The following is a 238634-nucleotide window of genomic DNA, read 5'->3' on the forward strand; positions in this document are numbered from 1 at the left end:
GATTTATGCAAATCATGGATAGGTTAGTTTTTTCATCTTCCTGATCAGCCCTAACGCCCAAAAGTACATTAGCTTTTAATATTTTACTGTCTCTTTTGAACCATAATGGTTGGGAATATTGATCAGAAGATTTTCTGCCATGAAAAGATTAAGGTAAGACATGTTTGTTTTGTGATTAAAAGGCCTTGGTATTAAGAAAGGAAATATGAAATGGAATTAATAACTTTGGAAAGCTAGCTTCTGATCTGCATGGCAGGGATTAGATCAGATCATTTATGTAGGAGGAAAGAGCAGACCCGAATAGTCAATTCATAGATGACAATGAAATGGATAAATTTGTCTTTGCCTCCTCTCTTCTCCCTCATTCATTTCTTCACTTTTTTTTTTTGAAGGCATTGACACCATGGAAACCGGTGGGGCTGTCCATATTTGCAGACACAACACTTCAATCACATTTATGGTGTTCGAAGAAAATAAAAAAGAGTGAAGCCTTTGAGAATGACAAAAACAGATTTGAAAATTATGCTGTCTGACTGAAAATATGTGTATGAAGCCATCACAAGAAAAAAATTTACTTTATTTAATTAGCATTGCTGAATAGTTTTTGAAGGAATTAATGGGGGAAAAATTATTGATTAATAATTTACCATTGGCAAAATTTGCTTTAGAACTCATTTTCCTTCCTTAATTTTGAGCTTATAATTTTCACTAACTTAATATAGAAGAAAAAAAATAGAGAAAACCAACAACCAAATTAAATTGAAGTGTTTAATGATTCAGATTGATTTTTTATTTGATTCGAATTAAATTCAGATATTAAATAAATAAATAAATATATATATTAAGTTCGGATCAAATTTTAGATCGAAAAATAAAAAATTAAAAAATTTTAAAAAATCAAATTATATATTTTTCTTAATCTTTAAATATATTTTAAATTTTTATAAAATAAAAAATAATAATTTTATATAAAAATTTACTTAAATATATTAAAATTTTATATTAAAATAATATATAAAAATTTAAAATTTAATAAATCATACCAAACCAAAAAAATAAAATTTAATTCAATTCGATTTTAATTGAATGAAATTATAAAATTTTATGATATTATATAATATCTGAAAAAATCAAATCAAATCAAATTTTATCTATTATCACCGAACAAACCGAACACTTATCTTAATTCTTATTGGGTGCATTAATTTCAAAGCTTGAACATAAGAAACCTTATGATCTGTACTTGCTTAGGGACCCACATTCTCTAACAAATCGTGTTGGCTGTGGATGCACATTCTAATGTTTCTCTAACATGTCCCTCACTTGATTTGACTAAAGTTACAGTGAGACGAACATAAAAATGGTGCTACACATGCACAAGATGGAGAACAAGAGAAAGAGAGCTTGTGAAGTTAAATAGACTAATCATACCATTGCTTTCCTTTAACATTAATATTCAACTTCACTCACAGTTGTGTAACAACCCACAATCTGCGAGGAAACAAACTTTATACAAATTATCTAACCCAGAAAATTTCAGTTATTGGGTCTTAAGTTAGGGTTACAAGTGACTAATTAAACATAAAAAAACCCAAATTAATGGGTTCAACATAGTAGCAAAAAACCACAAAAAAGGAGGGATCAAGAGTCACAATGAAGAATGATGTTAAAAAAAGAGAAGACTAGAGCTATATAATGCTGCTATATATGCTTCTCTTGGCCATCTTCTCCGAGGCAAGCTTGAAACGCTCGGCTAGCTTTCACAACTATATATTTATCCTTTTTCATCTAAGCATAGATGTGAGAGAGCGAAAGACAACTTCTTCACAAGGGATAGTAAGGCCCATGTCGTGGTCAAACCCAAACTCTTCCTCAGCTCGTCGAAGCAGACATTGGAATTCAGGGTGAGTCAAGAATGAGATTGGGACAATGTATCTGCTTCTGTTTTCACCAACGTAAACGGCGAAGTGACCTTTGGGAACGTCAAGAGGGAGTCCATCTTCGTCGTCGTAGCAATGTTTCTTGCCTAAGCTTGAACATCTCTTGAGAATTTGCTTCAGAACTGCGGTTTGAGACAGTTTTGATGGCTTTCTAATTGCCATTGTTGCTGGTGAAAAATAATGGTTTAATTTTGTGGTTTGAAGAAAATGGAAAGGAGGAGAGTTGGGGGGAAGGATAAGAGAGTGAGGAAGTAGAACTGAGAGGGAGTAGCATGGGAATGAGAGAATTGTGGGGAGATGGAGGGGTATTTATTTATGAAGAGAGTTGGAAGGAGAGAAAGGGATAGCGGGGCAGAGGGCTGATAAGTATAATTTATTTATTTAAAGTACAATATAATAATTTAATACGAAAATAAAAATATAAAAGTGAAATAATTTAAAAGTTTAATAAAAATTATATATAAATTTTATAAAAAATTAATAAATATATTTTATATTAACATAAATTATAATACATAACTTTTATAATATTTTACACTATACAAATTCCAAAAACCCAAAATCATAGTCATAGTAAGAGTCATGAGCATGTAAGGATATGTGTTATGAATGAAAAGAACGTGGTGGGAGCCAAGCCCCATTTAAGTATCTGTTCTTTGTTGGCCCTCCTAACGACAACATGGAGCCTCCCTCCTATCTATGGATTTAGCGTTGCAATCTTCAGTTTTTTTTTTCTTCTTTGCTCCTCTTTTGCTCTTTTGTGGCCCCTTATATATTTATATTAATGTAATCACAATGGCTGTGGGAGGCCAAAGAAGTCTTCAAAAACAAACTAGAATCTCTTATGGTCATATAAAATATAGTGACTTGGTTTAACTTCTCCTCTCCTGTGCTCTTTTCTTTTTGTTTTTCATCTTTTGTTAAAAGGAAAAGAATTGTTGAAATGAGGTTACCAAAAGGCTTCCCTCAATCCTAATAATACCAACTTGGTAATTAACTACTATGTTAGATCCCCTCCTATTAAAAAAGTTTTTCCTGATATGCAGATTTCAATAAAAATTTATATTGGGTTTATAAATCAATTGTCAAAGAGATTATTGATAACGAAAATCGAATTTAAATCTTTAAAAGTAAAGTGAAATATTCAATAATTATGGATTCAACTAAGTTTGGTGATAAAAAAAAAAGGCTTTGCCTAAATTGTAATCTGTCTTGTTGTCTTTAATTAATTACCAAGCCCTATGAACTCTGTCTTTCTCTACCTGAAATCACGGACAGAAAATAAGTGCACTGAAGAGTACAGCAGTTTTATTCGTTTGGATTTTTGTGATTGTTTGCTTTGTGATTCTGTGGTCTGAGAGGCAGAAAAGAACAACTCTTGTTTGTTCACAGCAACATCCAAATTTTTTTGCAGAAACCCATGTGTTTTTTTTACTGCTAGATTTGCAGGTTTTGACCACAGTGGCATTGTTTTTTTTACATGGTCAGTACCCAGTACTACTCAGTTCAGTTAGTCATATTCATCAGAAAATGCAAATTACATCCTTAAAATTCTAAAACCAAAAGAAATAAAAGGAAATTTAGAATGAAGAAAGATCCTGAACCTAGGACTACCCTATTATCTTCACCCTATATTGTTTAATACTCTGCTTGAATATGAGTAATCTAAAGAAATTATGCTTTTCTTTGTTGGGTTATAATTTAATTATCCATTGGAGCAGTGGCTGGTTTGCATGAGGTCCTGCTGAAATCTCCACCACCAAAGGAGGAAAATCGTTCTAGTTTAGAGACATAATTGCTATACTTCAAATGTGCACCACTCATATCTTCCTAGCCTAGGCCTATTCCATTTCAAAAAAGGCTGTATCTCCGTGTTCCGAGAGGCTCAGAAAGTGATCCAAAAAGGCTACCTAGATTTAGTACGGCAGTGTCCATCATTTCTTCCGTCTTCTCTTTTTGTTTTTTCTCAAGCTAGAGACCCCCAAAAAATGTTCATGATGAATCAGATCATAATAACCTCCACAAGAAAGACCAAATCAACTTTTAGTACTAATGGCGTTGTTCTTTGAGATCAAGAAGCTGAATGAAAGTTGTATTATGTTGACAGGTGAGAGATTAATGCATGATTTACAGGCGAAAACAAAAGCAGCAGACAGATTACCCAAAGGTCACCATCTATGAAAGACACTCTTGCATGTTGTGTGAATAAGATTGGGTGGAAGAGAAATGGATGAAAAAAAAAAACAGGAGACGAGGAAGGCCCACCATTGCTCACCGGAATAGGGTGCCCTGTCGAGCCTGGCAAACGAGGCTGAGAGGCATAATTTTCTTTTACACTTGAAAAAGACTTGCCTTTTGTTTAGCACATGAAGGCCATGTTACTCTTGCCCCCTAATCTCTCCTGTAAGGACGACATAGTAAGGTCCTATTTGAGATCATTCCCCAACTACTTCAAACCACAAACACATAACCATCTCCCAAAACTGTGAACTGTCCTCTTGGAATCTTTTATCAGCCCCTCAAAATTGTAAAAATCATCAGTTTCTTGAGTCATGTTTGTCCTTTCTACCAGCTTTAACCATTTGAACTGATAAACATATATGTCAGAAATATTAACAAAAGATGACAGAAGATGATGCCATCAAAGTGAATAATTTTGCTCGAGTACATATAGGTTTTAGGGCAAATCATCAAAACAAAAATTCCTAAAAGATGAAGAGTGAGATGAATGATAATCAACCAGGTAGGAGTATAACTAAGGACTTCAGCATACCGGCTGAAAGAACAATGGAACAGACACTGGTAAATATACTAAACAGATTAGCAGCTTGAGTATGAGAAGCCTACATAAGGAAGGTCTCTGTGCAAAATGCTAGGGTAGTACCTGGTGTTTGCAAAACCAAGATGATAATGACAATGGAATTATATTGAAATGACTTGACAGCAGACAGGACCCATCTAAATGCCAGAGTTGATGACCCCATTTCCATTTACAACCTACAATAAGAGCATCACAAGGACCGATCTATGTACCTGGGGAACGGCCCTCAGCGTTATTGAAAATTTGAAGTCTACTGTCTAATAATTCATTGAAGGGACACTCCAATACAAGAGGTCACGTAGCCTGCAAAACAGTGATACAAGTTTGGCAGCCAAATTCAACCATTTCAAAGATAACCACATTAGGAGTAAAATATTGAGACGAAAGTAACCAATCAAATACGGGATAAGAGGTGCTTCTGAAAATAATAATATCATCAAAAGTTTGTTCAATCTAACTAGAAACCGAAATACTGGTAGCAGAACCGCAAAGACTCATCAGCCATACAATCACCTGACCCTAATAAAACAGAAATCTTAGCAGTTAACAAAAGGGAGATGACTGTACTCCCTTTTAGACATTAAAGAAAAATAAGACGAGTTGAATAATGATTCTTGTCTAGCTCCAAATGGCATGATTTTAGTCTTAAGCTCCAGATTGACTTTTCTGTTAATATCAATGTGGCCACAGTTCTCAGGTTCTCACTCAAAACAATTTTGATGCCCCTTTAAACTTCAGTCCATCAGCATAGACTAAATCATTGTCATGAGTCTTTCTAGCATGATGATGAACTGTAGCACCACATTTTATCAGAATCTGTAAAAATCTAAAATCATCCCCCTGACTTCAACACTAGTTCTGAAATCCAGTATTTTTACTTTCAGGCAGCATTTACTTGTACATCTGAAGAGCTTCCAAGAGCACTTAGCAGAAACTGGTGTTTCTCAATTTCTATTAAAGAAAGAAATAGTAGTACATGCTATTCTTTTGCCTTTTGTTATTGTTTATTAGTACAGAGCTCAAAAGGCATGAGAAAGAAAAAAAAAATGAAAGAGAAAATACTCTGCAAAGTCTACAAAATACATATCACTGTTACATTACTATGCCATCATGTGCCTTTGCCGAAAAACCAATTTAAACTGGAAGTGAACGTCTCAAAATTTCCAGGACTAGCATAAATTCACTGGTTAGAAGAAGATTTGAACTGTCAATTCTTCGAGTCAATCATGCTAATCTGTCTATTGAGCTTAGCAATATGAGCTTGTTCCTACAAATGTAATTATAATGTCAAAATATTTGAATTTGTTGACATCTCTTTGTAATAATGAAACAATCCATTTTGAAAAGATGTCGATGAACAAGTTTGAGAAAAAACAAACTATGATTGTGGATGCTGAAAAAGTAAAGATGTTTAACGGTTCACATTTCATAAATATGGAACTCATCCTATGAGGTGAAAAATGCTGGGTATGAAACCAAACCCATACGCAGGCTATTAAATGTATGTCTTCACTTCAAGGTATGAATTCTCATTTGAACAGCTTGTTCACCAATTATACTACACAATCCTTGCAAGTGCCATCAGAGATTCATAACAGTCAAAGTGAAGATGCTGCACTTCCCTCTGCAGCATATGTGCTAACATGAACATAATCACCCTCCAAAACCATTTGTTTTGTCCCTTGCCACTGTTTCCAATTGACATTTCAAGAACGATCAGACAGACCATTAGGATGATAGATACAGAATCTAATAATTATGGTCAATTTGCTAAACTGTATGCTTCAGAATCTCATCTGTTCATTCAAGTAAAACCATTGTCATCCTAAATGTTTCCTTCATATAAGTAATTTCTGCTCCATTCAACTAGTGACTTCAATCCAACTAAATGCAACATCTTTCTTTAATCCTCTCTGCTTCATCACCTCTCTTAACTGTCCAATCTCATCCCACATTCCAAATCTAGCATATAAATTAGATAGCTTAACATAAATTCCAACATTCTGGGAATCCAACTCAAGTGCCTTTTGGGCAGCAAACTTACCCAACTCAACATTTTCATGATCACAGCAAGCACTAAGCAAAGCCACCCACAAGGAAACACTGCCATTGTTGTGGCCTTTCTGGAGCATCTCATTGACCACCTTCATTGTCTTTTCCAACTGCCCAGCCCTGCATAGTAAATCAACCACACAACTGTAGTGCTCTGGGCCAGGAATCAACTTGTAAACGTGAGTCATGGAATCAAAATATTCAAGACCTAGTCGTATTTGACCAGTGTGACCACAAGCTGAGATGACTGTCACAAATGCTACCTCGTCTGGATTGATCCCTTCCTTCAACATCTCTTTGAATAACAAAACCACATCTTCAAAGTGTCCATTTCTTCCATAAACACCAAGCATTGAAGTCCACAGAACAATATCCCTCCTTTTCTCTCCTCCCAATCTTAGACCTGACAAATTGAATACTTGCAAAGCCTCCACCACCAACCCACATTTTCCATACATTTCAATCAACGAACTTTGCAAAAACACATCCTCCCCCAAGTTATAAACTTTACGGATCAAATATCCGTGCACCTGCCTCCCAAATTGAATAGCCGAAAGCCCAGTGCATACGCGTAAAATAGCCGATAATGAGAAATGATCATAATCCAAACTCAATTCAGGCATCTTCCTAACTAGTTCAAGTCCCTCAATCCAAAACTTAGCCTCACAGAATCCCGATAAAAGCGCATTTGCACAAACAGAATTCTTCATAGGAATTTCATCAAACACCAAAGCTGCATCACCAAAAAGTGACAATTTCGCATACAGAGAAACAAGAGCGGTGCCCACAAAAACACTCGAAAGCCAACCTGATTTTGCCACGTGGGAATGAATTTGTCTACCAAATTCAACATTTCTCAATGAGGATGAAGCTGTTAAGGAACTACACAAAGCATAAGTATCCAAAGAAATGCCATTAAAGTGCATAAAAGAAAGGGTTTTCAGTGCAAAAAAAGCAAACCCATTTTTTGAAAAATCAGATATTATTACATTAAAGAGTAAAGGGTTTTTGGGGTTTATGGATTTGAAGCAGTTGGTTAAGATTTTAAGGTTGGTTTTTCTGTCAAGGCATGTGACATAAGTCAAAATGAGTTTGCTTTGGATATTGGGGGAGAGAAAAAGCAACCCTTTTTTAAGCAAGTCAGCATGAAGGATTTTGGTGGCTTTTAGATTCTTTGTTTGAGAAAAAATTTGCAGAAATTTGGTGATGGACTCAAACCTCATTAAAACTGTGAAGAATAAATGATCATGGAGTCCTCCAAACCCATTTTCTTCTTCCAAAAGGGTATTTTAGTCATTTAATCAAGTAATAGCCGTTAACGAATGATAAAAATTGAAAAAGAAAATTGAATTGGAAACTATGATTAAAATGTCTCAATTTTCCTTCCCCTTGACATAAGCCTTTTGGGCTAAAAAAAGGAAAAAAAAAATTTACAATGAATTAGCTTTTCTTGATGTACAAATTTGTTAGTTGGCTTCTCTATTATGATCAATTCAAGCGAGAAGTAACATCCAAGAATAAATCTTCATGGCATGGGATTGTGACACCTCCCATTGGATGATCAAAACCAAACTCTTCTTCAGCTTTGCTTAGCAAATCTCGAAACGATGGTTGGCTCAAGAAGGATAGAGGAACCAAAAATCTCTTCTTTTGGGATTCTCCAACATAAACAGGAAAGAAGCCCTTTGGTACATCTAAAGATGTTGAAGATTTTTTGTTTGCAGTTTGAGCAGACCGGCGGAGGATATACTTGGCAGCACCAGGCAGACGAATTGCCATTGCTTTTCCTTGATGTGTTTTCTTTGAAAGAAAAATGTGAAGCAAGCTTTGAGTTTGTAATATGAAGACTTAAGTTGGCTGTGGCTTGTGATCAAAATATGGGGGTGTATATATAGAAGGATGATATGTGAAAATCCTCTAAAATCTTCGAGCGAGTGCCTATGAAACAATTGGTTAAGACATTGCTCAAGAAGGTGTCACATGGTCATGTATAAACACTTCCACAAATATTAGGGGTTGAAAACTATACTGTTGTCTGTTGACAAAACAATATGCCCTACAGCTTAGAAGATAGAGCCTCGTGATTTAGATTGTATCTGTATGTTGAGAAACTGAAAGGCCTACAGTGTAATATGAAAACCAATGGTAGACAAGTTGAAGATTAGAAATTGACAATCGGATGCTCGATGGCCATATGTAAATAATGCAAACCTACCTGTCGTCTTGATTAGGAACATGACAAAGAGATATGTTTTGGGAGTTTCCAATTGCAAAGAGAGTAAAATGTTCTAATGGATGATTGCTCTAGCTCCTGGCGAGCATAAGTTTTAATTGGGTGCAATGGCAATTCTAATGGAGTCAATATTTTAAACAGGATCAAGTGGTTGTCAAATCAATATACTTATTACTTTTCGTCCAAAACATACTTCGAAATGATTTTGGGGTCTGATTTCGACTATTCATAGGGTTGGAATTCTAACCCGAGTTCATGCAGAAATCCAAGAGTTTATCCGATAAAAAGAAGGTAAAAATTATTAGAAAAATGAGGTCCAGTATCGTAGAAGTGGTTTTGAATCAAGTAAAATTTATAGGTCTTGATCTTTCATTTTACATAGAGTCCTAGCTACTTAATAAAAAAGAGATGAGGTTGTTTTAAGGGTGTGTCGAAAACCAAATAGAGAAAAAAAAAATAAAAAAAAGCAGAGAGAAAAAGAAAAAAAAAGTTGGTTGAACGAAAGTTGATCCTTGTTCCAATTGAGTTGGAACTTTATCAGGAGGTTTATAATTCAGAGTTCTACATTCTGAACGGTGAAGATCGGGTTTTAAACTCTTTAAGAACAAATCCAGGGTGTATTTGTTGAGTCACTTATTTGGTGAGATTTCTTCAATTGTTTCTCTAGTTGTTGATTAGCTCTAGTTTTAGCTAGAGAAGAACTTTGTATACTTATTATTTGATAGTGAAGATTTTTCTGGTGGTCTGTAATTTTTTTCCTCTACACTGGAGGTTTTTCATGTAAATTTTGGTGTACTTTATTTTTTTTACGTTTTTGATTATTGATTGTTATCTATTGCTTCTGTATTGTTGTGATATTATTTCAAGCGCAACAAATGGTATAAGAGCCAGCCCTAAATCGTTCAACCCACGTCAAGCCTCTCGAGGGAGGTAGGTAGGGTGGCCAGCCTCCGTGACGAGAGTGTCACGAGATTGGGTGGGAAAAAATGTCACGGACCTAAGGAGGAGTCCTAAATCCCACATCGAACATAATAGGAGGGTCACTGGGGTATAAAAGGGTTCACACCATCTTTTCCTTGTGAGACACCTTTTGTAGAATAAAATCATGAAGCTAAAGGGGCCATAGCAGATAATACCCCACAAGGGTATGAACCATGACGGTTAGGTTGATCTGAGACACCGGATGAGTGGATGCCTGGGTCTCAGAGCTATCGGGTTCGAAGCTTAAGTCTCGACCCATGACAAGTGGTATCAGAGCGAGGATTATTTTGAGACATCGATACAGAAGTTACCCAAGATAGAAGTAAATTCTGTTTGAAATCATGAAGGGTGATACAGGTTCTATGATAAAATTAACAGTATCGAATTATTCAATTTGAAAGCCTATGATGGAGGATCATCTATACTGTAAAGATTTATATGAGCCAGTATTAGGTGATTTGGCTAAACTAGCAGATATGAAAGATGAAAGCTGAAAAAAGTTAGGTAGAAAAATACTGGCTACAATAAAAAAATGAGTTGATATTAGCGTGTTCCATCATGTAGTGCATGAGTCAGATGCTCACATTATTTGAGAAAAATTAACAGCATTGTATGAGAGAAAAATATGTATGAATAAAGTTATGCTTGTTAAAAAGCTTGTAACTTTACAGTACAAAAATGGACGATCTGTTACAGAGTATTTGAGTGATTTTTAAGATATATTTAATCGGATGACTACTATAAAGCCTAAGATAGATGATGAAATGAAAGCGTTATTTTTTTTGGATTCATTGCTAGACAGCTGGAATACTCTAGTTGTGACTGTTCTTAATTCAGCTCTTGATTATAAAGTGACATTGGAGATGATCAAGGATAATATGCTTAATGAAGAAGCAAGACGAAAAGATATAGACCCTGAAAATCAAGCTCTGATAACAGAAAACAGAGGTATAAACATCGACAGAGGTCAAGACTCAAAAGATCGTGATAAGTCTAAACATAGATCCAAGTCTAGAGGTAAAGTGAAATGTTTCTATTGTGGTAAGGCATGTCATATAAAACGAAACTGTAAAATCTTGAAGCAAGAGCGAAAAGATGAGAAAAGTAAGAGTTTAGATGATGACAATATTATAGCAATGAATTTAGATAGTGATTCAGTTACTTTGATTTGTACATATGGTGATTGTAATCATATTAGTGATCCCGGCATTGAGTGGATAGTTGACATAAGAGCGACATATCATTGTGTTCCTAAGAGAGAATTATTTACAACTTACAAAGTAAGAGACTTTGGTTGTATCAAGATGAAAAATAAGAGTGTATTACAGATTATTGAGATTGTTGATATTATTGTACAAACTAATACAGACTGCATGTTAATTTTGAGGGATGTCAGATACATTTCAGATATGAGAATAAACTTGCTTGTTATTAATGTCCTTGATAATGAGGGATATAAAAGTCGATAAAAGAATGGATAGTGAAAGCTTCTCAAAGGATCTAAGGTAGTTGTAAGAGAAAAATTATGCTGCATAATGTATAAGACATAGATGCAATTGAACGGTAACCAGGTAAATGCCGTTAAAAATGATGCTTCAACAAACTTATGGCACAAGAGGCTGGCACACATGAGTGAAAATGGGTTACAGGTTTTGACAATATAGTCTCTTATTCCCTTGACTAAAGGTATGTCTCTCAATTCATGTGATTATCGTTTGTTTGGTAAGCATCATAGAGTTTTTTTTTCGTAAAAGTTCTCAGAGAAAAAAAAAAGATTAGAATTAATTTATTCTGACATATGTGGTCCCATTAAGGTTGAGTCATTAGGTGGTAGCAGATATTTTGTTACTTTTATTGATGATGCTTCATGTAAGATTTGGATGTATATGTTAAAATACAAAAGTCGGGTACTGTAGTATTTTTAAAAATTTCATGCCATGATTGAAAGGATAACAGGGTTACCCTTGAAGTGTATTCGAACTGATAATGGTGGGGAATACACATCTAAAGGCTTTGAAGAGTATTGCTCAAAGCATGAGATGACAGAACCTGGAACACCGCAGCATAATGGTATATCTAAAAGAATGAATTACACTATTGTAAAAAAAATCAGATGTATGTTGAGGATGACAAAATTACTAAAGCCATTCTGGGGTGAAGTAATCAACACAGCTTGTTACTTACTTAACAGGTCACCATCAGTTCCTTTGGGCTTTGACATTCCAGAAAGAGTGTGGACAGGAAAAGATACTTCATACTCTCACTTGAAAATTTTTAGGTGTAAAGCATTCATGCATGTGTCGAAAGAGCAGAGATCAAAGCTTAACAGTAAAGTCACATAATGTGTTTGTAAGATATGGTGATGAGAAATTTGGTTACAGGATATAAGATCCAGTAAAGAAAAAGACAGTTAGAAGTAGAGATGTGATCTTTTATGAAAAAGAAACCATAGCAGACCTTGAAAAAAATGAGAAGACTACACAGATTACTGTTGAATGTGATGTTTTAACACCGACAGAGATTCCATAGGAAAGAGTCACAGATAGTGAAAATGAGCAAGAAACAGAACTTAAAAATATGAATGAGCCAGCCACAGTTGGTGATGAGCCAAATATAATTAGTTTTGAGCAGAGGGAACAATCCTCTCTACCTGAGAGTGTTGAGCAGGGGGAACTACCTTTGGCATCAAGTGATGTAGAGTCTCAGCCTAGGAGATCTACTAGAGAGCGTAAGCCATCTACCAGGTATCCAAGTTCATATTTTATTTTAGTTACCGGTGAAAGAAAGTCAGAAAGCTTCCAAGATGTGTAGGCTACTTCAAATAGAGAACACTGGTTAAAAGTAATGAAAGAAGAGATAGAGTCATTACGAAAGATTGGTACTTATGATCTTGTTAAACTTCCAACAGAGAAAAGGCCATTAAAAAATAAATAGGTGTTTAAGTTGAAAAAAGATGGCGACAAATTAGTGAGGTACAAAGCTCGATTGGTAGTAAAAAGTTTTTCTCAGAAATCAGACATCGATTTTGATGAGATTTTTGTTTTAATTGTAAATATGAGTTCTATTGAGTGGTACTAGGATTAACAGCTAGTTTGAATCTTGAGCTTGAGCAACTTGATGTTAAAACTATATTTTTGCATGGTGATTTATAGGAGGACATTTATATGAATCAACCTGAGGGTTTTGAAGTGAAAGGAAAAGAGCACTTAGTTTACAAATTGAAGAAAAACTTATATGGCTTGAAACAAGCTCCACGATAATGGTACAAGAAGTTTGATTCTTTTATGGTGAGTCATAGCTATAAAAGAACAGTAGCAAATTTTTATGTGTATGTTAAACAATTTCCTAATGGTAACTTCATTATCCTATTATTATATGTTGATGATATGGTGATTGTAGGACAAGATGCTAGTATGATTTACAGGTTGAAAGAATAATTGTCTAAGTCCTTTGATATGAAGAATTTAGGTCTAGGAAAGCAGATTTTGGTATAGACATTATCCGGGATAGGAGAGCTGAAAAGCTGTGGTTGTCACAGAGAAAGTATATTGAACGAGTGCTTGATAGATTCAACATGTAACATGCTGAATCAGTTAGCAGTCCACTTACCAACCATTTTCATCTAAGTAAGAAATCTTGTCTAGTGTCTAAGAAAGAGCAACTAGCTATGTCTAGTATTTTTTATTCTTTTACAGTCGGTTCTTTAATATATCTTATGATTTGTACAAGGCCTGACATTGCTCATGCAGTTGGTATAGTGAGCATATTTCTTTTTAATTCGAGAAAGGTTCATTGGGAAGCAATGAAATGGATTTTTAGATATTTGAGGGATACCTCAAAAATGTGCTTGACTTATGGAGTTTCACAATCAGTTCTAGAAGGGTTTACGGATGCTGGCATGGTAGGCGATCTTGATGGTATGAAATCTACTTCAAGGTATTTGTTCACTTTTGCAGGAGGAGCTGTATCTTGGTAATCTAAGTTACAGAAGTGTGTTGCTTTGTCAATTACAGAGGCTGAGTATATTGCAACAATCAAAGCATGTAAGAAAATGCTTTGGATAAAATGTTTTCTTCTTGAATTGGGGTTGAATCAGAAAGAGTATGTGATATTTTGTGATAGTCAGAGTGCTTTAGATTTGAGTAAGAATACCATGTACCATGCTAGAACAAAGCACATTGATGTTAGATATCATTGGTTATGTTTAGTGATTGAAGAACAACAGATGCTATTGAAGAAAGTCTATACTGATAAGAATGTCGCAGATATATTGACTAAGATATTTTCCAAAAAAAAGCTTGAGCTTTGCAGTAACTTGGTTGAAATGAGTTCCTTGGCCAAGGTAAGTTTCAAATGAAACTGCTATGGTGATGAATCTCCTCCTAATGGGGCTGGAGGGGAAGATTGTTAAGAAAATGAGGTCCAGCCTCATGTAAGTGGTTTTGGACCAAGTAAAAGCCATGGGCCTTGATATTTCATTTTATACAGAGCCCTAGCTACTTAATAAAAAAGAGGTGGGATTGTTTTAATGGTGTGTCGAAAATCAAGTAGAGAAATAAGAAAAGCTAAAAAAAGTAGAAAAAAAAGAGAAGGGAGAGTTGGTTGAACGGAAGTCGATTCGTGGTCCGATTGAGTTGGAACCTTGTCAGGAGGTTTATGATTCAGAGTTCTACATTCTGAACGGTGAAGATCGGGTTTGAAGCTCTCAGGAATAAATCTAGAGTGTATTTGTTAAGTTACTTATTTAGTGAGATTTCTCAAATTGTTTTTCTAGTTGTTGATTAGCTCTAGTTTTAGCTAGAGAAGAACTTTGTATACCTATTATTTGATAGTGAAGATTTTTTTGGTGGTCCGTAGTTTTTTCCCTCTACACTCGAGGGTTTTTCACTTAAATCTTAGTGTGTTTTATTTTTCTTGCATTTTTTATTATTGATTGTTGTTTATTGCTTCTTTATTATTGTGATTATTGCTTCAGGCGCAACAAAAACCTTTGACATATGAAGGCTGAAGCCTAACTCGTTTCAACCCAAAGTTAATTCAAGCTCATCTTTTCCCAAATTGTGACTGTTTTTCAGGTTTTGTAAGTTCTAGTATTGTTTTGTAACACAATAAAGAATTAAAGACTGACTGATAGCGATAGCATGTGTGATATTCGTATTCCTGATTTTCTTCCTTCCAAGTTTTCGAGGTTCTCGAGTTTCTCAGCACTCATTTTCCTGGAAAAAAAAATTAGGGTTGCTTTCCGTAGGAAAGCGAGTATGATTCCAGGCATGGATTTGAGCAAGTGATGTTTTCAGTTAAGCTGCCAATACTTTATTGCTGCATGTTCATCAGACACGAAAATTGGAGGAAAGTTGATTTTGATCGGGGGTGGATCTTGTTAAGGACTCTACAAATTGATGTCATTCTTTGTTCCAATGATTAACAGTAGTTGACAATTCGTTTCATTGTGCAAATTTTTGAGAGATTGGAAAATGTAACATTAAATCCTGGAAAGGAGAAATTATATCAACTGAAAAATGCTTTTATAATAAGGATAAATGAAAGGAAATTTTGAGAATAGGACCACTGTAATTTGTATTAAATTAATTTCATAGAAAAGTATACATTTGGTCATCACTATCTGCTAAAAGAACAGAAGGATGTAAATGAATGGAGAAAACTGTATCAGCTGATTAACATTTTAGCAGTGCTAATGCAAACGTGAAGTGAGGTCAATGAAGACCTCTTCTCTGCAAGGAATTGTGAGACCACCCATAGGATGATTGAATCTGAATTCTTCCTCAGCTATATTTAACAGCTTCTGAAATGAAGGCTGATTCAAGAATGAAATTCGAACTACAAATCGCTTCTTTTGGCTCTCCCCAACGTAGACTGCAAAGTGTCCTTTGGGAACATCCGTTGAAGTGGAGGCCGCTTGAGTTGCAAACTGTTTAGACTTACGAAGAATCTGCTTTGCATGCATAATTCTAGGCACACGGATAGCCATTGCTATTAGAATTTTGGAGTATGAAGAAGATTAAAAAAGACTTGAAAGAAGAACGTAAGGTACGATTTACTAGTAGAGGAGGATGTGAGAATGCCTTGGCTGTGGTGTGGATAATGCACGGAGATATATATAGATGGAAGAATGTATATCGGAAACTAATGACTTGCACGTCGAGTGGTCATGATGCATTCTGGTGGGGTTTGGTTAAAAGACATAAGAAGCTCAGGATCACATGGCTGTGCCTTCCAACAGATCATCAAGAAATAGGTGGCTGATGAGATTGTATATCTGTTAGAATGCGTGATTGCCCAGCCTTTCTGAAAGAACAGCCAACAATTAACGGACCCACTTGAAATCAAGGAGATATAAGATAGGAAAAGTTTCTTCTCTTGATGTAATTCTACAGAAAATTGTGGTGACATGCTTAGTTAGTAGATATATCTGTGATATCAATCCATTTGGGGTCGACCTAACCAGCCTTTCCATATGAAATTCTGTCTGCATAAATTGGTCATCGACGCCTGACATTTTGTTCTTTGTACAGACCGATAGACCATCCTAGTAGGACTAGTTTTTTTTTTTTTTGTCCTCTTGAAGATTTAAGCTGCAAGGTAGATATATAACCATACAAGAAGCTTATACAGTAACAAGCAGCTGCTAAAGCAACAATATATCACATGGATTTGCCTCCCAGAAAGTAAAGAAAGTTGATATCCAATTTCCGTATTGTTTTCTATTATTTTGAGATTTATGATCATAACCCACCACTTCACGGAACAAACCAGAGGCTGTCCCACCCCACCCTGAATTGATATTTGTTTGGACCAGCTGCTGATAATGTAATTCTCCAGTTTTATTAATGGATAAAATGTAGGGACAATTATGTGGATTAATTACTCTATCATCATATATAGCACACTGTGAAAACAGATTGCAATCTTTAGCCTGTTTATTTTCAGCATCTCCATACAAGAACAAGCGAGTTGCGTGATGATGCTGCTTGACACATCCTAGAGAAGTGATGATAAAAACTGGGGCCTTTTCCAAAGGATGAAAGATTTAATGGGAACATTAAGCCCATAACATGTGATATTGTTCTTACTTCTCAGAATAATCAAATCCAGCAAAAATTGTCAAAGAAATAAGAAAATATATCATTTCATTCTATCAGTCAACTTAGAAACATTTATAGGTATAAAAAATAAATCATTTCAAGGGCTTTTCATTTATTTATTACTTTGTTTCAGTTTCCCTAAACAATTTTAGACCATTTGTGCAGGGATTGAATTCCTCAGCTGAATCTATGAGTAATTATTTGACTGTTCAACAAATTTGGTTAATCAGAAAGGGTCTTACCCAACTACATTCCAAGTAGATAGTGCAGAAGTACCATTTAATCACATGAAGCAGAAAAGCAAGGAGTTGGCACTTGGTAGTCCTCTGACTCTAACTAAAAATGGTCTAAACGCCATATGATGTTGCATTGATCAGTCATTTGTCTAATTGTTATTTGGTTGCATATGCATGAGTGGCGTGAGAGAATTTGAAAATTTTTCTTGATCATGACTAATGTTGATTAAGCATAAATAACAATAGAAGTAGAACCAAAACCTGTAAAGGGAATGATGTGGAAATTCTGCTTCCCAAGAACAAGAACAAGGGAACCATAGGAAATTCTGAAAAGAACGAAGATTTCAATTGAATGATGCCGTTTCATACTGTCAATTTCCATTTTGATTGATTTATATTAGTTACAGTAACCTCCATCTCTCATTTTTCACTTAGGGAGACTTATATCTGCTCCCCAAGGCAAAAAGAAAGGGAAAAAAGGGTTTACATGGCATTAGTGATGTTTGCTTTACAAAATTTTATGTGCTGATTTTTGTTATTTTCTTTCACAATCAATTCAAGCGAGAGGTAACGTTAAGAAATATGTTTTCATCGCAGATAATTCTGAGACCACCAGTAGGATGACTGTATCCGAACTCTTCTTCCGATAAACCTAGCAAATCTTGAAATGAAGGATGGTTCAAGAATGACACTGGTATCACAAACCTCTTCTGGTTGTCTCCAACATAAACTGCAAAGTAGCCCCTGGGAACTTTCTTAGCACTAACAAAACGAGAAAGGCGGATAGCCATGGATATGTGCCTCAGGAAGGGAAGAACAGGAAGATCTGAAAGAAGTTGGAAATTAAGCGAAGGTAAACAACTTGAGTACTTGAGAATGTGAAGGTTGGTGTTGCCAATTAACTTATTCTTACTTGTATATATAGATGAAATGGGTTCAAGGGAAATGTTCCTCTATTAAGTGGGGATGTGGAATGAGCGGCGAAGGGGCAATTGCTGGGGTTTGATCAGTAATGAAGGGGATCACATGGTGTTGCCTTCCAACTCACTGTAAAGAATTCCATGGCAAAGACTGGAAAGAAAAGGTTTGCCGACCCTTCCGGCAAGATAAACCGCCTCAGGACCCACTCAAATACAGAAGATTTGGATACGTAAAATGCTTCTTCACAGCGTAAGAGTAGTACTACCTCGTCATTTATGTTAGAGACAAGCTTGAGACATATAATCTTTCATACAGTGACAGGAAACATGTAACATGGGCTACTTGACCTTCTATAGTGACTTGACTAAAAATGAAAATGGAAAAGAGATAAAGAGTTTCATCTGTTTTTTTTTTTCCTTTTTTTTGCCCAAAAAAAAAATATTTTTTCTGTTGAAACACATTACAACTGGGGAGGAGAGAAATATTTTCAAGGTCAAAATGTTATTGCCTATCAGGCAAATTCAGTGCAAGGTAATTTGGAAAGTAAAATATTTTACTAGTCAAATTATTGAAAATTTTGTTACAGGTCACTCAATTCAGAAGGAAATTAACATATTATTAATCTGCCAAATCTCAACTTATTGTTATATGTATTAGTAGTTGCATTACTGAAATATATATAGGTCACCAAATGACAAAAAAAATTGTGACTATGAGATTTAAAACCCCTGATCTTGTGATTAATTGGTTTCAAGAAATTGATTAGAAAAAGGATCTAGGAGGAAATTATTAGAAAAGAAAAGGGTAAAATACTTTCCATATTCGAAATACAAGTGATGAATTTTTATTGGAAGAAAAAAAGAAAAAAAAAGAAAAATTTCGTTCAAAATGTTGAATGAAATTTCCAATTTGAGGATAATTTTGGCCGGAAAACGGCATTGGCTCAAGGGTATTCAATGGTAATTGAGCCGACAATTGAATGAAGTGTGCCAGCGAAGAGGCTTACGGACAAGCCCGTGTAAAAGTACGTGAAGTTCACATGAAGCCTGGTCTACTTTGTCCCGTCAGTTCCAAACACCAATTCAGACGAAAATCATATATACTGGAAAGCCATGAGGCCCAAATGACAGCAAAGAAATAGGTCAGATATCAACTGCATTCCTCGAATGACAAGCTTTAGCCTTTTGGATGGAACCCTTATCCAAAATTGCGCAGTATATTTCTTTTATGGACCCTTTTGCCTGTTCATGCAATGAACCTTTATCAACCAGGGTTACAGACTGGCTAACTTTTTTATCTTTTGTAAAAGAAAAGTGTAAGCCAAAAAGCAACTAAGTGATGCTATAAATGATGGAATAATAAGCAGTAAATGGCTTCTTGAGACTAGAATTTTGACAGATTAATTATATCCGCCCATGGGTGATTTTGAGTTCAAAATGATTGCATTAGAACACAGCCACCATTAGAAAACCCAATTGATGAGAAGAACAAATCGATTTTTTTTGTTTTTAAATTGTCATTTGACATATTGGTTACCGAGAATAATTAAGTTTACAAGAGAATGGGATCAAAGAAAACAATTCACTATTTACACTTGCTTGCTCCTATAAAAAATTGGTATTTGTCAGTCGGGCTAGAGAGAGTTGATCTCTGCTTGATTACTGGTTAACCTTTTCATGTTAACTCTATTGAGCTCGCAGACTGCAAGAGAGATCAATGAAAGCTTCTTCGCCGCAGGGGATGGTCACAGCACCCATAGGATGATTAAATCCAAACTCTTCTTCAGCTTGACTCAACAAATTTTGGAAGGAAGGATGCTTCAGGAATGAGATTGGGACAACAAATCTCTTCTTTTCAGTTTCTCCAACATAAACAGCAAAGTGGCCTTTCGGTACCACTTTGGTCTCAGAAAATGGAAGTGTCCTTTTTAGACTCTGCTTGGCATTAACGATTCTTGGCAACCGGAAACCCATGGTTTTGTGAATCGAGATTGTTTTACAAGGAAAGGCTTTGGCACTGCGGGGTGTCCATCAATGGAACGTATATTTATAGGAAGCAAATGCTTCATGGTTGGCAATCTCACGCTGATTGAATGGTGAACAGAGAACCCGTAAAGAAGATCTTTAAAGACATACGCTAGGAGGAATCAAATGGCATTGCCTCCCAAATGATGATAAAATTTTTGACCAATTTGGCACCGTAGTCCATTCCGTTGCAATCTATCATGGGTTTTCATTCAATGAAACCAACAATGATGGTCCATTGAAATACAATATCATTGAATCATGGCCTGTTGATAATAACTTAGCAGATTATATGGATGAAATATTTTGAAGCAAAATAATCAAAATAATATTCAATAACGACCATATATGAGTTGGTTTGCTAGCCCTACATGTTTGCCGGTGATTAGGATCAAAGGCCAGAGCTGCTAGTAACACCTGTTCTACGACTGCGTTAATGAAAACAGAATGAAACAAGTTGCCAATCCATGTGAAATCGTTTCGTTTACTTGAACAAATGAGGAACGGGAGATTCGAGGAACTTGGTTGGTTGAGCCTAGATTTTGACGGATGATATGCTGAATAGAAGCACCAATTAATGTAGTAACGATGTTATGCTTATAGTCCAGAATCACCCAATCTAGACATTAGTATCCACGGATTAGACCAAGAAATCTTTTATTTTAGTTGAACACTGATAATTTTTTTAAAGTCTGAGAGGGTTGAAAAGTAAACAAATTGTACTAGTAAGGGTTGTATAGTTAAAGTAGCTTACATAGCTATTCAGGTATATTTGACATGTCTGGAATTTAAATCTCAGTGATAATTTTTTTTTCTATTTTCATATTGCAGTCTTTCAAAAAAAAAAAAAAGTAAGGAATATCCATCCAATTCTCCACTGCATGGCCTTACTGGGATAATTATACTAGTAGCGAACGTCAAAGCTAAAATATCAATAACAAGAAAATTATGTCTGGTAAAAAGAATTTTCTCATTTATAGTGTCATTACAGAAAATAATTAAGTTCACAAGGGCATGGGATTGCATAAAACAATCCACCATTTACACTTGCTTCCTATATTAAATCGGTGCATGTCAGCGTGAGCCAGAGAGATCGTTAATCTCTGCTTGGTTATCCATTTTCATATCAACAAAATTTGGAAGGAAGGATGCTTCAGGAATGAAATTGGGACAACAAATCGCTTCTTTTCAACTTCTCCAACGTAAACAGCGAAGTGGCCTTTGGGCACCACTGTTGTCTCTGAAAACGAAACAGTCCGTTTTAGACTCTTAGCATTAACAATTCTTGGCAACCAGAAACCCATGACTTTGTGAATTTAGATTCTTTTGCGAGTAGTACATGAAAGAAATGTAGGAAAAGCTTTGGCACTGCGGGGTTGCTATCCTTGGAACGTGTATTTATAGAGAGGAAATGCTTTATATTGTCAGCAATCTGAGGCTGAATTTGTGGTGAAGAGAGAACCCAAAGCAGAAATCTTTGGAGACGTATAGTATGAGGAATCACATGCTCTTGCCTCCCAACTAATGATAACATTTTGACAACTCTTTAACCGGAGTCTATTTTGTTACAATCATAGCTCACCATTCAATGGAACCAACAGTAATGGCCCATTTGAAATATTATTTATCATTGAATCATGGCCTGATGGTAATGACTTTTTTCAGCAGATCATATGGATAAAATGCTATGTAGTGGGGACCAGCAAAAAAATCAAAATAATAATCTCTACTGGCGACTATGAATCGGTAGGCAATAGCCCTATGTGTTTGCCGATAATCAGTATCAAAGACATTCTAAAGACCAGAGCCGCTTGCAACTATTTGTTCTATGACTTTATTGAACAAAGAATGAAACAAGCTACCAGTCCATGTGACACTGTTTGGTTCCTTCAAAAAGTGAGGAACTTGGTCGGTTGAGCCTCAATATTTATGGGATGATAGCATTTAACCAACCTTTAATTTATCATGACTCCCTAATTCCGTATCGGATTATTTTGAAAAACTATTATGATATATAAATAAAAGTTTATATTTAAAAAGATATTTTTTATAAGATAAAATCGTACGAATTTTGAATTAAAATAAATAATATCTCACAGATTGAATGTAGATTTTTACAAATATTATTAGACGGTTATCAATAAATTGAAATTACTATATAATAAAAGTTATGTCTAAAATTTCAATGTTTAGTATGATTTTGATTTTAAAATTTTATGTGTACAGCTCAATTTCACATATTAAAATATTTTAAATATTTATTATGATATATAAATAAATATGCTTAAATTTGATTTACTTCGATATATAAATAAATACTTAAATCTAAACTTGTAAGTAAGTTGAGTGTGAATCTTCGCATTTATAATATTATGTTAATCGTACATAATCATCAAATCGATGGACTATACTGACAAATGATGGCTGATTTCGAAATAAAAGGCCTCTGAACTTGGAAAATATAATTTGGCAGAAAATATTGACATTGTGAAGATATGTGTAGTAGGTGAAGTGGTAAATTGCATTGGTATACAAAAAGCATCAGAAACAGAATTCATGAAAAGAATGAGTCGATTTTTCCTTTAAAAAAATTGGCGTTTATATCTTGGTTACAATCCACGATATACACTCGCTTCCTAATAAGAAAACTGTTACGTGTCACTGTGTCAGTTGCGCTAACGATCAGTCAAGATCTGCTTGGTTAGCCATTTTTAATCATTTCTTTTCATGAGCTTCGCAGATTGCAATGAGATCAATAAAAGCTTCTTCGCTACAAGGGATTGTCAAAGCACCCATAGGATGATTAAACCCAAACTCTTCTTCAGCTTGACTCAACAAATTTTGGAAGGAAGGATGCTTCAGGATTGAAATTGGGACGACAAATCTCTTCTTTTCAGCTTCTCCAACGTAAACAGCAAAGTGGCCTTTGAGCACCACTGCGGTCTCTGATGATGAAAGAGTCCGTTTTAGACTCGGCTTAGAGTTAACAATTCTTGGCAAGCAAAAACCCATGACTTTGGGAATTTTAGATTGTTTTACGAGTAGTGATTGGAGGAACTGTGAGTGTGGAACTGGGTTAGAATTTGTATTTATAAAGAGCAAATGCTTTATGGTCAGCAGTCTCAGGCCAATTGAGTGATGAAGAGTAGAATGATTTAGAGACGTATGTTGTGAGGAATCACGTGGCCTTGCGTCCCAACAAAAAATAACATTTTGACAAATTGGGTTCCTTGGTCTATTTTGTTGCAATCTATTTAAGCTCACATTCATTGGAACCAACAGTAACGGCCCATTTGAATACTATTTCATTGAATCATGGCCAGATGATAATGACTTTTCCTTGCACACCATGTGGATGAAGTGTTATGAAGAAAAATAGTCAAAATAATCATATTCACCAGCGACTATGAGACGGTATACTAGCCCTACATGTTTGCTCATGATAAGGATCAAAGGCCACAGCTGCTTGTACTATTTATTCTATGATTGTTGAATGCGGAACGAAATAATACCAGACCATGTGGCATCTTTTAGTGACTTGAACAAGAGAGGCTCGGGGTGATCTTAGGAAAAACTGGCGGGTGAGCCCGAATTTTAAGGGATGATAGATTGAACAAGCAGTAAACCAACCTAGTACTGATGCTATGCTAATTGTCTAGAATCCCAGAATTTAGATTGCAGAGATCCAATGATTAGACAAATAAATCTTTAATTTTAAGTTGACCACCGATTTTTTTTTTTAGTGCGACAAAGCCTGAAAGTCAACTCTTCAGCTATAACGGGGATATGAATCTTCTAACAGAAACACAAGCCGATACTCAAGTAGTTGTAAGTGGTGCAAATTGTTGAAAATAGTGATTTAAATTTATTAATAGATTTTTTTGTTATTGATTATATATTATTTGAGGAATAAAAAAATTTACAGAAAAAAAATTAAAATTTTTTTTTTTGATAAGTAAGTTAATATGTTTATGAATAAGTGAAGTTAGATATAAAAAAAATATATAAATGAGTTGTAAGGTTTTATAAGATAAATATATATAAAAAATTAATATTTTTATGGATATGTATGTTTGAGTGTATTGAAGGAAAATTAGAGAAGAATGAAATAGTTTACATAGATATAATAGTGTGAATGTTTGTGAGTGAATTAGAAGAGATTGAAAAGATTCACATAGATGTAGGTGCATAAATATATATAGATATGTGTTTATTTGAATTGAGAATACTTTATATTAGAGGAGATTGAAATGGCCTATGGATATTGATTGTTAAGTGTTAATAATATAAATTGTATGTTTATAATTCTTTACAATTAATAGATCTTTTTTATCATCTGTAGACATAGGTAGATTAAGTTGAATCACGTTAAACTATTATTTTTTATGTGATTGATTGATTGCTTGATTTTGCTTTCGCTTGTGTGATTAGATTGGGGTTTTTTGCCTAATAAGTGCTATTAGAGTTGTAGTGATCTTAACAAGTGATATCATAGCTTAAGGTTCGATATAAGGGAAGAGGTAAGCCTAGAGGAGCTTGATTCAAGGGATTCGTGTTTTATAGATCGGTTTATGTGAAGCGTGAAGACACACAAAAAAAGATGATTATACGACTTTTATTGTAGGTAAAACCAAGATAAAAATTAATGATTGATGCAATTTGAGTTAAGGTGTAGATTGTTGAGAATAGTAACTTAAATTTCATAATAGATTTGTTTGAAATTAGTTAGATATTACTTGATAAATAAAAAGACTTGCAAAAGAAGAATTTTAAAAGAAAATTTTTTTTGATGGACTAGTTAGTATGTTTATAAATGGATGAAGTCTTTATAGGATTAGGTACAAAAAAAGATATAAAAGAGTTATAGGATTTTATGTGATAGACAACTTATAGGACTATAAAAGAATGAGATGGTTCACATAGGTATGATGGTGCGAATGTTTATGAGTGGACTGGAAGAGACTGAAAGTGTTCACATAGGTATGGGTGCATGAGTATAAATGGGTATGTGCTTGTTCGGAATGAAAATACTTTATAAGACTATATAAGACTAAAGAAGATTGAGATGGCTTATGGATATTGATCGTTGAATGCTAATTGATATGAGTTGTATGTTTGTAATTCTCTATAATTAATGGATTTTTTTTCTCATCCATGGATATAAATCAGTTGAATTGAACTATGTTAAATTATTATCTATTGTGTGATTGATTAATTATTTGATTTTGCTTTTATTTGTGTGCTTGGATTGAGGGTTTTTGTCTATCACAAACCCCACCATGGTGTTGAAGTGCCAATAATCAATGATCTGAAAGAAATGCAGACAAGTAATATGACCATTAGACTAGCAACAAATTTTCCCTTCTTCAAAAGAAAAACTGCAGATTCACTAAATGAGTAATTCAACTGTGTATGCATGCACAAATTGGTATGGCACTATTTTAGAACTTAGAGCACCTAAAACGCTGAAATTATTCCAAATTAGAATGTAGGATGAAAAATGTGATTTTGTGGTTTTGATCATCTTTTTGAATCCAACATATCTCTACCTCTCTTTATTAATTGGTAAATATGACAATCAAGAACCTAAAAAATTTTCCTACCTCTTACAATGTTTTCTGTCATAAACTTCTATGTTTTCTTGTACCTTTGAGGATTTGTCTTAAGCATAATAGTCTTTTGTTATATTTAACAGAAACAGAAAAGGGAATCTAGTATTAGTTCATACATGAACCAAGAACAGTACCTGCTGAAATCCACTAAGGAACTTATGGCTGTCATCCATCACTTTGCTTTTCCTGTGGCATAAATGAGTTCACTGCGAATGCTGGCCCTTACCTACATGCCTCAAAATGAGTATGACAAAAAAATCAAAACCAATCTCCTCCAATTCGGTGCAGGCAATAGTACTTAAACAGTTACTTGAATGTTCTTTCTATTTTGCATAATTGTTATCTACAGTATATTTAATTTTCTGCTTCTTTAGTTGTAACAGAGTTCTAATGGAAACTTTGATTTTATTCCACTACATTCTTCTTCGTTTGTGAACTTTAGGAGCAGCGCATTATAAAGAAAAAAGGCACAACTAGGAACTTCCGAAAATAACCCGTTTTGAGAATCATCTTATATTTCCCTATGATAACAGTTTAAAAATGACATTGATGCTTACATTTCACGTTCATGCATACATTTGACATAGACCATTCATTCACACTAAATATTTAGCAGTATAAGGATGACCTTGATGTGTGCTCTTCATTTGGATGCATACATTTGACATAGACCATACATTGATCATTCAAAGATCTAATATGTGAATGTATGTAATTGACAAGTCAACAAGATATATATTAGACATTAATCAGATCAGTCGACAGAAAAAACCTGATTAAAGTAATAAACCCTAAAATCATTTTGTCACGTTATGTTATAGTCCTAAAGAATAAGTTTTGCAATCCAAACTTAATTATGGTCAATCAGAGAGCTACTTGTGTTGGCGCGAGTGTATGTTTTCTCGTAAGTGTGTTAGTCTGTTGCAAGTTGTGAGGAACAAAGTCTACGTTCAATGCTTCAGTGAATAAACGAAATAAATGGTCATTGCTCTATGATAAAGACGAGTGTTTGGCGTCAAGAGTGGGTTATAAGTTCAAAACATAGGGAAAATATATTCACATAAAATTTCACAAGGTTCATTCCCCTTTTTTAGTTTCTTAAGGTGGTAGGGCAGGATGCCTAGCAACAGACAAAGCAGAACCATGTGAAACATAACTAATAGCTTCACCTGGTATGTTCTAAACATTTTTCAATGGCATTCACTATCCTATCCACGTTTTTAAGGTTTGCAGATTGCTATCTCCTTCTATATATTTAGGCAGTGAAAATGCCATTTAAAACCAAGTCTTCAGTCTTCATAACACAAAAGCTTTCAATCACTATAAAATCTTTTAGCTTCTTTTTCTACTATCCTTTTTCTTCTCTAAGATGGGTATCCAACTAATGGGACTAGCTCATGCCAAACAAAAGCTCCAGCGAACGCTTTCAGGAAGAATTGGGAATACATTGGCAACATCAAATGTTCCAAAAGGCCATATTGCGGTTTATGTTGGGGAAGGCAACAGGAAGAGATTTGTGATTCCGATTTCTTACTTGAATCATCATCTGTTTCAAGACCTGTTAAATCGAGCTGAGGAAGAATTCGGATTCAACTATCCAATGGGTGGTCTCACAATTCCATGCAGTGAAGACTACTTCATTAGTTTAACTACGTCATTGAACCGTTCATAGATGCTTCCAGCCCCAAAACTGTTGTAGAAACATTGATCTCTTCCTTCTCTCGTTTACATTGAGACAACATGATTTGAGACAGTAAAACCACACCAAAAAAAAAAAAAGCAGTTATCTTCAAATTTTGTTCCGTTAGTCTAGCGAATTCAACCCCATGTAAACATTTTGTAATTTGTAAAAAAAAAAAAATTGCTTGGCAATAATATTATGATTCTTTGTTGACAACAAAACCTGTTGTTCTGAGCAAGTTTATTAATGATCAATCGTTTTATTATATTTTTCTGACAATTTGAAGATGTTAAGTGCTAGACAAACAAAATATGCCTGAATTGCATGTTAAAATCAGATCAAAATGCTATATTTCACATCATTGGACAACTTAAATCACAGAAAGTTCAGAAACTCTGAAGAGTGTAGAGAGCTTTAAACATTCAAAAGAAGAAATGGACTTGAAATCAGATAAAACTATTTATGACGAAAGCCTTAAAGTAGTACTCGGCTTTTGTCCTTTGCATTTCTTGTTTAATCCAGAAATTGCTGCTCATCAGTTCAACACCAAACGGAAAGCTTGCTGGGTCTCAAGTGGATTATTTTGAAACCTGTAACAGAACCAATTATTGTTAGCGATTTATATCAGAATTTATGTTTGACACATTGTTGTTAAATTGCAATAAAAGAAGGGATTGCAGTTACTGTGAATTCAACCCTCGACCTGCTATATTTTAGTTCATTATTATGGTAACTTATTTTAAGTATAGCTTGTACACTAAAATATATTAAATTAAACTCAGTTTTATTTTCTAATACACATGCATGCATATTTAATTTTTTTATTTATAAAAATTAAAAAGCTTACATTTATGGGAGGGAACAATAAAAACCCTATAGTTTTACCATAGAAAATTAGTTTGAGAGAGTCAAAAGGTCCCTTCTAGCACATTTTTCACACCATCTAAGAAGTTCTGTGTGATCCCATCAAAAAAATTCTTCTTGATGAAGAAATTAAGACTTCTTCACTGCATTCTTAGATCAGGACGAGCAAATCGTTAACAAAACTCTTGCAACTATGAATATTAATGATGGGATCTAAACATATTTTTATGAATACCAGTTGAGTGAAATACCGACTACTAGTGATCAATGCAATTTCGGTCAAATTGTAACCCCATGTGAAGATATAATTATTTGCTCGTACGATTGATGAGCTGGTGATGAACATTTAAAATTCTCCGTTTATTTTTGGGTTGAAGTCATAAACTTTGATCGGATGAGAGGTTGACTGGAAACATCCAGCTAATCCAGCATACAATAGTTAAGAGTGCTGCCATGTACTTTCTATAGACCCCAAATTGATGAGAAACTGCCTAACTTTGCCCAACTTGTCATGGTTTTGGCAATGACTGCAATGGATTGATTCTAATTGCTTGATTGATAAGCCATCTATGGCACAAGGATAGACCAATAAGACTGTCATTGCTCTTGGTTTCAAAAGTTGAGAGCTAATAACTTATTTTCTCGATATGATCATGGAATTATGATACAATTTGACAATGACTGCAATGGATTGATTCTAATTGCTTGATTAATAAGCCATCTGTGGCACAAGGATAGACCGATATGTCATTGGTCTTGGTTTCAAAAGTTGAGAGCTAATAACTTATTTTCTCAATATGATCATAGGAATTCTGGTACAATCTTCCCTTCCCAATAAGGAATGCAAAATTTTCATTTCCTTCATTCGATTCCATCTCCGAATGATTGATCTTTCAATAGAATAGCTGTTTTTCCCTACAAGAAACAGTATTAGTGGCCCCTATATGGGATGGAATCGGAGAATTCAAGGTAAAATGACTACATTGTCAGAAGGATAGCTTGGATTCAGTGCTTGTTCAATGCACAGATGGTAGTGCATTATATGCTGCAGGACATAAACATGTGCTACTCGCCAAATTTTGGAATGCACAAACAAGAATGTGAAAGTGATATATCCCAGGAAAATCATTGCGTATGGCGATTATTCTAAAAAATAAAAAGAAAAATCATTGTCAAACTCCTTACATACCATGTTGTGCCATAATTTTCTTTGTTCTCTTGCCCCTTTAGAGGAGTCTAATTGAGACTACTATTTACTATCACACATGAACGATGAACAGTTTAATTAAGGCCTATCTGAGTTTTCATGAATGAATAAAACATTGCACTGCCTTTGCATTCTTGGCACCTAAGACTTTATCCATTGCTCTTCATCCTTATGTATGCTTGCTAAATGAGTATAACATTGCTCCTCCAAATTGTTAAACAGTCACTCATGTTTTATAGAACTGGAAAATTAAATGCAAGTGTTTTCTTCCGTTCAGAAATACTCATCTATGCACTCTTTTTTTCCTAAACCAACTCTCATACCTCAATCTCTCTTTGATTAACTTTTGGTTTAAGAGTCAATTGATAAATAATAAATCAACCTGCACTTAACTAGGGGAACCGACTCGTTTGCTTGTAATTATAAAATGGGAAAGTCTGCATTTAGTGTTTCTGCAATAAAATCTGTATCTGCTGTCCCTACCATTGAATAAAGTTCGTTACTTATTAGAGTTTGGAAGTATTTAAAGTGTCAATGATTACAGTATCAAGAAAAACCTATTTAGCATTCAAACATCTACATGCAAATGTATTTAATTAGTTGACGTGCATGTGAAACATGAGCTAGAGAGTAATCAGACCAGGAGGACAGGAAAAATCTGAATAAATCAAAGTAGATATCATACAAATCTTAAGTTCTAATGAATCGATTTCGCAAAGTAAATATATATTAAACTAGTAGTCAACGATGCATGATGGTACATACTCTTAATTCAATTAGCAAGAAATCTAGATTTGGAGTCATGAATATCAAATCAAGAAAATTGCAACAAGATTTTTCAAAGCACAGTAGCCAAACCTCAGTAATGGAAGAACATTAATAAATCAGAGATATTGTTAAAGGAACTAATAGTTGCAATGTTCGAAGCTTGATCTAACAAACTAATTAATGATTTTATTCAAATTTGACCAAGATAGTCATGGATAATCTTAACAATAAAGTTGACCAGTTATCTAATCTTAATTCAATGACCTTCAGACAATCTATGGGACAAATCTAGAGACATTGCAATAACTATGAGAAAAACATGTTGGCTAGTTGGTACAAAGATAAGCAAAATTTGTAAACGAAAGTTTAAGTTTGAAAGATATATTTAAGATTGAGATGAGTATTTGATGGCAATAAACCACTAGGCATCATGAGTTCATTGCTTTAGTTCAAGACGGAGAACAGGTATACATATACAAATTCAAAAGTCGCACTCATCTTTTTGAGTTTCTCTTACGATGGTAGGACCGTATACAGGACAGGATGTCTTGCCAAAGACAAAGCAAAACCATGTGAGACATAACTAATTCTTTCAGCTCACATGCTTCTGAACATTCTTCAAAGGCATACAGCTATAGGCGGATCTATGTGTATTAGTAGGGTATCCATGTACACTCCAAAGATTGGAAAACAAGAGAATTTGAAGAAAAATTTTGCCTTGGATACCTCCAAAATTTTTCCCGGATATCATTTATAATACCTCAATCTCACATCGAAAAATTCTGAAGATCTGTTATATTTTTATGGGACAAAATAATAAAACATTTGAGTTAAAATGGACAATAACTCACAAGTTAAATGTGGATCTCCACAAATGATATTAAAGTGATCACCAATCAAATTCTAAAATCTCAACTTTTGGTGTGATTCTATAATTTGTTTATACTTTGCGTTAGGCTCACTCAACACATTTGATGTGATATTTGTGTTGAGCTTGATGAGGAAGTCAAATTTTAATGGGTAGAATTTGTAATATCTCAATCTCACGTTGAAAGATTTTGAAAAACTATTATAATATATAAGAAAAACTTTAAACTTAAACTTGTGAGGTATTTTATATAAAATAAAACCATATGATCAGGTCAAAGTAAATAATACCTCTTCATTTTTGTTTACAAAATTATTAAATTCATAGCAATTCTTAAATAGATAAATATGAAACACGCTAAAAAAAAAAATTGAATTCACCACTGCATATAACTCACTATCTTATCCAGTTTTAAGGTTTGAAATCTTCCTATATATATGTAATTAGGTACTAGAGATGCCATTTCAACCCACTAAAGCATTCTATCTCTTAATCAACCTTTGAACTGCCCTTATTCCTCCTTTAAAAAAAAGTAAAAAATGGGCATTGGATTAGTTCATGCGAAGCAAAAGCTCCATCAAACACTATCAGTAAGAATGGGGAAAGCAGTGGCAACAGCTAAAGTTCCAAAAGGCCATCTAGCAGTTTATGTAGGAGAAGGCAACAGGAAAAGATCTGTGATTCCAATATCTTTCTTGAGCCATCCGCTGTTTCAACACCTGTTAAATCGGGCTGAGGAAGAATTTGCATTCAACCCTCCAATGGGAGGTCTCACAATTCCATGCAGTGAAGAGTATTTCATGACTATCACTACTACAATCTTGAACTGTTTATAGATAAAGTAGCAGTATATATAGCACAATGCTGCTGCTGCACCAACCTATGTAACATAATTCAAGAGTTGATACAATCAATTCAAGGCAGGCAGTGTCTTCTATTTGTTCTCTGGTACTGGCAAATTCAATCCCATGTAATCACCCATGATTTTTGTAAATTAAACTGTTGGCAATAAGTCTTGAATTCTTCAATGACAAAAACATGATCCATATATAATCCGTAGCAGTTAACAACTTGATTCCAATATATATTCATGGAAAAGAAAAAAAAATACAATTGAAACATGAAAATTGTGGATAAATTCCTCTTACCAATGATATCCATTGATTTTATGTATAAAATCCTTCGTATTGAGAGTAACAAGATGGCTTTGTACGTGAGGAAGAAGTAATTCTTGCTAAGGTTTTAGTTTTACCCGCAGAAGGCCTTGGAAGCCCTGAAAAATTGAAATAGTTCTCAAATTGAAATTTTTTATTTTTTCAATCAAATTAAGTTAGAATTTTTTCGGATGAATTTTGGAATTTATTTTTTCAACTCTAATTTTAATGTATTTATAATATATCCAAGAACCCCACTGGATGGAAAAGAAAATTATAGACTAGTATAATAGTACTGATTATTGATCATGAGGTGGTGATGAACGCCACAAAGTTTCAAAGGCGTGATGGGTTGAATGGAATCAAATCCAGCTAGCAAACACACAGCGTGTTATATTTTCTTTATGAATTGCAGCCGTATATGCCAACTGCCAAAGCTTTGCCAACCAGGGACGGATTTACACTGGCGGTAGCGGGGGTAACTGTCCCTACTGAAATCCTAAAAGCCTTTTTAAATATATTACGATATTAGACAAAAGTTTTAATATTTTCATATTTTGCCCCCACCAAATTGAAAAAGAAAAAATATAAAGGGAAGGGATTTAAAAATATTATAAAGTATAAATATACTTTAATAAAAAAAAAATGGACCCATTTCAAAATAAAGTATTATATATAAATATTAATAAATTTTAGCTTATAAATAATTATTTCATGCAAGCTTCACTATAATTAACTTAAGTTTCAACCTAATATTACTTTTATCTCTTTTGCTCTCATCTATCTATTCTTCAATTTTTCCATTTGCAGACTTCATTTTTTTACTTATGTGAAATATCATTATATTATTATAAAAGTGTCAAAATCAAGCATAAAATAATAAAATATTTGTAAAAAGGAAAAAAAAAACACAAATTAAAATTAAATTAATTTTTTATATTAAAGTATAGATAACGAGTAAAATGAAATTACAACGATATAAAAATTTATTTTTAATATATCAAAGTATTTTTTTCTCTTATTGTTTTTCTTTTATATTGATAATGTAATAAGGTGTTTTATTTTAATATTATTTAGAATTTTTAATAATATATATTTGATGTAAAATAATGTTATACTTAAAGATGTAACCTAACAAACTTATAGAGATATAATCTAACAAAATCTAAAATTTAGAAAAAAAAAAAAAAAAACTAGCATCAATTTTTAAATTATTTAAAAAGTTAAAATATATATATATAAAAAGTAGCATGTTGTTGGTCCAATTTTATATTTTTATATCTTATCTTATGTCTTATAAACTATAGAGAAGTTAAATTACTATTTAATGTAAGTTAGTCAAAGACAAATATCATTAGTAAGAGAAAGTGAATTTTTTTAAAAAAATTTGAAATTAAATAAAGTTATATATATTTTAATATTGACAACGAAAAAGAAAATCTTACAATTTGTACTTATGAAAACTATTTAACTCAATTATATAATTCTATTTTTATTTGAAAAATGACAACATTATTTTGTGTTTGTGTTTATTTGATATTTAAAATTTTTATTTATTTAACATTATGAGTTTTTGTTATATTTGTATTAATTTGTATTTGAACTTTTTATATATTTGATATTATAAGAAATATTTCAAATTCTTTTATTAAAAATCTGTTTTATATTTAGAAAATATTACCTTATATTAAATAAAAAATTTTAAATAAATATATTATATAATAAATTTACCTAAAAAAAAAAAATCTTGAATCCGTCCCTATTGCCAGCAAAGGCATTGACAAAGACTTTTTTTGCAAGGCATGTCTAGTAGCAGGATTTTGCATATTGCAATGGGTCTATTCTACTATTGAATCACACACCATTTATGACAACCAATTTAACCCAAAAATTTAAACTTTCAACCTACCTTGTTTTTGTTCATAGTTTAAAAATAAAAGATGTCTTTACTAGCTCAACCTGCTGCTTAACCAGTTTTCCTTTTTTATGAGAAATAACTTCTAATTAGATCTTTTCCAAAAGATTTTTACTTTTTTTTTTATAATTGAGGCTGCAAAATTTGAATTTTAATTATTGAAACTAAGAGTTCTTCATTTACCAATGTGACTGTTGGCAAATTTTTAACTTCTAATTGGATAAAACTGCTGTTCCTTTATAAGTAACGGTCTGAAGTAGCCCCTTAACAGGCCAGACAATTAGAAGTACGATGATAGTAGTAGAATTACTTTTGTCTTCTATGGAACAAGTTTCATTGTCAAGAGGGATCAGCCTGGACTAATTAACTCTAAGACTCCGTGCTTGTTCAATGTAACAGGTGGTAGGGCATTCTGCTTCAGTGCATAAACCATATGTGCCATTACTCCTCAAATCTATAATGCAAGATCAAGAACGTGGCAACATATGATATGCCAGAAAAATTATTGTGGAGATCCTATCATTTTCTGTCATAATTTTCTTTGTTTTCTTGTACGTAACTCCGAGAAGTTCAATTACTTGATCATTTTGTCTTAAATGCAACAACTCAATTCCTGCCATATTTAACAATTATTATATAGAAAGGAGAATCTAGTTTTAGTATCATTTACATTATATACATGAACCAAAGTTCAAGAATTGGCTGAATTGCAGAGAGGAAGGAATGGAAGACATTGCATATATTGGCACCTAAGACAATTGCCTGCTGATCTTGATCCATATATGCACCATCCAGAAATAGCATTACCAATATTACCAAACCCAATCTCCTCCAATGCAGTGGAAAAGTTTGAAATTAATTTTTCTTTTTTTTTTTTCAAATTGAAGCACCTGGAACTTCCAGGGTTGCAGCTGTCATCTAGCCTTGAGGCTGTTTACATCATATAGCCGAGACTAGATATCGAAGTAATGGATCCAAGGAGGAGGAACCAAACACTAATTGAGTACATGTAGTGCTTTAAATGAGTTCCTCTCTGCTGTCCCCTACCATTGAAAATGTCAATAGTTGGAACTTAGAAATATCAGAGGTGTCCCAGCGAAAATAATATCAAGAAGGACCTTGATGCTTACACTTTCAGTATTCAAAATCTGGATGCAAATGTATGTCGTTGAAATGTCTAAAGATTTGTCGGATAATAATAAGGTACTAAATGCATGTAGCTTTGCCATACTAACTTATAGTTCTTAAGATTCAGGCCAGCGCAACTTCAAACACAGTAATCGAACCTGAATATGTTCAGAATTCAGAGCCTTGGTTAAAATCAAGAAATTCTATACTTTGCAATTTGTAACGCATCAGTTTATTTTAGCCCAACTTGCTACAGTAATCATGGATAGTCTTGACTCGTAAGTGAATAAATGAGTAAATGTGGAAGAACCATTACAGAAGTTAGCAAATCTTAAATGGCTTTGAGCAAAGGCAATCAAGATGGGACCTAGAGACAATGCAAGTTTGCAACAACCCAGCTAATCAAGATGGGACCTTTAAAAAACTTTCCTTTCCTTTAATTTTCTTTCCTTTCCTTTCCTTTATTAATATTTATCCAAATATAGAGGAAGTAAACTTTAGTCTAAGTTCAATGCTTCAGTAAATAAGTCATATGAATCATGAATATCGAGTTAAGATTGAGATGTCTTTGATGTCGCACATGCCTAGCATTCATAAACTCAAAGCTTTGTTAGTTCAAAACACAGGGGCCTAATGTCCATATTTCATGCATAATTTCTAGAGTTTTACATTGGTTTTTTAAGTTTCTTTGGAAGGTAGGACAGAATGCTTTGCAACAGACAAAACAGAAACATGTGAAACTTGACTAACTCACTCAGATTGGTTTTCTAAACATTCTTCAATGGCGTCAAGCTCTCTAACTTATCCAATTTCAAGGTTTTGAAATCTTTCTATATATAGATTTACGTACAAAAGATGCCAATTCAACCCAAGTTTAATTTCAGTCTCAGTTAGTACACTAAAGCTTTCTGTCACTCCCACTCTAAGATGGGCATTCAATTAATTGTGTTGGCTCACGCCAAACAAATGCTCCACATTGAGGATTCGTAATACGTTTGGGACAAAAAATATTCCAAACAGCCACATTGCAGTATATGTTGGAGAAGGCAGCAAGAGGCGATTCATGATTCCTATATCTTACTTGAACCATCCTCTATTTGCATACCTGTTAAATCGAGCTGAGGAAGAATTCGGATTCAATCATCGGATGGGCTGTCTCACAATTCCATGCAGTGACGAATATTTCATCAGTCTTACTACAATGTTAAAATCATCCATAGATGGAGATAGGTGGCCGTACGTTCCATAATGATACGACAAAACCTATATTGAACATAACATTAGATGTAAAGGCAATCGAAGTAGTCTCTTCAATTTTGTTTTAGCATACTTGAGCATACTTGCAAATTAAATCCCTTGAGGTAACAATCGACAATTTTGTAAATTATAAATTTTTTGGGTAAAATTTTAGTAATTACTAATTCTTTGCTGACAAGAAAACATGTTAAATTTTCTGTTAGCAAAGCTAATAAACTCATTTACAAAGCTCAGTACTATATATACTACAATGGAAGATCAAACTACCCAAAAACAAATCAAAATCCTTGTAGCTTAACTATTAGCACCTTGACTCACGCTTGATTTATTCGAGAAGTGAGATTGATGAATTCATCTTCAGCGCAAGGAACCATGAGACCACTCTCTGGACGATCAAAACCAAACTCTTCCTCAGCCTGGCTCAACAAGGCTTGGAATAAAGGGTGCTTCAAGTAGGATATTGGAACCACAAATCTCTTGTTCTTCTCTTCATCTCCTACGTAAACAGCGAAATGGCCTTTCGGGACGTTTGCTGCACTCGATGTTTGGTAGGAGCATTGGTGCTTAGAATGTGACCGTCTTCGGGTAATTTGCTTTGCATAAAGCATCATCTCAGGCAACCGAATCCCCATTCTCTTCCACTACTTAGGATTATTGAGATATTGCAAAGGAAATGAAAGACAAAGCTTTTCTTTCTTTCAAGCAAGGCAGTTCTTTACCTTTCTGGTCTTGGCCTTTGGATGTATATAGGGGAGACAAATATCAAAGGGAGCTCAAAAAATTTAATGCATTGATAGTTTTGCATGCATGAAAATATCAACATGTAATTTGTCGTTGCGCTTGAAAAGTTGTATAATATTACAACTTGGGCCTCAAAGGGACCCGCCAAACTACTTTTAAGAAGCTCGCCCGCTGGTTTGCACATTCATTAAAGGATTTCTCTGCTGCTTTTGTTGCGCGTTCCTTTTGTCAGTAGTTGAATAAAGTGGTTAGTTTTCTCTAGATCCGGGAACCAATGCGTCAATTTTCAAGGTTTTCCTCTTTTCTCTTTCTTGTAATGATAGCTTGGAAATTTGATAATTGCGGCCCATACCTGTTGCATGCATGCTCATGGGGTTTAAGCACCCTTTGCTTCTCTCTTTCAATGTTTATCCAATTCTTTAATAGAAAGATAAATAATAAATAATGTTTCATTTAGGATCCAATGCGTGTAATAGTCAAATTTGTGCCCAATAAATATATGTCAGATGGATAGTTGAGTCGATCAATCAATGCATGCATGTGCTCATGAATTGTATATTATCCCAGAAAAATGGCAATGATCTGCTGCAAATTGGCATCTGACGCCAATCTATCTATCTATTATATATTTATCTTTTATTCATAAACCAATCTATTACATTTGTATTCTCCTTTTGTAATTTTTTTTCTGAAAACTCAGTGAGAGCCAAATGCAAACTATAATGATCAGATTAATTCACAAGCATCCGAATTTTAATAGTAAATCAATTCGTTTAGCTATGGCTATAGCACTGTGTGTCAGGAATCAAGGATTAGTTTCATACTAATTGGGAAGCATTATCTTTCTAGTCCAATCTTCTTGGCAAGCCTTCCGGTGCCACATTATCAAGGATGCTGTGGTTTGAATACTAAAAGTGAGTTTCAGTACATATATATCAGCCAAGGCAGGTGTCAGAATTACAAAAAGGGGTTTAATAATTAAGACATAGACCAACATAAGTGTTACTATGTTAAACTTACGAAATATTATTTATTTTAATTCAAAAATTTTATAATTTTATCTTATAAAAATATATTTTATAAATTTAAATTTAAATCTATACATATATATTACATCATATCTTTACATTTTTTTTAACAGGAGATTGAAGGCGTCACATACTTCAATTGAAAAAAATAAAAGAAAAAAACCTATCATTTTAGCATTCTACTCCGGATTTTCCAGTATACAGCCATCTGTTTTTCCAGACAAAATGGTTTACCTGGATTAGGAGTGTGCTCTTTGGACAGGATTGAGCAAGTTGTTGTTGGAGAGATAACTCATATCTGAAATTCATAGGAATATATCAAAAAATTTGTACATAATTATTAAACATCATTTGAATATAAAAATTTAAGTTATTGAATTTTTTAATCTTTTATGTATATATAAAATATCTCATTTAGATTAATTTTTCATGAGATTTTTTTTAATCATATATGAATCTTATCCCAATAATTGTGTTGAACGTTGAATTGGACTTACGCAAACAATGAAGAAGAAGAATTTGGATAAGCTTCTTTCAGGAAGTTTTGACAAAAAAATTCACCACTTACAAATACGCTGCCTATTGACATTTTTAGGCATCAAAATATGAAAAGCCTTGGAGATGACATATTTTGGAGAATGGCGTCAAAGGAACAAGTGAATCTGTTGCACCATAAATTTGGGAAGTTAATAAATGAAAGAGAGAAAGAAGGTTAAAGTGACCAAAGTGAGCAAAGCCATGTGGCCTTTTGGGGATGTGGGTCATCCCAGGAACTGCAATCAAACCAGCTGACAACAAAATATGCTGCATATAAATACGAAAACCAGTCCAGTCTTCCAGCTCCAAGCTCTTTCCTTACAGAATACCAAGTGCTTCATCTTAACTCTCCAAGTTCTTTCAGCCAAAACCTGCTTAGATCAGTTTGTTATTTTCTAACCTTTTATTCAGTCTCAAATATGGGTTTCCGTTTGCCATCCATAATCCTCAGTTCCCGGCAAATTCTGAAACAACATTCTGGTTTTTCTACGAAACAACCCGATGTGCCCAAAGGCCACGTTGCAGTTTATGTTGGAGAGGCGCAGAGAAAACGTTTTGTAATTCCAATTTCATATTTAAACCATCCTTCATTTGCAGAATTGCTCAACCGCGCAGAGGAAGAGTTTGGTTTCAATCATCCGATGGGCGGCCTTACAATTCCGTGCAAAGAAGAAGCTTTCATCATTCTAACGTCGAAGTTGCATTCCTCATCCTGAACAATGATGGATACACAGCAGTTGGCACAATGTTTAAATTTTAACACATTAACAAATGCAGTTCTTGTCCCTTCTGTTAGTGAAATTCCTGCTTTAGTTAGAGATTGGGAAACTTAGTCTCGGGCTGTTTCAACTTTCAGAGAGTAAAAGGCTAATGCAATTCACTTGTGGAGACTATACTATACAACAAGTCTACTTGGCTGGTCAAGACATGAAAATATCTATCTATATTCATGAAATTTGAAATTACATAAGGAAAATTTTGTCCTGTTGCTCCAGAATTTTGTTCAAAGCAAGGAATCTTATTTGAGCTAGACCTGGAATTAATGAAGGATCCTCTGAGTACCAATCTTCATACATTCTGGAATCTTAATACAATTCAAGAAAATTAGTTAGCCCCACATTTTTACCCCAAAAAATTTAGCTGAGTGCTTACAATTGAATTTGAATCCAAAAATGTATCTAATATAAATCAATCCATGACTAATACAGCATTGTAATCAGTTCATAATTTCTCATTTCACATAGAAAACTAATTAAAGTCCAAATTAACCAAGTTGAGATCCACACAATTTAAACAGAGAAATCCTCACAATTTAAATAGGTTTTGATTTTCTTTCTCTTTCTTTTTCTATTTCTTTGACCTATGTACAAAGAAAATTTGCTAATAGATCGTTTGAAATGGTTTGAATATGTAAAACATATATTTATTTATATAAAAAAATAAGCTTTTAGATTTAGAAAAAATCAAAATTTTTTAAAATAAATTATAAAAGAAGTTAATGCAAGTAATAAAAAATTATGAAAATAAAAAAATTATTTTTTATAAAAATGAGTGACATAAAAATATTTATAATTAAAATCTAACATAATTTTTTTCTATCTTTCTCATAAAATTTAGTTTATTGTTGTTATTATACATATATATATATATATATATATATTTGGAAGAACCAACTCTAACATCACTGAAAGCACAAGTACTAAAAATTAAGTTAATAAAAGTCTTGATTCATATAAAAATCATTTTTACTTGGAAGTCATTAAAAAACCATTTTTAAAAGAAAAAAAAATCTCAACCCATTGAGCAGGTCAAAGCAGTAAAACTCACATTTAGGGAGATACAGATTTCGGGAATTTCATTGATCCTATTATGCAAACAATTGCGCACATCTTCCCACATATAAAGGCGTTCTTGATATCAGTTGCTCGAGATCCGAGAATCGATCAAAATCAATGATTTCCTTTTGCTTTATTTAAAAAAAAAAAAATCATGGTAAGTCGGTATAGCCTGGAACTAGCTAGAAATTTGCTGTTTCCCAAGTTACAGAACCAGGTCCAGATCCTATTTCTATGAAAATTTTTTGCATAAGATTTAAGAAATTGGTGCATGTGAGAGCTCAAACCTTTATTGGCAGCAAGAGATTAACAATATTAATCTGAATCCTGCTATTATTATAAATAATAAAATTTAGTATTAAAAACTTAAAAGAAAAAATGAACAAAGTCACAGATTATTCATTTAGTAAATTAACACAATCCTTCGTGGATAAAATTTTCATAAAATTTTTTAAGTGAAGTTTATGAAATTTTTTTTAAAAAAATAATTTAATAAAAATTTTAATAAAACATATAAATCGATAAATTGATAATAGTTAATATGAAAATCAATAATATGTAAATAAATTATTAATATTATTTATAATTTAAATTTGATATTTTTTAATGACTAAAATTTTATCAATGTTTTTACTAAAAATGCTTATTTAGAAATATATATTGAAATTTATTAAAATATTTTCAAATTTTATATACTTAATCTATGTAATAAGACATTTCAATCATTATTTTTAATTTTTTATTTTAATTTTTATTTAATCATTTTTAATTAAAAATTTCATAAATTTTACCTAAATAATTTCATCTAAATCTTTCCCAAATCAAGCATCAAATAATGATAATAATCTTATTGCAAGTGCCTAAGGATAAGCAAAGGCAAACCCAAAAAAAAAACAGGTGTCTAATCCGAATCTAATGATCAAATTTTTGATAACTGCCAGCCAACTGTTATGACGTCTTTGATGAGATTTTGGAGATAGCAACAAGGAAGGACTTGTCACGTAAATTTGCTGCTTTACTATCTAATGCATGAACATTGACCAGCCATGGCTGTGTTCATATTTAGACTACGACTTCACCATTAACTGATGAGAGAAAGAGAAGGGAGATTGTTGTTGAGTCAATTGGGCAAGGCCATGTGAGTCTTTGAGGAGGTGGGCCATCGATCTTTCAATATCAATGCCAATATAATCAAAGACCTTACTGCCTATAAATACAAGCTCCAAGGAACTTCAACCTGCAAAATTACAAGTACTGCAACTTAATTTCATTCCCAGTTCTGTCAACCAAAAATAACTTAGGTTGATCAGATCAGCTAACCCTTTTCTCACTTCAATTCAGGATCAGATATGGGTATCCGTTTACCTTCCGTGATTCTTCATGCCAAGCAAGTTCTCAAACTGCAGTCAAGGAACCAGACATATGTGCCAAAAGGCCACATTGCTGTTTATGTTGGAGAAATCCAGAAGACAAGGTTTGTCGTTCCGATTTCATACTTGAAGCACCCTTCTTTTCTAGATTTGCTCAACCGGGCTGAGGAAGAGTTTGGCTTTAATCATCCAATGGGTGGTCTTACAATTCCATGCGACGAAGATGCCTTTATTGATCTCACTTCTCGGTTGCATGCCTGCTGAAAGATGAACCAAATGTGCTTTAGCCAGAATTCAGAAGTTTTGTTAATTAAATTCTTTCATTCCCATGTAGAATATGAGAAATGTAAATGTTGATAAACTTTTGACAAATGACATGAAAGTGAGTGAAGAGATAGATTGTACATATGCTCTCTCCCACCAAGATTTTGTCAAATGATAACGTAATCCTTTGTTTTTGAACCCTATGTGACTCTCTTCAGTTAATCAAGATGCCTCCGTTTATTAGAATTCTGATTGATAGTTACCTGAAAGGCTGAAAATTAACATCTGAGGGGCTTCCAGAAGACACTAAAACCTGGAGGAATTAATAGAAAAGAACCTTAAAAAAAGATCCTAGAAAACCTTCAACAATCACTTTGATAAGCACTAGTAATTTATGGCATATTTTGACAAATTGCAATACTAGATTGCTAATATAGGAATCAAAGTATAATTTCATTGCAGAAAACTAAACTTCGCAATTTTGAAAGTGTAATTAATTTCATCCGTTTTTTGAACACAATATGAAGATTGACTAGACTTTGATAGATTGTTTAGATTTAGGCAAAAAAAGCGTTCTATTCTGTAAAATTCAATTAAGCAATATGGTTAACTTTGAATACGTCTATCCTTATAAATCACAATACATTACTAAGAACAATTAAAACCCATATATTCTTATTTAATTTGCAAACCATAATTCCAGTTAAGTTGATTTAATTTCCAGATGGAAAATGGGCCCAATTTTGTAGAATCAGATATTCCAAGACTCCATAAGTGCTTTCCAGCCCAAAGTAAGCACCTAGATGATGCTGATTACTGGCCACCATTGAGATGTGTTAGCCAATCGATCTTCTTTCTTGCTTTCCGGGACTGGGTGACAGGTATGAACAAACCACTAGGGAGTGAACAAAGTTACAACAGATATGACCAGCTGGCGGCTTCAAAAAGCACAATTCCACTCTGTCACACTCAAAAACAACCGGTCCAAGTGTTTTATACATATACCAAAAATTTGATATTAAATAAATTTATTCAATCTATCAAGTCATGATAAAATATATCATATTTGACGCTTTAAAAATCAATGATTATAAATTATGTATTTAATATGATCTAAATAAAAAATAATCAACTGAATCAAACCCAAAATCACTTGTATCGTAAAAAATATCCTATCAATTGAGTCAAGATGTTGAGTGTTTTCTTTGCTGCGCAAAATGCTACTTCCCCCTTTTTTTCTATCTAGTGTACGGCTACTGAATTGAGAGCCCATTGCCCAATACTTAGAAATAAGAAGCCAGTTGCACATGTCACTAATTGGGCACCTGACTTGGAAAGCAAAAAGTATGGGTCTCTTCTCTTTATCCAAAAATTGGTGGATATATTGAAATGACCAAACGAGAGAGCGAGTGAAAGAGGCAAAGCCATGTGAGCTTTTGCGTGGGAGGGTCCTCTCAGGATCCCCACTTGTGTATCTGCTGAACACACGGCCATAACCATGTGGTTCTTTATTATTTGCAATCATGGCAGCCCATAGGAATTCTACACGTATACAGCAAGATTGCGGCTCTACCTCCAATCTCCAAGGCTTTGCTTCACTTGTTTAGCACTCTTTTATCATCCAAAGTCAAATTTTATCAACCACGGTTTCCCTTTTGACATCAATTATTGTTAATGCCAAGCAAATTCCTAAAGTGCAACACCCTTAGTCTGTTGTGCCTAAAGAACACGATGCAGTCTTATGTTGGAGAGGTCGTTTCATATCTTTCTTGAACCATCCTTCATTTGTAGACTTGCTCAACCATGCAGAAGAAGAGTTCGGCTTCAATCATCCATTGGGCGGTTTACCATGAAAAGTAGACATGTTCATCGATCTTGCTTCTCGATCGAATGCTTGTCATGACAGAAACAAAGAAAGTCCTCAACAATTTTGACGAGCTTTTCGTTGCTTATTATTCCTTTCCACTCTAGTTAAATAAAAAATAATCATTAAAAAAAACTTGTGGCAAACCCCATCTGTATAGTCCGGTCCTGCAACTGACAGAGCTACCTGGGGGAAAAGATTACATGATTTTCAGGAAGAAAAGTGTCGACATTTTAAACCTCTTTATCTCTGTTCTCAACAACAATCAGGGTCTTGAGCTAGATTTTTGGTTGAAAGTTACGGAAATCCACACTATTCGTGACCAGTTAATAATTCTTGATAATGGGAAAAGCTGGGAAGTTGAATCAGCTATTCACGGTTACATCACTTTGATTACTCAATTGGAAAAAACTAAATTTTTTTATTATCATGCACTTATCTCTTTGTTCTTTTTGCCTTCATATGTAGAATATTACTAGGCCTTGCATAACTTGATGTAACAACCCTCGTACAGATTCTTATTATCCTTGGCAACTGATTTAATGTCCGTCCCTGAATCTGCATGGACGTAGACGGTTGACTCATAAGCATCTGATGCATTAATCACCCAGTCATTTGGAATGCTTCACAAAATGAAGGATATTGAAATCCCTTCCCACCCATCACCCTCTTTACACAAAATGACCATTAGATCAGATTCTGTTTATCTTCCCATCAACAACTCCTCAATCTACTCATTAGAAGGGAGATTCTGACTTTTCTTTTGCAAATTTTTATTGGATTCAAAGATAGCAACCAGAGCATGGTGATCAGGAGCATGAAGGTGGAAGTCATTGATTAAATTTCTAAAGAGGATCAGCTTATGTTTGAGGAAACACAAGTAATTCTTCCAAGTTGTTTCCATGTTGCCAATTCTGAAGATTCTACTCTTAATCCAAGGACAGATTGCCAGTTCGAATGCTGCGTTGCTGATGGGAGATTCCTTTTCCCAACCGCATTTGGGAGGCATTCCACTCTCCTGGTTTTCCAGTGAAAGGAGAAGCCAGCTTTGGTCGAAACCATCTTTGTAACGCAAGGCCATTGATTCTGATTTTTCCATTGGATTCATTCCCTTGGTATGGTAGTCCAAGCCTCCTCAATAATGCTGTAATTGCCTGGCCAATCCTGTCCACCAAAATTATCATTCCATTTCAATTCATGAACAAAATGAACTGAAAGACAGATTTGTCCAAAATACATTCTCATTGCATGAAGTATAAATTGATGAAACCTCTAGTTTTATCCAACCACAACTATGGACCATTACCACCTTTATAACGGGCTATATCTTTCTTTTAAGTGGAAATATTCGCTTCTGCTCTTTAATTTTTTAAAGAAATTACTTTCTGGACCATTAAACTCATAGCACATGATAAACTATTATTGGTATCTAGCATTGATAGTAGCAGTTTCTCCCATTAAATACTTGAGGGGTGTGTGGTATGTGTGACTCAATGTTTGTGCGAGTAGAAGCTCCTCTAACCTTCCCGCAAGATTAATTGATTTCTCCCCTTCAGAAGTCAAGATTTGTGCCTTCTCCAAGGGCAGTAAGACGGATATACTGGGCAATTTTGCACCTACAAAAAGGTCAGTGTACCAAGAATACCGACAGAAGTTAGTAATGCAATTGTGAAAGCTAGCCTATCACATAAAAATATTATCCAATTAAATAAGTCATTTCTATCATTTGATTATCAGTATCACAAGAAAACAATCCACTCTAATCTGAAAAAATGGCATGTATAGAAAATACGCTGCAGTCTTCTGTTAAATGCTTCTCGTAATTTCAATAAAAATGCTATCTTATGAACCAGGGATTACTGAAAAGTGCGTGCAAATCCCAGAGTAAACAATAAAACAGAAAAAAAGGAGATCATACTACCTGCAGCAAGCCGATGCTTGAGACTTTTCAATATAGTTAAGAGGTAAACCTGACAAATTTTCACAGGAATTAAATTTTAAGTAAGGCAGCAGATAGTTTGCTCAATTGCTACAAAGGAAATACAATCTGCCATAAAACAGAAACAAATAAAGATCAGCAAATTCATATTGTTGGCAAACTGCAAGGCATATAATGCTTCCAATTTCCAATGCACCTTCATTGGAAGTAGTAAGTCTCAATGCAGGCAAAGCTAAACTTCCTTAATGATATGGAATTTTTTATAATATTGCATGATAGTAGAAAGATCACACACCTCTGCTGTATTAATTTGCAACTCTCTTGCATCTATAACAATAGGACTTTCTTTGAAGGATACACATTGAACAATCCCAAAAGAAGCAGCCTCCTACCAAAGGGTAATGCAAGCATTAGATAAAATAACCTCTATTTCCAAAACTTGAGCACAAAAAACTGGCTGATAGCAGTTTAACATTACTTACCTCAAGTAACGAAAAAGCGCGTGGATCATATTCGCCAAATCCATCTATCAATGAACTGAGGCTAGCAAATCTTGATGAATCAGCACTAACTTCCAGGTTCTCAACGAGTCTACTTCTCAAAGAATCATCACGAGGGAGTTGCAAACATCCTAAAATTTGTGAAACAACTTCCATGCAAGGTACTGTACCAGTAACAATAGTTTCACGATAGACTGCCAGGGCAATTGACGTCCTAAAAACCAAGGAAGATATCAACATTAGTTATCACCAAAACTTTTGTTAAGGAAATATAGAAAAGGTAAATCATACATTGTCCTTTTACCATCAAAGCCTTTTTTACTTTATGACCATGAAGTTGGAAAATTAATCATAAAGTTGGAAAATTAGCCCTACTCACCCCTTCAGGTATCACTTACAAAGTAAAGCAAAAGCTAAAACAACTATTCGGTAGTAGAGGGTAATCTCCCCTTAAATATATGATATAGACAAGTTACAGAACACCCCCGTCCCCCCCCCCCCCCCCAAAAAAAAAAGACTCTAACTCCGCACTATTACTATAATTTGTCTTCTAAGGTCACTCACAAATTTTATTTTTTTTTGCTATGGTAACAGGGGATAACCCCCAACTTAGAGCAGGAGCCAGGATTTGAGCCCTGGCACTGCAGGATCAACAAACAACCCAACCCCCCCCCCCCCCCCCCCAAGAAAAAAAAAGGACATGAGCTGCTGGACCAAAGCCTGCAGCTCCACTCACAATGGATTTAATTAAAAAAAAAAAAACTCTTAAACTTGTCAAAGCAGTCAAGTACCATTTGTTTTCAATATGTGGTCGTCCTGAATTGAAAGACAAAACAGGCTCACCAACTATACAAGCCTTCCCAAATCTTCGCAAGCACATGCCTTCAAAAAATTGAAAAGGTTATATAAAATCATTGAAGACGATGTGTGTGTGTGTGAGCGCATGTGCATGTTTATATTATAAAATTATCTTAAAATACAAAATGTATAACGCACAATATCCATAAAATCAGTTTTTTTTGTTTAAATATATCTATTTAAATAAATAAATGTTTATAGCATGTACATTCAGCTAGTATCAACAGTATATGAATGCGTAAGAATATTTGAAGTACAACAAAAACCAAATGCATCACCTAAAACTGGCACATTCTATTGGTTTTAAAAATTGAACTTACTACAGACAATATGGAATTAATTTGAGGGGAGGGGATGGGGAGGAAAAGAACATGATAGACGCCTGTGTATTGGATATAGTGTAGAATAGCAAGGTAAGAGTCATTGAAAAGGTAAATATAGTAGCACTATTAAGCAGCTAACAACTTAAACTTACCAATTATGCATCTAGACATAATAAGGTTAGGTGCCACCCCATCTTTTCTTGCCTGAGACAGGAGCATTAGGCCTACTTCAAGATCATCCTTTCTATTAAAGACAAGGTGATGGGGGAAAAAGGAGTTAATGAACCAAACTTCAGTATGCACATTTACAGTTGGTGTGTATCATTGATACTAAGAAAACTCCAGTGAGCACTTACCTTTCACTTGCCACCAAAAGTGTGGAGTATGTGATGGTATTTGGACACAATCCTAACTCCTTCATCTCTGATAAAACTTCCATGGCCTTTGGCAGCTGATCTGCTTCACCTGTATTTAAGTCTGATAGTATCATTCTATACTCCAATATCATTAATAAATTATTATATTCAGAGAATGCATATCTAAATAATACTTTAAAATTATCATTACTCTAAGCCTTTAGCCTAAACCATTAAGGGTTAAAAGAGATGCAGCCTTTTAAGAAAAAGGCAGAATATATAAAATATTTATTAATTTAAAACAACTCTCACTGATCATATACCAGAGTTGATGTTTTCATTGACCTCTGACAATTTAACAACTTATTTGTGTCAAAGAGAGACACGCCCCACAACCAATGTATAAACAGAACTTGAACCACACTAATCTAGCTATGAAAACTATCAAGGTACTGGAATACCCTACATAAAGGATTACCTCAAAACTAGAGTGCACATACTATATGTTGCATCATAAGCACATAAATTTTCCATACGGACATCAGAAAGTTAAGTATATATCCACCTTTCACCATTCCTTACATGTTCTACATTTTTAAACTAAAAGGATAATTAAACTCAACAGAATGACAGACTTCCTTTCCAGGATATTATATTCATAAGATGCAAGCAGGAAATAGCATAGAAGCAAAAACCTCACTAGAATCTGAGGAAGGAATACGGAAATTGGAACCTTCACAGCTAAGGGACATGGACATTGCCCTCTCCCATCTAGTAATTTTTCCTCATATCAAGTTGTTTTTCTCTAGTAGCCTTCTATAATCTCATTTATGCTCAATTTCAGCCTTAAGGATACCTTAATGCAGAAAAAGTATTTAGTGTGAGATGCTAAGATAAGGTTTGCAAGTGTGTTGATATTCAAAAGGATTTTTCTACCATTAGAGATCTCCAAATGCCAAACGTATATAACAGGACCACATTAAGCAATCTCCCTCTTCCTAAATATCCTATAAAAGTGATACACTTCATGAAGTTATAAAGATGGTGAGTCAGTTCTGTACAAATGTCCATGGATAACAAAATGAGTCAGTTCTGTACATATGTCCATGGATAACAAGTTATCACACCTTATAATAATCCAAAGTTCCAAACATGGTTTTAAGCCTGTAATATATAAACCTAAAAGGCAAGACAGCTCCACGTACTCTTCACATCTGGAAGCATCTCCTCATTATCATAAAACTAGCGAAGTAAGCGAACACAAGGATGAGGAATACAAGAAAGTATGCTTTCCAAAGCAGATTAGAGTTTCAAAAATTAATCAGATTATTGTATAATAAAGTATATTCACAATAATAATAAGCAACAGATGGAGTCTTACACAAGGAAGTAATTAAAGCATTAACTGTAGAAACTGTTAACTTCAGTTTAACAGCCTTTATATTCTCATACAGCTGCAGTGCCTTCTGCCAGTTTCTAGCCTGAAATAGATCAGAAAAATTATCATTATTGTGACAAGATCAGTGGCATTAAAAATTTTGCATGTTTAAGTCAAGTTCAATGCCAGACCCAAGCAGCATTTTTGCATGCCTAAGCTGAGAAATGCAAAATTCAAATGATTCAGCAAGTGTCTATTTTGGGACCAAACCTTAAACATCATGCCTATAAGTTCAAAAATATATACGTAATAATAATGAAGCTTTTAGGACATTCCATACAGTAATATGTTAAGTCAACATTAACAACAAGACTGCCTGATTAGACTTACATTGCTGCAGGCTCCCATCAATGAACTATATGACACAATTCCAATACTCATCCCTTGATTCTTTGCTTCCTGTAGGATTTCAAAAGCAGCATCCAGCTTTCCAGCATGCCCTGCAAAATCTATTAATGCACTGATAAACACCTGCATTAAAAGTAAACTTGATTAAGATGTTGAATTGATTGCCAAAAGAGCCAGGAGTGTAATCAAAATACTGTAAACAATGAAAATTACTGGCAAAAAATAAAAATAAAAATTAATCTGAAATCAAGGAGATGGCAACTTAGATGCAAAATTTGATTGTAGTTTAGAGAACCTCAGAATATTTAAAAGTCTTACTACATTAGGCATAGGAGCTTCTAGTTTGTCTTGGAACAAGAATGTGCTAAATTCCAGTCAAGGGCATTGCAGCCATTTTCTTTAGGCCCAGAAGCAAGTGTGCTTACCTATTAGGTTCTGTTGGTCAGTTTTATGGACCAGAAATCAAGTTTAAATTCCCAAATGAAATACTGAATAGGTTCTTAAAATGGCTTTGATAGCTAGACTTAAAGCTTAGATAATATACTAAATTAAAAGGGATATTTCTTTCCACAGTTGTATGATATCTGTATTCATGTGCCACAAGTATTATCTGAAAGAAAAGCCCCGGACTTAAATAACTAGACACAGATTTAAGTCTTGAAACAAGGCTTCGCAAACTCAAAACTAAGATCAAGAGGAGTACTGTAACAAGAAAGAGCCCATACCCCCCCCCCCCTTCAACCACACCTTAAAACAATATTCCTTGTTCTGGGGTGAAGTAGAAAGGTGCAAAAAGATGGACAAAAAGAGAGAAAGGTCGGAGGAGGAGGAAATAAAAGGAAGAGGAGTAAGAAGATACCTCATCAGGAGCCACACCTTTCCTTTTCATGTCACTATAGACTCTGCATGCAAACTCCCAATCACCAGTCTGGCTGCAACAATTAACAGCAATTGTATAAACTTCTGGGGTGCCCCTGATATTAAATTCATCTAACATCTTGTATACTTCCCGTGCCCGATCAACCTGTAAGCAATACATTATGCAGAGACAATCATTACAGAAAAAAAAAAGACGGAGAAAATATGAGAAGAGTCAGTATGCACACCTGACTGGAATTTGAGCATGCCTTTATCAATGCACCAACAGTGATATGATCAGGGTCTATAGGATGTGTTTCAGCCATCATTTCTGCTAACACATCAAAAGCACGATCCACTGCTCCAGATTGACCACATGCAGTGATAAGTGCATTGAATATAACTCGGTCTGGCTTTACATTCTACTGCATACATTGTTTTCATCAGTTATAAGAAAACTATATAAATATGATAAAATAATTGTTAAATAAATGAGACTAGACAGTTTATTGTCACAACAATACCTTAGATCTCATTATTCCATAAGCACCAAATGCCTTGGCCACTTGCCCAGCTCTGGCACAACCATCAATCAGTGCTCCATATGCATTAACATTAGGTTCCACTCCAGAATTAACCATCTCATGAAATACCTAGGGATTCAGGTTAGCAATCAATTTACTAGCAAGTTATTTATTGTTTTTATGAAATGTAATTGAAAAACCAATAAGCACCACAGGTTCATCAGTTAGATTGGGTCATTATGAGATATTAAATGAAAATAAGGAGAAGCAGCATTTATATCAGTTTGGCATTCAAAGAAACTTGGACAAATACATTTAGAAAATAAAGTTATTAGTGCAGAAATGTCAACTTCAAAATTCCAAAGATAAAAAAGATTAAACAAGGAATTTTTTCTACATATAAATCAGGTTGAGAAGGAAGAACTTCCATGTCAGGGTGGAAAGATTAGGAAAAAAAAAAGAGAATGCAAACTGTTGCAGCAAGGACACCTTGGTACCAAGAAAAGTTTGAAAAAGTTTCCATACCTCAAACATTATGTCAACCTTTCCACTTTTGGCACATGTAGATATTAATGTAGTGTAAAGTTTACAATCAGCTTTGAACCCAGCTTCCTGGACAAGTCGTAAAACTTCAAAGGCTCCTAAATTTTGCAAAGACATTAGATATTCAAAGCATATTCACAACAAAAGTAGCTGTCCTGATTGAGTGTTTATAAGCACCAAGCAGACTGACAACACATAATGGACTCACCCTCTGAATCTTTAGAACTTGCACACACAGACATCAGCATATTAAATGTACTCAAGGTTGGGTTTGAAATCAGCTTTGTGAAGCGGAAAGCTTCCTTAACAGCCTTTTGCCTATTGCAGATTTTGAAAAACTTTGCATGATAAACCTGAAAACAAAGAATTTGATACTCTCACAAAAGAGAATAAGAATACGGCAAACAAAGAAATATATCTAAATTACCAGCCCTACCTTATTCATATCCAGTAAACCGTTTTGTTCCATATCTTCAAGCAAATCTACACAGTCACTTAACCTAATATGAATCAAAGACAGGATCAATAGGTGCAAAGAAATGATAAAAAAAAAAACAAAAGGTTATTAGAGATGCCATCATGAAATTAAATTTTCTTGATGCCTACTAAAAATAGTGATGAATTTCGCCTCAGTTTTGCTTCATTTTAAAGTCAAGCTTTTGATATGATATTAAATTAGTCTTACCTAGGGGACAAATTTAGTTTCCAAACATGAAGAGTTCAAGCTTTTGATATGATATTAAATTAGTCTTACCAAAGGGGACAAATGAAGTTTCCGAACAGGAAGAAAATAGCAAGTTACCTTCCATGACTTAATAAATGATTATAAGAACAGAAATGCTCTTCAGGATGGCACTTGTTATTAGCAAGCTTCCCATTTGGGAAGGGGAACTGGGGCAACTTTGTATCCTTTTCCTGAATCAAGTGCCTTTTCTCCTTGTCTCTTGGAGATTTTCTACCCCTTCCAAAGACTTTTCTTTTGTGAGAAAAGCCTCTGTTGGAATATGCCTGAGTTACTTTTCCTTCAACCATATCTGGATGAAAAGTGTCCTTTAAACAATTTCAGTAAACAGGAAAGCCAAAGTTGGGGATAAACTGCTTAAATATAGACTAAAGTAAAGAAGAGAGAGATGTTGATGCTAAACAACAACATACATTAAAAGTGGATCATAAGGACAGATTTCTTTTTATGGCATAACCTGCAGTTTGGAGAGAGTTCTTCACAGATAACTGAGCCCTGTTTAGTTCACTATTCCGCTTCAGTGAAGAAAAACCATTGCTATTTGGAGAGAACGCATGAGAAGATACTGGTTTCAGAGTCAGAGAATTCAAGTTTGCTGAAGATTTTGTCACCAACTGTTCAGCCTCATAAAAGGTGTGAAGCTCTTCTCTGACAGATTCTTTGTATGTGTCATAGTGTCTAGTAACTTCACCTTCTCCAACAAGGACATCAGCATCTTCTAGAAAAACTGAAGAAGCACTAGACGTAGGCTCTAAAGCTAGTCTAGGGAGATCAGCTTTAAATTCATTTACACGTTCAATTTCTTCCAAATGAAGTTCTGACATTTCTGTTGCAAACATAAGCGGCTGCACTACTCCTGATTCAAGCAGCACAGTAGGTGGAAGAGGTAGAACAGTAGTTCCAGATTCTTCAGAAACATCAGAACCATTAGCATTAAATGTAAAACAATCAGCACCATTTGACTCTGATGCTTTAGCCAACAGAGAATCATCATTCACCACCGTAATTTCATGAAACTGTGAAAGCACCTCTTTACTTTCAGAAACATCGGTCACCTCCCTCATTTTCTCGGTTAAACCATCCTTTTCTTTTTCAAAGGTCTCCCTTTGAAAATCACTAATGTCCAAAATCTGACTGTCAGCAGTTTGGATGTCCACATCTTTTACTTCTATTTGTGAAGGTAAAGCAGAAAGTGAGGAACCAGATACCTGCGCAGGGGCATCACATTAGAAAAGCAAGTCACTTCAGGAAATAAACTCAACTAAACCCAAAGGTAACCAAATTTTAGAATTTGGTGAATCCTGATATAGAAAGCAAAATCATCATAATTACCATGAAATAAACAATGGCCTCAACTTAGTTCTACAACAACTATAATATAAGCATCAAGGCATCTCAATTCATGTTCAAGAACTTGTTCTGAATGTTTAAAACGAAACTAAACTTCCACATTTTAGGCTGATTCACAACTCAAAATTTCAAGCCTTATGGGATAGTTCTTTCCATAATCACCATAATTAGTCCAACACTTAATAAAGAGCCAGATAATGAAAACCAACTACCAAAAAAAACCCAAGTTAGCAAAACATATTTTTAACCAAAATAGAAACCTCCAACTCCAATCAGTTTAACTCACCTCTTTTGAAGTCTCACTCTTTCTAAAAAACTGATTGTAGCAAGCAAGAGATAAAGCAGATACTGAGGTGACACCAATGACAACGAGAATCAAATCGGAGTCGATAGAAGCTCTGACGGCAAAGGCAGGAGATTGGAGGCATAGAAGCCCCAAGTTCCTGTGTTTCTTTCTGAGAGAAGCACCACCGGGAGGCCTGAGAGTGTGAGTGAAACCAAGGAATTGGCGACTGATTAGAAGGCGGTTAGTTGAAAATAGCAATGGAGAAGAAGGTTGAAAATTTGGGGTTCGGAATTTTGAAGAGAAGAAGATTGTGTTGGAATCCATGGAGAGAACACAGCGAAAACAAAACAAAAGGATCGAGTGGAACAGCAAAAGGAAGCGGAGGATATCAATTCACCCGCGGATATTGTTGCTGACGTGGTAAACATTGTCTTTTTTGAAAAAAAAAAATCAATAAATCAATTTCCAACATATATTTTTCCGTGAAAAAAAAATTTGTAACTTTTCCTCAGAAAAAAAAAAGTAAAATACGAACCGACATCAGATGATCGAACCCAGCATTGAGAAATCACTGTATTTATAATAATTTGAAATTATTGCAACTGGAAAAGAAAATTCAAGAGAAATTAATGGAATCTAATGTTGAATCTTTCTTCAATTTCACTTACCGATTCCACGTTCAGGGAAGGTATTAAAAGTAATCTCGATAATTTGATTATATACCGCTAAAAATATTAATAATTTATATATTTATACTATATTTTATATAAAATTTATACATAATAATTTGAGTCTATAAAAAATTATAAAATATATTATTTTAATTTTATTAAATATATTTATAATTTTTATTAAAATTTTAAATTATATTATTTTAATATCTTTTTTTTTTATATTTTTTTATCATATCATATTTTAATTTATAAATTTAAATTTAAAAGCAAAGGAATTAATGGTTTTTTTTTTTTTTAAGTGGAAGAAGTAGAAAACTTACCATGTAACTGGTAAATTTTGGGGGGAAAGATTAACGGAATTAATGGACTCAACTAACAGTTTAACGGATCTCCAACGACAAACGGATCTGGTTGACATTTTTTCTGTTACCAATTACGGACGTAAAATTCTAGATAATACAAAAATCAATAATAATAATAATAATAATAATAATAATAAGACAAGAAATATTATTTATGAAACAAATAAATTTAATTGTAAATATTATTTTTTAAAATAAATATAAAAATTAATATTTTTTAAAAATTTTATTTATTAATAAAATATTATTTTTAATTTATTTTATTAAAAAAATAATATTATTCGATTTATTGATAATGTATAAAATTTATATATTATTAATACATTAAATATAAATTTAAAATAAAAAATAAATTATTAAAATTCATATTTGTTTCAATTTTCAAGATGGGTGCCTGTTAGCTATGGAAAACTTTACAAGTTTGTGATCAAGAGTGATTGATTCTTAAGAAGTTAATTTGATTTATTTTTTAAAATTTTAGTTATGATTTTTTTAAAATAAAAAAATTATTTGTTTATATATGTTTGACATGTGATTTCGATTATATGCCATGGAAATTAATTCCTATATGTCTTTTATTTATGAAAAAAATTTATATGAAATTTTATAAATGAAATTTGTGAAATTTTTTATTAAAAAATAAATTAAAATTAAAATATAAAATTTCATTACATAGATTAAGTATATAAAATTTTAAAAAAATTAATAAATTTTAATATATTTATTAAATAAATATTTTTAATAAAAATATTAACAAAATTTTTATTATTAAATAAATATTGATTAAATTTAAATTATAAATAATATTTTTAATATTTTTATATGTTATTAATTTTCATATTAAATTTTATTAATTTATCAATTTAAATTTTTTATTAAATTTATTTATTTATTTATATTTAATAAAAAACTTTACGAATTTTCCGTACATGTTCATCGGACCCAAACTATTTTTGAAAGAAACTCTTAACAAAAGGACCCTTTTAAGTGTCGTTTTCGTTGGACGCCACCAAAGATCACTTGCATTAAACGGTTTTTTTCACGTTCTCTCTATTTCGAATTGTGGCATTCACAGGCACAATTTTACCATTTTTTTTTTTTTTTTAAATTTCCTTGCTTGCTTGCTTCATTGTCTTTAGTTTGTTTTTGACGAACTCAACAGCAAACGTCACCAAACAAGGAATCAAGAAGATGGGATCATTTCTTTCAAGAACCCTTCTGTATGTAACTATCGACTACCACAATATATTTCCATTTTCCTTTTCCAGGGCAGGAAACTGATGGTTCAAGTGTTTTCATAGAATGGTTTTTGGTTATGCTTGCCCGGCTTACCATTGCTTTAAGGCAGTGGAAAACAATAAGCCTGAAACTCAGCAACTTCGATTTTGGTGTCAATACTGGTACAAACATTTCACATTCTGCAGTTTTATATTATCATCCTCCCAAACATATCAAAGGGCTAATATTATTTACTGATTATTTTATTCTGTAGGATTTTAGTTGCTATTCTAACAGTTTATGAAAGGGTTGCAGATGTTTCTGTCTCATGGTATGTACTCTTACATTTTGTGGATACTTGTGGTTTTCATGTATTAAATTTTGATTATTGTATCTCAACAAACTGTCTTTATTACCTTGTCTTGTTGAAGGTTGCCATTGTACAATGAAGTAAAATTGGCATTTGTTGTGTACCTTTGGTATCCTAAATGGAAAGTACGCATTCAACACTTGAACGTTCAAAATTTTGGCTCGATTATCTAAATTGATCAACCTTTCTGAAGTTCTTCAAATTATTTCTTTTCTTGTTGTATTTGATCACCGTTTCAGGGAACAACTTATGTCTATAATTCTTTTCTTCGGCCTTATGTTGCAAAACATGAAACTGAAATTGATCGAATCTTGTTTGAGCTAGAGGTGAAGACGGGGGAGGTTGGGGTTCCTAATTGGCATAGGGCAATGAGTTATGGCCAGGCAAGGTTTTTTAAGATCCTGAAGTGTCTTTCTTCTCAAGAAGCATCAGAGCCTTATCTTGATCAGGTTTGATATAATCTTAATTTCCACAAATTGCAAGAATTAAACTTGGTTGATGGATATATGATCTCACTAACTGAATAATTGAAACTCCTATCAGTGAAAATGTGATGCAAAAATGTCAATTAACTTGTTTCCTGATGAGGTACAAGATTTTTCGATCAGCCTTACTATTTGACCATTCAATTTGGCAGCAACAGCAAAATCTCAGAATAGCAGAACCGCCTGTTTCAAGTCAGGCATCTCCAGCCAAATCAAAGCAGTTGGAACAACCTCTTCCAGATTCTTCCAGCTTTTTGGAAGAGCTGTTTGACACAATAAAAGAACCAGGGTTTCGCCTTGCATCTCAGAGTGATAAAAGGATGATCTCCGGTCAATCTTGTGTTAAAACAACTAGCCAATTATCGGTGAGTAGATCAGAAACAGGGGCAATTCAACCAACATCAACATTATCCTTAGGTAATGGAGACTCAAATTCATCTCAGGAACAAACATGTCACAAGAAAGCTGTAACCAAATGTCGTGGCATTTGGAGGATATTCAAGAGTAGTGCAGCCCATAAAAACAGTTAGCTCAAGCCTTTTGAAGTTTTAACGCAAGAACTGGTTACATTACATATATGGTGTTTTCTCACAAATATTGGTAGAAAGTGTGTACGGGAGTACTATTACGTAAAGACTTGAATTCATACTTATGATAAGTTTTTTTAAGACAATCGTAAGATTCTTTTATCAAAATGGATAATACTCCAGATTGTGGGTGTGTCTTCGCATATTATGAGTGGATTACCTGTCTCTTTTTAATTCTCTTCCCATAATTAAAGAAGCCAAAAAAGCCGTTTTCATGAAAATGAAACCAAACATGCCCCACTTTTTCTCACTTTGCTTAGAGAGAGAGAGAGAGAGAGAGAGAGAGAGAGAGAGAAAAAAAACTCTCCTCGATTTCCCTGTCGTATAATACAGCCTGAAACCAAATATCCAATATAGGAAAGAAGTATAGGGGAGACTCATCCAAAGGCCAAAGGTAAACCTCTAATCACTTTAACTCGTGTTTGACTCACGGGACTCACAACAAAAACAAAAGGCTCTATAGCTAGTTGCATTAACTCCTTTCATCACAAGACTCACAAGAAAACCATTGGCTTTTGATCCAAAAAGGAAGAAAAAAAAAGAAGGGGGGCGAAGAATTAATGGAAAAAAAGTACAGCAACAATAGGAACCCCCCTAAAGAAGAAAAGTGAGCAGCTGCTGGGGTTGGTTGAGAACGAGGAGGTGTTTAGCAGTTTCGTGGATCATAAGTTCAAGGAACTTGATAAGGACAGCGATGGTCAGCTCTCTGTGAAGGAGTTACAGCCTGCTGTTGCTGATATTGGTGCTGCTCTTGGCTTGCCTGCTCAGGGTTCTTCTCCTGATTCTGACCATATTTACTCTGAGGTTTGTCCCCAACAACCCACCTCATTTTCTCTCTTTTTTCCTCTTTCTGGCATAGTTTGGTTCTTTCCAAGACTTCAGGGCCTGGAAAGTTCGTGTATGTTAGCATTCTTTTCCTAGTTATTAAAACCTGTAACAAGAGAAAACTGCTAAAGAAAACAGGATACATACCATTGTGACCTGTGAAATGAAGTTTGAGTCTAGAGGGTAAGCAGAAGAAGAAACAAACTATTTTCAAAGAGGAAAAAATTAAATCACCATTAGGCACCGATGTAATTAAGCTGTTAGACAGGGTGAGGACGATAGGGGATTGCATATTTGATATTGACTCTTCAGCTGTACATTTCGTCTTAGAAGCATCCTAATTCTACCATGCCATCATCACGTTCAATAAATTAGAATCCGAATATCATTTTCTGCTCTTTCAATTTGCAATAATCCTATCTTTTATTCGTCGCTTTGTCATTGTAAATTGCTGAATAAACAAAAAGGAGAAGATGCAATCACAAGCCCACAGATGCCTACATGCTTGAATGTTTAAATAATTTTGCTGATGGTTATCCAAGTTTCAATAGAAAGCGATTGTACTTTGACTAATTGCCTTCTTGGGGCTGTTTATGGAACTACAAATTGTCAAATTTCCATTTCTAGCTAGTTCTATAACACTCGACCTATTGTTCAATTTGGTCGGTGTTATAGGCAATTTTCTGCTTTTCCCACTTGGACTTGTTTTTTTTTTTTTTTTCCTTTTTCCTTTTCTTTTTATCTTCATACAGGGAGGAATCTGGGGACGAATGTTGTGGAAACTGTGGCTGTCTTTTTGGATCTTTACTGCGCATATAAGTCATGAATGATTAATTTGACAAAGTCAAGTTGCTCTATCATTTTCTGAGGTTCCAATTCAATTAATGAAGCCTTCTTTCTATGTTGTGGACGTGATAATTAGTGGGGACAACTGCAAGTAATTTCTTCAATGGATTCCCTTTACTTTTGCACCTAACCTGTTAACCATTTGCCGAAATTTACCATCAAATACTATATAATTTGTTGATGAGATCAATTATGGTAATATAAGCACATAATGATAAACGTGGGACAAGACAATGGAGCACTATTGCCATGCCCGAGAAAAGGAAAAGCAAGGTTAAGACTTTGGACCACGTCCAGGGTCTGCATAATTTCTCATCATTGTTTTCTCCACTCCACTCTTGGGTTGAAAAAGAAGTGTTTCTAGAAAGAAGAGAACCTCATAAGCTGCTTGGATGTATTTAGGTTAGCAAAAGTCCATAGAAATAGAATGGAAATTAGGAACTGAATTATCATAGGAATATAAGGTTCATTGGACTGGTGAGGGGATATAGAAGCTGACATTTAGACATGTTTTTCAGGTTTTGAATGAATTCACTCATGGAAAACAAGAAAAAGTGAGCAAGACTGAGTTTAAAGAGGTTCTCTCAGATTTTCTACTGGGTATGGCAGCGGGTTTGAAGCGAGACCCTATTGTGATTCTCCGTATTGACGGAGAAGACCTCTTGGAATTCATCAATGGTCCAAGTTATGAAGCAGAGATGGCGCCCTTATTTTCACAGATACGATCGGATGATGCATCGTTGCGTGATTGCATTATTAAGGCTTTGGAGAAACTTACTGTTGATCAAGGAATGCCCCCTTCTTCAGATTCTTGGGTAATTGACTTTCCAGTTTCCACATCTATAGTTCAGTCAGTAATATTAGGAAAATGTAGTAGAAACCTAAGCCTTTGTTTCATATTTCTTTTCCCACTTCTTTCTGGCTTCTGTTGCTTGTGCAGGTTATGAGCAACATAGCGGAACCAGCTTTGCGATCATGGGATTGGCGTGGCAATGATCAAGAGAAACCTGTCCCTCAAGAAACATTCTTGGAAGAATTTAAGAAAGTAGCAGAGCGTGTGACTCAAAATCTCAAGGAGCAGCCTGTAATTGTTGCCCATAGCGAAAACACCTTTGATGGCAGTGGCATTAAAAGGCTACTATCGAGCAAGTTTGAACTAGACAAGGTATATGTTGTCTCGTTGTCTTTAGTCTCCAGAAATGTTGGGTTTCCTAAAGAAGGCATTTCCCTTGTTCCACCATTTCTAATCAATTCTTTCATTTTGCTATGTAGTCACTGAATGCTGCCTTAGAAAATGTTCCAAAAGTTCGCAATGGGAAAATATCAAAGGAGTATTTACGCGTGGTGCTAGATGTAGTGGCTCCATCAGCTGGTTTACCTCCAACCGGTGCATTTGAACAGGTAGTGCAGTAACACATCATACATACATCTTCAAGTTGATCAATAGATTCTCGGCATTATTTCCAAAGGTTTACTATGGACACTTATGGTTATGTTGAAAGAGGATTATCAGAATTGATTGCCTGAGCTTAATTTTCTTTTCTATCAATATAGAGAAGAATACCCTATTCCATTCCACCAACTAAAATTCTTGAAATTCTCCAGATTGACAAGGTTGTTGCTGATATTTTCAACATGAAAAATGCGGATGACGTGAAGATGGTTAAAGAAGATGAGTTCAAGAAACTATTGAAAGATTTCCTGGGGAGCATCATGCTGCAGTTAGAGGGCAATCCCATCTCAGTTTCTTCAAATTCTGTTGTTCATGAGCCCCTTGCATCATCCTCATCGCTTTTGCAGCCACCATCCTAGTTGCCTATTATATATATCTCATATACATCAGGGGTAGCAAAATAAAAAAGGGACAATAAATTTTGGTTTAATTAAGTAAATTGCCACTAGCTTAAGTTGTTTGCTGTACAGCTCAATGGGTTGTGCTAATGAAATATATTACTATAACTTGTACATGCAAATACAGAATTGCATGGAAGCACGGCTTGTCACTGGCTTTTTAGCCCAAAAGAAATCCAAAAGCTTGTATAATCATCTGAAAATGGCCCTTGACAGATATCTGCAGAGACATTATTGGGAACATTGACATTCATTACAGACAGGCAAAACATGCCAAGATATAAACAGCAGAAAGTCCCCTCAAATTATATGCACAACATATTTTGCCTTCAATTATTGCAAGACGAACAATAACTATAACCAAATAACTAAATCGTTCGTTTAATAGCTGTCAGTATGCTCATTTGGAATCATTTTAACATAAAGGGCAAAAGCCACACAACCGATGGCTGGCCCTGTCCAAAATATCCAGTGCTCATTCCAGAGGTCTAACAACTGCTGGACCCAAACATCTTGCTGGGTTTAGCCCAGCACCACCATATCCTTTCGTTGCTGTAACTGTGGTTGAAATGTACACAAGAAGACCTAACACTATTCCCAGAATAACACAGACCGTAACTCGACCCAGAGCCTTGGCTTGGCGACGATCAAAAGCCATCCATACAGAGGCAAACAGAAGCACAAAGGAACAGATTATCTCAAGCCTAAGGGCCTGGCTCGTCCCTAGGCCGATCACAGTTGGCCCATTTAGACCTGGTGCAACAATAGTTATGGTGCATCCTGCTAGCGAATACGTTTGTTGGACACTGCTGCTAACTACAGCTTTCAGTGCTAGCGCACCCAATATGCCAGCAACACATTGAGCCGAAATGAAAATAGCAGCTCGGGAAATGGAAATGAGGCCGGTGAGTAAAGCAGCGAAAGTAACAATCGGATTGATGTGGCCGCCGGAGATAGGGTAGGTAGCAAGGTGGATAACTGCAACAGCAAAGGCAATTAGGACTGACATTACAAGGTTTGGCGTTTTTGTTTCGGTCTGTAAGGCGGAGATAACTTTTGTGTCCAATGCAAAAACAAGCACTGCAGTCCCAAGAACCTCTGCCAAAGAAGCTTTCCATACCTACAAATCCACCACCAGTTTGTTTGTTAATAGCTACTACACAAGACAATCTCTGTTATTCAATGGGGTAGATTCAATGCAAGCCTTTGATTTGTAGGGGATTCCATTAACCTTTGCACCTGAATTAGAAGTAGTTATAATTTGTTAATTCTGCATGGAAAGTGAGTGGATATCATACTAACCTCCAAAGAGAAAAGCTCTTCAAGGCCTAACACCTTGCTTAATAAAGAGGCTTTTGGGTCTTTTCCTTCCTCAAGTTGCCCTGGCCTGCAACCCAATTTGAACAGACCAAATTAAAGAAAAATGTAGAAGCACGTGTAAAAGCAAGGAAAATGAAAACAGAAGCTTATATATGAAACTTGGTACTATGCTTTGGAGTAGAGGCAAAAGGCTGGACTTCATTGCGACCGTAGATTGCTTTCTTCATCCTCAACAATTCCATTTCCTACCATCTTTAATTTAACTTTGCAGGCTCAAACTCTTTTTTGTGGATGCATATCTGTCAGTTGGCTCTTTATAGCCTAGACATCAGTTGGTAGAAGATGGAAGTTGAATATCCTGGCCTTATAATCATATTTATTTGAAGTCCAAATTAAGTTCCTTGATCTTTGTGCTAAAATAGCCTCTAAAAAGACACTTTAATTTTTTTTTTAAAAAAAAAGTTCAATCTCATTCTGGGGATTCAAGATTCTCAGTTGTCATTCCAAATTATTAAATATTTAGATTATTTAATTACATTGTGCAAATCGTGCTTAATTTTAAAAGTTTCAGAGTGTCATGGCAGAGAACCAAGTTCGCAAGTACTTCCCTCTCCAAGTTGGAACTATTTCTTTATTTGACGTTGCTGCTAAGCTGTTAACTTCGTCAACTTTCAACGGATATTAGCTCCTGGTTTGACTTGTAATATACTCCAACGAATCCATTCAATCATGTTGGTGCTCAAATTATTGCATGAACTGCAGGATCATTGCACAGATCTAACGTTGATCGATCAAATCCCTGCAGTTATGGGATCATGTTCGTTAACAAATTGCAGGCTCAAAAAATCTACCAGGTTCGGTTTATAGTTTGCAAAAAGATGAATGAATACATGTTGAGTTGTTCACAGTTCACACTTTCCCTCATTTATAGTTAGTCCAGCTTTGATAAAAAGCAAGCTTGAAAATCATATGTAAATGATTAAATAAACATTCTTATAAATTATAAGATTACATCATTTAGATTATTTTCCTGACATGAAGAACTCTGCAAATGTTATTCATGGAATCGTGATTTAAGGCATTCGGTTGTGCTAAAGCTCACTTGGGATGATCTTGGTGGAGAGGGCATGCTAGACAAGCTATTGTAGGTCCGGCCCAGAAAACACAGTGCCAACTCCAAAGGTGGCCGCCTCTAATTAGGGCTAGACCCAGGCATCTTGCTGGGCTCATCGCAACCCCCGCATAGCCCTTTGTCCCAGATGCTTGGCTTGGCAGTTGTCAAAACTAAAGTAATCCTTATGGAAGCAAAAAGAGACACAAAAGTGCAAATTAGCTAGAGCCATGGAGCCTGGCTCATCTTGGTGTTCACCACAGCTTGTAATGCTAGTGCTCCAAGCATGCCACCAATGCATTGTGCCAGTATACGGGGACAGATGGAAGGGAAAAAAGGCTGGTAAGTACCGCCGCAATGCTGATAAAAGGGTTGATGTGGCCACCGGATATGGGAAACGTAGTTAGGAGGATAGTTGTGATAGTGACAGCAATAAGAAATGCCATTAAAAGGTGGGGTGTTTTTGTTTGTCTCATAGGAGACGACTATAGTGTCCATTTCAAAGACTAACACTGCTGTGCCTAGGAGCTCCGCCAAGGATGCTCTCCAGACATGATAATTCAGTAGCATTGTAGGATTAGTTATGATCTTTAATAACTGCACAAAGCAGTTAAGAGACTGAAAAAACCTCCGCGAACCTCCAAAGAGAAAAGCTCTTTTGAGGGAAAACAATCTTTTCAAGGCAGTAGGATTTTGCTTCTTCTCTTCCTCAACTCTTCGTTGCTCTACCCAGAAAATTTATATGAAGAAAGGACAAACTAAATTTTGGGAGTTCATAACAATTTGATCTTGAAAATATTAAGGTAAACAAGAACAAGAAAGGAGAGTCAGGAAGGATCAAAAGAACTTGCCTTGTTGTGGGGGGCGAAGGGACGGACTCTAGTTCCTGTGTAGACATTTTCGTCATCTTCAACAACGCCAACATTTCCAGTTCCAGCCATCTTTGATTCAGCTCTCTCAGTCCAGTCTTTGCCCTGTATCTTCCTGTAGATATAGTCGACCTAACTACTGCATAATCTCTTTACCTTAATTATGCAACATGGGTTTATCTTGAACCACTTAATCGGTGCTATTATCCTGCTGCTTATATAGTATGTGATTTTTCAGCTCGCTTTATGCCTTTATCTTATGCCTTTTCAGGCATAAAGATTTAGACATAAATTACATGTACGAGGTTAGAGTGGAAGGGTTTTGTAAGGGTAATTATCCTGAGTTTAAGATATTTACATGGTAAACTGCTATTATTGATCTTTCATGCCAATGAGAACAGGTTCGAGCTATTACAGAAGTCATCGAGGGCAAGTACCTTGACAATTTGGATGCAACTTGCAAGAATTAATGGCATCACAAATCTAGAACAGGTACTCAACATCTAGAATTACTACTAGTTTTTAATTCGCCCGATAAGTTGGGAGAGTGCAATCAATGGGAACTTGCCATATTGAAGGTTTGGTTGCTGGTCAATCTTATCTAGCAACTAGCTAGCCGGCAGTGTCACTAAATTCCCAGCCAGAAAAATGAAAAAGGAAGTTTATATATTTGCAGCAGTGAACTTTGTATAAATTTGGGGTCTTTGTTGCATTTAAACTGATCGGGAGTTGGAAGACAAGCATACTTAACTGGTAGCACTTGAAAGGTTCAAAAATTCAACTTTAAAGGGATACAAACTACAAAGCACAAAGTCAGAGTTTCCACTGAAACTTCAAATGCTAGGTCTGTTCTTTTTATTGAATGTCATTTATTGTTGTTGATGAAGAGAGGCTAGCTGAGAATGAAAGTTTACAGGCATGAATCGTTTTTGTTCTTATTTAATAAGTAATAAGGCAGCAAGAAAACTGACCGTGTAACGAATAGTTTTCCTTTAAGCTAATTACATGAGTAAAAAGCTTACCACACATCTTGAGACTTCAGCAATTGAACATTAATTGGATCTTTCATCAGCAAGAAAAGCTGGATAAAATAAATGGATAAGTCAAGGAATACTTTTTTTTTTTTACTTATTTCTGATAATTGGAGGACAGTTTGGACAACTTCATCTTTTTTAATATAAAAAAGGCTGCAGACTGAGAATAAAAAAAGATGTTATTAGTGTTGAGATTTAAATTTTAGACCTATGTTACCATCTAAGTCATGACTTCAAGACAACTTTATTTTTGCCTAAACTTACAAGGAATCTTGGCAAAATTCTTGTCAAGTGGTGATGTGTCGTCCTTTTCCGGTTTGAACAGTTGATATTGTAAGCGACAGAAAGGGTCTTCCAAAACCCAAAGGATGTCTCTTTTTGCTTAGTATCCGTACGACATTCTTAGAATCTTCTAATTAGCTCTTTGGGATTTGTCTTTTCATCTCCACTTCGGTAATTCCAATGATTCCAGTTTGTTCCAACTGAGTTTGTCAAACACCGTATTTCTTCCTTGTTAGTAGCGTACATGTGGATCTCGTTCGTCACATTTCAGCTATAATTTCTACCCCAATCTCAACTTGCTGTTCTTCAAACAAAAAATGGAGCTGTTCTTTTCTCCTGTACGGTCACTTGCTTTGATGTTGATATGGTTAATCTCTATTTCCATTTTATCAGGCATCAAGCTTCTCCTTCTTTGCTTCTTAGATTTTTCTTTGAGACACTAACAATTAATGTTGCTGATTATTTGCATTTCTTACTGCCTTGCAGATGGCTTTGATCCTTTGGATCCCAACGGGAACATTACAGTTACTTTTGACATCAAGCAATGGACACGAGATGGCTATGTGGTCAGTATGTTCATCAAAAAAAAAAAAAAATCTGACAGTGAACTGATGAGTTTTTAGAAAGGAAGAGAATTTTACTGTGGAAATCTTCCAATAATTTGGACAACCACAATTTTCCAACCAGTAGCTTTCAGGCACTCTAGAATTTCACTTCACCATATTTATTATCCACTGTCTAATTGTTCAGGATTCTTTTGCTTGTAGGCAAGGGTAACAATTCAAAATTACTATCAATATCGCCATGTTGATGAATCTGGTTGGAAATTGGGTTGGACATGGGCTAATAATGAGATCATCTGGTCCATGTCTGGTGCTTTTGCAACTACACAAGGGAACTGTTCATCGTTCAGGTTCCAGATCCCACACTCTTGCCAGAAAAGCCCTGTCATTGCTGATCTTATGCCAGATGCCCTGCCAGAAAACAGGACAGATGATTGTTGTAATGGTGGCCTTCTTGCTGCTTGGGCTATCAACCCTTCTATGTCACTCTCATCCTTCGAAATGATGGTTGGCAACTTGGGGGCGAATCCTAATGTGCAAGCACCAGTCAATCTTACTTTAATGGCTCCAGGTCCTGGTTACACTTGTGGCTTAGTTGAGGACACTCATCCCACGGTTTCTTCTGATATTGGGGGTAAAAGACAACTCCAAGCTTATAGTAAGTACCCAATTTAACTCCTTTATTAGCCAATGCATTGATCAATAAATACTCAAAAGCCACAACATGTCATCCTCGTCGTGATTGTAGATGTCCGAACTATGATACTATAATGATTGTTAGATAAAAACATTAAACAATATGATGAAGTAAAATCATGCAATAATTTGAATATTGGCACCGAGGAGTGAGGACGATTTAATTTCCTATCTGGCTAATTTTGCTTCAGTCTCAATACAATGATTTCTCTACAGGTATATTTTGAAATGAAATCCATCGGCATGTCAGATTTCCATGAATCAACCAACCTATGTTTATAAATCTGCCTAATCAAGATTTCAAAAGATACTTAAAAAAGAAAAAACTACTGTCATGCTTGTCCAACAACCTCTAATCAGATCTTATATGCTTGGCTTGTTGATAATTATGTCAGTTTCCAGGAATCCTGAACATTTACATGTGTTCTGGTAGCATGCTTATCACTTCAACAACCTTAAAAGTCACAGGAAACAGACTAAGGAAAACCTAGATAAACTTCTCTTCTTATTGTCAGTTATCAATGAAATTGTTAGATGCAGTGGCTTAAGCTTGAATGTTATGTTAATTTCAGGCTTTCAGCAATTGTGAGCATTTAAACCATTAACTCCTCTGATCATCAACTTAGAGAACTTATATTTTAAGATATTCTGATTTCTGCATCGTTTGGCAGTTCCAACTTCCAACATTTCATGATGATCCACAACCAGGATCTGTCTACATGAAAAGTTGAACCGATTCATATTTCACAAATTAATCAGATGTCTGAAACTCAGCAAATGTGTAGACTATGGTACATTATTCTCCAGCATTTTCTTATGAAGTCAGGAAGTGTTGCAGAGATAGATTTCATCTTGTTTTTAGAATGCATCCTAAAGTGAAAATTTAAAATAGTGCTGCGCCAACAAATCAATTCCTTTTTTTGTTCACCAGGAACATGGAAATCAACATGCACTTACTCCATCTTTGTTGCGAAGCAAACACCTTTATGTTGTGTTTCACTCTCAACATTTTACAATCCCAAGATCACATCATGCCCTAGTTGCAGCTGTGGATGCAGAGAGGAAGACAAAAATACAGTTTATTGCATAAGGTTGGTTCTTAGAATTGCCTTCATTTCTAGTCCAAAACCTACGTAGCTTCAGTCTGTTTTCCAACTATAGTTTCCAAGCCTCCATGCCACTCATCTTTCTTTCTTTATGTAATGGCAGAGAAGGTTACCCTGCACCACAGTCAGGTTCTTTGGATGATTATGACATAGTGCAATGCACTGATCATATGTGTCCAGTTCGAGTTCACTGGCATGTTATGAAAAATTACTTTACACATTGGAAAGTAAAGCTAACCATCTCAAACTACAATTATAAAAGAAACTACTCAAACTGAAATGTGCTGGTTCAGCATCCTGGTTTCAGCCAGAAGTCAACAGCATATAGCTTTAACAGTACAATGCTCCCCTCTTTTGGATTTTCAGGTACCTATTTTGATAACAAAATATTTAGCCTAAGTTTTCACTATTGTTTCCAACTTTTTGCAACTCATTCTGAATGGAACTCTTGCAGATGGGGTTGCTCTGTTTTGGGGAATAGAGTACTATAATAACGAGCCAGTGAATGCCGATAAGGATCAAGTGGGTGCAGTCTATACACAGATTTTACTGGAGAAGGATTTAGGTTCCTTCACACTTGGAAACGGATGGGCGCTACCTCGAAGATTATATTTCAATGGGGAGAACTGTCAAATGCCTCCTCCAGACACGTTCCTCATGCTACCAAATGGCAGCTCCAGCTTGAAACCTGCTCACCCCTTTTTCCTTCTTTTGATCTGTCTGACTTTCAAGACATTGGTTACCTGGCTTTAATAATTCATACACTTGCATATTCGGCTGTAAATAAAGACCTGACAGCGGCAAATAGAAGGTAAGAGAGAAGAAAATCTCAGAGGTAGCTAAAGAAAAACATAAAAAACAGTCAAAGAGAAATATAAATATATATATATATGGCAAGAGAGCTGCTACCTGTTCTAGCTGCAAATTAGTGAAGGAAGCGATACTGAAAAATTCTTTTGGCAGCAGAAAAAACGAGAGCAGCAGAAGCGGTGGAGGCAGGACAAGAAAAGAAACAGACGAGCATAATAAAGCACCAGGCACAAAGCAGAAATTGGAAGATTGTGATGGCAAGAAAATGATGTTTTACTTACTCTTTGTTACTTGATTTTGTGATATTGTACACTTAATGAGTGTGTTAATTTGCACAATAAAAAGGTTGAATTTGTAAATGTTTGCCATAAATTCATGCAAAGTCTTAATGTCAGATAACCACTTGGGATTTCAACTCAGGGACAATGCCATAATTCAGTGTAAGATGTGACTTGTTTCTGGTATGTCCATGCATAAAACTGATTGTATTATTTGTTCATAAATCTTACAAGCTATTCCAGAGGATTAAATGTTAAATCGGTTCCGCCTTTGCTCTTATTCTAAACATTCCAGACAATCTCATTGGAGACCACAAATAGTTATGCATACCAGCAAACTTTCAAGACTCTGACTGGCTACAGAGCACATCTCACAAGATTAAAAGAACAATGTTCAAGTTTATACATAAATCCCCCTACATAATATATGAACGACAATGACTTCTCTCCTAGCCAAGTTTCAACGAATTGGACTGCCTCTTAACATTGATTGATTCGACAAAGAAACAAAAGGACGTAGCTAAAACATGCACAATTTTACCAGAAATACGGGCCACATGCGAAATTTTGGAGGACTTAGGTTGCTTGATTTAAGCAAAGAAACAAAAAAGATTGATTGTCTGCAGGGACCATGTGCCTGCCCTTTCGCGTGGAAGATAATGTTTTTACTTGAAAGTAAGTTTTTCTCTTGGCCATTAACACCAAAGTTAGAAAGTTACCAACATTCATTATCACATCTTTCCATTATTTTTCAAAGATTTTAGTGCACTTTTGGCCCATCATCATACCAAATTTCATGAAAAAGAAAAAGAGAGAATGTTGTTTCCTCCGGTTTGTAAAATTGTTAAGCTTTTAGAATTACATAAATTATTCTTTCACATGTTCATTGTATTTGAACACATAACATGCAACGTGCAATTATAAGAGAGAGACTGCATGAATTGTTGTAAGAGATGACATTCCACCATTTCATTGTTTGGAATCAAAAAAGAAAAATGAAAAAGTATGATTATTTTACACCTTTATAACTTTTTCTTTTACCATTCTCCATCTTTGTACATTGTAATATGCCAATTACAGCATTGATCAAGAAAGTCTTGTGGACCCCACTCGATCGACGGCTGACAAATTTTCAATGGCAGCATCCACAAAATTCCATGTTTTTTTGTCTAAAAAAAAGTGTTTTTGACTATATAATACAGCAAAAGAAAATGTAAGCAGTGGCCAATCGTTTCCTTTCTCGTTTTCTCTTGGGTATATTAGATTTTCCAGGGAAGAAAATCTTCAGGCAGAGCAAGAGAGATCAAGGGACCAGCTATGGCTTCTCATGGAAAGGAATCAGATACTGCAGTAGAAGCCATGGTTGCTCAAGTTGAAAAGCACCCCATTTCATCTATTCTTATCATCATCGGTAAAAACCCACTTTCTCTCTTTCTTCCTCCATATTTGTATGCCTTTTTATGGGATTATTTATTCGGTGAGTTTGTCCATGCAGCTATGCAAACAGAAGCTTTGCCAGTGGTTAATAAGTTCCAGCTGACTGAGAATCCCCATTCTTCGTGAGTTCCTTTTTTTCCCTTATGTTATTTTTAGTGATTTTGGTTCAAGTACGTTTCTCTGGAGGGTTTAAGCCCTCAAGATCAGTAAGTTTGATATTGGGTTAATCTTATTATGATCAATCTTTCAGCAGACAGAGTGGTTGCAGGATTTTTATTAAGAAAAATGCTTGCTTGCTATATATTTGAGTTTTTCAGCTTTAAAATACTCGAAAAAATTATTTCTTTTGTGCATGCTAGGTACATATTTGAATGTTTCGTTTCACGATTCAGATGGGTATTTGGGATGTAACTAGTTTTTGCAAATCAGAAAGAGCAAAACATCACTGTTAACTAGAGAGGACTTCATTATATGATGATTGTTTACTATCTAGTTTGGTTATTATTGAATAATGATTCGGTTTTTCTTTTCATATGTTCATCCACAATGGTGCAGGTTTCCAAAAGGGGTTCCTTGGGTCCATTATCATGGTACATACAAAGACATTAAAATAAATCTAGTTTGGCCGGGAAAAGATTTAACTTTTGGTAAGGACTTTGTTCTTGCAACTTCTTTTTTTTTTAATTTCTCTTGTTAATCTTCCCTATGAGGTCATCTAGCAATTTTCAATTAGCTGCAACCTATACTCTACGGTTTCTGTAGGAACTTAGGGGCTCTGATTAAGACCTTTACTGAAAATGCGGAAAAAAGAAATAATATAGTGAAAGGTTGCTTGTAATGTAAATTCTTTTCAATATCTCAGGTAAAATAAAACTTTTGTTCAGATAGTATTTGTAACCAAATGTTTCCAGTATAAGTTACACGAAAATACTTATACGTATTGGTAAGTATTTGGGTCAGATGCACAAGGCACATTACATCTGACTTGTGGGTAATGGATATGTCAAGGAATGGAAGGTTTCCTATTTACGATATTCCTATTTGTTAAGTTCTCTGATTATTTTTTGCAGGGGTTGATAGTGTTGGCACGATTTCTGCCTCTCTTGTGACCTATGGTTCTATCCAGGCATTGGAACCAGACCTGATCATAAATGCAGGAACTGCTGGTGGCTTTAAGGTAACTGCAAGCCCTAAATTTTGCTCCTTTTTTAATTAAAAAAAAAAGAATAATAATAAAATTGATTGTTAGCCGTCTTTCTATTATATATGTATTGCTTATACTGATTGTTGCCCGTCTGTGCTAAATTTTTATTTTTCAATTGGATATTCACAATAATGATCTGCCATAAAACTCTGTTAATCCCCTTTCAGACTACTGATTTGAATGCTTACTAGCATGTAGAGACTGGTTTACCTTTTAAAAAGGCTTTAGCTTAGATGTTGTGAATTAAGTTACAGTGCCGGAGGAAATGTGCTGGGGACTTGTAATTTTGTATATGTGTATTATTTTGTATATTGATTCTTGGATTCTTCCAGGCAAAGGGAGCAGGGATTGGTGATGTTTTTCTCGTATCTCATCTTGCATTCCATGATAGACGAATACCAATCCCGGTAAGTGGTACCGGTCCTTAGTCTTCAATTCATTTACATCTCATTCTTAGTAAATGGTACCTGGAATCAGAAACTCATGCTGCTATGCTGTTTAACTATCATTGCATCTTTTTCATTTCTTAAATAATGAATTTGAAGGCTAGTTGATTCACAAGGAAGCCAATCACTCATGTATTCATTTTCAGTCCCTTTTAATTGGTTATTTTAATACCTTGTATTTGCAATGTAAAACTAAATTCAGTTTCACTTTAATTTTACATAATATGTAAAGTAACTGGCATGCAAGCACTACAAGCATCTAAAAATGTTCATCATTTTCCTTTCTTTCTTCTTTCTGTTTCTTTTTGGATTGCTTTAATTGTTATGGGTGGCAATACTCTGATAAGACAACTTCTATTCTGTAAAAACTGTTAATTTTCATCAAGAACACAGAACCTAACTTGTGTTTTGCGAAGAAAATTTTTTCCTTACTGTGTGTACTAAATTAAGTATATTTTGGTAACCAGATTTTGTTTTCATCTCTTGTTTTCTATAGTTTTTTGATCTGTATGGAGTTGGTTTGCGTCAGGCCTTCTCTATGCCCAATCTCTTGAAAGAGCTTAATCTAAAGGTAATTATTTTGTTTATTTTCCTCTTTGTTTGGCAGAGGGGGGGGGGAGATTTTGACCATGTTGAACTTCTGTACTTTTTTCTTATATTGAACTTCTAACATCCTTCTTTCATTTCCTTGTTTAAGTGTCTTCCTTTGGAATTGCTTGTCAATTTGTTAAGGTTGTAGTTTGTCTTTCCTAGATAATTTCTCCTGGTTGAGGATATGTAATATGTTTGCAACTGCATTTACTTTGTACAAGTAGGCATCCACTTTATGCATATGGAGGATAGTAATTCAATTAAACTCTTTAATGGAGTTAATCATTTAATCATGTTAATGCTGGTTGTTATCAATATTCATGTAGTTCATGATAGAGGATTCTATTATTTAAGTAGCACTTGATCTCTCAATTTGGTTTGTCTTCTTGACTTCATAGACGATGACTATTCCTGCTGCTTCCCCCCCCCCCCCCCCCCCTTCTCTGTCATCCTTCTTGTTTTTCTTTTTCTTCTTTTTTGTTAAGACACACAAACAAGGGCAATTTCCATTATACCTTTCTCTATGTTTCAGACCGGCAGACTGTCCACAGGCGACTCTTTGGATATGTCCCCTCAGGATGAAGCATCAATCACAGCAAATGATGCTACAGTTAAAGACATGGAGGTAATCACCAAAACACCCAATCTCTTAATGAAGAAATGGAAAATGGATACTTGCAAACCATGCATTGCTGCTTGAAACTGATGGTTTTTGTACTTTAAAAGTTTACAATGCATTAGGCCTTAATTTTTCTATTCCTTTGTTTCAGGGAGCAGCTGTAGCCTATGTGGCTGATCTTTTGAAAGTACCTGCAATATTTGTTAAAGCAGTGACAGATTTAGTAGATGGTGAGAAACCAACTGCAGAAGAATTCCTGCAGAATTTGGCTGCAGTGACTGCAGCACTTGATCAAGCAGTCACTCAAGTTGTCGATTTTATCAGTGGAAAGTGCCTGTCTGAACTTTGACTTGTCTTATTCTCACTTCTTTTGTTTGGAAATATATGTGATAATAAAACTTGTAATTCTTAGTTCCGTGTGATGCCAACACCAGAGTTAGGTATTTTTTAAGATAAAAACAGCAAAAATTCATAGTTTGAGCAAGCACGTGTTTGAACTTTGAATAAAACAGTCTTGTGAAATGTAGTTAAGTTCATTGTTCACTGCCTTTTGCATTTCCTACAAGTTTACCTACTTCAAGCAATGTATGAATCTAAGCCTTTCATAGTTGTTATGTGGTTCCTCTTCTGGAGTCAATTATAGCCTAGGGAAACTTAGTTTGATAGCTGCTTTTCTCGCGTCTTCGAAAAGAAACGTAACTTCTTTGGTTTGGCTATAGCTTAAACAGGATGTGTTTTTGTCAAGGAATGTGTTATGGGGTATCTTGTGTGGAAGAAATTGACCCGTGGTGTTAAATGGCGGTCGTCTGAATTGATGTGTTATGGGGTATCTCAATTGGTGGTCGTCTGAATTGATGTGTCTCAGCTAGTGTATGCGTAGCTTGTGTTTTTGTTTTTAACCAAATATGAATCATATATTAAAAAAAAAAAAAAATAGAAGTATGACATGTTCAAACTGACGTCAGCTATTAGTTCTATGGTAGATGGCCAATCAGGAACTGGCAAGACAGAGGAACACCTTTTCATCGACATGGTTCTCAGTCCAGTAGTTGGTTTTTATTGGCCTAGTTATTCATTTGCCCTGCCGTCTAGTGCAACAGCCGGAAGACATTATAATAATTCATTAATAGCCTTGCAGTTGGCATTCACGGTCTTCAATCCTGCCAAATTTCTTACAGTTAACCATCCATCGATCGACTTACAGAATAACTGCGTTTCAGTAGACAGTGGCATATGTTGGCAAGTGATTCAGGTCACGCATTTGTTTTTCTTGATCATTAAAGCTCAGTCAAATAAATTAAGGATTTTGAGGTTCATATTTACATTATATCCCTCTAACAATGCTATCAATACAGTAAAATGCAGATCCAAACCTCATACAAACCCCTACCAACGCTTGTTAACAATACCTGCATGAAGGTATTGCTTCTCAACGAATACCTTACTCCATATTATATAATAATAATTGAAGCTTTCACATTTTCCTTAATTGGCATTGATATTCCATAACTCCCTTCAAGCTTATTATAATGATTTAGGCATGGCAGTTCCACTGTATATATAGGAGCATTCCATCAATGCTCCTTTGTGAGATAAAAGAGGAGTTCCTATACAACCTCCCTGCCAGCAAATTCACTAACGTCGGAAAGGGAAAGAAAATATGGGGAGTGGAGAAGAAGCACAAAAAGGTTTCCCAAAGATGGCGAACCCTGGCAAAGCTACACTTCTGGCTCTCGGCAAGGCCTTTCCTCACCAGCTTGTCATGCAGGAGTTTCTGGTTTATGGTATTTTAAGAACACCAACTGCGATGACCCAGATCTCAGGAAGAAGCTAAGCCGACTCTGTAACACTATGAACTTCCTTCTCTTAAATTTGTGATTACCTTTTGATGCATTTGGCTTACTAGTTTCCCCTCCCCCTCCTCCCTTATGCTGTCAGATTATGATTGTCCACATTCGCTGCCCTTGTAGAAAACCGCTATTCAATCTTTTCCCGCATTTTGGTGCTTTACAGGTAAGACAACTACTGTCAAAACCAGGTATGTGGTCATGTCAGAAGATATCCTGAAGAAGTACCCAGAGCTTACCGTTGAAGGCCTCCCTACCGTGAAGCAACGATTAGATATCAGTAACGATGCTGTCACAGGGATGGCCATTGAAGCCTCACGAGTTTGTGTCAAACAATGGGGAAGGCCCATATCAAACATAACCCACTTAGTCTGTGTCTCCTCAAGTGAAGCTCGGCTGCCCGGCGGTGATCTTTACCTGGCAAAAGGACTTGGTCTCAGCCCTGACACGCAACGGGTCATGCTCTATTTCATGGGCTGCTCTGGAGGTGTGGCTGGCCTTCGTGTTGCAAAAGACATTGATGAGAACAATCCAGGGAGCCGGGTCTTACTGGCTACTTCTGAAACTACCATTATTGGGTTCAAACCTCCAAGTGCAAATAGACCATATGACCTGGTTGGTGCGGCACTTTTTGGAGATGGTGCTGGAGCTATGATAATAGGCTCTGATCCAGTTTTGGGCATTGAGAGGCCTCTCTTCGAGCTTCTCTTCGAACTTCACTCGGCAATCCAAAATTTCTTGCCCAATACTGAAAAGACAATTGATGGGAAGCTTACAGAAGAGGGGATTAGTTTCGAGCTAGGAAGAGAGCTTCCTCAGATAATTCAAGATCATGTTGAAGGTTTCTGTGAAAAGTTGATGGGAATTGTTGGATTGACTGACAAGGACTATAAAAAATTGTTTTGGGCGGTTCATCCTGGTGGGCCTGCAATCTTGAACCGAATAGAAAAACGACTAGACTTGTTCCCGGAGAAACTAAATGCCAGTAGACGAGCTCTGATGGATTATTGAAATGCTAGCAGTAACACAATTGTGTATGTGCTGTAGTATATGATAGAAGAAAGTTTGAAGAGGAAGACAGAGAGCCAAGAAGACAACGAATGGGGCTTAATTTTAGCATTTGGACCAGGGGTCACCTTCGAGGGAATTCTTGCAAGGAACCTGACAGTATAAGCATAAAATATGTCTCGTCTTATCTTTCAGTGCAGCTGGATCTTCTACATTTATCATAGTGAAAATAATGTCCCATGAGCAAAGGGAAACCTTACTCATTTACTGTTCCAGAAAAAATCTATATGAAAAGTTCATACTTCCTCTTGACTTAAAACTCTCAATCTACATCCATATTTTTTTCTTCAAGCCAATTTAGCTTTTTACCAGCAATCTTATTAACATAAGGGATAGCAAGTTCTCAATGTCTACCAGAATATACAGGTTCATAATTATCTAATTAGCCTTAAGCAAATGCACACTCCTCCGACAACCCAACATGGCAGCACCCAGCTTTTGTCCATATATAATAACACTATGATTATGAAATTTTAAAGAATGCAAGCTTGAAATTTTCGTCACTTCCAGACCATTCCAATGATTACTTCAATTCAAAAATTGTAAGCCGATATAAGAGCAAAAGCACATCATCACATGTAGGAATAGTCTATAATGATTCAACTTCCTAGAAGCAGCGGATTAACATTTGACACCAAAAATGAATCCATCTATGAAATGTTTTCAATATAAATATCCACCCAAAGTGTCTGCATCCCGAAATTTACAAACAATCCACTGATTTCCAGTCAGAAGAAACTTGTCAGAAAGCAAAAACCAGAACTTAAACAAGGACACCTAGTCATGTTTGTACCCAAGTTATACTTCTTTTCAGCAGCAAGCTCTTTGACCACAGCATAACAGCATTTTCACTTATACCACTCCAGAGGGAAGACGGAGAACAAGCTGGCCCCCAAAGACACTGCAAAGCATGAATGATTATATGAGTAAACATTAATGATGTTTAGCTTGACTTGAATACCACACATTATAAAGGTTGTGACCAACCTCTTGATATAATAGTAACAGAAGTCTGCTAAAATGAAAGTTTGGACAATTTCTGATAGAAGAACCATAGAAGGCCACAATCCATAACCCAAGGCTACCAGCAAGTGTCCTCGACTGTCTAAAACCTGTTGAAAGAAGTAGTTAATGCAATCAGCCTCATAATAATGCACAATAACACTTCTCCAACAGTATCATACAAAGGTTTCCCCTCCACACAAAAATACTTATGTACACAGAATATGGCTAATATTTTAAAATGACATCAATTGCATAGAGAAACAAAAAAGCAGATGCATCTTAGGCAATAGGCACTCAATTCAACCTTCAGGACCATTCATCATGCAGGCTCAAAGTGTATATTATTTCCAAAGTTGAGAAATTCTACAATAAACAGACTAGTATCCATTTAATGCTCAAACTGGATCTCAATTTCAAATTTGCTAAGCATTAATAAACAATTAACCAAAACCAATCGCATTCAACTTCACATCAAAAGATCAAACCTGGAGAACCCAGTGAGCACAACTGAGGAACCTTGCAACACCCAAGGCAAATACATAATGAGCTGTGAAAGGCTCAACTATCTGAAAGCACAAAAAGAAGATGGATTACAGAAGGAAATTATATAAACCTTCTAAATGCATATCTATTATTTAAGTAATTTGTACCTTAGTATTTTGCATCACTTGCAACTGAGGTAAAACTGACACAGCTTCCAGATATACACAGAATGCCCAGAAAATCCGGTTCAATAGATTATGAGAAGTTGATGGGTGAATACACAGAGCTAGTATTGCACAAGGGACAACCTGAATCCAAATTCAAAAGCAATGATATGACATCAAGAAAGTGTTCAGAAAGAGAATCTACTTGAGCAACAAAGAAGATAATTGAGCAGTTAATATGAGTCTGTGCATAACAACACAAACAAGTAACACCTTTAATTATTATTGTTCAATTAGTTGCATGGCAGTATTTTAAGCTAAACGAGAACAATGAAGTACAAGTTGACTTTCACAAAGGTATTTGAAAAAAACAGCACTAAGAACAGTTGGAAAACAAATGGAAGCTCATAAGACAGTTAGAAGACTAGCAATGATTCAAAGAGCAACACATGAAGAAATAAAAAAAAGAGAACAAAAAATCTCAAAAAATAAGTAGATGTCTTATCTAAGAAATAGATTGAAAAGAAAGGGGATTTATATTTTTTAATTTGCAGATGCCAAAGCCACTGTAAGAAATAACAATTTAACAATGAAACCCAGGAAAAATACCACCACAAAATGGAGATACTAATTAGCAATTTGCCTCTGTAAGAATGGACATTATTTCAAGGGTATAAATACACCTCAAACGACAGAGAGAATAAGCTTTACTACAGAACATGACTTCTCTAGACTTAGAAAACTTGCACTACAGGAGACAAAGCTAGTAGGATTCACCTCTAAACCCAACAATATGTAATACAGGGCTTCATACATACAATTGCAAGTAAAGAAAAATAATATGAATATAATTGCAAGTAAAGAAAAGGTTAATATGACCAATGGAAACTCACAACATAATATATAGCGAAGTTGTCCTTGTCTTCCATGTAGCTGGACTTTAGTTTGAAACGGATCATATAAATAACCCACAAGGTTGTAGCCAATGTGGCTAAATCAAGTAGGGTGTGTATATCATATTCCATGACAAAGCTACAGTACAACCTAACAGCTAAAAATATAGCTGTTAGTTCTTGGGATTTAAGTGATAGTCCTGCGACCAATCAAAAATATTTTCAAAACAAGTCAATTGAAAGAGTAAAAACAATATTTTCTTCTTTTTTTTTCGGATAATTAGGGAATTAAGTAACGTGAATAAAACCAATATTTTCACCAATAAAGAATATCTACACTTCAGTTAAAACATAAAACATACTTAGCCAAGAATCTTGGGTTAATTAATAAAATTATTTATGTAGTGTAAACAAATGACTGAAGATTAAAAGACACACTGCATTTTAACGGCAAACAAGTATTAACAATAGCAGGAAAGTCACAAATGTGTGTGTGTGTGAGAGAGAGAGAGAGAGAGAGAGAGAGACTCATTTTGTACCAAAAACAACCTTTATTCATCAATCAAATATTCTTCTCAAATATATAGTTAGGGAAAAACCGTATAAATAGCATATTTCACTAAGTGCAAGAGAATTAGCATAGTCTACAAATAAAAACACGGCAAACTCATAAAATTCATCAAACTAGTGAGACAAACAAAAAAGGGCTTGTGCAAACGAATTAGCAGAGTATAAAAATAAAAACAGACCAAACTCATAAAATTCATCAAACTGGTGAGACAAACAAAAAAGTTCTTCCCGTTGCATTAAGAAGAAATCCTTCATTATAAATTGATATGATAATGATACCGTAGTAAGATCATTAATACCCAACAAAAATAAAACTAAATATTCTAGGCATCAGAATTCAATTTTAAAAGCCTCAAGAAAATAAAATAAAATTCAATCAAACAACTCAACCCAAAACCTGCCACAAGTGCATAATGTCCTAATGAAATTTAAACTTCGCCCATAGCAGCACAATTCTTTCTCTTTATGATAGGTAAGAAGAAAAAGAAAAGGCAGTAAATTTTATATATCTGGAATTGAATTCAAGTCCCCCAAACAAGGAAACCGATACCTTAAATTGAAACAAAAGAAAATTCAAGCCAGAAATTCAACCAGAAAAAGCTATTAAGCAAAAACCTACTACCAATCGGCATTAAATTAGGGGAAAAATTTTATATATCTGGAATTGAATTCAAGTCTCCCCAAACAAGGAAACCGATACCTTAAATTGAAACAAAAGAAAATTCAAGCCAGAAATTCAACCAGAAAAAGCATTAAGCAAAAACCTACTACCAATCGACATAAATTAGGGGAAAAAAAAACCATGCATCATGTATTAAATTTAAGTTGCAAATTAATCAAAAAAATTGCAATAACAAAATCTGGAATTTCTTATCAATTGGGAAAAACTAAAACTTTTCTACAATTACCAGCACAAGTCTTCTCCTTTGTGAGCTTATAAATGAGGACAGAGATTCCGATGGAGTGGACAGACTCGGCCGCGACGAAGAGGTTGTCATGGTCGTGTACGATGAATCGGAGAAAAACAAGCGCCGCCATCCCCGATACCACAGCCAAAAAAGCCTTCACCTTCGGCGGCTGTCGTCTCACCCACATCGACACCGCGTGGATCGGCCTTTTATGTAGCCTCATGTTTTCTTCTTTTCTTTTTTCGAAAAGAGAGAGAAAGTGTGGGAAATTTTGTGGGATTTGGCAGAAGTGGGATTCTTGATTGTTAATGGAAGTCTTTTGGAGTTTGATTTTATATTTTTTTGTTTAAATAGAAAAAAGACATGTGATTCGGGTTGGTTTATAGGGTACCCGGCGACAAATCCGGATCTGAATTCTAGTACGTTCGGTGACCAATACTAAACTACTTACCTTCTAGTTGCCTAACTTCATCACTCCAATTTTTTTTTTTTTTCAGCCAAATCATGATAAGAATTATTTTAAATTTTAGACCAAAATTGATTGAATTGATAAAAATAAAATTTGTTGTGAAAAAAATTAAAAAATTAAAAAATTGATTCAAAATTATAATGTTCAGTTTGATTCGAATTAATTATTTTTATTCAATTGAATTAAGTTTAATATTATATGTGTATATTAAATTTAAATCGAATTTCGGATTGAAAGATAAAAATAAAAAAAATAAACTGAATTATATTTTTTTAATTTTTTATATATTTTAAATTTTTAAAAAATAAAAATAATAATTTTACATAAAAATTTACTTAAATATATTAAAATTTTATATTAAAATAATATATAAAAATTAAAAATCTATAAACTGAATCGAACCGAACAGATAAAATTTAATTTAATTTAGTTTATATCAAATAAATGTTTGGTTTAGGTTCATATTGAATTTTAATTTTTCATAATATTTTGTAATATTCAAAAAAACGGACCGAATACAATTCAAACTATTATCACTCTTAAATAAAATGTTTTATAAAATTTAAATTTAATTTTTAATTATAAATTTAAATTTGATTTCGCTACCAACAAATTTTTTTATAATTATTCTTTCACTTAAATTTTTTTACAAAGGAATGGAAAATAATATTGAATTTTAATATAATATTTTTAAAGAAAAAACAATTTTAAACTAATTTTAATCCAATTAATATAGTCTAAAATGTGAAATCTTTATTTCCTTAACTATTATAGCATATATCTCTATAAAATATTAACCTAATTAATGCTAAAAAAATGCCACATTTAATTGCTTTGTTTAATGATAAGGAAAAACTCAAAAACGCATGCATTTTTTTTAAAGATATAATTAATTAAAGCGAAAGTGGACCAATATTAAGGAAATTGACTTCAGGAGGTTTGGAATACACAGAAGTCAAATCTCCGTATCTTTGAAAGAGTTCGGATTTTCATATCAATATCAAAGAGTCAAGACGAAAGTGCGGCTTGCCAACCCAGTCCCCAGCACGACACGACCACTCTTTTGTCTCTATGTACTCAAGAAACAGCCTAACCAAACAGATCCAACTTCCACCATCTGAAAGAACAAACATGGAAGTAATTTAACAAATTAACAGAAACATAATACTTTCTACAATGATCAAAAAAAAATTTTATTGAGGTGTTTAACCTTTTTTTTATTCATAAAAAGGCAAAATCCTTACAAAAAAAAAGGTCGAATTAGAGCCCACATCACGTGCCTTCTTCAAAACATCTTAGCCGCTAGGCCAAAAGGTGAAAGGCATTGAGGTGTTTTAATTTCATTATGTTTCCAGCTTTTCCTTCCAATTGAACAGCCAATTGGTCAAAAGCTAGAAATTAGAATGGAAAGGGGGGATTGGACAGTAAAAGAAAAATCATAGAGTCCATGAATTTGATCTCCTCAAGAGGGGCTTCATTTGTTTGTCTTCCTCGATTGCTACCATACCCAAGTGAGATGGGTCTTCCAACATCATTTTTGCCACCAAATAACCAGCAATAGACCAGGTTTGGGATTTACGCGATTGCTTACCAATGTATCGACCCAGCTTTCCATCGTAATATTCAGGCCAGTGGTCCTTCAGCAACCTGGTTTCAGCTATTTCAATGGCGCGTCTTGCAATTTGGGGGCGTCCAGTCTTCACGCATGCAGCTGCCAGCAGCCATAAAAGCACTGGACACAATGCAGCGACCAAAATGAATTTCAAAGGAAATATCTCAGCGTGAAAAATCCTATTAACTGATAGATAATAAAGCATGAAAAAATTATCTCACTATGTCTATTTCATGAAGTTCCAAGAATGTTAACAAGACATCCCAATGATTATAAACTACAATTATCAACTTCCCAGAAGAAAAGGAAATTTTCAATTGAAAAGCTGAAGAAACTGCACACAGTGGCAGCTGGTCTAATATCATTCTTGAAAATTTTGCACACAAGAAATCATTTCAACTTCCTAATTTTGCAGTTTCACAAACAACCCGCAGCACTCTGACCTACAACTTAGGTGTTATTAGGAGGGTCTTTTAACTCTAATACGTACCTGGCCATGATCCTCCATTGTGGTAACTCCATCGCGTGTTTTTGGGGTCACATCCTGTTATAATCCGCCATTCATGAGTTTCCATGGCTGGATAACAAACCTTTAATGGCATTTCTCCAACCAACTCTTCCCAGCGTGACTCTATAAGATCCATAATTGCAGTGGCTTGTTCGGGAGTAGCCAATGATGACAGAATTGCAATGCAATTGCCCAAGCAGAACCAACGGAAATCCATTCTTGCAGGGCTAACATTACCGATAAAGTAGCCACCACGAACTGGCATAAAATCAAAAACCCATTCTGGAAGAGAGTCAGGCATGACATTAAACTTGTTAACTGCTGTATGGGAGTACTCTTCTGTCTTAAAACGATATATGTCATTGAGCTGCTTCAAGTCAAGCCAAAAATAACTTCTCATGTGATAGCTTAAGGCATGCAGTCGTTTAACTATTCGTTCCATAAACTCCTTTCCTTCATCATCTTGCTTGAGTAGAAGCAAAGCGCATCTTAAAGCCATAAAGAAAAGAGCTTGGATTTCGATGGGATAGCCATATACACCCTGTAGACATGATGACAAGCATAAAGTTCAGCCAAGCAATATTGAAAGGTAAAATATGAACACATCAGTTCTCAAACTAATTTACTCAAGATAAATTGATAAGGAAATGTATTTTTTGGATAAATATCTGCACGTTCTTACCATAAATGCATTACCATTCATCCAAAGACCCAAAAATTCAAGCATGTTATCAGTCTCAACCGCTAGAATATATGAGACAAAGGATGATCCACCACTTTCATTCTGGATCAATTAGTCATAACCATTTCAATTATAAAGTTGCTTGTGACCCATAAAGTAAACAACAGTCGGGTAAACTATCCCAAAAAATAAAAAGCGCAAAGTATAATTATCTCAGAAAAAAGTCACTCATATCTCATACGCTTGATTCATCTTCATTGCTAGACTAAAGATAAGACAAACTCATCACTGCAAATCAAATTTAAGACAAAGTTCTACATGATAAGTTAGACAGAGCTTATTACATATGATAAAATCAACAGGAATCCATACGCAAAGCAGTGCAAGTTTCAGATAGAACAAAACCCTGTTTGATGATAGTACCATATGTAAGAATATATATTGTGAAGAACTCACCATTCTACGATCAATCATGCAGCAACCATCAGCACAGAGAAGTGTTGGAAATGTGTCAAATCCCTCCGAGAGACATAAACTCAGAATTAGGCGCATACCCTTCTGGCATTCAGGCAACTCAGCCAATGAAGTGTCTCCGGTAGACTTTGTGTACGCTCGAAGCAAAATAATCCACCAAAATCCAGAATCAACAGGAGCAACTCTTCCTATTGCACTCTCACCAAAATCTGCAATTAATGTCTCATTGTTCCTAACTGGGTCATGGAGCACTTTGAAACTAGCTGGCATTACTCCTTCTCCTAACTGAAATCTATCAATCTTTTTCTCCCATGATTGAAGGCGAAGGGTCTTCAAAATAAAGTTCTTCACTATTTCTGGTTCCCCATTCATCAAGAAAGCCAATCCGCTAGGGAAAAAGTCTCTCACAAAGACCTTTGCAGAAAAAAAATAAGCAATTACATTAAAAACTTGTTAAAACCAGATCATTCATTGCAAACTCACAATCAGTATCATATGAGCTTCAAAAAATAAAAGGCTTAATAAAGACACAAGAATCAAATGGATAAAATCATCACATACATCTAAAAAAGAAAACGTAATATATCTGTGCATAACAATAAATGGAGGGAAAAATAAAACATGAACCAGATAAATTCAATTATTAAATCAATAACAGCAAATGATATATTCAAACCATCCAAACAGGAAAAAGTAAAATACTTCTACAACTTGAATCATCCAGCAGTCCATAATAAAGGTTAGAAATAACCACATTTTACCCCCTAGTTTTTAGAAGAAAAGAAACATGAAGTCTGGTACTGAAAAATATGTTAATAGTATCTTTTACTTTTGAATTAGGTAGCAGTTATTAGACTCTTTGCTCAAAAAAGGCCACAGAACTGCAAAAAAAATGAACAAATAGACAATAAATTCAGCCCTTAGACTGAAAATTTTCACATTTCACCACCATTCAGTAATCATGCCTTGTGAAAAAGAGAACACATGGGGTAAATGCTCATTGAACTGCTATTGCTTTAGACTTAGATGGAGTTACCAGGAAATAGAGTCGTCACCTGATCGTAGTTAAGGTTTTCTTCAGAATTATCCAATGCTGCAATAGTCCCGACTGGTTGACCACGAAAATACACCAAAGACCTTCTCAAGGCTTCCCAAGCTTCGGCAACCATTGGATGCGGGTCAAAACCAGTTTGTGACCTTGGTGTGTTAATACCCGACCTTCTACCCACCGGCGAACAAATAAAATCTGGTTGCTCAAATATGCGTAATGAATTAAGATCATTAGCTCTACTAGAAAGGCACGGAGATATCCCAATAGATAACTCACTGAGTGACCTTTCCTCCAGTGATCTCTGCCTCTCTATGCTCAGAAGCCTTGGCTTCTCTAACAACTTTGAAAAATCACACTCTTCATATTCGGCCAAGGGAGAGAGCATATCCTCATTTTTCATATTTTTATTGTGATTCACATCCATATTCTAAATACAAATTGTAGTAATCTAATCCTGATTCAAATGTTCTAAAACCTACAATTCCAAATAGAACAGGATTCAAATCATTAATCACTTAATTGCACGTTGTTCAAAACTAATGGAAGCAGCTCATTAACTAACCTTTGAAAGAACAGATCATAACCAAGAAATGCCACAAAATTCCTGGATCAGACAGGCGAATTAACCAAACATAAAGTTAAATTATACACCAACAAATTCAGAATTTTCTCAAAATTCACATCTTAATACACATTTACGATTAACGCCAGCCAAAAGTAAAAGAACAAAAGAAACAATGAGTTCGAGATCAGAAGACAGTTTTGAATGAATCAGATACGTTAATATTTTCGTCGTAAAATCATATAAAATTGGACGAGAAAAAAAAAAAGCAAGAAAACTTACCTTTCTATGAAAGTGGCTTAGAGAAAAAAGTTTCACTCTTACAAGAAAATGGAAGAAATAAGCTCCGTTTCGAGAGTGATGGGTGATGGGGTAATCTATCGAACTGGGGTCCAAGAGCCTGACTGGCTCAACCGGTAAACCTCGTTTGCTGGATTAGTAGAGGTGACCGGCAGCTGGGTATGAAGCGCTCAAAACAAGGACCTGCACAAAGCATGATGCATCCAGCCGGTTCAATTTCTTTTCTTTTTTTTTTTTTTTTTTGTGGTTTAGGTAGGTTGGGCTCGTGAAATGTACGGAGCAGTCCATGGGGTGGAACCCACGTGGAAGGCTGCTAAGCGGACTGTGACGGGGGTGACGGTTACATGATTGAACTGCGAGTGTCGGGGACTCGAGCGTCACAAATTACAATGGTGTTGATGGAGACGAGAGGGGATCTTTGGTGAACTTGTGCTAAAAGCTTCAAGCTGATGCTCATAATGAAACATAGGGATGTTAATCTTATAGTTAATAAAAAAAAAATTTTTTGAATAAAAATAAAAATGAGTATTATATTACGAAAGAAAGGAAAAAAATATAATTTTAAATTTTTATGCATAATATAATATTTGTCTCGTAATCATATCCATATTTTATTTATTTATATATTTAAAAATAATTTTTTATTAAATAATCCAAATTATTATTTTAAATTAATTAAAATTAATATATTTTTACTTAAAAATATAATATATAAACATCTATTTTTAAAAAATGTATACCAAATGTATTGATAATGAATTTTTTTTTTATTTTACAAGTAAAATTAAAATAGTGATATGTAAAATAATATGTAAAATATGTAAATATGTAAAAGCTGACAGTGAATTTTTTTAAAAAAATTATATAACTATGAAAAATAAAAATAAAAATTTATTTTTTATTTTTATAAGATATAAATATAAGAATTACTCGAATATTTTAAACATTTTCTTTATTAAATACTCATTATGATGGAGTAAATATTTTGTTTTATATAAATATATAAAAGTCAAAACTTTTGGTAAAAATAAAAAAATCTTATGTAAACGATTTAAAATATTGATATATAGACAGTCTTAAAAATCATCACGTAATATATAATAAATACATTTTATTTTATTTAATATATTTTTAATTTAAAAATAATTCAAAAAATAAATTATTTATATTTATATTTATATTTATATTACTAACCTTAAATCACTCTCAATTCAATTCATATTAAAAAGTATTAAAATTTAAAAAAATTTTAATTTGACAAATTAAATGAATCGATATATAATTAATAATTTAATATATACTATAATTACAATAGTAAAATAATTGATTCTTTAATCAATTATTTAATAAATTTGTATTTAATTAAATATAATATATATTTGAGTAATTGATACATTTCATGTATAAATATAGAAAGCAAATATATCAAGTTAATTATTCGTAATTAAATAAATGGAATAAAATATTTTATTAATTTCTATTTCATTAATAGATTTATATTTCATTAAATATGATTTCATCCGATAAAATATTAATGCATGTTTGATTTCATTTAATAAAATATTAATGCACATGAATTTTATTTGATTTCCTTCATAACATTTTATAATTTTAAAATCTATATATTAATGCAAGTTGATTTAATTAAAATTTAATTTGTTTTATTGTCATTATTAAAAAAATAAATTTTTATTATTTTATTATTTTAAATTAAATGATCTCTAAATGTTAATGGTAAAATAAAATATTTCAATATTAATCAATTGGTCATTGTTAGATCATTATTCACTCATCATTTTTATTATTTCAATATTAACTTTCATAATTTAAAATTATGTTATTAATTAACTTGCAACACACATTTTGTATAAGTAGTTATCGATTAAGCATAATGTATTTTTAACTATTTTTCATTAATTTTATATTTTTTTATCACTACTTGATTATACTTCAATTTTCTCTTTAATTTTCACTTTATATCATTTTTTGATATGTACTGCTCAAAAGTTATTATATTTTTATTTTTATATTTTATATTTTTTTAATTATATATATATAGGGAAAGCTTTTTTTTTAGTAAAATTACTATCATAAAATTTGATATCACTTTTTGTTGGTACCGCATGTCACATGAGTGTAACAAAAAACTATTTGAAATTGATAAAAAATTTCAATGTTAATTCTGTAATATTAATGTCCATGATCCAATTTCAAGGTAATTAGTATCTAAATTTTTTATATTTGATACATAAAAAATTATTATTTCATGATAATAATAAAAGTATTTTAAATTATTAAATTATATTATAATTGTATAATTTTACATTTTTTATATGTACGAGTTGAATATTAAGGCATGTGATAATTTTGAAAGGTCGATGTTCATACTGTTAAATACATAAATTAATGATTTAATTAAAGAATATTGATGATTTTTATGAAATATCTATTAAGGTATTGAGTTAAAATTTATTTTAATATTATTTAACATTTAAATTAATTGAATGGTATATTTATATTTATAATTTAGGAAAATAGAGATTATAAAATCGAATAAATATTTGAATATCTCATAAGTAAAATTTGTATGTTCGAAACAAGAGCAACCAAGTATAATATTGAGACAAGCAGTACCAAACTTACACTGAATAAGGTGTATGATTTTGATAACAGATTTAAATGTTAAAAATTATTGGAAGAGGTATGTATAAGTTTATTATAATGATTATATTTGTTATAAAATTATATAATCTATATTATAACTTAATCGTTATAAATTATAAATTATTGTTTTATCTATTTCTTCACTTTTATTTATGAAATCTATTGGCTTATCGAGTAAAATGACAGATACTTCAAGATAATAAAAAATATTGGAGAATCAATTGTTGTATATATACTTCAATAACAATTTATAGGAAGAATCTCCCATTAAAAAAGTTTTTATGCGATATTAATTTTAATAATAAAACTTTTAATTTATTGAAATCGAAAACATTATTATCTTTTGTTTAGAGATTATTTGGATTCAATATTATAATTTAAGTTTTATTTAAAACTGATGATAATTGCCTAAGTATATTCAAATTGTAATTAATTAATTTTATTATATTAAAATATATAAATTTAAATAAAATTAATTATATAAGTTATAAGTTGTTTATAAATTTCATAGCTTATATATATTTAAAAATTTATATTTATATAAGATTTATTAATATATGAATATATTTATGTGCATCACACGAGTTTAAAATTAGTGATAATTTAAAACTCAACACTCTAACGCAACACGAATATAATATGAATAAATAATATAAGGATAACGATGTTTACAATTTTAATAATAATTATATATGAATTTAACAAAATAAAAAAATATTTAATGTTTTCATGTCAATATAAATATTGACACATAAATTTCATATAAAATATTAAATAAATACATAAATTTTAATATTTTATACAATACAAATACATAAATCAATAAATTTAAATGAAAACAAGAATAAATTTAAAATATTTATTAAATGTAAATACAAAAATAAAAATATTAAAAAAATTCAAAAATGAAATGAAAAATACTCTCCCAACTAAATAATCGAAATCTTATCCCTTGACATCACTAAGTATAACCATAAATAAATTAGTAAGCAAACCAATGCGTTTGCCCGCACCCGTCAATAGTCAAAACGCAGCGTATCTATACCGAAGCCAAAGCCCTACCAAAAAACCATTCTGCAAAACCATACTTTTTCTAAATTTAATTGAAGTAGACGCAAATAATGCTAAGCTCATCTCCGCTCAACGATTCAAAAATGGTTGATTTATCCGCGCAATCATCAAAGAAAAAGAAGAGGAAGCTAAAAGCTTCCGAAGAGGAACCGAATCTTAGAAAACGTCACCATTCAGATTCCTCGAAGAAGGGACCAAAAGAAGTTGAAGAAGGTGAAAGCTCCGCACAGAGAGAAGAACCGGAGCTGAATACCACCGAAGAACGCCCATGGAGAAATTTACAGTTAATTCTTTCCTTGCAAAACAAACGAATCGACATTCAAAAGTTAGTGTTCTCTTTCCTTTAACATAAAAAATGAATTATTTGCTTAATTTATTCGGTTTATTTATTAGTATGTGTTTCGTTTTTCTCTTTGAGTAACGAAGCATTGTGTATTGGTGCAGAAAGGTGGAGATGGCTTTTGATTTTGTTGATTCAAGAGAGAAAGAAGGAAGGAACGATGTGGATGAAGATAATGAGACGGTGAATTTATCGCGATTAATTGTTTTTCTCAATGATTGGGTCCAGTCATTATTGGTTTCTCCTGAAAAGAAAGTTAAAGTCGATGGAATTGTTGAGACTTGTTTGGATTTTCGATGTTGGCGGGTTTTTGAATTCTGTATGAAGGAGTCTTTGAAATTGCATGTTTCTTTGAGTTTCTCGCGGAATTTGTTAAGAGCAATCGGTTATATTGCAAGAAATGTTTTGTCTTTAGTTAGTGACTCATCTTTGTCTTTGAATGAATCAGTTTTTGTAGGGGAAGGGTTTGAATTGTATGGTGTAGTACTTGATTCTGTTTCCTTGTTGTTCTCATTCCAAAGTGGCTTGTCAAATGAAAATATAGAGTTATGGGTTTCCATTATTGATGTGGTGCTCCAACTTGTTCACAAAATTTATGCTGAGAACCTTGATGGTGGCAATATAGGTGCATTTGCGCTGCAATTTTCATGTGTGGTTCTTGAACCATTTGCTAAGTTTTTAAAGATCCACCCAACTCGGAAGAATGGGTTTCGTGATTTTGTGGATAAACTTCTTGAGCCCCTGTTGCTTCTGCTAGATGTCTTGTATTTTCGGGTTAATGAGAATGATTCTGGCTGGACAAAGAACGTGTTGAAGTTGGTTGAAGAAGTTTTATCTCACGGGTTGTTTCATCCAGCCCACATCGATGGATTTTTGGGCTTGCACGGGGTGGAAAAGTATGCTGGGTCACTTGATGGCAAAGCAAAAGACTCAAAAGTGGTCATTAAAAGTTATCATAGACATTTATTTGACAAACTGGAAAGCATCATAAAGGGGAAGGACATAGTATTGAGTGGCATGGGGCAGTTATTTCACTTGTTTGTTGATCGAGTTAAAAAGCAAAAAGGAGCTTCAGGTACTGGGACTATCGGAAAAAATGGAGGTTCAAGGCACTTGGAAGATGGCTCATCAGGTCATTTGTCCATGGATCCATCTCGGAGTAGTAGTGCATTTCCACATAATAATTATAGCTCTAGTAATTTTAGTGCAGAAGCACGGAAGTCATTATTTGGTCTTTTTATACAGCTTTTGGAGCCTCTCCTGCTCGAGATGGATGACTATATTCAATCTAACCCGGCAGCAAGGTCCTCATTGTGGGATGTTCATTGCACACTCAAATCCATTAATAGTTTACTTGCCAGTTTTTTACATGAAAAGGTATATGTAAGAACAGAAGATATCTCAGAAGGAGCTTGCCTTAATTTCTTGAAGAAAGTTTATGATACAGTAGTTTCATTTGCCGCCAAATTAGTTGGCCCATCAGAATTAGATACAGATAGCAAGAAATGGAGGGAGATGTTTCCTGTATTAGCCAAGGAGTTATTTCTTGCTGTAGGATACTTCTTGGATATTGAATATGATGTTATTGGGAATGACTTAATTAGCTTATGGCTTATGATGCTTTCTTATTTGACCATTGGTCTCTCTTTTTTGGATTCACAAGATCAAGGCTTATTGACTTGCCCGATACTAGATCTTGGGTGCCAGCTGGTTAATCTTTATAGTGCGCTTCGCCAGGTTAGTATAGCATTTTTCAATATATACATTTTCCATGTGTTAGGTCTTGAATATTGTTTGTTTAATAACTCTTAAACCATTTTGTGCAATGCTAATTGTCTTTCACGGGGATTTGGGTGTGTTCTGTTAATTTTCTTATTCATTCCTTTCCCTTTTCCATCTTTTTCCTATTCTTGCCTTTAAATAAGTGGCTTTTTCTTTCCTTTTCATTAAAATGGTTCCAACTCCAATTCATAGACTTTGTAACTGATGTAGGTGAATAATTCTATTTTTACACTGTGCAAAGCAGTGAGGCTTTTAATGTCACACCACCATGAAGGTGAAATGAGCTGCACCAGATATTTTTCCTACACAACATCCTTACCTGACCGAGCAACTGCAGCATCATTGGGAATTCTTTTATGCTCTCAAGAATTTAAACTTGCTATCCATCATGCTATCAAATCCATACCGGAAGGGCAAGCAATTGAACTTATTCAGCAGTTAACAGCAGATGTATTAGAATCAATGGAATGGATGAAAATCGGTTGCTCAATAACCGATGGAAAAGATATTGGAAGATTGGATGTAAGAGATCATGACATGCTAAGTTTTCACATCAAAGCTGAACTCTTGGGAAGAGTGTTATCTGAAATTTATGTGATATTGCTAGATGCTTTGACTGTCACAACCGGAAACTGTAGGCTACTTGGACCTTCTATGAAGGAGCTAGTAAGTATGATTTCTCCGTGCATTAGTAGTCTGGCTGGACAACACCCTGACGGTGTCAACAAGTTTCTAATTTCTGTCATGGGAAGGACTTCTGAGAATATGGTGGCTGAAAATGAAAAAGAGAAGCATGGGATATCCACACAATGGATCTTTGTTTTCCTCTTTAGACTGTACATGTCTGGCCGAAGCTTGTACAGGCAAATCATTAGCCTTACACCTCCCAGCGCATCACAGAAATTGTCATCAGAAATGCGGGATGCATTCACAGCATATACTGGTAGGGATTGGATGGAGAAGTCAGATTGGACTGATGAGGGCTACTTTTCTTGGATTACAAATCCTTCACCATCTCTTGTTGATCTTATACACCACATTTCAAACGCTTACCTTGAAGACAAGATTGAAGATTGTTGTCCACTGATTTATGTACTGCATATTATGGCTCTCCAAAGGCTAGTTGATTTGAACAGGCATAGAAGCTCTCTTGAGTATTTATTGCAGCAGAATGAGAAGGTGATGGAGGTTAAAAAGCTTGATAATGCTGACTTGTCACCATATAGTAAAAAAGACAGAAAGTTGAAAAGATGTGTCATAGTTTTGGAGCAAGAGGCAGTGGAACTTACTGATTTCATGCTGGGATACCTTTCATTAGTGGCTAATAATCACTCATCAGTCTTCTTTTCTGATGACACATCTTGTGAAAAAATGGCACCTTTCGAAGTGCATGAAAGCTATGAATGGGATTTTGGCATTTGTTCTCTGAACATGAAGTCATTGTCCATTGCAATTTGGTGGATTATTTGCCAAAATATTGATATTTGGTGCATTTACGCTGCTGCTAAGAAGTTAAAAAAGAAGTGTAAAATGTTCCTCACTCTTTTAATCCAGACTTCCCCTCCCTGTTTATCAAACGGCTTTTTGCAGGTTGAAAAGCATAAAAACGACAATTGTCAGCTGAAGAAAATTACTCTTTGTCAGATTTCACAAGGGCTTCTAAAAGATTCAACTCTCTATGAACATAAAGTAAGACAATGTTATAAAATTCAAATATGTTTTCTTTCTTCTGCACTCCTGTTTAATTTACCATATTTGTTTTCTTCATGCTTTTACACCTTCCATCTGTAATTTTCTTATGCTTACTTGCTAGTAGTCTGAAATTTTCATGGATTTATTTTGTGACATGATGTTCACCCTTCTGTTTTATTAGTTTGTTCGCAGGAATTTGGCATCGAGGTTTTGTCATGCATTGGAGAATTTGGTCCTATTGTTGTTTAGTGATTCATTAGTTAGTGACAGGAATTTTAATTCATTACCTGTTTGGCCAGAGGTTTTAAGCACCCTTGATAACTCATCTGCAGTTGTTTCTGGCAGAAGACGTCTTAAGCATGATTCAGCTACAAGATCAATTTCAAATTCATCCAACAGGCTATCTTCAAATTTTTCCATGAAACAGAAAGCATTTACTTTCACTAATGTGAAATTTAAAGATTGTAAGAGTTTACTTAATCTTCTGTGTTGGATGCCAAAAGAATATTTGAGTTCGAAATCACTCTCCAAGCTAGCAACTTGTGTCCTCAACCTTGAATGGTGAGCTCTCTATCTCTATTGTTTGCAATCTATGTTAGACAGCTAGCCCTTCCCCTCCCCTCTTTTTGCATTGAAGTAGTATGTTTTAATAACTTATTACATAGTTGGGAGCATGTTTTTTCATATGCTTTTCAAGATCTCTTATTATACACCACTGGTGCTTTTACTCTTATTATAAACTTTGTGAAGTCTCCATTGATAAGAACTCTTTACATTTTCAGCATTGTAGTTGCAGAGCTTTTAGACTTTCAAGGTGCACTGTCCTCATATTGTTTCTATGAGCTTTTCCAATTGTTTGTTGCTTGTCGGAGGACATTGAAACATATAATTATGACATCTTGTGAGGATAAGATTGAAGCTAGTCTGTCTTCACTACTTTCAGTTGCTGAGGATACATATTTTGTCACATGGCTTTTGAAGTCAGTATCTGCAGTGATTGGACTCTTAGACACAATGTCGGAAGATTGTATGCCTGAATCAAAACTTAAGAAATCCTCCTTGATGGATCACACATCCTATGTTTTCTTTGCAATAAGCAAATATCAATTTGGTCAGGCTGTTCATTTCATTGGAAATTCTGAGCAACCTTATTCTGGTGTTGGTAGCAAACAAAGTATTTTAAATGAACCTGGTTTGCACTTTGATTACTTGAAAGATAGCGAAGCCTTGAGAAGTTTGTCTATTATTGCTGAGAGTTTGAAGGAACAGGCGGAAAGCTTACTCGTTCCTCTGAAGGGAGCCCTTGATGACAGAAAAGTAGGAATTGAGAATAAAGTTGTAAACATTAGTAAAATGTCTTTCACAGTTTCTTGCTTTGGTGGGTTTTTATGGGGCCTAGCATCTGCTTTAAATCAGAAAGGTGAAAAGAGTGGTAAGCTGAAGGCAAAATTGTTACGGTGGAAATGTGAGCCTCTCTCCAAACTAAATCTCTGCATAAACGTCTTTGTAGATTTTATTAATGATCTCTTACGCACGTTTCTTGAGAATGATCAGCAACCCAAAAACGATTATGATGCTGAAAGTTCTCAAAAGTTGGATTGCAGCAGGGATTCACAGGTTGTTGATTTTGATTTAGTTGAGCTTCATTGTCTAAATAAGCATTTGTTGCAGGGGTTGCTGAAGGGTGATCATCCTGACAGGGCAATTTTACTTAGGCAGCTATTAATTTCTTATTCTGCTTTTCCGAGGCTAAATTTGCATGTTGATGGTGCTTCCTTGTCCTCAGGCATGGCACCTCTCATTATTGGCATTTCACAAGTCTTGTTATTGGAGTTGTCAAACTTGAGTGAAATCCCACCGCCATTTACTTTTGTTTGGTTAGACGGTGCTGTTAAGTATTTGGAAGAGCTAGGGAGTCGCTTTCCATTGACTGATTCTACCTTGAATCGAAATGCATATGCCAAGCTAATGGAGTTGCATTTAAGGGCCATAGGAAAATGCATATCTTTACAAGGAAAAAGAGCAACTTTGGAATCTCATGAAAGAGAATCAAGCACTAAGATACTCCATGGTGATACAGGTTTGCCTGAGTCATTTCTTTCTCATGGCTCACATTGCTTAGATGAATTCAAAGCTAGGTTGAGGATGTCATTCAAAGTGTTTATTCGGAATCCATCAGAGTTGCAACTGTTGTCAGCAATACAGGCTATAGAGAGAGCATTAGTAGGAGTACAAGGTCACCCAATGATCTATGAAATAAACACTGGGAGCGCTGATGGTGGCATGGTTTCCTCAACTGTTGCAGCGGGCATTGACTGTTTGGATTTAATTCTGGAGTATGGTTCAGGTATTATATCTTCTTATCTATTACGGTCATTGCAATAACATAAAAACATAAATTATCTCACTCGTAGCATTCACTGCATCTGCTAAACGGTTAATTTTGCTTCTTATAGCATGGACTGGATGAAATTTTGGTATTTGTCAAGACAACTTTTAGAGTTCCATGTGTCTTATGATGGATGTGGATGACTTTTGGATTTTGCCAGTGAATTCCACTTCTGCTTCTTCTTTCATTAATCATTTATATTTGTGATCTTAAAATCTAGAGTGAAGTTTTCACTTTAATGTTGTATTTATCCCTTTAACAACATCTTCTCTTTACTTGGTTGTACTTATGTGGTGGTGCCTTTGACTTGCTCTTTAGGTCGCAAATGTTTGAGTGTGGTTAAAAGACATATTCAAAGCTTAGTTGCAGCTCTATTCAATATAATCCTTCACTTGCAGAGTCCATTAATATTCTATGGAAAATTTGTGAGTAGTGAAGGTGACAGAAATCCAGATCCGGGATCGGTTGTTCTTATGTGTGTTGAGGAATTGACCAGAGTTTTAGGAAAACATGCTCTGTTTCGAATGGATCCCTGGCACATAGGGCAGTCTTTACGTATCCCTGGATCACTTTTTCAAGATTTCCGTCAACTAAGGCTTTCTGAAGCACCAGTATTGAGTAACTCCTTGTTTTTGGATAAAGAAAACCACGATTCCATTGCAAGCATGAAAGATTGTGCCGTGGACCGACAGTTTTCTGTAAACCTCTTTGCTGCTTGCTGCAGGTTGTTGTGTACTGTTCTGAAACATCACAAGAGGTAAGTGTTAATTCGTGTTTCTTTTTAGTCCATAAAAAGTCCCCCCTCCCTTCCTCCTTCCTGGGTTGTAGCAGTTGGAAATCATAAACAGAATCCAAAATCCAAAAGCGATTGTAGGAGACACTAGAAAAGGGAAAGGGAAGATGCTGCAAACTTTATAGATTCACCCTTTTAGATGTATGGGAATATTTTCTCCCTAGTGTCCTCAGTTGGGTAATGTGCATGTTAGACTGCTATTACATGTATTTTCTGTTTCTCTAATTTCTTACCTTTTCTATTTTCCCCTTATCCCGCATTGCAAGAAGAGTCATTTACTGATTGTTTTCTAATTTCAAGTGAATGTGAACGGTGCATTGCGGTGCTTGAAGAATCTGTTTCCCTTCTTCTTCATTGTTTGGAGTCGGTGGATGCTGATCTAATGGTCCGAAAAGGTTATTTTTCATGGGAAATACAAGAGGGAGTAACATGTGCTTGCTTTCTTCGAAGAATCTACGAAGAGGTATGGCAATTTGTTTAACATCTATAACTGTTTTGAAATTTTAACTTGTGCTAAAACTTTTGATTGTATTCTAGTTTGACCATGCATTGCATATCTAGAGCCCAATTGAATTGTCATTCTGACCTTTAGAACTCATTGTTATTTTACAGATAAGGCAGCAGAAAGATGTATTTGGAGGGCACTGTTATAAGTTCTTATCAACCTACATATGGGTTTATTGTGGATTTGGTCCCCTTAAAACTGGCATCAGAAGGTGGTATCTGGTGCTGCTTACTATTATATCATGATATTTATATACGATCTTATTTTATGCTAGATATATTTTGTAATTGAGAAACCATTTTCCCTTTTCAATGAATGGCAGGGAGATAGATGAAGCTCTAAAACCAGGTGTATATGCTTTAATAGATGCTTGCTCAGCTAATGATCTTCAATATCTTCATACTGTATTTGGAGGTAAGCACTCTCGACCAGTCCTGAACTTAAAACATGAATCGAGCAAGACAGCTTTCTTCCATCTAACCTTTGTTTCATCTATGTATTTTGTAGAGGGTCCTTGCAGGAATACTTTGGCCAGTTTGCAAAGTGATTACAAACTGAATTTCCAGTTTGAGGGGAAAGTCTGATCTCAGCCATTTCCTCTGTCAGGATATATTGGCAAGTCAATCAAAATTGTTCTCCAACTCTTCCTAACAAACTAAGAAATAAACTTAAGAGAGGTTCATGTTATTGTACAGTTTTTGCGATACCTGGCAAGCTTGGTGATGGCATTTGGTCCAAATATATTATTGCCAGCTGCAACAAGTTTCCCTTCAGCCCCTGGCACCAGATTTGGATGATGATCACCCAAATTATAACTTGTACTAATTATTTTCTTAAGAGCTTTCTAGTGTATAGTTTCTGGAATGTTGTTAAATGCCACAATATATTTTTTGTAAATTATTTCTTATAATTATGAGGTTAATATTTTTATTTTTTTTGTGGTGAATTTAAAGGGGCTGGTTGAACCGATTGTCAAGTGTCACCCTAACTCATTGAGGTTTGGATTTTATCGCATTTTCAATGTAGTGTAATTGAGTTTATTATATCATTAATTGAATTTAAATGTTAATTTTTAAAAAATTTATTTAACATAATTTTTTTTATAAAATATATATTTTTAAATATAATAATTTTTTAATCATAATTATATTATTTTTAATTTTATCGAATTTAATTTCATTGTTAATGCTAGATGCGGAGTCAGTTTGGTTCATGGAATTATTGGAGCCTGTAGAATTGTACTTTTTTCTGTAGCTGCAGGCCACAATTTTATTCTTCTGGCATTTTGCAGCTCTGGGATTTGCCGTAAACATCAACATCGCAAACCACCCTCATTTTTTTTGCTTAGTCACGTGAAACACCCAAAGAAGATGAAACAAAACTCTGTCGCAGTTTCAGTTTCTGCAAGGACATTAAGATTTGACACTTGTTTACATGCCTGTAAACAAATTATTAAAACTTAGAATAGTATTAAATTTGTTAATGTTGTCACATGAACTAGGTTACGCTAGTTTCGGTCAGATCCTAATCCTTCCAAAAACTCAAATGTTGCTTGCAAATCTTCTCTGAACATTTGGTTTTACAATCTTCAACTCCTCCTTGGAGGGATGGTAAAGAATTAGGTCCTATAAAATGTGAAACCAAACACCCGACTTATGAGAATTTTTTTCTGATTTCTAAAATTGTCGCAATTTAAATTTTAATTCTTGAATGCTATTTATTAAAAATTAAAAATTCAATATTCTATCAACTATCTATGAAATTATTAACAGAGTCAATTTTTTTTTTTTTTAAAGTGTTTAGATAGATATTCAATTCCAATAGACTAATACAGTCTTGATTTTCAAGTCATGCCATGTGACTCACCATGCATAAACTTGGGAGTTTATTGATGTCAAACTTTCTAGGAAAGATAAACCTATTTTAAACACAATGAAAGCTTGTAGTATTTGCTAATTTGAAGACAACTGGATAAGAAAGATGATTAAATTCAGAGGACTGGTCATATCTTTCCCACAACAAATTCCAAGGTGTTTGTACCCTTTAGCATTGAGGATCCCCCCAGGCCACTCCCCCACCTCTCTCTTTTTCTTTTGTTAAATGTTAGCTCCTATATTATATTCTCATCTTAGGCATTCATTCTTGTGATGCAAACCATTTCCAGACAGCACCATTTTCCCAGTAATGTAGAAAAACAGCTTCAGGTTGTCCAAATTTTGCTCTCCTTTTCTTCTCTTTTTTCTTTCAAACTCTATGCGTTCAGTACATGGAGCTTACAGAGTCAAGTATGGTTGAGTTTCCTGGGTTACAGACTTTCAACCTTTTGCAACAAATCATGTAAATGAATTTGATAGTAAATTTTAAAATTTTCAGAAAATAAAAGGAATTTCCAATCTTTCATTTATGATTTCATTTTCACATGGGTTATCAACATCCTTTCACGTTTAAAACAAGATTGATACATGATATTGATAGTTACCAATCCAAAAAAATGAAGAAAGTAACCAAGAAAAGAACTAGACAAGACAGGTATCAAGTTTAACTCAGATGATTTATATAATTATTTTTAAGTGATAATATTAAAAACAAAAGATCTACGGCCTACAAGTACTTGCTACAGCTTAGTTTAAGCTGTGAAACACCAAATCAGACACCCATTTTTGCTATAAATAGACAGGGCCTTCCTTGAATTCTCAAACCAGAAAAACACAGATCTCTTATGGCCTACTATAGAAGAGGAGACTCCATCTTTGATTCATTCTCTTTAAGTCCTCTGCCATATCCAGTTCTACTAATCCTAGCGGTGACATCCATCTTTCTTGGAATATCATGGTACGTTAACTATGAATCAGATATGGAAACTGCGGAGCAGCAAATGAGTTGGGTACTTTTTGCCACACCAGTAGTGTTAATACTCTTAGTTCGTTGGCTGTCATCTATGGAAACTTCTGATATGCCATTTAGTTCATCACCTTGGGACCGTCGCCACCAGACTCACCATCGCCCTTCAGAGGGTAGCTCACCATGGGCCGTGGCTGCTTTCATTGTGTTGCTGTTGATTTTGTTGCAGTATCAGTCAGTTTTTCGTGAGAGCTGGCTGATATGATTGTGCTTACTATAGCACTATAGATTGAAAAACTATGCTAAAAAAATTCTGTTCTATGGTTGGATTATTAGATCGAAGATAAATATGTATGCTAGCATAGATAGTTGTATTTAAATAACACTAAAAAATAGAAAAGAAGTCGCTTTAAGCTTGGGATTTGGGTTCATGTTTAATATATAGTTTCTGATCGTTAAAGTAGTTCACATAGATCAATATTGCAGTAGTATTCTTTTGATCATATATATATTTGTTTTCATATTCCTGAAAAATCAGCCCCTAGTTTGGATTCTTAGAAAATTAGGTGGTTTAACCTTGAAGGTTATGTTGTTTCAGTTCCCAAGACAAGATAAATTTTCCTGGAATAAACCAGATAACCGTATTTGATCAGTTGAGCAGAAGTTTAGTTTTCTTGAATTGTTTGAAATGGTTATTGAAGCCCAAGATTCAAAGTTTAGCTACTTTTCTTGTGGTAATTGCTTGATTGCTTAGAACTTGTTAATATTTCTAAAGATAAGTTATCTGTAACTTTGAGAGTTCAAATCTCAGTACTTACAACTGCAGCATCGTATACACAAAAAAAAATTGTTCAGAAAGAAAAAATCAATGAATTAGTCACACAATAACTTGGGCATTACGATGATGGAAAGGCCAGACAAAAGCATGCTTAATTGTAGCTTTCTTCAAAGTTTGAGGACAAGGGAGAATACAAAACATACTTTATCAAACAAAAATACTATTATTATGTTGTTCAATGCTGATCTATCTCTTTTCAGAATGTATTAGCTGTCCTAGTGCAAAAGCAGAGTAGTGGAACTATTCAGATTTAAATGAATCCTGTCTAGGCATTTGAAGTGTTTTTGCTGATGAAAGTATCATTGCCTTCCAATTTGTCTGACGTAACTGTAACAAACTAGCAGGAGGAACATGATCCTTATGATTCACTTCAATTTTAATCAACTCAGATTCAATTTTGTCAATTTCTAAACCAACTTTAGGTATTACTAGAATTAAAATAAACGAAGAGTGAGGCATGAGGAATAATCAGGACCAAAAACATTCCAAGGACTTTGTATCTGGTTTTTGAGCCATGGTGCAAGAGCTGTCTCTGGTTTTAAGCCTTGGCAGCAATGATGTATCAATCATTCAAACTTACCACCATTGGCCATGTGGTCCATTGTTAATCAAGCCGTTATCCATCCCAACTGCTTGTAGGGTCGTTGCCAATTCAAGTCACATAATAGATGGTCGGGGAATTGATTGTTGGGCGCTGAATTATTTTAAAAGAACATTTTCTAATTTTTTTTTAATTGAGAAATGAACATGTTTCGCTGTCAAACGTCTACAAGATTGATTTTGTTGATAAGTTTCGATACTTTATCATAAAACCCAAGTTAGAAAGATTCGGATGTTTTACATGTAAAGCCTAAATTTGAGTTCTACTATCAGCAGCACATGAGAAACAACAGATTTTTCCTATCATTTTGGGGGAAAAAGGAACTCAATAAGTAATCAAAACTCCATTGGAAGAGACTAACTCATAGGTTACATGAAGCTTCAACATGAACTAGCTTCCCTTTGTCCTTTATTTGTTGCTTTAATCCGCTTTATATATTTAAGCAGCAACCCTTTTGGATATTACAGAGTTGACAATTGTAGCGAACTCGGGCCCCTGCACCATCAAGATCAGAGTGTAATCATCAGCGCTGCCCCAAGTGATTGATATTTCAATATCCTAAGCTCTCTTGTAAGCAGACAATAGTTACATTTTATCACAGAATGAGTTGCGAGAATATACCTTCAAGGAAGCACCACCGACAAGAAACCCATCAATATCTTCTTGCTTTGCAAGCTCAACACAGTTGCTTCCATTCACGGACCCTGCAGAAGAGATGTACAATCCATTAGCTTGCAGGGAGTGACCATCTGATCTAGGAAAATAGGACATAAATAGGACATTCTCACAAGCTTGACGTAATTGACAACCCTAGTCCTAACATAAATGGTCAATGCTCTCTTCAGCTTTAGAGTCTGATGGCACTGTCTTCTTATAAATCAGAACATAGCGACAACATCTACGAATGATATAGTATCCAAGTTACCTCCATATATGATACGTGTTTTAGATGCAACTTCCTCTGAAACATTCTTTTTAAGCCAATCACGGACAGCTACATGTACTTCCTGAGCTTGCTGGGGTGTCGCCACCTTACCAGTTCCAATGGCCCATACAGGCTCATAAGCAATAACTATATTGTCCCAACTGGGTACAACATCTGCAAATGATGAAATCATTGGAGCTAGGTCACAGTCCATTCCTCTTCACTCTTCACAAGATAAACCTAAACTGATAATTCATGAGGAAAGAAAGTAACAGAAATCACAAAAATGTCAAGAAAGTTTACCAGCAAAAGACTTCAGTTGCTGGAAACATACATCAAAAGTTTTGCCTGCTTCTCTTTCTTCTAATAATTCACCAATACAGGCTATTACCCCAAGACCCTCGTTCAAAGCATAAGCAGCCTTCTTTCCTATAAACTGAACACACCAAATCTTCAGTCAGTTCTAAATCTTTCATATTTTGTATTAATTAGCACAAACAGCTATGCCCTTTGACACCTCCGAAGAATGTAAGTGCCTAAAATTTTACCTGATCATCTTCACCAATAACATGTCTGCGTTCAGAATGCCCAAGAATGACCCACTTGCAGCCAATATCTTTCAATTGTTCCACACTATGGAAAGAATCAGACGAATCATATTAAAGACACAGAAAGCGTTACGATAACTCAATCAAACCAGTTGGTATATGAAGACATAAATGCCCACAACTACAAAAAAGATGAAGGTGACTAAATAACTTCTACTATGTTTGAGAAACAGATCAAATGAAATAACAGATGCCCTGTTAATCTGAAACAGCCTATACAAAATTACCACACCTTAAACGATATTGGGAAAGAGATATGGAACAGGAACAACTACTTCTGTTTTGGTTTTCCCAATAAATCAAAAAAAGTAGTTGCATTAAGGGAGATAAAATATATATTTAATTACTGAATAAGTTGAAACCCATCCACCCGCAAGAACAAATATTCCACTTGCATCAAGGAACCAAATTAAGCACATTGGGACAGCATCAGAAGTAACTGAACTCATGTATATTTTAAACATAGTTTTAGACGTAGATTAAAGTTAAGCCACTAGCCTTGACACAAGAAAGAAATTACACAGTGAAAAGTAGAGCACATGTTGGTACTTGATAACAATGAAGCAGTACAGCAAAACTGCAAAAGACACTAAGTCTTCTGTCCATTGCACTTCTACATGTAACTTCAGCAATGATGTAGTTTTATACTCCCATCATAAGGGCTAAAAAGCCAATATCACTGTGTTAAGGGCTAAAAAACTATGAAGAATTAACATTTTAGGCTCATCAACCAAAAGGTAGCAAACCTGATTTCTCCAGTGAAAGCCCCTCCTTTTCCAATCCAAGAATTCTGGGCAGACACCTCAATTCGATCGGTTAATGAGGCGTTCACCTGATCAAGATAGACAAAGGGAGGTGCCACAACAACATCTGTCGAACAAGCATGAATATCAGCAAACTTCATAATATTTAACATGATCCCAATGAACCTCATGAATATACAACTACATGGCATCTAGAATGCACTAAGAAATTCTAGTTAAAAGAATTAAGAAACATTAGACAAATTGCTCCAAAGAAAGCATGCGAAGTAGCATTTGAGGCAGTACAACAAAAAGTTTGCAAATCTTTTAGCCATTCGCAATATAAACCCCAAGCCTAGTTCCATAATAAATTTAACATCTAACACATATTGCAAAGTAAAGGACTGTAAATTACCAACATCAGTTTCTAACTTTGCACTGTTTAAGTCAGAAACAAGCTTCGTGATAGAGTCTTTTGTTCCGTTCTGAAAGAACAAGAATTACATCATCAATAAAGGAAATTAAACCAGAGAATAATACAATAGCCAAGCAAATGTTGTTCCATGTAAACAGTACCCAGCATAACAACAATTACAGTGTGAAATTCTAATTCACAGGAAAAATGCAAAAATATATTAACAAAATGAGTTAGCACTTAGCAGTGCATGACAACGTTGAAGAATCTGAATCTACAAAGAGTGAGATGAACTTTTGAAAGGTATAAATCATTGGAAAAGGCATCAAAATTAACAATAACAATACAACACTTTGATATACCGTAATTAAAATAATAAAAAGAAAAAAGGGAGAGGGAAGGTAAGGAGAAAAAATCAGAATCACCATGAAAACACAAAAGTTAATTGAAAATTGCTAGAGTCTACTTGGCACTAAGTTCGTAACAAACCTAAGCAACATGAGTTATTTAAACAAGCTTAGCAAGAAGATTCCACATCAGATAACCACAGAAACTCTAAAGGAAGACTTAAAAAAGGGAAAACAAACACACTTGAGGATCATAAACCAATCCCGACCTGCCCCATTGCCATAACGGATAACAAGTAGGCGGAGATGCTAACAAACACATAATGGAGTCAATGAACGCATAATGTTTGACACAAACCACAGACAGTAGAAGAAAACCAAGAATTGATATAGAGAATAAAGACAGCATAATATCCGTGACAAAGGGTACTTACACATTTCCAGTTACCCCCAACAAAGAACTGCAAGTACAAGAAAAACATAAAAGATTAATAAAGGGATAAAAAGCTACTAGTACCATAAAGGTTAGCAAAAAGCATTTAGAAAATTCTTTTGCTTCATGCTTATTCTTCACAAAGAAAAAACCATAATTCAACAAAATTATTAATTCATTTGCAAAAAAGAAAAGAAAAGAAAAGAAAAGCTCCCATTCACTTAAGCACCTAATGACAAAGAGAAGCAATGGGTTATTTCTAGTATCTTAAATACATTAAACATAGATCTAAAAAAAATACTTAAGAGTACCTTTCCAGAGCCGGCCATGGCAATAACAGCTCTGCAAGGTTTGCGAGAAGAGGAGAGACGGAGTTGTGAGTTGATGTGTTGAAGAAAAGATTGGGGTTCTGCGTTGTCGAGTTTCGGACATGATCGGCGAAGTCCATTGAACTGTGGGCAATATGTTGATACCATTGCCATATCTTCTAACTGGGGCTGTTTCTTTAGTTTGGTGTGGTTGAGTTTTGGGCTATGTGGCTGTTGCTGGGTAAAGCAAGGAGCTTTTAAAGTTGTGGTGTTCGCTTCGGATTTGTGTTTTGTTTATGGTTTAATTGCAGGCAGGGTTGTCAAAGATCCAGATGGCGCGCTCACGTGGCTTTTGACAGCGTCGAAAGCACGCTCCAGCGGGGTTGGTGGATATCTATCATATCATTGTTGTCACTAACTTGCACAGTACGCGAATGGGGAGCGCTGGGGTTAGAATCGATAAAATCAACACTTTCATAGTTCGTAGTTGTCGCTGCCCTTCAACGAGAAGACATGTTGACAACGTAAACTGAAAGCTCGGAGGAGACGATGTCGTTTAAACTGTTTGCTTAGATTTTCGTAGCTCTCATTTTTTACCGTTGAGAATCCTTCCCCTGCTGCCGCGTGGCTTAACACAAGTGCAGAAGAACGTGGATAAAGTGATCTGAATCTTCGCGAATCTGGGGTGACGAGTTCTGGGGACCGTAAATGCCGATTTATTTTCTGTTAAAATCAAAACATCTTTCGGATCCGACGAAATTAATTCTCATAAATTAAAATAATAATAAAAATTATTGTAATTATAATTAACAAAACTTAATAAAAAATTTATATTAAATAAATCTCATTAAAATTAATATTTAAATTCAATTAAGAGCGGTTAAAACTTGACTGTATTTCACTAAAGATGCAATTACATCCAATCATAGGCTAAATCTTAAATCAAAATAATTAATGACCCAATTATCATACATTTGTCAAAAAAAAAAATTATAATTCAATATGAACTCTCAGGTGATTCATTTGCGTTTAAGAGATAACATCTTTTGGATACGAGACTTAAATCTCAATATCATATTCTACTCTCTTCACAAGATCATGGTCGTACGATTTTTTTGTTACAATCTGACAGCGTGAAATTGCATGGGTTGAAGCATTGGCAAAAACAACATATGAGTTAAATAAACCAGTTGAAATTGACATTCTATAGAACTACGACCTATACACCAGCAATCTAGGTGTTTCCTAGCCAATCATATGATATTTTCCTACTAGAATGGCAGACTTGAGAGAGACCTTTCCATCACCACCTTTCCTACTAGAAAATGAAGGCACTGAAGATCGTCACCACCTTTCCATCTCAAGGAAGAGAGACACAGGACAAAACCCAGCCTCAAACTACTTCACTAGAGCAATTCTCTTTGGCGCCTTCATGAAATGAGAGGAGTGATTTCAGTTTGTAGGCAATTTAGGACTACTGGGGTATAGTTGGAAACAACCTGGCTCTGGTATTTGTCAATCCTTTCCCCTATCTAGGTCATCAGCCTTTCTGCTACTAAGTTCGCTATTGGATGAGCTATCTTGTGCATTATGAGATGAAGAACACCTACTTGAATAACTCCCTTCTGTATTACTGTTTTCGTTCCTAAAAGATTTCTTCAGCGTTCTTTGTGCTGATGATAAATCCTGCACATATGCACCAACAGGTAAGCTGTGTTCTCTATCAATTATCTTTACAAACATAATGAAATACTATGTCCATTACAAACCAATCCAAAACACTCAAACGAACCTGATCTGATGTAGAACTAGGTGTTTTTAACTCAAGGTCAGTAGCAACATCATTTGAATCCACAGTTTTTTCAATCTTGCTCTCCCCTGAGGACTTGTATTCTGAATCTCGTTTGCCTGAAGCATGGGACCGACTGCCTGGTTGTGCAAGTGGAGCAACATGCTGCGCTGACTGCTGTTCAACCATGGTGTTAGGAGTCGTATATGGAAGAAAAGAGGAGCAGGGGTTATGAATGGCCCTGGGATTTTGATTCCCAAAGAATGAGAATGGCTGCATGGGAATAGCTCCTGGAGGAGGTACTACCATTGGTACTGGGAAAGGATAAGGAGGGGTCATGACAACTGAGTGATCTACAGTTGCCCATGGGAACATAGACCTAACTCTCTGCTGATACTGAATATTAAGATTATCGATATCAGATTTAAGAGATGCCTTCTCTTCTTTCAGATCATTCTTCTCTTGTGTCAACTGCTTCAAACCAAAGGAACGAGCACATTGAGATCTCCATTAAAGGAGTTTCGCTAATCTAAGCACCATCCTCAAATTGAAATATACTGAAAGCTCACCTCACGAGATTCTTCAGTCAGCGTAGCATATTCTGCTTTTAACTTGGTGACCTGAGATGTTAACTCCTTCAACAATTGAACCGTATCGGTAAGTATAGTTGCTTTGTCGTTTTTGGGCCTATCAGGATCTGCATTATGCAAGCAAATACCCGTGACCATTCAAAATGTCGAGGAAAATTAAAAAAGAAAAAAGAGCAACTAGAATTTATAAACAAGTTCAATCAATAATATCCTCATTGCCGGATCTAACTTGGGCAAAAACCCAAGTAAATTCTTGTTGTATTTGATTTCTACAACCTTCTCCAACAATACCATAAAAAAATTAGCATTGCCCCCACAACTGGGTGTGTTTGGCAGCACTCTTTCAATCAAATTTCATGAGTATTGGCATTATGAAATGAAGTTCAACACCTCAAACCTATTATACTACTGAACTTATGCAAATAGAACCCATGTCTTCGAATAAAACTCCATAGACCAAAAGTATTACAAAATTGAATGTTTTAAAGAAAATTAAAAATATACCAAGTATATTTCCCAACTCAAGAAAATGTTCATTGAGACGGTCCCTTCTTAATTTCTCACGGTCAGCCTTTTGCAGCTTTCTCGCGGCGCTGCAATCCATGGCTTCCCCTTCAACCCTTTGGTTGCAAAAGACATGAAATCAAAAGTATTAAAATCAGGTAAAATTGATAAAACAAATCGCATGTAAGTGAAACCTAACCTGGATTTGGGTTGAGTGCGGGTCGTGGTGGGAACGAGCGGATCGATGTGGGGTTGACGAAAGACGATGAAGGAAGGATTTGAAGATGGAATTGATTGAACATAAGCAGCATTGGTTTTGAGTTGATCGATTGTTTGAAACTGAATGACCGGTGAGTCGCTTGACGATTTCTTATCGATGTCTCTTTCTCCTTTTCTTTTGCTTATTTTGCCTTTGTTGACCGGAAATCCACGACCGAAAAACCCATCGGAACCCAAACATTACGTCGTTTTGGGACCCACAGGAATTTAAGAAAAAAAATAAAAAAAACAAAAACAAAACTTTAACCCTTTTTTTGTCCATAATAATCGATCTATAATATTAAAGAATATATAATATAATGTTAACGCAACAAGTGGTGGTACCAATTTAATTGATAAATTTATTTAAATGTCAAACTAAAATTACAATAATAAAATATAATTAAAGGTATTAATGTTGAATTTCTATATTATATTTTTATTTTAATCAATTTTAATTTTATTGATGATGTTTTTTAATATTTTATCTGAAAAGAGGAGATGAGGTTAAAGGTAAAAACAGTTTGAATTTACAATCAAATAACACTGTTAAGGGGTGTTGGAATTGTAATTTTGAGATATAGTCTGCCGCTCAAATCAATATTGTATGTGAGATAGGATAAAAAAAGTAAAAAATATGAAAATTATAAAATATATGAGAAAAGTTTCATTGGAAATAACCTCATAGTATGTAGTAGGATTATGTATTCTTATTCTTCTTGTTACTTTGTTACATAATTAGTCTTCAATTATCTTATATATAAGATTAAGGGATTGTAACTTTACCGAAACACTTTACGGTTAATGGGATGTCTATGTGAAATTTAACGATGATTTATGTGAGTCAAATTTAATGATTTTAGATAAGTGTGAGTTGTATTTAATGATTTCGGATAAATTTGATGATAAGTGATTAATTTTGAAGTGACTATTTTGATAAATTATTAATGTGATTTTAGGTGAATCATTCGTTGGATGAATGGCAAGTCATTTTTCTAATAGTAGGTGATGTAATTGTCTAGGTGTGTCTTATCTGAGTGACCTGAATGTATGATTATATTAACCAAACTTTGATTAAGTTGATTGTTGATCAGTTGATTTAAGCATAATAAATTTCATAAAAAATAACTTTTATAAAAGTAAATTTCAATAAAATAAAATTAAAGTGATAAATTTCAATATTGGATAATAATTTTTATGAAAATATTATACACCCACAATATGGATGAAAAAAAAAGTGATTTGAAAAAAAAAATATATTTGATTTCAGATATATGAGGTTTTTAAAAGTAAGAGATATTAGTATCTTTAATTGAATTTCATTTTTATATCTTTAATTTAGTTTTTAAGCAAATTTATTAATCCAATTGGTGTTTATTCTTCACTTGATTCATGATATCATTTCAATTAGATATTTTAATATTAATATAAAGAGTTAATTACAATACTGATATTTGAATTTTGAAAAAAATGCATACATTAATACATGAAAAAATAAAATGTAATTTGCATCTTAAATTTTCAAATAATGTATAATTTACGTTATAAACTTTTAAATTATATATCATATTAATACAAATTCTACTATCGTTAATTATATCAAGTTATTTATGCTACGTTTGACGAATATTATTAAGTTAAATGTTCATTACACATGCTATCAACATATTTGTTTAATATAAATTTAAAATATATATTTTTACCTTAACCCTAAAAATTATTTAGAATTGGTTAATTGTTTTTTGTCACATGAGATCCACATTAAAATTTTTACAACATATCTAACATTTTTATTTAACAAACTAGTTTTTCTTACTTGTACCATACATGAAAATTTTTATTATATTTTTTTAATTTAAAATTTTAATTTATACTAATTTTTATATTGTATATAGATAATAAAAATATTCCTAATCATTTATAATTTGTAATTTAAAATTACAAAAGCCTATAATGTATAAATTATTATGAAAGAATTTAAATAAGCATTATGAAAGCTTTGAAGTATAAAAATAAAATTACATATAAATCTCAATGAAAAAGTCAATATCTTATTTATAATTACGTATATTATTTTAATATGAAAACTAAGATTTACACATGCGATATATCGTGAAATACTTTTTCATATTTAATTTTGAAACTTTATCATATCAAACTTTTATAACGAATATATAATTGCTTTATCTTTTATAAATAATAAAATATTGATTGTGAGAAGAAATTATAAATATATATTTGATAATTATTTAATTTTTAAATTTTTAAAATTTTTTAAAATGTAGTTTATCCAAATTTAAGTTTGAATTAAGATAAAAGAGATTAGTCTAATTTTAAATTTAAATATGCATACAATTTTAAATTGAGATAGAATATCTTTCACATTTATTTTTAATTATAAAAAAATAAAAATAAAAAATTGATAAATAATAATGGTTTAAGCATAAACTTTAATATTTTAAATTTATATGAATATTGATTTATACAATATATGATTTTTTATTATTCATATTTTTAAAAATTATTTGAATTTTGTATTTCATATACATGATAAAAGTGAGATATGTGATATATTTTTTCAAGTTTAAATTATGATAAAACTTATATACTTTGAAAATTTTGGATAAATATAAAATTTTAAATTTTTAAAAAATTAAATAATTGATTAAATAAAATTATTTAAAATTATTTTATGTATCAATAATTACTCATCTCAACGTTTACATAAGTAGATCTTATTAGGTTTTTATATATGTTTTATAATATTATATATGATAACATACATATAACAAAATTATTTTATTACGAATCATATAAATAAATTAAGTTAATAATATTAAAATTAAAATTAAAATAATATATTATTTAAAAATTTAAGTTATAAATTATATGTTTTATTTTTATTCATATATCAAATTGTTCATTTTTTAAGGGTTGACATACCAAAAGTATAATTAATTATAATATAAATATTATATAATATTTATTTTTAAATATTATATTAACATTTAATTAATTATTTATTTAACCCATATTATGAGCGGACATAAGAGTAGTTCTTTTAAATTCTACTAATGTGTTATTGATTTTTCTCATTTCCAATGTACATTTGGCTCAAAAAATACGACCATCTCCTATGTACAAAATATATATTTATTGCAATTAGTTATTTTTTGGTTGAAATGTGCAAATTTTTGATAAAATTAAATGATAATTAAGTGATACTACTGAAAGAACTTTAAAAAAATTTTGATATTTCATATAAAAAAAATAAAAATTCCATTGAAAACATAAAAAAATTGGCGGTTTTTTAAAGTCGGCGGTTAATTCTTTCTTCCTCTGAAGGGAAGAAAAGCGGTTGAGAGAGGCGTTAACCCCGAAAAGCGAGGGGAAGAAAAGGCAAAAGAAACCGAAGATGTCGGGGATGGGAGACGGGTACGTGGGCACGGCCCAAGATGCGGTGAGGATCCGACGTCTGGAGAAGCAGAGAGAAGCCGAGCGCCGCAAAATCCAAGAGCTTAAAACCAAGTCCGCCTCCGCTAAGGCCCAACCTGGTCTCCTCCAATTCGGCTCAAGCACTTCCGAGGTTCATCTCCTTTCTTTTCCCTTGTAATTTGCAACCCTAGGGTTTTCTTTTTTTCCCTTTTTCCTCTTCGAAATCTGTTAGTTTCATTTCATTCATCTTTCTTTTCCGTTTTGTTTGTTTCTTCAGATTCTTGAGACTGCATTTAAGAAGGAAACTGTTGGTTTGGTTACAGGAGAGCAATATGTCGAGAAGGTAATTTACTCTCTTAATTGTTCATTCCATTGTGTTTATGCTTATCAAAATAAGGTGCCTAAAGCGAATTGTTATTGATACCTTTGACAGAGAGTTAATATCCGAAACAAAATCGAACAGGAAGAGAAGGAGAAACTCCACAAGCTTCAACAACAGTAAATTGCATATATAATTTGTTATATTTTTCTGTGGATCTTTTTTTCTTCTTTATTTAGTTAATATGTTATCATCTTAATGCTATAGGGAGGAAGAGCTTCAGTTGCAAAAGCGTAGAAACAGGAAGGTTAAGGGGAATTCTCGACTATCTTTTGCAGATGATATGGAGAATGGAAGCGATGTCCAAAACAGTGAGAATTTATCTGTTTTCTCTTACACTTAAAAACATCATAGTAATAGATTTATGTTAGTTGCAATATAATTTGTTTGTATCTAGGGTGTTTTTGGTAAATAAGATTATGATAAGACAGGATAAGATGATATTATGGTTAGCATTAGATTAAATAATGTTATACTATCTTGTGTTTGATGTATTCAAGGATTAGGATAGGATAATTTATTTATTGGTCAAAATTATCCTTCCTCTAAGTTTGTACAGTTTAAATTATTGATGTAATTTTTAAGGGTATAATAGGACATGTAAGTTCAATCCCATGAATTAAAAATAATCCCCTTCACTTTGGGAGGATTGAATCATTCTATACCAAGATGCTAGTTAATCTTCCTTACAATCCTATCCCTTTTCTTAGAAATGAACCAAACATAGTATAGGATGATTATTATCCTATCCTATCCATCATCTTATGCGTCATACATGACCCTAATTTACAAATGTTGTATCTTCAATATGCAAATTGGTCTTATAAAATTTTACCAAATCAAAACTTGTTATCGTGTGCTCGATTGTTCCACTTATCTATAGTGTGCTGAGATCTAGAGTTTTTTGTCTTAACATTTGTATGGCAAAGTGGTAATCAAGTAGTCTGTGGATAGACTAGGTTGATTACTAATTGGAGTTGGTAAAGGGGATTGTTTTGCGAGTTGTCGTCAAGGACCATTTTGTCTTCCCAAAAATGGTGTTTTAGTTTCTTTCATATTTCCAGGATTGCAACTAATTTTTTAATATTTTTTCTGAGCCACAGATTGGTTCCCATCGTGAAGAATTTAGTCTATATGGATCATTGGGTCAATGAACATGGAGGATTAGCATAGGAGCATGAAGTTTTGTTGCATTATAAACAGTAACTACCTTTTGAGTCCTTTCTTTGTTGTTGTGGGCTGTCATGCCAGCTGTTATAGATTGTTTTTCTATTGACTTGATGTCATTCTTTCTGAGAATGTTGCCTAGGTGGCATTGGCTTTCTATCCTTGGGTAATTGAATTTCAGTCAATCATAGATAATAACTGCTTTTCATTTGCATGCTGGGTTTTCTCTAGAATGATTTATGTATCGATTTTTCACTATTATTTAACCTAATTATTTTGTCACTGCTGTGAACTACAGTTTGATTTTTTGAGATCCTGTTCTTTGCTATATAAGGTTGGACATAGGATGGCATTTTTGCATTTTTTGTTAAATATACAAATTTCACTGTTGTTTACTTTCTAGAGACTTAAAACTTCATTGTTGATTCTTTCATATGGAAGACTCAAGATGGTAGCTTCCATTATGCTTTACGCAGAAAGATCAGAACCAAAGAGGTTTACTCGTGGAAAATTTGGCAAGGATCCCACAGTTGAAACGAGGTTTTTACCTGACTGGTGACATCTCTGTCTATAGTTTGTTTCTGTTGGTGTGCCATGCGTGCATGTGTGTTTGTAGCAGAATTGAACCTAACATTTGAGCTTAGGGTTGATGAGGATGATCTTTCAGTGAACGGGAGGCAGAGAAGCAAGCTGAGCGGGAAAGGCTGCGGAAATAGTGGATTCGTGAACAGGAGCAAATTAAGAGTAAGTTTTACTCTGACATTTTCCTTTTTGAAATGGATGCATGAAATATAGCATCTTGACCAAGTTTTTCTTTTTTTTTTTTGTGTGTGTGTTTCAGATGAACTCCTCGAAATTACTTACAGCTACTGGGATGGAGCAGGCCATAGACGAGTGATCCAGGCAAGTAAAATTACCTAAAAAAAAAAACCAATTTGAATGCTTTTTTTTTCTGCATCTTTTTTCTCATCTAGTGATAATTTTAAGTGGTTCTGTTTTTCTGTTGTTCAGGTACATAAGGGTGATACCATAGGAGAATTCCTTCGAGCAGTTCAGCTGCAACTCGCACCAGAGTTTAGAGAGATTCGAACAACTTCTGTGGAAAATCTGCTTTATGTGAAGGAAGATCTTATCATTCCTCATGTGAGTTGGATGTGAAATCAAGATCTTAATTACAACTACGATGTTTAATGTGTTTAAAGGATGTTAACTAATTTGATTTCATTTCTTTTCATGGTTATGAAAGTTCAGCAACATAGCTTCTACGAACTGATTTTTAATAAGGCAAGGGGCAAAAGTGACGTATTGCTCCATAAACTCTTCTGCATATAGTTGCCACGTATTGCTTGTTACAAGTGATTCCATCTTTTGCAGTTTAACATTGTTTTATTCAACTCTGAATATGATGAAAAGAACAAATTAGCATCAGTAGTTCAAGCATTTTGAGATTGTTAAATCATCCTAAATCTTAGTCTTGTAGAGTTTATTAGCACCCATTGCTTATTAATTTGGTTTACCCTTTTCTTCAAACAGCTTTTTCATTTTGATGTGCACGAAGATGTGCGAACGATAGCTGATGCTACGATTGAGAAGGATGAGGTATTGTTTTTCCTCCCTCTTATTCTTGCTTGAAGAGGTTAACATAGTGCATAGATTTTTGTGGTATACAATGAAGTCATTTCTCCGGTTGTTGACAGTCTCATGCTGGTAAAGTAGTGGAGAGGCATTGGTACGAAAAGAACAAGCACATCTTCCCTGCTTCAAGATGGGAGGTACTTTGTCTCTCTCTGTGCTTGCGTCTGTATATACTTGTCGGGTTGCCAGTGTGGTTTGCTTTTGCTTGTTAGGAGAATTATTGTGATTTGGGAAGAGTGAAGACTAATTTTTAGTTGTCATTTGTCAGATATATGACCCAACAAAGAAATGGGAGCGCTACACCATCCATGGAGATTGATTAGCCGTTGCTCGTTGGAGGACCGTTTGTTTATTTCTTTTAACAAAAAAATTTTTTTTTTTCCTACAAACAGATGATTTACTGTTATCTGTTGCCATTGCCTTGGGGCTTCATTTTGTATCTTTATTATTTATATTAGATCTTTTAGAGATTTAAAAGTTGATGATGGAATATATGGGTTGCTTGATTTTTAGGAACTCTAAAAAAAACAGAAAATATAATTGTAATTTAGTCGTGGATAAATCAAAATCATTTAGAACCAGAAAACGATACCGTCATCATCTTGTTTCTCAGGACTCCAAAACGACACCGTGGAGCACGAATGAACGAACAAGCAGTGGTAGTGTTATATAAGGACGCCATTGACCGAAGAGTCAACGTTTGGCTTGGTCTGTCTGTGTGTTCGGCTCTCAGTTATTTGTAGGCATCGGAAGTTCCAGTCTTTATTATTTTTCCTTTTCTCGCACGCCGATCATTTCATTTTTTTTTCATTAATTTTTTGAAGGAAAAAGAAAAAAAACTCTCGCAAATGGCGATGATAAATTTCAGGGTTTTCTTCTTAGCTCTGCTCCTCCTCGTTTCTCCTCTCCTTCAAGGTTCGTCAATTATTTCCCAGATCTAGATCTATTCACAGTAACTTAACCTCTATAAGTAGCTATTTATGCTTCGATTTTTTTTTTTCGAATTTCTGCTTCCTTGTTTACTGCGATTGTTCTGCTCTGTTGAAATGATATGCAATTCGATTCGTTTTATGTCTTTACAGTTAAATCCATGTGAGATTGATGTGTTTCTCTTGATTTATGGTTCGATAGTGGGAATTCGAAGTGATTTCTTTGTTTTCAAATTCACGGTTGCATTGCGTGGCCTTAAAATTTCAGTAGATTTCTTTTCCATTTTTATTTGTTTGGAAAAAGCTTGGGCATCCTTTTGATAACATTTCTTATTGTTACTTTAGTGCCTTTTGAAAGTTCTGTTTAGCTTTCCTTTTTCCTCTAACAAAAGGCAACTAAAAAGAGTGCTTTTCAAGTACTTGGATGTCCTTTTCTATGACATTCTAGATGTTGAATTTGTTTGTTGCTTTAATTTTTGTTTACGTTTTGTATCTCATAAATTAATAAATAAATTGTCAATGTTGTTTCTAAATTACGATAAGGCATGAATTTTCTTTTGTGTGATAGTTGCTAGGTGTCAATTAGAATCAGAGGCAGATGTTGCAGAAGCTGTTGAAGGAGGTGATCTTGGGATTGTTGGTGAGGATGTTCAGGATTTTAGTGATGGGAATTTTGGCCCAGCTCCAGGTGTTGAAACTGTCTGCGTTTTCCCCAAAAATAGCGCCAAATGTAAGAACTTTTTGATGCTGCATGTGGGATTTTGATGTTTTATGATTTTGAGAGTGATGTGAATTTTTATTTGATTGCTTACGGCTATCCTTTTTTTTCTTTGGCAGTGGTTGTCGCTGGAGAAGAGACAGAACTCCTTGTTGGGATGGAAAATGTTGGTAATTAATTCGTCTTCACAACATTACTGGCTTGTTTTACAGTGAAATGTGATGTAATGTGTTGAATAGGTTTAATTTATCCGTCTTGCAGTGGTTATGCTTAAATGCCTGCCTCTTTTTCGTTAGCCATGTGGTGTTCCTTCTCTCATTTGCTTAACTTATTTAAATTGCAGGGGAGTCACCTGTGAATGTCATTGCTGTCAAAGCCAGTGTTCATCTCCCTTTTGATCATCGTATGCTTGTTCAAAATCTTACAGCACAGGTAATCATAGGTTTTCTTAATATTCTGCTGGTTAAAATTTTCAAATACATTGTACTAGTTAAAATTTTAAAATACTCATGATTAATTAGTTCAGTTTCATTTTGATTAATTTCTATTATTTCCCAATTTCAACTTTGCATAATTGAATATCTTGCCCTTTTGTCTTTATAAACAAAAATTAAATATACATTGAGTTTGTTCTTCTGGAATCTAGATCATTTTCATGTTTGTTTGCTTAGCCTATGTTGTCTACAAAGTGAAAGACATTGAATCTTGTATGTTCTCTTGTTGAGTTGTATCTTTATTGAATGTTTTAAATATCCATTGTCAAACATTTGGCCAATAATATGAGTTTTATGCAATATGACAGATTAGTTTATGTTCCCGTTGCAACTGCTTACCCACTTTAATCAGTTTTAACAGTTATAGTGGAGTTGATTAATTTAGCCAAGGCTGATTAATATGATGGATGTATGTTGAAATTGTGTTGAGATGTTATATCTCAGTTGACGAAACAACAGCAGAGAGTTTGGCACTAATGTACATTTTGCTGTATCTTTAACTGTTTATTGTAGACCTTAGAATAATATTAAGATCAGAGACTGAGCATGTAGACACAGTTTAGACATTCATGCTCTAATTGGTCACTCTGCAAATATAATGCTGTGCAGCTGGTTTTGACTATTCTGTGGTTTAAGTTTTGAGGGGGTTTTTTTTTTTTCCATTCTTTGTTATCAAATGCTTGTGGCATTATTTAAAAAAGATCTTGAGCTTCCTGTTGCTGCAAAGTTGTTATCTTGGAGTTTTACACCCTATGTTGTTGGATTGAAACTGCCTTGTGACATTTGCTTGTAGATTTTGTAATTGAAAATGTCTATCTTAATGTAGGCCTTTAACAATGCATCTGTACCCCCTTCAGCACAAGCCACTTTCCCTTACATATTTGCTGTTAGCAAGTTCTTACAGGTAAATGCTTACTCTGGGGATTTTATGCTTAGAACTTTATATAAGTTATTTTTTTGTGAGAAGGACAGTATTGCAGTTAAGCTTACACGTCTAGAACTTTGATGCAGCCTGGAACTTTTGATCTTGTGGGTACAATTGTTTATGATATTGACCAGCACCCATACCAAAATACATTCTATAATGGTACCATTGAAGTTATTGAGGCTGGTGGTTTCCTCAGTGTTGAGTCTGTTTTTCTTGTTACCCTTGGGATAGCACTTCTTGTTCTCTTTGGTTTATGGCTTCATGGTCAATTTCAACGTATCTCCAAGGTATTCTAATTGTGTCACCTTGCAGTTATTATATTAATTTACTCCAGTAACTATGTACGACAATGCAGTATGCATGAGACACGATTAACTCGTGTTTGAAGCTAGTAATTATAAGATCCAATCTAACAAGGCTTTTTGCTGATAGAAAATATTGTTGGATCTCTCTCAGAAACGTTCACATCCATGTATACATTGAGGAAAATCTACATTGTTCTAGCATTAATGAGCTATTTCAAATTGTCAGCAAGCTGTTGAGCTGGGAATGTTCAATATTTGTGATTTTTGTTCTTACATTGAAGAAAGTTTCCACTTGCAATGCTACTTTATTGTGGCATGGACACTTGTAAGGAGAGAGAGAGAGAGCCAGAGGGATCAGTGCTTGTATCTATATACATGCTTCTTATGTTTCTTTTGTGGAATAAAGCTAATATGTTTGCCTTTAATCTTTTGCATCTTTTGCTAGAAAACTAAGAGGGCTACAAAGGTGGAAGTCGGAACTGGGACTACTGATGCCTCATTGGATGAATGGCTTCAGGTTATGGCTTGGCTTATGCATCATCACTTCCCAAAAATTTCCAATGCTGTTGGCTTTGTTTTTCTTTTCACTCCTTTCACCCCTGACTGCTCATATCTGTTTAGGACTTCTTTTAAATATAGAATATCATGAGTTCATTGCAGGCTATATTAACTATTAACGAACTCTGTTGGAGTGTTGCTGATAATTTCCTGTTTTGGCTGTCCTAAATTATAGGGAACTGCTTACACTCAGTCTGCTTCCAAATTAAAGAAGAAGTAGATGGGCAGTGCCTGTGAAGTGCAGGCTATTGTAACTCATGCTAGGCATTTGGAAATTCTAAGTGAAGGCACGAGTAGTTTGAGAATTAGGCCAGGAAAAGACATACCTTGCTGTTGTAGCATTTGAAAGATTTTTTTTTTTACATTTTTATTTTCTTGAGGATGCTGGAATCGGGCCTTTTTGAAAAACTATGATATGAGACAGAATGATACATTTTATTGAACTCGAGGAATTTTTCCAGATCACATGATATTTTCCTGCTTCAAGCCAGCAAGGTCATTCTCGTACGTACCAAAAGTAGAAACTTCGAACAATGTGGTGTGTTAAATATCCTTGTCGGTTACTTTCTCCGTTACTTTCACTGCTTACAATTGTCAGGTTCCACGATATCTGATCGTGGTCATTAAATTCCCTTGTCAAGCTCTTTTACAAAATTCCATTTTCTTTGTTTGGAAAGGCAGTCAAATCTACCAGAACAACCAACTTGCAAAGTACACCATCACCCTTTTGTTTGAGAATTTTTTGTATTTTTTTTTATCTGTAATGATTTAAATTTTGATAACTGAAATTAAAAATTTAACATTTTATCGTTTCTCGAATTTTTTTTATTCTGCTTAATTATATAGGCTAAATTGAAATTCATAAAGCACCCTCAAAATAGGTCTTTAAGTTCGACCGTCAATTCACAATTTTAACCTAAATATTAATACTAGTACTAGTAGTCGTACCTATTGGTTGGAAGGTGTTTTCAACTCTTATAACCTAAATTTGCGGCATTATGGCCATCTACATGCAGCAAAAAACCCCATTCGGGGACACATCTTTGATGGTGAAGGCTGGCCATGCACCATAACAATTAAAAATGGCCGTTGGATTATCTGTTAATGACCTGCTCAAGTCATGACTCTTGTCAAAAATATTACCTGAATATCTAAACCCTACATATAATTTAGCAATTTTATCACGTCATTGTTTGATTGTGGACAAATATCATCCACAATTCCTCTCACCAAATATTAAGGTGCATAAATTACAATAATGTCTTTGTTGAAATTGAGATGTAGTGCTTGACCCCACATTTTGTATGTGACTTATACCTAAATTTTCAATATTAAACCGTGATTTTGTTTTCTGGATTATGAGGAACAGCCTTTATGCTTTAGTTTCTTTTGATGTAATCATATTTATTGATTTTTTTTCTGATGTATATGATAGTCCCATCAGTAGTCTTTTATCAGTAGCAAGCACTTAATCAATCACACAGCTCACCTATCTGCAATCTGCACATGGTGATTAAATGTAAATTTATCAGAAAATATTTAATTATTCAAAAGCTATCATTTCTAATGCCGTTTTTGTCTTAGCTACTAAAATCTCTTTTGATGGCAGAAGACATGGTCCACCTCCACCATGATCAATTAGATTATTAGCTGTTAGCTCATTAAGAGTCACTTGACTCATCAGTTCTGTCAATTTATATGCAATGTATGCCATGTGTCCAAGCTTAAGTCAACAAAAAGAAAAAAAAATTACAAAATTTCAATGAGTCTCTTCTTCTGCTCCATAAGCTGGTATTGTGAAGTCATGGTTGAACTGCAACCCATAGTATTAGTCAAGTGGTTGGCATTGTGGTTGATTCACGTGAAACTGTCATGTTCCTTAATTATATATGCAAATTGCTAACTCTTCTGTCACTCATTCCTCTCATTTCAGGCTCATCAATAATGTGGGATCAAGAAAACCAAATATTAATGTTACAGATTTGTTATTATGCAATTTTGCAGGACCATTTGTGTAATTCAACCAACATTTTTCCATAAGCAAAATATTTATGAAAGTTAGTAAGTAGGTTTAAAGAGATGAGAACACGGCAAAATTTAGCTGTGTGCAGTTGAAAGTTCATTCAATGAAGATAATGTCATTTGCTCAATGATCGCCGGTGTAGCACGTTTCTATCTTTTTCAAACCATAACCCTAGGTTATCTCTAAGGGACAAAGGGGAAGGGGTCCCTAACCTCATGTGAAGCCTTTAAGTGTGGTGTCGGTGAGCCTTTGGATTGGCTTCCCCTTGACATCATTATATAATAAGGCTTGCTATCAATCTGAGCAGTCAAGCTCATTGCTCCTGATCAGCTCATAAGCTGATAAACTGATATTCTTTGATTTGGTTTCCTAGTCGTTTGCTGTTTTGGGGCAGTAAAAGCTTGGCTTCGCGATGCAGATCCTCCCATTTCGAGGAGGCGCACTGGCGTGCTTCTTGGTGTCCTTGCTATTTGTAGCGAGTTTTTGCAATGTTGATGGTAAAACAGTTGAGGTAGTCGGGGTTGGAGAATGTGCAGATTGTGCAGAGAATAAGTTCGAGACTAGCCATGCATTTTCAGGTATTTTTATGATCACCTAGTCAAATCTTAAATGTGCTGGCTACACTGCTTTGCTGAACAATGGTCATTAAAACATGTGGTCCAGTAACACTGATATTGCAATTTTGATCTTATGCTATTTGTTTTTCTCTTTCCAGGGCTTCGGGTAACCATAGACTGCAAGCCAGAAAATGGGGAGTTCAAAACTCGAGGTTCTGGCGAGCTTGATAAGCAAGGGAATTTCAAGGTGTCTCTTCCTGAGGACTTGGTTAAAGATGGCAAATTGAAGGAAGAATGCTATGCGCAGCTTCACAGTGTATCAGCTGCACCTTGCCCTGCCCATGATGGCCTGGAGTCCTCCAAGATAGTCTTCAAGTCCACAAGTGATGAGAAACACAACTTTGGGCCGAAAGGAAAGCTCAAATTCTCACCAGTAACATGTGCCTCAGCTTTCTTTTGGCCTCACTTTAAGCACCCTCCACTGCCTAAGCTTCCACCACTTCCCCCATTGAAAAGCTTCCACCATCATTACCCACTACTCCCTCCAATCTACAAGAAGCCTCTTCCGCCACCAATCCCAATATACAAACCCCCACCAGTTCCAGTATACAAAAAACCACTTCCTCCCCCAGTTCCAATCTACAAACCTCCTCCAGTTCCAGTATATGAAAAGCCACTTCCACCTCCAGTTCCAATCTACAAGCCTCCAGTATACAAGAAACCACTTCCTCCTCCAGTTCCAATCTACAAACCTCCTCCAGTTCCAGTATATGAAAAACCACTTCCTCCTCCAGTTCCAATCTACAAGCCTCCTCCAGTTCCAGTATATGAAAAACCACTTCCTCCTCCAGTTCCAATCTACAAACCCCCGGTATATAAGAAACCACTTCCTCCTCCGGTTCCTGTCTACAAGCCTCCGGTATATAAACCCCCTCCATACGAGAAACCACTTCCTCCTCCGGTTCCTGTCTACAAGCCTCCGGTATATAAACCCCCTCCATACGAGAAACCACTTCCTCCTCCAGTTCCAGTCTACAAGCCTCCGGTCTATAAACCTCCTCCAGTTCCGGTATACAAGAAACCACTTCCTCCCCCAGTTCCAATATACAAGCCTCCAGTCTATAAGCCCCCTCCAGTTCCAGTGTACGAGAAACCACTTCCTCCCCCAGTTCCAGTTTACAAGCCTCCTCCAATTCCAGTCTATAAGAAGCCACTTCCACCTCTTCCAAAGATTCCTCCATTCCCTAAGAAGCCATGCCCTCCCCTTCCTAAGCTCCCTCCTCTCCCCAAGATTCCTCCAAAGTATTTCCACCACCCCAAGTTCGGAAAATGGCCTCCATTGCCACCATTTGCTCCACATCATCCTTAAACTCTTGTGGTGATAGGTGCAAGTAGAGTGAACTGTTTGATGCAATTAATGAAGGTTAGTGTGAAGAAGTTCGATTCCCAGCATGCAATAAAAGTCTTTCAAGGAGTGACAAATGAAGAAAGCAGAATAAAAAAAAAAAGGTTTAAATTAAGAGACGAAGGAAAGACTTATGCTCATTGTTAATTTATGCTTTATATCAGATAAATTAAGTTGGAAGCTTGGAGATTGTTTTTGTTATTTGGTTATCACAATAAGGTGTGAATTTGTAATTTTCTATTGCAATAATAGTAATTTAAGTTTCTAACGAGTTGAATTCAATTAATTTAAGCAATAATTTTTATCTTATCAGCACACTACGATTTTTTTTTTTTTTACAAAAATAATCAAATAATTAGGACTATAGTGCACCAAGTTGCTGCTTCTTTTCTTTTTGCTTAGCCAAAACTGCAAAAGTCGACATGGATGATTTCCTTTTGATGTTCAAATTAAAGCTCAAAAAAGATGAATTTAGTAACAAACACCTTTTCGTGATGAAAGTCACACTTTTTCCATCTTCTTTTGGATGAAATTTACATTTCAATCTATATAGAAAGGGAACAAAAAAAAAAAAAAAGATGGATAGGCACCATTTGACCGGATATGTCGAGTGTCAAACATTTATAATTGATGCCCCTAAGTCCCAACAAATCTTTCTGGAAGCCATAAGTAGTGTGGTTGTGTTAATATACATTTCCGTAGCTCTCATTGAAGTTCTATAGTCTGGTTTTTTATGTACGTGGTACGTACATAACCATATCGTCATGGTGATGAAAATGGGGTCACTACGAATTTTTACTTATTAGTCTATATTTTTCTTTTGTGGTATACGTATTTTTTCTCCAAAAATTTTAAGTTTCAAGAGCTATCCCATTAGAAACACTAATATATATATATATATATATATATATATCTAATTCTAAGTAATTGAAAGGGAATAATAATTAAAATGAAAAATTTAATAACAATTCTCACTATCATAACTTTAATATTTTATTATTTGTTGATGCTATTTTTTAAATCTGACAATCTCAAATACGATATGGTGATATAATATTAAAATGATATGAATAAATAATATGAATATGATATGATTTAAAATTTTAATAAAAATTATAAATATTTTTAACAAAACAAAAAAAATTATATTTCATATTTTGGTGTCAATATAAATTATAATATATAATTTTTATATAAAATATGATATAAATACATTAATTATTAATATTTTATATAATATAAATATACGAATTATTAAACCTACTATCTTCTATGCTTATTAAATTCAAATAGCAAATAAGAAAACCGTATCATACTTGATTAAGAAAACCATTGCAAAACATTACGTACTTGAATTCTTGCGTGAAAAATGGGGCTGTTAATTGTGTATTGGAATTAAGTTGGAAGAAGTCAACATTAAGAGGTGACAACACACTCAAATTTCATGACGACTGCTCGAGCAAATTCCGCTAATCATGGTTCATTCGGGCGGAGATGTTGGGGTTGGTTGATGTTAGGGTTTGGGTATTAAAATTAGTATTCAAAATTAGATATGATAATTTATATATTTATATTATATAAAATATTAAAAATTTATATATTTATTTATGTTTTAGGTTATAAATACGTATCATAATTTATATCGATACAAAAATATAAAATATATATTTTTTATTTTATAAAATTTATTTATAATTTTTATTAAAATTTTAAATTATATTATTTTTATATTTTTTATTTATATCATTTTTATATTATTTAAAATTAATAAATCTACCTAAAATGCAATAATCTTCGTTGTGTAAACTGAGAAGCCTCAAATTCATTTGGAGAATTGGCTTGGCATTGGTCGCAGCGATAGTTGTTCAGTTACTGATATTTTAGGCAAAGTGATACCGTACTTCTTTTCAAAGAGAGCCCATCCAACCCCACTACTTTTCAGTAAAAATTAGAGTAAAAAAAATAAAAAATGCATTTATAATTATAATGATAAATTCGATTCAAATCAATGTTTTTAATTGGTTCACATTAAATTTAGATATTAAATATATATATTAAATTTAGATAAAAAATATAAAAAAATAAATTGAATTGAATTGAATTATATATTTTTATTATTTTTTATATATTTTAAAATTTTATAAAATAAAAATAATTATTTAATACTTAAATTTATTTAAATATATTAAAGTTTTATATTTAAATAATATATAAAAATAAAAAATTAATTAAAAAAACTAATAAATAGAATAAAATTTAATTCAAATTATATAAAAATTTAATATAAATATAAATATAAAATTTTATAATTATATATATTAATTAAAAAAATTAAATTAAATCTGATCTGATGTACAGTTATCGCTCTAACGAAAACAATGAAATTCATGGGTTAAGGTTGTAAAAGATGCCGATTTACAATTTAAAAATTACAGGTTAATCTTTTATGTGGACGCACGCAACTGATCTTTGTAGGCTATGAAACTCTTACTACTTTACTGCCTTATCTTTGAGAGAAACGGTGTCGTTTTAGTGACACTCCCAAAGAATTAAAGGGCTATGCCACCAAACCCACCTCGGATCCCAAAGACTAACCCTGGTTAATCTTCCCCCGCCACGACAACCCACGTGTCCATCACTCAACAGTCCAGATCCCTCTCCTTCCTCTATAAAATCCCTTCTATCTCTCTCTCTCTCTCTCTCTTGTAACCCTAACTACCCTACAAAACGAAATAAATCACCAAACACACTAACTTCTTCTCTCTCCAACTATGGCTTCAAACCCTAAGGTCTTCTTTGACATGACGATCGGTGGCCAACCGGCTGGTCGGATTGTGATGGAGCTCTTCGCTGATTGCACTCCCCGCACGGCGGAGAACTTCCGTGCCCTCTGCACCGGCGAGAAAGGCGTCGGCCGTAGCGGCAAATCCCTTCACTACAAAGGCTCAAATTTCCACCGCGTGATCCCCAATTTCATGTGCCAAGGAGGCGACTTCACAGCCGGAAACGGAACCGGAGGCGAATCCATCTACGGAGCAAAGTTCGCCGACGAGAACTTCCTCAAGAAGCATACCGGACCCGGCGTCCTCTCCATGGCGAATGCTGGACCCGGAACTAACGGATCTCAGTTCTTCATTTGCACGACTAAGACCGAGTGGCTCGATGGAAAGCACGTCGTGTTTGGACAAATTGTTGAAGGCATGGATGTGGTTAGAGCCATTGAGAAGGTTGGGTCCAGCGGTGGAAGGACTTCGAAGCCTGTTGTTATTGCTGACTGTGGACAGCTTTCTTAAAAAAAAAAAAACTTAATTCGGGGTTTTTATGCTTCTTTTTATGATCATTGTGTTTGGGCTATGTCGTTTTCAAGAACTTTCTTTATGTAGATTTTATGAACTACCATGAATAACGTAAGTTTTTATCATAATCATCATATACTTACCTTTATTCAGATAAAAATATCCATTTGGTCTTTATCGGGTTTCTTGATTTTTCATGCTATGACATTAGCCACAGCCCATGACTAATTTTATCTTAGGAAATGTGTAGGAGATCCGATCCACGGATGAAGTGTCAGTTAAAGAATCAAAAGAAGAGCAGACAACGATCGCCTGGTGATGTAATGAATAACGGGTAGCCTTTTTTCCTAATGGTCTTCGTGGGTGGGGCCGTGGGGGTCGCTCACTCAATCATTGGTACTATATTTTTGCCTTTGCTGATGTATAATACAACATAGAAGCATGCGGAATAATGTTTTGAGTTGTAATGTATTTTCTGCCAAATTGTCTCTGTTTTTTATACAACGCGTTAAGATAATGCTTGAAATATAAAATTATAATAAGATAAACAGAGTAAGATAATATAATATTAATATTATGAATAAGATTAAATTAAATAATATTATATTATTTTATATTATTTTATATTTGATGTATGTAAAAATTAAAATAAGATAATTTATTTATTTAAAATTATTTTTTAAAATTTATATAATTTAAATTATCAATGTAATTTTTAAGGATATAATTGAATATGTAAGTTTAATCTCATTATTAAAAATAATTTTTTTTACTTGACAATAATTAAATAATTTTATATAAAGAGAATATTAATATTTTTTACAATTTTATTATTATTTTTAGATACAAATTAAATATGATATAAAATAATTATCATCTTATTTTATTAATAATCTTATACATAAAACATAACTTAAATGCATGCATTTAATATTAACTCCGCTTTTACACTAAATATGATAATAGAAAATCTCTACTAAAAATGGTAACGGTTACTTAACAAACATTAGCTAATTTACCCCTTTTTTAGTTGCAAATTGATAGGGTAATTTTTCCAAACCATATTCCCATGCTTAATGCTTGATTTGAATGTTTGATGAAAATCGCCTTCCGATCGACTCTAAAATTTTTTTCATCCAAATGTACAATAAATTTATAGTTGATGTGAAATTTTCAAATAAGCTTTAATTGCCTATTGAAGGTTTAAGTTTGCTTAATTTGTAGTTTAACTAAGGCCTAAGGTTATTTACGGTATTAGCATTGAATTTCCATTAATAGATGTGACAATCTCAAATATAACAGGAAACCAATATGAATATCAAATATAAAAATGAGATAATTTAAAATTTTAATAAAAATTTTAAATAAATTTAATAAAATTAAAAAATTTATTTTATATTTTTGTATAAACATAAATTATGATACGTAATTTTTATATTGAATATGATACTAATATGTAAATTATTAATATTTTATATAATATAAATATACAAATTACTAAATATACCTATGAGTGAACTCTCATAAACTTACCGAAGGAGGCTCTTTCCTTTTGGGCTAAGCCTTTGATTGAATTTTGTTTCTGGGCCTTGAAGTTGGCCGTCAAATTTGGTTCTTCATTCACATGGACAAGTACTAGCACTATTCCTTTTTCAATATGAAAGTGGGGAATACAAACATCTGTACACCCAAACCTTTTCTTAATGAAACAGTAGTGTCAGCTATCCAGTTTTTCAGGCAAGTGTTTTTCTAAAGAAAGGTGCTCTAATCTTCATGCCAATTTTACTACATTAACAACATTAAACTTGTTGTTTCCACATGGATCAACAGCTTGGTAGGAAAAACTTTGACAATGGACCTTAGGAAGCTTTCTTCAATAGTAAAAGACTCGGAAAGTTTCCTCAGATTCAGTTGATCTCTTCCCCGTCTTTAATGTAAGACTCCCACTATTTGATCACCCAAAAACCTCACGCTGCCGCAGCAGCTGGTTAAAAGGTTTGATCATCCTGTTGGTTCGTCCCTAGGTCCTCTCCATTCATCAGCCAAATCTTTTCTTACAAACCAATCACAATTAAAGTTGCTTTTCACAAGCAGCTTCATGTCTGCATCTCCATAATTATACCTAACCATTAAAAACATTATTTTAAAAAATAATTATCTTATCACATCTTTACACGAATTCAAACTCCTACAGCTAAAACGGAATAAACTTTGTTGCAACTTCAGTCAACAAAGACAGGAGGTAACAAGGGCAGTCATGAATAAAATCGTAATTGACTTAATTTAAAATTAATAAAATATTATTTTTAAATATAAATATAAAATTAAATAAATAATAAAAAATTATATATATCGGATTAAAACAAGTTTACTTAAAACTTAATCTCGATTTAATCCTGTCGAATCGGATAAAAACCGTTAGTTTTGAGTTGAGTTGAGTCGTCAACCTAACCTCAGACCAACCAAACAACCTCTTCAAATCTATATTTCAAAAATTACGTTTCTACCCATCAGATTCTGATAAGCCTTCCGACAATTAAAGTACGCTTCTTGGAAGGGTAATATTGTCAATTCGTTTATGCAGCAAAACCCAATACGGAAAAGCAGTTCGCAAAAAACATAATATTGAACTCTTTATATGATCGAATCAACGATTAGGTGAAGGCCGAGTGTAAGTTAATAAAAAATGCGTGAAGCAGGGGATCATAATAAATTTATGTGGCTTATAAAAAAAAAAATGGGAAGTTTCCGACAACACACAAAAATAATAAAAAAATTTGAGTTAGAGGCTTCCTGCTTCAAGAGAAAGAGGGCTTCTCTTTCTTTCTTTCTTTCTGAAAAGTCACAGCTAAACTAAATCTCGACTAAAACGCTGCGTTGCAGAGTCAAAAGCCGTTCATTTGAGCCGTCGCTCCAATTCCAGCTCTTCTTTTGGCGGGAATTCGAGTTCCCATTCTTCCATTTTTTATCGTTGAAAAACAAAACCAATTGAAGCTTGATTGATGTGATTAAAGAGAGAGATGGGATTGTCGGACAATTCGAAGGGAGTTATATTAGCAGTGGCTTCGAGCGCGTTTATCGGCTCCAGTTTTATTTTGAAGAAGAAAGGGCTCAAGCGTGCTGGCGCTTCGGGTACTCGCGCAGGTCTGGCTTTTTTCTTGGTAATTATTTTTAATCCTTTATTTTATAGGTCAATATCGATTGAGGCTTCGTTTGATGGACGGTGAAAATAAAAATAATAATAAAAGTTATCGTAATTGTAATTGAAAAAAAATTTAATGAGAAATTTATGCTGAATTTATGTCACTGGAGTTTGGCATTTGGCATTTGGATTCAATTGGTTGCGGTGAGCTCAATCGCACTGCACTGGAGGTGAGGTGGAATCCTAATCTAGCTTGAGTTTGCTTGCTTTGCTTAATTTTGTATCCATTGTTCTTGAATGTGTTCACTTAGGACCTTACTGTTGAATTTGTGACATCCATTTTCAGATTTAAAACCTTCAATTTAGAAGGAAATTTAGGGAAAAAATGGGATATGTCCAATCAATTCATACCGTGTGCTTTCTTTAGTGTTTTGATTGGATAATTAATTAGTAAAGAATTTCCCAATAATTCAGAATTTTTTATTATGTAAAGGTTTAAACTTTTCAAGTAGTAAGATTTAATGTGTTTTTGATTCTTATGTACTGCATTGTTCGATCAGCAGATAGCTATTGAGATTGTGCAATACAAAAATGAATAGTATTATTAATGAAATTCACTTTCTTTTTTGTGTTTGTATGTATAATGTAGGAGTTGGAGGCTATACATACTTATTAGAGCCACTTTGGTGGGCGGGCATGATAACAAGTAAGTTTATTACTTGCTGTAAGATTATTTTTTTCTCCGAATATATAAGAATGAAATCACGTTCCTTCTTAAATTGATTTTTGAGTTTCATTTTTGTGAACTCTTTTTTTTGGAAATAGTGATTATTGGAGAGGTTGCGAATTTCGTGGCTTACGTGTATGCTCCTGCGGTTCTAGTTACCCCGCTTGGTGCGCTAAGTATAATTGTGAGGTAAGCTTCTTCTGTTTGCGCTAACTTCTTTAGATTTAAATCAGAATTATTTATTTATATGTTTATGGTAACTGACATGCTTGATAAATTTGAACAGTGCTTGTCTGGCACACTTTATGTTGAAGGAACGAATTCAGAAAATGGGGATTGTAGGATGTGTGTCCTGCATTGTAGGTTCGGTAGTGATTGTAATTCATGCACCACAAGAGCATACTCCAAGTTCTGTACAAGAAATTTGGACTCTAGCTACACAACCAGGTTTAGATCTTTTCTTTATATTTGTTATTCTTTTCTGTTCAACTCTCATCATGAGTAATTAATTATTGCTCCTTTTCTTGTCTATGGCAGCTTTTCTAATCTATGTAGCAACTACACTTTCAATAGTTTTAGCTTTGGTTTTGTATTTTGAACCTCGTTATGGGCAGACAAATATACTGGTTTATTTGGGAATTTGTTCCTTAATGGGTTCTCTTACGGTATGTAGATCTCCTTATGAACTTCTATTGACACTTTTGAATAGCTCCATGGTAGTTACAATGCTGTAAGCATAATGTAACAGCGTTTCTTGGGTGCTGTCACAGGTTGTAAGCATCAAAGCCATTGGAATTGCTATAAAGCTTACATTGGATGGGATAAGTCAGATAGCTTACCCCCAAACTTGGTTTTTTCTTACAGTTGCTTCAATCTGTGTCATTACACAATTAAATTACCTAAATAAGGTTAGTGTTATTGATTATGTGCCTTGGTGGGTGTCTGTTCCTATAAAATTTAAGCTTCTTTTTTAACTTCTTTTGAGTGAATGACCACCATGGTAATGAAATACATATCCTTTACCTACTAGCTGGCATACTTGTGTCATAGGGTACATTAATTATTGCATATCAGGTATGGCAACTTAATCAATTGAATTCATAATTGACCATATAGATAAAAATCTCCTATTCTAAATCCGAGAAGTACTTACAATTTTTAAATATATGTGATAAGAAATTTACATGCAACGTGTTGCTTCTTCCAAAGTATCCTCTGTTGAATGAATTCTGCATTTAATCCTTTTGTATTACCCGGCCAAACTTAGTTACAGTTGGTATTTGAACATGGAAAATATCCTTGTATGCAAAATCAGCCCTGAGTATATCTATGACTATTAGCCTTATCTTTTACTTCTCATGTAAGTCACAATGCTTTCGAAGACATTTATCTTTCAAATAGAATGGCTGGTTGGCTTTTGTTTTTGACTGAAGAGTATGTGGCTTTGTTGTAGGCCTTGGATACATTCAATGCTGCAATTGTTTCTCCTGTATACTATGTGATGTTCACAACTTTGACCATTATTGCAAGTGTAATCATGTTTAAGGTAAATTATTTAATTCATCCCTCTTGAATTTATCCTCAACTACAGGAAATGATGAGCACAAACTGAACTGAGTGTGTTATCTTGTTCTTTTTACAGGACTGGTCAGGCCAAAATGTGAGCAGTATTGCCTCTGAGATATGTGGATTCATCACTGTACTCTCTGGAACAATCATACTTCATGCAACAAGAGAACAGGAGCCACCTCCACCAGTAGGTATGTGTAGAACTTATCCTTTCCCCCCACTCTTTTTGATTCCCTTTTTTTTGGGCCAGAGAGGTCAAACTTTAAATTTCATGAGTTGCCCTCCTCCTGCTATTGACTACAAGGATGTCCTGTATGGGATGGGCCATCCCCACCCCACCATTTCACTTGTTTCCTTGGTTGAGCAAAATGAATTTGGACTCCCTTGTATGTGCCGGATAACCATACATGTTGAAACTTTATAGATATTTGAACTACTCAGGTAGACTTTCATTGAATTGCATGTGCAAAGTGAGACTGCAAACCTGGAGTTTCTTCAACTTTCTATGCAACCTGTTTGAAAATGCTTTGTCAACTATTCAAGTAAATAATCATATTTTGTTGGCATGTTAGCCTTTTCACTTGAGCTTATGGTAGAGCCTTTACATTGCAGGAACTGTGACATGGTATGTTAGTAGCGATTCCATGAAGAGCCCTGAAGATGAACATTTAATCACTCTACGCAGTTCAGAGTATTATGAGCCATGAGTTTTCTCCTTCAAAGATTAGTGTTCTGATCTCTGTTGGACGAACATTAATCTGGATAGAATATGTGGAAAGCCAGAGAGTTCCTTGTTCTCAGACAAAATTTGGGGATGTCAACAAAAGCCAGAAAGGTAGTTTCCGAGATGCCTTTCCCTAATGACTCGCTAACAAGACTCCAAATGGAATCAGTTAATGCTTCGTGAATTCTCGCATCATTGTCAACTTGGAACGAGGAGTTTAATGCAGTATAAATTCCCATTTGACAGTGGTGATCTCATTCCCTTTGCCATGGTAATCCATCTCATCTGTACATAAAGAAAGCTATTCTTCTTTGGTTGAGGGGTTGTAATGATTCGGGTTTTCTTGATTCTTTTAGAATTTTCTGTGAAGTGTGGGTCAAAATTCTTTTGGTTTCTAGTTTTTATTCATACAAAAAATCTTTGCCGTGATTGAAGCTTTTGGTGCATTAAAATGAAGCTTTTGGTTATCTGTCCATAACTTTCCAAACATTTGGATTCCAGGAATCGGCTTTAGAAGTGAGCAACACCTTTCTAAAAAGAGAGGCTGAGGCTGAGAAACAGATGTCTGTCGTTTTACAAAAATAACAAAAGGTTAATCCAATTCCAGCCCAGTTGCCCTTTGGAAAATGTCTCTTTGACTGCATAATTCAAGTCTAATTTAACAATTACTACTATTAATTACTAATTAATGTTTTTATCATGTATGGGGTGTAATTGAGTTAAATCAAATTGATATGATAAGAATTTTGAATTCAATTTGGAATTCGTTTGAAATTTGCTTAAATTCGATTTAAGCTTAATTTTTAAATTTGAGCTTAATTTGACATAAGAATTAAATTATTTGAATTTATTTAATTAAATTCGTTTATCAAATAAAAAAAAAAAATAAGTTTGATTTTCATGTTTGATTTTAAATTTAATTATTTATATTTTAAGTTAAATTGATATATATAAAAGTAAAATAATAATTTTTTAATTAAAATAATTAAAATATAAAAATTTGATTTAATTCGTGAGTTATTAAAAATTGTGCGTTAATATGCTTAAATTTAACTCTTTCAATAAATTAAATTGTTTGAGTTTGAGTTTATTTTTATAATAATCAAATCGAATTTAAATTTTATTTAAATCAAATTTAAATAATTTGCAATTATTGGTATCTTATTTATTCCTCTAATCACGTCCACTAATAATTATTAGACTAATTCATAAAAAAAAATGAAAATATCATTTTTAACTTTTAATTTAGTTTTTAAAAGTAAAAATATAAAAGTCTCTCATTAATTTTTTAGATAAAAATATAAAAACAAAAAATAATTGTCATAAATCATGTAGTTTGTTTATAAAATATTTAAATTTTAATTTTAATTATCAAAATTCAAAAATTAACAATTAAAAAAATAATTAAAATTATTCCCAAAATTAAACCTCATAATTTAAAAATTTTATGGGGTGTATTAAAAAAATCAGCCACAAACATATATAAATATTTATAAAAAAAAAATTCTACCAATAAACTTTTAAAAAATAATTCTTTTATATCGAATGGTTCACGTAGATTTCAATTCCCATGAAAATACAGCAATCAGTTTCCCACTCCGATAAGGAAAAGGAAAACAATTAACTTCGAGGAATAAAAGTCCCAACATTCCATTTTCATCTTATAAAATTTCCTCGACCGTCCGATCAAATCCCATCATCTATAAAAGCGCTTCTCCTTCACTATCCTTTTCGCTGCCATCTAACGCAAGCTTAAACAACCAAAACAAAAAACGCAAGCTTTGAAACAAAGCCAGCGCACCCTCCCGACAAGAAAAGAAAGATCATGGCGGCAACTGTCTCTTCTCCTTGGGGAAAGCCCGGCGCGTGGGCTCTCGACGCCGAAGAACATGAGGCTGAACACCAACAACATAGTGGCGTCGTTTCTTCCACCGAAAAACTCGTGGATTACCCTACTTTAGCCTCCGCCGCCACCACCAAGGGCAAGAAAAAGAAGGGCCAAGCCCTATCTCTAGCTGAATTTAATACCTACGGCTCTGCTAAGCCGAGTGAGCCAACCCGTCTCACTCACGAGGACCTCCTCGGGCTCCCTACTGGCCCTCGCGAACGCTCCCCTGAGGAACTCGATCGTAACCGTGTTGGCGGTGGTTTTAAATCCTATAGTTCGAACAGATACAATGCCAACGTCGATGATTCGTCCAGTAATAGTAGATGGGGATCTTCTAGGGTTTCGAATAGAGATTCCAATCGAGAAATTGCTCCCTCACGCGCTGATGAGATCGATAATTGGGCCTCGGCTAAGAAATCGACACCCACTGGGAACGGATTTGGGGGTGGATTTGAGAGGAGAGAGAGAGGGGGAGGATTCTTTGATTCACAATCGAAAGCCGATGGGGTAGATAACTGGGCAGCTAATAAGAGTTATAAAAGCGCCAATGAGGCACCGCCACGGAGATTTGGTGGGGGTTTTGAAAGAAGAAGCAGTTTTGATTCACTTCAATCGAGGGATTCGCCGAGGGATTTGGATAATTGGGGAAAGAAAAAGGACGAGAGTGGCAGTGCTTCTGGTAGTGGCGGAGTTAGGCCAAAGCTTGTACTTCAGCCACGTACGGTTCCTGTAAACGAGGAGGGTAAAAAGGAGGCGACTGTTGCCAAGCCCAAAGGGGCAAATCCTTTTGGCGAGGCGAGGCCGAGAGAGGAGGTGTTGAAGGAAAAGGGGAAAGATTGGAAAGAGATTGATGAGAAGCTGGAAACTCAGAGGATTAAAGAGACAGTGGCTGTTACAGAGAAAGAGAGAGGAGGAAAGGCAAGTTTCGGGAATGGACGTGCCCCGGTGGAAAGGAGCTGGAGGAAGAGTGACTCTGTTGAGGCTGCTGCTGATGCTGATCAACCCCAAAGGTTTGTTTAATTAGCTGAAATTTGATTGCTTGGTTAATTTGAGATATTGCTATTTTTGTTTATTGTTTAAGGCATCCATAAATTGTGTAGGAGCGTGTTTTCTTCACTATGAAGCTTGTTGGTTTCAGATATTAACTGTTTATATATTTCCAGGGCATTTTGTTCCCTCTCATAAAGTTTAATACGTTTTACTTGATATGTTGGTTTCTTTCATGGTCTTACTTTTATTATTTCAAACTCATTTTGATCTTAAGAAACAGAATAAAAGTAGCATAATTGTATTTTTGCCTGCCACAATTATCTTAGAACAGTGTTTTCCTATGTATGTAGCAATACTTGAACTGTATTTCTTTTAGGCTAGGGATTCTAGGAAATGAATTTGATTTTAACTAGATAAATGCACGTATAATCATGCATCTTTTTTCATCTCTCCTGTTTGTATAGGTGTTTATGATAAATCTAAAGCATGGATACTGAAGTGTTTCCATTCTAGTGAAAGAGTTGGAGTACTTGTTAGTTGTTATACTTTTCCATAACCAGATATCGTGGTAATTAACAAACTGATGCTTGTTTTCAACAGCCCTTTCCCCTCTAAAAAAATGCACATACATTTTATCTTGTCCATGCAAAGCCTGCGTGTCAGATCCTTCTTTTGAATTCAGGACCAGTTTGAGTTCACTTTTTTGTAAAACTTTGTCAGTTCATTAACTGTGTGTTGCAACAACATGACATGCTAACTCTGAATTTTTTTTTTCTTTTGGGATCCAGTGGTGAGGAAATGGAGAATGGCCATTTTGAAGAGAATTGAAGATAGAGATTTACAAATTCGAAGCTTAGTTCCACAGAAAGCAAGAAGAAAACTTCTTTTGAACTTTTTGGATGTCTAATTTGTTGAGTTGATGAGACTTGTTTTTCTTTTTTTATGACCGTTATTGCTGTCAAGGCAGTATTTAAACAATTTTGGTAGGCATTGAATTAGTTGCATTGGCTTGGTCAAACATGTCTTGTTTGTAGGAGTGTTGTTAATAGTTGCCCATGCTATCAGAGTTATTATTTTTTGTTGTTTTCTTTTATATTGTGAGCATGAGTTAAGATTATAATTGTTTTGGTTGGTGACCAAGTAAATCAATGTTTTATTGTTCATGTATTAATTTTTTTGTTCTTGTTTCAATGTATTATTGTTCATGTTTTAAGTTTTTGTTCTTGTTTACTTTGGTCTTTGAGCGTGTCATAGAAGATTCTTATGCTCTCCACCATTTAGAACTCTTAAGTTTGAGCTTATAGCCTATTGGAACCTTTTGGCAAGTTTATGAAGCACACATCGTTTCTAAGTTTTAACCTAACACATTTAACGCAAAACCCGGCCAACTCTAGGAGAAGCCATGTTATTTAGGCATTCAAGTGCAAAAGTGATAAGAACAGTGTAGTGACTTTCTAAAGACACATGTTGTGCAGAAGAAACCATTGCAGTAGACTTGTTATTAGGTGATTTTTTCTCCGACCAATTTAAAATGACTTATGTTTGGTTTAACTGTAAAAAGGGTTGTCTGAGGTCAGTTATAGACATTCTGGGATGATAAACTTTTTTTTTACTAGGCATGGCACAACTTGATACCCTGATGAGATAGCTTGACATTTGCCCAAGTTTTATAAGATTCTCGCTCTTGAAAATCCACACTTTTCCAAACCCAGAAAACAGACAGAATTCTAGGGTTACTCCTTGGAGGTCGGGTGAATTCAATAAGAGACGCCTGGCGGCAGCTTGACATTTGCCCAAGTTTTAAGTTATGGTTGTAAATTGAGAGCTGTACAGGTAACTATTTATTGCACGTGCCCTATTTTCAAGGACATGTAGGCTTGTAAGTATGTTGCAAGGAATGGAGTTCTAGAGAACTGGGAAGCATGATTGAAGGCAAATTGGCCTGCAAAGCCAATGGCGTTGGTAGCTTCAGTTAAATTTAATGAGTTGGCTCAATCGAAAATGACGATGTTGTCACCTGTGTTTTTCTTCACGTTCCCACTATGGGGCTAAGATGTTGATCGATATTACAGCTTTCTCAAGCAATGCGTTCAGGGAAGCCCACCCCTAACCACCAGACTGGTTCACATGTAGACTTTAAAGCTGTGTTTATAAGGGAATCTACATGTGCACCAGACTCGGGGCAAACATTGCCCCCATGCTCATATTACACACGTGCAAGCGTACAATTTCATGCTAACATTCCACATTTGTACTTTTTGGTGAATCCATGTGAGTAGAAAAGTTTAAAGATGTGAAAGCTAGAGATCAGACTTGTTGAAACTTTTATCATGCTAGAGTTTCACAATTCACAGGAACTTTAATGCAAAAAATTAACAATTTTGTCTATAACTGTATTTATCTGTTAGTTGGCTGGGAGTAGTACATTAAAACTTTTTTTCAACTCAGAAGTAGTCTTATGATTTTGTTGTGACTTTCCACTTTCCACGTATTGGACAATGCCGGAGTACAAATGCCACTGGAGGGTACTGAAGCCTGAGTCAAAGGTTGCTCTTATTTTTGGGCCACTTGCTGGAGGACATATGGGACTGGTATAACCCTTTGGGAAGGCCTTCAAGGGACAGGAGACCCTTATAAAACTCTCCTGAGGGAAGGGACAACTGCCCTTCTCAACTCCTACAACAGCCTTCAATTCCCATACAATTCAATTAGTGTTGTCACACATATGAATTTGGCCCTGATGGGTTCCACTAGGGGCGTCCTCATCACTGCTTTACGATTCATAAGAGCTAATTCTGGCTCTGGCAGAGTCACCTGCAAATTAACCCCTTGCAAGTGATCTTTTATTATTTGCCACTGCGTTTCTGATTCTATAGCCTTCCATTTTATAATTCTTTGATTCGTATGTCATTTTCTTATCTTTTACCCATTTCTGAGAATAAAATTGGAGTCCCCAACTTCATACAATATTGGCTATATATGATTCTTTTACATTTAATGGTTTTACAGACTTCACTAATTTCTTTTCCACTTAATTTTCAAATTCTAGTATTACTTAGCATTGCAAATTCAATTGTTCATTCTCAAAAGATTAGGAAGCCCACTTCATTCAAACCTTGAAAATAAAATGGAAATGACTAGGGGTTTACTTTCTACTCCCTTACCTTTTTTCTATATGCTATTTAGGAAAAGCATGAAATAAACTTTTAGACAAGGATTGTTTTTCTTTCTTGTACTTTAACTTTTTTTTATTTTATACATAAAAAAATTACGGTTATATGATTAAAATAATTAATAATTAATAATAAATTTATATGAAATTCGTGAAAAAATCATATGAGTAAATGTGAGTTGTAATTAATAATTTTATGTTAAAATAAATTATATTTAATGATTTTATACAAATTGAAAGTTAATAAATTTATTATGGAATGATATTTTAATGAGATATTAATAAAGATAATTAGTCGAGATTTTTTTTGTAAGATGAATTTATTTTTTGACAAAAAATTTGGATGACAATTCTTTCTTGTGATGATGTGATAGTTGAATGTGTATTGATTTAACAATCATAAGAATTGATCTGTAAAACAATAATGAAAGGAGGAAATTTCTTCCCTCGTGTACCACGATTGGTGTTGAAGATAAAGTACCTTATCGTTAATTACAAAATTTAGCAAGATCAGTGGTCAGGAAATGTTCTTCATTGGTCCCAGCCACTACAAACGAAAAAGAATTTGCTTTAACATATGCCCCATCGGCTCTCACCATAGTCGACCAATAAGCCACAAGGCCATAAGAAATCATGCATACCCACCCAGTATTTGTTGTTTTCCTGGTGGAATAATACGAGTAAAACGTGTGTACCCAGCAACACTATACTGATGGCGTCAAATCAATATTATTATGCTTAACATTACACAAAATTAATTTGATAAAGGCGTACCCCAGAACTACCTTTCGTGTATCCCTGGATCCAGGCCAGGTTCAATACCCAACAGAGTTAATGCAGGTTCACACTAAGGCATGTTCCAACAGTAACTGTGAGGAACCATGCATTTAAATTCAAAACCATAAAACAAAGATGTTTGAAGAAAATGAAACAAGCGGAAAGTTTTTCTTTATTCTTTGCGTCGTATTGTATTTTTCTTGGTGATCAAGTTTGAGAGAATTAAGTATGTAAACGAATAGAGTTTTTGATGAATCATTTATGAATATATTTGATTTTTATTAATTTTATATTTATTTATTAAATGAATCGATCATGAATAATGATTTATTTGTTTATGTATATTTACAAATAAATTTATTTATGATTTATTTAAAATTCGTTTATTTTATTTATTTATTTTTTATTTATAATAATATTAATAAAATTATATTTTTATCTTTTATTTTAATTTTATTTTAAGATTTATTTAGATTTATTTATATTCGTTAAGAATTTATTTGTTTAAATTTAGTTGATTATAATTTGTTTATTATTTATGATTATATTTATTTATATATATTTATGAATATATTTATAAATATATTTATTTAATATTTACAAATAAATTTATTTAATTTAATTAAATAAATAAAAATAAAAATAAAAAATTTATTATTTAAACGAATGAATCTAAATAAATAAAATAATTTTTTTAACTAAAACAAAAATACTTTTATAAATAAATATAAATATAAGTTCGTTAATTCACGATATATTCGTATATATATTTATAGGTAAAAAGATAAAGGCTTCGCGAATCGTGACTGTTTGAGGTCAAATCATTACTTTCACGATGCATTACAATCATCCTTTTACTTTCTGACAGAAAAAAAAAAACTTATTATAATGGATAAAAAAAAAAAAGAACAAGAAAGATGGCGAGTGGGCATCAAACCCTAACAGAAAAAGAGCAAGAGCAGAGAAGATTAACAAATTCAATCTACAGATTGGAACCCTCCAAGGAGCTTTAAGGCTACGAAAGACTTAGCCCCATCTGATTATTTTACAATATCGTAGGTCGAAAAATTTTAAAATAATATTTTATTCACAAAAAATAATCAAACTTGAAAATTCCGATGACTTGCTGTCAGAGTTGTCGGTCTCAACTTTGAAACATGAGTAAACGTGGCACTTTAGATGCTCAAGTGTCCAACAAGTTGGCGTTCCTACTAAATTTTAGTATCTTCGTTCAAATCATATGATTAAATTATTAAAGAAATTATAGTTCAGTCGGCTTCTATTTATTTACTGAGGAGCAGTGATTCTATGCAGGCTGAAAAGAGTTGAATAAGGAAGCCAGATCCCTCCAATTACAGATATGGCGTCTAGCAAATCTTCTCCATTAAGGTTATCCCTGTATTCAACTTTACTGATTCTGTTTCTTCAATCGTCTGGCTCTCATTCCAAAACGAACCATGCTTTCTCCATCAAAGAAGCAACTGTGCAGGATCTCCAACTAGCTTTTGAGAAGAACCAACTCACCTCAAGGCAACTCGTTGAGTTTTACCTTGAAGAAATCCACAGACTCAACCCGCTCCTTAGAGGGGTCATAGAGGTCAACCCTGATGCTCTGTGCCAAGCTGATGAGGCAGACAGAAAGCGCAAGGTTAAAGCACCAGGTTCGCTGGGTGGCCTCCACGGTATTCCTATTTTGCTCAAGGATAACATCGCAACCAAGGATAAGATGAACACCACCGCTGGCTCACTTGCGCTGCTAGGGTCGATTGTACCCCGAGATGCAGGCGTGGTAACCAAATTGAGGAAAGCTGGGGCTATTATTCTAGGAAAGGCTAGCTTGAGTGAATGGGCTCATTTCAGGGGCAATAATGTGCCCAGTGGCTGGTGTGCTCGGAGTGGCCAGGGAAAGGTGAGTTAGGAACTAACATGTTTTGAAACAAATGAACCTGGGATATTGACAACAGGGAAAGGAATTGGTATAGAATTTTGATATACAAATAGAAAGTAAGATTAAACAAAGCTGTGAGGTTACGAGTTTATTTATAGACAGCAATAGAATTGTATACAAAAACATCCTAATGCTCTTGTCCGTAGTTTGCTATACTTAATTTGGATTGATCACCAAATATAATTTGACTTAGAAACATAATTTCCTGAGCTTTTTATTTTGCAGAATCCTTATAACCTTTCAACAGATCCATGTGGGTCAAGTAGTGGATCAGCCATATCAGTAGCAGCAAATATGGCAGCAGTAACACTTGGGACCGAGACTGATGGCTCAATCCTTTGTCCATCTAATAATAACGCCGTAGTTGGCATCAAACCTACTGTTGGTCTTACCAGCCGAGCAGGAGTCATCCCTATTACTCCTAGACAGGACACTGTTGGGTATGTGCTATTAATCTTTTCGATCAAGACTTTGGATTGGCTCAGTGACTGCCCTAATATAAGATTAACTATGGCTCATGATCTGTTGAATTGAAACAGACCAATGTGCAGAACTGTGGCAGATGCAGTATACGTCCTCGATGCCATTGCAGGCTTAGATTATAATGATAAAGCAACCATTGAAGCATTAAAGTACGTTCCACATGGTGGCTACAAACAATTTCTAAAGCCTGATGGTCTCAAAGGGAAGAGATTGGGCTTAGTGAGGAATGTATTCTTCAGTTTCGAGAACGAACCTCTTTATACTGAAGTTTTTGAGCGTCATTTCTCCACTTTAAGGTAAGAAAATGTAAAATTCTCACATTAGTTCCATACAGTTATTGATGAAACTTGTGATTAACTCAATATAATTTCTGCAAATTAAGGCATGGAGGTGCTATTTTGGTAGAAAATGTGAACATATCCAAGTTTTTGGCTGCATATAACTCCAGCATAGACTACGAATCCATAGCAATGGCTGCTGATTTCAAATTGGCAATAAATTCTTACTTAAAACAGCTCGTGGTATCTCCAGTGCGATCCTTGAAAGATCTTATTGCATTCAACAACAAATTCTCAAACTTGGTAAGTATTCCAGCAATCAACATATTGTCTGAAGAACCAATGAATATGGCCAACAATTTTACACATTTGATGCAGAGTGACATGCTTGAGTTTTTGGGTCATGCAGGAAAAAATCAAGGAATATGGCCAAGAGCTTTTCGTTGACGCTGAAGCTACGAATGGCATCGGCAAGAAAGAGAAGGAAGCAGTATTAAATATGGCTAAAATGTCAAGAAATGGATTCGAGAAACTGATAAGAGAGAACAAGCTAGACGCGTTGTTATCACCTTTTGCATCAATTTCCTGGGTTTTTGCAATGGGTGGATACCCTGGTGTTATTGTCCCGGCGGGATATGATACAGATGGGACGCCATTCGGCCTTTGTTTTGGAGGACTGAAAGGCTCAGAGCCAACATTGATTGAGATTGCCTATGCCTTTGAGCAGGCAACCAAGATCAGGAGGCCTCCTTCTTTCAAGCACTGAATCTATTACTGCTGGGCTGAATGCTAGCTTCAAACATTAAAAAAAAAATTGATCATGTTCAATGGTTGATTCATGTATGCTTTATTTACATAATTTTATATAAATAATCAGTCAGGCCCTTTCTTTGTTTGAAAATAGAACTGATCACTGAAAAACTAATTTTTTTTTTTTTTAAGTTAAAAAAAAAAAGGAAAGACATGATTCCAATCAGGCTGGTCGGTGGTCTGCTTTGGCACATGCTAGAATTATTATATGACTACATGCAATTTAATTATTTGTGTGTTTTTTTTTTTTTTACAATACAAAGCGCGTGCTGATTCACATATAAATTATCTAGATAATCATATTCTTCTGAGTTTGATAATTTATATATTTATGTAATATTTTATATAAAAATTATATATTATAATTTATATTAACATATAAAATATTATATTATTTGAGTTTTATTAATTCTTATGATTCAACTCTCAACTAATGCATAGTCGTTAAATATAATAATATTCAAATTAATCAATCTTTTTGACATTTTATTGTAAAATTTTGTAAATCAACATAATTTTATTAAGTAATCATAAAAAATAAAAATTATTAAGTCTTTGGTAACCGATACCTCACCAAAAAAAAAAAAAGAATTCTCTAATAACATCTCATTCAACATATATATATATATATATATAATATTAAAGGTTCATCTTGAAAATTATAAATTATAAAAAAATTATACTAAAATATATTGTTGAAAATTGCTATTCTAAAAATAAAACCTAACAATTTTACAAATAAAAAATATGACTAAAAGTAAACTACAAAATAAATTTCTTATAAGATAATAGAGACAAAATTGAGTAAAACAAAGTTGAAGAATAGTCAAATTCAATTTACTTAATAATTTTTTTGAAAGAACATTTGTATTTATATTACTATCAAGAGACATTATCATAAATGTATTAAAAAGTTACTATTATTAACCATATAACATAATAAGTAATAAAAGATATGAAATTAATGTTATTTTTCTTTCAAAATTACAAATATTGAATTCTTGCCTAATTTGTTGATAAAAGACAAATTATAAAAAAAAAATTATACTAAAACATATAGTTGATAAAATTTTTATTTTAAAAATAAGACTTAACAATTTTACAAACAAAAAAAATGAATAAAACCCCAATAAACTTATAAAAGAATAGCAAGTAGGATTATAAAATAATTTTTTTTTAAGATAATAGAGATAAAATTGAGTAAAACAAAGTTGAAGAATAGTCAAATTAGATTTATTTAATATTCTTTTTGGAAGAACATTTGTATTTATATTATTATCGAGAGACATTATCATAAAGGTATTAAAAAGTTACTATTATTAATTGTATAATGTAATAAGTAATAAATTACATGAAATTAATGCTATTTTTATTTCAAAATTACAAATTTTGAATTCTTGCCTAATCTATATTTAAAAAATAAATAAAATAAAATCTTTCCTAAGTTAATGATATCATTATTATCAACAATTAAATGGCTAATTTCTCTTTCCTTATTTACTACATTAAATTTTATTTAATATTTCATGAGTAATTAGAATATATGGAAATATATTTATGAATAATTAGCTCTTTATTTAGTTTCTATTTTTATTTACATTATTGACCAAATTAATTTTAACTTATCCATATATGATAAAAATATTGAATATTTAAAAGGTAATAAATATAATTAATTTAGTCTAACGTTAGACTGAAGTTTTGGTTTTTAGTGACGTAATTTTCTTGTAGTTAATTAATTATTTTTTAAGTAATAAAAATATTACTATAAAAAATAGTAAAAATATTTTAAATAAATAAAATGAATTTATTAAAAATACATGATGATTTTTTAAATTCATTCACATGTAAAAAATAATTGAATTATTTTCTTTTTTAGCAAAGACTTAAAAGTGCTTTACCGACATACATGAATCAGTGTCTAATTTTCTATATTCTTTTAGATGTAACATTCTAAAAGAATGTCCTTATCTAGTAATCATCATAAGTTTGTTTCCATAATTAAATTCGATTAATGTACAAAATCAAAGTTGATTTTTTTTTTATTTTGCAAAATAGTTTTAAAGCATACATGAATTTTGGATTATGCCTTCCATATTAAAATTCGTCTTATAAGGAAATCCACCATGTAATCCGACCACCAATTTCCTATTATTAGAGCTATAATATTAAACTGATTTAACCAAACCAAATTGAGTTTTTTACTTTAAAATTGAAAATTATGTGATGATAAAGAAAAAAAAATTTTCATTACTGTATAATTTCCTTTTGAATTCACTAAAGATAGTAAAAAAAAATTTCTTAAAAAAGTATTTCAATTATTCTTATAATAATTTTTTATTAATTATCTTCTTGTTAAACTTAACCTTTTGGTAATATAAATTCATAAAACAAAACAAGTTATCTCCTATGTTCAATATTCAATATTCAATCAAAGTACTGAAAACTGCATTATTTTTAACGAGTAAAGGCATAGAAAATGAAAAGAGGATCGATCATCACTTCGATTTTGGTCCTCATCACCATGGCCACCTCACCGGTGTATAGCCGGTACTACTCCAAGACGGTGCCATATGCACCCATGGCGGAGAAAGTAACCTATCTACACTTCTTTTTCCATGACACTCTCAGTGGGAAAGATCCTTCTGCTGTCCTGGTAGCCCGTGCCAACATCACCAGCGACGACAAGTCACCAACACCATTCAGCAGCGTCTTTGCCATAGATGATCCCCTCACTGTAGGCCCTGAGCCGACCTCGGAGGTTGTTGGGAATTGTCAAGGGCTCTATGTGTCTTCTGGTAAAGATATACCGACCCTGGTGGCTTTCTTTGATTTTGGCTTCACCAAGGGCGAGTTCAATGGAAGCTCCATCAGCGTGTTTTCAAGGAATCCGATTTTAGAGACTGAACGGGAGCTTGCTGTGGTTGGAGGAAGGGGGAAATTCAGGATGGCTAAAGGGTTTGCACAACTTAAGACTATTTTCGTTAATACGACTAATGGTGATGCCATTGTTGAGTATAATGTAACTGTTATTCATTACTAGGATTACTAAGATTAGGGATGAGATTAGCTCGGTTGGACCGATTTGTTTAAGTGCAATTTGATTTTTATAATTATAGCTTAAATAAAAACATTTAATCGAATGATTTTTTATTTTTAAATTTAATAATCGAATTAATATATTTTTAATAAATTTTTAAATACAATAATATAATATTTTATATTTTAAAAAATGATAAACATGACATTAATGATTAAATTATAAAATGAGTTTTATTGAATGAAAATTATATATATATATATATATATATATATGTTCTCAAAGTCACAAATGTGTGCATAGCTGACCAGACTATTGAATTCTTGGCTCTCCTTTGGGTAAAAATGTCCTGGTTTGACTCTAGGAAGGCAGAGATGTGGTGATAATTAATAGAGAAGTAGGTAGCTTACATTATATTGACTATAACCATTTCATTTTGAAAATCAGACAACTTTCCTTAACTACTCATGTCCCATTGCTCATTTGGTTGAACTAAACTCAAATTTGCAGAGAAGCAAGCAAATTGATCAATTGACTATTCCCCATTGAAAGTTTAATCAAATTTTTTTTTCATGATTTTTGTTTATATAATTAAGTTCTATAATGAGGACTTTGAAGTTGAGATTACCTCTTTCAAGAATAAGATATACTTTAATCACTTTTTTTTTTTTTTGATTGAGTAAGATGTAATAACTAGTACCAAAAATATTTTCAATTTGTTTATTTTAAGTTATCAAGTCGATCCTTTTCTATAATCATATATTCATATTCATGTAAGAAAATACGAATGAAAATGAAAATATGTCTCAAAGGTTATTTAGATTTGACAATTCAAGTATTAATATTATATAAAATATTAATAATTTATGTATCCGTATCGTATTTTATATAAAAATTATGTGACATAATTCGTGTCAATACGAAAATATAAATTATATTTTTTAAATTTTGTTAAACTTACTTATGGTTTTTATGAAAATTTAAATTGTTACTCTTATATTTTTTAATTATATCATTTTTATATCATATGTTTTAAATTATCATGATTATTAAATCCAAGATATGAATAAATTTCAAAAGCAGGCCCAATGAGATATGTCCATAACTCCATCACCATCTAAATAAAGGCCATAGCCCTACGCCCATTGCATGATAAAATTTAGGAACTCCTTCGGGAAAAGCTGGACCCATCACCGACCCATTAAGGAAGTTAATTCGCTTTTCTTCTTTTGTAGTTAAACTGCCTTTGAATCTTTTTCTTTTGGTCTATAAAAGGTTTTGTGTAGTGGCAGATTGTTCAAATTCAAAGCAAAGGTTCTCAGCTTCTTCTCTCTTCTTTTTTTGCTTGAGAGATTTGCCTCAATTTTCTTGCTAGAGATTGGCATCTCTGCCACAGAGAAAAACGAAGTGAAAGATGACCAAGCTAGGCAGAATTCTAGTGATCATCTCCATAGTTGCAGCAACGTCATGGGCTCAAGGCTTTCATGTAGAGAGTTGGGCAACAAAGCTTGAGGCCAAACAAGAGACAGTGACCAATCTTCAATTCTACTTTCATGACACACTCAGTGGCAAGAACCCAAGTGCCATTAGGGTGGCTCAAGCAGCTGACACTGAAAAATCGCCTACTCTTTTTGGAGCCTTGTTAATGGCAGATGATCCACTAACCGAGTCTCCTGATCCCAACTCCAAGCTGCTCGGCAGAGCCCAAGGACTTTACGGTTCAGCTGGGCAGACAGAGCTAGTCCTAATGATGGCCATGAACTTTTGCTTCACCGATGGGATATTCAATGGTAGCTCTATAAGCATTCTTGGCAAAAACTCAGCTCTGAATCCTGTTCGTGAGATGCCCATTGTCGGTGGAACCGGCCTTTTCAGGCTGGCTCGTGGGTACGCCCTCGCAAAAACTCACTGGATCGATATTACAACCGGTGATGCCATAGTTGGCTACAACGTTACCATTGTTCACTAGGATTAACATGCGTACCTTATTTTCTTTTTCTTTTGTTTTATTGTATAATTACTTAAATACTGTGTTTTGATCTGGACTCTTGTTCTAACTAAAATATTTCATTAAAGTTAGAATTTAATTGAGTTAGTTATCGAGCATAAATTTCCTTGCACAGTTCGAAAGGAACAAACCAAAAGGAATTTTGTAATTATTTTAACTTAAGCTGTGGGTTGATTTCGATTGTGCCGCTTTTGTTCTTTTCTTTCTCTTTGGCCCAAATTAGTTTTGTTATTAGAACCATTGAAGAAAAGTAGTGAAGATAATTGGCCATTGCAAGGTGAATTTTTATGGACTGCCATGATTCATTAGCGTAAGTCTGACAAGACATGCACCTTAATTTTTCACTTTTTTTTTTTTTTTGTTTCTTTGTTATCATAATTTAATGTGTTATTATTGCATGCCAGATCAGAATCAACATAATTATTCATCAAATAAATTATGACAGATCCAATCTCCATGAAATTTGCAAACGATTCGTATAGAATTCTTTGTTAATCAAATATAAAATGTTACCTTAAGCTTTTAAATTAAACAATTTACTGTTTTTTTATTTGATTTAATTTTATTGTAATTTATTGATTATTTTTTATTTAATTATAATTATCATTTATATTTATAATTTTATAAAAATAAAAATATATTTTGAGATATCTTTATAAAAGTGAACAGTTTAAATGAGATGGAACATACGTAATTCAAAGTTTAAATCACGTAATTTAAGTTTTTGTTTTTTTCAGGCCAGACAAAATCAAAGATTGCAAAATGACAAGATACGATCTAGAAAGATCAGACAAGAGCTGACTGAAGAACAGATCCGAAAAGTTGGAAGAAATAGAACCTCAAACATCAAGTCATCAACCAACTACAGCACATCCCAACAACACCAACAACGCTATTGATACCAAAAAATAATTAGAGAAATGCAGAGTGGAATTTGAGGTCACTCATGACTCAAGTAGTTAGCCATGCATAATATAATTATGAATAAAAAGAAGCAATTCATAAAAAATAATAATAATAATTTTTCATGAATTCATGAAATCCGACATAAATAAACTTATTAGATTCAATTTAAGAAAATATGCATTCATAATCTAAAATTTCTTACGGCTATATATACATATATATATATATATAAAGCAATTCATGACTATGGTTTCATGGGAACAAAAAAATCCTTATGCAAAATATCTAACAAAGAAACTACAATCACTATAATCCCGGAAGATATTGTTCAAAAATTATAGAAATTTCAGCACCTTGCTTTCACTCACTATTGAAGACCACTGAGAGATGGCAATTTTAAAAACTTTGTCCTATCACCGCATGGCTGCCATAGCACAATTGATGTAACCTAAATTTCATCATTGTCCATAATGTTGGGAATAAACAAGTAGCTTCTTAAGTAGCGGAAGGAGAGCAATCAAAGCGAGCTGAAGCTGTTCTGAGCTATTTATTCGTATACTGACTTGTCCTGCGCCTCTGTTATTCAAATTGGCACGTGCTATTAAGTTTGTAGACCGTCCAATAGGTACCTGTGACTGTATATTGCATCCAATGGCAAGATCTCCATGCCAATTCATTATAGAGAGCCCAAGTGTAGACAGGGAGCGACCCAGAGGGTAGTCCTTGTCCCTCAATTGTGCTTCCAAACTGCCCCCATAAGCAAGATCACCACGACCGGTCATAGCACCCCCGGTCATGACTACCTGGAACCGCTTATTAGCAATCAATTTGTCTTCAATTTTTACTCCAGCTGATAAAGCATCACCCAAGTGTGTAACTGAGATGCCAGCTGTTGCCTTATTCTTCCTGAAATTACTAAACCTTGTCTCACTACGCAGAGTGTAGGCCAGGTCCTTTCCAATATTCTGCATATCAAAACCTAATGAAGTTGCTTTACCTTCCCCATGCTTTAAAGAACTGGTTAGTTCCATTTGGACATTGGCATCCTTTTTGTCCTTTGTAATCTGGCCAGAAAATGAAATGGGAATTTTATCCTTAGCAACAAACAATCTTTCTACATTAATACCTTCATAACCAATATCATGATCCCAACCATGAGTATCTAGAACAGGCCTCACAAGCCATGGGTTGGAGGAATCAAGGTGACGATACCGATGAGTAGGATTATCAGAATCGAACGAAGAAGGCAAGGCCGAATCTGGCATAGGAACTGGAACAGAAGAAGCACCACCACTTTCTTCTTCTGCATTTTCACCAACCTCATTAGGCAGATCCTTAGCTGCAGTAGCCATTTTCTTCATCATCTTTCGCCGCTTTTTCTCTTCCTTCAGTTGCTTTTTCATAAAAAGTTTTTCCCTATATTCCAACTCATCAAAATATGCCTTCTTCTGAGCTTTAGTAAGCTTTGCCATCTGTGCTTTGGTCAACCGCTTGAAAGGTGGCAACTCATCATATTCTGATTCATCCTCAGAGTCTGAGGATTCATCCAAATCATCATCTAAATCATCCTCATCACCATACTGCTCCTCAGGCAGTTTAACTTGGGGTCTTGATTGAAGAAGAGATGATAGAAGGAAAGGTAAAGGAGGTGTTCTTGTTCTAGCAGTAAAAGGCTTTCCTGGAGGAGTATCTTGCAACTTTAAAAGTGTGCTTGCTTCAGCCATAATTTTAGATGCAAACGAGAGCAACAACAAATGAGGCTTCCAAACCTGACCATTTGGCAACACTCTCTGCCCTGCCCTATTTGTTCTACATGCAGAGTGGTTATCCACTAATGAAACAGGATTCATTAGCCGCATATCCCCAGCCGCCTGACGAATAGCTTGCTGGACAACATGAGTGCGTTGAGTGACAAACATGTCATAACTAGAAGCAGTACCATTTGGACCATCAGGAGGAGCAGAAGCTGCATGAGTCAGAACCACAATTGCATTAAACCATATAGATGGTCCAAAGATCTCAGATATGGTGCGCAAGAGGGGCATATCACCAAAATCCCTGGTTTGCATGTCCAACCTGTCAAGGTACAACACAATATCTGGAGGTGTTTTCTTAATGAAACGCTTAACAGAGTGAAGGATCTTCTCATTCTGGCATTGGTCAGACCAGGAAGGCAGAAGGCCTGGTGTGTCAATTACACGCACCTTAATCCCATGTACGGTACCCACAACATCCTGAACCTTCTTTGTACCCGTCCGGAAAGCATCAGTACCAAATTTAACTTCATCAAATATTGAATTAATAGTAGCACTTTTACCAACTCCTGTCTTCCCAAGGACCATAATTGTACAAGAGAAATCAAGGGGTTCATTCCCAGCTGCTTCAAGCTGTTCTGCCATAGCACTTGCACGGTCAAAGCTGAAGGCACCAACACGGCCCCCATTTCTCCCCCGGAGCTGCTCAGCTAATCCTAGTCTGTACAAAACCTGCGCAACAACAACATTATGGGGAGTCTGCCCAAGCCTATGTGCAAGCCGCAAAAACTTAACTCTAATCAATTGAAGCTTTTCACGAGTCTCATCACTTTCCTCCGCCTCTCCATTAGCACGGTCTTCAATCTGCTGTGCCTGTGCCTGGGAGACAGTGCCATTTACACGGGGTTGTTGCACCACCTTAGGAGAAGGCTCCAACAACGGAGCAGCGCGCCCTAGGCCCATGGGACGAGAAAGAGGTGTAGCAGAATTTGTAGATTTTACAGATGATGAAGACACTGGAGAAGGTAGAATTTCACATTCTCTAGTCACGGGGGTATCTTGCTTCAGCTCCTGATCTGTATCTGCTCTATTTATGGACTCTTCAGCTTTTGCAGGCAAAGAAGACCCTGAAGCATTTTGCACTTCCTGCTCTAGAGTCACTTGGGTGCTTTGCTTATCTTCCTGATCTCTCTCAGCTTTCTTTTCAGATTCCTCAGTCACAGAATTATCAATAACTTGAACTTTATCCACCATTTCATCAGGGAGCTGAGATTGAAAACCATCATGAACCTCTGTTCTCAAATCAGTTTTAGAAGCCTCAATATTCTCATTCCTCTCATCTCTAAAATTTTCAGAAGATAAGTTTCCAAATTCAGGTACAACAGAACCTTCCACAGATGCACTCAGCTCAGACAGAGTATTTTTCAGTCCAGAGAGAGTATTTTTCAGTTCATCAATTTCACCATTATATTTTAAGTCCCATTCATCTGATGAATCTTTTACTTCACCAATCCTGTTATCTTCCGCCTCCACAGTAGTCAAAGTCTTGTTTGCTTTTTCACCCTCATCTCCACCATTCACTGAATCAAGATTGGCTGTGGCACCTTTAAATTCCACATTCTCTTTTCCCAGATATCCTGTATCAAAATTATCTGACTTCTCATTCAATTCTTCAACTTCATCATCTTGAAGCTTGACAATCATGCCAGCTGAAGTACCAGCAGGTTCCCCAACCTTTTCATCTTGATAATCAGTAGCCAGAGCATCCTCCCTTAATTCCTCACCCTTGACCTCTAGAGGCAAAACCTCCAACTTAGATTGCATTTTTACATCCTCCTCCACCTTATCATCTTCCAAAGTTTCCAATTTTTTGTCTACCAATTCTCCCTTTAAATATACCTTATCAGCATTTCCATTTGCAGGTTTCTGAATTACTGTATCAAACTTCACATTTGCTTCATCCTCGTCCCTCAGGAATTCTGTTTCTCCAGTACCACTAATATCAGGTACCTCCTTTGCACCGTTCAATTCATCAATCCCTGCTCCCATTTCAGTCCCACCCTCATCAATCTTATCAGACACCACCCCACCACCAACATTCTCCCCACCTGACAGTTCCTCCACTTTCTGCTCATCCATTAACACTGCCACATCCTCCTGAGGTTCCACCTCACTTGGAACCACATCCTCCTGAGGTTCAACCTCACTTGGAACCACATCCTCCTGAGGTTCAACCTCACTTGGAATCACATCCTCCTGAGTTCCAACCTCACTAGAAATCACATTCTCCTGATGTCCAACCTCACTTGGAACCCCAATAGCCTCTTCAAAGGTCTCAGCTTCAGGTTCTAAATTTGAATTCTCCTGAATTTCCCTTGAACCATTGTCACCAATTGTCTCACCATTTCCAATGGCAACCATACTGCCGTTCCCTAGTCCAGAATTTTCTCTCTGCTCCCACAAGTGCTCTTGTGTTTCAATTTCCTCCTCAAAAACCCCATCTTCAACATCCTTTGTTTCATCCGAACCCCCAACAGCCCTCTCCTCCCCTTTCTCATTGGCAACTCTTTCCTCCATAATTTTATTTTCTACCATAACAGAATCATCAACCATTCCTACCCCATTTTCCATTTTCACAAATGGTGCGTCAAAAACCTATATTCACCACAGCCATCAAAAACCCATTTTAAACAACATATCAATAGTCTAAAAACAACCTCCAAAAAAATCAAAACAATCAACCAAAGAAAACCCACAAAATAAAAAGCCCTCCTTTCCTAAAACCCAAACATAAAAATCCAATATTGATCCACATGTCAACAGAAAAAATAGATCTTTCCATTTCCCTACAATCAAAGAATCATTTCTTTTTCAAAGATATCCGATCCCAAGTCCATAATAAAGGTTACTTATTAGGGTTTTCTGATAAAAAGGATAAAAACAATAAATATAAATAATAAACAGATAAATAATAATAATAAAAGAAAGGTTACCCGGTCTTTTTGATGCTACAGAGAATTTCAGATAGAGAAAGGAAGGAAAAGGATCTCTGGGCTTTTTCAGGATAATGAGGGAAACGATCTTTGGTTACATGTATTTTATTTTTCCTCTGTCTTCATATATCTACTACACAACTGGTTTGGTCTTTGGGTTAGCAGAACTGCAGAAGAAAGGGTGTAATAATTAAAAAAACAAATAAGAGGATGATCAACGGACGAAAATGGGTGTGAGGGGTTGATCAAACGGTGGAAGATTGTTCATTGGTTTTATCGTGAAAGAAGCAGAATCACGGTGACGTGGACATAAAAAAAAGATGCAAATGGCCAAAAGAAACCTATGGATAGAGTACCTTCAATAATTATTCTATAATTTTTAATTAAAATGTGTGGGGGTTGCGTTTGACTGTGTCACGTGATGATACCTGAGTTTGATAATGAGAGCGGGCAATTGTGGGCCGTCTAATCTTTCCTGATTCCATGATTTTGATTGTTCCTACCCAACTCTTGATCATCATCATCGTCAACCCAGCCCAACAAACCATTGTTAGGGTTTAGGGGAATGGAATTCTCCCTTTTCACTATTTTTGTACAATCCCTTAGCGAGTTAAGTTTAGTTGGATGAGTAATGAAATTTATTGTGATAAAATTTAAAATAATAATAAAAATTATTATCATTATAATTAAAAACTTAATAAAAAATTTAATTTTATTAGAGTTAATATTTGAATTCAACTAATGATACGATAAATTTAATTATATATGAAAAAAATGATGAAATTTAAACGGAACTTAATCAAGAGAGCTTGTCGATTTGTTTGCTCACATTCATATTTGGAAAAAGTGGTCACCGGTGGATAGTTCAATTCTAAGCATTTCCACTGATGCTTTACCATCTGACGCAGACACGAAGCAGTTCATTTTCATTCGTCAATAAAATTTCTCTTTTGAGTTGGCCTTGTTTTCAGCAGAAATTTTGGGCAATGATGGATTAATTGAAAGTTTAAGTTTATAAAAAAGAGCTCAGGTATTATACAATAAGATTTATTTAATGACTATATTATTACACAATGGAACATGGTATTGTGCGTTTATCCAAATCCAAACCCTGTCTGAATATAAAAAACGAAGTTTAATGGTTAACAGCCTTCACCATTGATGTAACATGTTTGTGTAAACTTTCAATGCAAAAAAAAGTAACAACTACAAGTGTTAATTGACTAAAATTGGCAAATTCTGAGCTGCTATCTTTCCATTATTTTATGGCACAAAGCTGTTCACAGATGAAGAGATTCTGGTGCATTATCTGGAATTTTTTTCGTAATTTTCAAACATAAGATGCAAGTACTCTCAGCTTCAAAGTTTCAGACAGCATTGCGTTTCCGTAGGAATTGAATGGGACCAATGCTATTGAGTAGAGCTTCAGACCAAGACCTTAAACAGAGGCATGGGCTTACCAAGGCTTTCCTTTGTTTCACGTTGTTTTTCCACACATTAGATGGTCCAATGTCCCCTCTCGAGCATCTGCTGGTTTGGAGTCCCTCCTTTAATCTTCAGACAGACAAGAGCTTACTAAATAATAGTACAAAATGTGTGGTTCCTGACTACATCATACATAACATGGAAAATAACTCTAACTGGAGAACTATAAAACCATTACTGATTATAATTTTTCTTGCTGTGTATTTTTCCTTTTTTAAGTCTAGTTATGTTAAAGAAGCAGTCCATTTCCACCAAAAATTCTATTTCAGGTCCAGTTCTGATCAACTAACTATGTTCAGAAACAGTTAAATGGTTCTACAAAGCAGGGATGAGAGATTCACTGGATGAAGTTCCCATTCTGCCTTTAGATCTTTCTATGCATGTGTTTTGCCATTTCTTGCTATATTTTTGTTGGCTCTTTTTGAAGTAAATATCATTGGTTTCACACTTCCTGATATCGTGTATACCTCGAGGATTAAGACTCTTTATTAAGAAGTCAAACGAGCTGAATTAACCGTAGGCTTCACTCTTGAGCTCTTGTGGAAACATGGTATTCTCTTTTTACCTTTTTTCCAGATTACAAATGTTAATGTCATTGATTTCTTCATAGCCGTTGATTCTTTGAACCAAGTTTTTTAGAACTCATGATCACGAAAATCTCATGTTTAATTTTCTTGATATTCATTGTGGTAATCCCCAAATTGAAATTACTGACATTCTATAAACATTGAAGCCTAGTCTACAGATCATCTGTGCACATGGTAGGCTCCTCCATCTTCATTGTATAGTCCACGTTATTCAATGAGGTTATATAATCATCCATTGGGACCATCGTTCTTGGAGCTCCAAGGGCCATCAGCCCGTTTGTTACTCTTGTTATTGGAATAGCATCTTTTTTCGGGTTCTTCAGTCTTTCCATATAATGAATTAGGCTTTTTTTTTTCGCAGAACTGTTTTATTAGCTTAGTTCTCGTTAAATTGAAAGTACTTCAGGAGTGGTGTCTAGAAATTGGAATGTTGGATCCTTAAACTTTGGATCTGAGCGGATATTTACTGTGTCTACTCGTTGACAGTTGGAGAGTTAATTGATTAAAGCTTAAGCTGTGGGTTAGCAAAAAATTTCTTTCATGGAAAGGGTTCATAATTAGGGGCTTTCACTTTCGGAAGTGGTTGAACCAGAAATGGAATATTGACGAATGGGATTGGCTTTATATTACCAGAGGCCAGCTCATTTGGCCTACCGGCCATTGATCATGAGCCTTCATTTAACTTTGGATTAGAAGGATCTAACATATCAAAACCAACAAAGTTTAGACAATGTTGGACATCCATACATGTGGAAGAATCCAAGAGATAGAATCGACTTTAACTCTCTACCAATAATACCAATGAAAATCAAAGCGGCGCAAAAGATTGTTTTCATTTCCCGTCTGAAACCAAAATATCGAAGATAATATAGGAAAAAAAACCAATAGAAAACGTTGAGAAAACTGTCTCTATCAGTTTTATTATCTACAATACAAGAAGGCCGACCCTACAATAACACTCTCTGACGTTATAATGCTATATATTCAACCCCATAGAGGAAAGCTTTTAATTTATAACTTGAAACAGAAGGAAAGCAAGGGAAATATCAAGAAGAAGAAGAAGAAGAAGAGGGCGTAAGGCAATCTTCTTTTTCTTCTTCTCTGATTGAAAAATGGGTTCTCATGTCTCTAAACAGATGGAAAGGCGTAAGGCAATCTCGACTGAAAAGAAAAAGCTCTGCGACCTTCATGAAAGTTGTGGGGAAACGTTTCCTGGTTGTGATTACCATCCTGCTGATAGGAAGAATTGGATGGCTGACCTTGGTCCGGAGAAAGTTTACATAAACAAAATTGTATGGCCTGGAACTCATGATTCTGCTACCAACAAGATTGGAATACCATGTATCTCTCGCCCTTTTGCGCAATGTCAGTATTTGTCCATTTACCAACAGCTTGTACAAGGCACCAGAGTTTTGGATATTCGAGTTAATGAAAATCGTCGTGTCTGCCATGGAATCCTGTCGACTTACAGTGTTGATGTTGTCATCAACGATGTCAAGAAATTCTTGTCGGAGACAGAATCAGAGATAATAATTCTTGAGGTCCGCACTGAATTTGGGCACCAGGATCCTCCTGAATTTGAGAAGTACTTGGAGGAAGCACTTGGGGAGTTCCTGATCCACCAGGATGATCACGTCTTTGGCAAAACAATTGCCGCATTGTTGCCAAAGAGAATTGTCTGTTTCTGGAAACCTAGGAAGTCTCCCCAGCCAAAGGCAGGATCTCCATTCTGGAGTGCTAATTATCTGAGGGACAATTGGATAGACACAGATTTACCATCAACAAAGTTTGATAGCAATTTGAAGCATTTGGGTGAGCAACAACCAGTTTCATCAAGGAAATTCTTCTACAGGGTGGAGAACACAGTAACAGCACAGGCAGATAACCCTGTGGTATGTGTTAAACCAGTGACAGGGCGGATTCATGGATATGCTAGACTGTTCATTACTCAGTGCTTTGCCAAGGGTTGTGCTGATAGGTTGCAGATTTTCTCTACAGACTTTATTGATAAGGATTTCGTTGATGCTTGTATTGGCCTTACACACGCCAGGATTGAAGGGAAGTGTTGATGAAATTGTAAAGCTTCCTTCTCTTATCATTGGTAGAACAATCTGTGATATTTTCTCTTGTAACTAGTTTCTTCATCCTTTGAATTGGCTGTTCAGTTATTTGTTTGTAATGTAGTATGTGATGTGTATGGCATTGAGTATATTTATCGTGCACTGATGACCAATTTATCTGCAGAATGTTATACAATATTCAAAACTTTCTTAGAACGAGAAGGTCATACAATATTATTCAATTTTTTCACTGTTTTATCCTATTCAAAATTCCATGGAAGGCAACATCATGAAGATTATATATTAAGACCCGATCATTTGGCTCAACAATAAGTACATGTACATTTTTCAAAAGAAGAACAAGATAGCTGAAGCTGATTTGGATACTGTCCTATACAGGAGCTTCAAATTTATCGAATCTAAATGCTGCATTGCTGAATAAGGTAATTAGGAGCCTAGAAGGAGAATAATCCTGCAAAAGAAAGATTGCACTGCTAGTGAATTCTCGATGACATGAAATATATATGATAGAGATGGGAATATGAGTGTTATAGGACAATCAACTCCAAATTCTCATGACTAGCCATCTTAAGCCCACATCATATTGTCAATAGTAATGAAATTTGATGACAACGAGTAAGCTTAGAGTTTAGATGGTAAATTTGATGACAACGAGTAAGCTTAGAGTTTAGATGGTAAATTTGAGTGCTAGCCAAAAAGTCATCTGTAAGGAGTGATCTCAAGAACGCATGTTCCAACAAAATTAGAATCTTAGTAACTGAAAACCTGAGAGTGATCCTTTAACAAGAAGTGTGCCTGGGATTTGCTGAAAAACCTGTAAAACAAATATTGCAATCATGTATATTCAAGACAAGCAAGGAGGTAACCATACTGAAACACGAAAGCACAGGTTTGAGGATGCCTCTTGCGAATTGCAGCAACTTCATCAAGATATTTTACTTCATTGTTCGGGAGAGAATTGCATTGATCACCACTGAGTTTAAATTGTGGTTTTTTCGCGTAAAATAATAAGTTGAGGGTTTAATTTATTTAAATAGAAAATTCAAAATTTACATGAACTTTTTTTTTATAATTCAAGAGCTTATTTTATTATTATACCTTAATTAAAATTCAAATAATAATTTAAAAATCAGAGGTTAATAAATAAAATTCCAAATAAAAAAGAAATTAAGTAGATAAAGATCAAACGATTAAGCATAAATTAAAAATTCAAAACAGACTTAAACCCAAAACAAATGTTGACCCAAGTTTGAAGATGTTGACCCAGTTTCATCCATATAGAATGGAGCCTAAGGAGACCCAAGCCAGTGTCTACCCATAGGCCATAGCCGACTATTGTCCTCTCAATGTCCATAACAAATAACTGGGATTTTTGGGCCAACTGGAATTAATGGGTTAGGTGTCCTTTTAGTACACTAATTAAAAATGTGGAAGAGGGGAGTAAAAAGAACATTTCCTTTAAACGTGTTCTTGAATTTTTGCTCCTGGAAAACTGGATGGAATTCTATATAACACAATTGTTTCCAATATTCCAATGGTAGAAGATTACAAATCATTATGTTCAAGTTTTCTGCGTTAGTGGGACTGAGATGGAGGTGGGAATGGGACCAATCACCATGGGTAACCCCATCCATATAAACAGTCACTGACTCAGCAAGGGACAGCACAGCACCCTGTGGATAAGGATTTATCATAGCATGATCAAAATGGACCATGATTAAATCTGTTCCAATTATTACATTTCTTCAACTCTATATGTAAAGCCCACCTCGCTTCAAATCTTTGTCACGTCAAAATCCTCAGCTTTCACTGTTGAAATTTTGGCCTTTATCTCCAAATCCATTCCTTGAATATTCTTCAGATTATAACCTGAAAGAGATCCTAAAAAAGAACTTAACCAAGTATCTTGGAACTGCATATGGCTTCATCAACATCATTGTACGAGGTTCTTGGGATTCCGATGAATGCAAACGGGAATGAAATCAAGGCAGCCTATAGGAGACTAGTAAGAACATGTCATCCCGATGTTGTATCCATGAACCAGAAAGAAATGTCAGCTAATCAACTTATGAAAATCCGTGCAGCATATTCAACGTTATCAGATCCAGATAAAAATGCAGATTATGACAGGGATCTTTACAGGCCGAAACGCCCCTTTCATTCCTCTGCTCTCACTTCTGCAACAATGGCAGCTGCTGCTCCTTCATCGGGGCTTTCTAGTTATAGTGGTCGTAGGAATTGGGAGACTGATCAGTGTTGGTAATGGGATAACGGATATGGGTTTGAGTGCTTTGGACGACCCAAGAACCCGTTTTCGGACCTAAATATGGAAAGGCCTTGTTGGCCTTTCTTTATTGTCACTTGGACCTTGGTTAGGAATTATGATCAGGACATAATTAAAGTAGGCCCAAATTTTAACTTTATTTCATTTAAATTGATGGGTTTTTTTTTTTGTTTTTGAAATTTGTAATCTAAACTTAAATCTCCTCTGCCTATTAGCTGAAAAAGATATTAGGCATATAAACTTTCTCGAATTCGAAATATTTAAGTATTAACTTTAATAATATATCAATTAATTTAAAAAATAATCAATTACTTAATAAGTTATATAATAAAAATACTTGCCATTGTTCTCATAAATTTATGAGTGAAGTCTAATCACAAAAAAGTTTATATTTGATTAGTATATAAATTTTAAACAATATTAATGCATCATATGTTGCCCCTTCATTATTTCATAATATTTAAAAATTAAGAATCCTTAAAAGACAAAATTGAAAAAAAAAAAAAACCTATATTTTGCTGAGTACTTTGCATTCTTCGTATATATTCTCATTACATTTATCTTTTATGGTTTACCTCATTCTCCATGAACTCTTTTTCTTTCTTTCTTTTTTTTTTTTTTCATTTTTTATGTTCATTCATTCATTTCAATGCAATAGCCTTTGCCTGATTTAACTCTCCAAATCCCAGAAGTAGAATATTGATGTTCGAATCCGAAACCAGGACCAGAGATGAATAGCGTCCTGATGGAATCAGTTTGGTCACCAACATTTTAATTTACAGGGATGATTTATGCACAACTAGTAGAAAATGGTAAGAATGTAAATTGTAAATATGTTCATAAACCAGAAAACCTAGCTACATGCACACTGCACGGTGCAAAGTTGGTTTTTATTTCTGTACAGATTTGTTAATGGAGAAACTATCAAACTATCTCATGCCTCATGCAAAATGGTCCTACAATTGATAGTATATGTTATCTGTTAGTATTTAAGCAGCTTGCCTTAGTAGGTCGTGTATCTACGGTTTAATAGGACCCTGTTATAAATGTTGCTTTCCTATGATCGATCATATTCACATCTCTGAAATCTTTTGTCATTTTTATCCTGTTCATACAAAAAGAAGAAAGAGAAAAAACTTTATCAATGAACCTGGAGGAAAGTACTACAGTCTGTTTATGATGTTCATAGCCTCATATTGTACCAATTTGATGAATATGTGTTGAGCTAGAAACTGAAAATGGCAGTCAAATTTGTCCATGATGTATATATTTTGTTACATAAAACTGCCAGGAATATTTAACTCTCTTGTTGAAGATATTCTCAAGAAAATTACCCTAAAATTTGCGACATTGTCCTTCGGAAATAAATTGCTCGCAGGCTTCAGCTTTGACATTCACATATGTACTGAAAGCTGAAACTTTGATACAGTGTAACTGTAAAGGTACATCAAATCAGGGAAACCTGATCACTGCTTATTCCTTGCCATGGATTTGATTTCTTGCAGTCAAGTGTTATAATCGGAGCCATGATCAGTAATGAGAGGTGGAGTGAAGTAGATGAAGACATTCCAGGCCTCTTTTCCGCTCTTTTAAACTTAGCGGAAACTTTTGTACGCTGTGTATCAGACTTTCTTTAGGATCTATTCCAAACTTCTCTCTGTAAGCATATAAGATACTCCATTTCCGGTTCTTTCATATATTGCTTTGAACTAAAAACGAATATCGGATACATACATAATAACTATAACCGCAGACTAATGCAGATAAACAGGTATATATTTAAATCCAATCCAATGTACTGTAATATAATCTATATCTGAAAATCAAGAGGGGAAGTTGTAGGACATAGCAACATCCTTTTGTCATTTGTGTGCTGGCAATGTGTTTGGAAGTGAAATTCTGGACTGCAACAAGAACTTTTTTGCAGTTCTGATCCTACTGATATCCCATGGGACAAGCAAGTAGGACTAGCAAAGTATAGCTACGTATCATGTCAGCAGCTTACTCATATATCTATACCTATAGGCTATACGGCTATATGTATTTGATGTTTTTTATAAAGCCGTCAGAGTAGGCTTTGTTTCAACCTAACTCCGGCATCGATTTTTGCATTCCGGATTTTACTTTCCTAGTGATCTCACAAGAGTATAGAAAATCTCTCCTTACAGACTGGATTAACTTTTGTGAGTTGTAGGCCGGTTTATTTGAGTTAAATGATTATGTCTACCAAAAATCAAAGTTCTACATAGTAAGCAAAATGCATGGTCAAAGATTTTCTAGTTGTCTTTAGCTTGTAAATATTTTATTTAGGATATCCCTCTGTTTAGGAAATCAATAATTAGGCAATAATAATCTTTCCTTTCTTTTTGTTCTTTAGTCTGCTGTATATATTGTAATGTAATTCTCTTATTAATTCACAATCTCCTTTTACTACTTTCCCATAGAGAAACAGTGGGATCCACGTTATAAAATGTTGGGAGTAATTGAAGAAGTTGACAAGCAAGGTCAGTTCAGAAGCAGGATTGAGGAGGACACCTCGTACAACTTGTTCTGTCATCAAAATTTTCAGCATATGAGGTGAATTGTAGTTTATGGTATGCAACAAAATCTGACAGTTGATTTGTCGTTGTTCGTTGGAATCTTCATTGCGATTTCCGTGGATTTCTCCATTGGGGGAGGCAAAATGTGTAGACCCGGTCCGAAAATGGCTGATTGGACATATGAATATTTATCCCATGAGTCATCACATCTTTTTTTCCGATTTTTTCTATGTTAATCGGACCCGTGAATTATTGTGGATTTCCTTTCCTGCATATGGCCTACCAGGCTCCAATTTGGAACTTTGGATTAGCTAGGATGGAGAGGTTGCTCTACGTTTCTTGACGAAATTGGGATCAAATCCTGTCATCACCCTGCATGGTTAAAAGAAGAAGAGGCCTAAACTTTGTTGTCCAATACAACCATTGGAATGAGGGGGGGGGGGGGATTATTTGAAATTTTGATGTCTTGATGCCATCAAATTACAGGGAAACTGGTTTTGATTATTTTGTTAAGGAAAACTTTCAGCTTTCAATTTCAGGTTTTGATACAGTATAAATTATATAATACAGCTAAACAAATATGGCAGAGTTTCAGGGATTGGTTTTCAATATGAAGCTGATTTCAATCTTTCATGAAACGTTCAATTAAGAGATGTGACAATTTTCAGTTAATATGATTCATGAAGGATGGATTTCAAGCTTTTAACAGGAACATATCATCAGATTCAACACCACTGTGAAATTTAAGACCGCCATATATATGCAGAATGAATGTGAAACCCTACTGAATTACCCCCCAACCAGCAAAACAAAGACAAACCCCTTTAACATTTTTGTCCTTTCAAAGCAACATGCATAATTTTTTGGAATGTTATTACTATTGATTCATCCATACACGGTACCCCAGAAATAAAGTACTATCCGACAAAAACAGAACCTTGATTGCAGCAACTTCTGAAGTAAACCTCTGAAAATTACACTAGGCATGAAGGTAACATATACCTTTTTTGAGTTTTTTTTTTTTTTTTTTTTGTACAAAGAGGCCGCAACTTGAAATAGGGAAAAGGAGTTGTAGGTACTGGAATTTGAGCTAGACACCAATGGCATAAAACATCTTAGCTAAGCTCCGGAATCACCTTCTTGAGTTTATTATCGTTAACTAAATAGTACTGCAATTAAGAATTACACTGCCCGAAGTAGATCCTAGGTCTTTTTTGCTGAGAGCCAAGAATATTCCTAACCGGCAAGACTACAACAGAGGTCAAGATCAAGTAACTCATTTTTACTTTCATTACTTTCTTTAACCTTTTTGCTTATGTAAATGATGGACAAAATGAAGTATCTAACACATTAAGATCTCAACAACTACAGGATTAATCATGCATGTTGTTTCTCATTGCCTGTAAAACAAAGTTCTTTGGCTATTGTTCCTATTATTATCACTTAGATTTTTCCATCTTATATCTGATCTGATTCGTACCAGTTATACAGAATTAGAAGGATTTCACCCTTTCCATACTCAATTAGTAATAGACAATGAAATTTTAACCACCTATTTCACGTGTAGTGGCCCAGAAAAAAAGGTGACTCGAATTCTTACAACTTTGCAAATGATGAAAATCAAGCAATTGACAGAAAAAAAAGTGATGTGCCCTGTTTTATTTTTGCGCATGTTTATAGTAACCAAAATCCACAGTTCCCCTTACGTAGCTCAAGCCTTGAGCCCAACCTGTCATAAAATGGAAATCTAGCAAGGCCACCCAACAGTACTTTATATGCATGCTTTTTCTTCCTTTTTATCCTTATTCCCTTGAAATGGAGGAGGATAGAAAGCTTAAAACACCTCATTTTCTTGCCTGTCAAACTCACAGTTGTGGAACCTGAAGTGTGGAATATGTAGAAGATAAAATTACTCGGTATGTCAACGATGTCAGGCCCATCAAACTGCAAAAAAAAAAATCTCAAAGGTATATTCTAGCTCGGTTAAAATTTTTCATTGGGGTGATTGATTAATTTGCTGAAGAATGTGGATGACATCGAAACTTTGGAGTTTGGTGAAATCTTGTGACTTTTGTTTGGTGGGATTCAATAAGCGGGATGCATGCAAAGTTTATTCCTTATTCAAATATATGTGGGGACATTGAACCTGTCCAGTCTCCTTCAATCTGTTCCATCCTCTCATATATTCCCTCTATTACCAATCATGCTCTCTGAATAATAATTTCATGAATCTCTCTTGCATTTAACACAATGAATTTTATGAAGAATTGCCTCGTCTTTACAATATTTAGCTGCACTTCGAACTTTAGTCATTACTTGATCATTTGAGTATCACTCATCCAAAGTCTGAAACTAAGTATATTGAGCCTGCATTTGTCTTCTAGAAAACTATGTGAAAGTGAAGTCGTTTTGTTTAAGACTGTCATAATATTCATAGAACTTGAATTTTGTAATAATTTATGGACTAACCCCAATTGAATTCCTCTGTATAACGCAAGAAGATCGGTGCTTTTATTTTTGGACATCAAACATGGAGAAAATCTTGTTTGACCATTACTAATCTCTTGCTCTCTCCCTTTTTACATACACTGGCGGCGCCACCACCTCCTTCTCTTCCACCGCTACCACGGAAAACCATGCAATTCTGATGCGAATACCCTTCTCCTTTACAAGAACTCCTTAAACACCTTGAACTCCGGTTTTTCTGGTTTTACATTTTCATTTTTCAGGTCCAATAAGCAAAAGCAATATAAATTCTCCATATATGTAGAAACATTTTTCTCTCTCTCTTCGTTAAAACCTGACAAGTGGAAACACGTAGTTCACCGTTTGGGACCACATTATCTTTTTCTCTTACCCCTATTTCTTCCTCCAAAAAGGATCGTTGTATAATTTGAAAGGTCCTTGCTTTCCCGTTGCCATTTTTTCCGGCTCCGCTTAGGCCATGGCGGACATTGTGAAACAGATCTTGGCAAGGCCAATACAAGTGGCAGATCAGGTAACCAAGGCCGCGGATGAAGCACAATCTTTCAAACTAGACTGCCAAGAGCTTAAAGGCAAGACCGAGAAGCTATCAGGCCTCCTCCGTCAAGCTGCACGTGCCAGCAACGACCTTTACGAACGCCCAACACGCAGAATCATCGATGACACCGAACAGGTCCTGGACAAGGCCCTAGCTCTTGTCATCAAGTGCCGTGCAACGGGTATCATGAAGCGAGTTTTCACCATTATTCCTGCGGCAGCCTTTAGGAAAACATCAACGCAACTCGAGAATTCTATAGGAGATGTTTCTTGGCTCTTGCGCGTGTCAGCCTCGGCTGGTGATCGTGATGATGAATATCTCGGTCTTCCTCCTATTGCAGCAAACGAACCAATATTGTGTCTTATATGGGAACAGATTGCTATTCTTTATACAGGTTCGTTTGATGAACGATCTGATGCTTCTGCTTCATTGGTTTCTTTGGGTCGGGACAATGATCGATATGGTAAGCTGATCATAGAGGAAGGAGGGATACCTCCTTTATTGAAGTTGGCAAAGGAAGGAAAACCCGAAGGTCAGGAGAATGCAGCAAGGGCAATTGGGTTGCTAGGACGTGACCCGGAAAGTGTCGAACAAATTGTACATGCAGGTGCTTGCTCAATTTTTGCGAAAATCCTCAAAGAAGGTAACATGAATGTTCAATCTGTGGTGGCTTGGGCTGTATCAGAATTGGCTGCGCATCACCCCAAATGCCAGCACCATTTTTCACAGAATAATATAATTCGGCTTCTCGTCAGTCACCTCGCCTTTGAGACCGTTCAGGAACATAGTAAGTATACCACTGCGAGTAAGCAAAAGATGTCTATTCATTCGGTTCTTATGGCTAGTGACACTCCAGAGCAAACTAATAAAAAGAAGCACGAAGTTGATGATAAGCAACTTAATAGTAATATGGCTCACCCTTTGGATATGAGAAGCCAGACTCCTGACAGTTCCAAGCCAGCACAACCAAACATGTATTCTACAAATCACCACAATGTTAACCAACCCAAAGGCAACCAGCAGAGTGCCAAGTCACACCAGCATCATCATCAGCACCATCAGCAACATGTTTCATTATCTGGAACTAGCATTAAGGGAAGGGAATTCGAAGACCCAGCGACCAAAGCACAAATGAAGGCAATGGCAGCAAAAGCTCTCTGGCAGCTTAGCAAGGGAAATCTTGGTATATGTCGTAGCATAACAGAATCAAGAGCTCTATTGTGCTTTGCAATTTTGTTAGAGAAGGGCACCGATGATGTACAGTCCTATTCGGCCTTCGCATTAATGGAAATCACAGCTGTAGCTGAACAAAATGCTGACTTGAGACGCTCTTCTTTCAAGCCTACTTCCCCTGCTGCCAGAGCTGTCGTGGAGCAGTTACTCAAAATCATAGAAAAGGCAGACTCAGACCTCCTTTTGCCTTGCATCAAAGCTATTGGAAACTTGGCCAGGACTTTCCGAGCAACTGAAACAAGGATTATCGGACCATTGGTAAAACTCCTTGATGAAAGGGAAGCAGATATTTCTATGGAGGCCGCCATTGCACTTAACAAGTTTGCCACACCTAAAAACTACCTCCATGTTAATCATTCAAAATCCATCATCAATGCAGGAGGCGCCAAGCATTTAATTCAACTGGTTTACTTTGGTGAACAAATGGTTCAGTTTCCTTCATTGATCCTGCTGTGTTACATTGCGTTCAATATTCCTGACAGTGAGACCCTTGCGCGAGAAGAGGTGCTTATAGTACTGCAGTGGGCTTCAAAGCAAGCTTATCTATCTGGAGATCCTGATATTGATTATTTATTACCAGAAGCCAAAAGTAGATTAGAACTCTATCAATCAAGGGGTTTAAGAGGATTCCATTAACTTTATCACGTTGTGCAAGATTTCCTGAAATAGTTCAGTTTTGTATGCTTTATTCACCCTGATGAAGTGACTGTATATAAATTAGCGTTGATGTCAAATACTGTTATAGAGTTATGGATGGTGTCGTGCATAGCTTCTTACCCTTACTCTCTTCATTTTCTCCTTCGTCTTGTCTGTTATCTTTGCTGTCGTTATCGCCTATAATCGTCAGCTTGGTACTGTCTCTGAAATCTTGGTGTTAGCATCATGTGCTAATAGTTTTTACTAGCATTGCTCTTTCATAAGACCCATAAGTCATAGCTGACACCAATCTCAGGCCTAATTCTGGACAGCTGAGATTTCTAAAAATCTGGTATGCAATCTTAAGTCTCGAATTCGTTATTTCACGGTACTGTTTAGTGATTTTTTTTGGCCAGATTTGATGGTGGCAGTGAATGATTTAGAATCTATATCATTTGCGAAAGCACACTTTCCATGATGGTACAGTAAATAGTAATCTACATCATTTTCAAATGCACCATTTTTTCTTTCTCTGATTATTAACATCACACTGTTCATGAACATATGCAGATGACCTTCCTTTCTATGCTTTTTGAAATTGGAAGTCGTTTAAATACCCCGCACAGGACATTCAATTATTCAATCTATGTCAGTTCACTTTAGAACCAGTTCTGTTCAGCCATTAAAGATGGTTCCATTTTGAGGGACTGCTTGGGGGTCAATGAACAGAGCACGCTAGCCAACTTTTTCAATCACTATGCTGAATTTGTGCAAGAAAAAAGAACTGTGGGTCATGCTGAACCAATGCTGCATTAATATTTTTAAACACTTGTCCCTTCAACATTTTCATGTAAGACGAAAATTAATGATGATTAATGGACAATTTTATAAGTACATGAAGAGAAGAACTTGCACATCTCCTTTTCCTCATGCATATCCAAAAAAAAATTCCTGTTTTCTATTTGGTTTTTTTTTTCTTGATAAGATAGATGAAGCTGACTGGAAGCCTGGTTGATTGATTTTTGATGAGTCTAATTGGATAACACATTCCATGTGTCGGTTGAAGTTTGATTCGGGGATTTTTATGACTTGACATTCTACCAAAACCGACGTTCCACATCAGATAGCTTGGCTGGATTAGCTTAAAAAAACAACATTCGGATTCCCTAATTCGGATAGATGTAAATACTGTTCATAAAAACCGCCTGAAACACGTGAAAAATAATGCTTAAAAGCAATAGGGCAAAAAAAAAAAGCTCTAATTTGAACATTAAGCCGCGACCAAGATTCTTCATTCACACTGTTTACGAGCAAAGAATTTTGTTCAAATGAGGAAAACTTTTGCGATTTTTTGTCATCCTGTGTTGGGTGAGCTATCCGGCACATGAAACCGAAGGCCCAACTGCGAGTCAGTCGAGTCAATCAAAAAAGTTGAAGAAAAAGGTGGGTTTGGGCAAAAGATTGAAGCTGTAGGCTAGACCAAGAGCCTGGAAACTTAAATGGTTCTAAAACTTATGGGCTTTTTAGGTCCCAATGCCATATTTTTTTTGAAAAAGATTGTTTATTACAATCAAATTCAAATTCAAATTCATTTTTCAAAATCTTTAAAATCTTTGTATATTGTTTATACAAAAGTTTAGATTTTACCTATTTTGCAGCTTTTTGCTTCAAACAGTATTTGTTACCTGATTCTGAACGTAATGTATTCTACATCCAAGAGTATCATAAAGTTCGATACTGAAATTTGCAGCATGAATGGTTTTGAGTTTTAACTCAAGGTAAAAAAGGTAATTTTGTGAACTTAATTCATCTCATGGTGAGGAAAGTTTAAGAAAATATTGTTGTAATCAAAATTTGGAATGTTTTTCATCCAATTTTTTATATTCAGAAAGATATTTTTTAGAAAATTCATCTAAAAATTTAATATTACATAATTTTAATTTTGATAAAATAAATTAAGCTTTTTGAGTAGGCTCTAGGGATACTGTACTACCGCAAAACTCATTTTTCAAGATTTGGGTTAAATCTTTCAAAAATTGAAGAATATTACCTACAGCTAACAGAGAGGATTTTTACTGTTCTCTGAGGGTTGTCTTTTCTCATTTTTTGAGAAATTGAAGGACATCACTTTGCCATGTGCCACAAAAGTAGTTGAGAAATCTTTCTTTGCCCCATGTCTCCTTATAATTTGTGATAATAATAGACATAGATTGTACCCAATCATCTATGATTTTTTCATAGTATTGAAGAGGAACTTTGGTTAAGTCTAAATAGGTACCTCATTGTGAAACCGTTCGTTTGTTTAACGAATCGATTATAGGGATTTCAGTATGAACCTGACTTGTTTGGTCAGAATTAGAAGTTTGTTTTATCTCATATTTGATCTCATCCTTGTTTAGGTGAGAATATTTTTCCTTAAGATGAGGTATTTTCTTTTTAGTAAAAAGAGAAATTTCGATTGATCCTTGTTTAGTATCAATTGCGACTGTATCACTAGATAGTTTTTCTATATGACGTTTAGACCAAGGTTGAAATTTTTTAAACTAACTTGTTTTGTAAATCTCATCTGGTTTGATGAGTTGTAATTTTTTGAGTTTATCATCAGAAATAAAATGAGTTTTTTTCATAATATTTTTAAGTTTAATCATACTATCTTTGTTGGTAGTTGTTGTACCTGTAGAAGAAGTAACTGAAACATTATCTGTGTTAGATTCAGTATTCAGCATAAAAATAAAATTAGACTCATCGTCAGAAGAACTATAATGATATTTGTATTTAAGAAAGAGGTCTTTATGTTCTTCATAAAGAGTCTTTATAGCATTAAGATAATCAATCCGTTGTTGCAGATCATTACTCTGTTTCATTTTGTATAGTTATTTGTCCAACTAAACCAAGTTCAATACTTTTTATATCAAAACTTTCATGGTCAAGTCGAAACTTTAGTTTAGGTATATATTCACCAAAAGATCTATTATACATATAAATAGAGGTATAATAATCTAAAAACTTTTCAATCAACAGTGTTTCTGTTGATTGTAAAATAGAAGAATTAATTTGTTGAAATAATTCTTGGGTTAAGAATGCTGCAGCTTTTTCGAAGAGAAGAATTCTTTTAAGCTTGTTTAGCTTAGAAGAAATAAAATTATCTTTCTCAAAATATTCACATAAATTCAAGAAATTGTTTATCTCTTGAAGATCATACTGATTTTCTTCCAAAGTAAAGAAATCAATATTTTGTTGTTTTAGCAGATTTGTTGATAGAAGACTTTGGAAAGTTATTTTTTTAAAATTCTGAAATTCTTTAGCTTGTTTAGCTAAGAACTCAACTAAGTTGATCATCCATTTTCGAAAGCTAATTTTGTTTTCTGAGATATGGGATTTTCATATTTTGTTTAACAAATTATAGACTTATGGTTCAAGTCCAGGATTGTAAAAATCTTTTATCTTTGGGTTAGAGAATTTTGTTATTTCCAACAGTTGTTTTGTAGAAGAAACTATTTGAGAATAACTCATAGGTGTCATTTCGTTTGGATCTTGAGCAAATTGTGAGTATTCTGGTTGAATCCTCATGAAAAGGGGTCTTCTGGTTGAATCCTCATGAAAGGGGGTCGATAAAGAGGTTGTTGGTACAAATATAATCTTTGATTAGGATTATGGTTATCTGTTCGGATAACGAAAATCTTCAAGGCTAAATAGATGTAAAATCGCTGTACACCATTTTTTATGGCTAATAATTTTTTTTTAAAGATAATATAATTTATTTCGTTCGGTTTGAACTTACTGGAATTGTAGCCACAAATCAATTCATCTTTTTTATGCAGATTTTTAGCTTTTAAGACACATCCCCAATGTTTATCACTGGCATCTGTCTCTAAAATTAATAGATCACGTTGTTTAGGTAAATAGACCTTAGGTATAGTGGTTAAATCTGATTTGATCTGTTTGATAATATCAGAATCGTGAGGGATCCAGACAAAATCATTATCTTTACGTAATTTACGCAAAAGATAGCTTTCCTTTTTGGAAAGATTTTTGAAAAATTGTTTGCCATAATTAAGTATACCTAACAGTTGTTGTAGCTATTTGACATTGTCCAGTTCTTCTGAAAAGTCTTTGATTTTAGAGATAATGTGATCCTGTAGGGTTAGTCTGTTTGCAGAAAGATTAAGACAAAGAAATTCAATTTTGGTTTTTTCAAGTTCAACCTTTTTGAGACTTAAAATAATACCGTGTAAAATAAATTCTTGAGCAATAAGATTCAGGTGTTTCATGTGCTCATCTAAAGTATTAGAAAAGATTAAAATATCATCAATATATACACAGCAAAATTGTTTATGTTTGTTGAAAATACTGTCCATCCAACGTTGAAAGATTTGAGGTGCGTTGCATAGACCGAAAGTTTATTGAAGGTTATTTTTATTTTCAAAACTATAAACCCTATAGTTTGAATATTCTGATTGACACAGGAGCAACAATCTCTAGCTGTCGTCCTAATGCTTTGCCGTCAACCAAATGGCAACTTATGAAACATCCTATAATAATTATAGGTATCGATGATAAAGAAACCATTGTTAACCTAAAGGTAAAAAATATACCTGTTGCCTTAAACGATAAAAAATTTGTTATACCTAAAATATTATGTTTTCCTAATATGCATAGAGACATTCTATTAAGAAATAATTTTATACATAAGTATTTACCTTTTTTAGTTTATTCTAATTATCTTGTTTTTATTATTGATAAAAAATCAATAGATGTTCCTTTATTATCCAAGCACAATCATGTTTGTGATAATGATTTTCGATCAGAAATAACTCATATTTCTGAACTTAAAGCTATTAATGAAAAACATTGACTTTATAGAATTTTACAGGAAAATTTCAATAAAAATCCATTGAAGCTTTGGAAACGCAATCCTCGATACTACCAACTTACTTTTTATTCTTTAAAAGAGATTGTTCGAGTCAAACCAATGATCTTTACCAAATAGGATATAGACGAATTTGAAGTCCAAATTTCAGAATTACTTGACAAAGATCTGATAAAACTAACTACCAATCTACACTTCAATACAGCATTTATGGTAAAAAACTATTATGAGATTAAACGAGGTAAATCCCGTATGGTTATTAATTATAAAAAATTAAACCAAAATCTTGTTTTTGATAACTATTTTATCCCTCGTAAAAATATTTTAATTAATTTAACAAAAAATACTAAATATTTTTCTATTCCCGGTACAACATTTGGTTCTGTTACACAACTTTTCCTACTGCAAAGGACATGACTGAGATCATCGGTTAAATGGAACTTTGAATTGGCAGCCTGGAAAGGGAAAGGGGCCGGGCAAAGGAACAGAGGGAATGGAGGAGGTACAAAAAACGCTTTATGTCCGTTATCTTGCCAATGAATGACGGAGTACGTTACCCACCACTGGATTGATGAAAGAAGAAAAATGAAAAAAAGGAAGTAGTTGTTGAATCAAACTTATCATCAATGGATCTTTTAATGTGTTCGATTTGTATTTAGAAAAATATAAGATTATAAAAAAATTAATTATTTTTTTAGTATATAATAATTCAATCATTTTAAAATAAAAACATTATTTTTAATTCATTAAATTAAAATTATATATTTTATAATACATTTAAAAATTACATAAATAATTTAAATGTATAAATTTTGAGTAAAAATATTTTTAATTAATAAATAAATTATTTTATTTTAATTTTTATATACGTTAAACATAAAATATAATGATATTATTTAATATAATTATATTCATAATATTATTTTATTTTATTTTATTTTATCATAATATTATATATCAAACATATCATTTATTTCTTAACAAACAAGTCAGAAGTGAGGAAATTTGTTTTAAAATTTTAAATATGAATTTATTTAAATTCAAATGAATTAAAAAATAAAAAAGGTTGAATTCAAAATAACATGAACTTAAAATAATTTAAATTTAAAAAAATTTAAATTTAAAATAGTTTGAACCTAAAAGCAAATTACCAAATCAGTAACAAATTTATTTTCACTTGAATATCATTCAATTTGAATTTGAGATGACTTGGTGCAAAAAGTACCCAAATTCAAACTAATTTAAAATAATCTTAATTTAATATAATCCAAATTAAAAATGATGTGAGGCAGGTTTGTAACTTTGACTTTAATTTTGTTTACTAAAATCAATCCAAAAAATACTGATGATCAAGTTCACCCTCCTCCTTGGAAAATTTTTGTTTGGCTGGCTGTTGCAAATTCCGGGAAAATGTCATTTTCTTGGTTTTTTTATTCTTCTTATTATTTTTAATCATCATTTGCCTTTTTGTTTTGTTTTTTTCTAGTTTCTTGATACGCTGTCATACTCATCTTCCACGGCAGTTGTCATGGGTATTAGGAATATTGAATTGGATACAATTTGATTTGTGTTTTTAAATAATATATAATATTATAAAATTTAAAATTTAAAATTTAAATTAATATTTTATTAAAATTCATTTCTTTTGAATTGAATTTTATTAATTTGATTTGATTTATTAATTTTTTTTGTTTTTATATATTATTTTAATAAAAATTTTAATATATTTAAATAGATTTATATATAAAATAATTATTTTATTTTATAAAAAAATATATAAATTAATAAAAATATATAATTTAATTTGATTCAATTTAAATTTTTTTTATTTTTTTATCTTGATTCGAAATTTTATTTTAACTTAATATATATATATTTAACATTTAAATTTGATTTAAAATAAATAAAAAAAATCGATCCAAATCAAATCAAATATTATAGTTTTAAATTAATTTTAAACTTTTTTAATTTTTTTCAATTGGACATAACTATATTTCATAAGATATTACATTAAACTAAATAATATTATATTAGACACTAATTAATATTTTTCATAAATTTATAACAAATTAATTAAAAAAAATCCTTTTGACAAATTAAAGATCACTTACCACTCCTCCTAGATAAAATAAGTCTATTAATTGAATTCAAAGAAGGTTAAAAAATAAAAATGTAGCATTATTAAGTATTTTTTCAAGAAAATAAAAAAAAAATTATATTGTTAACAATTAAGTACAAAGTAATTAAATAATTTAATGAGTTTTGCACATGATGCATGGAAAGATTTTCTTTTAATTTGTTTCCAAGTTGAAAGGACAAACACTCCATTGAAAGGTCCCATCCCACACATGACATGCTTTTCTCACTCTCAAACTCAGACACTTGGCTCCCAACTTTACCCTTTGACCAGTCATTTTTTATCTTTTCAAAAAAAAAAAAAATATTAATTATCTCAATTTACATGCCTGTCCCATCAAATCTTGTCTTCTCCCCTCAAGACTCTGGTTCCTTTCGTAATTTGACTCCCCCCAAAGCACCCATGATATAATCGGACGCTCCATGTTCCACCTGCTCCAAATCCCCAGCCGTCGATCCCTCCCTCTGAAATCCCGACGTCCTGCTTAAATAATTAATTTTTATTATTATATTTTTGCGTTGCTATCATCTGCAATATAAAGTCCCCACCTAGACTTTCTTTCTGCGTCTCTCCGCTTCTTTCGTTTTCTGGTGGAGGTAGGTTTTTGTTAGGGTTTTTAGATCTGAGCTTTGGTTGGGAAACATGGGTGAGAGTAGGGTGAGTGGGAAGGTGAAGTGGTTTAGTGACCAAAAGGGGTTCGGGTTCATAACCCCAGACGAGGGCGGTGAGGATTTGTTCGTTCACCAGTCATCGATCCGTTCCGAGGGTTTCCGTAGCCTTGCTGATGGTGAAGAAGTCGAGTTCGTTATCGAGTCTTCTGAAGGTGGTCGCACCAAGGCTGTTGATGTCACTGGCCCCAAGGGGAACCCTGTTCGTGGTACCTCGAGATCTGGACGGGGAGGTGGAGGTGGATATGGGGGTGGTGGGTCTGGTGGGTATGGAGGCGGTAGTTACGGTGGTGGAGGAAGGAGAAGTGGTTATGGAGGAGGAGGCGGAGGTTATGGAGGCGGCGGTGGTGGTGGAGGAGGATGCTTTAAGTGTGGAGAGATGGGACATATGGCAAGGGATTGTACACAGGGTGGCGGCGGTAGATATGGTGGAGGAGGCGGTGGCGGCGGCGGTTCAGGCTGTTACAACTGTGGAGGCTCTGGGCATTTTGCAAGGGAGTGTCCAAACAATGGTCGTTGAGGTGGACAGGGTTAAAATGTGTCTTGTCACATTTCCTCTTACTCTTCCTTTTTCCTGGGTACTATTTCTGTTGGTCTTGTTATTGTCAAGCTTCCTTGGTTTTTTTGGCTTTTGCTTCATATTTCTGTTTTTTTTGTTCGAAATGGTTGTAATGGGCACTTCTGTAGGGTTACAGTGGAGTGGATTTAGAATTTTCTAAGGGAACATGGTGAAAAGAACATGATGTTAAAAACCTCACTGTCATCAAGTATTTATACGTGTAATATAAATACAAGCTGGTTTGGTTCAGTCTTTTCTCTGTTATCTCTCTCTATTGCAGTCCCCTTGATGAAAATTGATTTGGTTTATCATAAGTTTTTCTGTGTAATTTGGATGAGATCTAATCAAAGTTTTTGATCTGTTGATATATCTGTTCAAATATTCTGTTACTCGTTTGATGTGATTCTTTGCTTTATTCTTGAGTAAAGATTATTTGTGGGAATAAGTATATGAATTGGGACTCGAAGGTGAATAAAGCACATGAATAATGGGAGCATAAAGGCTAAAGGCACCCAATTACAGTGTGTTTCCTTGCCCTTTTTTTTAAATCAGTAGTGGTCCATTCCTCTGCTTTGATTCTTTTCTGTGTTTTGAGGGTTTCATTTAGGATCTATATTTGTTTGGTAACGTGTGTTTTAGTCAGTTTTAAAAGAACAGTCTCGTTGAGACAGGCTGGTGGTGTTAATGCCTACTTGGACTGGAACAATGGTTGTGGACCTATTTGCTCCTTTTAGGATAGAACAGGGATGGTTGGACCTTGTTGATAAAAGCTGAAAGAAACTCAGCTATATGGCTTTACCTTGGTTGCTTGGATTCATTGCTCATTTCTTTTTCCCATTTCCTGCAAATTTGTATTTTATCACTATGGAAAGCTATTAGGTAATGGTTTGTTATATTTTGTAAATTACACTGTCCTTTTGTAAGAATATTGGGTTTTGAAGTCGAAATTACATTGTTCTAACTAATGCCATGTTCCATTGGTATTGGGAACAATTTGCAATGCTTAATTCAATGGATCCCTTTCCACCCTACGATAAGCTGACTACCACTCCCGATCCCTGTTTATTCGTCTTTAGGATGCATTGCATTTTCTTTCATGTGAGAATTGAGATTGGCCCATTGGCAATCGGGAACCAACAATGACCTTTTTATGAAAGAGTTGTGCACTTCACAAATCTATTATATGAACAAGAAAGAAACACTACTTCGATTGATTACCGTACATGGACAAAAATCCTATTGCAATTCGTTGGTTTACCTTTTATCTTTCAGTTCAGCTCAAATACACTTCATTCAAGAGTATAATATATATATATACACACACACAAACTAGGAAATTGCCATCTCTTGAACAAAGTACAAGGAGAAAGAAAAATGTGTGGCAGGCAACAAGAACGGTATTGTCTTCGAACTTGATGTCGTTTGTCTTATTGTGTAGCGTATAAAGAGGAAGACTTTAACTTAAAAGTCTTGAGCCTTTAATTTTTTTCTTGGGTCGCATGGTCTTGCGAAAGGGAATATGGTCTTGCAAAAGGAAGCTTTGACAACTTTGTGACTGCTGCAACATTTAGCTTTTTCATGGCCGCAACATCATTCCAATTCCCTCCGTAGTAGTGCATTGGTGTATCTGTCTTAGCAGCTTTATGATCGCCCAACAGTCAAGCAACATCTCCAATCCCCTTGCGTCATTTTTACCTTCTTCTTTAATCATTAGGGTATGTCTGCTAAAGCCTTTTCATGATTCATCATCAGTTCATTTATCTCATCACATATATAACATGCATGAAAGCTGCTATTGAATTATCCCTTTCAAGATACGAGGGGGTGAAAGTGGGGATCAGAAATCAAAATTTTCATCCTAAATTTGATTCTATGGCCTGCTATTAATCTCCTTCAGCTGTAGCAGCTGGTTGAAGGTTATTATTACCCTGTTAGCTGTCAAATTGCATGTCTGATTGATTACACATTGTTGAGACTGTTCCTTCCTAGCTATCACCTTAAGCATTTCAGTCGAGTAATCCAATCTTTTCCAAAGGGAGAGCATTTGCTATACGGAACTGCAAAGAACCGTTGCCTTTATCTGAGAATCGTTTTTGGCTGTTTGCTACAGATTCCTTTTTCTCCAGAAACGATACAGCATGAAGATTAATCTTTTAAATGCTTTCAGTCAAAAAGGTTGACATTCGAGCGTATCCAACTGAAGGATTGAAATCGTGCTATCTTTGGACTTAAACATTGAACCCACGAAGATATTCAATTTTTCATTATTGGAGGGCAGGGGAAAGAGAAGTAGAGACATTCAATTTTTCATAAAAACTGTTTCCTTCTTTTTTTTCTCTCTTGGAAATGCATTTCAAACTCTCTAAGCTAAATAAAAACGACAGAGAAAAACCCAAATTGGATGGCATTGTGTATACAGGAATTGATTTTACTAGGCAAATATGTTATTCTGATTTATGAACTCCCATTTAGCTCTAATTTTTATCATTCTCTGCCTACAGCCTAAAGTAACAAAGAAGACCAAAGTGTGCGAATGACACGATGACATTCATGGTTACAATTTTAGCTAAGCCATGAGTTGAGCAAATTCGGGCAATGGCACAAATCAAGGGCTACGAGTGTGGTTGAAGGGGTGGTGTAGAGAGGCAGCTGCGGTGGCGTTGAGGCCGTGGGATGGAGGTGAAGCTGGGAGTGCTGGTGGTGGACATTGGTAACACTTTGTGAAGAGCCCAAATGTGTCAATCTGGTGTATGAAATTTGTTATGCTCGCCCACCCACCAAATCCAAACCCAACAACTAGGACCCACACTACAACAAAAACGTTTATCGTGTATGTCCCTGCCCATCTTCCAAAGTACTTCGGTGGTTGCTCCACTGCATTCTGCATCACAACCGTTCATCAAAAATCATATGTTTTCTGTAGGGACCTACATATTCTCAGGTTTCTTTTCTGTAGTAATCCCCAGATATGGGGAATCAGATACGAACATGTTCTGGTTAACAGGTTGCAGCACGAATCTCGTGCCTTTTACAACAATATCTAATGCCTTTTTCATGAACTAAGCAAAGACAAATAATATTACCAACTCACAATTATCAAAATATTGTTAAATCTGGAAGATTATCATCAGTTTAGGAGAAAGATCCGGGACTGGTCTGCTAGACTGTGACTAGACGTAGTATTAAATAAATATCAACAGCTAAAGACATCGATTTTCAATTCTCTCACTTCTTCAGTCAAACGTTTGACTCTGACATAAAGTAAAATTTCTCAGATATCTCAAATAGCCTTTTTTTTTTACACTAATTAGCTAATTTTCTAGGTTTGTTTAGTTCCTTTTAGGATGATGGAGTGGAGGGTAAATACCTCTCGGGCAGTGGCTGATCTGAAGGTGACAATGTGAGCCAGGGCAGGAATGATGTAGACAGTGAAGCTAACAAGGAGGGATCCGACGGTAGAGTTGATGGGTCCAAAGAATGGGAAAATAATAGCCAGAAACCAAATGGGAATGACCACTGGCAATCTTGCTGCTGCTCTCTTGCACAGGCTCTTGCACTCATGCATCCCAATTGCTTTCTCCCATACAAAATATAACGGCGTGCATGCAAATCCAAATGTTATGAACTGCACAATACCCAAATGAACGTTATTAATGTGTGATGACATGGATGGATGGATGTTCTAAAAACGAACATTTGGTTATGTATGTATGTATGGATGGATCTAATAATGGAATTCAAGTAGGCATGCCTGGTGAATGAGCATTAAAATGACAGCCATGTCTCTGAAGGGAGTTCTCGGGAGAAGAGAAAAGGCATTTGAGTGATTGAGAAGCTTGTCTCCAAATGCCCAATAAACAGCTGCAGCTGAGGGAAGTGTCAGAGTTAGCACATATAGTGTGGCTATCAGGTATATAGCCTTGAACTTCTGAGGCTTCCACATTGCGTGCATGATCTCCCTGCATGTCCCCGCCGCACACAAAGTAATTTATTCTTAATTAATTACAATAAATTCATGAACAACTACTACTATTTATTAAGCATGTTCATAACTAATTTCTCAGGTACTAAAATCTTGGTATTATAAGGGATTCAGGGCCTGGAAAAAGGTGGCTAATGAGTTTTGGGTTTAAGGCCTTAAAGCCACAGCTTTCAGCTCCATGAACTTTACGGCCTTTTTCTGTCTGTGGGGTGTGTTGGATTCACTGAACAAAGCCGGACCCCCTCTATGATAAAAGCGAAAGTAAAGGGAAAAAAAGATCATTGGCTTTCTAAATTCAACAGGAATAGTAGGGTTTCCGAGAAGAATGCAAAGGGCAATTTAGAGTATTATATGCTTTTGGAACTGGTTTGGTCATTAGATATCCAATGGTCATATCATGTCTAAAGAAGTGAAGCTATGGTCATTTTCAGGAACTGCTTTTATGCACTTATAATTCTCCACAGCTGTTAAGATTATGAGTTTAAAGCAGGCGCAAAACATTATTGACTTGAAAAACATGGGCAGATTTGTAGATAACGTAAAAGACACGGATTCTAAGTATGAACTTGTCTTACACAGAAACAGCATGTCCCCCAAATGTGTAGAGAATGTTTGTGGCCCCGGTGAAATATAGCACCAGCTTGGTCGGACCAGAATGTCGAACTCCCTCAGCCTACGTTTAAATCCATAAAATTCCAACAACTATAGGGTTAATTTTATTGATTATACATTACCTATACTAATATGCTTAATTATATCACTTATCAGGTTGCAATTTGCATTCCAGACAAAGAAATGGGACTACTACCAGGTTTCATTTTGACTGATTTCACACCCAACATTCGTGGGCCAATCTGCAATGTTAACTGGTAAGTAAGAGTGTTTAGTTTTTACCTGGCCATGGATGAGGGAGGCAACGGCGAGATACCATGCAGTGTAGGTGGTCATTATAAGGCCAAGAAAGGACCAGATTCTGTAATTGTGAAATGAAGGAATAAAGACTGTGGTTGCACAACAAGCCCCAAAGATGTAAGTCCAAGTCCTCTTGTCCAGACTATCATTTATGTAATATATGTTGCTGCAACATCAAAACAAAAGATACCCAACAGCAGGGAATTGATTGTCAGGGGTGCATGGTTGGTTCCTCCTTATCTATTTGGACCCAAGAATTTTAAAATATGGATACAGATCATAAAAGCAAAGAGTCAGGTGAGTAGGTACCTTGCACAGGCTATGAGTTGAATGACAGATCCAAACAGAAGAAAAGTGCAGTTAAATGCCAAACCCACGTTCCTCCAGTGTTTTCCAAGGAGTCCATCAAGAACCTCAAACCACTAAACAATTAAAAAAATAAATGAATAAAGCAGAGAAAGTTAAAATTTTTAGATAAAAAATTGCTTTTCATTATCATTTGATATCATATTTTGAAGCTGTTTTTACAGACTATAGAATTGAACCTGAATGACATGGTTCCTGAAATCAACTTTTTCTCTTTCTTTTCTTGTTCTATATTCTACATAGAGTACACTAATGAGATAAGCAGTCCAGCTACCCATCAAACCATAGAACAGCTGAAAGAGAATGCCAGAGAGCATCCCCAGCTGGGAAAATGAGTATGGCAATGTAAGCAACACTTGAGCCACCTGAAAAGGAAAAAACACAAATTTTAATCTCTATCAGAAGTGAAAAAGCACTGTTTTACAGCAAACTGCAGAGTGGAAAAAGCAAAGATATGACAAACCTGATTAGAAGCACAGCTAAACCAGGCATCATAAACAGAACCACCATGCCATAAGAGCATAGAAATCCTGCCTTTTATGCCCTTAGGCTTCCCTTCAGTTTCCATCTCCACATAATTCCCAACAATCATAGTCTCCACCACCTTGTCGGTTGCCATTATCCCTACCTTAAATTTCTTCTCTTTTCCTCTCACTTCCTCACAGTCCTCAGCTCTGATTTTTTCACCAATTCCTTACAGTTTTTCCTCTAATGACAAGCTGGGTAGTGTTGTTTCAATGCAAAGAAAGTGAAGGTGATGAAGAAAAGAGTATAGATTTATAGGGTATATATACAAGACATGAAGAGGGGGGGGGGGTTCTCGAATGGAGGGAAAAGGCTGTGTTTGAAAGGTATTTTACAAAGGGAAAAAAGCTCGCATGAAAATTTTTTATTGAAGTTATGAAGTTTTTTTTTAATAATTTAATAAAAAATTAAATTAAAATAATGATAAAGTATAACGTGAAGGTTAATAATATATAAAAAATTATTTATAATTTAAGTTTAATTAATGTTTATTTGTTGTAAAAAATTATTAATATTTTTATTAAAAAATTTTATTTAAATTTATTCAATTTTTTAAAAATTTTAAATAGTTTATTTAAAATTTTCATAATTTTTAATTTTAACTTTTATTTAATTATTTTTAATAAAAAAATTAATAAAATTCACTTAAAATTTTTTGTTAGATTAATAATCCATTTTATAGAGTTTAAATTAAGTTCCATTTTTCTTTCTGTGGGCTTAGACGAAAGCCTATGGTTTTTTAATCCCTTTTTGTAATTAAAAATTTTGTTTTTTTAGTTCATTATTAAATTAGTCTAATAAACTTTATTAACAAAGAAAAAAAAAATTGAATTGATTAGCGAGCGTGAGTGGCTTGTCCGCACGAGCGGGCTCCGCGCTTCCCGAGCAGCCGAGCTTATTATTACATTTGTCTCCCGTCCTAATCTAACCTTAATTTTTTATCATAACTCTTAACTTGCCATTGTACTCTAAATTAGATAATGTTAACTTGTAATGTTAAAAAAATAGATTTAATTTAATTAATTGATTTAATCACCTTTAAAAAATATAATTTGATAAATTTAAAATTTATTCTTTACAATTTTTTTATATCTCAAAGTTATGATTTTCTTTTAAAAAATCATTTCAAAAAAATAATAAACGTAAAGGATAAAATTTAGATATTTTTTAAGTTAGTTTCATAAAATTTTCCTTAAACATGATTAAATGTTACTCCCTTTTGTCTCATTTTTTATTCATCTTTTTTTTTTTTATATCTCAAAATTATATTATATTTTATTTTTTAAATATCTAAAACTTTAATTTTTTTATATTTTAAATTTAAATTTATTTTTTAATATTAAAATTATAAAATTTTAATTTTAATATTAAATATATTATTTTTTATTTTCGTAAAATCCAATAAAAAAAAACAAGCAAGGACGGAGGGAGTAATATAGTAATTTTTATAATTACATGGCATGTTTTGAAGAAGATTTGATTAACATTTTCTCGAACAAATAAAGTTAAAGGTGTAAATGATACATTAGTACTCACAAATTATTCAGGTTTGATTCGAATAAAATTCGAATTCGATTCGATTATTATCAGTGAAGCTCGAGCTCGAATAACTCGATTTATCGATCGAGTAGAGTTCAAATATTCTTATATCCAATTCGGATAGCTCGCGAATTTAATTGAGCTTTTATATTTATTTTTTTATTATTTTAATTAATAAAATATCTTCAATTCGAGTTCGAATTCAAGCACAAATAATCGAACTCTTATCGAATATAAGAATCGAGGTTATTTTAACATATTAATCGAGTTTAATCGAGCGAATTCGAATAGTTTGATTTCGATCATTAATCAAATTTCGAGATAAAAAAATAAAATTCAATTGAGTTTAAATCGAGTATCGAACCTCGAGTTGAAAGTCGAGCTCAAACTTTTCACTGTATCAATTTAATTTGACTCGATTACACTTCTAAATAAAATGTGAAAATTTTAATTTGTAAGCTTTAATTAGTATTATTTTCTTTAAATTATGAAGAGACATTAGAGTTAATTAGGTGCCTCTTTTGATGACTAGAGCACACTCAACAATAATAACATTTTATGTTGTTAGGTGTATGAGTTTCAATTGCTTTTAATCGAAACAACATTTATTCCTCAAATTTTTATAATGTTTTTGTGATTGAATGTTAACCATTTATAAAGGGTTATTATGGCAAAAAGAAGAAAGCAATTAATGGTTTAAAATTGTAGAAGAACAAGGTACATAGGGGAGAGACCAATTAAAATAATAATAATAATAATAAAGAGAGTGTAAGTATAAGCAAGGGAAGGAGTGGAGAGAAATTATAACAAAGTAGACCGCATAATTGTGGCCAAGCGGGCGTGGTCGCTTTACAACGATAAGAAAGCTGCTTTTTTCACATGGCCAAATGGCTTTGTCGACTAGAGCCCAAACCCCAAAATTCCTTCTTCACACCAAGTTTATATATACTTGGGTTTAGGGTCATGAATGAATCAAATATGAATTTGGTTCTTATTTGATTTAAAAAATTATTATATTTGTTTGAGTTCAATTTATTTAAATAATGAGATATTCATATTTAATTTGTGTTTGGTTCGTATTCAATTCAATTAAATTAAATGAATTAATCACGGACATATATAAACAAGTAAGCTCATAAATAATAAAGATATCATAATCAAATAAATTTAAATAAATAAATTTTTAACAAATATAAATAAACCAAAATGAATCTGAACAAATTTTAAAATAGAATTAAGATAAATGATAAAAATATAAATTTATTAGTATTATTATAAACAAAGAACAAACCAATGAAATTTAAACAAGTTTATTTACAAACAAAAATCTATTCATGTTTGATATTTGATTCGTTTAATAAACGAAAATAAAAATATTATTCAAAATCGTTTATTAAATTTAATAAATAAATATAAAAAAAAACTGAATATATTTACAAATAATTCGTTAAAAAAGTTTTACTTGCTTACAAATCTATATATAATACATAATATTGCAAATAATAATAACTAAGTGTGCCAATTGCCATTTTACCTGCAAAATATATCAAACTTCAAGGTGCGAGAAAAAAAAAAAAACAAAAAGACCTCAAGATCAAGAATATTGATTTTACCCTCTGCAATCACTCTTTACATTGATCTTTAACCTTTTTTTCTAGCCCTGGTTTTCCTGCTTTGAATTCAAACTAACCCAGGGAGATTGTTAATTATATCTTAAGCAATGATGGTAAAACATAATGAGTTTGTCTTTCTATGACTATAAATTAGGAAAAAAAAAAAAAAACACATAAAAATTGTGTTGATATCATTGAGTAAAAACATGAGTTTCCAGGTCTTTAAAGACCCCTCCCCAGGAAAAAAAAAAAAAAGCTTTTGTTTTGATGCAGTGCAACATATTCATGGGGCCTGTTGGGCAGCACAGCCATTCCCTGATAATTCGTGCTTTACAGACACTGGGACCAGAAACATTCCCTCTGGAACCCTGTCTCCTTGACCACCAGCTATACTGCACTGCATAGCACTACATTGCTGCCTGCTTCTTCTCTGTAACATAATCTTTAATTTGCCCTTCATCAAATTTGTATCAGGTGTTCCTTTTTATATTTATTATTGTGATAATCAGAAGAATGAAAGGTTTTCCTTCATCTCTCTGATTTCACTGTGAACTGAACTAGTTGTTAACAGAAGGTTTTGAGCGACTGGATCAGTGGGTTTGCTGCTAGTGTTTGAAAGCGAATATCAATGGATGGTGACAGTCCCTTAGCCATTTTTAGTTTGTCTACAAAATTTCATGTCATCCTAATTGTGCAAAAAAAAAAAAAAAACACATTAATAATGGCATCATGAGAATTAATTTCAGCATGTGCCAGCCAGTGTACAGCAAAGGAGAAAGATTGAAATTGAAGATGATAGTCAAACAATGATGATCAATAATTCCATCTCATAAAAAATTATTGTCGGAAATCAATTGAGGATGAATGAAAAAATAAATTCAAGTGATTCAAAAATGGCTTTGGTTTCTCTTTACAGCAGAAGAAGAATAAAATTAAACCATGATTGCTTGCTGCTCATCAATTATAGCAATGTTCATACGACAAATATTTGCTCTTTTTAATGATGTGAAAGCCAAATCAAGACATGCTTTAAAACAACACCATTCAACATGTCTTCACGACAACACATAATTTATGCCAAATTTAGTGCCTAACAGTGTTTTTAACTTTTAATCATGGGTTTTCTACGGTAATGATTAAGGCCAGTCGAATCCACATGTAACATTAGGGAACTTTGGGACACTTCAAGATTCGAAAAATAAAGAATTTCTTTTTTGAATATCTAAAAAAATCTTAAATTCATTGCTAAGGCCGGCTGCCACTCAGTCAAATTTTAACCATTTTTGGTCGCGTCGAATTTTGAATTAGGGCTTAAGACTCTTAAATTACAAAAAAAAAAAAAAAGAGAGCTATTAAAAATAAAGATAGAAGATATTTTTTATATTTACATCGGATATTCAAATTAAAAATTGAGATGTTGAGAGAAAGAAAAATACAAAAGTATGAAAAATTAAATTAGATTAATACTATTTGAATATTCTATTTATATGCGAAAAATAAAAGAATGATATAATCCAATTAGCGTGATAATGTATGTGTCAAGTTGATTCAAAAATAAAAAATATTTTTAATTATTTATTAATAATCTCTAATAAAAAAATAAATTTATTTTTTGAACCTGAAAATATTTCTAACAATTTTTTTATACTTTTTTTTTTGTTTTTTTACAAAGTGAAATAAGTGCCTTTGCTTTTGGGTACATAAAGGAATGGGATTCGAAACCTGCATTGACTTGGTGATGCCGAAAATTTGAGTTCGTCAACTCTATTAAGAGAAAATCGGGGCTTACCCTTTTTGTTTTCCAAATGAAAGCCAGCCATTTATCAACAACCAATATGATGCTGACTTTTCCTTTATGGCCTCCATTTTGGAAGCAAAATCTAGGACTAAAAGAATCCTAGAAAATTTGTCATTTCACCTTTTCTTTTTCTTTTTTCTTTTTTTTTGTTCGTGTTACAAAGAACTAAAGCTGCATGTTTTGGTGCATTTCAAAGCACAAGAAAAGCATTTCAGTATGTTCTTTTTGGTGTTTATTGGCATTTGAATTGACTCTATGTGCTGCAACATTACCTACTGCTTAGCAAGAGGATCTCAGTGAACTTTTTAGAACAATTTCTTGGTAACTATTGCTCTGTGGGAAACCTGCCTTTCTCTTAAAGGGGAAAGAAGAAAATATAGAAATTATGTATTCAAATCTGCTAGAGAATCTCATTGCTGTATTCGTTTCAATTTTGATGGAAATAATTTACAAGATCGGGGCATCTAAACGTTTATTCAAATAGCACAAGCATTTTTCTTCTGTTTAATTGCTTCATCACAATTTTACAATATCCAGTGTACAAATTTTGATTAAAAATAAGTGAAAAATACTTTCTAAGGAACAGTGAGCTTGAATAGTACCTAATGTTTGTCTTAATTAGTTTATATAATTATTTTAAAATGATCATATCCAGTAAAATTTGATTCAAATCCCTAATTTCTCTAGGCCTTGGCCTCTTTTGTACCAAAAAAGTAAGGCCCAAGTTTTTCCCGGAGGCCCAAACCTGAATGTGGAGCAAGACCATAAAGTGCAGAACAGAAGTCGAACATCTGAACGGTGAAGATCAGCTGATTAACACAAGGAATTAACCGTATTGTCTGGCGTGGCTTCAGGTGATTGAACCAAGAAGCTTGTTTGCCATTTATAACTGTAGTCCCGCGCTAGATATTGTTCAGGATTCAGGAACAACTCGTTACTTCTGTTCTTTCCGCTTTCCATTTCAGCAATTCTTTGTCTTAAGTTCTGAACCAAAAAAAAAGAAAAAGAAAAAATGCGAACTCCAAGACCCTGTCACTGAGCGGTTTGAACTTTGAACAGAGGTACTGTCAAAACAAACCAACCATTTGTTTTCTGTTAGAAAACAAGAAAATACTGTGCTTTGTCAAGGAACTGCTGCATGACAAGTGGCTGCCTCTATCAAATGTGCAAATGCAACTTTCAACATCGAATACCATGAATCCTGACAGCTTGGTCAAGGAACTGCTGACAATGGAATTGGGAACTAGTCTATTCTTTGTTTGGGGAAGAAATAGCTAAGAAGATATGCTCCATACATACCAGTCAGCGGAATGGGAAAACCAGACATTCTGGTTTGGCACTATAGTCTATGACAAAGGAGGGAGGTACACGGTCAGAGTGGATACAATCTACCGAGTAGCACCGAAAACACCATAGAGCCAGCTGACAATAGCAACAGTGCAATATGGAAGAAACTTTGGTCCTTCGAAATACCAAAGAAGATAAAAGTTCTAATGTGGAGACTTTATCATGGTGCATTACCAGTCATGGTAAACCTTCAAAAGAGGAAAATGAATGTAGTAAGGACCTGTTTCAGACGTGAAAATGCGGAGGAAACAGAACTTCGTGCAATCCACAAGTGCTCTTCTGTTAACAAATATTTGGTACCAAATGGCTCTTTTGGTTGAAACTGATGGGAATGAAGGCGTGACAGTGGCTGGTTGGGTAAAACAGAGTACACAAAGGTTTAATCATCAAGAATTACAAACTTTCATGGTGACAGTATGGGCTATATGGACAGGCAGGAATGCAGAACTGCATAGGGGAGGAAGGAGAAACTTGCAAGAAACAGTCAACTACATAAAGAGAGACCAAACGGAATACAACCTAGCTCAACAAAAGGGTGGAATGCAAAACAGACAAGCTGACAAGTGGATACCTCCTTTGTCTGGATATTACAAGGTTAATTTTGACGGTTCATTGAATTTACATGAAAAAACAGGGGGCACAGAAGTAGTTATTAGAGATCATGTGGGGGAACTGATAGGGGCAGCTGATTTTAAAATCGAAAACGTTGCAGATGCAGCCAAAGTGGAAGCTAGGGCAGCAGCCAAGGCATTGGAGTTTGCTTATGATCTGAGGTTAAATAGAACAATAATCGAAGGAGATGCCCTTTGTGTGATCAAGAGACTACAAGCTCGAGAACCAGACCTATCCCCTATAGAAGTGATTATTGATACCAGAGTATGTACGGCCAAGATTCATGATTGCAAGTGTGCGCATACAACAAGAGAGGGAACTCTGCGGCTCATAGGTTAACCAAGGAAGCGGTAATAGGGTATGTATTCAAGTTTCTTAAAAGAAGAGTATTTCCATTTAAACAAAAAAATAATTTGCTTTATATCTTTAACTGATTGTGCTTTTTTTTTTTTTTTTTGGCACGGAAACATTTCTGAATTCCTTTTTCTGGGTTTTTTATATCAGCCTTCTGATATCCAACTGATATAAAGCTTTGTGCATATTTATTAGCATTTAGATTGTATATTGTTTCTGTTATCTAGTATGTTAGATGCTTTAGATTTTATTGATTGCTGAATTTATCTATGATGATTGGAACAGAACAGACAACTCTCAGTCTCTCACAAGATCTTCTTTTTGAAGATTTTTCAATCTTTTGAGCAACAAGTGGCTGATGGGAAAATCATGGAATTTTAAGTAAAAATATTGGTGGTATATGGGACTTTAATCTACGGTGTAATCTGTGATTCATTAGCTTCTCCGCTGCATTGTGTTTCATAGAAAGTATGACACTGATGAACCTCATAATTTAACGTGGGATTTTTGGAAATCAGTTGTATTTGTCAGTTCATTCTTCTTATAACACTTCTTCGAAGCAATGATAGTTAGGATTTCAATTGACAGTTTGTTAATGACTCAGAAAAGAAATTTTTCTTGTATGTTTGTGTTTTGTTTGGAACAAAGAAATAGTTCAAAAGCTTTGAATCCAGTGCATGAATTACATTCAAAGAACATAAGCTGAACCAAACAGTCAAATTAGCGTGAACCCAAACAAGAAAATATCAGATGAGAAAAAGCCAGCTTTAGCCATTAGTGATGATCACAAATGTGCCATTTGATAAACTGTCTGTGGATCTATTGTATTTATGTTAGTATTTTTTCATATATATCTTTTCCAAACGTTGTTTAAGGAAACCTTCATTATCTTCCCTAACACCCTGTTAATGAACAGAGTCCAGATGTCTGCCACACAGGAAGGAGTGCCAGGTAGAGCCAAAGCAGAATGGACGCCATCCCGTGATGCATATCTGGTTGAGCTTTTCGTTGAGCACCACAACTGTGGACGGATAGCCTAGCTATAATGAATTTAAGAATGAAGTGATTAGGTGTGTTACAAGTGATTTTAACAAGAAGTTTGGCATCAATTTTGAAGAAAATCAAAGTAAAAAACGTTACAATGTGATGAAGAAAGATTATGGTGTTGCCAAAACCATGCTTGGCCATAATGAATTTGGCTGGGATGAAACTCTAGACAAATGGTTATAGCTGATGATAAAGTCTGGGACAACTATATTGTGGCATGTAACATCTTTTGAAAATTATCCTGAATTTAGTAGGGTAATCTTAAACTAATACATGCTCGTAGCAATCGCTCTGAAGTGAAGCAACAGCTTTAAAATATAAGAATTAGCAGAAAGAAACAGTTTTATTTTGCTGGAAATAGCCACTAACTCTAACATTTTTTTTTATTTTTCTTTCCACTATCATAAAAATGACAACGGGTTGAATCGTGATGAATTTTTCTCGCGTTGAACTTGATCCAAAACGATAATTTTTTTTACTTTTTAATATTTGACATGTTCTGACATTATATAAAATCATATTTTATTTGATTTAACTCGAAATTAAAAAATATTATTTTTAAATATAAATATAAAATTAAATAAATAATTATATATATAGAGTGGTTAAGACAAATTTATCTAAAATTCAATTTCAAATCTTTTTTACTATTATTTAATTAAATCTGAAACTTAATTTTTAAAAAATAAAAAAATTAACCTTAAAAAATCAAATCAAATCTAAATTTATCAATTGAGTTGCCATCTTTACGATAACATTAATATGGTTGGATGTCACGATGGGCCCCAATAAGGGAGCTGCTCCTAATGGCCCAGTTGCCCCCATTCCGATTGCCAGGTTGTAGCTACAATAACATAATCATCATTGTTTCGTTAGGATATTATTGTACGTTCAATTATGGTTAAATTAACATATCTCCAGCTAAAGGAAACCCTAAATTAACATTGAACGTACATATATGGAAAGGAAACGCTGGAATGATATAATTATAATAATGCAATTTTAACTGGTTCACAAGCAACCGAGAGCCAATTCACTCAAACAGTGGAAACGAAAAGCACTACTTTTGGCCAATGTTTCAAAATCCAATTAATTTTAGGGATTAACAACTTCACTGGCTTCCTATAAGAATGGTGGGCTCAAGTTGCCTAGGTAATCCTATGTTTATGGACCTGCTTAGCGATGTTGATTGTTAAAACGGATACTCAACAGGAAATAATAACCACATCTCACTATATATTATTATGTTGTAAAAGAGGACATCTCTCGGCTCGATGTTTTTGAGAAAACACCGGGCACCCAGAAGACAAAGTTCCTTGTTTCCATGTCAATGCCAATAATTATAGATAAAAAGACGTTTCTCCAAAGTGGTTTTCATGGGAAAAAAGTACTTTTTTTCTTATTCTTTTAAACCCCGAAATCTAATCCTCAATTGCAGTACGTAGTATTATGCACTTCCTCTTTGAAAGTAGAGGGAATCGAGTTGAAATGTGTTAGGGTCTGTTTTGAAACAGGAAATTGATGTTTGGTCCCGCAAAATCTTGCCAATGTATTATTAGGAAAATGAGGTCCTTGGTTTTGGATTAATCAAAGATTATGAGCTTTGATTTTATTTTTTTTTACATAGAGTTCTAATTACTTAATAAAAAAATGAGATTATTTTAAGGTGATGTCACAAATCAAAAAGTAAAAGAAGAAAAGCCAAGAAAAATAGAAAAAAAAAGTGAGAGTTGGTTGAACAGAAATTAATCTATGATTCGATTGAACTGAAATTTTGTCAACATGTTTATGATTTAGAATTTTACATTATGAATAGCGAAGATCGGGTTTGAAAAGCTCTAAGAACAAATTCAAGGTATATTTGTTGAGTTACTTATTTGGTGATATTTTTTTAATTGTCTTTTTAATAATTGATTAGCTCTAGTTTTAGCTAGAGAAAAATTTTGTATATCCACTATTTGATAGTGAAGAATTTTTTGGTAGTCCGTAGCTTTTCTCTCTACACTGGAGGGTTTTTCACATAAATCTTGATGTACTTTATTTTTTATGCGTTATTGATTGTTGATTGTTGTCTATTACTATAGGTTTATTGTAATATATTGCTTCTATGATATTGTGTTTATTGCTTCATGCCCAATAAGTGGTATCAGAGTGAGATTATTTTAAGATATCGATACAGAAGTAACCTAAGATAAAACTAAATTCTGTTTGAGATCATGGAGAGTGACACAGATTTCATGATAAAATTGATAGCATTAAATTATTCTATTTGAAAGTCTATGATGAAAGATCATTTATACTGCAATGATTAATATGAGCCGATATTTGGTGATTCGACTAAACCAATAGTTATGAAAGAAGAAAACTGAAAGAAATTAGGTAGAAAGATGCTGGCTATAATCAAAAAATGAGTTGATATCATTGTGTTCTATCATGTAACGCAGGAGGTAGATGCCCATACTGTTTGAAAAAAATTGACAGCATTGTATGAGAGAAAAACAAGTATGAATAAAATTATACTTGTTAAAAAGCTTACAACTTTACAGTTCAGGGCTAGATGATCTATTACAGAGTACTTGAATAATTTTTAATATATATTTAATCAGATGACTACAATGGAGCTTAAGATAGATGATGAAATGAAGGCATTATTTCTTTTGAGTTTATTACCAAACAGTTAAAATACTCTAGTTGTGACTGTTCTTAATGCAGCTCATGATTACAAAGTGACACTTAAGATGGTAAAAAATAGTATGCTTAATGAAGAAACAAGGTGAAAAGACGCAGACCTTGGAAATCAAGTCTAGTCACAGAAAATAAGGGTAGAAACAACGACAGAGGTTAAAACTCAAAAGATCATAGTAAGTCTAAACATAGATCGAAGCCCAAAAATAAAGTGAAATGTATTCATTATGGTAAAACAGGTCATATAACACAATATTGTAAAATCTTAAAACAAGAGTAGAAAGATGAGAAAAGTAAAAGTTCAGATGATAGTAATATTATAATAGTGAATTCAGATAGTGATTCAATTACTTTGATTTATACACATGATGATTGTAATCATATTGGTGATCTCGACATTGAGTGGATAGTTGACATAAGAGCAACATATCATTGTGTTCCTAAGAGAGAGTTGTTTATAACTTACAAAGTATGAGACTTTGGTTGCACTAAGATGGGAAACAAAAATGTGTCACAGATTGTTGAGATTGGTGATATTATTGTACAAACTAGTATAGGCTGCATGTTGATTTTGAGAGATGTCAAACACATTTCTGATATGAGAATGAACTTGCTTGCTATTAATGTCTTTGATAAAGAGGGATATGAGAATCGTCAAAAGAATAGGTAGTAAAAGATTATCAAAAGATCTATGGTAGTTGCAAGAAAAAAACTATGATGCACAATGTATAAGACATGGATACAATTGAATGGCAACTAGATAAATATCATTGAAGATGATGCTTCAACAAACTTATGATACAATAGGTTGGCACATATGAGTGAGAAGAGATTACAAGTTTTGGTAAAATAATCTCTCATTTCCTTGATCAATTATATGTCTCTTGATTTATATGATCATTATTTGTTTGGTAAACATCGTAAAATTTTTTTTGTAAAAGTTTTCAGAGAAAAAAATAGATTTGAATTGATTTATTTTGACGTATGTGATCCCATTAAGGTTGAGTCATTAGGTGATAGGAGGTATTTTTTTACTTTTATTGATGATATTTTACATAAGACTTGAGTGTATATGTTAAAAAATAAAAGCCAGATATTACAGTATTTTTAAAAATTTTATGCCACGATGGAAAGAATGATAAGGTTACCTTTGAAGTGTATTCGTACTAATAATGGTAGAGAATACACATCTAAATACTTTGAAGAGTGTTGTTCAAAGCATAGAATTAGGCATAAGATTACAGAACCTGAAACACTGTAACAAAATGGTGTAGCTGAAAGGATGAATCACATCATTGTGAAAAAAGTGAGATGTATATTGAGAATGATAAAATTACCAAAGTCATTCTGGGGTGAAACAATTAATAACATAACTTATTATTTGCTTAACAAATCACCATCAGTTTATTTGGGTGTTGACATTCCAGAAAGAGTGTGGATAGAGAAAAATGCTCCATACTCTTATTTGAAAGTTTTTGGATATAAAGCATTCATGCATGTACGAAAAGAACAGAGATTAAAGCTTGACAGTAAAGTCACACAATGTGTGTTTATAGGATATGGTAATGAAAAATTTGACTACATGATATGAGATCTAGTGAAGAGAAAGACAGTCAGAAGTAGAGATATAGTTTTTTATAAAAAAAAAAAAACTATAATAGACCTTGAAAAAAATAATAAGATTACATAGGTTACTATTGAGTGTGATATTTTAACATCGATAGGAGTTTCATAGGAAAGAGCCACAAATAGTGAAAATGAATTTAGGGATATGAATGAGCTAATCACAGTTAGTGATGAGTTAGATGCAATCAGTTTTAAGTAAGGAAAGTAATCCTCTCAACTAGAGAGTGTTGAGTAAGGAGAGTTACCTTTGGCATTAGATGGTGTAGAGTTTCATTCTAAGAGATTTACTAGAGAGCACAGGCTATCTACCAGGTATTTAAGTTTAGATTTTATTTTACTTACCAGTGAGATGGAGTTAAAGAGCTTTCAAGATGTATAGATTACTTCGAATAAAGAACACTAGTTAAAAGTAATGAAAGAAGAGATAGAGTCATTATGAAAAATGATACTTATAATTTTATTAAACTTTCAAAAAGAAAGAGGCCATTGAAAAATAAATAGGTATTTAAGTTGAAAAAAGATGATGACAAGCTAGTGAAGTACAAAGCTCGATTTGTAGTAAAATATTTTTTTCAAAAACTAGGCAACGATTTTGATAAAATTTTCTCTCCAGTTGTAAAGATGAGTTCCATTTGAGTGGTACTAGGATTAGCAACTAGTTTAAATCTTGAGCTTAAGCAACTTGATGTCAAGATTACATTTTTGCATGGTGATTTATAAGAGGACATTTATATGAATCAATATGAGGGTTTTGAAATAAAAGGGAAAGAGCATTTAGTTTACAAATTGAAAAAAAGCTTGTATGGCTTGAAGTAAGCTCTGTGATAATGGTACAAAAAGTTTGATTCTTTTATAGTGAACCACAGGTATAAAAGAATGGTAGCGAATCCTTGTGTGTATGTCAAAAATTTTTCTGATGGTAACTTCATTATTCTCTTATTATATGTTGATGATATGTTGATTATGGGACAAGATGTTGGTATGATTTGTAGGTTGAAAGAACAATTGTCTAAGTCTTTTAATATGAAAGATTTAGGTTCAACAAAGCAAATTCTCGATATAGATATTATCTGAGATAGGAGAGCTGAAAAGTTATGGTTGTCACAAGAAAAATATATTGAATGGGTGCTTAGTAGATTCAATATGCAACATGCTAAATCAGTTAGTAGTCCACTTACCAACCATTTTTATCTGAGTAAAAAATCTTGTGCGATGTCTAAGGAAGAGCAACTAGCTATGTCTAGTATTTCTTATTCTTTTACAATCTATTTTTTAATGTATCTTATAGTTTATACATGACCTGACATTACTCATGCAGTTGGTGTAGTGAGTAAATTTCTTTCTAATCCGAGAAAGGTTCACTGGGAAGCAGTGAAATAGATTTTTAGATATTTAAGGGACACCTAAAAAATGTGCTTGAATTATAGAGCTTCACAACCAGTTCTAAAAAAATTTACTGCTATTGATATGACAAGTGATCTTGATGATAGAAAATCTACTTCAGGGTATTTGTTCACTTTTATAAGGTGAGCTGTATCTTAGCAGTCTAAGTTACAGAAGTGTGTTGTTTTGTCAACTAAAAAGGCTCAGTATATTGTAGCAATCGAAGCAGGTAAATGAATGCTTTAGATGAAATGTTTTTTTCTTGAATTTGAGTTGAATTAGAAAGAGTATGTGATATTTTGTGATAGCCAGAGTGCTTTAGATTTGAGTAAGAATGTCATATACCATACTAAGACAAAGCACATTGATATTATATATCATTAGTTATGTTCAGTGATTGAGGAATAGCAGATGCTGTTGAAGAAAGTTCATACTGATGAGAATGTAACAGATATATTGACTAAGATACTTCACAAGGAAAAGCTTGAACTCTGTAGTAACTTGGTCGAAATGAGTTCTTTGCGGAAAGTAAGTTCCAAATAAAACTGTTTTGGTGATGAATCTACTCATAATAGGGCTTGAGGGGGAGATTGTTAGGAAAATGGGGTCCAGCCTCATGTAATTGGTTTTGGACCAATCAAAGGTCTTGGGCCTTGGTCTTTTTTTTTACATAAAGCCCTAACTACTTAATAAAAATAGGTGAAGTTGTTTTAAGGTGGAATCGCAAACTAAGAAGAGAAAGAAAAAAAGTAAAAAAAAAAATAATGAGAAAAAAGATAATGGAGAGTTGGTTGAACGGAAGTTGATCTGTGGTCCGATTGAACTGAACTTTGTCAGCAGGTTTATGATTCAGAGTTCTACATTTTGAAAGGCGAAGATGGGGTTTGAAGCTCTCTAGAAACAAATCCAGGGTATATTTGTTGAGTCACATATTTGGTGAGATTTCTTTAATTGTCTATCTAATTGTTGATTAGCTCTAGTTTTAACTAGAGAAGAACTTTATATATCCATTATTTGATAGTAAAGATTTTTTTGATGGTCCTAGTTTTCTTTCTACACTGGAGGATTTTTCATGTAAATCTTGGTGTGCTTTTATTTTTCTTGCGTTATTGATTATTGATTATTATCTGTTACTATGAGTTTATTGCGATATATTTTTTTTTGTGTTGTTGTGTTTATTGCTTCAGACCTAACATGTATGTATGCCTTTCCAATTAGAGAGACAGGAAACAAACAAACATTGCCAACTTGGCAACTGGCAAATATCTTTTAACAGAAGTGATCAGCAGCAAACAGGTTGGAACTAGGTTGCTCTTGTTTCCAGCAACATATATTTTCCTGCGCGTTAGTTAAGACTTACGGTAGGGTAAAAGAGCCTGCAAATCAAGGGTAACTCTATATAGTATAATCAAGGTTCAGACCATGTAAGTGGAAATAGAGTAAGGGGAACAATTGAGCAGCTCTTACAAGTTACAACTATATTTTACTTTATGCATTTGTCCGAAAAACTCATCATCCCCGTTTGATTGTTTTTGTGTTCGGAGGGAAAGGGGATTACTAAAAACAGTTTAATTTTGGATTAACGTGTTAATTTTCTGCTTTTCAATGAAGCTGTTGTAGCAAAAAGACGAGAGCGTCGAACGAATCCAATGCGTTCTCCATGATTGCAGTCCCCATCCAACATGGCACCCAATTCAACGGTCAGATTAACATAACGTGGGCCAGAACAACCCAATAGAAAGGTGACATGTTACTCAAATAGCGTCCATCTCAGCCCGTGCAAAACCCTAAAGTTAAACCAACACCAATTGTTTTTTTCGTTTGATGACAGGAAAAATAAAGTGACAAGTATCACGTCAAAGTAAAAAGGGTAATGGAGTATAGGTGGAATCCCTTATTTGGCAAAGCTTCGTCTCTTTTCTTCTCTTCCTCGTATGGATAAAGGATCCCTCTCACTCAAACATTTCTTGGATTAATTTTCCTATATGTATATATATATTCATTCAAGTTTAGAGAGTTTATTGCGGAGAAATATAAAATATCCGTAGACTTGGGACTTGGGTTAGTCTTACATGCCATTGTTAGGGCTAGTTTGGAAGTCACTAGATCTCCAGTGCTAAGCTAGTAGAGTAGTTTTTTGGCCCAGTCACACCTAGGCATTGCTTGGGTAAGATGGTGTTTGGTGCGTTTGGATCCTTAAATCGCATTGAATAATCAGTCGTAGACCAAGGGTTTAAGGGTTCAGGTGAGACACCAACTAGATCCTTTTATCCCAAAATATCGTATAATCAGTCTTACTACCCGTCGAAACAAAGCCTTAACAGCTCGAGGTTGGAATTTCAAACCCCAGCTCTCCTCCCCAGGGCCATAAGTTACGACAGAAAATGCTTATTTTAAGAGAACAAGACATGTAGGACAGTAGGAGAGCTATGTGATAAATGAATATGACACTTAACACTTAAAAAAATCAAGGAAAAATACAACACAAAAAACAAGTTATGAAGTGACACAGAAATGGGAGATGAAAAAAAAATATAAGCTATAGGGAGGAAGTGGGATGTAGTATTATATTATAGTAGCAGCAGATACTGATCAGTCTCCTGCTCAGAAACCTCTCCCTATCTCTTCTGTCATCCCCATTAACACTTTTGGCCGTTTTGGGCGATTCAACCCTCCACTCTCTTCACCAATACCCTTTCTCCAGGGGCATGGTAAAGCCTACCCTGCATTGTCTCTGTTTTTCTATTATTGCACCATTCCATAAACCCAACACTCTCAGTTCACACTCCATTTTGCAGTGCAATATTTTAGCTAGTTAACTAAGAAAGTTGAAAGAGCAAAAGAAAGAAATGGAAGAAATTTCAAACAGAGAAAGAAGAAGAAACAACAAAACCGTCATGGATCTTCACTCTATTAGCTCTTTAGCTCTTGTTCTGAACCTCATTGTCTTAATTGCAACCTCAAAAGGTTAAACCAAGCTTCCTCTTTTTCAGGGTTTCTCTCATTTTTAGCAAGGGATTTATAGTTTTTAACACATCAAAGTTTTAATCTTTACACTAAAAAAACCCGTCATTTTTTTTATCAGGTGTATCAGGTGCTTCTTTCAAATTTGTCAACCGATGTGACTACACTGTATGGCCCGGAATATTAGCAAATGCAGGCAGTCCTACACTCGACAGCACCGGATTCGAGCTACCAAAAGACTCATCTCGTTCGTTTCAAGCCCCAACAGGCTGGTCTGGTCGTTTCTGGGGCCGAACAGGCTGCACATTCGACGGATCCAGCTCTGGAACCTGCCTAACAGGGGACTGTGGGTCGGGTCAGATGGAATGCAACGGACTCGGAGGTGCTCCACCCGTAACTCTGGCTGAGTTCACTCTTGGAACAGGAGGGCAAGATTTTTATGACGTCAGCCTTGTTGATGGCTACAATATCCCCATGATCATTGAAGGCAGTGGCGGGTCTGGTCTTTGTGCGTCGACCGGGTGTACGACTGACTTGAACCAGCAATGCCCCTCGGAGCTCCGGGTTGGGGATGGTGATGCTTGCAAAAGCGCTTGTGAGGTGTTTGCGAGTCCCGAATACTGTTGTAGTGGCGCATACAGCACACCCTCGACGTGTAAACCGTCAGTTTATTCTGAGATGTTCAAGGCCGCATGTCCAAGATCTTACAGCTATGCGTACGATGATGCTACAAGTACTTTCACTTGTACTGGAGCAGATTATACGATAACGTTTTGTCCCTCTTCTCCCAGGTAATGTTTCACTTGCACTTTTGTCATCTGAACACTTATTGGTGAATTGCATTAGTATGTTTTTGATGAGGTAGGCTGATTTAAATGTAAATTGATTTGTTTGTCTTGGATTTCATTTCATAGATGAATCTGACAAGAAATTGTATATTTACCGAAGAGTAATTGATAGTTTGTTCCTGATATCTTATTGCAGTCAAAAATCTTCGAGAGATGCTATACCAGTTGCAGAAGCTACCCCAACGACAGGCTCAACATCACAAGGATCAGGATCAGAATCTGAGTTAACTTATTCGGGTAATGGTTATGGATATTCTGGTCCAGCGTATTCAAGTTCTGGTTATGGATACTATGGAACTGAGTACTCAGGTTCAGGTTTTAACTCTGAAGTCGGATCTGGACAAACCGGGTGGACAGATGGGTCATGGTTAGCTGGTTTGGCCATGGGAGATTCACCAAGAACAGCTTATCCCTATATTCTACAATCTGTACTCATGGCATTAACTGCTGCCTCTCTCTTGTTTTCATTTCTTTACTTGTAGCACATCTCTATCTCTGTATGATGGCTTTTGGTATTTTTGTTAATGTGAATTCTTTACAGAATTGCAGCTTTGATGGGTAAATTGGGTTTGGTTTTTGTTTGAAAAGCTGGCAGATTCATGGTCCAGTTTGTAAACCATCAGCTTCAAGATTCCCCCTTAAAATTTCAATGTACTATAAATTAAAAGGTCTTGTTTCACTCGAAGGTTATTGTGAAGTTAAAGCAGCCCATCAAAATCTAGAGGAATTGCTTGATTTTGGTCTAGCATTTTTGGTTTTATCTTCTGTTATCTTGCTTTATCGGTTTTGGTTCTTTGTTTCTTTTGGCTAATTGGATTGTAAAAACGAGAGATCTTCCTTAAAAGCTTGTTTGTAATGTAATTATATGATGAGAATTTTGGCCGTTGTATGCGAAGGACGCCAAATATCAAGTTTTCAGCTCAGTTTTTTCCGTTGTCTGCCATGGATTTGGAAGAGTATTGCTTCATGATATCTCTTCGTTCGGTGGAAATGGAATCAATAGTTGTAAATTATACTGAAACGTTAGTTGAGTACTAAAGAGACTATGACAAAATAACCAAATGGGGCCTTAATAAAGTCAGAATAAAGTTAAGTAGTGGGATTATTTACCCTTGAAAATTTGCCAAAAGAAAGGCCCTTTACTGAATTGGGATGAGCCAACTTCTAAAAGGTGGTTTCAAAAAATGTTTCCACCTCGAGTAAATGTTGGACCATCTTAGCTAGGATAATGATTACATAATGTCATCTTATGTAATCCTGACAAATCACAACAGTAAACAGCTGAAATTCTGTTGTTGTTATATTAGGATTAACATTTGAACGGTTTATTTGGCTTAAAGAAACTGAATCCCTGAAGCCTCAGTTACCATCCAACAGATTGGTCGAGAATGTATTGTTTCTACTTGTAACTATAAAGAAGCAGTACGAGGCAAATGGACCCGTAATCATCACCTCATGTAACGAGATCGCCTGTTAAAGACTAGTTCCTCTAGAATGAAAATGTTGCCTTCATAATTTCTTAATAATGGAGATGCATAATCATGAAGATTTTGTTGCTTGTTTATATGACTGTTTCATTCAGAGTTTGTATCTTCAAAGCTGGAAATGTGAGAAAGTTTAACCATGGATTATAATTGTATTTTCCAGAAATAACAACCTTTAATTTATAGCAAAAACAATGAAGAATGAAATAGCAATGTTGGGATTCAACTTCCATTGCAACATGTTTCAATAGAAGCGTAAATAATGCTGTAAGAATCCTGTAATGGCTTGGAATGAAAGCTGAGACAATAAAAATTATCTTAACATAATGTCACAAAGCAACCACTGATTACTCTTGAGAATAATTCTCAAGCTGAAGAAAAAAACGTGTAATAGGAAAAACTAAATTATTTCTATCGCGGGTCCTACCCACTAACATTCTTCATCATGACCCATAATTGAACTGATTGTGTTATCCTGTCAAGTCTCTCTCTCTCTCTCTCTCTCTCTCTTTAAATTTTTATGTGATTATGAATTTATGATATTGTTCTTGTAGCGGCCATTCATGATACCAGAAGGTTAAAAAAAAAGCAGTTTAGTTTATCAGTATGGACATATCCTAGAGAATCTTATCTAACTGATTGCAGTAGTTGATTGAAGAAGTAGAACTGTAGATGGGTTAATGGAGTTTGGAAAGAAGCCAGCGGGAATTTGTTTGAAGGTTCCTTAAAGGCCATCGGATGAATCTGCTTTTAATGTAAACTGTAACAGGTAAGAGTGATTTTCAAGAGGACACAATATATGATGGAAGCCACCTGCTGAAGACTTCTTTGAAGAACATATTCTGTTTGTAGTGCTTGCTGATTGAACTCATTGAAGGGACGTAATCCAACCATTAAATTGTCAGAAAACAAAGAACGAAGCAAAGCTGGAACAAAAATACTGGCCCGTACTACCGGATTAGAATATTTGAAGTAGAATACCTCTACGACATTGGCCTCGAGCCTTGACGAACAGGGGCTAATCGAAAGTAAACTATCAAACCGAGGGTGCCCCATTTAGATTTTGTGACATGGGCCGCTGTCAACAACCATCCCCGTAGTGCTAGTGCTTAATATCTAGGGAGAACAAACCGATTGGATAATACAGCACTGGCTTATTGGACCTCAGGGCTTGAGCCTAATATCTATGGGATTGGGCTATCAAAAACTCCTTTCTATACGGTACTAGTCCACTGGGTCAGAGACCCAGGTGACCTTGGTAAACTAGTTTATGTTTGCCCTTGATCATGGCGTTACAATTGAATGCTAAAGTGTCTAGTTTCATCACTACGCCAGAGTGAGAAAGTAGAATTTGCTGTTCTGTTTCCGTAGGAGGCATATACTTTGTATTCACCTAAGAATCCATAAAAGCTGTATGAACCATGCTCATCTGTCTGCCCCTTAATCTCCCCAGTTTGCCATTCTTTCAAGAGATTGTCAACCACATCCCCAGCTGGGAGATTGTTAAAATTTTGATCTGTTAGACACATTTCGTAACATCCATTAGGATGGAGAGCGGTCCAAAGCATTATCCCATTCACTGAAGGATGTGAAAAGCCTTCTCTTAATACCTGTTCCAGGTAAATGGCCTGTTAAAGGAAACACAATGGATAACATCAAAATTGTGCCCTTGATGTAATGCCTAAAATGTGAATTCTTTCCCTTGATAATGTTTATAACATCAATGAGAATTCTATTTGCTCACCTGTAATTCTTTACCAACCGAACTGCTAATATCTACTTCTGTAAGCCATATGGGGAGTCCAAGCGTGGCCAATTTGTCTAGCACAGCTCTCATTAGAGGAGCGTTTGGTGTCGTAAAATGACTCTCCAAGCCAATTCCATCCATGTACATGCCGCCCTGTTTAAGATCTCTTATCCTTTCAATGTAGCTGTCAACCGTTGATTTAACATCACTGCAGGTTTCCACCACATTAAATTCATTCATGAACAGGGTTGCTAATGGGTCTGATTGATGTGCAGTCTCATAGAAATGCAAGGTTGCATCAGATCCAAGTCGCTTCTCATAAAAATCAAAATGGAGCATCTCATTGCTAACATCCCAGTGTATGAATTCTTCTTTGTATTTGCTCATTAAGCTTTGTATCCTGGAGTTGACTGCTGCTTGTAGCTCAGGACCTGTTAGGTTCCGAACCCATTCTGGCGTGTATTTAGGGTCTTCCCAGAATATGTTGTGGCCTCTGGCTATTATTTGGTGGGCTCTAACAAACTCCAACATGTGGTCCGCTATGGTGTAGTTTGTCTTTCCTTGATGAGGTTCTGTTGCATACCATTTAAGTTCATTTTCAAATACTGCTGCGTTGAATCGCTCAACAAACCAATTCTGGGAGATAGAATGAAAACAAGATCAATTAGCTACCATTGTAGTGGAAGGGCATAATTGATATTTACCCCCTAGCATTAAAATTCAAATATAGTTGGTGAAGATGTGCTTTAATACATACCTGATAAGGCAAATTGCCCAGAATGGTGCGTGCTATTGCAGAACCAAATGGAAAATCTTTTGAGACTTGATTTACAGTTATTGCTGCTCCTTGCAATCTATTTCCTTGTTGGTCTGAGACATGTATTGTTACAGCTCGCTTCCTTTGCTGGAAAAAGTTGAGGCAGGCAGCTCATTTTAATGTTGTTATAATTTATAAATGCAATTATGCAAACACTAAGCCTGCTTTTATCTAAGCCTTACTAAAGATTTTGCTGTTGTCTTAACAAATTTTGTTAAGATTAGATATTTCCATTGTTGCCAAATCATTTCACAAAGTCCAAATCTCACAACCAACTGGAAAGAGAACCATAAGAATATTCAGAATAGAATTATGAACTGAGAGAAGAGTGTGACCAGTAATTACGGTGTTAATTATGTATTGCTGGTTGATTCTCCATTCCTGATCGGTAAATGACTTTAATGAGGCACTGGCAATTTCTATACTGATATCCTCATCATCTGAATCCTGCATATCAAGAACACAAGGAAAAGGCCTTAGAAGAAAATTCAACCAAAGCATTTCTAGAATTCTACTCATGAGCTGATGCTCAATTTTTTCACTTACTAAAAGCCCGAATAGAAAAAAATATGCCTAAGCAACATAGTGTGGTGAAAACATATTCACCTGGAATAGTAGTAAAGATAAATTTGAAGGTGAATCAAGAATGAATCCACCCTTGAGAAATGACCAGCATCCACTCTGAGCCAAAACAGTCCCTACACAATCGTATGTTCTGGTTTCTGTCTTCAAGCTTGCCCTAATGAGAGCTGAATTTGCACCTTGTATTCTGATCCAAGCTGTTAAGCACCAAGATAATAAGCCGCTTCTGTATCTCCTATAAATGTTTTAAATAATATCTAAAGTTTCAATTTATGTGTTGTTCAAGGACAAGAAGTTTTGAATTTTTTGTCAATGCCAAAAATTCAATTGCCTCTACAATGGGGATGGTTCTAAGCTGGGGTCAGACCTAGTATTCCATCAGGATTCCTTTTCAAGCATGGACGGTACATTGCTTTGATTAGTGTAATGTTGAATGAATTGTCGGTTATCACTTATGTTCCAAAAATCCAAACCTTAAATAATGCCACTTGTTGGGGACATGGTTGATACTTAGATATAACACAAAGTCGCTAACAGATACATTGACACATAAGACCATATAAAAAGCAACAAAGAAACAGAAGTGAAAGAGGAGAAGTGGAGAACCTAACTGGAGAAACAGTAAATGTTGCCCTGAGTAAGATTCTTCAATACAAAAGCTGGCGTGTAAAAACCAGTTGCAGTATCGCCAATAATGCTTGGTCTCATAACTGGAGGCTCATCTTTCAGCATCCCTCCCAGGTATAGTGGCTTCTCTGGTTCTGCTTTACACTGCAAATAATTTGGACAGCCCATTTAACCATAGTCAATAGATAATAGTCTCTTTCAACAAACAATTTCAACATATCCAATTTTTACCTCTGTGTAAGCAGTAAAATCATATAAAGGCCCATCTGCAGCAATAAAAGAACCCACAAATTTAAGTTTTCTGAAAGAATATCCTTTAGAATTGAACAGTCAAACCAATGAGAGAAAGGGGGAAAGAACCATATGAAGCAGCCAAGGAACCGCTTAGAAGAAAGAAGAAAGCCAATAAGCCACCAAAAATAAGAGAATATTTCATGTTTCTGCGTTGGAGTGTGTAAAACATACTGCTACTGGAAAAGCATTAACACAATATTATATGAACAAAATGCTGAAGCTTATATTATATACGATATAGAAAATTATTCTCTTCAATGCAATCTACAGAATGATGAAGATTTCAGAAGAGGGAGAGAAAGAGGGAGTGCAATTAAGGCTTGTGGTGGGGGTCACTTGGAAACAGTAGCAGGCCTGTGAACCCCCGTGCCCTGCTCACATGTTATACTTATAAGAATGTGGTTCATGTGATGTGAACCTTATCGGAAAACAGCTCATTCCTTTGGTGATTAATTGATTATTAACTTGTCTTTGCTGCCAAATGACCATTTGTAGTTGTACAGGCTTAGACTCAACGTTATATAATGTGTCCAGTGGGAAATTTATTCTGTCATTTGGCTTTACCGACCCTTGCTTAAATCTTTAGTCTCTCTTGCTTTTAATGGAGGCCTGGATTGTTGCAAGGTGCTAAGTGATGAGTCTAAGTATTTTTTATCTAAGATTTGGTTGGCTGCAAACAAATTTCAAACTCCGGTCTTCGTCAGCAAATTGAAAACGGGCTGCAGATGCACCGTGCAACTCTGTGGATGATATTTCCTGTCGTTTAACTAAAATTATGGATATTGGGGGTTTGAACTTCTTTAACAACTACTAAGATTAATTCAGGGAGAATCCAAATCAGTTGGCTAAATTTAGTCTTTGGGTGGCTCTTTGCAGTTTAGATTTAGTAGATGCCTTAATATTTTTGTCTGATTATGGAGACCACAGTTTCAAGGAAAGTGACTTGGAAGTAGGTGTGGAAAGTGACTTATAAGGAGGATGGTGATCAATGCGTAGCCTGCTGTAGTTGTAGCTTTTAAGTGTAGTCCTCCATTGTCCGACAAGTGATTCTTGGAGGCTTCATGGCTTGAACTTGCAGGCGTGCGTGGTATAGGGACCGTGCATTTACATGCTCAAAGTCAATGAAATTGAATGCCCCTTCCTCTCTGGAACCTGAAGCATCCCAAGCCTGGAGCATCCCAAGAGGGAAATGAAAATTGGAAAGAGAAGGGAAAAGATAATGAAGTAGGAATGTTTGATTGTTGAAGTTTTCCTTTGACTGTATCCGTATCTCGTGTTCTGTACAATATAAAATATTAAAATTTATATATTTATATTTTACATAAAAATTATATATTGATATAAAAATATAAAAATATTTTTTTATTTTTTTAAATTTAAATATAATTATTACAAAAATTTAAAATCATATTATTTTTATATTTTATATTTATATCATATTATTACATCGTATTTTAAATTATCGTATTTATTTTCACCGGCCAAAAAACTCGGCCCAGGCCTATCAGTAAATGAGACTGGGCTCATCCCGGTTCTCCTTCTCCATCTTCCACGTGCCCCACCTGCTTGGCCCTGATGGATTATACTTTATACAATAATAGACCCGGATACAGACTAAAATTTCTCTTTATCCATTGTCAATCTCATAAATTAAACCGTAGTATTAAGCTTTGATTAATAAAATAAAACTCGGTGCACAAACTCTTCAGTCTTATTCAGAGCATAGGCGACTGAGTCTGAGATTGATTTGTCAGAGAAAAAGATAAAAAAACCCGGGATTCCTGTGTTCTGTCTTTGTAATTCAAATGGAAAGTCAAATGAAGATTTATTGTTAATAATTTAGGGAGAAAATTTAACAAACGAAAAGATGCGTCGGGAGATCTCGATTTTGGTACAGCCTCGGTGCCTTCTTCTCTTCATTGTTCTCGCAATTTTCGTCATTTTCGCTTTCTCAGGAACTAAACTGGTGGGCTTTTTGATTCTTCTTCTTCCATTCTAAATACCCATCTCTAGGATATGTGTAAATCTGTAGTCTTTGGATCTGAATGTCGATTATTTTATTTGTTTCTTGCATTTTGTACGGTAAAACAGATTTGGGTTTTCAGTTTTACTCTGATGAAATTGGTTGGTTTCGTTTCATTTTGATTTTTCTGATCTATCTTTAATTTCTGGATTTTCTTGGAAATGGTTGTTTCTGGGATAGTCTCAGCATGAAAGATGTAATATGGATTTTCTGAAGTGTACTATGACAATCTGAGCATTTGCTTGTTTCCAAATTTGAACTTTTAAGTAAAAGGATTTTATTTTGGTTAAGACAAGTATGAGGTTGCAATTTCCATTGATGTTTATTTAGTATTTGCTTCTCTCTTCCAGTGTAGATAGGTTAACGCAACAACAATTTGTTTTAATTGATTCTTCCTAAATTATTGCTTAGGAGGAAGAGAAGACTGTAGAAGAGGAGCATGAAATCACCCACAGAGTATACTTGGATGTTGATATTGATGGCCAGCGTGTAGGTACAAGACCTTCTTTTTTCTACATGATCAGTGATGAGAAGAAATCTTACTTGCCACTTTTTAGCTTACGGTGCTATAATTTGTGTTCTGCAGGTAGAATCATTATTGGATTGTATGGTGAAGTTGTACCCAAAACTGTTGGTATGTTTTAATCTTTTGAGTCAATAGTTTTAGGATGTGTTTGGTACACAAGATTATGATAGGATAGGATAAAATGATATTATGAATAAGATTAAATTAAATAATGTCATCTTATCTTGCGTATGATGTGTGTAAGGATTAGGATAGGATAATTTATTTATTGGTCGAATTTATCTTTTCTCAAAGTTTATACAATTTAAATTATTGATGTAACTTTTAAGGGTATAATAGGACTGTAAGTTTTAATCCCATGGATTAAAAATAATCCTTTTCACTTGGTGAGGATTGCATCATCCTATACCAAGAGAATGATTAACATAGGATGATTATCATCGTATCTTATCCATTATCATCATCCTATGCACCAAACATGACCTTAGTTCCTTAGGAACATAATCTCTTGAAACCATTGGCACATCAGCAATTTACAAGCCACTCTCAACCTTGTCATATGTCGTGTATGAGAGAAGCTTACCTTTTCAGTTAATTCAGATGTATTAATTTTCTTTCTCCAAAATTCCATTTTATAATGTACTGTAGCTTGTTCAATTCATTGTTGTAAATTTTGGGTTTTATACATACACAGACACACACATATATATATATATATATATATATGTTGCTTTTTGCCTAATGCTGTTGTTTGTTGTTTGCAGAAAATTTCAGGGCTTTGTGTACAGGTGCTTAAGTCTTATCTTCTTGTTCGTTTTGTACTTGTAAAAATTTCAATTCCAAGTATTATTTGTAGGCAGTATAAATTTTTACAGTAAATTTGCTTAAGTTTTTGCTTTCAAACTGCAGGAAAGAAAGGCAAGGGTGCAAATGGGAAAGCCCTTCGTTATAAGGGAACACCATTCCATCGGATAGTATCTGGATTCGTGATTCAAGGTGGTGATATAATTCATGGTGATGGAAGGGGAAGTGAGTCTATATATGGTGGCACTTTCCCTGACGAGAACTTTAAGATAAAACATTCACATGCAGGTATCTTATGTGTATTAGTTTAACTGTCTATGTCATTTCAGTTAGATATGACTCAATGTTTAATTGTCAAATTTTCTTCAAATATTCAGTTTTTTCTCCCTTAATATTTTATTGCAGGTGTAGTTTCCATGGCTAATACAGGACATGATTCCAATGGCTCTCAGTTTTTTATCACCACTGTCAAGGCCAGCTGGTAAGCTGTGTAATGTAATGGCATGTTGAAATGTAGCTGAGGCATGAAGTATTGGTCTGTAAAACTAAAAACTTAGGGTGTCGAGACCTATATATTTCGACCTCCTGGATATGTCATGCCTATTCTATGTTTTTAATCATCTAACAAAGCTGGCTATCTCAAATGCAAGTATTAATATGTTCTTTAGCTATTCCCATCATCTGGCCAATTCATGTTCTTTAGCATTGCCTATGAAAGATTGGTAACCGATACGAGATAGAACATCTCAAATTCCTTTTCTACTCTTTCTCATTATGACTCAAAACTTACAATCGAATGATCTTTTCAGGTTGGATGGAGAGCACGTTGTTTTTGGTAAGGTTATTCAGGGCATGGACATTGTTTATATGATCGAAGGTGGAGCTGGGACTTACAGTGGGAAACCTAGAAAGAAGGTTACAATTGCTGACTCTGGAGAGATACCAAAGAGCAAATGGGATGAGGAAAAATGAAGCTCCTGGCTATATTATCAACAGAGAAAATTTTTGTGTTTTGACTTTACTGACTTATTTCCATATAATGGATTCATATTTTGCTCCCTTGTATCATTTTCTTCGTGAACTTCTAGCTCCAATCAGATCCAAGACCAAGAGTCATCGGCTTCACTTGAAAATATTGTAGCTCACCCTTTTCATATTGGCAACAGTAATTAATGCAAAGAATTTCAATTAATCCCTTTGAAATGGGAGTGTTTCCATTCTTGTTGGATTTCCATGCATCTTCCCAATTTCAGCAACCCCATAGCCACTCATCTTCTTCTCCAGCTCTCAGTTTAGTTTCACTGCAACAAACTGTTAAAAAAAAAAAAAAAGGTGAAAAAGTAAAATTAACAAAAAATAAATATGCTAAAGTTCTCTCCATACTGACGTTTTGTTTCTCCATCGCTCTCTCTGTTTGACTCCTCGTGGCGATGGGCAATCCAGAAGAAGAAACCACCAACTCCAAACCCATATCTCCATACGACGCCGCTTTACCAACTGAACCTCTCCTCTTCAAACCCTCGACCAGCTCCACCGACCCATCTCCTCCAACCGAAGAACCAGCTCAACCAGACCCCGGCCAATTCCTCCAGATCTCTTTCAGTTACGGACCCAGACCTTTCAAAGACCTTCTTTTCCTCATCCTCTTCCTTCTCTTAGTTCTCTGCACTTTCGCTTTCGGTATTTTCTCAATCTTCCATCGAAACGCCAACTACTCTAACGTTTCAAGCTTCTCTTACTATTCTAATTCCACTTCTTGCGTTCAAGACACTTCCTTTCTGTCGAATTCAAATTGGGTTTTTGGAAGTTCGCTTTTTTTGTCTTCAAGTTCCAGTCTTTGGACAAACTTAATATGGACCCTTGTCATAACTTTAATTTTAAGTGTACCCATTTGTTTTCTTTTGCTTTTTTTCCTCAAACATTACACAAAGCAGATCGTTTATGTTTCGCTTCCTTTCTTTATAATCATGCCGGTTTTCTTTGATGTTTATTGGTTCGTTGCTTGTACTTTGAGCTCTTCTTGTAGTGATTCTTTCCCTTTGGTTTATAGAATTTTAGTGCTTGTTTTTGTTCTATTGATAGTTGGGATTATTGTGTGGATCATTGTGGTTAATTGGCATCGGATCGAGTTGACTATGATGATTATTGGTGTTGCTTCTGATGCGCTTTCAAGGAATTTAGGATTGTTTTTGGCGATACCACTGTTGACCGTTGGATTGGTGGTTTATTACGCGCCAATTGTTGTGTTCTTGGTGTTTGCTAGGTTTAATGGGAAAATTGTGGCTAAAGAATCGAATGGGGAGTATACTTGTGTTTGGAAACAAGATAGCTGGGTGCCTGCTTATTATACATTGGCGATTTTGACAATGTTGTGGTCTTTGACTGCAATGGTGGAAGCTCAGGTTTATGTGATCAGTGGCACCATTGCACAGTGGTACTTCTCCAAGGATGAAAAGAAACCTAAGCGGAGTATAAGAAGTTCTTTGAGGTGACTTCCTACTGTTTTCAATTTTTCTACACAATGATTCATGCATTTTATTGTGAGGGTACCTGAAACTATGCTTGAATTGTTTTTTTTTTTTTTGGGGGGGGGGGGGGGGGGGGGTGTATGTGTGTGTGTGTGTGTGCGTGTCTTTGTGTTTCTGATTGGCTGCTTTGGAGGCGTGCTTGAAGTATGAATACCAGATTATATTGATTAATTATCAAAGATTGTGATATTGGTGATCAGCTTAGGATAATAGTAATGGTACATAGTTGATAACATAGATTTAGACGTGGTTTTTAGCTGCATGGATGTGTTAGAACTATTAAAGTGTTTGTACTTGAGTGTTCAAGATTACTATCCTGGTAATTCACTGTGGTTTGGATTTGTGGATTCAGCTTGACGTTGTTTTTATATTTACTAGTATGGACTGAAGAATGTAATGAAGATCTGATGTGTAACAAGCTCTTAGAGAGCGCATTCCTCCACTGGTTTTCCTTTGTTATGTTTTCTGGTGTCCATCTTCTACCTTTGTATATAATAAAATTCATTTTGTTCGTTTGCACATCTCTGTCATGCGTTAGATTGGCATGAAAAAGGAGCAACATCTCTAGTTTCTGTGCTGAAGTTGCCATGTCATAAGACAGCATGTTAACTTCTCTTATAGCATGATCGAATTGCCTTAAATTAGGTCATTTTTGGTTGAGATTTAGTCAGCATATTAGCTTATTGTCTATTAGGCAGCATATTAACTTCTTGAATCATATCCTTGCCTGATTTAACAAGAATTATATGTTGATAGATGATTTATGAAGGATATGTTAATGAAAAATCTGCAATAGTGAAACTCCAACCAGACATCCTTTTAAAGCATCACTGAAGTCTCTTGCTTCTAAACACTTGCAGAAATGCATTTGGTCCTTCCTCTGGCACCGTCTGTCTATCTGGACTACTTATTTGTGCAGTTCGATTGGTGCGTGCTGCTGTTGAGAGTGCAAGTCAAGAAGATGCTCCTGGGATAGTGAATCTTGTCCTGCGGTGTTGTGTTAGTGCCCTACTATCCACAATTGACTTTGTTAACAAATTCACCATCAACCTTGCAGCAATAACTGGTGAGGCTTACTGCACATCTGCAAGAATGACATATGAGCTTCTAAAGCGTAACCTACTCTCTGCTGTTTTTGTGGAGACTGTATCAACTCGTTTGTTAGGAGGAGTTATTTTTGTCCTCTCAGCAGTTTACGCGATTGTGGTGAATCTTTCGTCACTAAATAAAACGATTTGCTGAGCTTCTTTTTCATTTTCCTCTTCTTATGTTTGAACTGCTGGTATGTATATGCAGGTATGTGCTATCTTAAAGGGTGTTAGTGATCTAGGGGTTAAAGAATACATCGTCGCCGCCATCGCATGGGTGCTGCTACTCATAGTTCTGGGTTTCTTTGTCCATGTGTTGGACAATGTGATCGACACTGTTTATGTCTGCTATGCAATCGATAGAGACAGAGGAGAAGTGTACAAGCAGGAGGTTCATGAGGTTTATGTTCATTTACCAACCAGTAGGAACAACAGATCATCATTCCCTTCTAGAACTCTAGGTGTATAGAGATGTCCCTGTAAGTTTGTAACTTAAAAATAATGTGTCTTTGTTGATTTATCATTTGATTTTGTACCAGGTTGTTGACTGCCTATTGGCAAATTGTGCATACCATCAGATTCAACTGTTGCTTTGTACACTTTTTGAGGTTTGTTCAAATAAAGAGCTAATTGTTTAAATTGATGGGGAAAAAACCTTTTTGTTGTTTATTTTTACTTGTATTTCACTTTTTTTTTTTTAATTTATACAAAAGTGGCTTTGATAAAAATTGGCTACTAAATTTAGATAATCATTGTTACTTAAATCTTATTAGAATTCATTTTTAATATAACACTGGTAGAGATTTTTTAATTCTATAAATGGAATTAAAAGATTATATTTTTTAAATTATTTTTTAATATATTTTTAAAAATATTTATCTTTTATTTATTTATTTTTGTGAAATCTAAAAATTTCAACATTAGATAATATAATAATATATCATCTAATTAGTACCAAAGTTTGATTTTTTGGGGGTGCTTTAAAATTTTTAATTAGATAAAATTTAATATTGATATTAACGTTGAAAAATATTTTAGATTTATTTGAAAAGATTAATCTTATATTTTTTATTGAACATCTTTACATAATTATAGCTTAAAAACAATTCAGATTTATTTTGCTATGAAAATAAAATATTTTGCATTATGTGTATTAAAAAAAAAAAACACTCTTCCCTAATTTTGCAAATAAACCGGCTTTAGTGTGATAAAGAAATAAAGCAACAAACGAAGGAGGGGCATATCGGTAAAAGCGAAAAGTTAAAGTCCCCGCTCTATAAGTATCCCAACAATTATCAGGGATAAAGACATAAAATCTTGTGTTTTGCTTTCGACTGGTTTCCTTCTCTTCCAAGAATTTCGAAACCATGGTTCTCGAGGTAAGCAATGCAAAAAGATTCCTCCTTTATCTCTCTCTTCAATCATCAGTTTTTTTACTCTTTGAATCTTTTAGTTTCCCCAATTAGGGTTTATGGGTTTTCAATTTTAATCGAATCACTTTTTTTTTTCTTTTCAAATCAATCAATCAGGCGACTATGATATGCATTGATAACTCGGAATGGATGCGAAACGGCGATTATTCTCCGTCTCGATTTCAAGCCCAAGCTGACGCCGTTAGTCTTATCTGTGGAGCTAAAACGCAGGTAAAATTGCATTTTTACCTTAATGTATTCGGTTAATCTTGTTTATTTATGTATGTAATTACGCTAGGGTTTTTCTTTGGCTCAATGAGAATTTGGGAAATTGATTTTTTTAATGAATTAATGACAGGCTAATCCGGAGAACACGGTCGGAATTTTGACTATGGCGGGCAAAGGAGTACGTGTATTGGCTACTCCTACCAGTGATCTCGGCAAAATCTTGTCTTGCATGCAAGGTACTTTCAATTTACCTATTTTCTTTCTTTCTTTCTTTATTTTTAAATTAATTTCTTTTGTGTCATGTTCGGAGATTAAGATTATTTAAGCTAGGATTACGTAAGTTGAATATAGATTCTTTGAACTAGTTGTAGCAATAGACCTCCTATGGTGAAAGAATTCCGTGTGCTTGTCTTTTGATTTTGTCATACAAGTTGGATTTTTATGTGGTTTGTTTTTACTATGTTGTTGTTTCAATTTACACTCTTTTTTTTTAGTTGTGGTCTTTGGGAAATTTGACATATGTGTTAAAGAAAATTTAATTAAATGTTTTTGGCTTGCTAGTCGGATCATATGAGTTTATAACCCTGGCAATTTTTACTATGACCTGTTTAAGCATGCATTTCTGAAGTGAGATGCATGTTTTCGAACCTCTGTAAAAGAAGAGCATCATTTTCTCTTACTTTAGAAATGGAGGGCTTGTACTTGGTGATGGAGTTCAGCAGTTACATTTAGTTTAGTTTGTCATTTTATGCAAAAGCACCATATGATTAATGATTAATCTCTAATATTTTGTTAAGTATTTCAGAATTGAAGGTCGTCCTCCTTTCCTCTATCATTCTCCCCATCATCATCACCTTTTTTTTTCTTCTATATGTATTTTTTTAATATTTTATACAGGTCTTGAAATGGGGGGTGAGGTGAACCTAGCAGCAGGAATTCAGATTGCTCAGTTGGCTCTGAAGCATCGCCAAAACAAAAATCAGCAGCAAAGGATTATAGTTTTTGCTGGAAGGTATATTGTTTTGGCCTTCAATTTGCTTGTTTACTTCAATAGAGATATAACTTTTCTTTCTTGTATGCTTTATGATTTCAGTCCTATTAAGTACGAAAAGAAGGCATTGGAGATGATAGGAAAGAAGTTGAAAAAGAATAGCGTAGCTCTTGATATTGTTGATTTTGGTGAAGATGAAGATGGAAAGCCAGAAAAGTTGGAGGCTCTTCTTTTATCTGTTAATAATAATGACACTAGTCACATAGTTCATGTTCCTTCTGGTCAAAGTGCACTTTCTGATGTGCTTATCAGGTTTTATTTAGCTCCTCCTTCTGATGCTTTGTTTTCCTTAAGTGTTTGGTTTCTTGAGGAAAAAAATTTGAGTAGGAAGCTTTCGGCTCATGTCTCTTGGGCTATAGTGCCTACATAATAGTGATTGTGCAAATGATATAAGTTTTTATTCCCATGCCAGCACACCTGTGTTCACTGGGGATGGGGAAGGAGGAAGTGGTTTTGCTGCTGCTGCTGCTGCAGCGGCTGCAGCTGGTGGCATTTCTGAATTTGATTTTGGCGTGGATCCAAATATAGATCCAGAGCTGGCTCTTGCCCTAAGGGTTTCCATGGAAGAGGAGAGAGCAAGGCAAGAAGCTGCTGCCAAGAGGGCTGCTGAGGAAACCACTAGACAAGAAAAAGGAGAGGAAGTGGAACCACAGTCCAATTCACAGAATGAAACTATGACTGCAACTGACAAAGTTGTTGATCCAATGGTTGGTATTACTTTGAAGTCAATATATTTTACCATTCTGCAAATTACCATCTTCTGACTTTGGATAGTACAACATAAGTTTCAAATTAGCTTTGGCTAACTGATGTTGTGGCAGGATGAGGATGATGATTTGCTAAAGGAGGCCCTTGCATTATCAATGAATATCCCAGGAGCTGATTCTTCTGTGGCTGATGCTGAAATGTCTGAGGCAACTAGTGGTGATCAGGATTTGGCCTTGGGTATGTCCTGTTATTTTGTTGGTTGTCTTAACATATTAGGGTGTATACCGCATCAAAATAACTTGATCACCTTTTCTTTTCTAAGGAGAAAATGGTCTAATAATTCTTTTGTTTCTGAAGAATTACAAAATGCTTCCCTAGATTCTGTTTCACATAGATGGTTCAAGTGAGTGCAGCATCTATATTATTCTCTGGCCAGTCCACAATTTTTATATCTTGCTAAATCCTACCAATCAGATCTCATCAAAGAACTAAACCTACTAGGTTTAGTTCATAAGTTTAACGCAATCTTGTAGCTTTAATGTAAGGGTAATAGTTATATATGCCTTTCTGTTTGCAGCTATCTTAATGTATATACAGTTGAGAGTCTGGATTATTCTTTATATTGGTTTGCAGTGGATTTTTAACTAGTTTAAGATGCTTGACTCCGAAAGTCCTACTTGTAGATATATAAATGTAGCCAAGTTCATGCATCAATATCATCCACTTATAAACTAAATACAAAATGGTGTTGTTTCTTGCGTGCAGCACTTCAGATGTCCATGCAGGACAGTTCAAAAGATTCATCTGCACAGTCGGATGTCAGCAAGGTGTTGGGAGATGAGTCTTTTATGTCATCCATCCTTTCATCAGTAAGTGTAGTAATTTTTTGGTAAATATCAGTAAGTCTAGTTGAATTTGAGTTTTTTAAACAATAAATCAGTTTCTGATTTGTTTGCCTGCATTGTGATGTGTTACGGTTTTTGCAGCTTCCAGGAGTTGACCCAAATGATCCTAATGTGAAAGATTTGCTAGCATCTTTGCCAGGCCAATCTGAGGTGTGATTCATTAAACTTAGCATAACCTAACATGAACTTCAAACTCAATTTTCTGTTCATGGTGATGTGTTTTCTACTACTTGCTCATTAAATGTTCATCTATTAGTAATTGCAGAATGAATATCTTGCCTTTTCTTAAATTTTACTCCCCCCCCCCCCCCCCCCCCTTCTAAAAAAAAATAAAAAAAGGAAACTGCTTGGAGCTAAAACTTTCTGCTTTGTGGTAGTGACTTTTTAGATTGGTACTGTAGTAGTTACTGATCTGTTATTGTAATTTGTACTCGCTACTAGTCACAAGAAAAGAAGAATGAAGATGAGCAGCCAAAAGATGACAAGTGAAGATCTACTAGACTGCTGATGAAGGCAAGACATAAAATTGCGGAATCCTAATCTACCTTCCTATAGTGTTTGATGTGTCAGCCGGTTTCTAACCGAGTAAAGATTTCTGTTTATCCTGGCAACAAGACAGACATTAGAGGAGTTTGTCAAAACTGTACTGCAGACTCAGTTGAACATTTTCTCTTTTCTGTTAGAAGATCCATCATTTATATGCGACTATGGGATTAAGGTGGTGTTAACATTCATGTCTCAATTTCATTTGCTGCGAAGGGAAAAGCATGATTTATTGGTGTTTGACATGCCTTTTTATAGCTTTAAACTTGCGAAGAATGGATTTTGCATCCCTCAAAATCTGTAGGGCCCAAACTTGAGCGTCAGAACCCCGAGTGATATATAACTCTAGTCGCTGCTCCATCTTAGTTTTCATTACATGTGTAGTTTTTCATTAAAAGAAAACGAGCTTAGTTCGAGAGGCAAGCCCAACAGTTGTTCAAGCAAAAATAGAAAAGCCCAACAAAATGGTTCGTGACATATTTGTTTTTAGCTCCAGCTGAAAGTTGCCCGTTGGCTTGTTCATGAGACGAACAGAAGGAGCTCCATGGGATAATACAAGAAGAGCTGCCTACACCTCCTCCACGTATCAGAATTTGGTTTGTAGTAGTAATTAGTTAAGAGCAAGACATGGATGTTAATCATTCTGGATCAGGTCCAAACTCTCAAAAAATTTCCTAGAAAAGATTGATACCTAAATGATCTTGTTAATGCGTAGTCATCATCTGTGACTCCTTTGAGATTAGTCTAGTCCTCTAAGCTGGGCCAGCATTTCTTTTTTAAAGAGTGGCTATAAATCAAAGCAGCCAGACAAGCATTTTCCTGACTAGTTTGAGACTTACTAAGCTGCATCATCAAACGGGAGTACTTCCATTAAGAAGAAGCTAGTCACTAAAGGCGAGATTCATGGGGTCGAACCACCCCAAAAAAAATTCATTCCATAAAACCCAACCACTAACAGCTAGCCATCACACCCCATACACGTTTAATTAGACGTTGATTCACGTTAGAAAAGGTGGTCCTTCAGACACAGACCCACCCACATCAGAGTTATGTCTTCCCATCCACATCCATTTCTTCCTTGGCAAAAAATTCTTCTAGATGTTATCATTTCTACTACATCAAAATTCGTATCAATCATCTTTATCTCTTATCAATAGAAAACCCATTGAAAACAACCCTATTTTATGAAAAATGATTGGTGGGTTGTTCCCCAGTCACCCACGCATTCTTTAGACAAGTTTGTGGAAGAACTCGAGCCTAGGGACATGAAATCTTGGAAGGGAAAAATCTTTTTTTGAATATAAAAACAACGAAATGATCACAAACCAGGTTGAGGCAAGGGGCAGAGAGAAACTGCTCGGATTAGCAGTGATTTGGATCATGGATTCATTTATATCAAAAGAAAGCCTTTTTTACATTAACTTTGTCTTTATTCTTCACTCTGGTTTTTTCTTCTCCTTTGCTTTCAAGCGAAGAACCCTTTTGAGGAAAACAAAGATGGAGAGATTGGGATACGTGGGTGTGCAATCAGAGATGGGACCACTCTATTTTTTTACTTGGGTTATGTTTTTCATTTATAGCTAGATTTTTCTCAGTTTATAATCATCAAAATCTAAGAAAATTCTCTTGAAACCCAAAAGAACATGCATTGTTAATATAAACAAAAGCAACTTTTGCAATCTCCCTTCTTTATTTCCCAGTATCCATACGTTGAATTGGTGCACCCTTTATATTTTGATGATTGATAAATGGTGCATCAACATGCTCTTTGCAGATATAAGTATATGTTCATAAATGATGGTTAATGCCATTGTCAGGTATATGTGTATGTTCATAAATGATGGTTAATTGACAAACTTAAACACTTCATTAAAAGTTGAACTGTCATTTTTTTTTTTTTGTCTTGGGGTCCTAGTTTTTAATACTTCAATAATGCTGAATTATTTCATGGGTCATTGGTGAATCAATTTAGGAACAGGGCATGGGGTAAATTGAACCTGAAACAGTTTTGTTTTCAACTTTGAAAAGAATCTGAAATGGAAAAAAAAATGTCAATATTGTTTATTCAACTTAATACAAAATTATAAGAAATTTAATATTTAACAGATGATATGACACCCATAACAAATTCAGAAAGAATATAAGGCAAGAATCACGGAACAAAATTTGAGCTTTAATATTATACTAAACATATAATTTAAAACCAATTATATATAAATAAAAAAGATTCAATTTAAATATAAAATTATAAAAAATTTTAAAATTTGATAAATGTGAGACAATATTATTTTTATTTAAAGTATAACTCAACTATTTTAGATGATCGAGAATAAATATAATTATTAAACAGTTTAATTTTAGTAAAATTTTTTAATATAATGGTAACCGAAAATGATTTACTTAATTGAAAACTTGATTAATTTTAGCAATTCACATATACATTACTAAAGGTTCATTTGAATAAATGATAAGATTAATTTCGATGAAATTAAAAATAATAATAATTATGATTATAATTATAATTAAAAAAATATTATAGTTATGATTAAAAAAATTTTCATAAAAAAATTTATATTAAATAAATCTCATTAAAATTAATATTTAAATTCAATTAATAAATCTAATAGGCTTAACAGCATGAAATCCAGTCCCCATTAAAGAAATTATTCATCCTTGTATTGCTTTTCTAGATGCAACACCAAAATTGGCCAGACGAGATCTAAGAGACAAGAAGGGCAATTTGGTCACAAAGATGTTCACTCTACAGTGCAAAGAACAAACTAGTGCAGATTAAGTTGTAATTATAAATGAACTTTAGTGGCATTTCCAAACCTATTTCTTTATATAAAGACTTTTGCCACTCAATTTTCAGCAACGACAAAAGAAAATTGGGCTTACTCAAGCAAATTCAACAACAATGGCAATGGCTTTCAAGATGGTATATCCCTTTTTCTTTTTCATTTTTTTATTAATTTCATTTTACTTTAATTATATGTGATTCAGTGTTTTTGGGTGTACGATTGATACTATAGGCTACAACTGGGATGTGGGTCGCTGATGAGTGCAAGAACTCGTTCATGGAGATGAAATGGAAGAAAGTTCATAGATATATAGTGTTCAAGATCGATGAGGCATCAAGGCTGGTGACCGTCGATAAGGTCGGCGGCCCCGGCGAAAGCTACGATGATCTAGCTGCATCCTTGCCCACCGATGATTGCCGATATGCTGTGTTTGATTTTGATTTTGTCACCGTTGATAATTGCCGGAAAAGCAAGATCTTCTTCATCGCATGGTCCGTCCCTCTTTCTATTTCCTTACTAAATTATTGTTACATATTTTTATATTCAAGACCGTCAAAAATTGAATTTTATTATTAAAATTAAAATTTTTTATTTTATCAATAATCATTAAAATTTAGATCGTAAAGTACTACACGAACCGATCATTTTGTCCTTTCTGACTTGGAACTTTATTATATAAACTAGGGTAACATGAATAGTAATTAGCATATTATTAATTTTCTCTAGTGGGTATTAAATAATAGCAAAATAATTGAGATTTTTATTAGTATTTTTGGGGGGGCAGGGATAAAAAAAAATGGTAGATTCAAATTTCATAAATTGGAATCTAAGCATCTCTATGCTTTAGGAATATATTTTATTTCTAATAATTCATATAATTATTTTTAAAATAATATTTAACAAATTTGGAATAATTTGATAAAGAAAATAGAGATTTGGTAGCTTAGTGTCTATATGCAAGTGAGATAGCTCACCTTTCATTAGACACTTCACCTTTTATTTTGTTTGATTTTCTTTTAGTAATCCTAAGTTAGGGTTAATAAAATTGATGTTACTTTTATTAATTTTGGATTTTAGGTCTCCAACAGCATCAAGAATTAGAGCAAAAATGCTGTATGCAACATCCAAAGATGGGCTGAGGAGAGTGCTAGATGGCATCCACTATGAAGTTCAAGCAACAGACCCAACCGAGATGGGGATTGATGTGATTAAGGACAAAGCCAATTAGGATTAGCTATATAAATCATGTTTATGAGCATCTTACTTTTATTTAATAACTCCGATAACATGTGCTTTCTTTTTTCTTTTTTTTAGTTTTTTTGAGCACTAATGGAAGTTAATCTTCTAATTTGTAATAATATTTTGATGTTCCATGTTTGCTAATTTGAGGACAAAGCACCCATCAGTTCCACCTTTTTCTGCAACCTTTTTTATCATGGAGAAGGTAAAAAAGATGGAATTTTTTTGGTTTTTTTTTTAATAAAACACCAAATCCCTCAATGGGGTTTTTGGTTTTCCTCCATTTTCACTTTCACTAATAAAATACTAACTAAATTAACCTGCAAGAATCGCTTGTTGGGAAATCAAGTCCTACGCTGACCTGATCCCTGGTAGCAAAACTTGTTCATTTATGGGGAGAATCATCCTTGTTCATCTCTTTGATCCGACTTTTCCATCTCACTTTCTATTTTCAAAGTTTAGCTCAGTTGATTCTTGTAAACATTTTAAGAAACAGCATCCAACAGATTTATTATTTAAATCATAGCATTTGAAAAGCTTTCTTTCATCCCAAGTTGCGATCATCATAAACAATCACTGCTTCCCTGCAAGATTTGCCAGATACTCGAAAATGTTTCTTACACAAGCGTAAGAAACATCAGCTTTTATGCTGATAGGTAAGGGTAACCCTCTGTGCTTGATTATGAGCATGCTATTCTGTCAAAGAGGAAAAGCTGGAGAATTAAAGCTGTGTAGTGTTAAAAGAAAGATGGCAAAGACGTGAGAAAATGAAATAATTTTAGGTATCAAAAGTGAGTTTTTTGTTTGGCAGACCCCCAATTACCTAGCTCATGATGGATTGTATTGGTGACTGGTCCTTATAGATAATGCTTCCAAGTCTCCCCTGCCCTGACTGGGAAACTAAGAATTTAACAGAGATTGGCAAAATATCCAAAAAAAAAAAAAAAATGATATTTACAGGTAGCAGTATTCATATACTCACTGGACATGAATCGAGGCATCTAGCTCTAACAAGTAATGGCTGATAACTGTATTTTTGAGTTGTCTTCAATCAGATTTTCAAGAAGTAGTAACTAAAATTTGCAGACAGATTATTAAATATGAAGATTCAATCCACACAAAAGCTAGAAATTAAGTCATATTTTTCATTCACAGTTGGAGAATGGAGAGCTCCACATGCACAAAACTTTTCAGATTTCAATATTATTACATCCATTTAAAAGATGCGTGAAGAACTCATTGTTCATGGAAAGTAAGTTTGCTCAAATGGGAAACAAAAACTATTTGACTTCTGAGGTTGCAGCAGCAGAAACATCCTAATCTTTGAAAGAATAGATAGGTTATCAATTCCCTGAAGATGGAAATGGATGTCATCGGCCACAATTACCAGAAATAATCATAGTTTGGCACAGAACTCCTGATGTTCTCCTTTCCTGTCTGTTTGCCTTTTTGTCTCATCAAACTTACCATGATCAAGCTGTTAGGTAACCCTTGATTTTGGCTACGAATCATAGATAAAGTTTGTAAATTCAATGATAGAGCATCTTTTCCCTTGCTTTAGTTTCACTGATGATGCTTATAATTAACCTCTAATGCTTCAATTAGAGCACCATTATAGGGTAATCCTTTTGCGATCATATGCTCCATTTCATGTTTCTGTTGCCATAATTGTACATAATTATTATATATAACTATGATTATTCTAAGAAGTTATGGGTTAAGGGCTTCTAAGAATATTGACTTTTTACAGATGATGCCTAAATTTGTTTGGCTAAAATTGGCATTGCTCAATCAAAAACATGATTTGTTTATAAGCAGACACCAGCAACCATCTTTAATTATAGTCGTTCCAGGCTCCAGCCAGACCATATAAGAAACCGAACCCAGTTGAAGCTAAGCAACACATAGAACCTTAAGGACCCGACTATCAAGCTGAACTTGTCTATCCATTATATTGGGCCTTAAGTTTCTTTCTTTTTCATTGCAAATCTTTCCAAATTTCAGGATTTCTTTTTAAAATTTTTAATCTACTTTTAATTAACCTCATCTTCTATCTACTTTATAAACAATATTGTTGATAATTATGTTAAATGCATTCAAATCTAACTATACAAAAACACAGTTTCACACAATACATGAAACAACTAGTAACTAGAAAACCCTTCTAGGGTTTGACTAGAGAGATTAGTTATAGGCTGCCAAAAAAGAATCATTTCCAACATGAAAAAGGAGCAATGTCTCCTTTAAACTGTGTCTGTGATGTGTAAATTGTAATCCCATTATAAACTGTGGTACTATCTCTCAAGGGGGGCCCAGGACAAGAGGTTATAATAACATGGCGCTTGAACGTCGGCCCTATTTTCATGTCTTCCATCCCTGGGGCTTCTGCTCGCATGTGATCTGCTACAGCCTGAATGGACATCCCAACAAACAAATCTCTGCTTTTCAGCATCAACAGACAACACCTTTCGCCCCAAGTAAATTCCATTTCCACCTTTTGGTTTAAAAAAAATCAGAGGTGATGATGACCTTTTAGAAATGAGGAAAGATATTCTTGAAAGCATCTTCGAAACCCCAAACAACAAGCTCTCGTAGCTCAGTTGGTTAGAGCACCCGTTTAGTAAGCGGGAGGTCTTGAGTTCGACTCTCAACGAGAGCAACCCTTCGGATTTTTTTCCTTTTTTTTTTTATTAAATTTTACAACTTTAATTGTCAAATGATGAGTCAGGTACCTTTACAGCGCCGAATCGCCAACAACAGACACTTTATACAGCTCACAAAATCAGATGATGTCAGCTCAAAGCAGGAGAACAGTGGGACCCGCTTGTTGATTATCAAAATGATCACATGTTCACTGATGCAGAGGCAATCTAATCTACGCCGTCCATTCTGACGAATTTTGTGGGCCAGTCAAAGGATGGCCTGCATGTTTTATGTTAGAAATATCAACCGTTGGATACTTTTTTCGAATGTTGCCAATTTATCTTATCTACCTACATTTCCTAAAACAGAAGCTCTCCAGTTTATCTTGTCTGTGTCATGTCTCATGTTCCCCCACTGATGGTTAACAAACATAGGCTCACAGATTTAATTAGCTATGCTCTTCACGCGCCCATTGGCCACGTACAAAACAATTTCTCGTTAATATTTTTTTTACTTAAATTGTTTTTAATTATGATAAAAAAAATTGTACTTCGGCTTAAGAGCTTTAAAACTAGATTTGCATTGTAATTTGCAAGGATTTGAATTAGGTATTTATATTTTTATAAAAAAATAATAATTTTAAAAATTAAATCATAAATTTATTGAATATTATAAATTTTAAAATTTAACTTAGTTTCCTTCAACCTTTTGTATACAAAATCCTTTGGTATTCGTCAATTGCTTGACTGAATTCAAATACATATTGCCTATGTCGGTTGAGAGTTGATATTTGCATGAATTTTTTTTTTCCAATGAGACATAATCAGTTTGGTATGCCTCTCATAAAATGTGTATTCAAATTCATGCGCTGATTAAATGCAGGGATTTTTTTAATTAAATTAAATTAATATTTTATAATTAAAAATAAATTATATTTTATAATTAAAAATAAAAATAAATAAAATTTTTCACTATTTTATGATAACGGAAATGGTGATTTGGGTTGTTAAACGCGCTTAGGTCTGCTTTTTGGTTTATTTTGGGGTTGGAGAATTAAAAGCCTGCCCCGTTGCAGTTTTATAGGCAGTCGGGGAATTATTAGATTCTAATCATATTATTATCCGTCCGATCAAGCATCAGGGGTGACACCCCACTAATCCAATGGTTATAATTAAAAGTCATGTGCCTTAAACGGTGAAGATTATTTTGTCACATTATAATTTAAGCATAATCACTGACCTACCCCATTCCTTTCCTAGAAATAATAGAAAGCGACTCGCAGCATTCCCACAACCGTCGCCTTTTTTTCTTTTTTTTTCCCACATAACCGTCGCTAAATCTCAAATCTCTTTTAAACAGTGAAACGAAGTCGTTTTATCCTGAACTTAAGGATTAATTGATGGTTGAGATAATAATAAAAAAAGAAAAAGACAATAACTAGTGATCTTCATTATATCAGTCTATCTCTGTCGGTAAGCGAACACTCAGACTCACTTCGCTCTTTTCAGTTCTGTGTCTTTCAATGGCTACATTTCTCTCCAGTTTTCTTCCTTTACTGGTTCTTTTGTTCATTTCCTCGATTTTTCCTAAATCGTTTTCCACTGATTCAACGGTTAAAACCTTCATCTTTCGTGTTGATTCTCAATCAAAGCCGTCCATTTTCCCCACTCACTATCACTGGTACACTTCCGAGTTCGCCGAGCCAACTCGAATCCTCCATATATATGACACGGTTTTCCATGGCTTCTCCGCCTCTTTAACTGAAACCCATGCTGCTTCCCTCAGTAACCACCCTTCAATGCTTGCTGTTTTTGAAGACCACCGCCGGGAACTTCATACAACTCGCTCCCCTCAGTTCCTGGGGCTACGAAACCAACACGGACTTTGGTCGGACTCTGATTACGGATCCGATGTCATAATAGGAGTATTCGACACCGGAGTCTGGCCCGAACGACGTAGCTTCTTAGACACGAATCTTGGACCGGTTCCGGTTCGGTGGAAAGGAGTTTGCCAAACCGGAACCAAATTTGCTGCTGAAAGCTGTAACCGCAAATTAATCGGAGCGAGATTCTTCTCTAAAGGTCATGAAGCTGCGGCGGGACCGGGTGGTCCGATTGCCGGCATCAACGAAACGATCGAATTCATGTCGCCGAGAGATGCTGACGGTCACGGGACTCACACCGCCTCTACCGCTGCCGGAAGACATGCATTTCGCGCCAGCATGGAAGGTTACGCCGCCGGAATCGCAAAAGGCGTGGCCCCGAAAGCGAGACTGGCAGTTTACAAAGTTTGTTGGAAGAATTCAGGTTGTTTCGATTCCGACATTTTAGCCGCTTTCGATGCCGCCGTTAACGATGGCGTCGACGTAATTTCGATTTCCATTGGGGGCGGAGACGGAATCTCTTCTCCTTATTATCTCGACCCGATCGCAATCGGAGCATACGGTGCGGTTTCGCGAGGGATATTTGTGTCATCTTCGGCTGGAAACAATGGGCCTAATTTAATGTCGGTTACCAATCTTGCTCCTTGGTTGGTTACCGTTGGAGCGGGAACAATCGATCGGAATTTCCCTGCTGAAGTCATCATTGGTGATGGGAGGAGGTTAAACGGCGTGTCGTTGTACTCTGGCGAGCAGTTAAAAGGAAAGATGTATCCGTTGGTTTATCCTGGAAAATCAGGGGTACTCTCGGCTGCTTTATGTATGGAGAATTTGCTTGATCCTAACGTTGTTAAGGGAAAAATCGTGATTTGTGATCGAGGGAGTAGTCCAAGAGTGGCTAAAGGTTTGGTTGTGAAGAAAGCTGGAGGAGTCGGCATGATTCTTGCTAACGGTGTTTCAAATGGCGAAGGATTGGTCGGTGATGCTCATCTTTTACCCGCTTGTGCTCTTGGGTCAGACGAAGGAGATGTGGTCAAATCATATGTTTCATCATCAGCAAATCCAACGGCCACCATTGATGTTAAGGGTACTGTCATTGGTATCAAGCCTGCGCCTGTTGTGGCATCGTTTTCTGGGAGAGGACCCAATGGGTTGAACGCTGAAATTCTTAAGCCGGATTTGATTGCTCCTGGGGTTAACATTTTGGCTGCTTGGACTGACGCTGTTGGCCCCACCGGGTTAGACTCTGATCAACGGAAAACAGAGTTTAATATTCTATCAGGAACCTCAATGGCTTGCCCTCATGTTAGTGGTGCTGCGGCTTTGCTTAAATCTGCACACCCTGATTGGAGTCCAGCGGCAATTCGATCCGCTATGATGACTACTGCAAGTATAGCCGATAATAAATTTCAGCCAATGATTGATGAAGCAACTGGGAAGCGGTCGACTCCTTATGATTTTGGTGCTGGGCATCTAAATCTTGGCCGTGCATTGGATCCGGGACTTATTTATGATATTACTAACAATGATTATGAAAACTTCTTGTGTGGTATTGGTTATAATCCGAAGTTAGTACAAGTTGTTACGCGATCGTCGGTGGTTTGTCCAATGAAGAAGCCATTGCCTGAGAGTCTTAACTACCCTTCAATTGCTGCATTGTTTTCAACCACATCAAGGGGTCCAACAAGCAAGACGTTCATTAGGACCGTGACTAATGTTGGTCAAGCAAATGCGGTTTACATTGCGAAGATAGAGGCACCCAAAGGGGTGACAGTGACAGTGAAGCCGGTGAAGCTGGTGTTCACGCCAGCGCTGAAGAAGATGAGCTTTTTCGTGACCATAACAGCAGATAGCAAGCACCTGGTGCTTGATGATGTAGGAGCTGTTTTCGGCTCACTGACTTGGATAGATGGGATCAAGCATGTGGTGAGGAGCCCCATTGTAGTTAGTCAACTCGATCCCTTGTAAACTAGTAACCTTGGGATTCGATCAATGTAGGTTTTGATCGACGAAAGAGTGAACTGCACTTTGTTCCTTTCTGTGTGTTTTTTTTCTTCTTTGGCAGTGGTAGGATTAGGAGGAAGGGCGTTTCAAAAACTGGATTTGAGGTTGGTTTAGTGTGAGTTTTCCTCTATATTTTCTTCGTTATCTCTTTCTTAATCGTGTATTTATAAACTTGAGAAGTTTATATATACAGAATAGTGCTAAGAAATTATCATACAGAAATCTTTACAACTGTAGAGCAAATATATTTTTATTATCGCATTCGGAGAGGATGAAGATAGCTGGGCTGATTGATCTTGCTTGTAAATTATAAATGTTGAGGAGATCACTTGTGGGGTCAATAAGGCGACTCATTGGTGCTGTCAATTTCATGCAGTACCGACCATGTGAACTGCTGGATCGCCATTCTCGCAGGAAACATAGCTTTGTCAATTCTGGATCTTTTTCATGGTGTGGGGTCTTGGTTAGCGATTCACTCGATAACGACTAATTAATTGTGGTTTGAATTTTATCACTTGTGCCTTGCTCAGCTGATGACTGTTCTTGGTTTGGCTCCTGGTGGCTCTAAAGCTACGAACTTATAGTAGTTGAAAAGGTTGTCACAAGTGATCAGCCTTCTATTCTTAAAAAAAACTTCCGGTAGTAGTTTTATTTGAATCTATTATATTAAAGTGCTCTTTTTTTTTTAATCAAACCATTTGATTAATTCAATTAAAATAACTATAGACATTCCTATTATGAAACACATTAGCAATATGAAAAGAACCTTAGTGTATAACATTTTTCTTGGTATCTTCAACGGATATATTAAGTAATATCAGAATATTCATGGGATTGAATCTAAATATCCCCGTCAGCATGAATGTTTTATATTTTTTTACATTTGAAATTATAAAAAATGGAATCTTAATTATTAAAGTTAAAAGCGTAATCCTTAACTAACAGTTTATGCGACAGCTGAATTAGGACCAAAGAATTGCATGGGCTTAAGTTTCTGATTAAATTTAGCCATTAAAATAAAGAAGATAAACTAGCCGTTTGGAATCTTGATTTTGTGTCGTTTAAACCAAACTGCCTCTTTACCCCAAAAAATTTGTCTTCCACTCATGGGCCATGGCTTTCGGCCATTGCCATTCTTCTTTGGAAGCTCAACAAGGTGTCTGCATTTCTTTCCTGGAGTTTCTTGAACAAGCATTGGACACTTTGGTCAAAGTGAACCAACCAGCCACCGCCCTTTAATTTCTATTCAGACAGGATAAGGTGAAAAGCACAAAAGATAAAGAAATTAAAGATGAAAACGAGTAACCCTTTTTCTCTTTTGCTAGAAGACAGTTTTTATCATTTTATCATTAATTTTCTTTTGGGTTGTGCTTGGTTTCATTGACAAGGAGTAGAAATTACACAAACCTCCATAGATTTCCATGATCTTTGCTTTCAATCTAATTTTTCTGTAAGCTAATCCCATATACACCCTAACTTTATCCTTTAAAATTGATAGAGGAAACTGGAGAGGGTCCTATATATATAACTTCTATTTCTTTGTATGATCAGGCAGAAGATGGTGGGCTATAATCTTTCAAGGTGGAGGGTGACATTTCAAGTAAGCACTCAAAAGAAACAAACTTGGTGGGTCGAGCACATTAAATTTGTGCTCACCCAAGTCGCTGTTCTGCCATGTTGGAGACCTCTTACGGTCGGCCTTCAGTACCATGAAATAATGTTCATGGACAACTTGATTTGTGTGGGTAAAATTGCCAGGTTCTATACAAAAGACAAAGTCCAATCTGTTAAATTGTCGGGACACTTGTTTTTTTCTTTTCCCATTGATGGAATAGAAAGGCAGAACAGCCACGAATTGGGGCAATTTCCAAACTCGTGTTTGGCCGAGGGTCCTATGCTAAAAATAGAGAGCTCGTGAGGAAAGGATTTGCTTGCCAGTCTCAGCTTTTGTTTTTCACTCGAACATTGGATAAGGATGGTGAATTTCAGCAAATTTTACTCACAATAAGTGAATATCTTCGTCAACAATTAACTAGAGTTAATAGATTTAATTGGCTAAAGCTAGAAAACAAAGATTTTTGTGTAGCATTATAATTAATAGAAAGACCCAAAGATTGCAAGCACATGAAAAGGAGGATTCTTGCTTTCGACATGATCTTTACCTAATACAGCCTGCTCTAAAGCAGATTTATTACTTTTTAATCAAGGTCTTGAGGAGGTTATTATATTGTATTTTCAATTAAAAAAAAAAGGCTAGCAAAGCCTTTGGACAAACAGCATTTTACGACAACCTTTGGACTTATTTGAATTTCAACTTATTCGAATTGGGTGTGCATTTGAAGTGGATGCCACTAAAGATTCTATTGATCGAATTTATATCGATATAGTATTAAGTTTAAGTTTGAATTTGATTTAAAATTTGATGTTTGAAACAATGCTTGAATTTAATTGAATTTTATTTTCTTAATTCGAATTCGATTCGAGATAAAAATTGAGATAATCGAGCTTGTTCGATTAATATATAAAAATAAATTCAATTTTTATATTCGATAAAAATTTGATTATTTATGCTCAAACTTGAGTTTGAATTTGAAATATTTTATTAATTAAAATAATAAAAATATAAAAATTTGATTAATCAAGTTACTCGAACTTGAACTCAACTCGATAATAACTAAGTCGAATTCCAGTTTATTCATTAAAATAATAAAATTATTTTATTAATTAATATTTTACTTAATATTTTATTAATTAAAATATATTAAAATATAAAAATTTGATTAGTTGAACTATTCGAGCTCGAATTCGACTTGATGATAATCGAGTTAAATTCGAATTTTTTTCAAATCAAATTTAAATAATTTGTGAGTACTAATGTATTATTCATACATCTAAATACCACTCACTTAGATGTAATGATATTATTTTTTTTACTAAAAAATTCTTTATTATTTACTTCAAAATAGATAATCATAACTTAGAAGTTTTTTTATGCAAAAATAAATCGTATTATGAAAGAAAACAATTGCAAGTGTTAATTTAAATTTTAAATTTATTAGACATTATCTCTTAAAAGTGATAAAAATTATTGAATTAATAAATTGCACAAAGACAAGTTTACTTAGAATGCTTTTTTTAACTTGCGACGGTACGATGATTAGACAAATACTTAACTATTTACCACATAGTGGGATTTCAATAACGTGACTCAACTGTATGTAACATTAATGAATGATTAACAGAAGGAAAAAAAAAAAGGAAGCCATTTGACATTGTACATGTGAATGTTATTCGTATGTTATGGTTTGGAGGCTGAACATGTGTTTGTTAGTGGCTGGCTCAAGAAACCAGGAGTCGCAGCATTTCCTTAGCCTCGTAGCACAACGAGAAACGACTGCTTCGAGATAGAGATGGTGAGGTACGATTGCTGTGTATTCTTAACCTTTGTACCAATTTCGTTACAAATAATTTGGCAACTCCGAAAACCGTGCCAACATATGCCTCCTTTGCAGGTTTTTGGGCTAACTGGACATGAATTGGAACGAAGAATAGGCTGAATAGCTGCGAAGTTAATGAGAAATGCAGCTGATAGAAGAATGATGGAAAAAGTAGAAGATGGAATAAGAAGAGTAAAGGTCGGGTAACTTCCTTCTATAGGAAAAAGTTTCCTGAGCTGGAGGAACTTGAAGAACAAGATACCAGCAGCCCGAACGTAGTTCCAGTTGGCTGCCAGAGAATCCGATACCCTCATGCTTCAAATTCTTGCTAAACAAAGTACCAATGTGGGCAGAAGCAGAAAGAACATGATTTACCACATTATATATAGGACATATAGCATTAATGAGAGGGTTCAAAAAGTGGAGAGGAAGTAACTGGAAGGGCTTCGAGCACTCTAGCTAGGCGTGCGAGATTCGTGTGGATGGGGTGAGATTGACTTACCGGCTGCCAAAGATTTTGGTGCAATGGCGCCCCATTTTTGACTTAAAGGAGATATGAAAGCACGTGAATCCAAGGCATCTCCACAATCTAATATACCAGACATGGGATTAACCAAAGCTTCCATGTCCCACCTATAAAAAAGGGTTTTGGAAGCAACAGGTATACTTTAGTCAATGTGTTGCCTATAATCCTGGTTCAATTTATCACCTGCTATTGCCCAGAGTTTTTGCTGAAGGGCAATTCCTTTACACAGGTTATCACAAGGTCAATCCCATCACAGGAGAAGCTGAAAGAAACCCAAGTTGAACAGAGAAAAATTGAGAGTTGTGATGAGCATTGGCAGGTTCAATTACAGGAAAGTAAATTTCCAAGATTTTTTTTGCAGATAAGATTCGTATTATAGTGGTTTGAGTAAGCCATTACTGCTATATATGGAAAAAGAAGCAGATTGGATTTGTTTCTGGAGGACTGCCGAACTCTGAAGGTGAAAAAGATAGGCATTTCCTGGCAGCGATTTAATGATACATTTATATTGGTGCATCAACAACCAATTAAAATGTCCACTATCCAGCCTTACAGCTTAACCCTGTCAAGTGCAGATCTATGCTTGTTCACAGAAAAAATGAACAAGGAGAAAAATGACGAACAAGAGGAAAAATAAAAGGAAAGAGAAGCATATATATACATTTATTTTACCCAAAATAAAGTTCATGATATTACAGTATTTGATACCCGTATAAAATGCTAAAGAAATTTTTTAAAATGTTTAAAGATTCAAGCAATCGAGGTCATACTGATCTGTAAAGGTCATCGGTTGGTAATTGCTTATACTGACCTGTCTGTTAGTCTAGTTCAAGTTGACATGAGCTTCAAGACAAGACTCGAAATTTCTTTTCCTTGCCGTTGGTTCTGCAGATTCCAGAACTATCCACTGCTGACTTAAGCTTTAGTTGCTATGTAGTATAAGATCATCATCATCATTATTGTTAAATTGATGACAAGAAGACTTCCTCTGTAAATGTATTCTATAACAAACTCTAGGTTTCTGCCAAAGTTTTTTGGGAATGCCACCAAAACATCCTTGTAATCTGTCCATGCAGCCAGAGCTTTGCAGCTGCATCTCACTTCAATTAACGAGTATAATTGGAACATCAGAAAATTTTCTCACACATGGCAAATAATGTTTGGTAAGTATTCTTCCTGGGCATTTTATTCATACCCATTTATAATAGCATCCTAAAAGACCCATGTCCTTGAAGACAGAGTAGGCAAGGTCCATATATGAGACAATAACCCTAAAAGTGTTCTCAAACCCACAACTGTTGAATGTATGAAGTTTTACAGTTTTTGAAGGCTATAATTATTAATTATACCAAAACATCCATTGAATACATGCTATTTCTACATTCCTAATGTACTGACTTGTAAATTCTTGGGCTCTCATGACTCTTAGTAACTAGTTTTGAATGGCTTGTAAGTCTTGAGATCCAGAACAACTCCAGCTACAGAGCCAACTGCAGCAGCCACTGTGACAATGAAACAAGCCATGCTAATTATTTGGGGGGCTAGCCACCTGCTTGTTCCTCGTCTAATCTTCTTGTGAGATATATACATCTGAACAGGGAAACAAACAGTTAATGGCCAGAACCCCATAGCCCCCAAGGAATCCGACAACATCATTGAAAAATGGCATAAGCATAGCTATAGGAGTCGCCGTCACAACAGATATCATTGATTAAAGAAGAGCAGAAAAATAAGAAAAAGGAAAAGCGAATACTATAATAAAACGGCGGCGCTCTGAAGATTTCCACAGCACAGTGTCTTCTTGGGCTGTTTGGCATGTCCCCCAAGTTCTTTCACTCAAAAACACTCGTCTCACTCTTCCAACGTCGGATTGCAGATCAGAACCAGTCCAAAAGCAAAGACAGATCCTTCCTCACAAACGTATATTAATCTTGAAACATATGAACATATTTTTTTCTAATTGAAGAAAAATAGCCACTTTTTGAAATTTGAATGCTTGTAATTATGGGATTTTCAAACATAGATATTCACTATAATTTATTTGTTATTTTTGCTTACAGAACTGTTAGAAAGATTGTGTCTTTGGATGATCATATTGCTCTGGCTTGCGCGGGTTTAAAAGCAGACGCTCGCGTCTTGATAAATAGGGCTCGAATTGAATGTCAGAGTCATAGGCTTACAGTTGAGGATCCTGTAACTGTCGAATGTATAACACCACTTGAACTATTTTCTAAGTTGAATTTGCCTGTCTTGAATGGATGGTTTGTTCTATTTGCTTCAGTTTTTTTGTTGGTATTTACGGATATGAAATGCTCATTTAAGCAAGGCTGCTTTTAGGGCATCAGTGTTTAATAAGCATTCATTAGTTATACTTACGAGTAGAAATGTATGTGAAACTGTTTCTTCTTATCAAATATATTGTCTTATGTCAGAATTTTTTAGATTTCTTACACTGCATTTGATTTTGATGTTACTTACCATAATGGCTTGGTTAAATATATTATGTCATGCTGATATTTGGAGGGCTTTCACCAGTCTCTTGCTGGCAGTCGTCATGAGATCATCATTTGTTGTTAGTTTTCATCACCTTTTCCTTGTTTTAACTATGTCAATTTTCATTTTAAGTTTCCTAGGAAACTGAAGTGCAATGGAGAATGAATTGCATCTCAGACTGAGTTATCTCTTGAATTCCCTGGCCAAGGCCAAATGCTTTGTTCAAATTACTTCAGGTAATTAGTTTGTTCAAATTACTATGCATGCTTGATGTTTAGATTATGATCTGGTTAACACGGTTCTGTGCGTATTTTTGTTTGTCTCCATGGTAACTGCTTTATATATTGCTGTAACTGTTTGTTTTTGGTTAATCGGACAACATGCTAGCTTTTTTTCATACATGACCTGTTGCTTGAGTTGAGAATCAAAATCGAATCTGTTCTTTTGAAGCCAGCCACTTGATGTAGGATGAAGTTACCACTATTTCTAGTTTGAGGTTTATTATGATTTACGGAGGAATGCTTTTTAGTTTGAGGTTTATTTCTAGTTTGTGTCGGTTGAGTTATTGATCATGTTTGAGAGAATCTTGGGGCAAAATAAATTGCTCGGCATAATTTCCTTAATTAATTCTGCTGTTTTGTTTTGCCTTGGATTTTAGTATGGGATGACAACATTTGTGTTTCTTTTTTACCTGTATTAACCTGTGATTTATGTTCTCTGTTTCTCTTTTTTACTTCAACAATTAGGTTGTTGCGAGTGCGGGAAAGAACATAGAAGTTGCTGTGATGACAAAAAAGCATGGTCTGCGGCAACTAGAAGAAGCTGAAATTGATGCCATTGTTGCTGAGATTGAAGAAGAGAAAGCAGCTGCAGAGGCTGCAAAGAAAGCAACCCCTGAAGAAAGTTCAATTTCTCATATCACGTTGCCTCAGTTTGTCCTACAATATTTCTCCCTTGAAACGTTATTCAGTTAATGTATTTATCCGAAATTGTCAAGATTCAAATGGAAATTGTTAGCACCCAACAACCTGTCTGATCCATCATTGGGCCCAATTGTGGAAAATGGAGATAGTAGTAGCTGCACCCACGTTGCTAAGCACTTATTGGTTTTTTTTTTTTTTTTTAAATCTGAAATTGTCAAGATTCAAATGAAAATTCATCATTGTGACCCAAGGTAATAAGCTAGTTAGCAAGCAAACCAGTGCTTTAAAATTCAGAAACAGCCGAAGTTCTGGTTTTCACTTACAGGACCACAAAAACATCATTCAACAATACCAATAATTTTCCACCCACATTTTTTTTACCATGGAAGGAAATATCCTTGCAGGGCTCAAAAAGGTGATGGACATTTCCTTTGTTTTGGTTAGTGCAAATTCAAAACCTTAATGGATGAGAATCCTCAGCCAGATCTTGTCAGGTTTTCCTGTTACATTAAAGTTTACAACAGGAACCCTGAGATTTAGCAATCATGTTAGTATTACTTTAATCCTGTTTCGCACATGGCTAATGATTGGATTTGCAAAGTCTAATGTGCCATAATGACAAATGAAATCAATCGCTAACCATAATTCATAATCATCTCTCTGGAAAGTAAAGCAAAAAATTATGACTAAATTACAAACCAATCTTTTTCACATTTTGGACTAACTTAACCTGTTAAATTCGCTGAAGAGCAAACCTAACTATAAACAAATGAAGAATAAATCATGGGCTGTTCCTTTTTTAGTAAGGTTGTGCGATTCATTTTTTTTTTTCATAGACTTTGATTAGCCTCCTTCTAGAACCGTATTAATTGTGAGCAGCCCTGTCAAGTTAGGATTTGAAAATAAAAAACCAAATTGTAAATATTAAAATTTAAATTTTAAACTTGTTAGATAGTATTGTTGTTAACTAAAGATTGGTTAAGGAAAGGAAGATATACTGAGAGATTATCTTAGAATTAGATAACCAAACATTTCAAGCATAATTGATATTAGAAGTACCAATTAAAAAGACCAGATTTACTAACCAAAAACTTTAATGAACAGTTAATAAATCAATCTTGATCAAATGGTAAGAACACCAAGGAATATATAAGGTTCAAGTACTTCATAGTCAATTATGTAATGAAGAATGATTTGGTGGATTTGCCTTAAAAAAAAAGTGATGTGCCTAACTGGACTACAGTTCCCTCTTCTCTTTTGCACAGATCTAGGATTATAATGATAGAGAGCTGTTGGACAGGTAGGGAGATTTATGTGGACAACAAAGTGGAAAAAATAGCATGGGCATAATTGAGTAAGGGGAGGGCCCAAGACATTCATGCATTAGAAAAATGTATAAGAAGATGAAGCTAAGTTCAATATAAGGTTACATTTGTATTAAAAATAATAATAATAATTATTATTATAATTAAAAAAATTTTAAACAAAAAAATTTTTATTAAATTTAATTATATTACAATAAAAATACAAAAAAATTCAATAAAAAATCTTTGGCTTGGATTGGTTTAGGGTCCATCACCCTCAGACCTAACTATTTCAACCCTATGCATCTCAGCCACACACTATTATTTCTTTAATGCATATCCTCTTATTTTGGGGGCAGCTCACCAAACTCTGTTAACTTCTCCCACCAGCTAGGCTTTTGCTATCTTAAACCTTTGTGAACCATGTGCACCATTTGCATTATTCTTTTTTTTTTTTTTTTTGCATTATCATTTAGGATTAAAAAAAACAAAATTGAGAGCACATAATTTGCTAAAATTCATAAATCACAGTATTAATATATAGTTTTCTCATTTATTTTGTTGGAAGAATTAAATTTTAGATAATGTCAATAAAAAATTACTAATGCTTAAATATAATATTTTTATTATAAAAACGAATGAATTAATTAATTAGAAATAATATATACAAACATTAAATATTAATTATATACAAATATTAAATATTAATTATCAATATTTTAAATCAAAATAAAATGTGTCATATTTAATAACTTAAGATAAATAATTGTAAATTATACATTCAATGTGACTCTAGCAAACGATCACCGATAAGAGTTAAATTCAAGATATTTTCATAAAAAAAATATGAATTTTAACTAATTGAACGAATCACTTGATGATTAATAAATGATATTTAATAAATTATAATCTCCTTTTTTTTCAAAAGAAATTTCCATGAACTATTAACTATATGAAATGTTTAGAAAAACTTGTGAGCATATATTATAAGTTTATTACCTTTAACTTTAAAAAATACCATATTTAAGTAACATATAATTGACCATATAAAGAAGATATTTATGAATATAAATATATAAAATTAATTTTTTTTATGCATGCGTTCATGTAAAATGACCCATTCTTGCATTGAAACTCACTTCATAAATTTGACCTTAACAACATAATTAAAGGAATCTATGGCTTTAACTAAAAGCTCTAATAATTGAAGGAATTTAGAATTAAATTAAATTAAATTGATTCTTACAAGTTAAAACCAATTGTAATTATATTAATAAAATTAAATAAGAGAAATTATTGAATATATTAATAATGAAATTTTTTAATTTTATAAGCGAAATTTGGATTGTAATATATATTTTTTCGTATATATTTAAAATATAAAAATTTTAATTTTACAAAATAGAAACATATGTCATTTTAATTTTACTTGTGAAATTAAAAAAATATTATTATATCAAATAATTTTTGGATAGAAAAAAGATTTAAAAAAAAAAAAAGAAAGGGAAAAAAAGAAGAAAAAGGAAAGGAAGAAAGGTGGGCGCAGCTGGGCCTGGGGCTAGGGATAAGAAAGAGGAGGAGGATGTTGGATTAGGGTCCACGAGTGGTGTGCCAGTGGGTCCCAACGCTACAACCGCTCACATGAGCCTACGTCCAAAGCCATCCCAAATCCAACTACCATCCAAAAAGGAAGGAGTTGGTACAGACGTTTTCAATCCTCTTACAACTCCACCCCCTTCTTTTCCCTTTAATTACAAGCCCTGCCATTTCATTCCCCCAATTTTTTCTCTTTATAATCATAAATCACATAATTAATTTTTTTAAAATCATAAATTAGAGTCAAAATATATCATAAATTTCAATGATAATTTACTTTAAATCTATAAATCATTAATAAAAAATAATTACTAACAACGAAAATCTTTATATATACTAATTTTATTTCCCTAATATACATGTATATATTATCATAAAATAAAATTAAAAAAAATAAAGTAGTGCTAATTTTAATTGGCATAATTAAATAATAATTGAGAATTAAATTACACATAAATATAAAATGATTTTGATTTTATAGTTATCAATAAAAGTTTGAGTTTAGAATTTAATGATGTTTAAAGAAAAAAAATTAATTTTAATGTATTTCATATTAAATTTTAATTTTTTTATAAAATTAAAGTTTTATGATTTTT

At 34.3% G+C, this 238634-nt stretch overlaps 34 protein-coding genes, 1 non-coding gene and 15 pseudogenes across 57 annotated transcripts; 31 read left to right on the plus strand and 19 right to left on the minus strand.

Annotated features, from left to right (window-relative positions):
- Nucleotides 1-1417: 1417 nt before the first annotated feature.
- Nucleotides 1418-2413, minus strand: LOC111297462 (protein SMALL AUXIN UP-REGULATED RNA 12 pseudogene; annotated as a pseudogene).
- Nucleotides 2414-6056: 3643 nt separating this feature from the next.
- Nucleotides 6057-8114, minus strand: LOC111297430 (putative pentatricopeptide repeat-containing protein At3g23330; annotated as a pseudogene).
- Nucleotides 8115-8145: 31 nt separating this feature from the next.
- On the minus strand, nt 8146-8719 carry LOC111297515 (auxin-responsive protein SAUR21-like). Its single transcript, XM_022892213.2, has one exon. It carries the CDS (start codon nt 8590-8592, stop codon nt 8302-8304), a length of 291 nt encoding a protein of 96 aa, XP_022747948.1. The 5' UTR covers nt 8593-8719; the 3' UTR covers nt 8146-8301.
- Nucleotides 8720-15578: 6859 nt separating this feature from the next.
- On the minus strand, nt 15579-16132 carry LOC111297495 (auxin-responsive protein SAUR23 pseudogene; annotated as a pseudogene).
- Nucleotides 16133-17708: 1576 nt separating this feature from the next.
- LOC111297544 (auxin-induced protein X10A-like) lies at nt 17709-18641 on the minus strand. The gene has a single exon (XM_022892229.2). It carries the CDS (start codon nt 18155-18157, stop codon nt 17918-17920), a length of 240 nt encoding a protein of 79 aa, XP_022747964.1. The 5' UTR covers nt 18158-18641; the 3' UTR covers nt 17709-17917.
- A 1109-nt stretch (nt 18642-19750) lies between these two features.
- Nucleotides 19751-20522, minus strand: LOC111297525 (auxin-induced protein X15-like). The gene has a single exon (XM_022892217.2). It carries the CDS (start codon nt 20258-20260, stop codon nt 19973-19975), a length of 288 nt encoding a protein of 95 aa, XP_022747952.2. The 5' UTR covers nt 20261-20522; the 3' UTR covers nt 19751-19972.
- A 717-nt stretch (nt 20523-21239) lies between these two features.
- LOC111297534 (auxin-responsive protein SAUR21 pseudogene) lies at nt 21240-21821 on the minus strand (annotated as a pseudogene).
- A 1215-nt stretch (nt 21822-23036) lies between these two features.
- LOC111298413 (auxin-responsive protein SAUR21 pseudogene) lies at nt 23037-23530 on the minus strand (annotated as a pseudogene).
- Nucleotides 23531-26950: 3420 nt separating this feature from the next.
- On the plus strand, nt 26951-27892 carry LOC111297484 (auxin-induced protein 15A-like). Its single transcript, XM_022892200.2, has one exon. The coding sequence runs from the start codon at nt 27293-27295 to the stop codon at nt 27593-27595; it is 303 nt and encodes a 100-aa protein (XP_022747935.2). The 5' UTR covers nt 26951-27292; the 3' UTR covers nt 27596-27892.
- Nucleotides 27893-31850: 3958 nt separating this feature from the next.
- On the plus strand, nt 31851-32263 carry LOC111297506 (auxin-induced protein 15A-like). The gene has a single exon (XM_022892209.2). The coding sequence runs from the start codon at nt 31851-31853 to the stop codon at nt 32145-32147; it is 297 nt and encodes a 98-aa protein (XP_022747944.2). The 3' UTR covers nt 32148-32263.
- A 4172-nt stretch (nt 32264-36435) lies between these two features.
- Nucleotides 36436-36757, plus strand: LOC149514464 (auxin-responsive protein SAUR21-like; annotated as a pseudogene).
- Nucleotides 36758-36820: 63 nt separating this feature from the next.
- LOC111297473 (auxin-responsive protein SAUR21-like) lies at nt 36821-37565 on the minus strand. Its single transcript, XM_022892194.2, has one exon. The coding sequence runs from the start codon at nt 37395-37397 to the stop codon at nt 37080-37082; it is 318 nt and encodes a 105-aa protein (XP_022747929.2). The 5' UTR covers nt 37398-37565; the 3' UTR covers nt 36821-37079.
- Nucleotides 37566-39490: 1925 nt separating this feature from the next.
- LOC111297441 (auxin-induced protein 15A-like) lies at nt 39491-39787 on the plus strand. The gene has a single exon (XM_089745575.1). The coding sequence runs from the start codon at nt 39491-39493 to the stop codon at nt 39785-39787; it is 297 nt and encodes a 98-aa protein (XP_089601701.1).
- Nucleotides 39788-42142: 2355 nt separating this feature from the next.
- Nucleotides 42143-42682, plus strand: LOC111298727 (auxin-responsive protein SAUR23 pseudogene; annotated as a pseudogene).
- Nucleotides 42683-44725: 2043 nt separating this feature from the next.
- Nucleotides 44726-54827, minus strand: LOC111297555 (pentatricopeptide repeat-containing protein MRL1, chloroplastic-like). 2 transcript variants are annotated; one of them, XM_022892236.2, is made up of 19 exons: nt 54470-54827; nt 53291-54041; nt 52894-53125; nt 52528-52591; nt 52300-52444; nt 52074-52189; nt 51549-51677; nt 51273-51446; nt 51026-51190; nt 50149-50289; nt 49762-49861; nt 48381-48489; nt 48177-48268; nt 47635-47725; nt 46826-47057; nt 46639-46731; nt 46326-46374; nt 45927-46020; nt 44726-45568 (listed from the first exon to the last, which is right to left on the minus strand). In XM_022892236.2, the coding sequence occupies exons 1-19, from the start codon at nt 54791-54793 to the stop codon at nt 45334-45336; spliced, it is 3336 nt and encodes a 1111-aa protein (XP_022747971.2). In that variant the 5' UTR covers nt 54794-54827; the 3' UTR covers nt 44726-45333. The 2 variants fall into 2 exon arrangements, 1 of the variants encoding a protein (XP_022747971.2); XR_016328785.1 differs by lacking the exon at nt 44726-45568 and having other exon boundaries at nt 46007-46020; nt 46326-46451.
- Nucleotides 54828-58732: 3905 nt separating this feature from the next.
- LOC111298728 (uncharacterized) lies at nt 58733-61849 on the plus strand (the record flags this gene model as incomplete). The annotated part of the gene is made up of 5 exons (XM_022893457.2): nt 58733-58969; nt 60355-60651; nt 60777-61001; nt 61109-61237; nt 61442-61849. Coding segments are annotated over 5 exons (1095 nt in total), but the record flags the coding sequence as incomplete, so codon positions are not given.
- Nucleotides 61850-62009: 160 nt separating this feature from the next.
- On the minus strand, nt 62010-63259 carry LOC111298729 (uncharacterized; annotated as a pseudogene).
- A 581-nt stretch (nt 63260-63840) lies between these two features.
- LOC111298730 (uncharacterized) lies at nt 63841-65357 on the minus strand (annotated as a pseudogene).
- Nucleotides 65358-66520: 1163 nt separating this feature from the next.
- LOC111298731 (COBRA-like protein 1) lies at nt 66521-69848 on the plus strand (annotated as a pseudogene). Its single transcript, XR_016328787.1, has 7 exons — nt 66521-66641; nt 66790-66869; nt 67071-67524; nt 68494-68653; nt 68772-69034; nt 69123-69479; nt 69635-69848. The product of XR_016328787.1 is annotated as a COBRA-like protein 1 (transcript).
- A 1130-nt stretch (nt 69849-70978) lies between these two features.
- Nucleotides 70979-74596, plus strand: LOC111297586 (5'-methylthioadenosine/S-adenosylhomocysteine nucleosidase-like). The gene is made up of 8 exons (XM_022892252.2): nt 70979-71167; nt 71252-71315; nt 71749-71840; nt 72264-72370; nt 72730-72804; nt 73340-73414; nt 73967-74059; nt 74205-74596. The coding sequence occupies exons 1-8, from the start codon at nt 71074-71076 to the stop codon at nt 74400-74402; spliced, it is 798 nt and encodes a 265-aa protein (XP_022747987.1). The 5' UTR covers nt 70979-71073; the 3' UTR covers nt 74403-74596.
- A 569-nt stretch (nt 74597-75165) lies between these two features.
- Nucleotides 75166-77216, plus strand: LOC111297564 (type III polyketide synthase B-like; annotated as a pseudogene). The gene is made up of 4 exons (XR_016328786.1): nt 75166-75305; nt 75409-75472; nt 75592-75896; nt 76067-77216. The product of XR_016328786.1 is annotated as a type III polyketide synthase B-like (transcript).
- Nucleotides 77217-77521: 305 nt separating this feature from the next.
- LOC111297575 (uncharacterized) lies at nt 77522-81337 on the minus strand. The gene is made up of 6 exons (XM_022892247.2): nt 80992-81337; nt 79514-79713; nt 78624-78764; nt 78459-78539; nt 77956-78080; nt 77522-77869 (listed from the first exon to the last, which is right to left on the minus strand). Exons 1-6 carry the CDS (start codon nt 81212-81214, stop codon nt 77821-77823), a joined length of 819 nt encoding a protein of 272 aa, XP_022747982.1. The 5' UTR covers nt 81215-81337; the 3' UTR covers nt 77522-77820.
- A 1021-nt stretch (nt 81338-82358) lies between these two features.
- On the minus strand, nt 82359-87105 carry LOC111297605 (putative alkaline/neutral invertase B). Of its 4 annotated transcripts, none has more exons than XR_002691106.2 (7): nt 86632-87104; nt 86350-86391; nt 85792-86262; nt 84719-85150; nt 83563-84121; nt 82705-83192; nt 82359-82577 (listed from the first exon to the last, which is right to left on the minus strand). XR_002691106.2 is itself a non-coding variant. In XM_022892287.2 (7 exons), exons 3-7 carry the CDS (start codon nt 86209-86211, stop codon nt 82450-82452), a joined length of 1680 nt encoding a protein of 559 aa, XP_022748022.1. In that variant the 5' UTR covers nt 86212-86262; nt 86350-86391; nt 86632-87105; the 3' UTR covers nt 82359-82449. The 4 variants fall into 4 exon arrangements, 3 of the variants coding, with proteins under 3 accessions (XP_022748022.1, XP_022747999.1, XP_022748008.1); XM_022892287.2 differs by having other exon boundaries at nt 83052-83192; nt 86632-87105; XM_022892264.2 differs by lacking the exon at nt 82359-82577 and having other exon boundaries at nt 82638-83192.
- A 3204-nt stretch (nt 87106-90309) lies between these two features.
- LOC111297639 (Urb2/Npa2 family protein) lies at nt 90310-98831 on the plus strand. Of its 4 annotated transcripts, none has more exons than XM_022892302.2 (11): nt 90312-90709; nt 90829-92461; nt 92717-94195; nt 94380-94759; nt 94981-96545; nt 96906-97344; nt 97681-97843; nt 97993-98096; nt 98208-98299; nt 98393-98500; nt 98581-98831. In XM_022892302.2, exons 1-10 carry the CDS (start codon nt 90435-90437, stop codon nt 98467-98469), a joined length of 6207 nt encoding a protein of 2068 aa, XP_022748037.2. In that variant the 5' UTR covers nt 90312-90434; the 3' UTR covers nt 98470-98500; nt 98581-98831. The 4 variants fall into 4 exon arrangements, 3 of the variants coding, with proteins under 3 accessions (XP_022748037.2, XP_022748029.2, XP_089601702.1); XM_089745576.1 differs by lacking the exon at nt 90312-90709 and having other exon boundaries at nt 90837-90907; nt 91350-92461; XM_022892294.2 differs by having other exon boundaries at nt 98393-98831.
- A 1658-nt stretch (nt 98832-100489) lies between these two features.
- Nucleotides 100490-101371, plus strand: LOC111297691 (uncharacterized). The gene has a single exon (XM_022892339.2). It carries the CDS (start codon nt 100605-100607, stop codon nt 100989-100991), a length of 387 nt encoding a protein of 128 aa, XP_022748074.1. The 5' UTR covers nt 100490-100604; the 3' UTR covers nt 100992-101371.
- A 971-nt stretch (nt 101372-102342) lies between these two features.
- On the minus strand, nt 102343-106427 carry LOC111297660 (triosephosphate isomerase, chloroplastic-like). 2 transcript variants are annotated; one of them, XM_022892324.2, is made up of 9 exons: nt 105948-106427; nt 105638-105664; nt 104857-104926; nt 104445-104568; nt 103639-103723; nt 103394-103526; nt 103091-103264; nt 102787-102869; nt 102343-102660 (listed from the first exon to the last, which is right to left on the minus strand). In XM_022892324.2, exons 1-9 carry the CDS (start codon nt 106116-106118, stop codon nt 102604-102606), a joined length of 924 nt encoding a protein of 307 aa, XP_022748059.2. In that variant the 5' UTR covers nt 106119-106427; the 3' UTR covers nt 102343-102603. The 2 variants fall into 2 exon arrangements, with proteins under 2 accessions (XP_022748059.2, XP_022748065.2); XM_022892330.2 differs by lacking the exon at nt 105638-105664 and having other exon boundaries at nt 105948-106229.
- A 673-nt stretch (nt 106428-107100) lies between these two features.
- Nucleotides 107101-109368, minus strand: LOC111298732 (transcription factor bHLH121-like). The gene is made up of 5 exons (XM_022893459.2): nt 109027-109368; nt 108828-108943; nt 108303-108430; nt 107737-108204; nt 107101-107630 (listed from the first exon to the last, which is right to left on the minus strand). Exons 2-5 carry the CDS (start codon nt 108925-108927, stop codon nt 107460-107462), a joined length of 867 nt encoding a protein of 288 aa, XP_022749194.2. The 5' UTR covers nt 108928-108943; nt 109027-109368; the 3' UTR covers nt 107101-107459.
- A 2832-nt stretch (nt 109369-112200) lies between these two features.
- On the plus strand, nt 112201-116441 carry LOC111297703 (protein XAP5 CIRCADIAN TIMEKEEPER-like; annotated as a pseudogene). Its single transcript, XR_016328788.1, has 12 exons — nt 112201-112671; nt 112798-112863; nt 112954-113018; nt 113107-113210; nt 114543-114621; nt 114734-114810; nt 114908-114969; nt 115078-115209; nt 115318-115350; nt 115600-115665; nt 115764-115838; nt 115970-116441. The product of XR_016328788.1 is annotated as a protein XAP5 CIRCADIAN TIMEKEEPER-like (transcript).
- On the plus strand, nt 116093-120098 carry LOC111297713 (translocon-associated protein subunit alpha-like). 2 transcript variants are annotated; one of them, XM_022892356.2, is made up of 9 exons: nt 116107-116440; nt 116526-116616; nt 117199-117360; nt 117468-117518; nt 117692-117780; nt 118669-118746; nt 118854-119057; nt 119521-119592; nt 119809-120098. In XM_022892356.2, exons 2-9 carry the CDS (start codon nt 116550-116552, stop codon nt 119851-119853), a joined length of 768 nt encoding a protein of 255 aa, XP_022748091.2. In that variant the 5' UTR covers nt 116107-116440; nt 116526-116549; the 3' UTR covers nt 119854-120098. The 2 variants fall into 2 exon arrangements, with proteins under 2 accessions (XP_089601703.1, XP_022748091.2); XM_089745577.1 differs by lacking the exons at nt 119521-119592; nt 119809-120098 and adding an exon at nt 119227-119380 and having other exon boundaries at nt 116093-116616.
- Nucleotides 120099-121965: 1867 nt separating this feature from the next.
- Nucleotides 121966-123886, plus strand: LOC111298733 (uncharacterized). The gene is made up of 2 exons (XM_022893460.2): nt 121966-122234; nt 122372-123886. The coding sequence occupies exons 1-2, from the start codon at nt 122069-122071 to the stop codon at nt 123580-123582; spliced, it is 1377 nt and encodes a 458-aa protein (XP_022749195.2). The 5' UTR covers nt 121966-122068; the 3' UTR covers nt 123583-123886.
- Nucleotides 123887-126313: 2427 nt separating this feature from the next.
- LOC111298734 (peptidyl-prolyl cis-trans isomerase 2-like) lies at nt 126314-127418 on the plus strand. 2 transcript variants are annotated; one of them, XM_089745580.1, is made up of 2 exons: nt 126314-127025; nt 127154-127418. In XM_089745580.1, exon 1 carries the CDS (start codon nt 126390-126392, stop codon nt 126909-126911), a length of 522 nt encoding a protein of 173 aa, XP_089601706.1. In that variant the 5' UTR covers nt 126314-126389; the 3' UTR covers nt 126912-127025; nt 127154-127418. The 2 variants fall into 2 exon arrangements, with proteins under 2 accessions (XP_089601706.1, XP_089601705.1); XM_089745579.1 differs by having other exon boundaries at nt 127165-127418.
- Nucleotides 127419-129653: 2235 nt separating this feature from the next.
- LOC111297738 (putative magnesium transporter NIPA6) lies at nt 129654-133510 on the plus strand. Of its 4 annotated transcripts, XM_022892389.2 has the most exons (10): nt 129654-130075; nt 130227-130286; nt 130706-130762; nt 130882-130972; nt 131070-131230; nt 131321-131448; nt 131554-131691; nt 132237-132329; nt 132426-132543; nt 132965-133510. In XM_022892389.2, exons 3-10 carry the CDS (start codon nt 130753-130755, stop codon nt 133057-133059), a joined length of 834 nt encoding a protein of 277 aa, XP_022748124.2. In that variant the 5' UTR covers nt 129654-130075; nt 130227-130286; nt 130706-130752; the 3' UTR covers nt 133060-133510. The 4 variants fall into 4 exon arrangements, with proteins under 4 accessions (XP_022748124.2, XP_022748131.2, XP_022748110.2 ...); XM_022892396.2 differs by lacking the exon at nt 130227-130286 and having other exon boundaries at nt 129668-130075; XM_022892375.2 differs by lacking the exon at nt 130227-130286 and having other exon boundaries at nt 129671-130058.
- Nucleotides 133511-134809: 1299 nt separating this feature from the next.
- LOC111297769 (eukaryotic translation initiation factor 4B3-like) lies at nt 134810-137167 on the plus strand. The gene is made up of 2 exons (XM_022892401.2): nt 134810-135974; nt 136743-137167. Exons 1-2 carry the CDS (start codon nt 134902-134904, stop codon nt 136780-136782), a joined length of 1113 nt encoding a protein of 370 aa, XP_022748136.1. The 5' UTR covers nt 134810-134901; the 3' UTR covers nt 136783-137167.
- A 3618-nt stretch (nt 137168-140785) lies between these two features.
- LOC111298736 (putative amidase At4g34880) lies at nt 140786-143652 on the plus strand. The gene is made up of 6 exons (XM_022893462.2): nt 140786-140958; nt 141218-141812; nt 142077-142291; nt 142391-142630; nt 142717-142915; nt 143022-143652. The coding sequence occupies exons 2-6, from the start codon at nt 141264-141266 to the stop codon at nt 143376-143378; spliced, it is 1560 nt and encodes a 519-aa protein (XP_022749197.2). The 5' UTR covers nt 140786-140958; nt 141218-141263; the 3' UTR covers nt 143379-143652.
- A 2192-nt stretch (nt 143653-145844) lies between these two features.
- LOC111298737 (dirigent protein 4-like) lies at nt 145845-146465 on the plus strand. The gene has a single exon (XM_022893463.2). The coding sequence runs from the start codon at nt 145902-145904 to the stop codon at nt 146463-146465; it is 564 nt and encodes a 187-aa protein (XP_022749198.2). The 5' UTR covers nt 145845-145901.
- Nucleotides 146466-147741: 1276 nt separating this feature from the next.
- Nucleotides 147742-148725, plus strand: LOC111298738 (dirigent protein 23 pseudogene; annotated as a pseudogene). The gene has a single exon (XR_016328503.1). The product of XR_016328503.1 is annotated as a dirigent protein 23 pseudogene (transcript).
- Nucleotides 148726-149507: 782 nt separating this feature from the next.
- On the minus strand, nt 149508-154438 carry LOC111297780 (translocase of chloroplast 120, chloroplastic-like). 3 transcript variants are annotated; one of them, XM_089745582.1, is made up of 3 exons: nt 154124-154437; nt 153414-153785; nt 149508-153350 (listed from the first exon to the last, which is right to left on the minus strand). In XM_089745582.1, exons 2-3 carry the CDS (start codon nt 153759-153761, stop codon nt 149835-149837), a joined length of 3864 nt encoding a protein of 1287 aa, XP_089601708.1. In that variant the 5' UTR covers nt 153762-153785; nt 154124-154437; the 3' UTR covers nt 149508-149834. The 3 variants fall into 3 exon arrangements, with proteins under 3 accessions (XP_089601708.1, XP_022748141.2, XP_022748145.2); XM_022892406.2 differs by having other exon boundaries at nt 149508-153785; nt 154124-154438; XM_022892410.2 differs by having other exon boundaries at nt 149508-153976; nt 154124-154438.
- Nucleotides 154439-157196: 2758 nt separating this feature from the next.
- On the plus strand, nt 157197-158809 carry LOC111298739 (uncharacterized). Its single transcript, XM_022893466.2, has one exon. It carries the CDS (start codon nt 157308-157310, stop codon nt 158262-158264), a length of 957 nt encoding a protein of 318 aa, XP_022749201.1. The 5' UTR covers nt 157197-157307; the 3' UTR covers nt 158265-158809.
- Nucleotides 158810-160194: 1385 nt separating this feature from the next.
- Nucleotides 160195-160586, plus strand: LOC149514465 (chaperone protein dnaJ 11, chloroplastic pseudogene; annotated as a pseudogene).
- Nucleotides 160587-165580: 4994 nt separating this feature from the next.
- On the plus strand, nt 165581-168303 carry LOC111298740 (uncharacterized). Its single transcript, XM_022893467.2, has one exon. The coding sequence runs from the start codon at nt 166045-166047 to the stop codon at nt 167989-167991; it is 1947 nt and encodes a 648-aa protein (XP_022749202.2). The 5' UTR covers nt 165581-166044; the 3' UTR covers nt 167992-168303.
- A 7043-nt stretch (nt 168304-175346) lies between these two features.
- Nucleotides 175347-176474, plus strand: LOC111297797 (cold shock domain-containing protein 4-like). Its single transcript, XM_022892416.2, has one exon. It carries the CDS (start codon nt 175641-175643, stop codon nt 176184-176186), a length of 546 nt encoding a protein of 181 aa, XP_022748151.2. The 5' UTR covers nt 175347-175640; the 3' UTR covers nt 176187-176474.
- Nucleotides 176475-178614: 2140 nt separating this feature from the next.
- On the minus strand, nt 178615-182245 carry LOC111297807 (auxin transporter-like protein 5). Its single transcript, XM_022892422.2, has 8 exons — nt 181949-182245; nt 181665-181850; nt 181429-181541; nt 181102-181285; nt 180783-180880; nt 179977-180184; nt 179593-179850; nt 178615-179106 (listed from the first exon to the last, which is right to left on the minus strand). Exons 1-8 carry the CDS (start codon nt 182102-182104, stop codon nt 178831-178833), a joined length of 1479 nt encoding a protein of 492 aa, XP_022748157.1. The 5' UTR covers nt 182105-182245; the 3' UTR covers nt 178615-178830.
- A 15792-nt stretch (nt 182246-198037) lies between these two features.
- LOC111298741 (thaumatin-like protein 1) lies at nt 198038-200389 on the plus strand. Its single transcript, XM_022893468.2, has 3 exons — nt 198038-198981; nt 199100-199769; nt 199963-200389. The coding sequence occupies exons 1-3, from the start codon at nt 198864-198866 to the stop codon at nt 200306-200308; spliced, it is 1134 nt and encodes a 377-aa protein (XP_022749203.1). The 5' UTR covers nt 198038-198863; the 3' UTR covers nt 200309-200389.
- A 1769-nt stretch (nt 200390-202158) lies between these two features.
- On the minus strand, nt 202159-205686 carry LOC111298742 (endo-1,4-beta-xylanase 5-like). Of its 2 annotated transcripts, none has more exons than XM_089745583.1 (8): nt 205444-205686; nt 205315-205349; nt 205068-205227; nt 204481-204653; nt 204220-204321; nt 203815-203961; nt 203055-203693; nt 202159-202920 (listed from the first exon to the last, which is right to left on the minus strand). In XM_089745583.1, the coding sequence occupies exons 1-8, from the start codon at nt 205544-205546 to the stop codon at nt 202603-202605; spliced, it is 1677 nt and encodes a 558-aa protein (XP_089601709.1). In that variant the 5' UTR covers nt 205547-205686; the 3' UTR covers nt 202159-202602. The 2 variants fall into 2 exon arrangements, with proteins under 2 accessions (XP_089601709.1, XP_022749204.2); XM_022893469.2 differs by having other exon boundaries at nt 202159-202938.
- A 1367-nt stretch (nt 205687-207053) lies between these two features.
- LOC111297849 (peptidyl-prolyl cis-trans isomerase CYP21-1-like) lies at nt 207054-209933 on the plus strand. 2 transcript variants are annotated; one of them, XM_022892446.2, is made up of 7 exons: nt 207054-207343; nt 207812-207893; nt 207987-208034; nt 208691-208714; nt 208836-209018; nt 209136-209211; nt 209540-209933. In XM_022892446.2, exons 1-7 carry the CDS (start codon nt 207245-207247, stop codon nt 209700-209702), a joined length of 675 nt encoding a protein of 224 aa, XP_022748181.1. In that variant the 5' UTR covers nt 207054-207244; the 3' UTR covers nt 209703-209933. The 2 variants fall into 2 exon arrangements, with proteins under 2 accessions (XP_022748181.1, XP_022748186.1); XM_022892451.2 differs by having other exon boundaries at nt 207110-207268.
- Nucleotides 209934-210093: 160 nt separating this feature from the next.
- Nucleotides 210094-212915, plus strand: LOC111297828 (uncharacterized). The gene is made up of 3 exons (XM_022892434.2): nt 210094-211218; nt 212119-212464; nt 212555-212915. The coding sequence occupies exons 1-3, from the start codon at nt 210161-210163 to the stop codon at nt 212813-212815; spliced, it is 1665 nt and encodes a 554-aa protein (XP_022748169.2). The 5' UTR covers nt 210094-210160; the 3' UTR covers nt 212816-212915.
- Nucleotides 212916-213652: 737 nt separating this feature from the next.
- On the plus strand, nt 213653-217436 carry LOC111297839 (26S proteasome non-ATPase regulatory subunit 4 homolog). Its single transcript, XM_022892440.2, has 10 exons — nt 213653-213725; nt 213876-213989; nt 214117-214222; nt 214884-214998; nt 215080-215289; nt 215450-215744; nt 215859-215982; nt 216511-216614; nt 216732-216800; nt 217092-217436. The coding sequence occupies exons 1-10, from the start codon at nt 213714-213716 to the stop codon at nt 217137-217139; spliced, it is 1197 nt and encodes a 398-aa protein (XP_022748175.2). The 5' UTR covers nt 213653-213713; the 3' UTR covers nt 217140-217436.
- Nucleotides 217437-219982: 2546 nt separating this feature from the next.
- On the plus strand, nt 219983-221377 carry LOC111297867 (actin-depolymerizing factor 5-like). Its single transcript, XM_022892457.2, has 3 exons — nt 219983-220131; nt 220226-220485; nt 221072-221377. The coding sequence occupies exons 1-3, from the start codon at nt 220111-220113 to the stop codon at nt 221220-221222; spliced, it is 432 nt and encodes a 143-aa protein (XP_022748192.1). The 5' UTR covers nt 219983-220110; the 3' UTR covers nt 221223-221377.
- Nucleotides 221378-223818: 2441 nt separating this feature from the next.
- TRNAT-AGU (transfer RNA threonine (anticodon AGU)) lies at nt 223819-223892 on the plus strand. The gene has a single exon. It is a non-coding gene; the product is annotated as a tRNA-Thr (tRNA).
- A 1308-nt stretch (nt 223893-225200) lies between these two features.
- On the plus strand, nt 225201-227988 carry LOC111297818 (subtilisin-like protease SBT1.6 pseudogene; annotated as a pseudogene). Its single transcript, XR_016328789.1, has one exon. The product of XR_016328789.1 is annotated as a subtilisin-like protease SBT1.6 pseudogene (transcript).
- Nucleotides 227989-238634: the final 10646 nt, after the last annotated feature.

The sequence above is a fragment of the Durio zibethinus genome, chromosome 16, assembly GCF_047325235.1.
Source record: "Durio zibethinus cultivar Kanyao isolate XHJ-2024 chromosome 16, ASM4732523v1, whole genome shotgun sequence".
Lineage (NCBI taxonomy): Eukaryota > Viridiplantae > Streptophyta > Magnoliopsida > Malvales > Malvaceae > Durio > Durio zibethinus.

Excerpts from the sequence above, each read along its gene's own strand:
- LOC111297839 (XM_022892440.2), top strand. Across the intron at positions 216,615-216,731 it reads TGTCATCCATCCTTTCATCA|CTTCCAGGAGTTGACCCAAA; the intron begins GTAAGTGTAGTA and ends CGGTTTTTGCAG. Across the intron at positions 216,801-217,091 it reads CTTTGCCAGGCCAATCTGAG|TCACAAGAAAAGAAGAATGA; the intron begins GTGTGATTCATT and ends ACTCGCTACTAG.
- LOC111298733 (XM_022893460.2), top strand. The coding sequence starts at position 122,069 with ATGCAGATCCTCCCATTTCGAGGAGGCGCACTGGCGTGCTTCTTGGTG. Across the intron at positions 122,235-122,371 it reads GACTAGCCATGCATTTTCAG|GGCTTCGGGTAACCATAGAC; the intron begins GTATTTTTATGA and ends TTCTCTTTCCAG.
- LOC111297713 (XM_022892356.2), top strand. The coding sequence starts at position 116,550 with ATGGCGATGATAAATTTCAGGGTTTTCTTCTTAGCTCTGCTCCTCCTC. Across the intron at positions 117,361-117,467 it reads CCCCAAAAATAGCGCCAAAT|TGGTTGTCGCTGGAGAAGAG; the intron begins GTAAGAACTTTT and ends TTTCTTTGGCAG. Across the intron at positions 117,781-118,668 it reads TTCAAAATCTTACAGCACAG|GCCTTTAACAATGCATCTGT; the intron begins GTAATCATAGGT and ends ATCTTAATGTAG.
- LOC111298742 (XM_022893469.2), bottom strand. The coding sequence starts at position 205,546 with ATGTTTTACACACTCCAACGCAGAAACATGAAATATTCTCTTATTTTT. Across the intron at positions 205,350-205,443 it reads TTCCTTGGCTGCTTCATATG|ATGGGCCTTTATATGATTTT; the intron begins GTTCTTTCCCCC and ends TTATTGCTGCAG. Across the intron at positions 203,694-203,814 it reads TGGGCAATTTGCCTTATCAG|AATTGGTTTGTTGAGCGATT; the intron begins GTATGTATTAAA and ends TCTATCTCCCAG.
- LOC111297780 (XM_022892406.2), bottom strand. The coding sequence starts at position 153,761 with ATGGAAAATGGGGTAGGAATGGTTGATGATTCTGTTATGGTAGAAAAT.
- LOC111297738 (XM_022892375.2), top strand. The coding sequence starts at position 129,935 with ATGGGATTGTCGGACAATTCGAAGGGAGTTATATTAGCAGTGGCTTCG. Across the intron at positions 130,973-131,069 it reads GCGCTAAGTATAATTGTGAG|TGCTTGTCTGGCACACTTTA; the intron begins GTAAGCTTCTTC and ends AAATTTGAACAG. Across the intron at positions 131,449-131,553 it reads CCTTAATGGGTTCTCTTACG|GTTGTAAGCATCAAAGCCAT; the intron begins GTATGTAGATCT and ends GTGCTGTCACAG.
- LOC111297867 (XM_022892457.2), top strand. The coding sequence starts at position 220,111 with ATGGCAATGGCTTTCAAGATG. Across the intron at positions 220,132-220,225 it reads TGGCAATGGCTTTCAAGATG|GCTACAACTGGGATGTGGGT; the intron begins GTATATCCCTTT and ends TTGATACTATAG. Across the intron at positions 220,486-221,071 it reads AAGATCTTCTTCATCGCATG|GTCTCCAACAGCATCAAGAA; the intron begins GTCCGTCCCTCT and ends TTTGGATTTTAG.
- LOC111298732 (XM_022893459.2), bottom strand. The coding sequence starts at position 108,927 with ATGGATTGCAGCGCCGCGAGAAAGCTGCAAAAGGCTGACCGTGAGAAA. Across the intron at positions 108,205-108,302 it reads TGACTGAAGAATCTCGTGAG|TTGACACAAGAGAAGAATGA; the intron begins GTGAGCTTTCAG and ends GGTTTGAAGCAG. Across the intron at positions 107,631-107,736 it reads CTAGTTCTACATCAGATCAG|GATTTATCATCAGCACAAAG; the intron begins GTTCGTTTGAGT and ends GCATATGTGCAG.
- LOC111298741 (XM_022893468.2), top strand. The coding sequence starts at position 198,864 with ATGGAAGAAATTTCAAACAGAGAAAGAAGAAGAAACAACAAAACCGTC. Across the intron at positions 198,982-199,099 it reads CTTAATTGCAACCTCAAAAG|GTGTATCAGGTGCTTCTTTC; the intron begins GTTAAACCAAGC and ends TTTTTTTATCAG. Across the intron at positions 199,770-199,962 it reads TTTTGTCCCTCTTCTCCCAG|TCAAAAATCTTCGAGAGATG; the intron begins GTAATGTTTCAC and ends ATCTTATTGCAG.
- LOC111298736 (XM_022893462.2), top strand. The coding sequence starts at position 141,264 with ATGGCGTCTAGCAAATCTTCTCCATTAAGGTTATCCCTGTATTCAACT. Across the intron at positions 142,631-142,716 it reads CGTCATTTCTCCACTTTAAG|GCATGGAGGTGCTATTTTGG; the intron begins GTAAGAAAATGT and ends CTGCAAATTAAG. Across the intron at positions 142,916-143,021 it reads ACAACAAATTCTCAAACTTG|GAAAAAATCAAGGAATATGG; the intron begins GTAAGTATTCCA and ends TGGGTCATGCAG.
- LOC111297544 (XM_022892229.2), bottom strand. The coding sequence starts at position 18,157 with ATGGCTATCCGCCTTTCTCGTTTTGTTAGTGCTAAGAAAGTTCCCAGG.
- LOC111297605 (XM_022892264.2), bottom strand. The coding sequence starts at position 86,211 with ATGGATGTGAATCACAATAAAAATATGAAAAATGAGGATATGCTCTCT. Across the intron at positions 85,151-85,791 it reads AAAACCTTAACTACGATCAG|GTCTTTGTGAGAGACTTTTT; the intron begins GTGACGACTCTA and ends TTTTCTGCAAAG. Across the intron at positions 83,193-83,562 it reads CAATGGAGGATCATGGCCAG|TGCTTTTATGGCTGCTGGCA; the intron begins GTACGTATTAGA and ends CATTGTGTCCAG.
- LOC111297639 (XM_022892294.2), top strand. The coding sequence starts at position 90,435 with ATGCTAAGCTCATCTCCGCTCAACGATTCAAAAATGGTTGATTTATCC. Across the intron at positions 90,710-90,828 it reads AAACGAATCGACATTCAAAA|AAAGGTGGAGATGGCTTTTG; the intron begins GTTAGTGTTCTC and ends GTATTGGTGCAG. Across the intron at positions 92,462-92,716 it reads TTTATAGTGCGCTTCGCCAG|GTGAATAATTCTATTTTTAC; the intron begins GTTAGTATAGCA and ends TAACTGATGTAG.
- LOC111297555 (XM_022892236.2), bottom strand. The coding sequence starts at position 54,793 with ATGGATTCCAACACAATCTTCTTCTCTTCAAAATTCCGAACCCCAAAT. Across the intron at positions 50,290-51,025 it reads AAGGTGTGGCTCCTGATGAG|GTGTTTATCAGTGCATTAAT; the intron begins GTATCTTCTTAC and ends CTTTTAATGCAG. Across the intron at positions 45,569-45,926 it reads TCAATTAATCTTGCGGGAAG|GATTGGCCAGGCAATTACAG; the intron begins GTTAGAGGAGCT and ends TTTGGTGGACAG.
- LOC111298737 (XM_022893463.2), top strand. The coding sequence starts at position 145,902 with ATGAAAAGAGGATCGATCATCACTTCGATTTTGGTCCTCATCACCATG.
- LOC111297515 (XM_022892213.2), bottom strand. The coding sequence starts at position 8,592 with ATGGCAATTCGTCTGCCTGGTGCTGCCAAGTATATCCTCCGCCGGTCT.
- LOC111297506 (XM_022892209.2), top strand. The coding sequence starts at position 31,851 with ATGGGCATTGGATTAGTTCATGCGAAGCAAAAGCTCCATCAAACACTA.
- LOC111297828 (XM_022892434.2), top strand. The coding sequence starts at position 210,161 with ATGGGCAATCCAGAAGAAGAAACCACCAACTCCAAACCCATATCTCCA. Across the intron at positions 211,219-212,118 it reads AGTATAAGAAGTTCTTTGAG|AAATGCATTTGGTCCTTCCT; the intron begins GTGACTTCCTAC and ends AAACACTTGCAG. Across the intron at positions 212,465-212,554 it reads CAGCAGTTTACGCGATTGTG|GTATGTGCTATCTTAAAGGG; the intron begins GTGAATCTTTCG and ends ATGTATATGCAG.
- LOC111297473 (XM_022892194.2), bottom strand. The coding sequence starts at position 37,397 with ATGGGGATTCGGTTGCCTGAGATGATGCTTTATGCAAAGCAAATTACC.
- LOC111297691 (XM_022892339.2), top strand. The coding sequence starts at position 100,605 with ATGGCCTACTATAGAAGAGGAGACTCCATCTTTGATTCATTCTCTTTA.
- LOC111297797 (XM_022892416.2), top strand. The coding sequence starts at position 175,641 with ATGGGTGAGAGTAGGGTGAGTGGGAAGGTGAAGTGGTTTAGTGACCAA.
- LOC111297586 (XM_022892252.2), top strand. The coding sequence starts at position 71,074 with ATGGCTTCTCATGGAAAGGAATCAGATACTGCAGTAGAAGCCATGGTT. Across the intron at positions 71,316-71,748 it reads ACTGAGAATCCCCATTCTTC|GTTTCCAAAAGGGGTTCCTT; the intron begins GTGAGTTCCTTT and ends ACAATGGTGCAG. Across the intron at positions 72,805-73,339 it reads ATAGACGAATACCAATCCCG|TTTTTTGATCTGTATGGAGT; the intron begins GTAAGTGGTACC and ends TGTTTTCTATAG.
- LOC111297575 (XM_022892247.2), bottom strand. The coding sequence starts at position 81,214 with ATGAGGCTACATAAAAGGCCGATCCACGCGGTGTCGATGTGGGTGAGA. Across the intron at positions 78,765-79,513 it reads ACTTCGCTATATATTATGTT|GTTGTCCCTTGTGCAATACT; the intron begins GTGAGTTTCCAT and ends ATTTGGATTCAG. Across the intron at positions 78,081-78,458 it reads GTGCTCACTGGGTTCTCCAG|GTTTTAGACAGTCGAGGACA; the intron begins GTTTGATCTTTT and ends TTCTTTCAACAG.
- LOC111297849 (XM_022892446.2), top strand. The coding sequence starts at position 207,245 with ATGCGTCGGGAGATCTCGATTTTGGTACAGCCTCGGTGCCTTCTTCTC. Across the intron at positions 208,035-208,690 it reads AGTTGTACCCAAAACTGTTG|AAAATTTCAGGGCTTTGTGT; the intron begins GTATGTTTTAAT and ends TGTTGTTTGCAG. Across the intron at positions 209,019-209,135 it reads GATAAAACATTCACATGCAG|GTGTAGTTTCCATGGCTAAT; the intron begins GTATCTTATGTG and ends ATTTTATTGCAG.
- LOC111297769 (XM_022892401.2), top strand. The coding sequence starts at position 134,902 with ATGGCGGCAACTGTCTCTTCTCCTTGGGGAAAGCCCGGCGCGTGGGCT. Across the intron at positions 135,975-136,742 it reads GATGCTGATCAACCCCAAAG|TGGTGAGGAAATGGAGAATG; the intron begins GTTTGTTTAATT and ends TTTGGGATCCAG.
- LOC111297525 (XM_022892217.2), bottom strand. The coding sequence starts at position 20,260 with ATGGGTTTCCGGTTGCCAAGAATCGTTAATGCCAAGCAGAGTCTAAAA.
- LOC111297660 (XM_022892324.2), bottom strand. The coding sequence starts at position 106,118 with ATGGCAATGGTATCAACATATTGCCCACAGTTCAATGGACTTCGCCGA. Across the intron at positions 105,665-105,947 it reads CCATGGCCGGCTCTGGAAAG|TTCTTTGTTGGGGGTAACTG; the intron begins GTACTCTTAAGT and ends TTGTACTTGCAG. Across the intron at positions 103,724-104,444 it reads GCTTTCACTGGAGAAATCAG|TGTGGAACAATTGAAAGATA; the intron begins GTTTGCTACCTT and ends TTCTTTCCATAG.
- LOC111298740 (XM_022893467.2), top strand. The coding sequence starts at position 166,045 with ATGGCGGACATTGTGAAACAGATCTTGGCAAGGCCAATACAAGTGGCA.
- LOC111298734 (XM_089745580.1), top strand. The coding sequence starts at position 126,390 with ATGGCTTCAAACCCTAAGGTCTTCTTTGACATGACGATCGGTGGCCAA.
- LOC111297441 (XM_089745575.1), top strand. The coding sequence starts at position 39,491 with ATGGGTTTCCGTTTGCCATCCATAATCCTCAGTTCCCGGCAAATTCTG.
- LOC111297807 (XM_022892422.2), bottom strand. The coding sequence starts at position 182,104 with ATGGCAACCGACAAGGTGGTGGAGACTATGATTGTTGGGAATTATGTG. Across the intron at positions 181,542-181,664 it reads TCAGGAACCATGTCATTCAG|TGGTTTGAGGTTCTTGATGG; the intron begins GTTCAATTCTAT and ends TTAATTGTTTAG. Across the intron at positions 179,851-179,976 it reads TTTTAATGCTCATTCACCAG|TTCATAACATTTGGATTTGC; the intron begins GCATGCCTACTT and ends GGTATTGTGCAG.
- LOC111297484 (XM_022892200.2), top strand. The coding sequence starts at position 27,293 with ATGGGTATCCAACTAATGGGACTAGCTCATGCCAAACAAAAGCTCCAG.
- LOC111298739 (XM_022893466.2), top strand. The coding sequence starts at position 157,308 with ATGGGTTCTCATGTCTCTAAACAGATGGAAAGGCGTAAGGCAATCTCG.